The following is a 288,358-nucleotide window of genomic DNA, read 5'->3' on the forward strand; positions in this document are numbered from 1 at the left end:
CCAAAACATGAAAGTAACCTAAATGCCCATCAACAGACGAATGGATTAAGATGTGGTACATATACACAATGGAATACTACTCAGCCATGAACAAGATGAAATAATTTCATTTACAACAGCATGGGTGCAACTAGAAGTTCTCATACTAAGTGAGGTCAGTCAGAAAGAGAAAGACAAATACCAACTGATATCACTTATATATGGAATCTAAAATATGGCACAAATGAAACAGAAACAGACTCACAGACATACAGAACAGACTTATGGTTGCCAAGGTAGAGGCAGGAGAGAATGGGATGGACTGGAAGTTTGGGGTGAGTAGATACAAACTATTACATTTAGAATGGATAAGCAATGAGGTCCTACTATATAGCACAGGGAACTATCTCCTGCCTCTTGTGATAGACCATAATGGAAGATAATGTAGACCATGATGGAAGATAATATATATGTATACATTCTCTTTCCTATGTTATCTTATAATTTTATAATACCATAGATACACATATATATGACAGGGTCACTTTGCTATACAACAGAAATTGACACATTGTAAATCAACTATACTTAAATAAAAAAATTTAATTTTTTTTTCAAAAATCATTCTAGTTTCTGAGGACATGATGCCCATTCCACAGATTGGTATATTGAGTCATTTATGGAATTAAAGCAGCTGGTGAAATACCTTACAGAGAATTCAAGCAGCTAAAATTTTAATGGTTACAAAAATAGGTTTAATGATAGTTATTCTTGCTGTTAATTATCTACTTATCTTTATATATAGACATGATAGATGAAACCTTAGAAGTTGGTAGATAGTTTTAGAAAAAGAGCGTATGTAAAATAGACATATGAATTGGACTACATTTGTGTAACTTCCTCCTCTTTTTTCCCAGTTACCAGATCTACTTATTTCCAGGTCCTTTGCCACTTGCTAAAGAGAGAGTTTTTCATCACCATCATTGCCTCATTTCCTAATATCACCTGCAGTTTTAGTCTCCCCCAATGTGAGGTCAGACCTGTGGTGCAGCATCGCCTCAACCATCATGGGAGGAATTAGAACAGGTCCACTGCACAGGCTCAACTTTACTAGAAGTTTCTTCCATCACTTATGGACTCATGTGACTCACAGCAGCAGTGAAGTGCGGGATCTGGCTTACCCAGCATTTTCTAGAGTGAGGACAACAGCTTGTGTCAGAAAATGTGGATAATTTAATATTCCCATGGGAAAAAAATACCTATAAGAGATGGGAAATAGAATAGCATTCCTATATGTCTTTTCCTCTTCTCTGATCAGCTTCAAAGATGCAGAGGTCCTACAAAGTCTTCAAGAGAAATCTAATATGGCTGAGTAACCAGCTAGGTTAACACATGAAACTGTGGTCAGCTTAGTAAAACACACCCTGGTTTTACTCTCCCTCAATCTATGTCTCACTTAATTTTTTCCTCTTACATTTTGCTCTAGAATTATACCCACCAACACCATCGATGAGAGCTTTGTTTCATATACAGTATCCAGGGAAACCAGAAAATGTTAACATCAAAGGTCATAGAGTATAAGTCAAAACACGTTAGAGGAGGAGGTAAAGAGTGGATGGTGGTTATCTACTAACAAGACATTTAATATGTTAAGAAGTCTTTGGTGACTTTTTAGAGGTCTGTTTCAGTGTGTATGATATCAAAAGAAAGTGTTCAATATTAAAGAATCTAGGGTTGCTTATATTTTTAAAAATATTACATTTTTCAGTAAATTCATCTATATTTCTTTTTCTTAATAGTAGAAAATTTTATTTTCATGAAAATGAGATTTACCAAAATTGAAAATCACTTATAGTCTTTGTATCTATGTTTTATCCCCAAGGTTACTTTTATTTTGTTTAAACACACTCAAATACAACATTCATTGATTATCTGCAACAAACACATTTATTTTATTTTAGATACACAAATGTACATGTATATATGTGAGTAACTAGCTCCTCTACAATTAATGTTCATGTTCTCATCAAAAAAATAAAAATAGGGTTAAAGCACAAATTTATTTAAACAAGTAACACCTTTCTTGATTCCCTTCAAAATACTAACAGTTTAACCACTACTCAAGTATCATCCAAAATGTTCAATAATAAATGAAATCATTTCTTTATAATAATTATTTTTATTTTTTCCATTATAGCTGGTTTACAGTGTTCTGTCAATTTTCTACTATCCAGCATGGTGACCCAGTTACACATATATGTATACATTCTTTTTTCTCACATTATCATGCTCTATCATAAGTTACTAGACATAGTTCCCAGTGCTACACAGCAGGATCTCATTTTTTTAAAAATTGAAAATAATGCCATTAGTGCATAATGAGAAGCATGGGTATGTTCCTGTGATGCATGTTAACGGTAGAATTATGATGGTCATAGCCCATGCACGTGGACTTGAAGGATTGACATGTTGGCGTATGGTCTTTTCCACATGATGCACATGGGTTTGCAGCTGCAGCTGTTATTTGCAGAGCCCGGCACTATTTATGCCTCTGCCTCATGTTCTCTTCAGAGCCCTTGTTCTCAAACAGTCACCCATCACTGATTGCCAAATGCCAGAGTGAGCTGTCTGCTGCTGATGTTTTTCCTGGCCACTCACATCCCTGCTCTGTCTTTGAAGTTGTACTTCAATGTGCCTTTGAACAAATTCTCTCTCTAACCTCTTTTCTGTCACAACACTTCAACTCATCATGCAGCAGTTACCAGTTAATCTCATTATCATCTATTCTGCACTTGTCCTGCCCATACCCATGAGCTAACTGCTTTTCATTTAATTAAAGGTGGAATAACTGTACTTTTCCTGCATATAGAACTTAACACTGCACAAAGTAGTTTCAAATACATTATAATTATTTTTAGTTTGAGCCTCGCAAATTTGTAATGTTAACAGGAAATGGTAAGTCTTTAAACACATTGAATATGCAGCTAAACATGGTAGTAGGTAATTTCTCTGTTGTATGATATCACATTGAGTTTAATTTTTCCCATATCTTGTCCACTCCTCCATCACCTGGTAAGGAGCCAAGAGAATAATAAGACTTACCTAGGTTCACAATCAAAAGCTAGAACCCGGATACTCAGTCACCAATTTCAAGGTTTCTCCACTGCTCCAGACCACCTTCTATGTCCTATAGGTGATTTGCTTAAACAAGCCAGTTATAAAACTTAAATCACTGAGTTGCATAACAATTTACATGCTTCTTCTATGGTACTCATCACAATTCATAATTGTTACTTTTGAGTAAGCCAACGTCCCTCTTTAAATTTAGCTGTATAGCCTAGTTATAATTTATCTGTAGCACTTAGAAAGTGCACAGTAAATATTTGATGAGTAAATGAAAGGATGACCATGACACACAGAACAGTAGATTGTTACTAACAATTTTTACAACATTTCTTCTAGTTAGGAAGGGGATTATATTGATATTCAATTTAAAATACATATAAATATATGTCTCCATATTAGTATGAGTCAAATCGGGACAGAGATACCACTCAATAATTTGCAAAAGGAAAGTTTAATCTGAAGAATTATTGACTAGAGCAGGCAATCAGGGTATGAGATATTAGCTAGTAGGAAATGGGAAAATCTAAAGAATACAGGAAGAGCCAAAGATAAGGAATAGATATTATCCCTTGGAAGAGACCCCTCCGCATCCTGGTGCAGGGCTGAGATCAAGACCTTGCTGTAGGGGACTCAGTCATGACTCACAGGTGACAGAGAAGTCAGTGTGGTGCCATTCTGTCAGGAGTCGCTGGAAATCTGCCCACTGGAACATGCAGAAATCAGCTCTCTTTGGTACTGAAAAAGTTTCCTTCAGGGGCCATCCTACCAGAGACACTCAACAGCAAAAGTCTGTAAATGAAGTAACTAAGACTTCTGGAATCTGGGGATTACTGGCTGCTGTGAACTGCAGGAGCTGGATTCTGGGGAAACTGCAGGAGCCTGAGGGCATCAAACCCCTTGACACTGTAAGAGCCTGATTCTGGAGAAGTCCCAATACTGTAGGGCCTTCCTCCTGAGCACACCAGAACCAGAGAAAAATCATTTCCTTCTTCAAAGTCTCTCCATCGCTTTCTACTGACAAACATGAACACTGTGCAGCTGGCAATGGAAAAATAGTAAAAAGCCCAAATCTATTTTCACAGAGCAGGCAAAAAGGGTGAATTTGGAGCTTAGGGGCAATAAATTGATAATTAGTACAGTCTTCCTGACATCATTTCAAATTACCATCACATTTTGTGGCCTTAATAGCGGAATTAAGCATTGGCTTTTTGTTTTATTTTTATTTTTTAAAAAGAACAGTGAGAAAGATTTCCAATTTTTATAGTATTATTCAATAAAATGATAAAAAGAAATGCTTACATAATTTTTATTTGAGGAAAGTTAGGTTCTTTTTTGACTACTGTCTACAGCATCTTTGACTTTAGCTCAGTTAATTTCACTGAACCATAAATCATTTTTGGAATGGATAACAATTTCTTCATATTTCCTCCCATTGCTTGTGGAAAGATTTAAATTAAGTAATCTTTATAAAGTCTGTACTTAATCCCTGGTACTTATATTCCCTTTCCAAATAGCTCATAATGATAGTGTGTTTACAAGTATAAGATGAGAGATCTAGCATTCTGGTTAGTTTCTCAAGGACTTTTTAAATCTACTTATGCTATTTGTTATTCAAGAAACTCACATTATATTTATTACCAAATTTCTATCATATGGCCCAAAATAAATTAACTTAGATTGGGTTAATTTAGACTTCCTCCTTCCCTTGTTAATGAAAAAGAGTCAGAAATGTTTTTGAATCATGGCCTCATCGGGTCAGTCTATTCTATTAGGTAACTGGCAGGGTTTAGCATATCAATAGGCCCACATGCTACACCTCTGAGGTTATGTTTTTCCTTACACCTTTGTTGTAATTGATATAAAACATGTCTGTGATATCACTTTGTTCCCTAAAGTCATATCACAACTGCATCAACATTTGGTGACTTATGCTACTTGGGAACTCTTCCAGAAAGGAGCAAATTAAAATGTTTGTAACTAATCAAAAAGGATGTGCCCCTGTTTGCGTATGGGTTGAGTCAGATAAACCTGCTTTGGAGAAATGGATTGGAAACTGAATATGTGACTTCAGAGAATGTGCTTACACATTCTGAATTTTCTCACCTGTAAAACAAGGAAAATAATACTACTTCATAGTGTTGATATAACGTATATGAAATAACTTCCCTGAGACATTCATAGATTGACTGTCAGATGGTGACAGCTCAATAAATGGAATTTTTACATGTGTTTTCTCATCCTAGTTTTTAAATGCTTAAAATTGTACAGTGTGTGTATGTCTGTCTGTCTTTTTGTCTTTCTCTGTGTTTTATCTGTATATTTCTATATCTACCTCTACATGTATATATGTATGTAATCTATAGCTAAATTATATATGATATGTATATATATAGTATATACATATATAATTTCATATAAATGGATTCCTGTCTTTTTTCTTAACCTCATCTATTCAATACTTCCAATCATTCAATTTTTCCAGCTACCACACTGACCTCCTGTTTATTCACATACCAAGTTCATTCTCCCTTCCAGGCATTTGCTTTTATTGATCCATCTTCCTGAACTGCTCACACACCAGATAAGCCTATGGCTGTACCTCTTCTCATTATTCAGATCTAAATTCAGAGATGGACTCTTCAAAACCATTTCCCCTTACCTAACTCTCCCGTATTTGCTAGTCACTCTATATTAAATTATTTTTATTTGTTTTGTAGAAGTTACTACTATCTGAAATTATCTCATTTGCATGCTTGGCCACTTAAATATAATGTCTTATTCATTGTTATATTCACAGTGTCTAGAAGAATGTGTGGCATAACAGATGATTGTTAACAATGTCTCATTTAAGCAGAGGATTGAGACATGCTCAAAGTCTTGTAATACTTCCTCACAATCCTTCCTAAAGAAAAAAATCCATGTGGATAGCTATTAGAGAATTTATGGAGGCTTATGAATTTTGGAGAAAAATGATACACATTTACCTACTGAAATTTTTTGTTAATTATAGCAGAGATACAAAATATCATCAAAATTGAAGTAGCCACCTCTATTAGTTGTCTGCAAGCCTTTCTCAAATTTAGTGATTTTAAACAGCAAAATAGGTACTATTTCTCACAAGTTTGTTGATTGGCTGGGCTCTAATGCATGAACTCAGGATCCACATTGCATTCGAACACAGAAAAAAAGCTTTTATCTTCAAGGAGTCTAGCCATATTTCTTCATATGGCAGCTGGCAGTGATTCAATAGAGAAAACCTCAGCATGTAAGCCTCAGCTTACATTACATCTGCTGATGTCCCCCTGGCCAAGCAACTCACATGACTGACCAAACGCAGTGTCCTCAAGGATATGGATATCAGGAAATATGACTATGTGGCAGGAGAAAATGCAGCCTATCTCATTGTAGCTTCTTGGAGTATAACTGCCATTGCAAAATAGGGCCTCAGCATCTGGGAACTAAACCCTTGCTTAGCCACTGCTTTTTTATTCTCAGAGTTAGGTCACCATTCCAGAAAAATTTATACTATATAATCTATGTAGTCCTATTTGAGGGAATCATTAAATATGTTAGGCTCTCCAAGTTCATGAAAGAAACATACCACTAGTGAAACTGTATTTCAAACAGCTGAAAAACCTGTTATCCACATTTATTTTCCACACAATTATGGTAGGCACATGGACTATACCATGAAGATATAGGTAGGTTTCCAATAATTAAAATGAATAGCTATCTGCAAAAATGACAAATGTAGTACTGAATTTCAGAAAGTTTTTTTAAATTAAAATCTAGTTGATTTACAATGTTTTGTCAATTTCTGATATAGAGCCAAGTGCCCCAATCTTATAAGATCTTATAAGATTATAAGATAATATAAGAAAGAGTATGTATATGTATATATACTCTTTCTTATATTATCTTCCATCATGGACTATCCCAAGAGGCTGGAGATTGTTCTGTGTGCTATATAGTAGGACTTCATTGCTTTTCCATTCCAAATGTAATAGTTTATATCTACTCACTCCAAACTCTCAGGCTATCACAATCCCTCCTTCCTCCCCCTCGGCAACCCAAAAGTCCATTCTGTATATCTGTGAGTCTGTTTCTGTTTTGCAAATAGGTTCATTTGTGCCATATTTTAGATTCCACATATAACCGATATCAGATGGTATTTGTCTTTCTCCTTCTGACTTACTTCACTTAGTATGAGAATCTCTAGTTGCACCCATGTTGCTGCAAATGGCATTATTGCATTCTTTTTTATGGCTGGTAGTATTCCATTGTGTGTATGTACTACATTCTCTTAGTCCATTCATCTATTGATGGATGTTTGGATTGCTTCCATGTCTTGGCTATTGTACTCACTAATCAGTGCAACTATGAACATAGGGGTGTATGTCTCTTTTAAATTATTGTTTTGTCCAGGTACTCCAGCAGTGTGATCGATGACTCATATGATAACTCTATTTTTAGTTTTCTGAGGAACCTTCATACTGGTAATGAAAGTATTTTTTCAAGGTAAGATTTCCTTTTGGTCCATTCACTAGACTGGTTGAGCATCTAGTAGATGCTGCTGGCATTCCAAATAAAAACTGCCTCAGGCCTCAAGACCTTATATTCTAGCTCCTGGCTATAAGTGAGAGAGTGAGATGAGAGGTTGGGACAAAATAAGAAAGGAGGGCACATACCTCTTGCCATGAACTGAACTAGAAAGAAAGATTGTGGAGAGAGATAACCTTCAAATAATGTCACACATCAGCATTCTTGCTCTTTGGTAGCAGATTTCATAGGTTCCTGTTTACTGACATTTTTCCCTGGAAGCTTTATATTTCCTCCATTTTTTCCACACACAAATATCATTAAATCCTCTTTTTTCTTGTTGCATTTACTCTTCCCTTTCACACATTGACATAAGATTCTTAATTTTGCCTTCTAGCTTTAAAATAATATTTTATTCCCTTGTTTATTCGAACATGTGTACTTCTGTTTTTGAATTTATTCCTGAACAGCATTCTTTGATTTCTATAATAAAAAAAAATTTTTTTTTGGTTTTTTGTTTTTTTAGGGCCACGCTCATGGCAAATGGAAGTTCCCAGGCCATGGGTGAAATAGGAGCTATAGCTGCCAGCCTATACCATATCCCCAGCAATGCAGGATCCGAGCCACATGTGTGACCTACAACACAGTTCACTGCAATGCCATATCCCCTACCCATTGAGTGAGGCCAGGGATCGAACCCATGTCCTCACAGCTACTTGTCGGATTCATTTCCACTGTGCCACAGGGGAACTTCCTCTAACAATATTTTTGACTTTTGCTATTTATGGCATCTCCCAAACAAATGCACCCAACTTCAATCCTAATTCTTTTCTTCTCTACAATTACTCTTATTTCCTTGATATATTCAGTCTTATTTTTGATAATTACTGATATCCTACAATATATAATCACAATTACTATATTCTCACTGGAAGAAAGTATTATAACACCTTGATTTGTGAACACACAGGCAACTTCTTAGATACCTGGTTCTTTGTTAGAAACACACTTAGGAGATATTTAAAAGGTTTAAAATCACTTCCCAAGTAATCAAATGTTCCTATAATCATAAGCTTTCTTAATGCCTCGTTTTCCTATCTGCTCAGCTAGCTTCTACTGAGCTGCAAATACCTAACACATAGTAATCATTCAGTAACTGTTGAATAAATGAATGAGCTCTGTTTCTCTCCATGTTGCTGTTCCACTCAAGAACTGCTCTGCAAGTTCCTGGTACATACATTCATGATAACTCCATGACTTTAAAATCACTCTAGGATGTAGTCTCAATATACTTACTTTTCTTAAAAATCTCAGTACAGTCCCTCTACTAGTTTTTCTGGTCTCTCTGCATTTTATAGTTCATGTTCTCATCCTCTCCTGTCAATTTTGCATATACAGTTTGTGCCCCCTCCACTAGCCTCTTTTTTTCATGTTACTCCTTATAAGGATAAACATAATGTCTACTTTCTGAGTTTTTAACCTTTGCCATGGCTCTGCTAAGAGTCTTAATTTTTGTCACCTTTAATCCTTGAAACAACTCGATAAGGTTGATATTTTATTTTGTCTACTTTGTTGACCAGGAAATTGAGACAAAAGAGGTTTGATGACTAGTCTGAGGTTACTCAGTATGCGTGGGGCAGAGCCAGTGTGAACTTAGGTAAAAGTATCTGGAAATCTTTTAGTCTTCCTCAGTATGCTACCAGCCTTCAAAGGTCAACTCCAAACCCACCTTTCCTCTGAACTTTAGTCCACACAAATGTGGCCTCTTTTTCATCTTCTTTCCCAGTGTCAAGGGGCTCTGTATATCTCAGAGCCTAGAAATAATCATCTCCTTCAGGGAATGTCAATACAGTTCTACCAGTGTTGAGTCTTGCTTGATTCCCATAATATTTATTGTGAGTCAAAATATAACTCTTTAAGAATCACTTCAGATTTTTATGAAGGTTAACAAGAAAATAGAGAGAAAGAAACCCTGTTTTCTTTGAACATAATGTGCCTATTGACTGTCAGTACTATTGGTTAGGATTAGTAATGCCAAAAAGGTAACATCAGGGTAAGAAGAGTCTTCTGTCACGAGGCCCCCATCTAGATGATTTTGTCATAGAGTGTCCATTGTTGGGATGTACCATTAAAACACTCAGTATTGTGCTTCCCTGTCAATGCTCTGCAGTGAACTATAACGTGAAAATGTTGTGTAAATTCTACCTTTCCTTTTCCTCCCCCTTTCAATCACCTGGTTGACTGGCATTGAAATTTATGAAATCTGTTTTCATGTACTCTTCCCATACAGTCTTCCAGGGGCTGGATTCTTATTTGCTTTTCAGTGCTGTTCTGGGAGTCTTCCCCAGCCTCCCCCTCTTTCTGCATGTGCCCTTCATTGCCAGATGCTTGCTTTGAGCCCAGTTCTGACTTTCCTTCCAACAGTGCTCAGGAACTTTGCTGAAAGAGCAAGATTAGCGCATATGAGAATCCTGTCTCCCACAGATTTTCAAATGAATTTAGGCAGGATAAATTAGTTAACTCTGTAATCATTGTTATTACTTCAGGCATCTGCCTCCTAATCTATACTAGAGTCTCCTGAAGAATAGGGGGAAAAAATGCTTTGCTGACTTACCTGGACTCTCCATACCTACTACATAATAGATATTTAATAGATTGCGATGGTATTGAAAAAAATGTAGACTAAAAATTATCTGGGTTTGTCAGTGTAAGAACAATTATTTCATTAGCTCAACAGAATATTTGAAGATTAAAAATGTTACCTTTTTAATCCTGCATGGGCTTGAATTTTTTGATCAGATAATCTTTGACTTTCCTTGTGTTGGAAGTTTTAGTGGCTGAGGAAGCTTCTTTTCTACATTAAATAAATAACTATTTTATGGTTAGCCTAGAAGTATTACCAAAAGTTTTAATTAAAGAATATTATAATATACAGTATTAACATAATTTATAAAATATTCTTTTTAACCAGTATAAGTGAACAAAAACAGCTTTTGTGTCAAGAATAATTCTCATGTCCCTACACTTGTGCCAAGGTAAGAGGTAAAGACTGTTATTAAAAAGCAGGGTATTTAGACTTAGATTTTGGCTTAAATCCTGCCTCCTTCCCTTACTACTCTAATTTTAGCTGATTTATAGGACCTTCTTGTGTCTCTATTTCTGCATCAGAAACATTCCTCTGACAGGATGTTGTAAAGGTCAAATCAGATAATATATGTAAAAGACATTTAGCACAATCTCTGGCAAATAATAAGGGCCAATTAATTGATAGTTATTAGAATTGCATTTTCTTAAAAAATTCAAAATAATCTAGGTTTTTGTAAGACACTGTACGTCAAGACACTGGAGCTTGACTTCTAGGCCCAACATTGTTTATTCTGGTTCTTTTTCATTCCAGTCCAGTTGTATAAGGAGAGTTTGAGGTCTACTAGTTGACTTCTATTAATAGTCAGGATCTGTCCTGCATGCTTTTCTAGGAAGGAAACGTTATTTAGCTTTCATTTGTCTCTAAGTACAAAATGGTAGCTTGAATGCTTCCTTCAGTCCAAAGTGATTTTTTGATTTTTTAACGTAAGTATGCATGCATGTGTGCATGTGTGTTTTGTTGTTCTTGTTATTGCTAATTTCAGCTGGATAGAGAGTCTTTAAAAACTGTTCTATTATAGTGGTAGATCTGATTTGCCTCAGTTAACTTTGGACCATAATATGATTTTTTTCTTCGTACATTTTCCTTTTCCTCTCCATGAGCATCATCAAAATAAAAACACTTCGTTTGAAGCAGAAACTTTATTCAGCCACACAGTGGTCTGCTCCCCCATTGGCTAAGTTATCTGTCATTTTTCAGGTGTTCAACACATGTCTGCAACCTTAGTAATTTGGAAATTCTTTTCAAAGCAATTGAAGAGATTTAAATATTCTTGCTTTCAGGGTTATGATCTACTTGAAGTGACATTATGAATAACCAACTCATTACACATCTGTAATAATTCTACTCGCAGAGTAATTATATTCACTAATATCTGCCATCATTCTGGGAGACGTGTCTCTGCACCCCACAAGGGGAGCTGTGGGTAGAAATATTTCTCAGAGAAGTCTCATGTCTGTTACATTTATGTAAATGCATTCACGTGTTTATTCAGCAAGTATTTATTGTCTCTCTAGGGCTTGTCCTGGGAGGACATATTTGCCATATCCCATGTTATATTTATTTTATAACAACTTTTTCTATAACAATAGATTTTCCAACTTCTCACGCCTTCTCAAGAAAATGAAGCCTCCAATAGAATCTAACTAACGTTTTATTATTCAACTTGACATTACCTTCTCTAAAACAGTGTTCCTAATGGCCATGTGCACCATTCCCAATGTCTGGGTTGGGTTTTCCGCCTGTGAGTTATAGAACTTGCCTCCAACACTCCAGCGTAAATTCTGCTTATGTATCCCTTTCCTTCACCAGACATTCAAGTTATTAAGGGGAGTTTCTATGTCTTTTGAAAATTTCCAATGCCTAGCCCAGGCCCAGGATGTGGTTAGTTTCCCCAAATGCCTGATAAATTATATTAGGTGATACCTTTGCCTCTCTGAAAGTAGATTTTGGACCAGGCATTACTAGAATATAACAGTTAAGGCCAGCATTCATCTCAACTGCATCTAAAATGACCAAAAATTTCAAAATGATGGAATCTGACTGCATAGACTATATGTATGTATTTGCATCCTAAATTTACTTTATCCTCTAAAGTTAATTCTTGATTAGAGCTTCTTTTTTCTCTTACTTTATATTCCTGAATATGTATGTCCCTGGATGCTTCAATATTTTGAAGTAAGAGTGATACAAAACTCTTGGCTCTATGTGCATTAAAGAAATGGAACCTTTCTGTCTTTTGTAATCAGAGTTGAGCTTTTCAAAGCTTTTATTAGAAATCTCCCTTTTTGTGTATTTATATTTTTGGTCTTGCCAATGACTCAAGATAGAAGAGCATACATATTTTTTGTGAGATTGTGTCTGAGAAACATGGATATAGCCCTCATGCTAACAACTGAACCAACATTTTATCTTCAGTGTATACCCTCATGTTAATTTTGATGAGCTTCTCATACATCTTAAGTGACAAAGAGTGAAAATATTGGGGATTTTGGAATAATCTTGGCTGCTTTAAAGTTTGCAAATGCTGACTCCTTAAGGCAGGGGGAAAAAATGTTAACTCAGACATTTTGCCACTGTCGTTAAGAACCCCAGCCCTCTTATTTTTTAATCCCAAAGATGCCAAAGAGACAAGATATTTAGGACAAAAAGAAAAACTGACTTGTTTTCTCTGGTTTTTGGCTGTGACTTTAGCCATGGCTTTGTTTTATTGTAATCGGATACATTGGCATGAAAGTTGAAGTAGATTCCAAGGAGTATATGCTGGGCTTTTTATTGGCATATCAAACAGGGAGTCATTCAGGCCATACGTTAGCAAGCAGCCAAGTAATTAATAATAACACACGTGGAAGAAAATGAATGTTTTGGTTGAGAAAGAGAATGAGAAGTCAGACAAAGGCCTGGGCTTCGTGTCCTTGCCCTCAGCAGCAGCAAAAATAATGTTATGAATAGCATTTAACTTGAATTTGCAGCAAACTGCTGCTTTTATCATAAACAATTGCCAGATGGTATACATTATCTTTCTTTTTTCTCCTTTCACAAAAGCGGCATTAATTGCAGAGCAGCCCAGGGCTCCACTCAGCTCATCAGTGTGATAACACTTCATGACCCTGATTAGCCGTCAGTCTACTCAATTAAAAAGATCATTTAGACATTCACCCAATCATTTGCCTATCGAGCCACCTGGGCCTCAACCAGGGGCTCCATTTTTAACATTCTCCTGCCCTCTCTCATCTTGCCTGGCTTTTTTACATATCTCCAAAAGACGTAATTGAATTAAATAAAGCGTCTCAGGGGCAGCTGCAACATCTGCTGTTTGTGGTATGTCAAGCCTTCAGCATTAAAAACAGTTACATATGCTCCAAATTAGCAGGTCGCAGAGATGAAACAGTCGATGATAGTGTTTTTGTGCCAGCGTGAGAAGCAGCTCACAGCTGTGTGCAATTTACAATTAAAGGCTTTATCAGAGCTCAATTGTACTAGTGAATCAAGTGGTGAGAGGTCAGTTAGTGAATTAGACCAATTAGAGCTTGTACAGTTAAATTATCTGTCTTATTACCTACTGATAAACAGCCTTGTCATATCTTTACTGGAAGGATGGAGCTGAATGAGTTTTATAAAGTGATAATACATGTTCACTCTACTGGAACTTAGTGCTTTGTGAATTTAAAATCTATAGCAACCAAACAGCTTCATATAACCTTTAAAACAGCAATTGAGCTGGAAACTTGGAGTTGGTTAAAACACTTCAAATGAAGTTGGTTGTATCTACTTGTGAATTCATCTCCAAAGACAAGGTTTTTAAAAGCATCTTACAGCAGAATGATTTATGGATCCCCAAACTATACTCTTCAATATCTTTTTTGTTCAATTTTAAGAATTAACTTCAGTGAGACTAAAGGCAATACTGTATATGAAAAATTTAATGGCCAAGCATTTCAAAACAATCCATAAACAGCAAATAGTTTCACTATGTAATAAATTCTTTCTTTTGGAAATACAAACTCATCCTCATCCTCATAATCAGAAAAAAAGTGTACATCATTCAGAAGTTGCAAAGCTTACATGTGGGACAAGTCACACCCATTTACATTTCTGTAGAAAGGATGAGAATTCATGAATAAAAGACTGTTTAAACTTCATATAGCAAAGTCCTTGGTGAATTGTTTGTATTATGGTTGTTCATTTAGAAAGTCTCATATAACAAATAGTGGGAAGTTTTTGTTGATAGAAGTATCATTGACAAGTGAGATCACATATCAATCAAACAAAAAGCTAGACCTAGAATCATTCTTGAATCAATGGTCAGAAAGTAGTCTGGAGAATGAATCTTAAAGAACACAGATTTATGTCTCTAAGTATACTTTTTCCTAGAATAAGATTTAAATTTTTAATATTGGAAAAAAAATTCATGAGACGTTTTGAACCGTGTTTGTGAATTGATTCACTTTTCCTCAACAGTAACTTTCTTATAATTTTATAATTTATTTTATTAATGTAACTTTAGTTTTACTAAAGGTACAGAAAAGATTTCTATTCCTCAGAAAATAATACAACCTTTTGCTTTATAACAGGTTTCTGTGTGGGAACATAATTTACTAAATCCAATATTAAGCATTGTAATGCACATGTTGGTATACATGAGCCAAAAATGTATCCTTTTTTGAAAAAAAGTATTTCAAAGTTTATTTAATAATTAAGAACTAATACCCTATTTATAAAATATCTTTAGAGTGAAGCATGATCAGGTATTATAAAAATATAAATTTATCTCAACTATATCTATGAAAGTGTTGTAATTAATGCTAGTTAAAAATCAACAAAATGTTTTATTGAAATGTAGTAGAATAATTTTAAGATTAATTTAAGATATGCAAAGGGCATAAAATAAATTTAGCAAAATATAATTAGGAAAGGATATATCTTGACAACTATCAGAATGAAAATAATATATACCTAGCATAGATACAGATACAGCAAAATAATAAATTTTAAAAGTACAAAATCAGATGCAATTTTGATTTTATTATAAAAAATGTGTTTTCAAATTCATGGGAAAATATGACTTTTCATATGGTATAGGACCATGATTGACAATTTTAAAATCATATTTTACCAAAATATGATGTATACCAAAACTATATTTATACCAAAATATGATTTATTGTACTTATATGATAAATATATCAGAAACTTTAAGGAAGAAAAAGACTTAAATATTAAAAAAAAAAATGGAAAATTCACTAGAAGAAAATACAGAAAACTTTAAATACCTTGGATTGGATTAGAGAGTGCCTTTCCAAACTGACTATAAAGGGCAACATGCTGTAAGAAAGCAGAATCAGATTTGGTGACAAAAAATATATTTGTGTGTCCACAGTAAAAAAATGTTTGAGTATCTGTAAAAGCAGAGAGAAGTGGAAACTACACTTACAGAGCAACAAACTTTTAAATATCATTAACATACAGATAAACATTATAAATCATGTAAATTTATTATTGAAAAAATTAGCTAAAGAAAAAATAATTTTAAAATGAATACCTAAAAATACATGTTTAAAATATTCTCAAAAATAACCATCTCAAAAATACATGTTTAAAATATTCTCAAAAATAATTATTCTTTAAAAATCAATACTAAAATATAAATTAGGTGTCATATTTTAGTTAACATAATGCTCACTGCCTGATTCTATCATAATTCATCTCCTAAAGCATCAGAGAAAACCTCCCACCATGGAACAAACAAAAGGAAATTTTTCTGTAAAACTGAAAAAGAATAGCTATTTTTTTTATTGAAAATGGTGCAAAGTACATAGATTTTATTTAAAAAATGAGATACTAATAATTACTTTCCACATTTTACACATGAGAAAACCAAAATTCTGAATGGTTAAACGACAGCTTGCCTAAATTTACATAAATAGCACAGATATATGTGGATTAGAGTTTTATTTTCCATATATATGTAAGGGTACATGGGTATTTTTCTTGTTTGGAAAATGAAGATTGTTCTTAGTTCACTATGCAAAGCCCTATGTGCCTGATTCAAGGACCCTCCCACTGTGGTGATTTGGGTCATGGCACACATGCTACTTATGGCTAGATAATAGAGACAAGTGTTTGCAAGATACCATAGGGCATTGACCATTAGGTTTTTTTGTTGTTTTTTTTTTGTCAACATGTCATTTTAAAATAGCGAACAATTACCTAGTTGAAAATATCTGAGCTTTCTTAGTACTTCTGTAAAGAACTTTGAGAACTAGATCTTGGAAAGATACAATATTCTAAAAGTGCAATCTAGTGAGCCACTCAAGAAGGAAACGTGTTCATAGAATGGTTCTTTTGTTCTAATTGTCCCATATATCAAAATTTTTAAAAGCCATTATTCTGAACCATTTCGATAATTTAACTTCAACCAATAAATTATTTGAAATTATACTTTTTTTTAATCATTAGTTTTGCTCCAAACTCTTCTCTGGCTTGGATAAATTCATTTGCTTCTTGGGAGGTTCAAGATCAAAGATTCATATTGCACATAAAAAATTAATTCTTGGTCCATTATTATTTTCAGCCTGTGTTAATAATGTATTAGATGGGCTTATTGCATAGATATGGATGTATAGATGGGCACGCTTTGGGTTAGTCTGGTCAGATGTGCTTCTGAGATCACTCTTATTCCAAACCAAATCTAATGCTTATTGGTTTAATGTATTAAGAAATATGACTCAGTTCATAAAAGAGGTTTATTCAAAGTGTACTTATCAAAACATTCCTCTTGTCGAGACTATATTTTAATATTGATCAAGCCATCTTCCTCTGGTGCACAAATGATTAATTCACTATTAAATCTTATGAGATGAGTAAGCCACAGGACAACTTTTTTAAAACTACCCAAATACAAATATAATTGCATAAAAAATACATAAAAGCCTCAGAGCCATCATTCCTATTATTATGTCTATTTTTATAGTATATAAAATAAATTTCTTTAAGATCAAAAATGTTACACTTCAAGGATACATTTAGTATATCCAGCATATGCCAAATTACTTCCAATTTTTTTCAAGGAAATATTTTTTTTTATTCCAAGAAAAAAAGCCATAGATTAAAAGTAAATAAATGAGATAAAAGTACAAGGAAATCTCTAAGTTCTTTAATAATGAACTTCTTATCCTTAAAAATTATTTAAATAAATCACATGTAAAAAATTATTTTACTTTTTCTACCAAGTTATAATTTGATCCAATTTACATGATATTAAAATTATGTTTTCAAATTTAAATGCTTCTGATAATCACTTTTTAGAATTTTAAAATATAAACATTATGTGGGATGGACAGGGAATTTGGGGTTGGTGGAATGGATGGGCAATGGGCAGTGGGCTTATACTCTACAGCACAGGGAACTGTATGTGATTGGGCCACTCTGCTGTAACAGAAATTGAAGCAACTATGTAACTTGACTATAATTTTTTTAAAAGTTTAAACTATTTGTAATAACGTTGTCCTTCATATCTAGGGTTCTGAGCTCTGGGAAGAAAGTCCTCCATCTATGATAATTAGTCCACCTCCATACACATTACCTCCAGAAACCCTCCACACTAACAAAGCAGCACCAAGCCCTCTATTCCCTACTGCACCTCTCTTCTTCCTTCCATAGGGGCTTTCAAACACACTGCCCTCTCCTAAAATACTCAGGACCACTAGAACTATACTGATCTCACAATTCCCTTAATATTTTTTGTTTCTCACCGCCAGAAATTTACTTATGGTTTGTTTCACACCATGCAGCACACTATCTCTTGTATATCCTTCAACTTCCAACTAACTTAATTTAGAAAGTCTTTAATTCAGTCTTTCATTCAGCAACTAATTCCTGAGCACCTAATATGCTAGGTATTGTAGTTTGGGATTATACTATTAGTGATTAAAGTATCCACTGCCTCTACCCTCAATGAGTTTGATCATCTGGTAATGAATACAGCATTGTCCCTTTTTGCCAATATTGAGTTTTCTGGAAATACTCTTTCATACAGCCTGAACTGACTGTGGATTTCTTTGGTGGAGAACTCAACTTGTTAGGAACCAAATGTGAACTGCCTATGACTGTAAGCAGTTTTGCCTTTGAATCTTGGTCCCTCCCTGCTGTCTCTTCTTTTACCAACCATGAGTATGGGTTTTTTCTACACCCTTTGATCCAAATTAAAAACCTCTTCTTCTGTGCAACTATGTCTTTGACAACAGGATATAGTATTGTACGTGGATTAGGACCAGATTTCCAAAGTGGAGGCTTTTTAATAACTCTGATTTTCTCACTAATCACAACTAATGTGTAAAGACGTTTTTGACTTGACCTGAGATTACCAATCAAGGTTTTATCTTCCACTAAACTCTGCTTAGAACTATACACACCAGTGGCTTGGAGGCTTTTAAATCCCTGGCATCACACAATTGACATGGTAAAGCATCTATTCAGATTATCCTCATTCCTGTAACATCCTTTTTCTTCTTTGTTGATTTGTGTGTCAAGACTAATGCTGTGTTCAGGGATATTAAGTTCAACTTAAGTCTCATACATTTCTTCATGGTCACTCTTTCAGGATGTTTTTCCTGAGCCCTCCATTACAGAGCTATTGTTCCCTCGAGGGAACAATATTGCTTTTAATACTTACTGTACTTAAATGACCCCTTTTGAAAGACATAGAACTATTTTATGGTAAAGGGTAAAGTCATAGAACTATTTACCCCTGTATCCTCAAGACCAAGAACAGTGGACACTTAACAAATATATAGTAAACTGAAATGTTCATACATAACTAAAGCCAGTTTCATGGAATTTTGGCCACATAATAATGGGGTTAATTTCTCCAGTATATGTATTTTATATTTCTGCATCACATGGAGAGTTTATACTTAACAAAGGATGTTTGGTGTGCCAGAATTTGATTGTACTTGCTTGATCAGATAATACGTTAACTTTCTATAATCAAAGAAGTAACCCATTTCCCTAGCATGACTCTAGCTTTTCCAAATGGAACTGAAACATTTATTCTTTATCTAGACTATTGAATTTCTTGTCTGTCTCTTCTCTCGAAGCCAATAGATGATGGTCATTCAGAAACAAAAATATGTCATCTTCAGCAACTTTGCAGCAATTTTATTGTGGTCACACCTGTTCTTTCCAGGAAGAGTTTTATCTTGCTGAATCAGTCAGCTTTCACTGTATTCTCAGCACTAAGTAGCTTAATTGTCAAAGTGTTCTAGGGCAACTTAATAGCAGGGTTGCCAAATTTTTTCTTTTATTCAAGGACACGGATTTAAGGGAAACAGTGGGCCTCTTGTTTGTCTCAATTCCATTGTTTTCAATAATGGAATATGAGGTTTAATTTGAAGTATTTGGCAAATCTAAATGATGTTTTATAAATGTACAGTTATTTTTACCAATGAGTCTCTCTGTTTTCTTAAGCAACGAATAAATTTAGAACTTCAACATTTTATAGCCAACTGAAAGGTTAACTGTTACTTCCTCTGTCACTATTAACCAAAACTACTTAGCTGTAATTTTTTGTAGGAGATGAAATACAAACTCTCTAAAAATTAATTTATGTTACTTTATGTAGTCATAGACCAATATCTTGTTAAGATTTCCATATATATGTTAAAATTCTCACTTGATTGAACATAGCTTCAGAAATCACTACTTACTGTTCGTCATTCCTTTAAAAAAATCTATTTTTTTTGGAGTTCCCATCGTGGCTCAGTGGTTAACATATCCGACTAGGAACCATGAGGTTGCGGGTTCCATCCCTGCCCTTGTTCAGTGGGTTAACGATCCGGAATTGCCATAAGCTGTGGTGTAGACTACAGACATGACTCAGATCCCGCATTGCTGTGGCTGTGGCCTAGGCCGGCAGCTATAGCTCTGATTCGACCCCTAGCTTGGGAACCTCCATATGCCTCGGGAGCAGCCTAGAAAAGGCAAAAAGACAAAATAAAAAAAAAATATATATATATATGTGTGTGTATATATATATACACACACATATATATATATATGGTGACTATTTAATTCTAATCCAGGATATGTTCTGGACATATCAGTGAATAAGTTCCTGCCTTCACATAACTTGCATTCTAATATAAAAGAGAGATTATGTGCAAATATATACATTTTTTAAAAAAAATCGTGCTTGAGATAATGGCAAGTGTTGTGAAGAGAACACTCTAAGTGAAGAGAGAGTAACTATGATGGAGGGGAGGTCAGAGCAGGCCCCTTTAACCAGATGACAGATGACACTTGACCAGAAACATGAATAGCAGCCAATGATTAGAATATCTGAGAAAAGCAAATCCAGGCAGGGAAAAATAGCAAATGGAAAGGCCAAAAGGAAGGAATGGGTTTGATCTGTGAAAGGAACAGCAAGGAGATCAGTGTAGCTGCAGAGTGGGTATGAGGGGGAGGATTAGAAATGAGATCAGAGGGAGGGACAAAGGTCATGGAACAACTTGTAGGTAATGGAAAAATAAATTGGAATTTCTTATTATTTTCTTCATTTTTTAAATGATTTTTATTTTTTCCATTATAGTTGGTTTACAGTGTTCTGTCAGTTTTCTACTGTACAGCCAAATGACCCAGTCACACATACATATATACATTCTTTTTCTCACATTTTTAAAAGTAAAATAAAAAACAGATGGAGAATTTTAAGTGAGGTCGTGCTGTGGATGTGTCTTGTGTTTTAACAGAAAACTTCAACTGATCTACAAGGAAAGGGCTCTAGCAGGACAAGAACTGAAGGAGGGGTCCCAGGGAAGAGGCTAGTCCGGTAGCTAGGCAGTGATGAGAAGCCGTGGAATAGGGCAACAGTAATTTAGGTGGTAAGAAGAAATGATTCCAATGATGTAGGATCACATGACTTTCCGATAATGTAAGGAGTGTTGAAAATAAGGAGTAACAGTGTACATTTAAGTTTCTGACCTGAGAAATTCGATTAAAAATAATGATGGGAGAGGCTAAAGGAGTAGAAGATTTGGGAATGGGGGAAGGCAGGTTGGAGAGCTCTGCTTTAGCCATGTGAAATGTTCATAGCCATGGACTTGCTCCCAAAGGTTCATAAGATGTCATCAGAAAGAAACTTTAATTTCTCACAACCACTTCCAACAAACATCTACCTGATCAAACACACTCCAAGGTTTCCTTTTACTCCTTATTTTGATAAAAAGTAGTGACAAGTTTTTAAGACCTTGCTAGTCATTCTCAGGTTTAAAATTCAACCTTCTGATTACTTCATACTTCACACACTCACACATGATAATAATCAAAACATTAAGCTTCCTTCAAACTTAGAACTTCTTGTTCCTCCAAATCAACCCAGCAATGGCAACATGAACATGGGCTTGCCTTCTCTCTTTCCATCATTCGCTCCACTCTGCCTGGACTAGTTGTGGTTTCTGACATATTTAAAATTACTGAGAGGCTGTGTAGCACCTGACTGTCTTAAATATAATCTTCTCAAGGGCCAAACAACAGCCAGCAAACCTATTTTTTTTAAAAAAAGTTTTATCTAAGTATAGTTGATTTACAATGTTCTGATAATTTCTGCTGTACAACGAAGTGATTCTCTTTTAAATGCTTTATGAGTGCATATCATTAGGGAACATAAAACTGGGGGGATACTTGTTTTATCATTACCTGGTTATTTAGCACCTCACTTTGCCATGAAGGAGAGATTGGTAAGTATTTTCTTGGGAATTCAACAAAACCAAAACTGAGGGTGCTATTTTAGCATCCTACTACACCCAGTAGGTCCTCCAATTTGATATATGAGCAAAGAGAAACAAAAAGGAAAGAAGAACTTTCTTTCCTTGCGGCTATTTCGTACTTTTCCCAGTGCTTGTCTTCATCAAGCCCCATAACACAAACAGCTGGGAAACAAGAGATTAAGTGTCAGGAGGTATGTGTGCTATTCTGGTTTCACCACTTCCTAGTACTGTGACTTTAGACAGATTGTTTGACTTTTCTGATCCAGTTTCCTTGTTGGTACTCTGAGCCAGTAAGCCCTGCCTTCCTCAAAAACTTGTTCAGGTCAAACAAGATTAAGTGTGTGAAAGCACTTTATAACTATGAATTATTAATCGAATATAAGCATGCTAAATTCTTTGGTTTCTTTCACTCAAAGAGAAACTCCATATAAAAAGTAGCTTTACTTGTCTCTTTGTCCATAAGTATGGTGATGTTTCATACTCTTCATCTAGATTCATGGCTGGCAATTAGTTCTCCATGGCGTTCTCATTCATGACTCTCAATATCACTTTCATATATCGTCGTAACTCCATCCATGATCATTAAAACATTTTAAACAAGATCTTCCAACAAAGGAATTAACTGTATTTAATAAATTACCATATCTAATTATTTGATCTACCACAAACGAGAAAGGTACTTTGTTCCCTTAGAGGGGAAGAGTGAATGCTACTATCTGAAAATATTCAAATTCCGTGATTGGATTACCTGATGTTCAGGTTGGTATATATCTTAGAAAATGAGTAACTGCAAAATGAAACATACAATTGCACCTATCTTAAGAGGTCTAGTTGTGTAGAGTCTCCTACTATAAATTGTGGTGGTCATGTTTACTTTAGGTTAATATGCTCAGAGTTATTCAAGGACCCACTTGAGAGATCTGCGAATCATAGTTTAAACCCACTGGCCAAGAGTTTTCAATTGAGTCTATTCTTCCATTTTTAAAATCTGGCTTGTGTATATTTGGCCTTATTTCTTTACTTTCTTCTTTCTAGATTTCCTAAGATCATTGACATTTCACTTGTCTTGTCAGAGCAGAATTTCTATGACAGAAGTTTACACAGCAGTTATAAAAAGTCTGTGGGGAGAGGGATAAATTAGGATACTGGGAGTAAAATATAAATGCTTCTATATAAAAAATTGGTTACCAACAAGGACCTACTGTATAGCACAGGGAACTATACTCAATACCTTGTAATTACATATAATGGAAGAGAATGTTAAAAAAAGAATATATATGTATAATTAAATCATTTTACTGTACACCTGAAGCTAACTCAAACACTGTAAATCAACTACATTTCAATAAATTTTTTAAAAAGAAAAAACAAAAAGTCTACTTAAATGTAGTTATAAACAGTGTTCAAGATGCCAAGAACCAAACACTGAATTAATACATTCAGATTTGTGTAGAAAGTAAATGAGCTACATTTTACAAAAATAATATTCATCTTCTTCTAGCTACATACACATATTCTTGGTTTCAAAGGAGATAACATGTTAAACCACAACTGAGATTATTATGCAAGATATTATTCATGAGTATTTTTTTCTTTAACTTGATGTTCCATTCTTTCATTATCTTAAAGGACTTATTTTTTTGGGCAACTGATCACTAAAGAGTCTGAACATATTGATCAAAAGAGGTTTAATTTTCTGTTGTTAATTTTGATTCTACATCAACTTAGCATTTAGAAAATCTGTGTTTCTACTTTTTAAAGGTATTTTCAGGTTTGTAGAATAATGAGAAACAAATACAGGATTAATTCATACTTTCTTTACAAGCAATGATTTAAATGAATGCCAAAATTATGTATCTTTTTTGTTGTTTCATTTTTATTGCACAGATACCAATGAATGCATTATTTTTCCTGAAAATGTAAAATATATATAAAAATAAAATGATTTTCCCTTTGAATATCACTTGCTCACTCACAACGCAACCATATTCAGTATTTGTAGAGTGCATCTTTTTTTTTTTTTTTTTTGTCTTTTGTTGTTGTTGCTATTTCTTGAGCCTTGGGCCGCTCCCTCGGCATTGTTGTTGTTGTTGTTGTTGTTGCTATTTCTTGGGCCGCTCCCGCGGCATATGGAGGTTCCCAGGCTAGGGGTCCAATCGGAGCCTATGCCAGAGCCTATGCCAGAGCCACAGCAACGCGGATTCCGAGCCGCGTCTGCAACCTACACCACAGCTCACGGCAACGCCGGATCGTTAACCCACTGAGCAAGGGCAGGGACCGAACCTGCAACCTCATGGTTCCTAGTCGGATTCTTTAACCACTGCGCCACGACGGGAACTCCTGCATCCTTTTATAAACCATATTTTTTTCAAAAATCAAATGTTCTGTGATCTTTTTCTTTTTACACTATGCATAAAACATAATTCATCATATTATATAGAGAGATCACTTTATACATTTAACTGATACATAGATTTCTGTGACATGCATATAATAATGCATTTTACTATTCTCATATCGATAGCTATTTAAATTGCTTTCAAGTTTTCTCATTAAAAATAATTTTGCACCAACCAAAACATTTGTTTGGGTTTTTTTTTTTTTGCATATTATTTCAAGAGACATCTTTAAACTTGGTTAAAGGAATTAACACTTAAATATTAGAAAATGCAACAAAAATCTTTTCTAAAATATCTCACCACTTTTTGTTTCCTGCTCTATGAAGGACTCTCATTTCCCGGAATTCTTTTTTTTTTTTTTTTTGTCTTTTTGCTATTTCTTGGCCCGCTCCCGCGGCAGATGGAAGTTCCCAGGCTAGGGGTCGAATTGGAGCTGTAGCCGCTGGCCTACGCCAGAGCCACAGCAACGCGGGATCCGAGCCGCGTCTGCAGCCTACACCACAGCTCAAGGCACCACAGCTCAAGGCAATGCCGGATCGTTAACCCACTGAGCAAGGGCAGGGACCGAACCTGCAACCTCATGATTCCTAGTCGGATTCGTTAACCACTGCGCCACGACGGGAACTCCTGAAATTCTTGCTTATACTGAGGGTATAATTTTCTTAATCTTTTAGACAATCTCCTGTGTGAAAAATAACTACTTGCTTTTAATTTGCATTATTTTCATTGCTACTGAGGTTAAGCATAATCTTTCATTTCTCAGAATTTTTTCTTAATCTTCCTTTATATGCTTTGCCTACTTTTCCTATATAGCTGTCATTTTAAAATTGTTTTTAATAGCTCTTTGGTTTTTTGGGGGGGTTTTTTGTTGTTGTTTTTTTGTATTTTGTCTTTTTGAGGGTCACGCCCGCAGCATATGGAGTTCCCAGGCTAGGGGTCTAATCAGAGCTACAGCCACTGTCCTACACCAGAGCCACAGCAACGCAGGATCCAAGCCGCTTCTGTGACCTACACCACAGCTCACAGCACTGCCGGATCCTCAACCCACTGAGCAAGGCCAGGGATCAAACCCTCAACCTCATGATTCCTAGTCAAATTCATTTCCACTGTGCCATGATGGGAGCTCCTCTTTGTTTTGTTTTTGTTTGTTTTTTGCTTTTTCTCTTTTTAATTCTTTGTTCTTTTATCTCAATATTTCAATTGATTTTTGATTTTTTTTTTTTTTTAAGGGCCGCTCCTGTGACATATGGAAGTTCCTAGGCTAGGGGGTCCATTTGGAGCTGCAGCTACTGACAGCCACAGCAATTGGGGATCCAAGCTACACCTCTGTGGCACCACAGCAGGTGGCAATGCCAGATCCTTATCCCACTGAGCAAGTCCAGGGATCAAACCAGCATCCTTATGGATACTAGTCATGTTTGTTTCTGCTGAGCCATAATAGGAACTCATGATTTTTATATTTTTAGTAATAGGATTATTTTTGAAGATTTTTTGGTTTTTGTCTCATTTTATAGAAAAATAAAATATAGGGGCTTGTTTGTTCTGTCTTTATAAGGACACTCTTGTCTTCTAAATTGAAATTTTCTTGTAAATTGAAATATCTTCCTCACTACAAAAGAAAGAAAATTCTCACATTTCTTTGAATATTTTTTGATGGTGATAGTTTTATTGATGTATAGTTAATTTTTAAAGGTGATTTTAAAAAATTAAATGCATTTAAGTTATGTGCAGTAAATCTTTGTGCATGAAATGAGGTTGTCTATTCATATAGCTGTCAAATTGCTTAAGGCCATTCATTGAATAATCCATTAATTCACTCTCAATTACAAAGCCAAATTTATCGAATACTAAATTACACTATACAAGTAGAAATTAGCTTCCATATACCTTATTGATCTTTGACCTAACATTTTAAACCTATATCTAAAATACACATGGGAGTTCACACTGTGGGTTAAGAATCCAACTGCAGGGGCTCGGGTTGCTGCAGAGGTGCAGGTTTAGTCCCTGGCCCAGTGCATTAGGTTAAAGGATGCAGCATTGATGCAGCTGCAGCTTGGATTCACTCCTTGGCCTGGTAAATTCCATATGCCTCAGTGCAGCCATTAAATAAATAAATAAATAAATAAAGTAGGCATTTTAATTTCTGTTTTCTATATAATATGTTTGATGTATGGCAGAATAAATTGTTATTCTCTTACAATCTATGATTTTATATTACTGTAAATGTTCTCCCTCTATCAAATTTAGATTTAGCTTTTAAATTTCTTTTTTATCACTCAATGAATTTTATTACATTTATAGTTGTACAACCATCATCACAACCAAATTTTATAGCATTTCCATCCCAAACCCTAAGTGCAGCCCCCAACCCCCAACCTGTCTCATTTGGAAACCATGTGTTTCAAAGTCTGTAAGTTAGCATCTATTCTGCAAAGAAGTTCATTGTTAGATTCCACATGTAAGTGATAGACAGCATTTGATGTTGGTGTCTAACTGTCTGACTGACTTCATTTAGTGTGACAATTTCTAGGTCCATCCATGTTGCTAAAAATGCCATTATTTCATTCCTTTTAATGGCTGAGTAATATTCTATTGTGTATATGTACCACATCTTCTTTATCCACTCCTCTGTCCATGGACATTTAGGTTGATTCCATGTCTTGACTATTGTACATAGTGCTACAATGAACATGTATATTTTCGAGTCATGGTTTTCTCTAGATACATGCCCAGGAGTGGGATTTCTGGATCAAATAGTAGTTCTATTTTTAGTTTTTTGGGGACTCTCCATACTGTTTTCCACAGTGGTTGCACCAATTTACATTCCCACCAACAGTGTAATAGGGTTCCCTTTTCTCCATACCCTTTCCCAACGCTTATTGTTTGTAGACTTTTTGATCATGGTCATTCTGACTGGTGTAAGGTGGTATCTCATAGTGGTTTTGATTTGCATTTCTCTAATAATTAGAGATATTGAATATCTTTTCAATGTTTTGGGGCCATTCTTCTTTGGAGAATTGTCTGTCTAGATCTTCTGCCTATTTTTTGATGGGCCTGTTTGTTTTTTTGGTTTTGACCAGTAGGAAGTGTTTATAAATTCTGGACATTAATCCCTTGTCAATTGCTTTATTTGCAAATATTTTTTCCTATTCTGTGGGTTGTCTTTTTATTTTGTTTAGGATTTCCTTTGCTGTGCAGAAACTTTTAAGTTTAATTAAGTCCCATTTGTTTATTTTTGTTTTAATTGTCATTACTCTAGGAAGCATATCTGAGATGTTGCTGTGGTTTATGTTGGAGGGTGCTTGGCCTATGTTTCCCTCCAAGAGTTTTATAGTATCTAGTCTTATATCTGGGTCTTTAATCCATTTTGAGCTTTTTCTGTAGTGTTAAGAAGTGTTCTAATTTCATTCCTTTACATGTGGCTGTCCAGTTTTCCCAGAACACTTATTGAAGGGGCTGTCTTTTCCCAGTTGTATTTTCTTGCCTCCTTTGTCATAGATTAGTTGGCTGTAGGTGCGTGGGTTTAATTCTGGGCTTTCTATCCTGTTCCAATGATACATATTTCTGTCTTTGTGCCAGTACCATTCAGTTTTGATCACTTTAGCTTTGTAGTATAGTCTGAAGACAGGGAACCTGATTCCTCCAGCTCCATTTTTCTTTTTCAGGATGTCTTTGGCTATTCTGGGTCTTTTGTTCTTCCAAACAAACTTTAAAATGTTTTGTTCTAGTTCTGTGGAAAATGTCTTTGGTAATTTGATAGGGATTGCATTGAATCTGTAGATTGCCTTGGGTAGTATAGTCATTTTGATAATATTGACTCTTCCAATCCAAGAGCATGGTATGTCTTTCCATCTGTTTGTTTCATCTTTGATTTCTTTTATCAGCATCTTAGAGTTTTCAGAGTACTGATCTTTTTTTTAAAATTCTTAGAAAACCCTCCATACTCATTTTAATGTAGATCTTATATGTTTCTCATTAGGTTTATATTTAGACATTGTATGGTTTTTATTGCCTTAAAAACAACATAGTTTTTTTCATTTTATTTTCTGATTATCACTGGTATATTAAAAAGCTATTGGTTAAAAATTTTTATTTTGTATATAATCAATTATTGAATCATTTTGATAGTTTAAAATTTTTATAGTTGACTGCCTCAGGAGACAATTGGATTGTCTGTAAAGTGAACATTTGTCTGTAATGTGATACAAATGTGCACTTGCCAATATTTTTTGTGTTTTATTAGTCTCAGAAAGAACCTCCTGAATCATATGAAATAGTACCGGCAGTTTTATTTTTTATTTTTTTTGTCTTTTTTGCCATTTCTTGAGCTGCTCCCACGGCATATGGAGGTTCCCAGGCTAGGGGTCGAATTGGAGCTGTAGCCACTGGCCTACGCCAGAGCCACAGCAACGCAGGATCCAAGCCGCATCTGCAAACTACACCACAGCTCATGGCAATGCCAGATCCTTAACCCACTGAGCAAGGTCAGGGATCGAACCCGCGACCTCATGGTTCCTAGTTGGATTCATTAACCACTGCACCACGACAGGAACTCCCAGTACTGGCAGTTTCAATTGTACTTTATATTGAATAAGATCGATTTTAATATTTTATCATTTAGTGTGGTATATAATCTATGTACTAATAGATATTCTTTATCCAGGAAAGAATTTTCTAAAATATTCTGGCTTCCCTAGGCCTTACATTTCATTTTATCAGTAATGCTGAATAAACAGTTATTTCTTTATTAAAATCATATTTTTTCCTCTTTATTATTATTTTTTAAAATTATATGTCCGCTCCCAAGGCATATGAAAGTTCCTGGGAGAGAGACGGAATCCAAGCCACAGTTGTGACCAACAATGCAGCCGCAACATCAGATCCTTTAAACCACTGTGCCAGGCAGGGATCAAACCAGTACCTCTGCAGTGATCTGAGCCACTGAAGTTGGATTCTTAATGCACTATGCCACAGCAGAAACTCCTAAATATTTTTAATTTAACCACTTATACCATTATGTATCCCGATTTGTGCCATAATTAAATTAAATGAATGATACTGGTGCTATTCTAATAATGCAAGCCATACTTCTATTTCTGCAAACCACTGATTTTCATCTGGTAATATTTTATTTAACATTTTGCCTTTGCATTCAAATGTAAGATTAGAAAGAGATTAATATATATGGTATATGCCGTTTTTTAAAGTGTATTATGCTAAAAGGATAAACACAGAAATATGTCATGTAGTTCTATGTTCTAGATATTTATACATAAAAACTTTAAATTTCTTAAAATATTAAATAATCTAACTTTAGTTTTTTAAAAATTATTCCACAAATCTGTTAACATTTATTATATTTCGGCTGTTTTTTTTTCTCTTCCTATAACAATTTTGATAATTAGTACCTTGCAACATCAACCGTATCATTTAGATTCTTAAAATATGCACGTAAAATTATATGTATAATTTTCTGATAATAATTTAAACATCTTAATTTTTAATCTCTGCTCTGTTTCTTATTCAAATTGTAAGAGATATATTAATTTAGTCATCTTATGAATGTATGTTTTAATTTATTTTTATTTTTTAACTTTTCCTGAGTTTATTTTATTATTTTTGAATCAGCTATTACATGGTTAGGTTTTTCTTCTGCACCTTATTCCTAGTACAAAATATACTCTGAATGTAAATTTTACTCTAAGGACAGATCTGTTTGTATCTCATCCCAACACTATCCTAATCCTAACACTAATCACTCATATTTTTCTAAACTCCTTATGACTTTGATTTTAATATTATCCTAAATCTGATTTTTATAAATATTTTTTCAACCTTATTTTGTTTTTTCTTAATCTTTAAAAATGATTTTTATTAAACTGAATCTGGTCAAATAATGTCATTTTTTCAGAATTTTTAAATCTGTTGAAATTCTCTTTGTTTCACAATGTGCAGTAAGCCTTAATGATTATTCCATTTACCTTTGATGAAATGCATTGTTGGTATGTTAGACACAAAACTCACTTTTTCATTATCTCTCTTTCTCCCTCTGCTCTTTCTCCCCCCTTCTGTTTCTCTTTCTGTAAACATACACACCTATACACACTAGCCCCCAATGTATAAACCACCACACAAGCTAAAGTATGTATATCAAACTTATCAATTGTGATATTCGAATTATCAGTATCTTTTTTTGACCTTTTCAATTTGTCCATTGCTGACAAAAGTTTGGCAAAAGGATGTCATTGAGGAGTTTCCATTGTGGCTCAGTGGCTAATGAATGTGACTAGTATCCATGAGGACACAGGCTTGATCCCTGACCTCGTCCAGTAGGTTAAGGATCCAGCATTGCCATGAGTTGTGGTATAGGTTGCAGATGTGGCTCTGACCCCATGTTACTGTGGCTGTGGTATAGGCCAGCAGCTGCAGCTCCAGTTTGACCCCTAGCTAGGAACCTCTATAAGCCATGGGTGTGGCCCTACATAGACAAAAGACCAAAACAAAAAACAAAAAAAGAATGTCTTTGAGTTTTTCTCTTTTTTATTTATTTTTTTTAATTTTTAATTTTAATTTTTTTTTTTTTTTTTTTGCTTTTTAGGGCTGCATCCGCGGCATATGGAGGTGCCCAGGCTAGGGGTCTAATCGGAACTACAGCTGCCAGCCTACGCTACAGCAGTGCAGGATCCGAGCCATGTCTGCAACCTACACCACAGCTCACAGCAATGCCAGATTCTTAATCCAGTGAGCGAGGCCAGAGATCAAACCTGAAGCCTCGTGGTTCCTAGTCAGATTTGTTTCAGCTGCACCACAATGGGAACTCCAAGTTTTTGTCTTTTTAGAAATTAATTTATATGAGATTTTTATTTGTAGAGTTCAAAATATTATTAGGTACATTAAAGACTCTTGTCCTTAAATATTCTTATTGAACTACTTTTATCAAAATAAATAAAGTATACATGTAATATTTTTTTCTGAAGTTTTTATATAGTATGTTTAAGTGAGAAGTTATTCTTAGAAGTATAAAATGTGATGTTTTAGTCAGGATAATTGTTTCTTTTCTTAATTCTTGAAAATTCTCAACCAGTATTCCAATACAAAATCGTATCTCTATTCTGTTTTCTTCTGACACTCCTAGTAAAATGCATCAGAACTTTTTTATTTTATCTCTCATGCCTAAAACTGTTTTTCATATATTTCATGTCATTTATAGATCTGTTCTCTATTTAATATATTTTGTCAGTTTTTATTCCAGTTGACATATTTTTTCAACTCTATAGAATACTCTTTATCTAATCAGCATTTACAATAATAGTGATTATACCTTTAATTTCTAGCACTCTGCTTTTCCCTTTTTCAAATTTACTTATTTTTTCATACTGCTTATTATTTATCATGATTTGGCCTCCTTAATATATCTTTAATACTTTTAAGAAAAAATTTGATAATCTCTTCTTCAACTCCTCAGGATGTTTACTAACTTTTGGATTTTGAGAATTTCTCTCATGGTGATAGACTTTATGACACAGTGATCTTGTGTTGTGAACCCTTCCTTATCAGAGATTATCAATATCTCTATATAAAGAAATTTTGTCTTGGTACTGAAGGAAACATTTAGATTTCAATGGTCTTAAACTAGTGTTTAGTTTGATATCTCAGCTTGGAATCCCCTCCTCCTGTTGGCAAAGTACATTTTTACTCCACACCAATACATCTTGTGTATCTAGCTTGAAAGCAACATTTCTCCTCGTGGGATGCTGAAGACAGGTGCTGTTTTTCTCTGTCAGTGAAAAGAATGGTTCTAGTCTAGTCTACATCATGGAAAGGGCAGCTCCTGAATATATTCAGTTCCCAAGCCCTAGCTAGCAAAACTATTACATTTAGAATGGATAAGCAATAGGGTTCTACTGCACAGCACAGGGAACTATATCCAATCTCTTTGGATAGAAAATGAAGAAAGACAATATGAAAAAAATAATGTATATATGTGTATGACTGGGCCACTGTGCTGTAAAGCAGAAATTGCCACAACCCTGTAAATCAATTATACTTTAATAAAAATTTAGAAAATTAATTTTTTTTAAAAGACTCTAGGCCTAAAATTACCAGAAGCTTCCAAAGTATCAGTTCAAGCTTGCCATTTTGGCTTTCATTATTGTCTTCAGTTCTTTCATGTGAAAGTTGCTTGTTTTTGTAAACTTGCATAGCTATTTCTAAATTACTATGTATTCTATAATTTTCCTGTGGAGAGGTGCATTCAAGAGATGCTCATAAGAGTTAGCACGGTCCTCTGTAATGCCAAATACTTAAGATTTATTTTTTTAAAGATCATCCAGTAACATCCTCAGAGATATACAATAATAAACTTGGACTACTATAAGATAAACTCACATATTTAAGGATTATTAACTAGTTTATGAAAAATCTAATTTTATTCATGAGAGTCATTACTTTGTATTTTATTGTGTATTTTATTTTTATGTATTAATTATAAAGTAACACATTGAATAACAAATCACGGCAAACCTCCCTTCCATTTGATCTGGGAAACATAGAAACATATGTTTTCTATTTCTATGAAACATTTGGCTTTACATTTATTCACTTTTTAAAAAGTAAAGATAGATATTGCAAATAGAAAAAAGTTATATTCTATTTCCACAAGATTTTAAACATATATAAAAACAATATGAGCTATAACAACCTTGGCTATAGCTCTCTTCTTTAAAAACAGAAAATGTCTATAGCTCAATTTCAGAGTTTTGAAACTTAATGTGTCTGTCAGCTGTGGAATATTGAAAGCTTATCATTCACAACTAGGCTATTAAATTTTAGGATATATCTCTGGGTGTAGCACCTTATCATTAGCTGAGTCTGAGGGAAAGAGCAGAATATTAGTAGGAGAAACAACTCCTCTGCTTGAGATTTCACTATATAAAGCATTTACTTTCATTAGAATGATTTATGAGTGAAACTGGGAAAAGTTAGGTGCTTTTTAAAGGGCAGAATATGCATTTTCAAATTAGATAACTTGTGGTTCTCGTCACTAAAAATAATCCCAGAATATTAATCTCTTCTTTTTACTATGTGCATATGTAAAATTGAAGGTAGTTATGCTTAATATCCAAAATTTGAATAGAAACCCCTTTCTCAGTAATATTTTCTGATGCTCTACATCAAATTATTTTCTGCTTTTTATGTACTCATTGGGTAACTTATTTTTTTCTGTTATTACATTCTCTACAGATTTATGTCTTTCTTCCCCTCTAGACACCCTTGAAAATAATGAATACACTTTGTTCACCTTTTCCTCTTTTGTAGCATCTTCCAATTGTATGAACACAGTGAAAGCTCTTAATTGAATTAAAATACAATCTAATGTGGTTTCATAATGTAACCTCATATTCTTTGAGGGATTGCAAAAATACATCGAGCCATTTTCTAAGTTATTGTGCAATACCTGGAGTTGAAATAGAAGGCAGTGAATAATATTTGGTTTGTACCTCCTCTGAAATATATGTACTTCAAAGTAAGAGAAAACATAAAGCTCTTGACAGAAATGATACATTGAAAATAATCAATATACATTGACAATCCACATATTCTCCCAGGTATCTATGTTGCTATAGAGAGAATACATCCCATCTTTATCAGTATCATCATGCAAGAAATTTACATTTTAATAAACCAAAGAACACATGCTAAAGAGGCCTTTTCTTCATAGACAAAAAGCTATTCATTAAATGCACATATATAAACTCATATACACACAAATGCAAACACGATACACATAGCTTCTTTATGCAAATTTAGGCCTCTTGTCAGTCATTGAAGATTTAAAAGTTTGAGTGACTCTCAGAATCAGGATGAATAAAAGGCAAGTCCACTAGTAATGTATGTCCTGTGAGAAAATATATTGGGTACATGAGGATATTTTATTTCATTGGAAAAGAAAACATTAAAGCCTGTGAAAGAGTTAGAAATAATTAGAACTCTCACTCTCAGTATTCCAGTAGCCTGTTTGATCCTTATTAGATGAGTGAGTTCAATATTATCTAAAATTGACCCTAAACCATTTATTTAGAAGTCATATAAAACCTAGCATATCTAGTGATTTTATGAGTTCCTTAGGCTTAGCAAAGTCTTGAGTCTTGATTTCTCCTTTGGATCCTCACAATGATGTTGAACATCCAGATATGTTCTGCAAACTCTTCCTAGTTGGCATTTTCTACCTCAGATAAAATTCAGTATAATTTGGAGATTCAAACTAAGCTTCAAATGCTCACTTAAGATAACAATTTAATATATATTTCTATAAACAAGAGAAGAAGTGACAAAAATTTTTGAATAAATTTTTAAAATGTAGCAACAGAAAAATTAATTTTAGTCTAAAAATGTTCTTCTAAAGTTCTAATAGAGTATATGAAACCATTTCATACACCAAACCTCATTTTAAAGCTTACCTCTTTGGGGATTAGCAGAAATTTCACTTTTAATATGACATAATTATTTCTTCTAAGATAAATGTGTATTCCAGCCTCACATTTATAATCACAGTATAGCTAAACAAAATAATATATCCAAAATTATTCTCAAATGTAGCCATCCTCTAATAGAAATTTAAAATTGGACAGAGTAGGAGTCATCATGACTTAGCAGTAACAAACCTGACTAGTATCCACAAGGACATGGGTTCAATCCCTAGCCTCTCTCAGTGGGTTAAGGATCCAGCGTTTTCCTGAGCTGCAGTGTAGGTCACAGGTGCGGCTCAGCTCTGATGTTGCTGTGGCTGTGGTGTAGGCTGGCAGCTACAGTTCTGATTGGACCCCTAGCCTGGGAACTTCCATATGCCATGGATGCAGCCCCCCCAAAAAAAGACCATAAATAAATAAATAAATAAATCTGTACAGAATAGTGAGAAAGTCTAATAAATCAAGCCTAGAATTTTGTTGCTTATCTCCCACATGAATTTATCAATTTTTGCTATGGTTCTGTGAATAATTGTAAGAGATGTGTTGAAATATTCTTCCTTGACAGTGAATTTGTCTATTATACTTTGTAATTCTTTCAATTTTGCTATACATGTTTTCAGACTATTTTTATTCAGTATTTCAAAGTTTAGAATTGTTATCATCTTAGTATATCAAACACTTTATAAGTAGTGACTCTTTCTACATACGGTGATATTTTTAAATTAAAGTCTGTTTTATCTCACATTAATATTTGTTAACACAGTTTTTTTTATATTGGTATTTACCTGGGATATCTTTTAAATCCTTTTTTGTAGATTTTCATAAGGCTTTTTCATAGAATTATGTATCTAATATGAATATTTAGTCTATTTTAAATCATTCATTTTTTTAATCACTGAATTCCTTAATTTAGATTTCTGAAAAGCATTTTCTTACACAACAACAAAACATTATCACACCTGTGACAGATTAATTTTCCATCAATTTGAATAGGTCATGGTTTCCAGTTGTTTGGCCAATACTAATCTACCTATTGTAAAGGCATTTTTAAGATGTGACTCATTTTTATATGTGAATTTAAGTAAAGCAGAATAGCCTTCATGCAGTGAATGGGCCTTACCCAATTAAGGTAAGCCCTAAAGAGCATAGAGTGAGGCTTCCTTAATAAGGAGGAATTCTGCCTCAAGACTGTAACATAGAAATCTTAATTCACTTCCAGTCCATTGACCCCTCCTGCAAATTGAAACAGTAATATCTTGAAACAGTAATATCAACTCTTACCAATATGTGCAGCATGCCAACATTCTCTGTTATAGAAAAACATCTTAATTAGATTTAAGACAGAAACTTATCATAGCTAATGTTTAATACTTTTAATCACATCATGTCAGGATGCATATAATATATGCATCCAAATATTAGGTACCCAAATGGTTAGAGTGGTGATCAAATATTCTCTTTATGTCAAATTACATTTTTCCTCCTATAATCCAAAAATAATCCATATGGTGCTATGGTGTTATAAATGTCCTATTCCCTTTCATACTCCTAACATTTTTAACATATTAGCTTGACATTCTTCTATAAATTAAAACATTATCTATGATTAATTATCCTGAAATATAATTTTTAGGAAAATTACATTAATTATAATTCATAGGATAATGAAAATCATCCCTGTCATTACATTTTTATGTTTGTTTCACTGATATCTATGACTTTTTATTGCCTCTTCTAAGTTAATTGTTTTTTTCATTTTAACTACCCATATACTTATACTCTTTCTGGACTTGTACCCTATTTTTATTATTTTAATAATTAGTTAGTCTTGAATTTTATCAGCTGTAATTAATTCAAGACAGATATTGTCATAAGGCCCTTTCCAAACAATTCTGATGCTTTAGAACACTTTAATAGCATCACCTTGAATCCCAATTATCATGCTGTCTTTGTCTAATATTTTTGGTCTGTCTTCTATTATTGCTTTTGGAAACTATTATTTTATGCACTTATTGTATGTTTAGATTTATAGACTTATTTATGCCTTCATGTGCCATTTCATCTTGAGTTTCAGAACTCTTCCCTAAAATCATTTTATGTATACCTAAAGAATATCCTTTAAAAATTCCTTAAATCTGTTGTTCGTAAGCTCTTAGTGTTGTGTTTCTCTAAAGATGTATTTACTTTATCCTCTTTTTTGAAAATTAGTATTGTTAGATATGTACTCTAAGCTGTCAGTGATTTTCTCATAATGAAACTCATTACATTATTCTGCTGGCTACTAGCTACTCTTTCAGAGTGTGCTATTTATCTAAACATAACTCCTTTGAAGTTGATCCGTATTTTATTTCTAAACTGGCTTAAATTTCTTCTTTACATTGACATTTTATAGCTTTACTGAATTTCGTCTGGGGTGTTTTGTATTTTTTGTATTTTTTGTATTCTTGTCTTCAGTATCTATGGATTCTTATCTTTCACAAATTGTAGGAAATCATCTGGTATTTTTTCTTCACTTTTCCTCTTCTTTATTTTCTCTATTGTCTACTTTTGGTGCCCTGATTAAATATACATGGAACTTCATATCTCTTTAAAGTCTTCTTTTGCTTATTTACATGTTTCTCTGTACTGCTTTTTGGGTAATTTTTGCTCTGTATTCCTGATAACTTATTCTCTCTTCAGCTATATCTAATCTGTTCTTCAATACATTCATTGATGCCTCCTCCCCCAAATGTATTTCTTTTCCATTATTTCCATCTGATTAAATTTTTCAAATTTATCTTATTTTTTTATCATTTACTTTGATTTATGATTTTGTTATCTTTCAGCATTTCATATGTAATTATCTTATATTCTTATCTGATATTTCAGATCTATATTTGGGGACAGTGAGAGTTTAATATTGTTTGGTTCTGCTTAGTCTCACTAATACTGATTTTTCTTTGATTGTTTAGTGAATTTTTTTTATCAGTAGGAATCTTGAGAGTCTACCTTAGAGATAATTTCTCATGGAGCACATTTACATTTATTCTTCCAGGAACCATGAAGTATCTTTGGTCCTCTCAGTTTCACAACTTAATCTTGAAATTTCTAGTTTAACCCTGTTCCTCTTCCTATAATCAGGTTGCAGGTTTGTACTGAACAGGGCTTCAAGAGAAACTGACATCACATAAGCTCCTGTTCTTAATTATTTTATTTTCAACACATAACTTTCTCTGTGTCTTATTCTATGTGGGGAGAGGAGGCTCTTAAAATAATCTTGCCATCTATAAGCAACCCAGCAACACAATGGAACATATGCGTATATGTAGGGACGTTATTTTAGTAAGGAACAATTTGTATAATATCCATCTACCATGTTACTATTAGCCAAAACTAAACATTTTGATTAAAAATTGTTTGAATACTGCAATCTCAATATAATAAACTTTTGTATAAACTATTGATTTCCTCTAATATCTAAAATTGCTATAAATTATATTATACTATTAAATTGTGTATGTTTCCTGATATTTTAATAACTTTAACACTTCTCTGATGGAATTATTAATGAAAGAGTTATTTGTGTACAATTTAAAGTTATTAAAATTTGAAAAACCATACATAGTAAAGGCAAGTGATCATTAAATAGCTAAAGCTACATTGGCTCCTAAAAATTCACTCCTAATTTTTTTCACTAGCATCTGAATCTATGCTCATAAGCACAGCTTTTTAAGGGAAAAAAAAAAATTGCCATTGACTATGGAAACAAAAGCAATGAGCTCTTTTTATGGAAGCTCCCAAGGATGTAAACCTTCTGTATCACTCATTGTTTCACCCTTGAAATTGAGATGCAGTAAAGATATCTTTTCACTTATAGAAAACAATTGAGATATTTTTGGGATCTTTAGTTATTTTCAGTTCTGCCAAGTGAGTAAAAAAATGTTCTTTGTTTATGATAGAATTAGAGACCTGTGAAAGGAAGTGAGTGTGTCTCCACAATTCATTATAAGGGATAAAAAGAGAAGCAGTGTCAGTTTGGGTTCTATAATATTAATAGTCTGGCAATAAGATTAAGCAGTACTGATTTTTCTTAGTTAATTTTTGCACGGTGGATTTCTGACAGCGAAATCTTCTGGTCTTTGCTTTTATTTAGTTGCCATTTAACTGAAGTATCTGAAATCTTAAGTGTTATTATCAAGGAAAATCTTAAATCATGCACATTTGAACAGATTTATTTAAAGGAAGGTATTTGTACCTCTTGCTAGAGGTATTCCCAACTTGATAAATGGTGTTCAACAGATGACTAATGAAGGTTTTACAATAGAAATTAGCCTCTACACTATCTTTTGGATTCGGTTGCTCCAGTGAGACTCTTTCAATCTGCCTTATCCATTCAACTGGCTCCCTGGAGAAAGGTGGAAACAGGTGCTAGGGATCTTGTCATTAATTCATATCAGCAGTGTCAGTTAATTAAGTGAAAGTTCTTTAAAATAGCCTCTAAAGGCAAAGATGGCTAAGGGTCCAGAATGTTAAAATAATATACAGGCTTCTTCCCACCTCTCAAGTCAAATTTCTTTTTACTAATTATATTCCTTACAATTTTTTTTAAGTCTAAGGACTGAAATAAAAAATGTGGTCAATGTAATGGGGGGAAATTTGATACCTTTTAATCTACTTATGTATAGAATATTATGAAAACAATGCTTTCCAAAACAAATTCTACACATCATCCTTTCCACAGGTTGTGCCTAGATGAATTTTGGAAGAAAAAGAAGTTGTAAGCCAAAATCATATCAGACATACCAATTTATTAAATATTTCTTTGTTGTAGAACTTTACAAAGCCTAAAATATATTCCATATAATGTATATAATTTTGAATCACTGAAGTGGCTTCTTTATATTGTGCGTCATAGATATGATGTAAATATACATATGCATGCATATAACCATAGTATTATTTATTAAAATGCAATCTTTTTTTTTTTACTTTTTGGGACTTTTCAGCAATAGAATTTTATGGGACTTAAAACCCTGGATTGTTCTATTTTTGTCCAATACATATATTTTAACTCTTTGTTTTTGTTGATGCCTCCTGATTATTCTTCTGTGAATACCACACTAAAGGAATTGCAACATCTACTTTTCCCTAGGAGCATGACATGGGTACTTTTATTTTCTGATATGCATACTTGTCAAGACTAAACTGTCCAGTTTATTTTCGAATCTATTTTTCAAATCTTTATCTATTTGACATCAAAGCAAAAATAATAAACGGAAAAATTTCCTCTAGCATTTAATTGAATACTATGAAATTCCTTTGAAGGGTAACCCAGGGGCCTCTGTGCAAAACAGAAAGAGGCATTCCTTCCTCAAGACAGTACTTCCATCTGCTTAAATCTGGCATATACTGGAATGTGAAACTTCCTGCTGTCTTCTGAAAAAATCATCCTATGAAGTAAATCATACTATGTGAATGAGGCCCCAAGGGTTGTGCAGAGCACAATCTGCACATCTCTACACAGTGGCTCTGGAGTACAAATAAAAGCATTTTAAAGGTGCGTAATATTCTCCCCCAAACCATGTGTAAACCTATAGTCTCTTTAGATGGAGGACACTGAAGCACAAAGAAAAAACTACCTGATATTTCAAATTTGTCATTTTTAGTTTTTATAGTTATCATTAACAACCAGTCTCTTCCATCTATGAGCCTGATATTAGCATTACATTAAGAACACAAGTTTTTTTGTTTATTTGTTTACTTTTTAGGGCTGCACTCGTGAAATATGCAAGTTCCCAGGCTAGGGGTCGAATCATCAGAGCTACAACTGCCAGCCTAGCCATAGCCACAGCAACCCGGGATCAGAACCATGTCTATGACCTACACCGCAACTCAGGTCAACACCCGATCCTCGAGACACTAAGCGAGATGAGGTATCAAACCGAATCCTCTGTCATTTTCTTCACAAATGCTCATTCTCTAGAGTCTAGTAAAAGTAGGCTAAAATGTTATTAATCGCTTTCCTTATGACCTCCTTTTGTTTGGGGCCTGAGACTCATACAAATTTATATTCCTCTGGTCAATTTACATATGCAAAATTATACTTTATAAAAGTTTTTTTAAAGATGAATTTTTGCGATTTTTGATCATATACAACAAAAATTATTTTGAAATTGCTTTGTATTTCATTCAATACAGCACTCAATATGATCAGCTGGAATTTTCTGATTGAATTAACACATTGAGAAATGTTCACTAGCAATACTTTTAGACCATTTGCTACTGGTCTGGTTTAAATTAAGGATATAAAATACTGTTTTATTCCAGAACCATGTGGTATAGCTATTTTCTTTTTTTTTTTTTTTTTTTTTTGAGGGGTGGAGGAAGAAATTTCCACAGTAATTTCTGTTGTAAGTTTACCTTGAGTCATGCAGGCCGAAAGTATTACCATTTGTTCCTCTGAGTTGCCTGGTATCTGTGCTCCCTCTTCCATTCTGTTATTTGCAAGATTCTTATCTAATTTTTGGTTACATTTCTTTCTTTCCTCATGGAACTCTGAACTTCTAAAATGGGGAACTCTTTAATTTTTCATAGTACCTCCTTAGAGAGGGCATAAATGCATGCTGAATGGATCACTGAAGGGACAGCAGTTCAAGATCAAATCTCATCTTTAAAAGCAGAGTTCTGGGGAGTTCCCATCACAGTGTAGAAGAAATGAATCTAACTAGTATCCATGAGGATGTGGGTTCGATCCCTGGACTTACTCAGTGGGTCAGGGATCCAGTGTTGCCATGAGCTGTGGTGTAGATCACAGGTACAGCTCAGATCCTGCGTTTCTGTGGCTGTGACATAGGTCAGCAGCTGTAGCTACAATTCGACCCCTAGCCTGGTAACCTCCATATGCCAAGGGTGCAGCCCTAAAAAGCAAATAAATAAATAATAAAAGCAGAGTTCTGGATGTTTTTTAAGAATCCAGAGAAAGCATCCCTAACCTCAACTGACCTATCCCATTCTGTACCCTTAAGTCCTCTTAAGATGTTTTATGTTTCTCTTCTATAAAATATTCTACACATTACCTTTGTGAGGTCTCTGAAGTGAAATTAAGAAAAAATTATTAATACAAATTCTGTCTTTGACAAACAGGAACACTACAAAGAAATGCATTTTATTTTGTTTGGTTGGCTTTACAAAAGCCGCTGATGGAATTTTTTGAGATACTCATGTGAAAAATCTGTTGAGTAATTTGAAATAAATCTGGAGAAATACTTCATAATTGTGTTAAGCAAAAGGATTTTGTTCTGTTTAAAATTATTCAGTAGTTGAGAAATTCAATAGCATTTACCCAGGCCATCATCTGATCTCTTCTCAAATTTTTGAAAATGAGGTTTTCATGTTGCAACACTAATAACTGCTTATTTAAAACAGACGATTAAAAATAACTAAGTCCTTCACCTTCTCCTTTCTTATCGTTGGTATGGAATCTCTTTGATGATTTACATTTCAGACAGCTATTGATTCTTGTCCTCTGACTTCACCCTATAAAGGCTACTCTATTTTCACTCAAGTGTCATAGGCATTGGGTCAGCACAAGGATGAGACAAATAAACCAAAATGACTTTTGTTTAAGAAAACAAAACAAGAGCATATTCAAAGCATCCCCAGTTTCCTATAACATATTTTTTGTGGTACAAATAATGAAACTGCAAAATCCAGATTCATGTCCTGCTACTTCCTTTTATACTTCTAGGACACCTATATAATTAAATATTTTATGCTCTCTTTAGGTCTTGAAGTTGTTGTTTATTCTTAAGTGTTGTTTGTGGAGGGTGTATTCTGAGGACCAATAAAAACAGTCATAAATTCCTAGCATTTCAGAGAAAATAATACAGGTTTTATGGAGTAAGATAAATCAGTTTCTAAAATTTCTTTTTAAAAAAAGTTTTAATGTGATTATTATACATTTATACATGTTAAGATTTGACCTGTCGATTAAGTGGGATCCAAAGCCAGGGGCTCAGTACCCAGGTGTCATGGTCAAGCAATTTAACTCATGCCAGAAAACTAGCAGCTCTTTTGCTGAAAAGTATGCAGTCTCTTTGAAGGAAGGAAATGTACTTAAATAATTAAATGTGCTTTTGTGGAGTGCCTACAAGAAGGTCATAACACTGCTTAGGAAGAAGGAAAACATTAGCTAAGTAACACCAAGTGGATTGACTAAGAGAGAAATCTGTAAGAAAAGTAAAAGACTTCTGTCTTCCACAGAAAACCCATGTACCTATCAGATTAAAATGCAGCCTTATTATTTTACTTTATTAAATACTAATTGAATCATTGTGGCAGTGGTAGTCAGAAGAATTGTCCCCAAAAGATATCCACATTCTAAATCCTAGAACCTGTGACTATGGTACCTTACAGGGCAAAGGAGAATTAAGGTTACAGGTGAATTGAGGTTGTTAATCCGCTGATCTTGAGATGGAGAGAGCGTATCCCAAGTTACTCAGGTGGGATCATTGTAATCACAAGGGTCTCCGTAAACACAGGAAGAAGGCAGGAGAGTGAGAACCACAGAAATGGCTGCAAGAAAGACTCATTCTGTGCTTTCTAGCTTTGGCAATGGAGAAATAGTGTCATGAGCCAAGGAGTGCAGGCAGCCTCTACAAAGTGGGAAAAGCTAGAAAAAAGATTTCCCCCCAAGAACCTCCAGAAAGGAACAGAGCCCTGGCAACACCTGGATTTTAGCCTGGCGAAACTTGTTTTAGACTTCTGATCTTCAGAACGGTAAGATGATAAATTTTTGTTGTTCTAAAACCCGAAGTTAATGGCAGCTTGTTATAGCAGCAATAGGAAGCAAATATAATGTCTAATAGCAAAATATCAGAAGAGACATAGAGTAAGCCAGTCAAGGATAAATGAAATTAAATTATTCTCAATGAAATGTGCCATTATTCAGTGAATCTTTTTCTTTTCCTTGGTTTGATTAGAGAGATCACTGAAGAGAGTGAGGAGCAAAGTTGCTCCAACAACTTGGCTATGTGATGCCAGTATCTGGATCACACAAATAACTGAGAAGCTAACTCAAGTGTCCTTTATCTTCGGGATTTAAAAAAGGTTTCTAGAGTCAATACTTTTTTTCAGATATGCCAGTACATTTTAAATTTCATTACTTGATGTATAACAGGTGGGCAAGAAAGGCTTTAAAATGTTATGAACATGGACGAGTATGATGCTACTTTTGAAGAGAAAATAATTGTTTTATAGATAAATTCTTCGTGCATAGTATTTGCAAGTGTTTTGAAAATGATGTAAAAGCTTTCATTGTTGAGTCACAACCATGTCGTATACCTTCAGAACTGAGTAACTAAGACATATGTCTAGTGTGAAATTCGAAAATTACAGGAACTGAGGTTGTTAATCCGCTGATCCACTGTGGTGTAGTGGATTAAGAATCTGACTGCAGTAGCTCAGGATGCTGTGGAGTTGCAGCTTAGATCTCTGGGGCAGTGAGTTAAAGAATCTAGTGTTGCAGCAGCTGCTGAGTAGGTCACAGCTGAGGCTCAGATTCAATCCCTGGTCCAGGAACTTCCACATAGTGTTGGTGCAGCCTTTAAAAAATAAAAAAGAGAAAATATGGTTTTCTCTGAATCTTTATAAAGTTTCATAAATAAAAAAGGAAAACATCCTTTAATTTCAGTGGCTTGAAGACTTATCTGTTGACTCAATTGGAACAGGTAAAAACAGCAGAAATAGCCAAAGCAAGAGACACACCTCCTCTTGAAGGCCTTTGCATTTTTTATTGTGTTTTTTCCAGATTAAAATCCACCCCAGCCCCAAGTAGTTTAGACTGCAATTGTTTTCATGTCTTTAGTAAGAAGTGAAGCTTTTGCTATTGATGCTTTCTAAAAGTTCAGGGTCCTACTGTGACTTTCCATATCCCCTTTCCCAGCTTTAATTCTTTTTAGCACTTAGTACTAACATATATTCATTTTTTGTTTATTGTTTTTTTGTGCCCACCCTACATTCTGACTGTTTGCTCTGCTCACCAAGGACAGTAATGTGACATTCAAAGTGATGCAATACAGCTGACTTTACCTAGTATCATGCTTATTTGGTCTTTAGGGAAAGAAAAAAAAAAAGTATAGGATAGGCAAATCACCAGGTACACCAACTTTCAAGAAAAGATCTCTTGACTCCTAGGCTATTTTCAAATGCCTTGTCATTCTCCACTTAGCATGTAAAGTGCCGCTAGAGATGATACTGAATGGATGTGAACTACCTAAACTTAGGGAAGCCACGGGCTCAGTGCCCTTTTCAGCTTTTATACTTTGTTAACCCTGTCCTCTCGAGGGGCATGTTAATTCCCATTCTCTAGGGAAGCAGTAGAGAGCAACTAGAGATTATTAAATAAACCTGATCTTTATGGTGAGGTTCAAATTGGGTGTTAATATGTAGCATTTACCTTAGACGGTGTTTACTTCTAAAGATTCCCTGACTTAATGTTGCAAGACAGGTTACACCAAAGGTCATGTTCTGAGAATAGAAGACCATAGCTTCCAACACGTACTCTGTCTTATTGACTGGAGAAGCTAAGAACCTCAAACTCTATGGGCATTGCATATTGGCAGTTCATCATTAGCAGAAATACATATTTACATGAAAGACTGTATAGAAAGACCTATAATTGACCCATTGGACCTTTCACAGAAATCCATCCCAATTTACTTAACAAAGGAGAATAAGTTTGAAGTATATTTATGTTAAAAGTTTTGGGTTTTCTTTCTTTTCTTTTTTTTTTTTTTTTTTTTTTTTGTCCTTATTTAGGGCCACACCCACAGCACATGGAGATTCCCAGGCTAGGGGTCAAATTGGAGTTATAGCTGCTGGCCTACAGCACAGCTCACAGCAACACCAGATGGTTAACCCACTGAGCAAGGCCAGGGATTGAACCTGCATCCTCATGGATGCTAGTCAGATTCATTTCCACTGAGCCACGACGGGCTCTAAGTGTTAAGTAATTTTTTTTAAAAATTGTTTTTGTTTTGTTTTTACCTTCAGTAAAGAATTTAGTAAAATGTTTATCATAGAAATTAAATTATCTTCAGGATTACAAAACTTGCCAAACTTTCATGTATTTATTTCATGTATTTTACAAGTTTTCCAACTATTAGTTATAATGGATTTTTCCCTGCTTTTATAAACGCTATTCTCAACCTAAGTCTCACTTTGAAAAGAAAATTCTAAATGTTCTTTACTCTCTTCCCTTGTTCTGGATACACAGGAAGCTTTCATTTCTCATGTCCTTTAACAATAATTTGGTTGGTGTGTAACTGTGTTTGGCAAATGTGAGGGGACATCTGTCACATTAAGTCCAACACAATTAAGAGTGTGTATTCTTTCTGCATGCTCTTTCCTGTGCATGTTATTGAAAGTGAGGGATCTTGCAATGGCAGGGTTGCAAACTGAGCATCCTGGGTTTCTGGACTCTTATTGGAGGAAAGGTGGAAAGCTGTGTATTCATCTCATTGGTCATTGAAAGACACTGATGTTGTCATTTGTATGTTTTGGCAATTGTGTTAATTACTCTGATGAACAGAATAGCACAGGGACCAGTAGAGTTTTCAGAGAGAAAAGAGATGTCATTGAATATCCAAAGAGGCATTTGAAGGATTTCAACATTATTAATCACACTTAATATAACTATGGAATCATTATGGGCATGGAAATAAGTTTTTAAAATAATTTTTAATGAAAATAAATGTAAATTTCTTACATACAGTATAACTATATTAACTAATTGTCACTAAGTGTACACTTACTATATAATATGCATTATGTAACTAACAAGAATCTACATCAGTAAATATGAAATCATTGCTTCATAAAATCTCTAGAACCACAGCATTTCATAGAGAATATTAAATTAAATCATGATGAATAACTTAGCCAAGGAATTCCTGTCATGGCTCAGCAGATTAAGAACTCGATTAGTATCCATGAGGATACAGGCTCAATCCCTGGCCTCACTCAGTGGGTGAAGGCTCCAGCGTTGCCACAAGCTGTGGTGTAGGTTTTTAGATGAGGCTTGGATCTTGCGTTGCGGTGGTTGTGGCATCAGCAGCTGCAGCTCTGATTCGACCCCTAGCACCTAGCCTGGAAACTTCTATATGCCGCAGATGCAGCCCTAAAAAGAAGAAAAAAATTAGCCAAGATCACAAAAATTGGAGTGCTAGATCTATGGTACTAATTTAAGTATAGTTACAAAATCCTCACTTTCTTAAATAAGCTGTACTGTTTTTAACCACAAATATGCATACATACACAATTGAAGGGGATACTACTCGATTACAAATTCAGTGTAGCAGGGATCACCTTTTCTCATCAGGTGCGTTATGTTTATATATTGAAATAAATTTTTTTTGTCTTTTTTTTTTAGGGCCATATCCATGGCATATGGAGGTTCCCAGGCTAGGGGTCAAATCAGAACTGTAGCTGCTAGCCTATACCACAGCCACAACAATGCCAGACCCTTCACCCACTAAGTGACGCCAGGGATCGAACCTGTATCCTCATAGATACTAGTCAGATTTGTTTCCACTGAGCCAAGATGGGAACTCCTATTGAAATAAATTTTTAAGTGGCGATATTAGTAATGTGAGAATATATGAATTCTAGAGGATTTTCATGTTGACTTTTGCTATTACTTTATCATTATGCACTCACATAATTATGGAAAAAATTGATACAACTTTTATATGGAGCAAGAAACCTACTTTCTGACTGGGTTGAGGCAGATTGCATCATGTTGCTAAAATGACTTCTCACCAATTGTCGTGAATTGTCTCATAATGGAGTGTAATGGTAAAGTGGAATAGGTAAATGGACACCCATCACAGTGCCTTCAAAATCTATGTTGTTTGGATTTTTATTTTGTAGGTAAGGCTTTACAAACTATGATATGTGGGTTGGCCTCCTGTTTCATAATTAAAATTTTACTGGAACACAGACACCCTGGCATGTAGGTGTCATCCAAGTCGCTATTGGGCAACAGCAGGAAAGTTGAGCACAAATGACGAAGACCTTGTGGCTCACAAGTCTGAGACCTTTTATTATCTGGACCTTTACGAAAGTTTGTCAACCTTGCTGTAAAGAGAATTTCTGTAAAGTTACTGGCAGAGTGATGGTAAAATAAGAACTGAGCCTCAAAGAGCGAACTTGGAGTTCCTGTAGTGGCTCAGTAGTTAACAAACCAGATTTGTATCCATGAGGATGAGGGATGATCCCTGGCCTTGCTCAGTGGGTTAAGGATCTGGCATTGCCATGAACTTGTGTTGTGGTTGCAGATGTGACTCGGATTCCACATTACTGTGGCTGTGGTGTAGGCCAGCAGCTGTAGCTCTGATTTGACTCCTAGCCTGGGAACTTCCATATGCCATGGGTACGGCCATAAAAAGACAAAAAAAAAAAAAGTTTTAATTAAAATAAAATTAAAAAGCAAACTTGAGGGGAGTCCTGTTGTGCCTCAGTAGTAATGAACCTGACTAGGATTCATGAGGATGTGAGTTTGATCCCTGGCCTAGCTCAGTGGGTCGGGGATCCAGCATTACTGTGAGCTGTGGTGTAGGCCAGCATTGCTGTGAGCTGTGGTATAGGTCAGAGACACAGCTTGGATCCTGAATTGCTGTGGCTGTAGTGTAGGACGGCAGCAACAGCTCTAATTAGACCCCTAGCCTGGGAACTTCTATATGCCATGAATTTGGCCTAAAAAAGACCAAAAAAAAAAAAAAAAAAGCAAACTTGGGGAATCCTGTGAGCAGTGGAAGAAAATAGGGAATAATTGAAGTCTAGTGAGATAAAAGTCCAGGGGAGAGGTGATGGAAGGCCTGATCTCTGCATGGAAAAGAAACTAGTAAAAAGAAAACAACTTGATAGAGTTATTGGGGCTGGGGTGTAGCTGGTCACTCAGCTTCTCCTCTGAAGGGCAGATGGACTTATGAGTCACAGCACACCAAGTCCAGGTCCAACACCTCACCAGCCAGTCCTTACACGATCACCCTTCAGATGCCACTTCTTGCTTGCTTCATGCTCTGGGTGTGCAGGGTCACAAGCTTCTTGCCGTGCAGCAGGGCTATGACTGAAGTGCCCTAGTATGCTTTGCTTTCTTCAGTTAGCTCTTCCCCAGTAAGACAGCCTTGTTCCTCGAAATGTTCCCAGCACCTCAGCATTTAAATGTGTGTGTCTGTCTGTCTCTGTCTTTCTCGATGTTTCTGTCTGCCTATCTCTCCTTTGCAGTCTCTCACACTATCTCTCTCTCCTCATGTCTCCCTATGCTGAGGGCTTTCACATTTATATGTCTAGTCAGATAATTCTGCTAATACCCATACTCCTTAATCCAAGTACTTACTTGACAGCATTACCTACATGCAGTTTTGTGCTGTGGCAATTCAGCTAAACTAGTAGTATGCCTCTCAGAATTCCCTTACCAGTGTGATTCTGAGTTAGGATTGACTCCAAGAGAAACTGTGAGATGTGAAGGTGGAGATGAATCAGTAGCCTTCTCACAGAAGTCAGTGTATGTTGTCATTGCTGTTGCATTTTGTGCATATAGCCCTGGTTCCTCTTGTTTGCCTGCAGCCAACACCAGGGCCACAGAAGTGGCCCTCCTACCTGCACCAGTCATTACCACCTTTAGTCACCAAGTCCTGGGCAGGCAGCTGGGCACTGCCATGTGGAAAACTGCAGCTCCTTTTGCAGGTGACCTGGGTTGGAAGTATTGAGAGACAAACTTGGCTTCCAGTATGTTCTCAAGTGTACCCCTTCTAAGGGATTTCACTTTGTCCTTGCTCTCCCTTAGCTCTAGAATTTCTTCCCAGCTGCTAGCACCAAAGACCAATGGAGATTTTAGACCCACCACCAGATGCAAAGGCAGTGTCCTTGGAGAGATTCCTTATTAGCATCCACAGTTTTATAAGGTCAAGTGTTACAAGTTCTTATAATAAGCCCCTTGATCATACATCACTCATAGCAGTTCTTTCTGGCTTGAACCCTAAAGTATATTCTCAGCTTTGTATTTCTTAAAAAAGCTATCACCACTTGATGTAGTAAATACTAAATAGTCTGTTTTCTGACTACCTCCAGTAGAAGCTAAGCTCCATGGGGGGTACAGAGTTGTTATATTCATGGTAGCATCTATAGCATGAATAATTGTGCCTGACCTATAGTAAGCATTAGATACATACTTTTTTTAAAGAATAAATGAAAGGATATATAATAACTGTATATTCTGCAAGTGATTGTTTGTTAATCAGAATATCAATATTTTAAGAGTAGCAAACCAGGACTAAGTCAAATGCTTGAAATATGGTTTCGAAATACTAAATGAATATAAGCCAATCCAGGCATAAAAGAAGAAAGGGATTTTTTTCTCTGCTAACAAGTTAAATAATGAAGAGTCCAAATCTGTACATTACCAGATGCTTGTCATGACAACTGGGAAGGTTATTTTCTGAATGTGCAACCTGCATAGTTTTGTCAACTGCTAAAGACTAATCAACACTGGTTCACAGTCAGTAACTGAAATCGCTAGATAGGAAAAGAGGCTGACAATTATGCAGTTATGTTTCCCTTCAGGAATATTCTATAGGTACAAACAGACATTTGGCAAAAAGAGTTGAACTAGAAATGGGACAAACATTACAGGCATATAATTTTTTCTTTTATGTAGAACTATGGGTTCTGCCTGACGTGTTTGTTTTGTGAGATAAATCCTCTTCTCAAAGAAGCAATTGTGTTATTAATTAAACAAAGGAAGAGGCAACTGAGGTGGGATCATGCTAAGCCAAAGTTAAGTGAGTCTGAGCTCTCATACAGCAAACTTTCCCAGTGGTTACCTAAGCTCCAACTACTTTAGTGCATCTGAGGAAATGTGCTCCAAGATTTGTGTTCATGTTGGCAAAGAAATGAACTAATTTTAATTCTCAATGCCTAGATCTAGCATCAATCCAGAAACTGCAGCTAAACTTATCCAAGTGTACTGCCCAGCCAACAATTCCATTAAAAACATTACATGAAAAGATAGCAGCTGACAGGTGTAAATAGTAAAAGTAAAATTTAGAAAAAAATTATTCTTACTTTTGAAAATGTTCAAGTCTGTTAAAAGTTCTGATTCTAGAAGATCATAAAAGGACTCAGAAGATATGTTTTCTCTGGTTGCCTAGCTGGCTACAAAAAGTAGATTACATCCTGCCACTTCTGCCAAAGTAAATACTATTAAAATACTATGTTCTCCAGCTGCCAGTCAGAACCAAAGGTACATAAAAATAAGGTGTTTTTTTGTATATGTACATTCCCACCATAGAACTCACATTAAATGTTGCAATGCTGGAGATAGTTTTAGCAAAGTTTTTATTTTAAGCTAGTTTTCTCACATCCTCCTTCTCACTCATAATATGTAAAATATCATTGACCTAAAATGAAAGTCCTCAGCAGTCTATTAGAAATGATTTTTTCAGCCTAAGACTAAATATTCAAGTTTTTTAAATCACTGTTATATTAAAGGTAAATTAATTGCTGATTTTGGAAATGATGAGAGACTTAAAAATCTCAATTTTCATAGAGAAGATGCCTCAAAGAAGAGAATGCATGCTGGGAACAGGAAAAGATCCAACTGATGTTCTGCTGGAAAGAGGGGTATGAGTCAAGCAGATTTTGAGTGAGGGAGAAAAGATTCATGCACTGCAATTTGGTGCTGGAAAGAAGCCCCAATTCACACATCACTAGCTGAAGTGATTTTTTTTTCCCGCTAGATAGCTAGATTTTAAAGGTATATTTTAAATTCTAACTAAAAAGAATTTTTAAAACTTTTAGTGTGGTTGCCTTGTGACCCAAGGTGTTAGTATTGTTTAAAAAAAAAAAACAACAAACAAACAACAAAAAAACCCCACAAAATCTATGTCTTTTATTGCTATCTTTTCTATGTGTCTTTATTGCTATCTTTTGTATTATGCCAGAACTTGAATTTGCCAATAGAGGGCAATAGTCAAACTAAGATAGACTGCATCTATCATTTTTGCAACTTCTAATGAGGTAAAAGGACACATAGAATCCTCATCTGCTTTTATGGATATTGCTGTGTAATTGCAGTGTAATTATGGCACACACAGCTTTAGAAAATTATCCTTCAAGAAAACAGCTGGTTCTCTTTAACAAACCAGGATGAAATCTTGTCAATTAAAAAAAAAAATCCAAAGAAAATTTTCCAAAAATATATGCTGATAATAAACAAGCAACAAAAAATGAGATAAGATAAAAATTTTAAATGGATAAATCAGAGCTGCTGATATGAAAAATAAGACAAACATACAAACATAAGAAAATTATGAAGGTAGGAGGTACTTCTGATGTATTGTTTTATGTCATAGTGTAAACAGACTTCTTGGAAAGATTTCAAATATGTTTTTTTCATTTTTCTCTTTTAATTTATTTGTGTAATTATGTAAATGCATGGGTATATCCACTCTATATTTGAGACGTGCGCACACAAACACAGATCTAGAGAGCTGTAAGAGTTTTTATAACCAGTACTCCAGAAAAATTACAAAACAATTAACATTGGGAATTTGACACTGTAAATTTGCAGGTTTATTAAACCTTTAGATATGCCAACAATCCAATATGTGAGTACTGCCTATAAAAACTTCAAATGCAAAAACTAGAAGGTACTAAATAGGTCATTAAGAGAATGATTACCCAAAATTCACTTTGACATATGGTTTATTTCAATGTTACCTTAAAAATCATTTAGAGCAACATAGAGATAATTGGATTTATAAAAAAGATAAAATTTACAAAGCCAGAAACGTAATTGTTGTTGAAGCATAAATACTATTAAAATGTTCTCATTCTCTACATAATGAGATATTTTCAAGAGATCATATAAATCTCTCTAATATAAGCATGAAAAATAAAAATTAGTGCCGTCTTTACTCAGAATGGCATATCATGACAGTATCATAGCTTTGTAGGCAAGTATCCCTTCTGAACCTTACATTTAGAAAGGATTTTAATTAACACATAGAGATGAGGGTACATTTTTTACAGAGTTGGACACTGTGTGTTTCCAAACTTGAAAACTAAATATAATATAGATGATATTAAAAAACAAATGTATTATATACATGTGTGTACTTTATATATCTATATGCATATGTTTGAAACAGAGCAAATAAGATTTTTTTGTTTTTATTAATTATGCAAAGTATGTTAAATATCTAGCAATAATACTATTAGTTCTCAAAGTGTGGTCCCTGGACCATTATAAACAGTATTTCCTAAGCACTTGCTAGTTTCTAGTCTGGTTCCATCTTAAACCTATTGAGTCACTTATTCTGGGATTTGGCTTTAGCAGTGTGTGTTTAAACAAAGTTCTAGGTGATTCTGATGTTCATTAAAGGTTAAGAACCACGTCTCTTGGTAAATGTAAGTTATTTTCATGACTATAATAATTTGGACAGTATAAAACACAGAAGATCTCCTACCTCTAAACTTATTTTTAAACAAATTCTGCACTAAAATATATTTAACCTAGGTATAATTAGGATACTTTTGTCAGATAGATTGAACCTTTTAAAAACGAAACATGTAATTGAATCTTACAGAAACCTTCTTAAATGACTTGTGGAATTTCAGTCTTAGGAGTTCCTAAATAACATCTAATCCAAACAGAATATTGAAAAACTAGGAACCAAAAAGATTAAAAATATTTGCCAAATATCAAAAGGCAATTTGACAATGAACTTGATGTGAAAAACAAATCTTTTAATTTCTGTATTAAATTTTAATCACACTAGATTGTAGGTTAGGGTTTTCAACTAATTTTCCATATCAGTGATAGGATAGTAGCCAAACAACTCATGAAAGATATTTGATCAACTCAACACCTTTAGCAATGGTGCAACGTCATAAGTTATTTCTCAGCAGTAGAAAACAAAATATGCTTAACCATCAGCTATGGTCCTCTTTTGGTTATGTGGTTGGTGATCTCTTCTAAGAATTATTCTCGGGCCCTTCCAGGAGATGTTTCTGTCATTGTAGCCAACCAGGATAGTATGAAATTTAAGTATACTTACAGATTTTCTCAATGATGAACACATCCTTCTGAATCATTTGTAATTATATTATTTATCTCTGGTTGCTGATCTGTATCCCTGCTGTAAAGCTGTTGAATTCAAGGATTAGTCTGTGTATTGTGGTTTTTTGTTTGTTTGTTGTTTTTGGAGGGGGTGTTGTGTTTCCTGTCCTCAGAGCCAAGTATAGGAACTGGCACGTGATAGGTGCCCAACACTGGTGTCAAATGAATAAAATGATTGAATAGAAACTGAGTAATAGATATTCACTTTTACAGCATTAATTCTGACAAAAAGATAATGCTTTTCATATAAATTTGCACATACTTGTACTAAGGTAATAAAAGGATAAAATTTGTACCTATTATTATAACTTTTTAACAAAATTTTCTCAATGCTTCTGACTGTATCCACTGTTCAAAAAAGTTCATTGCAATTATCAATGAAATCAATGTTGCTCTGGGCCACATAAGCTTTATGGGAAATCAGGACCACAATGCTAAGAGTTAAAATAGTTAGCTCCTAACTTCCAATTTCTAGCCACTGATTTCTAGGTGTCTTTTGTGTGTGTTCATGAAATAGTCCTCCAGAATACCATATAATGCCCAATAGTCATATCTTCTGCCCTGATTTCTAACATACAGGATCCTATATATTCACAACATGGCTACAAAGGCCGCAGAATCAGATAACTGAAACCACAAAGGAATTTTGCCCACATTCTCCTCAGATCCATCTGAAAGCAGCCCATGTCAAACTCTTCATTGTCCTATTGAATATGTATCAGACCCCAATAAACAGTATGCCCTTTGCTCCCATGGGCAGCAGGGTTGGCTGTTTGATGTTCTTAATTCTGACCATCACTTCCCCAATTTTTCCATTAACAAGTTCCTGCAAGCAGAGGAAAGTAACATGTCTATGATTTGAGACTTTTGTTCTATCTTTTGTATATGTTTTGCTCTATTCTGTAATGGAACAATGTTTTGATATGAAAACAATATTTTAAATTACTTGACAACAGGTAGAAACATTTTTACTCCAATAAAGTGTATTACAGGCCTTCGTGAATTTTTTCAATACTACCACACATAATCTTGTGGGTACTCATGGCTGAAATTTTGGCTTGCTTGAATTTTGTGGAAGAACTCATTAATTTTTGTTCTCACTTCTTACTGGAGACCACTGTATTGGAAGTCAGTTATGCACCAAAGGAAGTTTAAGTGCATAGCAATCTAAATAGTAAACACTTCATAATATTCCAAATTATTCCTTCCCACCAGTGATTAATGTTTATCCTTGCAGATAGCGATTGTCCTTTAATTAAGAGGCTAATTCTCTTGGGAGAGACCTAGAGCCAGGCTTAATCAAGACTCTCAATATATACTCAGATATGTTTGAATTTCAAAGTTGACATACCCTCTTAACTAGGTATTACCAAAATACCAAAGTCATATTTTGAAGCTACAACTTCCAATTAAAGATGGAGTTACCATTGTGGTGCAGTTGAAATGAATACAACTATATCCATGGGGATTCGGGTTCAATCCCTGGCCTCGCTCATTGAGTTGGGGATCCGTAGTTGCCATGAGCTGTGGTGTAGTTTGCAAGTGCAGCTCGGATCCCAAGTTGCTATGGCTGTGGCGTAAGCCAGCAGCTACAGCTCCAATTCGACCCCTAACCTGGGAACTTCTATATGCCACAGGCGCAGCCCTAAAAAGCAAAAAAAAAAAAAAAAAAAACCAAAAAAAAAAAAAAATTAAAGATGCATCTAGACCTTGATTCTGAATGTATACCCCATGTATTTAGTAAGTCCTTACACTTATTAAATTTAAGTCTGCTATCTAATCATAAGGTAGTAAACATCACAACATTATGGTTTGGTTAATCTTAAAATTTTAATAAAACACATGATCATTACCATTCCTTAAGATGGACAAAAATACCTTTTCAGTGATCGCATGACTAATTCTGTCTTAAAAGGTAATGTACATTTAATGACATAATCTTTTCCTACTTAAATTACTTGAGCTACAGAGGATACATTCAAATAATCATAGTATAATAAACCATAACAAAACATATTAAAATAGTTAAATCTAATATACTGAGTTATTACTATCATAGTAGATGATAATATTCAGAAATATTGTGAGGAATTGTTTAAACAACAGGACTTTATCAATATTAGATGGGAACAAGAATATGTTATACGTTATGACTTGTTGTATAATACTGGAAAGAGTTTATGAGAGATTTCTGAGAAACAGGTAGGCATTGCTATAACCTTACATATCCTTTCTGAGAATACAAGTTAACAGAAATATTAAGTGGATAAATATTTAATTCTTGCCTAGGGGATAAGATAAATTAACTAGAATGATAGCTATATGAAAATGCACTTGGAATGATGCATAACAGTAGTTAATATCACATGAGGGAATATAGGCAAATGGTTTAATTGAACCAAAAAAAAAATAGAATTGCATCAAAGTTCACAGTTCTAGAATGTCTAAACCAAAGTCAACTTTTATTGATATTTAAAGCAGTGAAACCACTTTCATCGATCTATTTTGTGCGGTAGGTGATGCACTGAGAGACATCTATAATGTGCTGTACAAAGAGTTAGAAGTATTGTCGGCAATATATTAAAAGTAAGTTGATGTTCCAAACAAGTTTTGACAGATAGTTAAATTTTGAAGTGGGTAGATTTAAGTAGTTTCTGAACTTATTTCACTTACATAAAGCAGAACTTGCATTCCTAAAAACTGACTCTGTTATTCAATTATTGGATAAAACGTTCCTTTTGACATAGAGTATTGAAAGTAATATTTTCCGGTACTGTGTGGACCAATGTTTAAGCTCCATCTGTGTGTAAAAAATTCTGAGTTGTTTATTTTGAAGTATTTAATACTAAATGTAGTCTTCTTGGTTTAAATTTAAAAGTAAAGTTACAAGGTACATGCACAAAAAATACATATATAACATTAGACATAAATGCATGCATTGTACCTAAGCATATACATGTTTGAATAAACATTAAAAATGTTGCTAATGGTTTTTCATCACTTTTTTAAGATTAGAAAATTGTCTAAGCTATAATACTAATTTCACAGTGGGGAACTTTAATTTAGAAAACAAATTTTTCCTTTCATCTTGAATTACAACTTTAAAAGTCTTACACTGATATTACAAAATATGAGAATCCCAAAAAGGGAACAAAAACTCTAGAAAATTTATTTTACATTATTAGCATTATTATTATTATTTCATTGAGGATAATTATACTTAAAATGGCAAAATGCAGAGGTTTAGATTTTGGAAGCCTGAGGTTCAGCATTTGCCACAGCAAATTTCAACACAATTCTAGCATCCTCTGTTGTTTTATCATCTGTAGAGATTTGTTTTTCTCCTAAGATTCTGTTTCCAATTTCCCAAGTTTCAAGTGCTTTTGTGAAAGAATAAACTGTTTGCTTTCTCCACTATTCCTTCTTGAATGTAGTTTTCTGAAGAAAGAATCCAGTTTTAATCCAGTATTTACTTAATATTCTCATCCCCTGTCTCTTCTTACTGCCATCCTATAGCTTGTGCTAATTTGGTCCAGAAGTTGCAGTAAGCATCTCAGGTCAAACTGCTGCCTCTGACATTATCACAAGTCTCCTCAAGGCACCCTTGAAAAAGAATCACACATCGAGTCCCAATGATCTCAATGAAAAATATAAGCACTTATCGAAGACTCAGGAGGTCAGCAAATTATTTTGTATTAACATAAAGCAAACTTTATTTTAAAAAAAACTTACAAATATCTGTGTTAATTTTCACTTTTTTAAAATGTATTTCCATATCCCTGTGAGTTAAGTTTGGCCCTACATAAACATTTTCTTATTTGTTCAGTTGTCAGAAATTCTTCCAGGGCTCTTCCACCTAGGCTTCCTTCTTTTCTTTACTAATCTTTCCTCTTGGTTCTTTCTTTTCTTCCCACTTCTATTTTATACAATTCACATGTAAGCTAAGGACCCATTGCCATTTGCGAAAGTCTTTGGGGGCAGACAAGATGTGTAGTTGAAGGAAAGCAGAAAGTGGCAATGAAAATATGGTGTGTGTCAACACATAGGGCCACTGCATCTTCTAAAGGCCCTCAGTTCACAGGATGCCTCTATGCTTCTATGATTGATTTCCTTTTCTTTCTTTTTTTTTTTTTAGGGTCACGCCCATGGCATATGGAGGTTCCCAGGCTAGAGGTCCAATCGGAGCTACAGCTGCCAGCCTATGCCAAAGCCACAGCAATGTCAGATCCGAGCTGCATCTGCGACCTATACCACAGCTCACGGCAACACCGGATCCTTAACACACTGAGCAAGGCCAGGGATCAAACCCACAACCACATGGTTCCTAGTCAGATTCGTTTCCACTGAGCCACTACGGGTACTCCCTCTATGATTTTCTTATAGAAAACCTCTTCATAAGTTTCTCATTCCATCATTTTCTCAGGCTTCAATTCTACAGATTCCTAACTGGTGAAATGTGCACTCATGTATAATGTTAGCTATGTTGCTTCTCCCAGGTAGCACACATGAATTTTGACTTTTTTTTCCCTCAAGACAATAAATAACTCTAATATTGGTATTTCAGTAGTTCAAGTGGACTTACTGGGCTTGAGGACAGAGTTTTGATTTTTTGTATCACTTCAAATTAGATTTTTCCATGATTCCCTCTCATTCCAACCAGAAGCATTCATATTCACTGAGACACTCATGCCTACCGTATTGCAAGCACTTCCTCATGTTTACATAATTATCACATTTAAACTTAAATTTGTAAAATTGCAGATATCACCAAACTTACTGTTATAGCTTGCACTTTCAGATTTTCATTTGCCAAGAGATCACTTTGGCCCCCCATTTCTACCTACATTTGTCCTTCTCACCTTTTTTTCCCCCTGCAAATATCTCTGATTTGATAAGTGCTTTAAAAGTCAGTGATTTGTCTTCTCATTCAAAATGGCATAGCCATGTGATCCACTAAAAGCACTTCTGTGGTAATCGATTTATCACTCTTATCATTTAATTCAATGCACACAGCTGAAATTTTGGTTTAATAGCTAAGTGCACTCAAGAGGATTTCCCAAATTAATGTAGGGCTGTGGCAATTCCTTAAAGTTCTGAACTTATAAAATTGACAAAATATAAGTGTAGTCATTACATAGTGTGAGTTTTCTGATGGAAATGTATTAATGAAAGATGATATATTAGGCCAGCTTTTTATTCTTTGCAAATATCTGCACATGAAATAAAAACAGAAATGAACCAAGAGGAATTACCTAGTTCTTAAGGTAGTAAAGGAATTGTTTAATCTTGGAATATGTGAAGAAGATCCAGTGTCAAAAAATGCCAAGAAGATCCAACAGGCATTTGAGCATAAAATGCAACATTTACATCCAAGTTTTCTGAAAACCGAAAATTCCTTTCATCTGTCTGTCCCTTAAACTGCACATGGTCAAAATACTGGATAAATAAAATCTCAGTAGAATTCAATCTTTAATACAGATTATTTCTTAACTTTTTATGGATTATTTTTCTTTTGGGGGTTTGCTATTATAGACTATGAACATCACCACCTAAGTTTAAAAAAAAAATTGAACATCTCTCTTCCATTGTACAAAGGGTTAGAAAAATTGTATGTCCTGGTTTGATAGTTCTACCTTTCCATGGAAAATAAATATATTTTACAACATATTCTAAAATAGACCAAGTATTTTTAAAGTAGCTATAAATTTGTAAAGTGTTAGATGTGTGGCAGCTGAAGATTTAGAGGAACTTGGGAAAATAATAATATCATAGAAAGGGTAACTCTCTTAACAGCCCAAAAGCAAGATGAAAAAATGCAGAAATTCATACTCTCCTACTCTCCTGGTTCTGTTTTAGTATTTGTCAGTTATGTAACTGTTCCCTTCATTATTAGCATAAGGGTCACAGAAGGAAATCTGTGTATTGAGTGACTTAATAGATAAAGATAAAAAAAAAAGCTTTGAAGCTTCACTCATATGTCACATATGATTGTTAAAGATCAAACTAGTTAGCTTTTCATCACAGAAATCATTTCTCAAAAAGGAATGTTAAGCAAAAATAATTTTTTCAAAAAGTGTTTAGGCAATTTCTTAAAAGTTGAACTTTACTGATCACAAGGTGAACAGTTTTTAAATTTAAAAAATCAAAGAATTCCTTCAGAGGTTTCAGTTACCTAACAAACATCTTGTAAAAAAATTCTTAAATATCTGGGTATTTTAAAAGAATGCAAAATGATTTTAATAGGCTTATGTTTAAATATAAAGAGTCAATTCATAATTCTGTTTTTGTGTCATTAAAACATGGGTTGAAATTTTAAGCCACATAAAAGAGAATTTTACACATTTCTTCCCTTTTTAAAGCAGCATTGATTATCAGATGTGACAATTTAGTAACAGCTATTTAGAGAAAAAAATGAAATAAATGGATATAGCGATACATTTTCTTCCACAGGAAGAATAAAATCAATGGTATGTTAGTGTGTATGTGTTTGTGTGCGTGACAACCAGCTCTAAGAAAAGGAGCCCTGGTTTGTAGCACTTTTCCAATTTCTGTGTTATAAATATTAACCACAGATCATTTGTGCTACCAATCTTGCACGAATGGGAAGAGTGGATTGTATGTATATGTCAATATGTGTGTGTGTACATGTGTGTATTAAATCTAGAATCAATTACTTTTTATTCTAGATTTGTGCCACATTAAGGAAGGAGGAGAAACTGCTCATTGTGAGAGTTCTGTAGGTATGGTCTACAGTTACAGAAGTAAAGCATACAGGCATCCTCTAGGAATAGAGCTGTTAGGCATGCTTGCTATTTGAAAGAGCACTGATTAACATAATAATTAACATGTTTTTATATATAAAAATAATATAATGTATTAATCAAAAACTAGTTCTCTGCTTGGCAGCCTTGTTTCTATCTCAGTGTGAACTCTGAATGTTCTTGTAATTTATGCATGGTCTCAATAGTAAGTTCCAAGGTTGTCTGCTTCTGCAAGAACTCGTGAGTTCTTTTTTTTTTTTTTAATGGTCTTCTAATGTTTGAGTTTGTTCTATAGCGATCAGTCCATCAGTGTCTCCACTGGCCTAGCTATGTTTTTTTGTTTTTGTTTTTGTTTTTTTTTTGTCTTTTCCAAATATGCAAAGTCATATAGGTTATCCCTTCCTGAGCCTGAAACATTCAGCAATCGCTTGGCTTAGTGGAAGGAACTATATGAAATCAGTGGGCTAGTTGTCAGGTGGCTTCCCAACATTTAGATTGAGAGTAATATTCATTCCTAAGTAAGTGAGACTGACTTACCCAGATCTTTTAATTCAGGAGCAGAATTTCTCCTGCTTGCATGGCTGCTATCATATCTTTTGTGACTCATCAACTCAAAAATTCCCTTCTGATTCATAGACTATTTATACTTTATATCATTCTTTTTTTTTGAAAGTCTCAAGGTTTTGCCTTCTGAATATGCAGTCCTAACAGAAGTTTTGAGGGTTTAGCGTTTTCACAATTTTTTGTACAAGTTGAACCTAAATAAACTAATAAAGACAACCCCTACTTGGAAAAAGCAATAAATAATATAATGTGGGAAACACTTACTTAACAGTGATTATGGGTTCCTCAAAAAATTAGAAAAGAGATGCCAATGAAACACAATGTTCAGAGGATGCTATTCCAGTGTTTTCTCTGAGATAATAGTAATTCAGCTTCTAAAACTTCAAATCTGCTTAAAAATATTTATAAGCTGAACAAGAGACAAAGCAAATAATTAGAAATCTAACTACAAAAAATAATTTATAATATGCCCCAATCTATTGAGGCTAATGGCTTCTATTACTTAAGAGCCAAGCAGTACAAACAGATTAAGAAAATTAAAAATTCTTTAAAAGAATAACTTGGCCATCTATTTAAATGTTCTTAACAGAATGGTTTAAGCATCTGGTATAATTTCTTCAGATGTTATACTAGTCTTAATTCAAGCCAGAAATATTAAATTGCACCCGATAAACTGTTTAAAGAAAAATCATTGTCATTTAGATGATGGGAAATTCTTAATCATATCAGGTGAGGCAGTTAGATATCTTAGGTTGGGGGCTTAGCTTTATTACCTATGTAATCCACTTGTGGATCTGCTAAGATATTATTTCAAATAATGTCCTTCAACAGCAAAGTTCTTGAGGTTAATTTTACTTTGTGGAAACCTATTTCCTTCCCCTTGTTTTAAATTATTGCCTTTCAATATTGGTGGATATACTTTCTTCTGTAAGAAGAGAAATATAATCAGTGGTGTTGCATAGGGTATGTGTTTGTGAGTGAGAGAGAGGGAGAACCTACTCTGTAAGGAAGGAAAGCACTGGAGTTCCTTTCATGGCTCAGCAGTAACAAACCTAACTAGTATCCATGAGGATGCAGAATTGATCCCTGGCTTCACTCACAAGGTTAAGGATCCGGCATTGCCATGAGCTGTGGTGTAGGTCACAGACGCAGATCGGATCGTGCATTGCTGTGCCTGTGGTGTAGGCCAGCCGATTTGACCCCTAGCCTGGGAATTTCCATATGCCGCAAGTGTGGCCCTAAAAAGCGAAAATAAAAGAAAAGAAAGCACTGATTTTGAGCATTCTTATAGGTTCCATGGTTTAAATACTTGGACCACAGTTAATTTCAAATAACTGCTACTATTGTGCATAATTGAGAGGAGATATACATAGTTTGCTCTTGGGAGCTAGTGTTTGCTAGTCTCCAGCACCCCATTGGATCTAAGTGATTGTTCTTTCCATAATAGGAAAATGCCAACACAACAACTTGAACTTGAGAGTCTAAGAACTTTCATAATTTATTTTTAAAAATCTTGGAAATACAGAGCTGGATAAATAAATAACTTGTTATCTTTAATCCCTTTTATGTACCTACCCCTCTGTAAAGAATAGCTTCATATTGAATTTTAAAAACTTTTATAAGCCACATATACCAATTTGTAAACATATTTTGATACCTACTGAAATAATGTTTAACAGTATTTAAACGACAGAAATCAAGCTAGATTACATAACCTTGAAACACAGGCATATAGAAGGGGAAAAAAATCAAAAATTATTTTTATTGCCATGTTAATGTAAAATTACTTGGGACTTAATTTAAAATTCCTTCACATTTCAATTATCATTCCCAGTTATGATAGTTATTCCTTATCTGTAATTCCTTTGACATATTGATTCAGCATTTACCATGTGTTAGTAACTATTGACTCTGTTGGTTCCACAGCGAAAAACACAGCAAAGGAATCTTAGAATAAATATATTTTAATAGGAGAGAATGTAAAGAAAATCTAACAACAGTTATATGGGTCCTGGGGAAAATGAATGGGATATAGAGACAGTCTCATGTTTTTGAGATCAGATGGTCAAAGATGTTTTTTAAGGAGTAACATTCCACTAGAGGAGAGAATATGGAGAAGAGAAAAGGCAAGAGGGGCTGCTGGTATGAATTCAGATTGTTCAAGAATGGGATAACCCAGCGTGGCTGGAGTAATGTGAATAAGTTGGAAGGATGAGGGAATTGAGGCCAAAGAGTAGACCCAGTGGTTTCATTTAGGTTCCCGTGCACCATGTGAAGAAGCTGCAATTTTATTACAAATATGCTAAGGAAATTTCAGATACTTATAATGAGAGGAGTGTAAGATCTAACCTAGACTCAATGAGATAAAGATGACATTTACATCCTTGAAGCTAGATGAGATCACCAGTGAGTGAAAGTAACTTGAAGAGAAGAATACTAAGAACTGCACACAGGACCACTCCACCCTTCAATGACCCAAGTTACCTAGAGATCTAGCAAGAGATGGAGAAGTTGAAGCCAAGGAGGCCAAGAAAAGCAAGAGCATTATCTTCTGAAAAGCAAGCATAAAATATATTTCAAAGCGTAAATAATCAGCTGCATCAGTTAAATTGTTTAAGAGAAGAAACACAAATTGACTTCTATAGCTATACTGTGTAGTAAATTCATTAGGATAGTTGAGGAGAAAACCTAATTAGGATTGAACTCAAGAGAAAGTGAAGGATGGTAAGTGGATAGGGACATCATGTAAAACTCTTCTAAGGAGTTCTGCTATAAAGGTAGAGTAGATAAATGGGAAGGAGTTGGAGAGGTTCAGATACATGGGTTCAGGAAAGTTCTTTGTTGTTGTGTTGTTATTAGTAATGAGATATATCCAAACATATATATGGAAATGATCTTAGTAGGGCAGGAAAAAAATAGAGAAAATGCATAAGGGAAATTTTTAAGTCAGCAAGGGAAATTTAATATACAGTGTACAGATAGAGAAGCAAAAAAGCTTCATTCATTGTAACAAGAGTAATAGAAACTTGAACTTTTGGTAGAAAGAATTGGTTGCTATTATTTTATCAATGAAATAAAAGGTGAAGCTACCATTTGACAGTGGGATGAACTGATGCAGAAGGTTAGAATAAGAAAATGGAAAATACCAACTCAAGGGTTTAAGAGTGGTGATAACGGAATTGCTATGCACGTTTAGGGTCAGCTTAAGATTTGCTGTCGTGAGTGAAAGGAGACCAGACAGCACTGGTGTGTGTGTGTGTGTGTGTGTGTGTGTGTGTGTGTGAGTATTTTGCAATTTTAAGTGCTCAGATAAAATTGAGAATATATACTGTGTTACAAGTTTCCATTGTGGCTCAGCGGTTAACGAATCTGACTAGTATCCATGAGGATGCAGGTATGATCCCTGGCCTTGCTCAGTGGGTTAAGGATCCAGCATTGCCATGAGCTGTGGTGTAGGTTGCAGATGCAGCTCCGATCCTGTGTTGCTATGGCTACAGAGTAGGCCAGCGGCCACAGCTCCAATTCAGCCCCTATCCCAGGAACCTCCATATGCCATGAGTGTGGCACTAAAAAGAAAAGAAAGAATAGGCTGTGTTAAATGATTCGTTAAATATCTTGACTAATACTTCTGGACACAAGCAAGATATAGGTAAAGCGCTGATTAAACCTAGGTTTTGACTTTTTTAGGCAGGTGGGGCTGAGGTAGAAATTCATAAGGGTTTTAGAGATGGATAAAAGGACATGATTTTAATAATGCACTATAAAATTTAAGTAAAAGAAAGTGAGATGAAGAAATAAAATAGTAAAAAAAAATTGTGGGTGAATAGGTGAAATTGCCTGTGGTGTTAATCAGTTCATAGAATGGGATCAGGGTAGGCTGTTTGTTCATATGATTTCAGAATTATTTTCAGCCATGCATGTATATTTCTGTGCAGTGTGACTTTCTACTACACCCATGAGAAGTGGACTCTATTTTCTTACCTCTTGGGTTACACTTGTGGCTAGTTTTGACCAATAGAACACAGTAGAAATTATATAGTGTGACTTCTGAGTTAAGGTTCAAGATATTTCACAACTTCCAAATTTGCCCCCTTGAAACACTGCTGCTCCAAGTGGAAAAGTCAAGGCTGGCCACCTAGAGGATGTGAAACCACATATGGAAAAAAAAAACAGCTGACAGCCAGTATTACCCAGTAAACAACTGTCAGTACACAATTATGAGCTAATAAATTGTTACTTGAAACAGTTATATTTTGATGCTTTTTGTCACATAGCAATAAGCAACTCACAGGGGCATTAGCGTATTTAAACTAGAAAAAATAAAGTTAATAATTTGTGCTAATTACTGCTCAAATGTAGCAATAGCTCTATCTGAATATTCTGTTACATAAAGACTAAATACTAACTTTGAATTTAATTTATATAAAATAAACATACAAGAAAGAATATAGATAGTTAATATTTAGAATATTAACACAGATTATTAAAGACTGAGGCTTGATATTTTATTGTTGTACATGCTCAGAAAACTCAGAAGAAATCATTGCATATGATGGTTCTTATATTCCTCAGTACCACAAAACCTTCAAGCAAAGGAACCATTCGTTCCTCCCTAAGCTCCTGCAGCAATTGGCACTTCAGCAAAGCCATCACTATTGTTTGTATAGTTGTGCCATGGGTTACTATGGCCCATTTCCCCCTGAGGAGGAGCTCAGCACACTTTTTTTTCTTTTTTATTTTTAGGGCTGCAGTTGTGGCATATGGAAGTTACCAGATGAGGTTTAATGGGAGCTGCAGCTGCCAGCCTATGCCACACCAATGCCAGGTCCCAGCTTTGTCTGCAACCCACACAGCTCACAGCAACATTGGATCCTTAACTCACTGAGTGAGGCCATGGATCGAATTCACATCTTCATTGATACTAGTGGGATTTGTTACTGCTGAGCCATGAATGGAACTCCTCAACGCACTTTCAAGTCCAAGCAGATGATCAAACCTATCCCCAAATTTCATCATTGAGTGGCTACTTTGGAGATCCATCCTGCATACCAATTTCTGTACCATACCTGTCCAGTCAGAAGACAGAAGCCAAACCAGTTATTTAAATAGTGAAAATTTAAGTAATTATTTGAGGGAAAAGTGCAAAAACTCTCTAAAGTATAAATATAGCAACTACAGGAAGCAGCTAACATCCCCAGAGTTAGAACACAAGAAAGATACTGAATTCATTTCAACATAGAGGAAAGGAGGAAAACAAGCTGATACTCAGGCCTCTGAGGAACAGGTCCTGCTCAGCTGGTGTTGGTATTTCCAAGCTTGGGGGGTCTCATAAGCCTGGAATCTGACCTCTAAAGATAGGGCACCAAGCTTAATCAGTGCTTCTCTCTCTGGGAGTGAGACAATGAAGCTGGTTATTCAACCTCTAGAGAAACTGAAAACCAGATTCATCTGCTGGTATAGGAAGAAATTTTTCCTGTTTGGGTAAATAAACATTGCTTAGTGACACAGGGATCACAGGCAGATAGGAAGCCCACAGGATGTGACAAGAACAAACAGAAACAAGCAAGTCTTTCTTTGTCCTGGAGGTTTATAGTCTTTCTCCAGAGCAATTTTTTGGAAGAGCCAATCATTGAGTGAGCTGGCAGAGAAGAAATGTGTTTCATAGATTTCCAGTTTAAGTATCACAAAACAGTACTGACCATAACTCGAACAAAGCCCAGAGAAAAATAAGACATTGAGGTGGTAAAGACAAAACTAAGAGTCCAGGTCCAGTGTTAGTAGGGGTTTCTTCATGGTGTAACCTCTTCACTTTAGGTGATGCCACATAGTGCTACAGCCTAAGATGCAGAAATAGAAACAAAAAAAGATTGATTATTGTGGAAACTGCAGCTCAGCTTAGAAGCATCTCAATATATAGAACTGAACTTAGTTGATTCAAAATTGCTATAGCCCCAAGGCACCAGTAAGAACCACATAGATGGGAGTTCCCGTCGTGGCGCAGTTGTTAACGAATCCGACTAGGAATCATGAGGTTGCGGGTTCGGTCCCTGCCCTTGCTCAGTGGGTTAAGGATCCAGCGTTGCCGTGAGCTGTGGTGTAGGTTGCAGATGCGGCTCAGATCCCGCTTTGCTGTGGCTCTTGCGAAGGCGGGTGGCTACAGCTCCAATTCGACCCCTAGCCTGAGAACCTCCATATGCCGCGGGAGCGGCCCAAGAAATAGCAAAAAGACAAAAAAAACCAAACAAACAAACAAAAAAAGCACATAGAAAATGTGTCTGTGATAAGATAGGCATTGTTATTTCTACACACCTTTTTTTTTTTTTTTTGCTTTTTTTTAAGGGCACACCTACAGCACATGGAAGTTCCCAGGCTAGGGGTTGAAACAGGGCTGCAGCTGCCAGCCTACTCCACAGCCACAGCAAGATCCAAGCAGCATCTGCAGCCTAAACCATAGCTCATGGCAACACGGATCCTTAACCCAATGAGCAAGGCCAGGGATTGAAGCCACATCCTCATGTATACTACTTGGGTTCATTAACTGCTTAGCCACAATAGGAACTCCATCTACATACAACTTTTTGTATGTTTTTCACAGAATAAATATTAATCAGGATATGACTAAGGCTATAAAAAAATTATAACTCAATAATGAAAAGGCAAACCACACAATTTTAAAAAGGCATACATATTGCCAATAAGGAGATGTAAGAGTGTCCAACCTAAACGACAGTTGGATAGCACAATGTATCCACAAGAATAACTAAAAATAATGACTGAAGACAGCAAATGTTGGTGATGACATGAAGCAACTGGAATCCCTATACATTTGGTAAGAATGTAAAATGGTGCAGCCTCTTCAGAAGATTCCTGGAAGTTTCCTATAAAATCAAAGCATACATTTCAAAGTCTAGATATTACCCAATAAAAAATGAAAATATAAAGCTACAGAAATTTGCCAACAAATGAGCACAACAGTGTTATTCATAACTTCATCAAATGCTGAAATATCCCATGATCTGTCAAAAGGAGAATGGAAAAAGCAAAATATATTAATATAATTGAATACTATTAAGTAACATAGAAGTAAACTACTGATACATGTAAAGACATGAATGAAACTCAAAAATATTGTCTGAATGAATGAAGCCTTCTGACACAAAAAGTTACATACTGTATGATTCTATTAAAATGAAGTTCCCTAAAAGCCACAACAAATATTTGGTGGAATAAACTAAAACCATTATCTCAGAAACGGGAACAGAGATTGACTAGGAAAGACAATAATAGAACTTTCTGAGGTAAGATTTATGTTGAATATTTTGATAGGAGGTTGAGTTATGCAAACAATGCTTCCCCCCCCCAAAAAAAATCTTAAAATGCATAAATCATTTTCATTTCATGTCACTTTATACTCAGTATAAACATATACATGTTAAATTCAAGTTAATCATATGTATATTGAAAGCACTACACAGGAGAATTCTGATATCTTTAATATACTTTAAAAATAAATCTTAAAATGGATAGGTATAAGTAGAATGTATAGGATATATTTGTGATAGTAGATCAAGAAAATATTAATAGTATAATATAGGTGGTATGTGTACAAATACTCAGGATAACAATCTTTTATTTTTAATTTTACTGGAGTATAGTTGACTTAAAATGTGTTAGTTTCAGATGTACAGTAAAATGAATCACTTATACATACACATATATCCATTCCTTTTTGGATTCTTTTCCCATATAGATTATTACAGAGTATTGAATAGATTTCCCTGTGCTTTATCATAGGTCCCTGTTACTGGTCTACTTTATATATAGTAGTGTGTATATGTTAATCCCAACTTCCTAATTTGTCCCTCCACCAGTTTTTCCCCTTTGATGACCACAAGTTTAATTTTGAAATCTCTGAGTTTGTTCTGAATCATTGTTATTAGATTCTGCATATAAGTGGTATCATATCATATGTGTCTTTCTCTGTCTGACTTCATATAGTATGATAATCTCTAGGTTCATCCCTGTTACTGCAAATGACATTATTTTGTTTTTTATGACTAAGTAATAATCCCTTGTATGTATGTACCATATCTTCTTTATTCATTCCTCTTGTCCGTGGACATTTCGTTTGCTTCTATGTCTTGACAATTGTAATTACTACTGCCATGAACATTAAAGTGCATGTATCTTTTTGAATTATGTTTTCATCCACATACATGCCTAGGAGTGGGATTGCTATGTCATACGGTGGTTCTATTTTTAATTTTTTAAGGAAATGCTATACTGTTCTTCATAGTGGTCACACTAGTTTACATTCCCACCAACAGTGTAGGAGGGTTCCCTTTTCTTCACACCCTCTCCAGCATTTATTTTTTGTATACTTTTTGATGATGGCCATTCTGACTGATATGAAGTGATACCCCATTGTAGTTTTGATTTGCATTTCTCTACTAATTGATGATGTTGATCATCTTATCATGTGCCCATTGGCCATCTGTTTGTCTTCTTTGGAGAATTGTCTATTTAGGTCTTCTGCCCATTTTTTGATTGGTTTGTTTATTTTGATATAAAGTTGCATTATATGTTTGTAATGATCTTTGGAGATTAATAACATAATAAATGATCTTTTAACATTGCTCTGTGTTGAAAATTTACACAAAAAAAAATGTTTTTTAGAAAATATGTACTGGAGTTCCCGTCGTGGCGCAGTGGTTAACGAATCTGACTAGGAACCATGAGGTTGCGGGTTTGGTCCCTGCCCTTGCTCAGTGGGTTAACGATCCGGTGTTGCCGTGAGCTGTGGTGTAGGTTGCAGATGCGGCTCGGATCCCGCATTGCTGTGGCTCTGGCATAGGCCGGCGGCTACATCTCCGATTCAACCCCTAGCCTGGGAACCTCCATGTGCCACAAGAGCGGCCCAAAGAAATAGCAAAAAGACAAAATAATAATAATAATAATTAAAATAAAATAAAATAAAAAATATGTACTGAGGAGGCTAATAAACATGAACATTAACTACCAGAACAAACAAGCAATAAACACAGGCCTATAGGTTTCAAGACAGTGAAATATCTTAAAGAACTACGCTTAAAATACACAAGGAGGAGTTTCTACTCTGGCACAGTTGGATCAGAGGCATCTTGGGAGCATTGGGATGTAGGTTTGATCCTTAACCCCAGTGTGTTGGATCCCAGTGTTGCTACAGCTGCAGCTTAGGTCACAACTGCAACTCAGATCTGATCCCCAGCCTGGGAAATCCATTTGCTGCAGGGAGGCCAGAAAAAGAAAATGCAGGAAATAAAAATCAAAACTAGTAATTTTATCAGATAACTGGAGTTTTTAACTAGCATATTTGAAAGAAAACCATTATAGGCTGAATAAAAACTCAGAGGATGGATTCCATGGAGAATAATGGCAGATTTGACTCAGCCAAAGGGATATTAGTGAATGTCAAGATATATCAGAAGAAAATTCCCTTTGAATTAAAGATAAATATATAGAAAATACATAAAACATTTCACAGAAAGAGAAAATCTAACCTATGTATAATAGGTTTTGCAAGCTAAGAGGAGGAATTTAAGCAACAAAAAATGTTTCTTTAGAAATAAAAAGAATAAATGGCTGACAGTTTTCAAATCTGATGAAAGACATTAAGCTGTATCTTCAAGGAAATTTTCTTCAAAGCCCGAGGAGGATATATGCAAAGAGAACCACACTTAGGCACATCTTAATAACTACTAAAAATGAAATACCAAAAGGACATATTAAAATTAACCAAAACAGAGGTTTGACTTCCTTGAAAGACGTGAAAACAAACAATATCTTTGAAAAGGTTAAAGAAAATACATGCCAGTGAGTGAATTAAAATATCCAAATAAAAGACAGCATTATCACACTGAAAAAAAATATTTTTTAAATGGTAATACAAAAAAGATTCCGATTTATACTTCTAAGTAACCTAAATCTAAAAATGTACTCAATATTATCAGTCATTAAGAAAATGCAAAATTATATTTCTGAAAAGATACCACTATCCATATTAAAATTTATAAAATAAATATTGACAATATTAAATTTGATGAGGATGTGGTTTGTAGCAAATAAAATTATTATGCATAACGGTGTGGGTATAAAGGAGTACTATTGTGATCAACAGGTCAGTTGTTTGGTATATCCACTGATGCAGAACGTATGTATAATTTTCACTCAGCAATTCTATTACTGAGTGCATACAACTACGCAAGTGCTCCAAAAGGCTTATACAAGAATGAACATTTCCGCACTGCTCACAATGGCCAAAGAATTTAAACAACCCAAAATTATATATTTATAAAACCACATAATATACATAAACAATAGAACTGAGCAAAATATAGCAATGTACACAATATAGATGAATCTTACAAATTTAAGGTTGAGCAAAACATGCCAGACATAAAAGAAAACATATGATTCCATTTGTCAAAATCCCAAACACAGTAAAAACCTGACTGAAGTGATTGAAGTCAAGATAAGGATTACCATGTGGTTGAGGTGGGGGAATTTATGGCACAGGTATGGTATGTGATCAGCATACAGGAAAGAGAAATTTTGAAGTACCAGATATGTTCTATTTTCAAATCTAGAGATTGATACATGGCCTTATTCACTGTATGAAACTTCATCCTTGTGACAGTTCTTTATGCACCCAGATTTATTTCTTTTTTCCTTTTAAAAAAGTAAAGTCAGAGCAAAAGGAGTGGCATGTATATAGATCTACCATGAATATATGCAGCTCTTGATATAAAATGTAGTTTTTCTAAGTTACCATGTAGGAAAGTCGTCCCTCTTCAAATAACCCTTTAGATGTAGTACTTAGGCCATCTAAAAGTTACCAGACAACATTGACATATTATCGTGCTTAAATGATCAGTATTCCAGGAAAGCCAGGAGGTCAGGACAAAGAGATGGCATAGTTGGGGATATTTTGACTTTGAGGCTATTGATGGGAAGCATAAGTTTCAGAAACAGATGGTCTCCATTCTCCAACATAGCAAATAGTATCTTTCCTATCAGCAGTGACCAGGTGGAACTTAGACAGTAGGATAGGTCTGTGATTCCCCATCATATGGTCATTACTTCAATAGCACTTCAGTTGTCCACCATGATAATTTTTCAATACATTTTGTTCACTGGGGTTGTGTATTTAAAAGAAAAATCAGTTCTTACTATAATTTTCAGGTCCTTTATTGTTGTCTTAGACAACCAGATGAAGTAAAGAAAGTTTATATATACCACACCCTTTTAATCCATTCATCTGTCAATGGACATTTAGGTTGTTTCCATGTCTTGCTATTGTGATTAGCACTGCAGTGAATATACGGGTGCATGTATCTTCTTCAAGGCAAGTTTTGTCCAGATATATACCCAAGAGTGGGATTTCTGGGTCATATGGTAGTAGTATATTTAGTTTTCTGAGGTACCTCCATATTGTTTTCCATAGTGGTTGTACCAATTTACATTCCCACCAACAGTGGAGGAGTATACCCTTTTCTATACACCCTCTCCAGCATTTGCTCGTTGTTCACTTGTTAATAATGGCATTCTGACAGGTGTGAAGTGGTACCTCATAGTAATTTTCATTTGCATTTCCCTAATAATTAATGATGTTGAGCATTTTTTATTGTGCCTGTTGGCCATATATATATATATATATATATATCTTCTTATAGAAATGGAATATTACTCAGCCATAAGAACAAAATAATGTCATTTGCAGCAACATGGATGGAACTAGAGACTCTCATACTAAGTAAGTCAGAAAGAGAAAGACAAAAACCATGTGATATCACATATCTGGAATCTAATATTTGGCACAAATGAACCTTTCCACAGAAAAGGAATTCATGGAATGGAGAACAGACTCGTGGTTGCCAAGGGTGAGAGGGAGGCAATGGGATGGACTGGGAGTCTGGAGTTAATTGCATTTGCACTGGATAATAAGATCCCACTGTATAGCACAGGGAACTATATCTAGCCACTTGTGATGGAATATGATGGAGGATAATGTCAGAAAAAGAATGTGTGTGTGTGTGTGTGTATATATATATCTGTATATATATGTGTGTGTCTGTGTCACTTTATTGTACAGTAGAAAACTGACAGAACACTGTAAACTGACTATAATGGAAAAAATAAAAATCATTAATAAAAAAAGAAATTTTAGATGATCAGTTTTTGCTTCTAGGTGGCAAATAGTCTAACAAAGTATTTAATTGATATGATATGTACTTTTTGTACTGTAAATATATACACCTATGAAGACATAAGCATTATTTTGCCTGTAAAAAAAAAAACAAGAATATTATTTTCTCTACTCTTAATTTTCTTTTTTTTTTTTTTTTTTTTTTTTTTTGTCTTTTTGCTATTTCTTGGGCTGCTCCCACAGCATATGGAGGTTCCCAGGCTAGGGGTTCAATCGGAGCTGTAGCCACAGCAACGCGGGATCCCAGCCGCGTCTGCAATCTACACCACAGCTCACAGCAACGTCGGATCATTAACCCACTGAGCAAGGGCAGGGACCAAACCCGCAACCTCATGGTTCCTAGTCGGATTCGTTAACCACTGCGCCATGACGGGAACTCCTTAATTTTCATTTAAAGTCATGTACTAAGTCTTTTGAAATTAGTAGCTTTATCCTGATGATCTCCTGGCTGATATTCAGAGTTTCCTGCCATTCTGGTCTTATCAGCTTCAAACCCACGATTCCCATGATAATTGCAATTGTCTATGCTCAGTTACCCAGCAATTCTGTTTTCCTGTGCAATATCTGCTGCTTTGAAATCCTTCCCACTTGCTTTCCAGAATCTTAGCTACCTATCTCTACAGGGTGCTTCTAGAATCTGTCTCCATCCTTGCAGTCCTTGGTCAGTCAAATTGTGCCTACCCCAAGAAGCTCCCACATTCCTCAATCTTCCCTTCCACATCACATAATAAAGTCATAATTAATATCTTACTTCCAGAATTTTCTCTAGGAACATAAATGGTACACTACCATTAAATATTTTTCATAGTTTCTCTTTTATTAAAGTTACTTATATAAGTGGTTGTCTGCATTTCTAACTCATGAACTCCTCAAATTTCATGTTAACTTTCTATTCTTTCTTGCCTCCCAAACTCCACCCCACCCTCACCTTCCCCTCTGGCACCAGAGTGCTTCTAAAGTGCGCTTTAGCATAAAATTTGGCTCAACTTCTTTGGCTTAACTTGGTTGAACTTCTTACTGTCCCACACTTTTATATATTTTTGATTACTCAGGAAGCTATAGCGCCTTAGGTCTACATCTGCCATTAAACATCTCTATTTGATTTCTTTTCCCATTTCTGTACTTGACAATGTTCACAATTGGCCAGGAGCCCAAATACTAAGAGATCTTCCTTACCAACATATGGCTGTATCTGAATGATTGTGCTGGACTTGAGTGCACTCATTTAAGTCTAATGAGGTCCACAGAGGTGACCGTATGACTCATGACATGAAGTCATTTTTCCAATTAGCATTCTGACAAATGCATTAGAAGGAAAACCTTTCAATAGATTTCCACAGCTGCTGAAGGGATCAGGTGTCAGAAGATTTTCAGCTTTGTTCTGCTGTTCTGGTCAAATAACTTATTTTTACCCAGACTGCCTCTTGATGCAGCTGGCAGCGATTGTATGTCATCTGAGTCTGAGCCCAGTTTAAAAATGGTCCTTATTACAATACTATGAGTAAAGAAATTTTAAGAAGGATCAGCCATAACTTTTGATTAAGTCATTCATCTTTTTTTTTAAGTGAGATTATTTCCATATAGTATAGGATAAAATTTTTTTTAAGAACTAACCCATTCATGAGATTTAACATTTGGTGTAAAATACATATTTGGAAGCATAATAAAAGGGAGTCAAGACACTTCCATTATCCTATAATAGCACCTAATTCCACTTTGGCCTTTCAACACCTTTGTATTTAAAGTGAGAACATATGTTCTCACTCAAATAAAAGAAAAAAATTTTTTAAATCAATAGCACTTCTCCAAACCAATTCAATAGCACAGATTTATAGGAATTCACCTGTAAGTAAGGGCATGGGTAATGCAATGTTGTGAAGGAGAATACCACTGAGGGAATGGTCTCAATTCTTCAATGTTTATAGTCAAAAACGTATATTAGTACCTTAAAGAAAATTGGATTATATACTTAAAAAGAGATAATTTCTTTTTTTTATTCTTCACTGTATATATTTTAGGTATACAGCATTATAATTTGGTATCTGTACACTCTGCAGTGTGATTCCCACTGTGTCTCATTACCATTCGTCACAGTACAGCTGAACCCTTCAGCCATTCTTCCCACCCCCAACCCCCTTACCCTCTGGTAACCACTAATCTGTTCTCTCCATCTATGAATTTGTTGTAGTTTTATTTATTTATTTTTTTGCTCATTTGTTTAGGGTTTATTTTTTAGATTCCACAAATGAGTGAAATCATACAATATTTCTCTTTCTCTCTCTACCTTATTTCACTTAGCATAATGCCATCAAGGTCCATCTATATTATCACAAATGACAGTATTTCATTCTTTTTTATGGCTGGGTAGAATTCCACTGTGTGTATCACACATGGACATACAATATCTATCTATTTATCTATCTATCTATATCCCATCCACATCTATTCATCCATTGACAAATAGTTAGGTTATTTCTTTATCTTGGGTACTGTAAATAATGCTGCAGTGTACATAGAAGCTCATACATCTTTTTGAATTAGTGCTTTTTGGGTTTTTTGGATAAATGTTCAGAAGTGGAATAGCTCAGTCATATTGTAGTCATTTTCTTAAATTCTTGAGGAATCTCAATAATATTTCCCATAGGGGCTGCACCAATTTAAAGTCCCACAATAGTGTATGAGGGTTCCTTTTTCTCTACATCCTCGCCAACATTTATTATTTTTTTGTCTTTTTAATAACCATTCTAACAGGTGTAAAGTGATAGCCATTGTGGTTTTAGTTTGCATTTTTCAAATAATTATGATAATTATCTTTTTATGTGCTGATTGGCCATCTGCACATATTTTTTGGAAAAACGTCCATTCAAATTCTCTGTCTGCTTTTTAAATTAGATTGTTTGGGTTTTGTTGTTGAGGCTGTATAAGTTTTTTATATATTTTGGACACTAACACTTTATTGGATGTATAAAGTGCAAATATATTCTTCCACAAAGAATTTATTAATGTAAATTTTTTCAAACAATTAGGAAAATCTAGATTATCTGAAGCACACTGACTATAATCTCTCAAGAAATTACCAAAAAAAGAAAAATAATTTTGTGTGTTAATTGGTATGAGACAGGAATAAATTCAAAAGATGGGTAATTAACCAACTTTTAAGGAGATGTGTCCTCAAAAACAAGCAGAATTTTATTTCCTCGTCTATAACTCAAAAAGAAAATGGTTTCCAGTGCACTTCTAAAGAAAAATGCCCACATTAAATATTTCATTTCATTTCCTATAGGCATTTTTTTCCGACATTTCAGGTTTTTATGTTTATTTTGTCACTAAAATCACATTTCAGGATATTTGTTAATGATTTAGTGATGGGAAAGAGTTGACTGCTATGTTCCCTTTTCTTAGGATTTGCAGCAATGCTATAATTGTTTATTTTTTTTGGGGGGGTGCATAACTGCAGCATATGGAAGATCCCAGGCAAGGGGTTGAATCAGAGCTGCAGCTGAGACTTACACCACAGCCACATCAATGCCAGATCTGAGCAGCATATGTGACCTATGCCACAGCTCATGGCAACACCAGGTCCTTAACTCACTGAGCAAGGCCAGGGATCGAACCCACAACCGCATAGATATTAGTCGGATTCTTAACCCACTACACCACAATAGGAAATCCATGTTATTCTAATTATTCAAATACTACAGTACCCATGTGTAAAAAAAAAAAAGGAAATCAAATTAATCAATATATTATTTATATACTAATATGTGTTCTCCAGAATTAAATATGGGATTTAAATTTAGAAATAGTCTTCCCATGAAGATATTAAAACGCAGTTGAACCTGGAACAACACAGATTTGAGTTGCATTGGCCTACTTATAGGCAGATTTTTTTCAATAAGTACATATTGCTGCACTGGAATATCTATGGCTAGTTAAATCTGTAGAGGCAGAGGACCAACTGTAAAGGTATATATGAATTTTCCATTATGTAATTTGTCAGCCCCTCTAACCCTTGTGTTGTTCAACAGTGAGCAGGTATACCTGTCTCCTAGGATCTTGCTTCTCTAGAATAAAATAATTTATTCAGTTATTTTTTAAAATATGTTTAACAAACTGGTACAACATTGTAAATAAACTATACATGAAAATGTAAATAAAAATATGTTTAAGAATAATTTAAGGATTATTGTTCATCTGGCCCTATTATAAAGAAAAATTAGTAATTCCACTGAGGGAAGATAAAAGGAAATATAATAAATATGAAGCTAAAAGAGTTTTCATTAAGGAAAGAATAGAGCATAATGCGAGCTCTCTTTTTCAAAAGAATATTCAGCTTAAGCTTCATTTTATTCTAGAAAACAAAAATATGGTTGTCACATTGCAGTTCTCACCTAAGATGCAGGGTTATTTCTTATCATATGGAATGATTAATGAGCCAAGGATTTTTCTTGCCATTTATGGAAAACAAACTATATTCAGCTCAATGAAATACTATGCCAATGATGTTATACTGTCAAGTACTGAAACTTTTTTTCTGATAATAAAGTCTTACTTTATTTAAAAAAATTACTTAAGGACAGTGGACATAGTATCAAAAGGCACCATTCTACTTGTGTAGATACACATAAATAGTTAACTCATTCATACCATTTAAGACAAGTTGGAAAATATATCACAAGGAAAATAAAAAATGATAAGACTTGCTCACCGTGGTTCTTAGAAGAAAAATTTGTAAATATCTTTCAATACTGAAGATGATATTGGAATATAAATTTGGAAATCTTTGAAATACTGTGTAGCTTCCTTCAGGCTATTCAATTTCACACATGTATACATGTATTTCATTCATTTTATGTGATTTTTATTCTTCTATAATGCTAGGTATAAAACAGAATTTTGTACCCATGAAAAATATGGTGGTCTGAAAAAAAATCATATCAGTAAGTTGAACATTTTCAAAGAAGGAATGTGTTAAATGGTAGGGTAAACACTTGGATAAACACCAAAGACATATAGAACACAAAATAGAACTTCAGGCTTCCAAGGCTGAATAGATCATCTGGTATCCTCTTTAGATAAAAGCCACTGGTGACTCTAGACACTGCTTGAAACAGGGCAAGAAAAGTCTCTGGGAAATTATTTCACTGGAGCCTAACTTTTATGAGAAAGGGGAAAAATGTAAGCTCCTTCTTCCTCATAGAGTTCTATAAGTTGGTGGAAATATAATTGGATTACTGAAGTAATAAAAAGGAGAGGTCAATGTAGCCTATTTTTTAAAAATACATCATTAATTCTACCTGGAAATGAAGTCTCATTACTCGGGGAAGAATGAGGCTAATTTAGCCTATGCCTTCTCGTTGGACCCCAATGCTGTGCAGAGCCATGGTCCTTAAGCAATGCTCAAACCCTCTTTCGTCCACCATCCACCTTGAACTTCTCAGAAAGCACCAAACCTATAAAAAGTATCTTACCTACATACCCAAAACATATTTCATAAGCCTGTTTCCACTCTTCAGGATAAATGCTTGCTCACCCTTCTCACCCCAAAACTTCACCCAAGAGCCTTCCTATATCTATAGCCAAATATACTTCCCTCCTCCACTGAAGAAGTAGGATAAGCTTTTTTCCCTCTCAAAGGCAGAAGAAGTAGGGAAGAGAAGGACATTTAACTCTCCTCTGCACCCATTTTTTACTGATCATTCTGTTTTATATCTATGTTTCTAATAGATGTAGGCTGATTGATGTTCACATTGGCTCACATAGCAAAATAGAATTCTATAAAAAGACTGAATTAAAATTATTTTACCTATAACAAAACAGAATAAGAAACTGCCCAGTTTAATGTTGCAAGAGTTATTTCCCGACCTGTAGACTTCCTCACAATGAATTGACAAATTTTGAGGAATAAAAGTTTACAAGTGCTTGCTAGCTCTTCAATCCATCCTTAGTTGAATCATCATTAGGTATGACTTTATTTTAAATCAATATACTACCTGAGCCTCTTAAGATAGTATTTGATAGGAATGAAAGTAAAATAAAAACTATCTTAATGAGCAATAACTGCCCCCAGAAAAGCCATTTCAGAGCTTCCTAAATATAAGAAGCTTTAAATCAGATATAAGTAGTTTAATTCTAACAACCATAAAATTAGGGGGGCTTTAGAAAAATCATAGAGACCTAGGTAAATGATAAGGCTTAAAAAACCATACTATGATTTCACAATGTTATTAGTTACATTGGAGTAACTAGAAAAATGAAGCTGGTGTTGTTTATATCATCCTGCACATCTATAATATCTTGTGTACACTTTTGTTAATATATTTAGAAACTGAGATCAACAAAGTAGAACAAGTATGGAGAATAACAGTGTGGCATATAGAGGGAAAAGTGAAGAAAATGTTTATGTCATTTTATATGAGGAACATTTGAAAGATCTAGTAATACTTTGCCTGATGAAGAAAATATTTGAGAAGGCCAAAAAAAAAAAAAAATGTTTATAAACACCTAAAAGTGTGCCATCTGAAAAAGAGATTAAACTTGTTCTTAGGAATCAAAGTGAAGGAACAAGAGCCATTGCATGAAAGCTTCAAGTGTCTAGGTTATTGTTCAGTATCAGGACATTTAGTTATGATCAGGGATGTTCAAAGTGGGAACCAGATGCTTCAGAACCTGGTATGATGAATACCCTCTCCCTGAAGCTGTCCCAGCAAAGCTAAGAAATGGCTTTTAAGTTCAGTTTACTGGAGATGGAAAACTGTGCAGGGCCAAACTAGATCAATTTTAAGATAGTCTAGACTTGCCAGTTTACCTTACAAATGATTCCTCAATAAGAACAGAAAAGCCTATTCAAAATGAGTAAGACAAGATATTAAAAAGTAAATTTAAAGACTTACAGTCCTAATGTATAGACACAAGACAAAACAAGGATAGAAATGACTATGGAGTATATTTTTTGTATGAGCCAGTTCATTTCAAAAATGAGAATTGAACATTGCAATATTATAAATTAATTGGATAGTAAGGATTTGTTTATTTTCACAAACATATGCACATCAAGAAGAATAAATCTCCCTCTATGGAACACTGTAACTTTTAGATCTTTTTCTGATAAGCACTTTGACAGTAAAAGAAGAGCAGCTGTGGCTCCAGAAACCTAGAACAATAAATGTGATTTAGTTAGCCACAAAGCATTTACTCTCATAGGTGATGCAGAAGAAAATGGTATCTCCATTAAATATAACAGCAAAAATTAAGAAAGTTATAAAATGGTTGATTAGAGCAGCAAACATCTACTGTGTTCTGGAAGGTTCTAAATTAATGCACGTGAAGGCTGGGTGCTTTCCTCTAGCTCAGCATGTGGTGTAGACACTTCCTTTTTATCACCTCAGTCCTGTCCACAACATTACATTAGACCAGGCAGTAAGACTAGAATTATTGAGTGGTTTTGTGTTTGAGATTCTGGTTGTTTCACTAAATGCTTTTAAATGAATACCTTAATGCACTCCTTAATCTATAATTTCTCTATTTCTTGTTTTCCCCCACCTAGAGATTAATATTTAAGTAAGAAACAGTGCAATTCTTTTAACTGCCAGGTTTTATTTTTAATACTCTTATATAACTATTTATTTTAAAAATAATTATCATTGGATTACCATTAAAGCAAGATCCTTATAGTCAATATTCCTATGAAGAGGATGACATTGGCGGAAGTGCTGAAATTTACTAGTACATTACAGAAGGTATGAATTTTGAAATGGGAATGGGTTTTACTTATGTCAGGAATACAATGCAAATGCAAATACTCCCCTGTGTAAAATAATAGCAAATGAAAGGAAATGAACATAAACTACTGATTCAACTGATTGCAATCAATGCAAATAAGGATGTTGAAATAGATGGTTTAGAAATTTTCAAGAAAGTTAAATGATACTAATCCCCACTGCCTTGAGTTATTCAATAGTCTTCAATAGATTCACATGCTGATGGACCTTTATTTATATCCAATAATTATGCCCTGTGTAAAATACAGTTTATTACTTCTCTAATGTTGAAAATAATTAGTAGAAAAATTGCAAGGTAATTCAATCTTCTCATTTGTGTTGAATTTTTGTATCTTTTGCTTTATTTCTGCAGTCCTCCTCTCACTTGCCAAAGTTAGAAGTTGCTTCTGAAAATTAGTAGAATAACACACTTTGAAAAAACTTATTTAAAAGGCTATTGTGTTCTTTTAAAAAATTCTTAGCTACCCAAATTTTTTACAATTACAGTATAACAAGAAAAGATAATACGTTTTGGTTTGTATAATTACTATTGATTTGCTTTCACTTTTCAAATGTACTTTCAAAGTAGGGCAGTGCTATGCTGCTACTACTTTATCAGGTTTACAGTCATTTTTGCAAAGTGATTTTGATCTTAGGACTATTCAAATAAAATGGATTGATAATCAATAAAAGAAAATCCTTTATAAATTATTTTGATCTATATATTGGTTTAAGTATTTGTCCTAATAGTGCACTCTCAAAGAGCATATCTGAAGCCCATGTTTCATTTTTTAAAACTGTACATTAGGAAAGTAAGATAGAGTTTCTGATATATTTATGAGGTGCATAACTTTATACTGAGTTGTAAATATTTCTTGCATCTGGCTTCAGAATTCCTTGCTTAATCATATCAGATGAATTCTTTTTTTCTTTCTTTCTTTTTTTTTTTTTTCTTTTTAGGGCCAGACCCATGGCATGTGGAGTTTTCCTGGCTAGGGGTCAAATCAGAGCTATAGCTGCCAGCCTACACCACAGCTACAGCAAAATGGGATCCGAGCCGCATCTGCGACCTACACTACAGCTCATGGCAACGCTGGATTCTTAATCCACTGAGCAAGGCCAGGGATCAAATCCGCATCCTCATGGATGCTAGCCATGTTTGTTAACTGCTGAGCCACGACAGGAACTCCTAGATGAATTCTTAATGATGTACATATCTCAGATATTAATATTACATACACAAAAAATAACAAAAAGAGGGGATATTTTTTGGCTTGGAGGGGAGTTTTATCTAATGAGCATTGGCCGATGGGTTTTGGCAAGTGTGACCAAATCAGGTCAGAAGAATTTTCAAACAATGGGAGATGACAAAAGAAGATAGGAAAATAATATTATTTCTGCCATTTAAATTTAACTGCACTTATTGAATGGATTTAAGCAATTGATAGTGTAGGATTTGTATTAATTCTCCTCTTTCTGGGACCATTTATTAAAATGAATTATAACTATTTTTTCATGTGACATTGTTTATTATTCTTAAACATGTTCTAAATCACATTACGCTACTTCCTGGATTACAGTAATAAGTTTACCTTGCTTTGACCAAATATAGATTGTGGGATAAATTTCTGAAATATTTCTGGCAGTGCTTTCCCCCCGTACTTTGTTCCTAACAATGCAGTTTTTGTTACTAGACAGGGCATACTATACTACAAAAGTGCATCCTACACATGGATCTGGGTGAATCCAAATAGTGCAGGCCATGCATGTTTCTCATGGGGCTGCCCTGACTTGGAGGAAGGGAAACTTTTTCTCTACTAATAGGTACTGTCCCATTGCCAAGCATAGTATCCAGAGGATAAATCCACCCAGACAGTATGTAGTTTCTATTGCATCCACCCAGAGGGGTGCCTTTTTCCAAATTGCATCTGCATCTAAGCATGACGTAGAGATGGTGGTTATCACAGCCTACCCGAGTTGACTCGGCAGTGCGCGTTGCCAAAGAGAAAGATGAAAGGCACACAGAAATCCAGGGCAAAGTAAGAAATCAAATGATTTGATTTTGGATTCAAAAATACTCTTTGAAATTCAAGAAAGATACTATAGCTTTGAGAGAAAAAGCTTTGACAAGAGTCTAGTCTTTTTTTTAAGAGTCCAGTCTTTTTGAGTTTCAAAAGGCTAAGACCTGAAAGATACAAAAAGAGATTGAAAATACATTAAATGGAAAGCTGAACTAACTAAGAAAAGAGGTAAATCTTCCCATGTTGAAATAGAAAGGACTATTTGAAGATAAGAATAAAACTTAGACACTAGTAGGGCCCTGATAAGTTACCTCTAACTTGCCCTCCCCTCTAGGCTCTAGTCTTCAGACAGGAAGGAAAATGGAATCCTCAGATATGTGGGAGTGCTAAAAAGAATCAAAACTTGGACCTGGACTTCCAGAGCAATTGTAGACATATGACAAGACTTGCAGAGTTCTGAGGACACCCAGATGCAGTACAAGACTATAAAACTGACATGGTGACAATAAATCTCTTCACACGTGGATTGAAATAACTCTCCTGCTTCTGCCAAACAACTTTACAGAATATCCAAAATATGTTTTGTTGCTCTGTGGGATACATCAAAGGAGAAAAGAGAGAGAGCTAGTGGACATGAGGAGGTGTGAAAGAGGTTATGACCTTCAAGGACTTAATGACTGGACACCAAATAGATAATGCAAAGAGCTTGAGCAAATCTAGCAGGGTTAAATCTCAAGTATAAAGACAACTCAGCAGATTCTTCCCTGCACTGGTGCCTGGACTCTATTTTAGCCAAGAAGAATTTAGATGGATATAGAGAAACATATTCTTTTAAATTCTAAATCATTTACAAATTGTTTCTCTACTTGGGCTTGGGATAGTCTTAAATTTTGTTATGAATGTAAATTAAGATATTTACATCTTGTATACATCCAAGTTTGTGGACTATGAAAATCTATGCTCTACATAAGGATATAAAAAACATGGCAGAATGAGAACTATAGACTGCTATTCTTAAATGCACCACGTTGCTTTTAAATAGCCATTAGGGTATGATTGTATTTTTCAATGTTCCAATTATCTATAATATCCAGGGGGGGATCAGATATTGTCAAATCTTATTTATTCATGATTGCAACTTAAGGGGGCTTTATCAATTAGCCAGACATATCTTCACATCTGAGGTGAGAAAAATGAATTGAGATAGGTGAAGTGATTTGCTTAATTTGTTGGTTATCAGGGCTAGAACTTAAGCCTCTAGATTAAGACCTAGTAATGCCCTTTCCAGTTTTCTCTCACTTTCCCATGTTATGTGTCAAAACTCATCTTAAAATTCTAGCAAATCACCCTACCTCAATATATCTAGTAAGTAAAAACATTGACAAAAAATAAATCATTTGTCTGAAATCAGACCCATCACTTTGCTTTATTAACATCAAAGAAATATAATAGATCAATAATACACACTAATTTATATAGGGATTTAATTATATGAATATCTATATATCATATATATGTGGATAGCAAATGCATTTTTGCAAACTCACAAATAAATCTTTTCGTTAATGTTAGTAATATTTGTCAAGGTTAAGTATTGGTTAAAAAGGCAAATGATCCTTATTTTCAATAAATCACTCTATCATAGCAAACAGATCAGATAAAGGAACTAAATTCTTTTACAGCACTGTCCCAAAGTGTTAAATGAAACATGGCCTTAAGAGCCATCGCTGCATATTTTAGAAAATATAATCTTTTTTTCTTGAATGTATTTGGGTAGTAAAATCATTTAATTATAATGTGTGAATATGTATATAAAGACTTCAGTGAGAACACAGAAACTCTCAGAAATTTCACCTAGAGTGAGGTTGGAGATAAAATACAGGGCATTTTTATGCTGGGTGTGAAAAAGCTGACTAAAATATTTACGTATTAATATCCCATTGCAAAGATCACTGTTAGCTCATTGGCCTTAAATTATTCACTAGGTTCAATGGTTATTATTTTTGGCTCCTGCAGTCAGACCTTATAAATACATTTCTAAGGTCACACACTCTACTTTTCATCTAAATCTTTCCTCCTTTTCTCTTTTAAAATGGAACATTAAATGAAATTACCTGACATTCAACCTTAGTGAGTCAAACACTTTTTTAAACCACAGATGAACCTACAAGGGAACATTTTTTATATAATTTCAAGAGTGATCCAGAAGTCAGGAAATTGGGGATTTTTATATCAACTTTAATAAATATTTTAATAGCAATCACAACAGTATCTCTTTTGTTTAAGAATAAAAATTATCATATCAAAACACAGTTTTCAAATAGATTTTTTTAGATTACTCAGAGTTCATAACCTTCAATAGATCATTTATCTTTCTGGTGAACACCTTTACACAACAGATATTTTAAAGAATTCCACCCATGTTTCTAGTTGCCCATTGACTGAGCCACAGTATACAGCTGTCTAGAATGTGGGACTCCCACAGCACTGTGCAGCTGGAAGGACCTCTTTATTTTGTCCCATTCAAATTTTACTTTGCTTTGAATTCAAACACAGTAAAGGATACAGTTTCTCCTCATGGGGGGGCAAGGACCTGCTGAGCCAAGCCTGATTTAGATCAAAGAGTCAACATAGAATTTAGAAAAAAGTGTCACTTTGGCCTAAGAACAAGTTTGAGAGCCCAAGAGATGAAACTCAATTCCTGACCTATGGTTGATCTCAGAAAATCACTTCCCATTTATGTTTCTGTCAGGTTACCTATAATGTCAAGTAACCTCATGTTACTGACCACAAGGGAATGTGATCAGTGAACTGTATTTCATCCTAGATATTGTGCATTACAATGTTCGACTCTTAGTAATTTGGGCATTCCTTCTGAGTTAAATGCTGTGTCATTTTTCTGTACTATTCCATGCCTCTAAATGTTTATGCCTGATAATTATGCACTGTTTTCTATGTTCACCCCCCTCCCTCATTCTTATTTAATCATTAATTTACTAGGCAAAGATTTATGACTACAAACTAGATAGTAGGCATTACATTAATAATGCTTCTAAAGCCCTTTCCAGGCTCAAAACAAGGCCTTCAAACTTGTAAAAATGTTTGCTTCTCTGGTTCAATATCATTTCTGTTTGGAATGTGAAGTTCCTCCTCAGACCCCACATTGACCCCCACATTGATCTCCATTCAAACCCCACATTGACCTCACCTCATCTCCTCAATTCCCCATAGCCACCCTCTCAAATTTCTTTCTTGGCTCATGAATATCATTTCCATTTTCTCTTTGGTTCTCTAAGAAGCCATAACATTTTGGCTACCAAATGGATAGGGTGCCTATTAAGCCTTAAATTTAAAAGAATGAATAGTTAGGAGTTCCTGTGTGGCTCACTGGGTTATGTATCCCATGTTGTCACTTCAGCAGCTTGGGTTGCTACCGTATCATGTGTTTGATCCCTGCCCTGGGAACCTCCACATGCCAATGTGGCCAAAAAAAAAAAAAAAAGCGAATACTTAGTGGACAAGAAGAACCATATACTCAAAGAGAGAAAGTATTACTATGTTCTTTGGAAAGCTGAGAATGGGCAACAATATATATGCAAGTGACAGTGGTAGGGTTCTAGAAAACACAGTAGTATTTGAGTTGATATATATATAAAAGGATACAACTGACCATCAAGGTTTGCTTTCCACTGGGAGAAAATATGTGTTAATTAAAATGCAGTATGAGGAGAGGCAGAACTAAGTGTCATCAAGAAATTTAAAAGTAGGAATAAAAGAATTCCCTGGTAGCCTAGAGGTTAAGGATTTGGCATTGTTACTACTGTGGCTTGGTTTGAACTCTAGCCAGGCAACTTCTGCATGCTGTGGGTGCAGCCAATTAAGTAATTAATCTAAAAAATATGAAAATAAAAACACAAAGAAAAAAGAGAACGTGGGATAAATTCAATAAATAGTTATGGAGCACCTACCTTATGCTAGGCCCTAAGCTATTTGTGGAGATATAGAATGAACTGTCGGGGACTTAATTTTGTGTGTCAACCAACCACATAATTCATAATTATCACCCAAGGTGTCACAGACTGGAAAGTATACACCTTAGACCACAACACAAATATTCTATTTACTAGAATTATACATGTGTATAGTTATTAAGTTAACATGCTGATTTAGAAATCAGAATTTTTTGTTAGGTAAGAGCCAGAAATCTGTGCTGCAGAGAAAATATTCTGTGCATACCCTGAGGAAAACTATTTAGGCAGCCAGCAGAGCTCACTTTCACTCTCTGTACTCTTTAATTTCACTATGGAGTATTCTGGTGCCATCGAGACTGAGCACTCCTTTGACAGGTAACATCTCTTGCAGATAAAGAAATCAGATTCTGGTACCTGACCACCTGAGTTCTCCTTCTTGATTTATCATCTAAATGCTGTATATCCCTAGGAAAGTCATTTGACCTTTCATTGCTCTGTTACCTCATCTGGAAAGGCGAGGGGTATAAACATTCTTGTGCTGTTGAGAGAATTAAATGCTATAATATATGAGTTACATTTACGTATTTTTGCTTATTCAATTATTGTTGGATTTATTTACTGCAAATGTTTGTTTTCAAGTCTGTTTCTCCAGCTTTCATATAACCCATTCTTATTCATCCTTCAATGCTTCAGTTTATTTTATAAATTATACCATATAAAAAAGAATGAATAATACACATTTATAAGTGTTAGCCTCCTGAACATTGGCCTTGGCAGTGATTTTTGCCACAAAAAGGAAAGGTAACTAAAGCAAAAATGAACACGTGGGACTACCTCAAACCAAAAACCTCTGCTCACCAGAGGAAATTATCAGCAAAACGAAAAGGCAGCCTATAGAATGAAAGAAAATATTTGCAAGTTATATATATGATAAGTGGCTGCTAGCCAGAATACAAAAGAAACTCATACAACTCAAGAGCAAACAAAAACAACTCAAAAAATAGGCAAAGGGCCTGAATAGACATTTGTCTAAAGAAGGCATTCAAATGGCCAGTAAGTACATGAAAAGATATTCAGCATCATAATCGATAGTGAAATGTGAATCAAAACCACAATGAGACATCACCTCCCATCTGTTGGAATGACCATCATTTAAAAAAGAGAGAGAGGTAATAAATACTGGTAAGAATGTGGAGAAAAGGTAATCCTTGTACACTCTTGGTGGAAATTAAAATTGATATAGGCTCTGTGGAAAACAGTATAGAGGTTTCTCAAAAAGTTTAAAAGAGAAGTATTGTATGATCTAGCCATCCCCCTTCTGGGTATATATCTTAAAGAAATGAAACCATCATCTCAAGAGATACCTGTACCACCATGTCTATTGTGCTGTTGTTCACAACAGCCGATGTATGAAAGCAGCCTAAGTGAAACAATTTCCATATGTTTCTAATCTACATTTTAACCCATCATTTCAGTTACTATAAAAATTATATTTTATTTCCTACAAATTTGAATTCATTCATCTACCTGGTCATTTTATATAGTGCCATTTTACTAATTCATTTTTGTGACTCCACATTTTGATATTTTCTTTAGACATTATTTACCACATCTTTAAAATTTCAACACATGAAATCTTTAGGGATATAAATATTACTTCTTTCATTGTGGATGTGGTCATTGTTTTTAGGTCAGTTTTATGTTTACAGGAAAAATGAGAGGAAAGGATAGATTGCCCATATACCCTTTGCTCTGATGCATGCATAGCCTCTGCCATTATCCATCCCCCTCCAGAGTGGTACATTTGCTTTAACTGATGAACCTGTGTTGACACACATCACTCAAAGTCCATAGTTAACATTAGGGTTCATTCTTTGTACATTCTATGGCTTTGAATAAATGAATGATGGCATGTATTCACATTATGGCATCATACAGAGTAGTTTCACTGCTCTAAAAATCCTCTGTAAGCCTGTCATCCATCCCTCTATACTTCTAACTCTTGGCAGCCATTCATCTTTTTGTGTGTTTGGTGATATTTTAATGTGACCTCTTTTTTATTTATTTTAATCTTTGGGAATTCTCAAGACCTAAATTGGGAATTCTTTCTTGCAGGGAGAATTCGCTTTTAACTCTGTCAGGAACCAAAGGATTCTGTCAACCTGGGGACATTCTGTTTCTCCTCAAGGGCATTGGATTGTGGGCATCTCACATTACCTCATCCTTCTTGCAGTTGCATCAAGCTGACTCTCCATATTGCTGGGCTAAATGGCCTCTTTTCATCAGCTTCTCTGCTTTTTACGTTTCCTCAAAGCCCTGTTCTAGTTGTAATTCAGAATTTTGTTTAGTTGAGGTATCCTTGGAAATTTCCCCTACTTCCTTCAAGCCCAGCAATTAATTAAAAGTGTGTTTTTCCAAGTTTTTGAGATTTTTTGGTTTAAAGTTTTTTTCAGAGAATTTATTCAAAGTCCACTAAATTTTCAGCAGTGTCTAATCTGTTTAACACATCTATTACATTTCTAAGTCAATTATTAGCTTTTTCATTTGGCAGTGTTATAAATGGATCTCTTTGAAAGTCTGTTTTACCTTTTATGTTGTCTTTTTAACATTTTCAGTGCCTCCTTTACTTCTCTATACATATATAAAAGATATTTATATTACATTCTGTATTTGGTGTAACTGTCTGTATATGTTGTGGGTTTGTACGTGTAGTTGGAAGAGTTTGCTAATTCTCACTTACCTGACTTGAAGCCTTATGAATTTCTTCTAATTATGAACTTATGTTTTTAAATTATGAATTTATATTTCTTGAAGTTTTAACTGTGGGTAACTTTTGCTTCTTGAGTTTGAAGTGCATTCCTCCAGAGAGAATTTAGGTTTAGTTTTTCTGGAACTAAACCTAAATTTTTTTTTAATTATGAATTTATGTTTCTCGAAGTTTTAACTGTGGGTACACTTTGCTGCTTGAGTTTTAAGTGCATTCCTCTACAGAGAATTTAGATTTAGTTCTTCTGGAAAATAAGGCCATTCTCAACTGCAGACTACTTCAAATTAAGACTTTTGTTAGATTCTTATTAGGGCTCACAGGTAGGAAAAATTCTAGCTCTGAATACACTGAGTAGAAACTTGTGGTTAGAATTCTCTAGGGAATGCTGTTTAGTTTTGTTTTATGCTGTTCTAACATCTGCCAAAGCCAATATACTGACTATCTCTTTCTGTGAAAAAGGTTTTCTTAGATACTCACCAAAGAGTTTGCTTATTTCTTTAGAATATTGTGTTATTGTATATGGCTTCAAAGGTTATATTTCACTTCTTTAATATTTTAATATTAAAATTATTTAATATTTTTCTCAGTATTATATTCATGTTTTTAGTTTGTCATAAGTAAAACTCTTCTTTGCAACTTCTTTAGGATAAACTTCTCTAAGCTCAAAACTAGGTAAGATTTAGCTATTTACTCCACATTTTTTTTAGTGGCATGTAGCACATTTAGACAAGCATAATTGTCTTCCCTTAAAGAGTAAACTCATGGAGTGAGTTTAGGATTAATTCTCATTGTGGTTTTACTTAATCTGATTTGTAAAATCCTATTCATTTTCCAGTACTAGCTTCACATGTCACTATTTCCATGAATTGTGTTTTGAACCTCTCCAAACTCCTCTGTGACTAATGAATTTCAATAATTTTCCCCATGTGGTCTCAATTCTTCGAGAAACTGCCTCAGAAAAGTCCTCAAAGGGAATCTATCCTTTTATCATGTGACCTATCATATGACCTATTCTTTCATCACATATGAATGTATCATAATATAGTAGACACCTAACCCAAACCTAAATAATAAAATTCAATTTCTGATAAAGAAATTTTGGATGCAAAGGTAGTCTTGAAATTGTAAGGAAGAGAGTTGTAAAGGGTTAATAACAAGCTGTAAGGTTTTTAAATTAACTTCTCTTTCTTCTCCATTTACCTGTCTAATTTTATTATTTTGAAAATAATATTTTGAAAAGAAGAAAACAGTTGAATGAAAGTCTGGTGATTAAAAGTGTTTACCACCAACAAGAACTTTAATCTCATCTCAATTATACCTTACACTCATTTAGACTTTTGTTTACACTCTTGCCTTTGTTTACTTATTTGAATAACAGGGATAATAAATAGTATTTGATCCATAGGGTTGTGAAAATTAAATAAACTAGTACATTAAACACTTGGAACAGTAGCTCACATATAAGTATTTAATAAATGTAGGGTATTTTTTATTATGTTACATGACAAGTGTCTAGCAGAGAACACGGTCCATAATTCATGGCTTATAAATGCAAATTATTTTATCATTTTTTTGAGCTATTACCATGTTTGGTCAATGTTTGTGAATCTATATTTCTGTGCTTTTCTAAGTAACAATCTGTGATTTCCTATACATACATTTACTTTTTCTTTTTCATTCAAAACCCCCTCTATCAAAAGCAAGGTATAGTGAAAGACTTAACTAGACTGAGGAAAACATCTGCTCATTCACCCATTTCATATGAGTTCTGTAATAGTTAACATCCTGCCCTTGTAATTTCTAATATTTGTCTGTAACAATAGTATAAACAACAACAGTGATAATGTTAAAAGTATTAAGATTCTGTGTAACAGATTTGTATATGATAAGTACATTATGCTTTATTTTAGATTATTAACGTGAAAATATTTCTCTGAGATTTACATATGCTTTTGTTCACATTTGCAAAGTAATTGGAACTTTTCTCCCTGATCAGAGAACCATGGAACAGCAACAGATAAAATAGAAATAATACATTTGGCAGTAATATAAGCTAATTAAGCATGTATTTTTTTTTCTAACTGGAGTAGAGTTTCCTATAGTTAGATTATGTTATAGTTTATGTAAACAACATCTAGGACCCAAACTTTTATAGGTCAGCGAAAATGTACTGTAAGATGGAAATACATCAGACATAGGGTAAGATTTCTGGGGATAGATTTTACTATATCTCCTAGCGGTACTTTGAAATTTTACTTTGCTGCTTTAATGTGTTTTTCCTACATAGTTTTTTTTCAACACCAATAAATTAGTTTAGCATCTTTTCAGCCAAACTCCAGCTGAATTTCAGCAAGGCAACAAAATACTGGATGAGTACTGTACCCTTCAATGAGAAGGATTCAAGTGTACGGTAAACTAACATACACGCTTCAAGAACATCACTAGCTTCAAGTAATCTCTTCTAAGGCAGCATGGCTAATATCTTCCATGAATCATGCCTAATTTGGATTCTTAGGAATACATAAAATTTCAGAGAGATCACTATGAAAAGAAAATTAATATCACCACAGAAATAATGTCATAAAAAACTAGCGAGCTCCTAGAAAGTTTTAGTTGCCCAATATAAACTAAACAAAACAAAGTTATTTGGTTTTGCTTTTATTTTGAGAAATTAAAAATAAAAATACCTAGCCTAAGTTCAATTTCTACTGTACTACTTTGGTAAATCTTTATTCACTTGTGAAGAATAAGCTATCAAATTCTTTGAATCCATCTATTGAATTAACAGTTAATACTAGAAACTAGAACTTGAAACTCATGTTTATATCATTCAAATATTTTGAGTAAGATTTTTTTTCTAGACTAAAGGTAGGCTTTCTACTAGGAAAAAACATTTTCTAGTCAGATTTGAAAGGTATGATTTTAGAATATAAATTGAAAAGCATAATTTGGAGAATCTTATGACTCAACTCAGACACTGTGGCACGGGAGCCATGGAGTGTCATTTTAAATGTGTAAGTGTCATGATAAACCTCCCACTTTTCTAAGAATAGTGCTATCACTGGACCCTGTTATCTTACAACCCCAAGGTACAATATGATAACGATACCACTTAACATCAGTGCAAAAGTAAGAAAAAAAAAGGGAAAAGCTGCAAGCATTTTAACTAGAAAGAAAATCAAATTAAAATATTAATTTACTGATTAATATAACATTAGCTGACCTATTTTCTCCAGCTTGTTAAACAACAAAGACTTGTGAAGCTAAATAACTGCCTAAAAGATAAATGTTTTAAGAATTCCCAGGGAGATGTTTAGCTCCTTTATAAACATCATTAAAGATATGCCTCGCATATATCAGGCAGTTCTATGCTTTCTGTGCTGAAATATCCTGTTTACATTTATTAATACAATCTAAAGAATTGGGATTTGCTCAGGAGTCCTCCCTTGTTTCAAAACTAAGACCAGTAGATGTCGGTTTTCTTGTCCCTAGTGATTCGGTATTGAATTGATCAGAATGCAAATTCTTCCAAGAAAGTGAATCAAGTCACACTTGGAAATTTATTTTCTTAAACTCTTCATAAATTGCGATAATATTGATTTTAAAAATAGAAACCAGCAAGGCGCTGTCCACATGCTCACAGCCCCAGGACTTCAGAAATTCAAGCTGATTTTCAAAGAAATGTATTGAAGGAAAGAGAGTTGCCTTTTCTGCTGAGAGATCTTAGTTCCTAGTACAACTCTGTTCCTGGTACCATGCACTACTAAACCACATTTTTCTTTGAGGAGTTCAAGGTTTTTGAACAAAATTTCTAAGTCTTTCTTGAATTCCAACAATAGTAGCAATTTGATTGCTGAGAATTAAAATAAAACTCACTTTGATTCAATGCATTCTGATGCATCGTCTGAGGAAGCCTGATTAGTTTTCTAACAGTAATCCAATGAGGAGCCATTGGAGAAACGTAAATGGTGAGGGTGGGTTGTAGTCAATAAGTATAGATGCTAAAAGTTTGGTAAAGAGATGAAATAGGGATACCCAAGTGATATTTCGTTGAGACTAATATAAAGAAAAGGTCTAAATGATCTTCTTAGTTCTTAAGAATATTTTGTTGATTAACTACTCATTAACATAATTAGGGGGATAATGCTGACATTTTCACTCAACATTTTTATTTTATCTGTATCCTTTATCAGAAAATAATAGGATTTTTAAAATCCACTCTCTACTGTTAGGGACTCTTCCAAATGTCCCCTCACAGTTAATGAAGGCTAAGGCTAAGTGTCCCTTCCTAAGTTTTTTTGTTTCTTTTTGTTTGTTTTTTTCTTTTCTCTCTCTCTCTCTCTTTTTTTTTTTTTTTTTTTTTTTTTTTTTGGCTGCTCCACAGCATATAGTCTCCTGGGCCAAGGATCAGATCCGAGTCATAGTTGCAACCTAAGCCACAATTGTGGCAGTACCAGATCCTTAACCTACTGTGTCAGGCCAGGGATCAAACCTGCATCCCAGGGTTCCTAAGACACCATTGATCCTGTGGGGCCACAGTGGGAACTCCCTCCCTAATTTTAATGACTGAATTAAACCTGAAATCTACCATATTGTAAATTCCTTCCCTTTTGCCATTTGATCTTTCTAAGTGTCATTGTATGTTTTGAAGACAACATTTTCCTTTCTGTCAGTTTCCATAACAGTTTATTTCATTTCAGGTAATCATTCCACCTAGTTTCAGAACCTTTGTTCTTTTGATTTGAATATAGAATATCCCTGAAGTCCCTCTGAGGTGAGAGGTTTTATGTCAACTCTTAAGCTACTTTTCAACTGGAAGTTCCCTTTCTTTTTTCACATTCTCTCTCTCACTCCACCCTGCTCCTCCCCCAACACACATCTTTTGAAAATTAATTAGAATAGGTACTTGTTACATATGTGTATACTCAAATTACTACCCCAAAAATTTCAACAATAGAGTCAAGGGTATAGTGATATGCTAGTAAATGTTTCAACAATTTTCTCTAGATAGAAAAATAAAACCCTGATATTTAATGTTTGCTGGTTTCCCTGGTATAAATACTCTTACCGTGGCTGATTTCCAACTACTGAGATGACCTCATTGAATGTGAGTTTGGGACAAGATGTGCATAATTGGCTTTTGTGAACTGGTAGAAGTTGGATGACTGTTCTTTGACTTGGGTTTCTTCTCAAGGTCATCCATATAGCTGCTACCCTTAAGAAATATGTTAATATTTCCCTCCCCTTGCTATCACCCAACCAGGAGCAGTCTTACTGAATAATAAAAAGGCATAGATTCCCTAAGCTCAGTGTCCCTGAACTGTGACAGATATCCACTGTGCATATAGCATTTATCTGGGCCAAATCATGTTATTCATGGAGATTTGAGGCAAAGAGAGATAAATGCAAGAATGCTAATGTTCATGCTAACATCTGTGCCCTTAGTAATAAAATCTTTGTCTTTTAGCTAAAAGTCTTATGTCTATGCCAGCATACATGAAACAATTATAGGCTAGCTTACTGTCTCATAAATAGGATAAAGTCAGACTTCATACCTGATGGATATCATGTATGTTGAAACTGATGGAAACACATGTATGTGAAACAGTCTTTATGACTTGGCAGTAATTAAGAGTTTGTTTCCATTGATCAATACTATTAGTATGAAGTAGTTTTACAAGTAAAAAAAAAATTGTTGAGAAACTTTAAATTCTCCTATATAGGTAAATTTTTCACTTTGAACCATTCATTCGCTATATGATTACTGAATTCCATTCAGCTTTTTTTTTTTAACCTGCTTTTACCTGTCTTACATTGCCATGATGTGCTTTTATAAAATTTAATATCTTCCAGTAATTAGGCAGAGAATTTTCAATTGGATATCAGTTTTCAGTCAAAATGAAAAGCTTTGGCAATCAAAAAATTTAAGTACTTACTCTGTCAATATATGTGAATATATTTGATTAGGTTGAACACTCTTACCCATAATCTCCGAAGGCATATTTGCAACACTAATGATTAACTGGTCAGATTCAGTTATTGTAGATATTTTCTAGTTATAATAAATTCTTCTTCAAACTTCCTAGACTAGATACATATTCAAATGCACTAGAAGTGAGGATTAGTGACCTTGCTCCCACTCCACTCTCAGGCTTTTTCTGACTGCAGATTGATGGGTGCACCACAGCACACCATTTTTTTCTTTTCCTCCTTGCCTCTTCCTTTCCTTCAGATTTCCTTTCTCAGCAAATTATTACAGGTTAGATTTAAGGTTTGAGCTTCGGTTTTTGGTTATTATTTTTTTTAATCACTACCTACTCTAGAGTAAGTAAATCTTTGCTGAATTTTCAATAGGATTACAATTCTGAGGTGTTACTAAAGACATTAAACTAGCATTTCTTTAATAGAGTATTAAATGTCAAGATCTTGATTTAAAAAGTGCAAAATGGATACTTAATAAGCAATAAAAATCTTGCATATATTAAGTCCTAAATGCTACTCAGTTCAGATTAACAAAAATTGTTGTCAAGTAATGTTAATGATACTTAGAAAAACCTTCATTTATCTCATATTTCCAACTGTAAATATAAGTAATTATAAAAATAATTTAAAATGTATTAGTTAAAGAATATGAAAATTTTATCTACTTTGCTTAGTATTGTCTACTTTGATCAAAAGTAGTAATGTCATTTTAAGTGACATTACACCAAATAAAAAATATAAAATGAATAAAAATAATTGAGAATTAAAGATAAACCTTGATATATTTTTAATTCCTTGATGAGTTCATGGAAAGTAAGTTCTTCATTTTGTTTCTTGAGTGACAACGTCCTTCTCACCCACACTCAAAACCTACTTGAGTTTCATCCCAGTGCTATGAAAACATCTTGCGGTATTCTAATAGGGCCATGCCCTGTACCCATTAGAGATAGTGTATAGAGAAATGATGCCAAAAATGTGCCAAATAAAACTCTAATATTTATTTCAGTTCATAATGCATATGAAAAATGCCAGCTCTTAGTGTCCTTTTTATCAGGGTCTTTGTCCTAATATTCACTCTAAGGCTAATTCACTCTTTTTTTTTTTTTTTTAAACTTTGTCTAGCCCTCTTTGAATCACACTCCCACATGTCTTACTGGCAGTTAGCCTGATGATATCAAGTGCCATCAGAATCCACACACAGCTAGGACTGACCATGGAGGAAATTTTGGTAGCAGGATTTTAGAAATAAACTATAGCCTATGCCAGAATTAATTTTAAAGAAATGACTCAAAAAGAGAAATGCTTCAGAAACTTTGTCTTTCCATCATTTGAATATCTATTTAGCCCTTTTCACACGACCTCTTTTTCTCTGCAGAACAATCCTGCAAGTTTGATACTGTTCATCACATTTTAGACAGGAAGGCCTTTGGGCTCAAATTCATGCAGTTCAAAAGTGAAAGAATGAGATGTCCCTAATGCTCTATACTCTTCCCATATCTTTTAAATTATATTTTAACAAGATTAAAAAATGGCTTAAATTTCCCATCTGAGCCTTATTGTTTCTTCTTATAGACAGATAAACAGAGAATCATACTTAATTTTGCAAAACCTGATTGGATACTGAGCATTATTGGGTGGAATAGTACAATGTTGAGTAGTCTCACAACATTACTTTCCAAAAGCTCATCATAATTTAGTAAGAGATCTGAGATAAAAAATTATGTATAAAACAGGTTTTAGTAGACCAGTAATATATTTTAAACATGGCCATTTTAAACTGGTGACATCACCATTTTTTACTTGCCTTTTTATCTTGCGATAATAACAGCATTTATTCACTTTTTGCTTCACCTTAGAGCTGTTAAATTATGTGTGTATTCTTGACAAAGATTCTAGGAGTATGCTCTAACTTTAACATATATTTTGTAATAGAACAAGGAGAAATCCTATTTCTATTTAAAGATCCAATCTGCAGATGCAGTTGCAGTATGCTGCCTTTCAGGAAGAATATATGAGAGATGTTAAGTCCAAGCTCATTTCAGCAGATAAACAGCTCTGTTCTCTTTCAGTTCCTTATTTTTAAAATACTCTTCAGCTTCAAAAGTAGAAAGACTTGCAACGTGTACTTCTAACAAACAGTTTGTGCATGTTTTAATAAATACTTTGTGATTATACGCTTTATAGCAAATTTATCTTACCTGTTCTAAACTGATAACACTAAGTCAAATACTAAGAAACTGGAGAATTGAGTCTGCTAGCTGCATATGGTTTTGTGAATTTCATGGTTTCTCACCAAACTTTTGATCTAAAACTGAAATAGAATCCATAAGGCTCAGTAGATTTTTCACATTTATAATAAAGACTGAAACTGGAGAGGAGGACAATAGATATGACAAATTTTCATGGTAACTTCCTTACAAAACCAAAGCAGAAGGATACATTTTGCAGACATCGAAACATATCAAGTAATAACACATAGAAAAGACCTTAAGAGAACCAGGAAATAGCCAGAAACATTTTCCTGTCTATCAATCCAGTCATTTTTCATCAAGTTCCCTATGGAAATCACTTAGAATTAATGCACTTGCTTATCCACAGAGAAGAGACAGTTTGTGAAAAGAATAGTGAGCAAAAAAATAAAAAATTTCAAAACTGCCTTCTGTTATGCAAGCTAGGCTGCAACCTTCAACCTGCAGCTTTTTGTTGTGAGTATTCCTCCCCCTTCCCTTTTCCCTCCTCCTCCTTCACCACCTCCTCTTTCTTTTCTTCTATGTCTTTAATGCCTATGGCTTTTGTAAATATAATTTAGTTTTACAATAATAAATTACTGTTTTAAGTGCTGCTCATCACTTACCTATTTTGCCTCTACCAACCTAATAATTTCATGATATCATTTTCTTATTTGACATGTTACAAGATAGCCTAAGATGCTAAAAATATTTGTGAAACATTTTAAAACCATCTTAGGAAATAATTTTATGGCATGTGACAAGAAACAGTTTTATATCTATTTCAAATTTTATGTTCTGGATATTGTAACATGGGAACACCCCCCCCATCATAACCAACCTGGTTAAAAAGACAAATTGTTAAAAGGACAAACTCCTGGAGTGATGTATTATAATCTTCATTTTGCTATTAATCATTATCTTTATATTAATAATTTACATTATTCATTGTATAATATTTTCTGTTACTACCCCCATATCCCCTCCCCTTCTTTTTTCTTCTCTCCTACGCCTCCTCTCACCTTCAGAAGTTCTAAACATTTATTAGGTACTTATTATTTGTCAATTATTTTATTAGATAATTTATATATGTTACAATATAGATTTCTTAAAATTTATCTTATGAAGTTGATTTTATAATCCTCACTTTTAAGCTCAAGAAGTGTGTGAGGCTCTAAGAGGTTGAGCCATTAATGTGAAGCTGGATGTCTCTTTACTCCACTATGTTGACGAAATTAAAAATGGAGATGTGCAAAGGAAATGAAAGCCTTCAAAATGACATCAATATTACAGGTTCTCAGAGACTTACAAAGAACACATGTCTCTTGCACTCACCCCCAAGTTAGCATGTTTATTCCTGTTGAATGTAGCATGACTGAGGTGAGAGGTGGAGAAAGGTATTTAGCATAGTATGCCAACATCCCAGTGAGGTATCTGAAATATGAATTAAAAAGACAGTCACTTTGCTGTACAGCAAAAATTAGCACAAAATCGTAAATCAACTTACTTCAATAAAAAATAAATGTTTAAAAGCAATAAAAAGGACAGGGATAAAGGTGAGAAGTATTATCTCCCCAGCCTTGGAGTGAACATCCATTCCTTAGCCAATGCAGCAACAGTACATCACCAAAGGAATTCCAAAACAATGTGTTCTGTTTAGCATTAATAAATGTCAGAATTTTCAAATAGACCTTTTTTGAGATTTTAGACTTTCTAAAGGAGTAGGCCTGGACCTTAAAAAGGTAAGGAAGGCGGGGAAAGAAGGTACATGGTTGTTTACATAAATATACTACATGTTAATAATAAAACTACTACTTAGATTGCATGGAGATCATGCAAAAGCCTAGGTCTACAGTCTACTTTACGATAGGTTTTCGCTATATAAGAGCTTTACCCTGTAAATCAAATAAGTGATTCCCAGGTATACGGCAACTAGCTCACATGTGTGACTAACGGGATCAAAGCAGTTGATGTGTGTTTCTGTCAAACTGCAATGTTTATCACAAACAGAATACTCAGACTCTACGTAACATCTAGAAATTATCTGAATTATTACATAGCACCTTAACTGATTATTAATTGTCATGTTTTAAACTGAATTAAAATTTGATTTTGGAGTTCCCATCATAGCTTAGCAGAAACAAATCTGACTAGCATCCATGAGGATGCAGGTTTGACCCCTGGCCTTGCTGAGTGGGTTAAGGATCTAGCATTGCTGTGAGCTGTAGTGTAGGCCAGCAGCTACAGCTGTGATTTGACCCCTAGCCTGGGAACCTGCATATGCCATGGGTGCGGCCCTTAAAAAATTTTTTCATTTTAAAAATATAAAGACCCTGGCTTAATTAGAGCCTTATGTAACTCTTGTTAATGGACTGATTTTATGTGATTTTTTAAAATGTTGTGTTTATGTTTTTAGTGAACTGACACATGTCATTAAGCATTGGGCTAAATGAATAATAAAGTGAGCACATCCATGTAATCACTACTCAGTAAAAATATAAAGCATGGGAGTTCCCATCGTGGCACAGTGGTTAACGAATCCGACTAGGAACCATGAGATTGTTGGTTCGATCCCTGGCCTTGCTCAGTGGGTTAATGATCCGGCATTGCCGTGAGCTGTGGTGTAGGTCGCAGATGCGGCTCGGATCCTGCGTTGCTGTGGCTCTGGCATAGGCTGGCAGCTACAGCTCCGATTCGACCCCTAGCCTGGGAACCTCCATATGCCATGGGAGCGGCCCAAGAAATGGCAAAAAAAAAAAAAAAAAAAAAAAAATAGAGCATGGATGAACCCACCAGAAGTCTACCTTTGGCCCCCTCTTCCCAATCATTCTTCCTTTTTCCAACCCCAAAGTAAATACTATTTAAATTTTTTTCATATAATGATTTTTTCTTCATTATAGCTGGTTTACAGTGTTCTGTCAATTTTCTACTGTACAGCAAGGTGACCCAGTTACACATACATGTATAGATTCTTTTTTCTCACATTATCATGCTCTGTCATAAATGACTAGATATAGTTCCCAGTGCTACACAGCAGGATCTCATTGCTTATCCATTCCAAAGGTAATAGTCTCCATCTATTAACCCCAAGTTCCCAATCAATCCCCCACTCCTTCCCTCCCCCTTGGCAACCACAAGTCTATACTCTAAGTCCATGATTTTCTTTTCTGTGGAAAGTTTCATTTGTGCCATATATTAGATTCCAGATATAAGTGATATCAATTTTTAACATTATTAATTTTGCTAGTTTTTGCACTATATATAAAATGGAATCATGTTATGTAACATTTGTTTGTATATAGCTCATTTCCTTCAAAATTATGTTTGTGGAATTCATCCATTTTGTTGTATAGCCATATAGTACTTCATTATCACATAGTATTCCATTGAATAAATATATCACCATTAATTTATTTATGCTACAAATTGGACACTGGTTTTTTATAGTTTGAATTACTATAGTAGTGTTTCTGTGAATACTTATACATTTCTTTCTGTGCCATGCCTACACTTTCCTGTAGAGTGAAATTGCATTGACCAAAAAAAAAAAAAAAAAAATTCAAGGACCTACTGTATAGCACAGGGAACTCTAGTCAATACTCTGTAATAACTTATATGGGAAAAAAGAATGGATATATATATACATATGTATTATATATATATAATATATACATAACCGATTCACTTTGTAGTACACCTGAAACTAATACAACATTGTAAGTCAACTCTGCTCCCATAAAGTTTTTTTAAAAAAAGAAAAGAAATTGCATTGACATTGTGTCAACCTTGTCAGCAAAGCAGAATTTCCTATCAAGTGTTTTAAGTATATATTTGCTGGTCAATTGGTGGGTCCTGAATTTCACAAGTGATTCTTACACATAACAAGTCAAAGGTGGCATAAAGTATTGTCCTGAACCTTGACTCACATAGCAGTTTAAATGACGTTTATAGAGAAAATTAAAATTGTCCCTCTCCAAGACTCAAGGAGGATTGTTGGAAATTGGGGAAAAGGGGGGGCGACACAGACAAGTGCTAAAGACTACTTCCTCTCAGCCAGGTAGGACTAACACTGATTCTGGAAAATGTGTCTGATAGACTATGAAATTCTGTCATGTTTTAAAACAGCTTTATTAAGATATAATCAGCATGTAATAAATTGCACATATTTAGTAAACAATTTGACATGTGCATACCCATGAAACTACAACTGCACTCAAGATAATGAATATATCCATCACCCCTAAAAGGGTCCTTGTGCCCAGGTGTAATCCATTTTTCCTAGCTCTTCCCAAAACTTCCACTTCCTCCCTCCCCTGCCTTTTCTCTGGGGATCCACTAATTTGCATTTTTTCACTAAAGAGTAGTTTGAATTTTCCAGGAATTTGTACAGCTAAAATCACACAGTATGCATTCCCTTTTGGCAGGCTTCTTTCACATACTTATTTTAACATAAATACCTATAAATCAAGAGTTCATTCTTCGTTATTTCTGAGTAGTATTGCATTTTACCGATTTTAACACAATTTTTATCTGTTCATCTGTTGATGAGCATTTGCATTTATTGAGATTAATTTTTGCTTATTGATGTGAGTCACTAAAAATTTAATAGATTTCATTGGAGTATAGGTGACTTACGATATTGTTTTTCAGGTGTACTGCAAAGTGAATCAATTATACATGTAAATATATATCCATTCTTTTTCAGATCCTTTCCCTACATAGGTTATCATAGAGTTTTGAATAGATTTACCTGAGCTATATAGTAGGTCCTTGTTGAATGTTAAGCCATATTTGTATTCCTGACATAAAACTCACTCAGCTATAATGTATTATCCATTTTATATTATGTCAGATTGGACTTTCTTAAAATTTTAGATAAAATTATTTCATCTAAGTTTACAAGGTTAGTTGCCTGTGATTTTCTTTTCTTGTAGTGCTTTTGGTACCAGGGTAAGCTAGCTTCAAGGGATGAATGAGGAAATATTTCCTTTTCTCCAGTGTTCTAGAAGATTTTGCATAGATTTATTATTATTCTTTAAATGTTTGGTGAAATTTGTCAGTTAAACCATTTTGGTATAGAATTTCTCTTTGTGGGAAAGATTTTAACCATAAATTTAAAGCTCTCATAGTTTTAAACCATTTCGAGTTATCCATTTGATTTTAAATAAGCTGCAGTCACTTGAACCTTTGAAGGAATTTGTTCATTTCATCCAAATTGTTGAATTTATTGTCATAAAGTTATTCATAATGATTTCTTATCCTTTTCTGAACTATAGAATTTGTAGTGATATTATAATTATGGTGATACATTTTTTGTATTGGTTAAGCTGTATCATCTGTTCCATTTTTTCTTTTCTTAGCAGTTGAGTAGAGATGTATGAATTGATCTCCCCAAAGAACCTCGCTTTGGTTTGATTATTTTCCTCTATTGCTTAAATTAGTTCATCATTGTTTTTAAAGATAGTATTGCTGGATAACAAATTGTACATTCACAGTGTTTTATTTGTTTTTAGGGCTTTTACAAATATTCTTGTGTTGTTTTCAGTGAGAAATTTGTTTCTTTCTATGTAGTGTTTGTTTCTCTGCTTTTATGATTTTTCTCTTTAATGTTTGCTTTGTGAAATTTGCTTATAATTTGTTTTAGAGTACTTTTCATGTTTCTTGTGGTTGGAGTTCACTGAGTTTTTGGAACTATATATATATTTACAGATTTTATCAAATTTGGAAAATTTTTGGCTATTATCACTTCAAATATGTTTTGTTATCTATCTTTATCTGTCTTCTAGAGACTACAATTATATGTATATTAAAGCCACTCAAAACTGTCCAACAGCTCACTGATGAGTTTATTGTGCTTCTATTATGTGTCATTTTAGTTTCTATTATAATTTCTCCTCATTATAGGTAATATTTTTTCTTTGAAAGACATGGATTTTTTAATTGTATATCAAATATAGTGAATTTTACTGTGCTGATTTCTGGATAGTTTTAAGTTCCTATAATTATTCATAAATTAGTTACTTGGATATGGTTACATTATTTAAAAACAACTTGATCCTTTAATGCTTTGGATTAAGACTTTTTTTAAGGTAGCACAAAAGGATTAATTGATGACTATTTATTACCTAATATTAAAGGATTCCAAAGATTGCTTGTATGGATGTCTTATGAATTATGATGTTTTTCACTTTGACTGGTGGGAACAGGCACTGTTTTAAGCTCTTAAATTATCTTCTAGTACTGTTCTCTCTAATTCTTTGGGTAGTTGTTTCACCAGACTTAGCTATTTTTCTCACATGCATGCTCTGATCAATAATCAGCTGAATAATCAAGGAGGCTTTCTAGAAATCTCAGTGATTCTCTCCATGTGCAGCTTTCTCCTCCCTGGTTCCCTGTGAACTCAAACCACCTTTGCGGGACTATCAGCAACATTACCTCAACTCAAGAAGTCCATCAAACTTGGATCCTCCCTCCTTAGCAGAAAACTCTCTCATCATTAAGTGGGGCAATTGTAGGTCTCAGTTCATTTATTTCCTTTCTCTCAGGACTCAATTTTCCCTAGTTGCCTGATGCCCAATGTCTTGAAAATGATTCATTTAAGTATATTTTGGCTTGTATGATAGCTGTTTGAGATAAAAGGCTTAATCTTGTCCCTGTTACTCTGTCTCAGCTGTAATCGTATATCCCCAGATCATTACAGTTTAAAGATTCCATGGGGGGCTTATTGTATAGCTATGGTTACAGCCATCATTTTAGATGTCCACAGCTGGATTTGCATTGGGGCAGAATTATTCATATAGTTGATAAAATGAGACTGGGTCTCTTTTTGAGATTAAATAAAACAGAACATATAAAGTTGTTCCCAACATATACTTAAGACTCAATACCTATTATTTAACTTTCATCTTTTTCAGTGCACCCTTGAATTTAAAAAGACACTGTATTTGCAATAGAAAGGGCCATTCACAAGACTTGAATATCCTGGTTTCTGGTTTTTGGTTTCCCACCTACTAGTATGGCAAATTATTTAAACTCCTGAAGTCTTATTCTTCTATATATTCAATGAAGGCAGAAACATTTCTTTTATGCCTTATAGGAGAGTTGGTAAGATTAAGATATTAAAGTTGAAGGTTCTTTTATGAACTGAAAATGTCTTACATGAATAAGATATTATTATTCTCAATCTTTGTCTGGTAGATGCCTTTGTTTTGCTGTGTTTTTAGTTCACTTTACTATGTGTTCCACTTTTCCCAAATGAACCATTTGTGTATACAAACTCTTTGAAGCAAAGCCCTTAAAAATAAATATTTGGATAGACTTAAAACCTTACCTAGCTCAAAAAAATTTCTAAAATATTTTTTTAATTAATAGAGAAGGTGACTTAAAAAAAACACCATCAGACAGAGTGAAAAAAAAGTGGAGAAAAAATAATAAAGTCACTATGGTACATTATTTTTAAAAATAAGTTGATGATATCACTTATTATCACTATCTAAATTAGAGAAATATATTCCATATTTATGTATACAATACATCCTGTGTGTTGGGATATTCAGGTTCATTATGCCAGTGATACCCAATAATGTTTATACATGGCAGAGGGACTCTGTGTTTTGTGGTGATCAAGACAGTTATGCTCCAGGAGATTTAATTCTGGTTCAAGAATATAACTGCACAACCACAGAAGCACATGCTTATTTGAGGGATCATCCCACTTGTGTTAGGAATATTTCACAATTAAGTATAGCCAGACTAAATTGCTGTGTAAATACCAGAAGCAAAGCTGCAGGTACAGCACTCCTTTAGACTGTCATCAGAAACGTTAAATGTCAGAGTGCATAAATGATCAATGCTAATAGCCCTCAGTACAGATCTGAGGGAATTAACCTATACAGCCAAACTATTTATCACATCACAATATATAAAAATGTACTTTTAATTAATAAATGGGCAGTCTGTTGCCTTCATGGATGCAGCTGATCAATTCTATTTTATCATCTGTCTACAGTTTGGGTCCTTTTAATGGGTTTTAATGGGTTTTGCTATATACTTGTATAGCCAAGTTTATGCACTTACTTCCTGGAACAGTTTCTATACTTTGTGGCATAATCTCACAGCCTCTTTGGTATTTTTCCACAGCAATATCAGCATGAAAATAATCATGCTTCTTGGTATTTTAAAATGGCATTCATTACTCTTGAGCTGACCTCTCTGGCACTAACCTATCTGAAAGTCATAAAATTAGTATAATGCAGTTCCCATCAATAAACTAAGTCTATAAAGGCCTGAGTTAATAGTTTACATGTGCAGAGATTTTTTAAAGTACAGTGGCACACTAACTCATGAAAAACTCCAGCAAGCAAATAGAATAGGAAAACAATTTAATACAAATATTACCAAAGCAACCATAATATTACTTAACTTATTAAGGCAACTACTGAATTCAATTGTCTATTTACATTTGGCATCAAATCAGATTTAGAAAATTTGATGATACTGATTGATTGTCTCTTCCAGATTTACAAATAAGATATGTATTTTCTAGGAGCTTGATTTTAAAATACAAAGAGTTCCATTATAAAATAAATAATTTTGAAGTCACTGATAGTCTTGACACTTTACAACTTGAACAATCATAAGCATTCCTATTTGCAAATTTAAAAAGAGTTAACATAAATAAGATAATACTTATTATGATGATTTTTTTTTATTCCTAACTTTGTCTGAGACATGCTGTTTTGGCTCAGGATTTATATACTTTCGGGAAAATTATTTTAAGCATTTCCTTTTATGTATAATGTAAATTTTAGTAAAAGACTGAATAATGAAATAGCTAGGCTCTTTCATCCATAAATAGTTATATTATTACAGTCATTTCATAAGGAGATTGTTCCTTCTCATGATGCCTTATCATGTCCTTATGCCTTAATACTGCAATTTTTAAATCCAAATACCAAGGAAGACAGGACATCTTACAATGAGCTCCATTTTCCAGATTAATGCACCTGAGCAACATTTTTTCCTTATTTAATATCCCTTACTCATTTCCTCTCCTGTTATAGGGATAGCACAGCTGTTTATCTGGCAATTATCTTTGAATCTATTAGTGAAAATGTCTAAATTAATCATAAAAGACAACTGCATCACAGAGTGCCTGTGCTATGAATACAGGAGCGCCTTGTATTCTTTCTATCATTTTCACTGGTTTCATGCAGCAGCGTTGGCTCCTTAATAGTGTAAATATGCTTCAAGTAGAGAAACCCATATATACTTATTATGATGTACTATTTACTTCTAGTCAGCATATCATTTACACCAACAATTCAAGTATCCTAAATTTTATCTACATGATATTTCTAGGGGTATTTTTTGTTTGTTTTTTGTTTGTTTGTTTTGTTTGTTGTTGTTGTTTGGCTGCCCAGTGACGTATGGGAGTCAGATCCAAGTCACAGTTGTGACCTACACTGCAGCTGTGGCAATGTCGGATCCCTAACCCACTGTACTGGGCTAGGGGTCATATTTGAGTGCCAGGGCTATAGAGATACCACTGATCCAATTGTTCCACAGCAAGAACTCTTTAATAATATTTCTAAATAATCAACAAGAAGTTGCTTATCTAGGAACTGTGGGTAATATGCATAGTCAATTTATGTGAAATAGAAGTTTGACAGATTCAAAATGAGGGTCAGTGATAAAATAGGTTTCATTCAATTTAATCAACACTTGCTTATTGCCTCTTTAATACATGGGTAATCTGAAGATGAGGGAGGAAGATCAAGCATGTAAACTGACAGAGAATGAAATAAAAGTAGAATGAGGAGTATCCTAGATTGGAGGTGTACATAAGGTTGTGTCACTAATCCATTGATTCAATTAAGAAACATTAGAATTTACAAGATGAAACTTATACTTCATGATTTGTGCAAATATAGGGAAACATAGTTTTTTAAAAAATATTAGTTCCAGGGAGTTCAGAGCCTACTAGAGGCAACAGAAAGATAAAGGTAGAAATTGTATATACAAGTATATGTGATATAATTGTTTCAATATCAAAATGCTGTAATAACACAGATTGAGGGACCCTTACAGATGCCAGGTGGAGCTTCATGAGCAGGGGACATTAAATTGTACAGTACGACTGATAAGGACATATTGGGGTTAATATAAAAGAAAAAAAAAACATAATTCAAGAATTAATACACAAGAAGAAAAACGCTAGTGTTCTCCCCAGCAACCAGAGAAAGAGAAGGAAAACAAGCTATTCAGGTGTGTTTAATCAAATTTCACTAACAAAAATAAAGGTTGAGTGGCCTTCAGGGTTAAAAATTCTTCTCTAGCTTCTTGCCTGATGTGAGCTGAGAATTGGTCATCATTTGTTGTGTGTATTCAGAATCTTTAATGTACAGAGAAAGTGGAAGAAATCCAGCTATTCACAATTTTGTATACAGTATCACAATTCATTAGCTTAGCTTCTCATATTCAGTTTATAATTGTTTCTATATGCGTCTGATTTAAAAATGTAATTGTGCCTATATTGTTAGTGATTAAGGGCACTTTAGAATAGCAGATGAATGACAAAATGGTTTTACTCACACACCAAGGGGAGACCTATGATGAGAAGGATTCTGAGGATCTGTGTTGTAACCCACTAGGAAAGATTGAAAGAAGAGAATTACTGACTCTAGATGTGGAACTAGAAGGAAAGGCTCGAGAGTGAGACAGACTTGGATTCCAATATGGATTCTGTAACTTACTAGTTGTATCTCTTTAAACAAGTTGCTTAACCTCACTAAACTAGCTTCCTTTACTGTAAAGTGGTACTAATAGTACTTACTTCATAAATGCCTATAGAAATAATTATATGACCTAAAGTAGGTAAAGCATTTACCACAGTGCCTACCACATATAACCCCGTTATGTCAATATTAAATTGCTGTGTGATTACATGAGACACTGTAAAGTGTTAGCAATTATTGAGCAAAAATGATTAATAGCCTTAGCATTAATTTAGTATTCACCAGAAATCCTAAGAAACAAAACATTCTTTTTCCAAAGAAATATTTTGACATACAAGTGGACTAGTATAATAGTAATTCACTCACTCACTCCTTCACTCATTCATACTGCAAATGCCTGAGCACTTACTATATTTTTAGCCTAATCTTTATGGGTAAAATCATGTAAACAAACTTTTGCCCTTGAGGTGCTTTTATTCTTTTAGACACAGTAATCTCACAATTTCAACCACCCAGCATACAATTCAGTGCCATTCCAATGCAGAAAAGAGTAAATAGTTGTTGTTTATCTTACCCTTAGATCGTCTCTGATACTGTAGGCCTATCAATTCTGCTTCATCAGAGATATTTTCATACAGAAAAAAAGTGTCTTCACCCTTGTGAAATTCACCCCCACAGTAATCTACTAGTTGGTTCTTTGCTCAGAATAAGAGTGAAACTTTTAATCTTTCCAATCCTCCAGGGGAAACTGGGAAACCACAGTAAACTCTTTCTGTAGTTTATGCAGCCCTTTGGTGCAGGAGATGTCGAGGAAATTTGCAACTAGAAGCTAAACTAGTCCCTCCACATGTATGTGCCCATCCTTTTGGTACATAATTCCAAAGGCTGCTAGAATTAGGATTTTCTGATGGTTCAATGCATATTAATCTATGTGAAGAGGGAAATTGAGGCTTTATTTTTGCTTACCTATAAGTGCAACTGATTTCAATAACCATTAGATGTATGGTTTTCTGAAAAGGGCTAATGAATTAGAACTTTATTTTAAACTTAGCTTTACATTGAATTCCTAAGAGCAGCTGTATATGCTGGTCTTGAATACATAGAGGACTAGATGCTTCTCAGCCTTCACTAGAAATACACATTTTTTAAAAATTATGCTCTTTTAATGGAAAATGCATTAGCCTTAAACTTTACAATTTTAGTCCTAGAAAAATAGCTGTTTTGATTTTGCCTAATTTGAAAAGGATCATTTTAGAAATAATCTCTACAGATGCTGCTTCCCCTCAACTGATTATAACCAAGTATTGATAACGACGTTGTAAACTCTATTTATTAAGGAGTACTATTTGAATTCTATCAAGAGAAAAATAATAGATTTCAAAGTTTATCATGCACTGTTTGTAAAAGCATAAATTCAATTATTGCAGGGGAAAATCAGGTACAAAGCAGAAAAGATTCATTTGAGTATGTTTCTAATAAAATTACAAATGCTTATATTATTAACTTCAAAGTGTGGATTAAGGCAACTAGATGAACCCTGACTTGTAAATCAATATCAATTAAAAATAATCATTATCAGACAACTAAACCAAAGTCTGTATTGCTGAAAAAAGGGTTTGCCCTAGTGACAGATCATTGCTACAACCTCTCACGCCATTGGGTGATGTTTACCATATGTCCCATGATTGATAGTTGGATTTAATGAGTTCTTACAAGCAATTAAATAATCAAGAGTTCCTGCTGTTACATGGCATAGCTTGATAGAACAGTGACAAATGAGAGAATATCTACAACCTAATCAAAGGGACATATTTCCTTGGGAACAAAATAATATTATCCACCAGTGCAATCAAAGGACAAAAGAACATAGAAAGGACACAAACAGAAGAAGATAAATTATGTCTCTTTTCATTATTCTGACTGCACAGTTTTCCATTTATTGAACCCTATTAAATTAGAAGGAAAATTAGGCTTGTTAAATAATGTTTCACTTGTGTATTATTGGATGGTGTGTATGTATATGTATACCCACACACACACCCACACACATGTCCCTGATCTTTCAAAAGAGGCTATTGTTAAAAATTACTAGCAGTAGAATATATTATTCGTCAGCTCTCCTAAGAAAAATATATCAAGAATAAAGACCAATAGGCTTGCCAAAAAGTGAAAGCCCACATTAGGTGGTTTTCTTCAGGTCTTCAATGTTAAATGTTATTCTGCTGGCCCCCTTTGGTGTTCAACCCAGGTAAATGTAATACAGCTATGTTTTTGTCAGTTCATCAATAGGTATAATGTTACACTAAAAGGACTCGTTGCCTTGGAGGTATTTCCTTCTTAGTATTATTTCTCCACAGTAATTTCCTATATGTTTCAAATAAGATGTCTATGATGTGTATGGTATTTTATGATATGACTTATTTTATTTCTCATATTTTTTATAAAGTAAAAGGTTCCTATTCTATTAAATTCTGATGAACAAAGAATTTTTAAGTCCATTCACAATGTACAAAGTGATCTATAGTTTATATTCCTCATACTTGCATTTTTAAAATTTAAGTAAATAAGTAAAACAAGAATAATAACAAAAGTTGATTATAAAATCTATGCTAGTAAGGAATATTTGCTTATTTATCTAAAGAACCCACCACATGTACTCCCTTCAATTTTTGGCAGATTGAGACACAGCTTTTAAAAGGAGTTAAGTAAAGCCTTAGTCTGGCAAGAGGCAAAGTTAGAATTTGAATCCTTGCACCTTCACTGTAGCTCTGGGATAAAGACAAATGTTCTGAAATCACATATGCTTGAAGTTGAATCTGGCTTTGTCAATTACTGGCTGTTGGACTTTAAAACATTTATTTATACTCTCTGGAAACAGTTTTGTTCAGTCAAAAAAAAGGAATAATATGATATGACTCATATAACATATGTAGCAAATTACTTCATCAGTAAACATTATTATTTATTAACTTACTCAAGCATGTATTGGCCATCTACTATGGGTTAAGATCCACTCAAGACAGTTCTGGCCCCCAGGACAGTCACAATTTAAATAAGGGAATGAATGCATAAGTAAAAAGCAGATTAGAATACAGACTGCCTATCAATAGTCTTTGATTAGAGTAGGCATAGTACAGTCTGAGCAGAGAAAATAAAACTAAAAAAATAAAAAGCATGACAAGTCTGGGTGGGAGATAAGACAAATAAGATGGAACCTCTTAGAAAAGATGAATATTGACTCTATAAACATGAGTCGGATAGAGAAAACTTAATGTTAGTTGATGCAAAAGGAATCAAAAAGACCTGAAGATAAGTCAGAGTGTGGTAGATTAAGAAGTTACCATGACTTAGTTTGACCTAGCATGTAACTCAGGGTAACTCTACAGGAGTAGTGAATGCTTAAACTGAAGTGTGTGAAAAGCAAATCATGTAAAGACCTCCAACGGTGTTTGTTCTTCATCCTGAGGGTTCTGGGCAACAACTGAAAAATGTTAAACAGTAGAATAAGAAGCAAACCTAAAAGGGAGTTATTCAATTAGAAGTATGTGAGAGAAATTCCAGCTAAAGGTGACAGTGACATATATACACATAGTAGTAATGCAGATGGAGGTGGCGAGACAGATTTGATAAATTAAAAAGAAACGAAAAAACAAAAGTGTATCCTCACTACATAAAGATTAAAAGGGGACAGGGAAGGGTTATGGTCTGAAAGTATAGGAGAAACAGTAGAGACTCTGAGATGGGAGATGATTTGTTCAAACTTGAAGGTGAAATTCCTACAAAAATGTGTCGGGTAGGAATGGAGAGTATACCATTACATATATGGGTCTACAGCTCTGTGACAGTAGCTTGGCGTGAGGTATATTTTGGAACATGAAGCATATAGAGAGTTGAAGGTATGAGTAGATGAAATCATCCAGAGCAAGTAGAAGTGAGAAGAGAAGATGGCCAAGAATAGAAGTCCAAACAATATTTAAGACATATGTGAAGGAGAAGTCACCCACGTAAAAAGTATCCTCGTTAAAGATTGATTAGGAGTCATCAAGAAATAAGAGCAGAGTCAGCAGAGTCAGTCGAGAGAGATTGGTTTCCTGGAAGTCAGGGCAACAATAAATTTCAAAACAGAAAATGTTCGACACCGTCGTAAAATGGCAGAAGAAACATGGAGGATAACGTCCTACAATGAGTACATCAACTGTTATGAACCACCTTAGCTTCTTTGGGCCTCAGCTATTTCTTGGGCATTTAGACATTTTTATCTGACCCAGCCTAGGAGTCATCTGATTCTCCATGACTTTTTTGTTGGTCTCCATGAGCACCTTTTTGTGGGTACAAACCTTGGAGCTTCCCTACTGACAGTGAGGCATCGGAGAACCAAATCCTGAGGTGTTCATGTGTACACCATTAGAAAGTACAGATTATAATGCCTGGAAGGCTACCTTTGACCAGTAAGAGAAGGGAGCCAGTGAATATATTCTTTCTTCTTCCTCTTGTTGATGGACTGCCCTAAAAGGCAATCATTTGTAAGACCCCTCATGAGACAGTCTCAGGAGACTGAGCAATCTGTCCATGATACTGAAGAGCTGGTCAGGTTGAAAACACATCCTCGTACTGGCTCACCTTCCTTCTCTGCCACACTCCAACCTCCCTCCCTCCTCAATCCTTAGCTCTGCTTCTGGGACTGTATTCCATAAAAAATAAGTATCACTTAATCCTTTGTTTTAGGCTTTGCTTTCTGGAAAAACCAGGCTAAGACAAATATATAACTCTCTTATTTTCAAAAATACCTATTTTAAGGGTAGATGGTTCATGTGATTTAATACCACAAAGTAGAAATAATTTATTTTTATCTTCTTCACTTAGTATCTGGGATCCTGTAGTTAAAACAGAAATTGATGAATAGGTTGCCATGAAACAAACAATACAAACTGCAATTAGAAAAAATAGTAAGTGAAAAAATATTAAAATCAAAAAGCATGAAAAACATTTAGGCAAAAGATGATTAATGTCACCTTTCAAGTAAATTCAAAGTAATGAGTATGATAAAAAAGAAATATGGAAATGAATTACAGGATCATTTGGGAATTTTAAGCCTCAGGTTTCCTTGAGAATTAAAGGTAGATAGCTTAGACCACTTGACTTACTGTCTGGTTCTATGCTGATAGTTCTCAAGTATGTTAGCTAGGTGAGCATCAACAGCATCACCTGGGAACCTGATAGAGAAGGGAATTCCCAGAGCCCATGCCAAACCTACTGAATAACAACTTCTGAGGGTAGAGCTGATAAATCTGTGTTTTAACAAGGCCTCTATGGATTCTGATTCATGCTAAAGACTGAGAACCTATCAACAAGAAGGATCTATTTCATTTGGGGTAAAGAGTAAATTAAACAGTGATAAGCCACTTCCTCCAAGAAGCATTCCTGATTTTCCCAAATGGATAAACTTTCTCTCCTCTGAATTCCCAGAGCCTTTACAAATACATCTTTTCTTTGTATTATTAAAACAAGAGCAACTTTGGGGGAACAATTTGATCAAATGTTCATGATATGTTTGAGTAATTATTGTGAATCCTAGCCTATCACATGCCTAAAGAAACTTGGGCAAATAATGGTCACCTAGCAAAGAACACAATAACAGGTAAGATCTCAGAAGGCTGTTTTAGAAAAAGAGGTAATCTAATTTTGGTAAGGACAAAGATGCCCAAGTATTATTAGAAAATTATACAATTGAACACATAAAGAGTAAAGAGTAACCTACTCTGACTTTTAAAATCCCTTAGACAATAAGTGATAGAGGGGATGTTTGGTTGGTTATAGGTGGGAAATAAACATTAAAACCATCAACGCTCCATTAGGTACCTGTGAGTTTTCTTGTTTGTCGGTCTTCTCTGTCAAAGTATCAATTCTGGACTATTTATTCTAGTTTTAATTGATGGATCCCCAAGGAATTAAAATAGGTGCATTTACTTAACCAAAGGTTTTAAATCTTTTAAGCAGGGGGACAACTTTTCTTCTACCTTTATTTTTTTTTTAATGAAAACTCATTCAGAATTGTTCCACATGAAAACTAAATAAAAGCTGAATTGTTTTGATCTCTGCCTTTAATTACCAGCAGGATCTCTTCTCATTCGGGAATTTTAGGGTTAGCATGAGAAAACACGCCATGCAACCACTAACTTTAATGTTCTGCTCAGCCTTTGAGTAGAATTTTAGCAGCCTTTCTTTGAATAATTTTATGAGTATATCAACACTTGAATAATATCATTTGGCAAATATCATAGATATGATCCTTGCATAATTCAAATAATACATTATTAAAAAAAAGCAAATACTCATAAAATTATCTGGGTTATGTTGGATAAGTAGCCATTAATAGTGTGTTGTGTTTAATCAACAGTGCTATAAAACTGTTTTTCATGTTACTTATTGAAATTTTTTCATATAACTTATTGAATATTTCACCGTATCAGACATCTTATACTACCAGAAGTAACAGAGTTGGTCCTCTGTATCCATGGGTTCCACATTCATGGATTCAGCCAACCAGCAATGAAATGTTGGTTAAGTCTGCAGTGCATTTCCACTCCCAAACCCCACACGCACACATACCTAATATACTAACCCATTTTGTATAAAGTGTGTCTAATATACTAACCCATTTTTATATAGTGTGCCTAATATACTAACCCATTTTATATAAAGTGTGCCTAAAATAGTAACCCATTTTATATAAAGAACTTCAGTATCCATGTACTTTGATATCTGCTTGGGCTCCCTCATGAACAAAGAGGGATAATGGTCAACTAGTTCATTCTTATTAATTGCATGCCATTTTAAGTGACTAGGAAGCTGTCTTAACTTTCCAGAGTGTAAAAATACCATTGAGAGACAAGATATGTGGTTCCAATATAAATAAGACAAGGGATCTATATACAAATCTAGGAGTTCTAGATAATGCATCTCAAAAGATAAAATCAACTGAACTATGACATAGCTAAATATAGAATATGGAAGAATTTTAAAAGGGAGAAGAACAAACTAAGTTGTATATTATTCTAGATAAATTTTCCATGTATGCTTAGCGAAGAGGAGTTAATATACTCAGTATAAAGAGATAAACAGTTGGCACTAAAATATTATTGTCTTTATACAAGATAAATGAAAGGTAAAAATACTAAAGTTCAGCAGCATTAAAATTTTTGAATCAGAATCAATAAGTTCACAAAAATTACACACCTCATTAAATTCTACACAGATTGCAAAGCTAGCTATAATGTAAAAACAGGCAGACAGTCTGTCTCAATATTATTACAGGAAGGGTTGGTTAAATTAATAGCTCCTCATTGATTAAAAAATCTTGCATTTTACATGTTCTTAAGTTGGTTCCCACCATTACCTTTCAATAACAGAATGAGTCTTGGGAGAAATGTGGTTATATTGAACTAGCGAAATACAAAGGTAGGCAAAAGAAGATGTTTACAATATCCTATCATTGTTTCCTGTTATAAAATGCTATCTACATGAAAAGAGGTTTGCTTCCATATACTCTTAGTGATTTTTTTAATGCTCAAAATTTCCTGCTAAAAATGTAGTCAGTAATGATACCTAAGTACAAAATATCATTAGTCCAATTATTTCTAGGTAAGACATCATTTTGTCCAGGTAATAGAGTATCTGACATTGCATGTGATCATACCACTAGGACCTGGTCCATTTGTAATCATTGTACATTAGGAAATAATTTTTTACCAGATGGCAGGTCAACTGTATTTTTTTGTATATTAATTCAGCTCATTTCCACTTTTGCTCACTTAAAACGTAGCACTTATATGACTTACATGGAAAGATTTTATTACAAATATGAATTCTTTAGCTTACATGTTGCTTCTACCAGTAAAAGTCCAAATTCTTTTTTAATGTACATAATCTTTTATTCTTAAAGCAATCTGTTTCTTCCCTTCAGGGTTTCAATAGGTTTTGTCAAATGTATAGAAACACATATATTATGTACAGCTAAGTTTATTTGTCTTCAATTAGAATTTGGTTAATGAATGACATTGTTATTAGTATCTTAGGTCTCGTTATTTAGTACATTTCACTATCTCTTCGGTTACATATGTAACCATCTCAAAATCTATTTGTTGGCTCTGAAGCAACATCAAATTGTATTTTCATTTGATAGCCTTATATAATTTTAAGTACCTTTTAATATATATCATAAATTAGAATACATAATTAGTATAACATTCATATGTAGTTATATATTTTATTAGTGTGTATACATCTATTTAAACTCTTGATAAGAGTAATTGAAAACACAAACTCCTAAGTTGAGACACATTTCAAATAAAACACAATCTATTAGTAAATAATGAAATTTATCAGTGAAAGATATTTGTGTGTGTGTCTATACATGCATGCATAATGCTATGCAATGCCATACTACATTATATCCCACAATAATTTGATGCATTCAAATACAGCCAAGTCAGTAAAAAGAAAATATTTAGATGTTTGAAGTTAGTTGCTTATTCTTACATGTAATTATGCTATATATTTAAAAATGTGTTTTAGAAACTATAAATTTAAGCATTTTAAAATTTTAGAAATTACAACTGGATTTTCAAAATATTTACCTGCATAATGTCTATGTTTATCCATAGGCAATTATGAAGATACTAGGTTTTTACATTTCTTGATTTTAGAAAATAATCAAAATCACCCCTTTTTTCCTTAGCTAAAGAGAAAAAGATAATTTGTATGATGGTATGACCTACAACTTATGACACTAGGGTTATTAGTCAGTTGAACACTGAGATCGTTCATCTAATGCATTGCTCTTTTGTTTCACGTTTTGAATAACATTTACTTAAATTTATATAAGATTTGAGGATTTAATAAGAATATTCTTATTGCAATCCAACAACACTTGGATTTGATGACACTTACCAGCTTTCAGCCAAGTGCTCAAGAAGTCTCTCTTGAGCTTAGCCTCTGTGCAACTCTTTGCTCTCTAGTATTCTGTCCTGCAAGCTCTAATGAGATCCAATCCATCAGTCTCTGAGCTCTGTGGCCACAGCCCAGGGAAACTGTTGGACTTCTCCTTTGTTCTCCCTGCTTTTTCTGTGTCCTGAAATTTTTCTCAAGCAATAGTGTGGCTTGCTGCACAAATCACCATATTTGTTCACAACTGGCAAGAACCACTGTCCTTCACTGCCTGAAGTCTAATAATTTGGAAACCATTATTACATAATTTAGTTCAGTTTTTAGGTTTTTTTGAGTTTGGCTTTGTTTTGAGATTTTAGCATGAAAGAGGTGATTGGGTCCTACCTAAATATTGGAGTAGAAAGCCTGATGAGAAATTGTAGCCTAAGCTGGAAGCAAGGAACACTAAAGCAGAGATTGACTGGAAGGAAGGTTTGTGGAGACTGTCTCACATATACAATATTAATATTGGGGTGTGAAGGGGAGGAAAAAAAGTGAAAATGTGTTGAAGTACATACTTTTAGTGAAGCAAAGGGAAAAATAGGGATGAGGGGATTAGCAAACTTTTACTATAAATATCCAAATAGTAAATATTACAGACTCTGTAGGCCATGCAATCTATGTTGTATCACAGGTACTCAACTTTGCTATTGTATCATGAAAGGAGCCATAATACACAATGAGTGAGCAGGGCTGTGTTCCAATACATATGTAATTACAGATGTTGACATTTGAATTTCATATAAGTCTCTACATAATAAGGCATTCTATTTTTGATTTTTTAAAAATATTTTAAAATGTAAAAACCTATGTTAACTTATGCACTGCACAAATACAGACAGTGGGAACTTCAAGTTCCAGACAAGATGTGGTAAACACAGTTCTCCCTATTTATCCTTTAGTTAAGGAAAGCTAAAATCCCTGGACATAATAGGTAAAACAAATATAAGAAGACTCTGAAAGTTGGAGAAAAGGCAGAAGACTGGCTAGGGAACTTGTGACCCAAGGAATGACATGGTGATTCTCTAGATTTTCTTTTTGACTATATATAATCAGAACTGGCTTTAAAGAGGCTGGCAAATCAGAAACACCAACAGAGAAAAACAAAAAAAGGAGCCCCAACAAAGCCTGGTCTTTCTAGCCAAAAATCCACAAAAGAGGCAGGATATGGCAATACTGCCATATTACAGGCAACACCATGGAAAAAATTAGCCTCCTACTCCCACATCTGCCAGCAGAGGAGAAGTGGAAACCCTAGGTTTCCAACCATCCTCAGATGGAATGACAGACCCCTTCTGCCCAAAAAATTGCTATCAGAGAAGGCCAAGTGAAAGACGTTTTTTCTCTCTCTGGCAATAATGAGAACTGCCTTGCCAGTGGAGTCATGTGAGAAGTAGCACTGTAGTGCATCACTCCCCACATGGTATTAACAAAAGACAAGAGGGAAACCTAAATTTCCTCTCCCATCTAGCAGCAATGAAGTAGTGCCTCCTTTCTTTCACTGCTGTAGTGACAGAAGCATCCTAAACAGGAGTTCCTGTTGTGGCTTAGCAGGTTAAGAACCTGAAACAGTGTCCATAAGGATGCGGATTCAATTCCTGGCCTCCCTCAGTGGGTTAAGGATCCAGCATTGCCATGAGCCATAGTGAAGGTCACAAATATGGCTCAGATCCAGCATTGCTTTGGCTGTGGTGTAGGGCAGCAGCGACGGCAGATTCAGTTCGACCCCTAGCCTGGGTACTTCCATGTGCAACAGTTGCAGCCATTAAAAAAAAAAAAAAAAAAAAAGTCATTACATCAAGAATCAGTGAAATAATTTGAATAAAAAAAAGTAATAGTTTCCTGGTGGCTCAGAGGGTTAAGGATCCAACATTGTCACTACAGCAGCTTGGTTCACTGCTGTGGCACAGGTTTGATCCCTGGCCCATCAACTTTTACATGTTTCAGGCTCACTAAGCAAAGAAAAAAAAAAGAGTTATCACTTGAGTCTTGCAGTACGTTAAGCACAGAACTGCAGCAGCTCAGGTTGCTGTGGATGTGCAGGTTTAATCCTTTGCCTGATGCAATAGATTAAAGGATCCAGCATTGCTGCAGCTGTGGCTTGGATTCAATCCTTGGCCCAGGTACTTCCATTGGCCCTTCCTACAGCCATAAAAAAGAAAAGTATAGAAAAGAAAAGGTAATAGCATATACTAATGCCATGATGAGATAGATTTTTGGAATTATCTGACAAAGTTTTTAAGACAGCTGTCATAAATATGCTTTAGTGAGCAATCAAATATCCATGAAACAATTGAAGGATCGAAAATTTCAGCAAATAAATCACAGATATAAATAAGAACTAAACAGAAGTTTTATAATTGAAACACAGACACACACAAAAATAAAAAACTCTAAGGATGACCTAAATAGCAGAATAAAGAGAACAGAGGAAAGGATTAGTTAACTTCCAGAAAAACAGTAGAAATTACCCAATCTGAGAAATTAAGACAAAATAGTATGGGGTGTCAGTCATTTTTCTATCCCCTTTCCTGTGAATAGTTCTTTCATTGATATTATTCTTTGCAAATAAATATGAAGATTAGCTCTCCATAGGCAAATTTTCCTACAGCTCTTGATAAAATAATTTGCTCCCAATTGTGTAAACCAACATATATAGACACAAACAAAACACACTGTGCCCCATCCCACCTTAACAACCTCAATCAAAGAAACTAGAGATATGGCTACTTCCATGAAAGGAGTGGGGAAATGATTAAGGAAAAATAAATCAAGGCCAAGACAAAAAGCCTAGCAATAAATTACCCTATTATGTCATGAAAAGGGATATGTGTTTGGGTGGCAAGGTGTAGGCAACATAGAGGCAGCAAGAGTACTGAGAAATAAAAAATAAGAAAAGAGGGAAAGATCACAAATACAGGGTTTAGACAAATTGTGAAATTGCTTCTCTTTATTATTAGTATTCTAAGTTAGGTCAGATTTTGGCATCCTTCACTGGTCCCTGGCTTCCCTCCAACATGGAAATAATTAATGAAAGTGATAAGCCCTTTCCTAACACCCAAGATATATATATTGATAAGCCTTTAGCAGAAGAATATCATGCCATAAATAATATCAAACTGGATTCATGACAGCTATTTTGTGGTCGAACACAGACACTAGTTATATCACTTGACCAAGTCCCTTCTCCCGCTAAAGTTGAAATCTCTTAGGAAAGATTTGGACATTTTCTACAATGTGAAACTTTTATTAATCTATACAAATACTAGTGTGGTCTTTCAGACATCAATTTTCTGATTGGAGGACAATAATTTTGGTATGAGATTCCATGGTGTTCTTGAAATCACTTCCAGAGTGTGACTAGTCCATTTCCCAGCAAGGTTTAGGACAAATTTTCTTGTTATCAATAAACAGAACCAGTAATATCATAGTGTGAAGAAGAAAATACAGAGGGTAAAAATTTAGCTCTGATTTTTCTCATTGATGGCAATTAGTGAAAGCATTTGCAGTGTTAATTGAAGGCTTGGAATTCATTTTTCAAAAGAAAGTAGGATAAATTGTTACCATGAACATATGAATAAGAAAGAATGAGAATAACTGATTTATTAAGCATTTATTGTGAAGTATTGTGCTAACTGCTTTACATGAATTAATTAAAATTTTGAAATAATTATCTCAAACTTTTGGTGAATTTCAAATAATCTATGCACTTTGGTATGAGAAAAGTGCCATGTAGAAAAGTTAAGAATCTTGGCAAAGAATATGCATCTGGTGAAAAGTCAAGTCATAGCACAACTCAGACCAACTGATTCTAGAATCTGTGCTCTTAACTACATTAATTTATTTCTTTTTAAGAACGTGTTCTCACAAAAATTTTGGCATTGTCACATTGAATCAGAAGAGAGCCATGGAGGAGGTCCCATCGTGGCTCAGTGGAAATGAATCTGACTAGCATCCATGAGGACACAGGTTCAATCCCTGGCCTTGCTCATTGGGTTAAGGATCCAGCATTGCTGTGAGCTGTGGAGTAAGTCACAGACATGGCTCGGATTTGGCATTGCTGTGGCTGTGGCGTAGGCTAGCAACTGCAGCTCCAATTCAACCCCTAGCCTGGATACTTCCATATACCACAGGTATGGCCCTAAAAAGGAAACAAAAGAGAGAGAGAGAGAGAACCATGGTATAGAAAAAAGGATATCTTTCCAACTTTTTAGGCAAGTAGAACACCAAACTACTTGGAATTAAGCCAAAACACTGCTCAAGGGATAATGTGTTTATCAGGGTATTCAGAAGCCACACATTTGCTATACCTTTTCTACCACTGATTCCATTTAAATTACAACTCCTATGACATGAAACAAAACCTTGTGACTAGAAACATTGTTTTAAATGCAAGAGACCCCAATATGTATAACACATTGAATTACATATCCCTTTTATTATGAATGGCAGGAGCGCTACTTTCCAGAGAGCAGATTATGACTAATAATGAAGAACAAAAAATGAACAAAGAGAGAGAAGGCTGTACTTCACAGTAGGAGAACTAGAATGAGAATAGGGAAGGCCAGGTGTGCCCAAGATAAACTCGATATGGTTTGTAATTGAGCTCAGGGGCAATCCAATAAAGTACAATTCCATTATAAGAATCAAATTCAAAGGTAAAGTCAGTAAGAACTACATGTGTGTTTTTTGGAATCATGATTATAAAGACCTTAGGAATAGATGTGCTGGACGGTTATTTAGACATGAGCAACAAAAGAATACTATGTGAGCTTTAGATAGGCAGCCACTTGTGATTTATTTCAGAAGAGCTTGCCAGAGAAAACTGTGATATTCTCTGGCTAGTTTTTGTAGTTATGCCAGTCAGCAAGCCAAGGATAAAGACCACTTAAGTATTATTTGGAAATGAAGTGACTACCTAAAAGGATATAGTCGTATGTTAAAGAGACACTAAGCCATTTGGAGTCAACTAAGTTAGCACTAGGGGCAAGAATAAATGAATATAAATGTGAAACAGTATTCTGGTAGCTATAATACTTTCCCAGAGCCTTGTGTCTGAGGATATGTAAAGGCCACTGGGGAGATAGTGAGCTGTCAAACCCCTGTGATAAATGTATATCTAAGTAGTACTTCTGTTGCTTGATACTTGAATACATCAAGCGAGATAGCATCTTATGGTCAAAGAAAAGCATGTGGAGTCTAAGTGTTCAACAAAAAGGAGAATGAATAGAGAAAGAAAACAATCAAAATGGCAGGCTTAATCAAAATAGAGTCTTCATCTTTGCAGAGAGATGATGACAGAGTTCAGGAAAATGAATGGGTTTGCCCATTCAAGTTAGAAAAATAGAAAAGCAGGAAGAAGTGAAAAAGGGAGGAGAAAAGAATACAGAAGTCTACAGTTTTCGTACATGAGAAGTGCCATATACAATGGAAAAAAGAAGGAAATAAAACAAATCTGATTATTAAAAATTTCCTTGCAAGGGAGTTCCTGCTGTGGCTCAGTGGGTTAAGAACCCCAACACGGTATCCGTGAGGATGCAGGTTCAATTCCTGGCTTCCCTCAGTGAGTTAAGACACCCCAGCAGCAAGAAGCACATCTAGTGCCCAGATCTTCCATTTCTACCACTATTCTCCAATTTTAAAAAACAGAGCTTATTAGAGAGATAGCCAATTCTAGGATTAGGGTATGAAATATACAAAATAAGTCAGAAAAATAAAAAGTACTAAAAAATAAAAAATCAAGAAACACAAATATGAAGATATATCAAAGGGATACAGAGGCCAGCTGAAAGATTGGTCAAAAGTGGAACAATTTATTAGCAATATTTTTTCTTCTAAAAAGCCCAATGTGGAGAGGAAGGAGAAAAATTAACTTTACAGAGGAAGCCCCCCCCCAAAAAAATCATCTAAAATTCAACTGGAGTAAGTTATGTTGATACTATGTACTCATGATATAATGTAACAAGAACGGCACTTTATCTCTGAGATCTTTCTCCCAATAACACAGTACCTCTCTCTAATTATGATAAAAATATTAGAAACAACCCATCTAAACACATTGCGACAAGTGTATAATAATAATATGTTAATAACATGAGAACTAGATTTGAGTTATATGGGAGCTCGGTTCTATCATCACTGAGTTTTTGTGTTTTTGTTGCAGTTATATAGTGTTTTTGTAAATCTGACACTGTTCTAAAATTAAAAACTTATCAAGAAACTATGACAATGTATTATGGGGTTTATAAATAGGAAGCAATAAAATGTATAATTGCAATGGTAATAAATAGAAGAAGAAGGAAAGGAAGTATGCTCTGGTGATGTCCCTACATTAAAAGAGAAGTTGTATATCACTTAAAAAATACTAATCCATATGGTATTTGTCTTTGTCTTTCTGGCTCATTAAAGACAAATACCATATGATATCACTTATATAACTGGAATCTAATATCCAGCACAAATGAACATCTCCTCAGAAAAGAAAATCATGGACTTGGAAAAGAGACTTGTGGCTGCCTGATGGGAGGGGGAGGGAGTGGGAGGGATCGGGAGTTTGGGCTTATCAGATACAACTTAGAATAGATTTACAAGGATGGGGGAAAAACTGTAATTGTAATGTATACATGTAAGGATAACCTGACCCCCTTGCTGTACAGTGGGAAAATAAAAAAAAAAAAAAAGATTTACAAGGCGATCCTGCTGAATAGCATTGAGAACTTTGTCTAGATACTCATGTTGCAACAGAAGAAAGGGTGGGGGAAAAACTGTAATTATAATGTATACATGTAAGGATAACCTGACCCCCTTGCTGTACAGGGAAAATTAAAAAAATTATAAAAAAAATACTAATCCAACAGACGGAGATACAAATAGTAAAAAGAACCATATGGTCTTTTTTACATAAAAAGAAGATATATCATATGGTTCCAAAAGGGAACAATGGCAAGATAGTATAGCATCCAGGTAATATGTCTTGCTATATGCCTTCATCCAGGCATATCAATTATTAGATTAAGTTGAAAGGATCTAAATGATCTACTAAATGATAGATTTTTCTCCTTTTAATTTTTTTTCCATTTTGTTGAGATATATGACATAACATTGTATAAGTTCAGGTATACAATGTAGTGATTTGATATATGTACATATAGTGAATTGATTATTACGATAAGTTTAGTTAACAACTATCACCTCACACAGTTAAAACGAATTTTCCTAAGATGATAACTTTTCAGATCTACTCTCATAGCAACTTTCAAATATTACAAAACTGCTTTGTTAGCTACAGTCCTCATGTTGTACATTATAACTTTAGAATTTATCTTACAAAATGAACTTTGTACATTTTGACCACTTTCATTCAGTTCCTCACCATACCATTCTCACTGCCTCTGATACCACAAATCTGATATCTGTTTATGAGTTTTGTTTGTTTAGATGTCACATACACATGAGATCTTGCCTTATTTGCCTTTTTCTGCCTAACTTAGCATAACATAATGCCCTCAACATTCATCTTTTTCCTCACGAATGGCAGGATTTCCTTATATTTTATGACTAAATAATGTGTGTGTGACATTTTATTTATTCATTCATCCAATTATGGACACAAGTTATTTCCATATCTTGGTTATTATAAATAATGCCAGAATGAAAATGAAAGTGCAGAAACCTCTTTGGGATATTGATTTTTTTTTTCCCCTTCAGATATATACCCACAAGTGAAAATGTTGGATGATATGGCAGTTCAATTTTTTTTTTTTGAGAAAACTTCATACATACTATATCCATAAAGGCTGTACCAAATTACACCCCCACTAACAGTGCACTAAATCCAAAACCTCACCAGCATTTCTTGTTTCTTATCTTTTTAGTGATAGACATTTTTAAAGTTGTTAGGCTATATCTCACTGTAGTTTTGATATGCTTTTCCCTGGTGATTAGTGATGTTGAATATTTATTTTATTTTATTTTCTGTTTTTGGCCACCCCACAGCATATGGAGTTCCTGGAGCAGGGATCAGATCTGAGCTGCAGTCACAACCTAAGCCATAGCTGTGGCAATGCTGGATCCTTAACCTACTGATCTGGGCTCGAGATCAAATTTGGATCCCAGGGCACCCAAGACACTGCCAGTCCCATTGTGCCACAGCAGGAACTCCTGAATATCTTTACCTATACCTGTGGACCATTTGAATGTCTTCTCTGGAAAAAATGTCTATTCAGTTCCTTTAAACATTTTTTAAGTTAGACTGTAGTCTTTTTGATATTGAGTTATATGAGTTTATTTTATATTTTGGATATTAACCCTTTATCGGATGTGTGGTTTACAAATAATTTCTTCCACTCTATGACTTGTCTTTTCATTTGGTTGATAATTTTTCTGTTCATAAACTTTTTAATTAGTCCACATTTTTAAAAAATTTGTTTGTTTTTCTTTTTGTCATATCTAAGAATTATCGGCAAGACCCACATCAAGGAACAGTTTCCCCAGTATTTTCTTCTAGGAGTTTTATGGTTCCAGAGCTTGTACATAAGTCTTTGTTCCATTTTGAGTTACTTTTTGTGAGTGGTATAAGACAGGGCTGTCCAGTTTTCCCAACATCATTTATTAAAGATTGTCCTTTCTCTATCATATTCTTTGCTCCTTTGTCATAAATTAATTATTTATATATGTGTGGGTTTATTTCTAAGCTCTCAATTATGTTCTAGGGATCTATGTGTCTGTTTTTTTGGCAATAGTATGCTGTTTTGATTACTATACCTTGTGGTTGAATTTGAAATCAGGGAGTGTTCTTTTATCTTGGGATTGCTTTGGCTATTCAGCATCCTTTGTGGTTCAATATACATTTTAGGATTTTTTATTTCTGTGAGAAATGTCATCAGTATTTTGAGAGGGATTGCACTGCATCTGTAGATAGTTTTGGGGTAATATGTACATTTTAACGATGTTAATTTTTATAATAAATAAGCATGGAACATGTTAATGTTTCTTTGTATTTTCTTCAATTTCTTTTACGCCTTACACTTTCAATATATAGGCTATTCACTTCCTTCATTAAATTTATACCTGGGTAGTTTATTCATTGTGCAATAATTGAAAAAGTGATGGTTTTCTTAATTTCTCTTTCTGCTTTTGTTGTTAGTATATAGAAATGCAATAGATTTTGTATATTGATTATTTTACCCTAAGAGTTTACTGTATTCTCTTTTTTTATTTATTTGGATTCTTTTTTTATTATCATTATAATTGATTTACAATGTTCTGTCAGTATCTGCTATATTCATTTATTATTTCTAAAAGGTTTTGAGTAGAGTCTTTAGGATTTTCTATATGTAATATTATGTCATCCACAAATTGTGACAGTTTTACTTCTTCCTCATTTGGATTCCTTTTGTTTTCTTGCTTAATTTCTCTCTGGCTAAGACTTCCAACACTATGTTGAATAATAGTGGTGAGAGTTGGCATCCTTGTCTTGCTGCTGACCTTAGAGAGATATATTTCTGTTTTTCACTATTTAATATGATGATAGCTGAGCATTTGTCATATATGGCCATTATTATATTCTTTCTTTATACATTTTATTGAGAGTTATTATCATAATTGTGTATTGAATCTTATCAAATGCTTGTTCCACATCTTTTTGAGATGATTATATGATTTTATATTTTATTTTGTAAGATGGTATATAACATTGATTTGCAAATGATGGACAATTTTTGAATTGCTGGATTTATCCCACTTGATCATGTTTTATGATCCTTTTAATGTATTGTTATATTTGGTTTATTAATATTTTGCTGAGGATTTTGCATCTGTATTCATTAGAGATACTAGCCTATAATTTCCTTTTTTGTGTTTTCCTTGTCTGGTTTTAGTATCAGAGTAATCATGGCTTTGTAAAATGAGTTAGGAAGGATTCCCTCCTCTTCAATTTTTAGAAGAGTCTGAGAAGGATATTTACTAAATAAATCTTCTTGGAATGTTTGATAGAATTTACTTGTGAAGTTTTCTGGTCCTAAACTTTAGTTTTTGGAATGTTTTTGATTACTACTTTAATCTCCTTACTACTGATCAATCTGTTCAGATATTCTATTTCTTCAAGATTTAGTTTTAAAAGATTGTATTATTTTAAGAATTTTCCATTTCTTCTAGATTGTCAAATTGCTTGGTGTATAAATGTTCATGTTCTCATAATTTCTTGTATTTCTGAAGTATTTATGATCATTTATCTTCTTTCCTTTCTGATTTTATTTACCTGAGCCTTCTCTCTTTTTTTTTTTTTTTCCTGAGTCTAGCTAAAGTTCTGTCAATTTTGTTTATTTTTTCAAAGGACCTGTTCTTAATTTCATTCTTTTCTTTTTTCTCTATTTCATTTAGTCCCACTCTGATTTCTGTTATTTCTTTCCCTCTACTGACTTTGGACTTCATCTGTTCTTCTTTTTTCAGTTCTTTTAGTTATAAAATTAGATTGAGCTATCTCTCATTTTTTGAGGTAGGCCTGTATGGCTATAAACTTCCCTCTCAGTACTGCTTTTGCTACATCCCATAGATTTTTGGTATATCATTTCATTTTCATTTTCCTTCAGCAATATTTGATTTCTTTGACTCAAGAGTTGTTGAGTGAAGCATCTTTTAGTCTTCAAATATTTCTAATTTTTACAGCTTTTTCCTTGAAGTTAAATTGTATTTTCACACTATTATGATCAGAAAAGATGCTTGATATGATTGCAATTTCCTTAAATTTATTGAGACTTATTTTGTGACCCAGTATATGGTCTATCCCTGAAAATGTTCCATGTGCACTTAAGAAGAATATGTATTCTGTGTTTTGATGGAATATTCTATTTAAAAAATCTAGTTCTCTTGTTCTCTCACTGCTACAAGGAAAATACAGGTCTCTGCATTCTTTTCTTCATCATCATAAGCTACAGAACTCAGAGTCCTTTTTGATTCTGATTTGCTTTTTAATACTCATAGCCAAACTGTTATTAGATACTGAGTTTTCTACAAAATGTCCTATTTTTATTAACTCATCTTTATTCAGGTCTTTATAATCTCTTTCCTGTATGAAGATATTCCTTCATTCATCCACCCTATTATTTACTGATCACCTATTTCTTGCTTGGACTCATGGGAGTCATGAGAGAAGCATCATGATAAAAAAAAATAGGCATGGCCTCTTCCTCATGATATTTATGTGTCATGGTTAATAGTGTCAAATGATGAGTACAGTGGTGAGGAAAAATTGTCTTAATGGCAGTCCCTAGAAGAGTCATTACTCTAAATTTAGGATATCGGGATTCTTGGAAGAATTGATTCTAAACTAAAATCAGAAAGGTACAGTAAAAGTAAATTAGAGGGAATGGAAATACCTGAATGTAAAAATTTGTGGGAGTTCCCAGTGTGGCTCAGTGTGTACCAAACAGACTGGTATCTATGAAGGTATGGGTTTGTTCCCTGGCCTTGCTCAGTGGGTTAAAGATCCAGCATTGCCAGGAGCTATGGAGTAAGCTACAGATGTGGCTCAGATCCTGAGTTTGTGGCTGTGGCATAGGCTGGTAGCTGCAGCTCAGATTGGACCCCTAAGCCTGGGAACTTCTGTATGCTACAGGCATGGCCCTAAAAGGCAGAAAAAAAAATTGTGAAAAAGTGAAGCACATTGAAAATTATTTTATAGTACATGTCAGAATAAAACACCTAAAACTAAAATATAAGAAAAATGTAAATGGTAATTTTTTTTTTCTTAGGGGCATGTGTTTTGCATAATATATATCATATATATTTGTGTGTATATATATCTCCACACTCATATACATGATCATATGTATGTATATATATGACTGTATATATGCAATTATAGTCATCTACTTCTGTAGAAATATATATCTGAATTTTATATAGCTGAGACATTCCCTTATATCTAGAAAGAATTTGGGAGGAAAATGAATGCAAATTATCCTCTTGCTGGGACAATTCAGAACCATATGGAAAATCACTGAAGTAACTATGGCAAAGTTCTTCCTGTGTTTGCTGACGAGTAAGAGGCCAGCACCATATGCTTCCATGTACGTTACCCCAGGAGGGCAGTGCCATATGTTCACACGTATGTCACCCTTTTGGGCCTTCTGTATAAGGCACTGTCCTGGGGGGGTTGCTGAAAGGGAAAAGAGAAAGCAGCCACAGTGTATGAGGATGTGGGGTGTTTTCTCTGTTGACAGATTTTGTTAGACCATCACTTCAATTGGCAAGCACTCAGAACAGCTGCTTTACCCTGGAGCAAAGGTCTTTGTGATGCACAATTTCCCCAGTGAGTGAGATAGTGGAGTGAAAGTGACGTGCCCTTTGGGAGTGGACCTTTCCTCCCTACTGTGTCATGAAGAAAAGGCAAAAATCACCATCTAAGACCTAACATAGAATTTTGTTCCCTATCTCTCTCTCCTTTGCCACTAAGTTTTTATAAAATGGACTAACATCTATTCATATGTAAGTGAAACCCTTCATATTTAAGAGATGGATTAAGAGAATAAGAAATTTAAAGAACTCTGCTGCTGATAATTTGTTTTACTGTAATTGATTATATATCTATGCTCTTTAGCTATCAAAATTGATTTCTACCTTCTTAAATATATATATATATTTAATTATTTTTGCCTTCATATAGATATACACACACACACATATATATACATATATATATGTATGTATAAACTGTACAAAATTAGAGTTTGGGCTAGATTTCTGTCCTATCATCCTAGAAAGTGGCAAAAATTAGGGAAAGTCACAAAGTCATAGAAAGTGACTCATAATGATTCATAGGCTCTGTAGAGCCTGCTGAAAGGTTTCGTGATTGTATTCATCTTGAATGCAGGCATCAGGAATAGATGGAGAGCTTATTGCAGAGCCAATCTCAAAATGCCTTGGTCTCTTAGCTATATTTTCTTCATAGAATTTATAAACATATTAATTTATCTAAATTTAACACTATATTTGGCTCATTCTAAAATTGTCATTTAAATATAATTAATAAAATATTTAAGTTTATATTTATCAGTCAATATACATGGAGAAAATGTTAAAAGTTTCTAGTCCAGCATCTGCTATTGCAATTAATGAAATATAATTAGTGTCACTTTTAAGTGCTTTCCTCTACTTTGCTGCTTCCATCAAAAGATAAAAGGTTAAACCAGTAATAAAGTTAAGAGCTGTGTTCAATTATTGAATTTTAAGTTTTGTGTTACAAGAGAAAAGTTTGTATCTCAAAGTAAAAGACTTTCCTCTTTGGTGTTTTTAGAGAAACATAATTTGAGATCTACATTTGGAAGAGTCTTTTATTGTTAGAAAACTCTAAAGTAGGTATCTATGTGTTAGCAGAAAAAAAATAGGTAGTGTTATGCCTTATTTTACACATGTAAGATAACACTCTCAGAAAGTTTATACCTCTTGCACAAAGCTAGTAAGCAAGCAATACCAAGCTCTAAACCCAGATCCATTTGACTTCCAAAACTGAGATTTCTTTTCCCACCACACCATCTTTTGTGTTAGGTAAATGGATCAATGCTTCTTCCTTTGTTTTCTCATGCAGACAGAGGGACAGTCATGAAATATTGCTAAAAGACTCCTTGGAAGTTCCTGAGATATTGAGCCACAGTCATCTATCCACCTTAATAATAGATTCTTGTGTTTTTCCCTCCTTCCTGTTTTACTGCCACCTTTCTTCACTCCTGTTACCTGTGATTACTTCTCAAAGTACCTTCAAGGAAGATTTAGTTTGAGGCTCTTCTGTCTTAGATAACTCATCTTTCCTTTCTCAATGAAGGCACTTTTCTGATGCCTCCCAAATCACTTCCTTCCAAATAAACTACTTGCATGTGAATCACTCTCTCAGAGTCTTTCTGAAGAAAGCTTAAATAAAGTAAGTACTTTTTATCTTTTTTTTTTTTTTTTTTTTTTAGGGTCACATCCACGGCATATTGAGGTTTCCAGGCTATGGGTCGAATTGGAGCTACAGCCTCTGGCCCATGCCACAGCCACAGCAATGTAGGATACCAGCCATATCTGTGACCTACACCACTGCTCATGGCAATGACGGATCCTTAACCCACTGATCAAGGCCAGGGATTTAACTCTCATCCTCATGGATGCTAGTTGGGTTTGTTAACCACTGAGCCACAACAGAACTGTACTTTTTTACAACTCCCTTTCTTTCACTTTTCTCCTTCTCTTCCAATCTTCTTCCCCACATTCCATCTCCCTTTTTTTTAAGTCATTTTTTTAAGTATGGTTGATATACAATGTTGTTTTAATTTTTACTCTACAGCCAAGTGATATATATATATATATATAAACATATATATTCTTTTTAATATTCTTTTCCATTATGTTTATCATAGGACATCAGATATGGTCTCCGGTGCCATATAGTAGAGCCCTATTGTTTATACATCCTATATATAGCAGTTTGCCTTTGCTAATCCCAAACTCCCTATCCTTCCCCCATCCCCATCCATTCCCCCCTTGGCCACCACAAGCTTGTACTCCTTGTCCATGATTCTGTTTCTGTTTCTTAGATAGGTTCATTTGTGTCATATTTTAGATTCCACATAGAAGTTACATCATACTGAATGTCTTTTTCTGACTTACTTCACTTAGCATGATAGTGTCTAGTTGCATTCATGTTTCTTAAAATAGAATTATTTCATTCTTTTTTGTGTCTCTGTAGTATATGTGTATCATATCTCTATCCATTCATCTGTCAATGTCCATTTAGGTTGTCCATCTTCCATTTCATATTGGCAGTCTTTCCCTTCTTAATAGGCACACAGGTTCTTCGTGGTCTCTCCATATTCCCTTTCTCTCAAAACCTGCCCTCACAAAAGGATGTATTAATCTGCTTTACTCTGGAGAGTAAATTACTATAAGACTTAGGGTCTTATACCTTTCTGTGGCAATTGCACTTTGGCATAGAGGCCAGCTGTATTGTTTTAAAACATTGAATATAGAATTTATTATCTTTAATACTAGGGCTAGAAGCTTTTTAAAGGATGATGATGAGAGTAGGAGCTTGTCTAAATTCATAGATAATAAATAGTCATCTGGTCTTCCTTCTTATAAAACTCTATGAAGTAACAATATATATTCATATAGCTTTCAACAATAAATATTTACCTAGTTTATTTTTTGCATTCAAGAAAAAAATTATGAACTCAAAACATTATAAATATATTTTTCCTTAAGTCCCCAAAGACATCTTTTCTCAGCCAACATGGTAATTTTGTTCTGAATGGTAATAGTTTTTGCTAGGTAAAGTTAGTTCTTTGATGATCCATGACCAACTGTCTACCATAACATTACTTTAGAAAAGAACAATAAAAAGTACTGTAAAAAGAAAAGCAACTCACTCAGGTGGACAAAAAATTGACTCACTGGCATACTCAATATGATTAAATAGCAATAAAAATATCATTGCAATTCCCATGAAGAAACTCAGATGGCCAATCTGATGCCACAATTTGTATGCTGTGTCACAACTCAAACACTGAGTGGTAAACATGGCATCAGTTTTGCTATTGGCAAGAATATGAGAACATGCAAGGAGCTGTTAGATCACACAGCCTGTGATGTTTCCCCACTGCAGTCTGACTTGCTCAGATATGACTGTGCCAGAGTAAACAGGAATTCACTCCAGACAAATATCATTGGAGCATCCCATTCCTAAAATGTCCAGCAGAGTTTAATAAATGATAAAAAAAATACACTTTGACAGGTTCCATCCTTTGAAAGTAAAAAAGCTTTGATAATCCCTCATTAATCTCTATCTAGTCTCCCAACAAACAAATGGAAATCAATGTTCTAAGTTAGAATTTGCTCTCAGAGTTCAAGGAGATACAACAGATGCTTAGACACCAATATCCGAAGATGAAAAGAGGATTTAAAATACCTCGAAGATCGACAGGTTCAAATTCTCCAAGTAATTTGCTGTGGCAAATGTTAAGTTTTTATAAAATTAAACCTACGCATGGCAAATTTCTGAACATCTTCTTCAACCTTGTTCTGACTCTGACAAAGGAAAGAGATTTAAGAGAGCCAATGATATTTGCTGAATAGTACTTAAAGTTTTTATTCTTAAAATCAAGTGTAGATATCGCTGTGAAAGAGTTGATTTCACAAACTTTGAGAATTCTTTATTTTAAGAGAAAACTCCACCCTCAAAATTGAAAACTTACGTCCACACAAAAATCTGCACAGTGATATTTATAACAACTTTGCTCATAGATGCCAAAACCTAGAAGCAACTAATATATCTTTCACTAAGTAAAAGGATGGATAAAAACTGGGATATATCCAGACAATGGAATGCTATTCAAGACTAAAAACAAATGAGCTATCAAGCCATGAAAAAACATGGAGGAAACAAATACATAATACTAAGCAAAAAAAGTTATTCTAAAAAGGCTAAACTCTGATTCCAACAATGCGATCTGGAAAAGACAAAAATATGGAGACATAAAAGGTCAGTAGTTGCCAGAGTGGGAGAAAGAGGTACAAAGAATAGCCATGGAGTTTTAGGGCACGAAAAATACTTTGTATGATGTTATAATGATGGATATAGGCATTATACATTTTCTTAACCCATAGAATATATAGCACAAAGAGTGAAGGCTAAACTATTGAATATGCTTGATGAAGATGTGTCAGTGTAGGTTCAACCTTAATGAAAATTACCATTCTGCTGACTGATTTGGTAATGGAGATGCTATGTGTATGTGGGGCAGGAAGTACAATAGAAATCTCTATACCTCCCTCTCAGTTTTATTGTGAAACTCAACCTGCTCTAATAAAATCCTTTTAAAATATTGGAAACTACTTGAATATTCAAAATTTGGGTTTTATAAATTAGTTATACCATCATCCACAGAATGCACTGTAAATCTGGGCATTAAAATGATGATGAAGATGTACATTTGCTGGCCTAAAAATATGTTATTTTTATATTATAGAGGAAAAAAATCAGCTTATACAAAAAAAATGTACATAATCCCATTTTTGTTTAAAATATGTGTGTATGAGGAAAACACATAGTTATTTCTATATGCTATTGTTATAGGTTGTTTTCATTTTTTCAAAATTATAGGCTTTTTGGGTTAACTGGATTTTTTTCTTTTTAATTCAAGTTTTATTTTATGTTGGAATAGAGTTGATTTACACTGCTGTATTTGTTCTAGGTGTACAGCAAAATGATTCAGTTATATGTATATATATATATATATATATATACATATATATATATATATATATGTATCCATATTTATTCACGTTATTTCCCATAGAGTTCCCTGTGCTACACAGTAGGTGCGTATTGATTATCTATCTTACATGAATGTAATAGTGTGTATACATTAATCCAAAGTGTGTATTCTGTTTTCCCCAGTCCTGTGTAGCCCCTGCACACAAGCACCAATGGCCTTCAAAGGCAAATGCTCTGGGGGGTCCTCTCCTCAATGCCAGATCCCCAGTCTGGGGAGCCTGGCACAGGGCTCAGAACTCTCATCTCTATGGGAGAACCTCTGCAATATAATTATTTTCCTGTTTGTGGGTCACCCAAGTGTGGGATTTGATTATATTGTGGAAACGTCCCTCCTACCATCTGGTTGTGTCTTCTTTGTCTTTGGATGTGTAATATCTTTCTTGGTGGATGCCAGTCTTTTTTGGTCAGTGATTATTCAGCGTTTGTGATTTTGGTGTTTTCATGAGAGCCAATGGGCTCAAGTTCTTCTACTCCACTCAAGTCCTTCCTCTCCCAGGATAGCTGAGTATTTTTTAATGACCTATTTGTATTAGAAAATATTTTTCTAGTATGGCTATAATTGGAAAACAAACCTACTTTTATTTTTAATTTAATTTTTTAAATAAGGAACTCATGATAGGGAAGAGAAAGAAAATTCTAGTTTTTAAACATTTGGCATATTTCTTTTTATTTATAAATCATCTTTTTTTTTTCTGATTCTTAAGATAAAAATCAACTAACCAATACAGAGAGTCACTGGGCTTCTCTGAGTGACAGTTGTGAGGGCCTGGGTTCACTTGGAACCATTTCTGCTCTCTGGAGAGAGCCTGATCCTTTGTCTATCTCAACTAATATCCTAGAGAAGGATGATGATGAGCTTACTTTGGGTTCTATATCCTCCTTTGACACATTAGTTGTAGACAGCGGGGATAACACAATGGAAGAAACAAGAATGCTGGAGTTGAACACTTTCAGGAGAGGCATATTGTTTTCAGAGAATAGGTGATAGTCAGTTCCATTGTTGCCCTGGACAGTTATTGACTGCTTTGTTCTTGGCCCTGTACTTGTTACAATGGGGGATAAAGAATAGGACATAGTTCTCTATTTTACAGAAGTCTGTAATCCAAAATGGCTTTAATATAATTAGAATTTTTATCTAAATAATCAGATTTTTATAAAGAGTTCTAAAATCAAGCTGTTATGTAATAATTATCTGGTATTTTATCATGTATAACAACCTCATTAGAATATTGAAATAGCAGAATTACCATTTCCCTTATCAATAGTATTCAAGGAAATGTGGAAGATTTTCTCAGTATAACTTTCTGATTTTAATAGGAATTGCATAAAGAAGTAATTAGCTGTCTAATGAAATGAAATGGTTCTGATATTTGGAGCTATAAAGTTGTAGATATGTAAGGAGGGATTTAGTGTATAGCCTTAATATAAAATATGCTAAAGACTGAAGTATAATGACCACTTGTTAATCAATTTCTTGGACAGTGAAATAAAAATTTTAAATTATACATCCTTTAATGTTTTCTTTGGTTTTGTGTTAGTAAACATTAGCCTTGACTACATATGTTAAAAGAAAAACTGTGTAATATAACTTTGCAAATAATTTCAACTCTTATCCAGTTTGTGATCTCTGGCCTGTAAAAATATGAAAGGTGGCTGAAAATGACTTTCTGTCTTAAAACTGAGTCATCATCTAATAGGATGGAAATGTCTGATGTAGCTTAGGACTAAAATCATCTGGGTTTTCCATATAGAGAACTGATTGTCTCTTACGAGAATGAATTTATACTGCAGTACCAATACACAAAGAAAGGCATCACCTTTTTCTCACAGTAAACTTGGAATAACTTGACAGTTGGGTCTTTTTTCCCCTGTAAACCCCTGTGTTTGACTCAATAGCTGCTCAATATGGCTTCAAGAAATGATTGTTGAATTTTTAATAAGTTGGTGAGTACACACTCAATGAATGTCAATAATTTCTTATTGATGATTTTGTGAAATACCACCATTAGTTACACATTGATTCCATATTTGCTTATTTCCTTCTTTAGGAACAAAACATCAAGGAGGTGAAAGCCCATACTAGCCAAAAAAAATAAATACTATCATATTTGCTTACTACCTTTTCTTAGTAAAACTATAGCTCTATGGATCAGAAATTAATATTGGGGAAAAAAATTAGAAAAAAGACTAAGAAGGCATTGCCTACTAATATTCAAAGATGTTTAGATGGCTGTTTAATTGGATTAAAAATATATATTTTACTTTATAATAATCTCAAAAGTTTTAATATATTTATCTACCAAATAAATAATAGTAATTTCTGTTGTATTCAAAATTGATGTGGTACTTTAGGAATGAGTAGTCTCTTTCATTGGTCATGAATGGTACCTTAATAATTCTTTTATATTCTAAGATTTTCTTATATAAAGTTGAAACTGTCTTTTTAAAAACCAAAATTTTCCAGGCATAGTAAATAAGAACCATGAATCTATCTTCAGCTCACTAATGCTGAACTGATAAATTTCAAATTTAATTACATTCAGTTTTATTCCAGCTTTTTCCCCGCTATCAGTGTATGGATAAAGGATCAATCAATGAATTGATTACTTGTGCTAAATAATTGTGAAGATTTGATTGTGATCTTAATTATAATAAATCAATAGGTTTTTTGAAGCATTGTAGGGATACATATTCTACTGCCATTTAAAGGACACTATGTTGTCATTTTACTAAGGCATCAAGAAATGAACTAATTCTTTGGATCATACAAATTTTCTGTTTCCCAAAGAGGTAGCAATCATTTAAGATTAGCAGAGTTGAGAAAATAGGCAAATGAATTTTTTTTTTTTTTTTTTTTTTTTGTCTTTTTGCCATTTCTTGGGCCGCTCTCACGGCATATGGAGGTTCCCAGGCTAGGGGTCTAATTGGAGCTGTAGCCGCCGGCCTACACCAGAGCCGCAGCAACATGGGATCCGAGCTGCGTCTGCGACCTACACCACAGCTCACGGCAACGCCAGATCCTTAACCCACTGAGCAAGGGCAGGGATCGAACCCGCAACCTCATGGTTCCTAGTCAGATTCGTTAACCACTGCGCCACGATGGGAACTCCGGCAAATGAATTTTTAAGGGCCTGAGTTTCTAACGATGATCTAGTGATAATCTAATGAGATTCTAGTTATGAAATAGTTTGAGAATGATAGAATTGGGACTTTCTGAGTACAATTCCCAGCTGGAAACAAGGAATAGCAAAGGAAATAGTCTTTTCTTGAAACTGCATCTGTTGCTAAATCCTCTTTTTCCCTCTTGTAAATGCCCCTGAATTATATCCCCCAAATCCTTTGTTCATATTTTAATCCCAGTGATAATAATCTTTTATTTTAAATATTTAAATAGACTATTGACAAAATGAATCTTTGCTGTCAACACATCAAAGCCGGTTTTTTGTGTCATTGTCAAAAGCCTCAAATAATGTATGATAAGAGTATTTCTTGAGAATATCACACTGGATACCTTCCTCTTTTTTTAAGGTAAAGTTTAGGTCTATGGAATTGAGTGAGAGTAGTGATACCAATGGACCTCATTTTCACCTGCACTTTTTACTGCCCCTGGTAGGACTGGTGATAAAATCCAATACAATTAGTACAGGCTAGGGGATAAGAACCAGACTCTGGCATTAGGCCCTCTATCTTAGAAGCATGGCTCCTTCACTTATTAGCTGTGTGAACTGGGCATATTTCCTAGCCACTCAATTTCTTTATAGAGATTATATTATGTACTTTATAGGATTTCATTAGGTTTAATATATTAATCTACCTAAAGCACTTACAAGATTACCAGTCATATAGTGTTACATAACTGAACATTCAATAAAATAATTAAGATGTTATTTCTTCCCTAAATTGTTAATATTTCTTCTTACTATAATTTCTATAAATTAACTGTAAAGTTCACCAGTCATATGACCCTTAAATAAGTTGATTTTTAGTCTTATAACTTGAAGTTTACATAATGAACACTTCATCTGTATTTCTAGACATTTCTGAATTTTGGCAAAATGCTTTTGAAGTTATAACTGTGGCTCTAACCCCTACAGTAGTATAATTTATTGGACTTTTACTAAATTTAGTCATCACAGATTTGAATATCAGTATTCCTCAAAATTTATTTGGTTAATTCTTTACTATTTCAGTTATGTATTACTGAGAAACATCAAAGCGTTATGGCTTAAAACATTTTAGTATTTCTCATGTTTAGATCTGGGCAATTCTTCCACTAGTCTTTTCCGGAATTATTCATGAAGTTGTAGTCATCTGACCCCTCAGCTATGGTGGATGATTTCCAAACAACCTCACTCATATATCTAGTGCTCCAAGTGGGGTTTCTAAAATGGCTGGAGGCTGGCAGGTTTTCTCTCTCGATCTCTCTCTCACTTGCTCTAGTTCTTTTCCACATGGCCTCTCATTCAAAATAAACTGACATCCCAGGCAATCCCGTTCGCTCCTGCAACATTTTCTTAAAATAAGTCACAAAGCCAGCCCTAATTCAAGAGCGGAGGAAATAGGTTCTAACTCTTGATAAGAATGGTAAAGTCATTTTGCAAAGGAGTGTGGTAGCAATCATTTCAGCTTTTAAAAAAATTTTTATTGAAGTATAGTTTGTTTAAAATGTGGTGTTAATTTCTACTATACAGCAAAGTGACTCAGTTATACATAACTTTCTCGAGATATGTATATATTATTTTTCATATTATTTTCCATTATGGTTTATCATAGGATATTGAAAATATTTCCCTGTGCCATATAGTAGGACGTTGTGTTTATCCATACTGTATATAATAGTTTGCTTTTGCTAATCCCAAACTCCCAATCCTTCCCTTCCCCACCCCCTTTTCCTTAGCAACCACAAATTTGTTCTTTATATCTGTGAGTCTACTTTTATGTTTCACAGATATGTTGATTTGTGTTGTATTTTACACTCCACGTATAAGGGATATCACATGGTATTTGTCTTTCTCTTTCTCATTTCACTTAGTTTTAAAATCTCTAGGTTCATCCATGTTGCTACAAATGGCATTATTTCATTATTTTTAATGGCTGAGTAAATAGTCTATCGTGTGTGTGTGTGTGTGTGTGTGTGTGTGTGTGTGTAAGATCTCACATCTTCTTATCCATTCATCTGTTGATGGTCATTTAGGTTGTCTCCATGTCTTGGCTATTGTCACTGTGAACATAAGGGTGCATGAATCTTTTCAAATTATCATTTTGTTTGTGTATACGCCCAGGAGTGGGATTGCAGGATCATATGGTAGTTCTGTATTTAGTTTTATGAGGCACCTCCATAGTGTCTGCACCAATTAACATTCTCACTAATAGTATAAGAAGTTTCCCTTTTCTCCACACCTTCTCCAGCATTTATTATTTATAGATTTTTAATGATGGGCATCCTGACCTGCATGATGTGGTACTTCATGGTAGTTTTGATTTGCTTTTTTCTAATAATTAATGAAGTTGAGCATCTCTTCATATATCCATTGGTCATAATTATAGCTCTTTTTAAAAATCTCCCAATCTGCCTTTTGGGCACAGCAACTTGCATCTTTGGCACTTACAAAATACACCCTGTCCTTCCAACACACTATCTCCAATCACTTTGTATCCAATGATGACATTAGGCTAAATATTTAATCTCATGTTCTAAAGTGGGTCTGAATATGGATGAGAATCCTCAGCTACAGTTGCTCACAATGGTTCCTCTTGATCTAGAGAAGTTAGAAGACAAGTGATCTGTCATACACCACATGCAATGAAAGACAAAGAAAATATAACTTCATTAACACCCCATCCAAAAGAGGGAGGAATAGGTGTACTCATTGTGCTCAGCGAGTTAAGAACCCAACCTAGTGTCCATGAGGATATGGGTTCAATCCCTGGCCTCACTCACTGGGTTAAATATACAGTGTTGCCGTGAGCTGTGGTGTAGGTTGCAGATGTGGCTCAGATCTGACATTGCTGTGGTGTAGGCTGGCAGCTGCAGCTCCAATTCAAACCCTAGCCTGGGAGCTTCCATGTGCTGTAGGTGTAGCTCTAAAAAGAAAAAAAAGAGAGAGAGAAAGAGAGGGAAGAAGAACACATAGTAACCAAAAGTCCATAGCAATTTTGACATCCTGATAGGCACATGCTTTCAGGTTTATATATATAAGGACAGATTTTCTTTTGTTTGACCGGGAAAGCTTTTTCCAGCCACTAGGACATTCCTCTTGTAGGTCTTTGTGCCTGTCGATCTTCATGTGAACAGCTACTTTTGTTCCAATCTTGGGTTAAAAGTCACCTTTGCTCAGAGGTTGATGCTGACAACCCTATTGACAGTTCATCTCTCCCTCTCATATTTCCTTCATGAATTATAACATTCTATAATTATCTTCCATATTGATGTATTTGCTTAAATACTATATACTTCCAACCATAATTAAAAACTCATAATTATACAAACCCTATTTCCTTCCTATTTATAGAATTATTCCCAGAGGTTAACACAGAGCCTAGTAGTTAAGGGATGATGAGTAAGTATCTAGTAAATGAAGGAGTGAATGAGGTCTTATAACTACCTTAGAGATAGCATTTTCTCTGTTTTCATGATGAAGAAACTGAGTGAGTTTTATACAAGTTAAACAACTTGCTAAAGGTCACATATATCTGGTCAAGAGCAGAACTGAGCTTCATCCCAGCAGCATGTTATTCTTACAATTTCCCTTCTTTAAACATGGAAAAGAAGTGCCTGTCCTTCTGAAAGTTGACATTGTTTCAGAATCTTCCCTTCTTGCATCACTTCACCATTTCATGTAACATCAGGTCATATTACATCAGACAGCTCAAGAATGCCAGTTACTTTCACCTTGTTCTCCCTTTCTGTTTGTAACCTTTTTACAGATACTGTATATTATTTAATAAGTGAGCAAATGGGAATTGGCAGATGAACCCACCCTACAGTAAAGAAAAAGGCAGTGAGCACATGTTCACTTCCTAGTTTCCACTGGATTGGAGTTAGTCTGTGTCCCCCTCTTGGGAAGAGTGTATCTTTCTTTATTCTTTTTCCTTATCCTTAGATAATGTTCACACAGGAGTTCCCGTCATGGCACAGTGGTTAACGAATCTGACTAGGAACCATGAGGTTGCAGGTTCAATCTCTGGCTTTGCTCAGTGGGTTAAGGATCTGGCATTGCCGTGAGCTGAGGTGTAGGTCGCAGACACGGCTCGGATCCCGCGTTGCTGTGGCTCTGGTGTAGGCCGGTGGCTATAGCACCAATTAGACCCCTAGCCTGGGAACCTCCATATGCCACGAGAGTGGCCCAAGAAATGGCAAAAAGACAAAAAAAAAAAAAAAAAAAAAAAAAAAAAAAAGATAATGTTCACACATCTCAATTTTGATTTCCAACTCTATAATGTGTGAGAAATTTCAAATGTGAAAACATATTTTTGGAGTTCCTGTCGTGGCGCAGTGGTTAACGAATCTGACTAGGAACCATGAGGTTGCAGGTTCGGTCCCTGCCCTTGCTCAGTGGGTTAAGGATCCGGCGTTGCCGTGAGCTGTGGTGTAGGTTGCAGACTCGGCTCAGATCCTCCGTTGCTGTGGCTCTGGCGTAGGCCGGTGGCTGCAGCTCCGATTCGACCCCTAGCCTGGGAACCTCCATATGCCGCGGGAGTGGCCCAAGAAATAGCAAAAAGACAAAAAAAAAAAAAAAAAAAAAAGAAAACATATTTTTATATTAGTCTTTCCTTAGAGATGCCACATTCTTTAAAAGAAAAAAAAGAAAAACACCAAAACACCATCTTTCAAGGATTGTCTAAGCTTTAAAGGCAAGTAATGTCCCTTGAACACACACAAACGTGCATTCCTATGGATGCAAAAAGAGGAGGCAGATATATTCATATATTTTGTAATTATTTGTAAGTATCAATGAGTACTACCATGATACAAGCACTGTTCTTGGTAATTCTTACTGTTTACCTAGCTTTGAAACAAATATGTCAGTTATTTACAGTCCTGTTTTAGAGGTGAGCATCTTGCATCTCAAGGACTAATAAATATTAGTAATTCTAGTATTTTTCTTTCATCACAACATTCTAGGAAGTCTTTCTTTTCACCTTATGATATGAAAATGAATGCGATAATAAAATTTAAGGTAGCAAAGGAAAAATCAGAGTGCTGATGTGCACCACCTCCAATCAATGAAGATCAGAGCTTTGTTCTTTCTTCTTTTACTGAAGACAGGTGTGACAAAATCCACTCTCCAAAGAAGCATTTTTAGGGTAATTACACATTAGATAATAAATTACTTCATTAATGCTTGCTATAAATACCACGATATCATTTTTATTAGATCCACCAAACATGTAATTTAACAAAAGTAACAGAATTTTTCCCCATTCAATCCAACTAGGCATTTTCACCATTAATATAAACTGTGTAGTACCAGTTAGGATACTTTTGGCAGCAATTCACAGAATCATGAACACAAATTGCTTTTTAAATGAAGGGAAATTCCATATCACATACCAGAATGTACAGAAGTTAGTCTGATGATAGAAACATAGATACTGTATAATCAGATACTTTAAGATGTTACAAAAAACAAGCAATTTATTTTGCTTTGACCTTAACTGAAATGATATAATTTAGTTTAAATAACATCTGTGCACTTTGATGAGATATTTAGGAAGGATATACATTCTTAGCTGTATTGCTCAGTATTTGTATCATGCTGTATAATGTGCATAAACTTTTGGCCTATTAATTTCCTCATCTGTAAATTCTAATGGTCTACATACCATGTAGATCATTGTACATTAGTAATGAGACAATTCTTGAAGAGTGTTTATTACAGATTCTGGAAAATGGTAAGGAGAATATAAATGTGAAATATTATAATTGCTTCAAATTTGACTTTTTAAAGCAACTCTGTTGAGGTATATTTTACAAAAATAAAATGATTTTAGTTACTTTACTGAGTGGGCATAAACATCATCATAATCCATTCATTTTTAATACTCTTTTCTGAAAATTTTGATTCATATTAAAAATACATAAGATGAAAAAATAGGATGGTTGCCAATATCAAATGAGATTTAATGTAGAGATATATGTGTGTGCATAGACAGCTCAATAGAAAAAAATATATAAATACTACCTAGAACTTAAAAGAATTAGGGAAGTTTAGTCTTTATTGTATCAAAATTGAATTTGTGAAATAATTATAGCTTCTTCATTGATTTAAGATTTCCTCTATTCCATGAAATTATAGTTTTCCTAAGATATATTCAGAATTGTGTGTATGTGTGTGTGTGTGTCTTTCCAAAATGAATTAACATATTTCATACAGGAAAAGGCTAAGTTGAAGTTGTCTCCATTGCAGTAGACCCTGAATATATACATTTTTTTACTCTATCCTTTTCCCCCTTTTTCATTTATTAATATTCAAAAATAATTCTGAGAAGTGGGCATGGAGAAAAATAGAGGAAATTTATGTATTAAGTTTAACTTACACACTTAGGATGTACATAGTCATTTATTATATATAATATATATTTACATTAATATCTATACAGTGTTTTATAGGTAATATATACAATATTTTTCAGAAAATGAAGCAAATTAGGCTTGAAAAATATCTATTCAGGACTCAAAATTTACAAAAATCTTTTTAAAATATAGCTGTTTACTTAGTTTTTCAAGGTTAATAATTCTTACTATTTTATGAGATGTGGTTGTTTTTTATAAAAATACTACTGCCTTATTGGTACAAGAATATTGAAAAAAGAACACTAAGTGCCTTGTTTCCAATAAATAACACAAAATATAAGTCCTGAAAAATACAAAATATAATAGTAAAACAGTTGAAGAATCAAACACACACACCATCCCCTCTCCACCAGACCCCGTTAGAGTTAGATTTTATTGCTTGTTTAAAACTTTGAGTTTTTTCTTGCTCTGCTTTAAATTTCTGCTGTTGTTGTGGTCAAAGTCACTAGTTATATTTAAGATTATCTTGCTCCAGCAATGATTCTAATTATAACTTTGAATATTTTAAGTCAATACCAATTACATATTAAGAGCCAGATTCTCTCCTTGAATTTAAACAAAGAATTTACACTTTCTTCAGTTAAACCTGGGTTTTTAACACATTTATTACCAAACATCTTTAATGTTGAGGTTCATACACAAATAATGATATAGGTGTCTAGAGAAATGAAACATTTTGTTAAGTGTGATTTAAAATGGTCATTAGGTGTCACCAAAAAAATATTTCATGAACATCTTTCTATTTTACATTGAGGCTCTCAATACTAAAATTCAAAGGATAATAGGATTTACTTATAGTGATCTAAATATCCTAAGTGTCAAAACTTTTGTTTTTGGAATATTTTTCTCTTTCCTTTGTGTCTTGAGATTCCTTTCCAATGGGTGACAGATTAATCCCATAATAGAAAGGATAGAAAGATTTCACCTAGAGGGCTTTGTCATTGGGAAGCCTAGCAAACTATTTGGGGGTTAGGAGAGAGCAACAGTAACAGCAATTATCTTGAAACTCTAGCAAATAAAGTTTAAACACTTACCTACTGATTACAATCTTCTAGTAGGATATTACTATAAGATGACATTGTTTTACTTTTCATAACACAAAAGTTTCATAACACAAAAGTTTCAAATAAAATAAAAGATACTTTTTTCTCCTCACAAAACTTAGACCTTAAGAAGATAATGAGGCCGAAGAGAAGTGAAAACACATCTTCACATCAAATAAACCCTGTACACTAATGCTCATAGCCACGCTTCACGATCACCAAAAGCTATGGGAAAAAATGTCAATTGATGAGTGGATAGATAAGATGTGGCACACCCATAAAATAGAATACCATTCAGTCATAAAAAGAAATAAAATACTGATACATGCTACAACATGAATGAACCCTGAAAACATGTCATGTACAAGAAACCAGTCAAAAATACTGTATCTCATAAAATTCCATTTATATGAAAGTTCAGAATAGGGAAATCTATAGAAATATAAAAGTAGATTAGTAGTTCCTTAGGACTGGTGGATGGGATAGAAGATAATGGGTGATAGCTAAAGGATATGGGGTTTCTTTTTAAGCTATTGAAAATATTCTGAGATTGGCTGTGGTGACAATTGCATGTATCTGTGTATGGACTAAAAATCATTCAATCGTACACTTTAAAGTGGTGAATTGCACACGATATGAAACATATCCCAACAAAAATGTTAGAAAATAAAAGTAGATTTAGAAAAAGGAAAGTTACCAAGTAACATTCTAAGTCTGACATATAGGACTATCGCAGGACAATAAATGTAGCACTAGAGAGTGTGTATATATGTGTGTGTTGTTGTTGTTATGTTTTCCAGCAGTCTAATATTTTGCATTATTTTATATGAAGTTTCCATGTCATAGTCTTCTATTTCTAGACTAGAATCCATTGAAAAGGGACTTTAGATGCTGAATTGCTTCAGACTGGCCTAAAATGCTTTTCATACATAAATATTATTTGTCAACATGTACTTCATTCTATGTAGTAAATTATCAGAATTTAATGCTCTGATCAGTTACACCACACCAGGCTATTTAAAGCTCGAAGCCCAGCAGGGATTTTTTTTTTAATTTAGTATAATTTTAAACGTTATAAAAATAGCTCTCTTCCAGCTCCCCTGCTGTGTCTTAGATTGTTGCCAAGGCTTTTTGTAATATGCTATCACTAGAGTAACATCCTTCTATAAATATTGCATCCTTGATTCTAATGTCACCTAAAATAGAAGTGGTATAGAAGGATACAGAGAGAAAAAATTGAATTAATTTTATTTTTTTATTTTCTAATCATTACAACTTTCATATCATCATGCCTTCCCACTTTTCTGCATACCTTCTAAATGAAGAAGTCTCCCATGGGTTTTAGGATTTTTTTTTCAAAGCCAAAAGACTTTTTCTTAGAAAATTAAGCTCGGTTGGATATCTGATGTGTCATTTGAAACAAATGCCATTGAACTTTCTTGAGTACTCTGTAAAAACCCTACTAACCAAGTCTTAAATTTCTCATTTCAATGACCCACTCCACTGGGCAATTTCTTCACTGTACAAGTTTTAAAGACATAAACCAAGAATGTTTGGGATATAGTCTCAATCTTAACATCAATTCCAAAGAGAATTGTAATTGACACAGTTTGCCTTCCTTTTTTTAAACTCTGATGTTTTAATCCTTTATGTATTATGACGAAAATGTAGTCCATGTGTGACTAATTGTCAATCATGCTCTACTCATCAAACTATATTTTAAAAGACCTACTTGAGGCTCTAATTCAAATAACTTTTGAAATCGACTTTGGAAACTGTTTTATCTTTTTTTTTTTTTTTTTTTGTCTTTTGCTATTTCTTTGGGCCGCTCCTGCGGCATATGGAGGTTCCCAGGCTAGGGGTCAAATCGGAGCTGTAGCCACCAGCCTACGCCAGAGCCACAGCAACGCGGGATCCGAGCCGCGTCTGCAACCTACACCACAGCTCACGGCAACGCCGGATCGTTAACCCACTGAGCAAGGGCAGGGACCGAACCCGCAACCTCATGGTTCCTAGTCGGATTCGTTAACCACTGCGCCACGACGGGAACTCCGGAAACTGTTTTAATAACCTATTAAAATATTGCTCTTGAAAAAGAGAAAGTCATTATTCTGAGGCCAGAGTAAAAATAGAGCCAAGTTCAACCTGAAATATTAAATCTAAAATATTCAACAATTCCTACATTTAATAAAACCAATTTGTGTTCCCATTCTAGCAGTCTGCCTCTTTGGAACATCCTTAAATACCATGGCCATGTTAACAGCCAACTTTTATATGACAAGAAAGTGTTTCATGGTGACTTCAGACTGATTGTTAATCCTTTAGTAATAACCTACTGACTATGGAAGCTTGATTATGCAGCTATGTAAGCCAAACACACTTTTATCAAGATCTCATGGACCCCTAACAACTTCTTACAGTAGCCCCTAAAAATTCATTAGGAAAGGTAACCCAAAAACTGCAGCCAGAGAATTCTTAGAGGATGCTATAATTCATTCATAAATCAGATTTAATCCTAGGATCAGCTGTATACTCATTTGAATGCCCATCAACACTATCCTCCTACACTTTATGAAGAATGATAATTTTTAAAGTGCAGGAAATGAAGGCACAGTAGGCAGGGGGAAATTAGGGGAGGGAAAGGAGAGTATTGAAAATAATTTTGAGACATAAAAAAATCTTCAACTACAGACATAAAAATAATCCAGAACTGCAAGCTATAGATATACTACACACTGGAGAATTTTTGAGAATTGATAACAACTTACTTATAAATAGGAACGAAGGATGTTTCTTGGTTATAGACATAGCTGTCATCTCTGAAGAATCTAATATAGCTCATAAAAGCAGTAAACCCAGCTTCCTATATTTGCTTATCTCACACTCCCACTTCTCTTGCTCAGTGACAATTCCACATACATCTTTAAGGATCTTAAATCCCATGACAATGAAGATTTATGGCTTAATTTTTTCCTCTTACTTTTGGGTCCATATTGTTTTTACAACTCATCTTCTGCCATTTACTAACCCAAGCTACCTGGAACTCCAAGGGATGCCCACTGTAAAAGCACCTTGGTAACCCTGCTGCATGTTTAAGAATGGACTTGGTTTGTAAAATGCCGTGATTTCTCTATATGAGGATCAGTATCTCCAGGCTAAACCTCATTTCCAGTACCTGCCTTCAACTTCTGACTTTGGAATATTGAAGGGGATGTCCAAAGTATGGGGAAAAGAAAAATGCTACTGAAAATTAGGTTTGTATTTCTTTACATTATTTTTAAAGAGCGACACTTAAGAAGAATATTTTGTACTTACGGAAACCACACCTCTCAGAGTTTTTGTTTACAGACATGATAAATTCTTAAGAAAAATATAAATGATATATAAGATAAACTTTCCCTAATTCACATTTAGTCCACTTATTGTATTTACCTTTTCCTAATAGAAAACTTTAAAACATTTTTTAAACAAAGCAAGATTAAACAAAGTGCATGGACAATGCTTAATTTCTTGATAGGACTCCCTATTTTTTCTAAGGTTTTGCCCCTTCTGAACATCTGTAAGTGTGCACGGTTAGAATTTCACCTTATGGTACTCTATTTTAAGTACTATATAACCAGGAACCGATTGCATCTAAATATAGAGAACACCTCTATTATATTACCTATAGTTTGCTTTAAAACAATGAAGTTAGAATTATGTATCAATTTATTTACTTGAAAGTAATATCATATGTCAGCTAATGAATTCCTCTGATATGATTATCACATTATAATCAGTCAAGTAAGAACTATTCTTGTATGATCTCTCACAGTGAATACTTAAATATAAGCCTATGTTTAAACTTATTGCCCTAATGTTAAAGAGTGGTTCTCTGTCTGTTTCAGTCAGCACCTCAGTCCTGGAATGTGCCCACAGATTTTATCCCAAATTATTCATTTTATATGTAAATAAGTTGTATTCACCTCTAACAGAACTATAGCTAGAAGCCAATTCTCATAGTCTAATAATATTTCTGATAAACCATATTTCCTTCTATTAGCACATTCTACCACTTTATAAACAAGTGTAAAGCCTGCCCGTAGAGTATATTCAAATATCTTTAAATTTGGTTAACAGTTGAAAAACAAAAGTACCTGCTTGACTGATATATAATCAAATATAACAGAGTTTGTCTATGCTTTCCCAGACCAGGTATTTTACATAGATCAAGCTTCCAAGTATTTAATAGAAGAATTTGACTTACTCTAAAATCTCAGTCAGTTATTTCTAGGAGTCCTCAGTGTTACATAAAGGTCACTGAGTGTGTATCCACATGGCATATCATGGTGTGAAGACCATTGTGCTATCTCACCATGCCTTCCGCATACACCCAAATATGTACCACATACTTCCCCACCTTGTGTTACTCTCAGTAAATTCAGAACTTTTACTTTAATAAATATTGGAAATTCCTTTCATTATGTCTTCATAAATATTATTCACATATGAAGCATGTAGCATATTATGGTAATACCTTTTTAGGATGAATTTACTTGAGAATGAAATATTTAAAATATTTTCTATTGAGGAATAATAGACCTTCAGAAAAAGTACATACATTTGTAAATATTTAGCTCAAGGAATTTTCACCAAGCAAACTCATCTGCAAACACGGAAACTATATAAAGAAATAAAACATTACCAGAACCCAAGAAAACTCCTCATGTCTCCTCCCAGTCATTACTGCCCCCAGAGTTGGTTATCAGTATCTTGACTTTTAATACTATTATTTCCTATCTTTTGACACTACACAAGTAGATTTATATAATAGGCACTCTTTTGTCTCTAGCTTTTTTCACTAAACATTGCTCTATGAACCTTATTTACTGTACATATATTACATATTCCACCAAATATGACTTATGGTCAATTAATCCATGACAAAGAGGCAAGGATATTACAATAGAGAAAATCAGTCTCTTCAATAAGGGGTGCTGGGAAAATTGGATAGCTATGTGTAAAAGAATGGAATTAAAACTTTCTAATGGACTTCTGAGCTTTGCTTTATTCCATTGATATATGTGTTTGGTTTTGTTCCAATAAAATACAGTTTTGATGATTATAGCTTTGTAATATAGTCTGAAGTTAAGGAGAATGATTCCTCCAGTTCTTCAAGATTGTTTTGACAATTGGGGTCTTCTGTATTTCAATACAAATTTTTAAAATATTTATTCTAGTTCTGTGGAAAATCCAATTGATATTTCAATAGGGATTGCATTGAATCTGTAGATTGCCTGAGTAGTATGGCTATTTTAACTATTAATTCTTCCAACCCAAGAGCATGGTATATTTTTCCATCTGTTTGTGTCATCATCAGTTTCTTGCTCTAGCAGTTTTCTGGTGGCATCTTTAGGATGTCCTATATATAGTATCATTCTTCCGCAGACACTGACAGTTATTGGTAATGAAATTGAATCAGTAGTTTTAAAATTCCCAACAAACAAAATTCCAGTAACAGATAGCTTCCCAGGTGAAGTGTTCTACCAAACACTTAAAGAAGGTTTAATATTCTTATTCTTCTCAAGCTTTTCCCAAAAAGTGCAAAGGAAGGAAGACTTCAGAACTCACTATATAAGGCCTATATCACGCTGATATGAAACCCAGAAAAAGATGCCACAAAAAAAAGAAAAGAAAATTACAGGCCAATATCACTGATGAACATAGATGCAAAAATCCTCAGCAAAATACTAGCAAACCAAATTCAACAATATATTAAAAGAATCATACACCATGATTGAGATTTATCCTAAGGATGCACTGAGAGTTCAATATACACAACTTAATCAATATGATACACCACATTAAGAAATTAAAGAATAAAAACCATATGATCATCTCAATAGATGCAGAAAAAGTTTTTGACAAATTCAAATCTATTTATGAGAAAAAGTCACCAGAAGGTGGATATAGATGGAATATACCTCAACTATTATGGGCTATATATGACAAACCCACAGCTAACATCATACTCAAAAGTGAAAAGCTGAAAGCTTTTTGTCTAAGCTCAGGAATAATACAAATATGACCACTCTTGCCACTTTTATTCAACATAATTTTGGAAGTCCTAGACACATCAGTCATACCAGAAAAATAAATTTAAGAAATCCAAATTGGAATGGCAGAAGTAATTTTGGCAGTTTTGTTTTTTTTTCAGGGAGCATTGCATTTTACTTATTCAAAACAATGTAATATAGTATATCAAAGCAAACATTTGCATGTGCTACAAAAATCAAGAATGTGAAACTACAGGTTATTTTTTTAATTTATTATAATTGATTTATAATGTTCTGTCAATTTTTTATGTACCCAAAATAACCCAGGTACACATATGTATACATTCTTTTTTTTCACATTATCCTCCATCACAGGATTATCCTCCAACACAAGATTATGCTGTATAGCCCATCACAACTATATCTGATCACTTGTGTTCCATCACAAGTGATCAGATATAGTTCCTTGGGCTATACAGCATAATCTCATTGTTTATCCATTCCAAAGGCAATAGTTTACATCTACTAACCCCAAAATCCCAGTCCCTCCCACTCCCTCTCTCTATCTCTTAGCAACCACAAGTCTGTTCTCCATGTCCATAAGTTTGTTTCTTTTCTGTAGATAGGTTCCTTTCTGCCATATATTAGATTCCAGAAATGTGATATCATATGGCATTTGTCTTTCTCCTTCTGACTTACTTCACTTAGTATAAGAGTCTTTTGTTCCAACCATGTAGCTGCAAATGACATTATTTTCTTTCTTTTTATGGCTGAGTAATATTTCATTGTGTGCATATACCACATCTTCTTAATCCATTCATCTGTCATTGGACATTTAGGTTGTTTCCATGCCTTGGTTATTGTGAATAGTGCTGCAGTGAAGAGAGGGGGGTGCATGTATATTTTTCAGTGAATGCTTTGTCTGGATATATGCCTAGGAGAGGGATTGCTGGGTCATGTGGTAGTTCTATATTTAGTTTTCTGAGGTACCTCCTTACTATTTTCCATTGTGGTTTTACCAATTAATATTCCCACCAACAGTCTGGGAGGGTTGCCTTTTTTCCACACCCTCACCAGCATTTTTTATTTGTTGACTTATTAATGACAGCCATTCTGACCAGTGTGAGGTGGTACTTCATTGTAGTTTTGATTTGCATTTCTCTAATAATTAGTGATGTTGAGCATTTTTTCATGTACATGTTCACATCTGTATGTCCTCTTTGGAGAAATGTCTCCCAAAGAAATAGAAATAAAAACAAAACTAAACCAATGCGAACTAATCAAACATACAAGCTTTTGTACAGCAAAGGAGACCATTAAAAAAAAACAAAAAGACAACTTACAGAATGGGAGAAAATAGTTGCAAATGATGCATCCAACAAGGGCTTAATCTTCAAAGTATACAAACAACTCATACAACTCAACAGCAAAAAAACAAACAACCCAATTGAAAAATTGGCAGAAAACCTCAATAGACATTTCTACAGGTTACTTTTTAATACTGAAAAAATATATAGGGTTCTATATAGGGTGCCAATATAAGCTATTCAAATACAGAAAACAGGCAATATACCAAGATTATCACTTACATTTATCATACATACACCCAAATTAGACATTTTTTACACCTTCCAATGTAGTTAATGCTATGAATTTAGAAAAATGTTATATATAAGCCAACCTTGAAGATTTATAAAATTTCCATTGCAGTTAATTCTAGAAGCAGAAGTTTTGCTTATTGGATCATTAGCAATAGAGAAATTTTTAAACAATGAAAAACTTATTTTTATTTTTCAGATAAGTGTACTCCAGCTGTCATTTTAATATGCATCACCATGACAACAAATGAAGTTGAACACCTTTTCATGTTTATTGGTCATTTAGAGGTCATCTTTTATGAAATACCATTTCAAGTATTATGAATTGAACAGGTAAGATCTAAAGAATTTTCCATCTTTCTTCGAGTTCTTTATATTTTCTTTGTATGAGTTGTCAATGATCTGTATAACAAATAGTCCCTGCCAACTATGTAATACGTTGTTTCACTCTTTTAGTATTATTTTTGATATGCAAAACTTGTATATAAATATAGTCTGATTTGTCAGTTTTTTCTTTGATTCTTGATGTTTCTGATTTCAAAAGATGTTTCCATATTCAAAGTTCAGATAGCTTAGGTTTTTTCCTAAAAACTTCACTGATGTACCTTTCAACTTTACATTTCCATCTAAAATTATTTTGGGTTATATTGTAGGGAAAGAATTACAAATTCTTTATTCTCTCTTTCTATTCAGTTAATACAGCTGCGTTTATTAAACAAGTGAGCTTTTCTCTCATTTTGTTCAAAAGATGATTTAACCATAGTTCTATTTCTGTCTCATTGATTTATTCATCTAACCTTGTGTTGCACTACATGTTCATCATCATAGCTTCAGAATAAGCTTTAATAGATGACAGTATATATCCTCCATCTTTCTTTTTCTTCTTTGTGATTTTAGTTGGGCTTTTCATTTCTATATAAAATTTGTCACCTTGTTAGCTTCCAAAAGAAAACTTGCTAAAATTTTTATCAGGATTATGTTGAAGCTAAGGATCAGTTTACAAAGTACTGACATCTTTTCAATATTGAGCTGGCAATCCATGGAAATGGTATATTCTGAAATTTATTTGTATAATCTTTAATTCCTCTCAACACATTTTATACAGTTCTTGTGACTATCTACTAAATTTTTGAGCGTATTTAATATTTTTACTATCATAAATGGTATTTATTTTTTATTTTCTACCTGCTTGTACCTGGGTTGTAAAAACAAAAAAATGATTTATATTGATTTGCTAAATTAGCTTTTAGTTTTAATAGTTTGTATGTAGGTTCTTTTGGTCCTTCTCCTTATACAACCACATTCATCTGTGAAAAATGATGACTTCATTTGTTTCTTTCCATCCCTTTTACTGTTTCATTGGTTTTCTTTACTAGTACCACCAATGACACCAATACAATATAATGCTGAATAGAAATGGCAAGAGAGGACATCCTTGTATTGTTCCCAGCCTCAGGGGAAATTTTTTTCCCTAAATTTTGCTATTAAGTATAGTGTTTTCTATAGGATCTTTATGGATACAATTTCAGATTAAAAGTATTCCCTTTTTCTAGTTTGCTAAGAATTTTTAACTTAAATGGCAGCTGACATTTATCACATTATTTTCAGTTCATATTTACCGTATGATTTTTCTCCTTTATTCTATAACCATACTGAGTTACACTGATTTATTTTGAGATGTTGTGCCAACCTTAAACTCCTGAGATAGACTCAATTTATTGATACATTACTCTTTTTATGTAGTACTACATTCAAAGGGTTATTTAAGAGGAGGGCATCATGAGAGAAACTGGCAGCCTCTATATTTTTCGCAGCAAGCTAATTTAACAGAAAAAGTATATTTTTAAACTTTTCTTTAGTCTGTAAGACACCCTTTCATTCAACTGGTTTGCGTCTGTGACAAAAATTGTCTTAAAAGAATAAAAAGGAAAATCTTAAATTTTATGCATATATCTCTACCAAGTAAATTCACTTACAGAAACTGATCATAGGGAAAAAAATCTCATTAAAACTTATAAAAGATGGTATAAAACCATTAATAGTAACATAGCAGATATATATGGATTAAAGTAAAAAAATACCAATGCTATTGTGTTAATAATAAAATACTATTTTAGTTTTCTATTGCTGTGTGACAAATAGCACAAATTTAACAGTTTAAAACAATATCCACTTATTAGCTCCCAGTTATGTAGATCAGAAGTCTGTCATGGCATGCCTAGATTCTCTGCTTAAGATTATCAAAAGTCACATATCAAAGTGTTTGCTGGAAGCTCTGGGGAAATAACTTCTAAGGCTCATTTGTTAATAGTAGAATTCAGTTCCTTGTGACAGTAGTACTGAGTCCCTTTTTCCTTATTGTCTGTCAGCTGAGGAATGGTGGACACTTTGAGCTCCCAGGAAATACCTCCTCCAACTTAGACAGGAGTGTTGTGTCAAATCATGTTTTGAATCTCTGATCCCCCCCCATCTCTGACCTCTAGATTCAGATTTAAAGGACTCAAAGAATTATGATAAACTCCTTCTCTTAAATGCAACTGATTTGTGACCTGAATTATATCTGCAAAATCCCTTCACACAGGTAGACAGACTGGTGTTTTGACTGTGCAGCTGAGAAGTACGTGTGCCACTGGCAGAAATCTTGAGGGTTATCCTAGTATTCTGCCTGCCGCAGATCCAAAATGCAATGTATTATGAACATTATGTATATGTAAATGAAAGAATAAATATAAATTTCCACATATAAACATAGTTTCTATAAAGACGGATTCAGTTCTGTTAATGGTATTATATATATATGTGTTTGTGTATGTAATTTATATATATAATACATATGTGATACTTTAGATGTGATTTTAATGGTCACCTTCTAACCATACATGTGGGAATTTTAATATAAAGGGCAATATAATAATTGTTTGAGAAGTAAACATATTTCTGGACCCTATGTAGAAATTTCTATTTCTTAAAAAAAAGAAATTTCTTGTTAATATATTTACCTATCAAATGGTGTTACCAGTGTTACGTTTCCCAAATCAGAGACCATATTGACAGTACCCAGAGCAAGTTTATATAGAGGCACAAAAATACACTTATAAAATTTGCAGTTACTTTGAGCAGTTAAAATCCCATTTTGATGCATGCTCAATTGAGAATTAAAAGTTCAAATATTGATTTGCATAGGAAATTAGCAATTAAGTACCCACATAATTAACTTGCACCTGCCAATTGATGCACCAATTAAGTTTGCTGATACCTTAAAAGAAACTTGAAAATAAAGTTTCTGACATTTTTTGGCACTATTCTGTTGTAGATATTTGAAAGTATTCTACAGAAAATTACATGTGGTATCCATGAGAATGTAACCAATTCCCAGAAGTATATGTGACCAAATGTGCAGCTGCAATGGTCTGAAATTTATCAGCAGGTTGGCACAGAGGTCAGACTTCCCATGGGAGGCTCACTGCAAATGACTAAATGCAATAGGGGTCCTGAGGCAGATCAGTGCTCAGGAGACCCAGCTTCAGTAGCTGGCTTTGGCTCAAGGACTACCCAAAGGCTTTGGCCTATACTTGGTAGAATTATGCCCCCCCCCAAAAAAAGTATGTTGAAAAGTATGGAATTTGTATCTTGTAATTTCCTTCACCTATTTCTTTCCTCCCCATAACTGCTTCCTCTCTGGCAAGCACTTATTTATTCCCTGTATCTACAATTCTGTTAATATTTTGTTATGTTTGTTCATGGGTTTTGTTTTCTTAGATTTCATATACAAGTGAAATCATACAGTAATTATCTTCTTCATTCTGACTTATTTCATTTAGCATAATACTATCTAGGTCCACCCATATTGTAGCGAATGGCAAGATTTCATTTTTTATGGCTAATAGTCTATTGTGTATGTATATATATTCTTTATCCATTTATTCATCAATGGGAAGTTAGGTTGTTTCTATATCTTGGTTATTGAAAATAATTCTGAAATGAACATAGGGGTACATGTATCTTTTCTAATTAGTGTTTTTGTTTTCTTCAGAAAAATACCTCTCGAATGGTATTGCGGGATCAATCATGTAGTAGCCCTACTTCCATTTTTTAGGAATCTCAATACTATTTTCCATAGTGGCTGTACTACTTTACCTTCCCACCAACAATGCACAAGTTTCCCTTCTCTTCATAACCTTACCAACACCTGCTATTTGTGGCTTTTTTGATACTAGACATTCTGACCAATATGATGCCACATTGTGAGGTTTATTCCTTCCTTCATTCATTCATTCATTGATTTTTGGCTTGTTTAGGGCTGCACTTGTGGATATGGAAGTTCTCAGGCTAGGAGTCAGTCATTGTGGCTTTGATTTGCATTTCCCTGATGCTAAGTGATGATGAGCATCTTTTCATGTGTCTGTTGGCCATCTGTATGTCTTCTTTGGGAAAATATATGTTCAGATTCTCTGTCCATCTTTCATTCAAGTTGCCTGTTTTTTCTTTTTTGATGTTGAGTTGTATAATTTCTTTTTATATTTTGTATATTAACATCTTATCATGTATAAACTTTGCAAGTATCTCCTCCCATTTAATAGATGGCCTTTTCATTTTGTTAATAGTTTCCTTCATTATGCAAAAGCATTTTATTTGTATTTAGTCCCATTTGTTTATTTTTGCTTTTTCCGCGCTTACTCAAAGAGATATATCCAAAAAATACTACAAAGACTGGTATCAAAGAACATACTGCCTATGTATTCTTCTACAAGGTTTATGGTTTCAGGTCTTATATTTAAGTCTTCAATCCATTTTGAATTTTTGTGCCTGATATGAAAGAGTAGTCCAGTTTTCCCAGCAAAATTTTGTTGAAAAGGCTTTCTCCCCCTTTTATATTCTTGCCTCTTTTGTTACAGATTAGTTGCCTATAAAAGTGTAGACTCACTTCTGGGCTCTGTATTTTGTTCCCTTGATTTGTGTCCATTTCTGTGCCACTATCACACCATTTTGATGACTGTAGCTTTGTAGCATAGTGTGCATTATACATCCAGTTTGTTCTTCCCTTTTTTTTTCTTTTTATGGCCACACCTGCAGCATATGTCCCCAGGTTAGGGGTTTAATTTGAGCTACAGCTGGGGCCTATGCCACAGCTATAGCATTGCCAGATCTGAGCCACATCTGTGACCTACACTGCAGCTTGAGGCAACAGCAAAACCTTAACCCACTGAGCCAGGACATGGATTGAACTTGCATCCTCATGGAAACTGTGTTGGGTTCCTAACCCACTGAGCCAAAACAGAAACTCCTGTTCTTCCTTCTCAAGACAGTTTTGGCTCTTGGAGGTCTTTTGTGTTTACATAGAAATTTTAGAATAATTTGTTCTAATTTTGTGAAGAATGCCATTGATAGTTTGCTATGGATTGCACTGAAATCTGTGTATTGCTTTGGATAGTATAGTCGTTTTAACAATATAAATTCTGTCAATCCACAAACACAGTATTTCTTTCCTTATGTTTGTGTCATCTTCAATTCTTTCATGAATGTCTTATAGCTTTCCAAGTACAGGTGTGTTAACTCCTTAGTTAGATTTATACCTAACATTTTATTCTTTTTGTTGCCATTGTAATTATAATTGTTTTATTAGTTTCTCTTTCCTTTTTATTTAGGTATAGTTTATTTTCTATATTGTGTTAGTTTTAGGTATACAGCAAAGGGATTGTTATATATACATATGTGTATATATATATTTTATTCTAGTCTATCATAGTTTATTAGAAGATACTGACTCTAGTTCCCTCTGCTATACAGTAAACTCTTGTTCATTTAAATATGGTAGTGTGCATCTTTTAATCCCCTATTTTCAATGTATCCTTCTCCCCTTCCCCTTTAATAACCATAAGTTTGTTTTCTATGTTTATGAGTATGTTTCTGTTTTTACTATTTTTCAGATTCCACATATAAATGAATATGATATTTCTCTTTATTTGTTTGACTTACTTCACTTAGTATAAATAATTTCCAGGTCCATCCATGTTGCTGCAAATGGCATTATTTCATCCTTCTTGATGGCTGGATAATATCCCATTGCACATTTATGCCACATCTTTATCCTTTCATTTGTTGATGTACAATTACATTGCTTCCATGTCTTAGCTACTATAAATAATGCTGCTATGAACATTGGGGTGCTTGTATCTTTTTGAATTAGTTTTCCTCTTTTTCCAGATGTATGTCCAGAAGTGAGACTGCTGGATCACATGGTAAATCTATTTTTAGTTTTTAAGGAAGCTGTGCAGCTACTATGGAAAACAGTTTACATTCCCACGAATGTTTCTCTACACCCTCTTCAGCATTTATTGTTTGTAGACTTTTTGATGATGGCCATTCATGCTGGTGTGAGTTGAAACCCCATTGCAGTTTCAATTTGCATTTCTCTAATAATTAGTGATGTTGAGCATCTTTTCATAGGCCTGTTTAGCATCTGCATGTCTTCTTTGGAGAGATGTCCATTTTAGGTCTTTTACCCCTATTTTGATTTAGTTTGTGGCTTTTTTTATTTCTGGGTTTTTATATATGTATATTGAGTTGTATAAGGTGTTTGTTTATTTTGGAAATTGAGCCCTTATTGGTCACATTTTTTTGCAAATATTTCCTCTAAGTCTATAAATTGTCTTTTTATTTTGTTTATGCTTTACTTTGCTGTCCAAAATTCTAAGTTTGATTAGATCCCATTGGTTTATTTTTGCTTTTATTTCTGTAGCCTTGGGAGAACATTGGTATGATATATATCAGAGAATGTTTTGCCCGTGTTCTCTTCTAGGATTTTTATGGTGTCGTATTTCACATTTGAATGTTTAAGCCATTTTGAGTTTAATTTTGTATAAGTGTGAGGGAGTGCTCTAACTTTGTTGATATATATACATGGCTGTCCAGTTTTCCCATTAACACTTATTAAAGAGATTGTCTTTTCTCCATTGTATATCTTTGCCTCCTTTGTCATAGATTAATTAGCCATAGGCTTGTGGGTTTATTTCTACCCTCTCTATCCTCTCCCATTGATCTATATGTATGTTTTTGTGCTAATACCACATTGTTTTGATTATTATAGCTTATAGTGATATCTGAAATCCAGAAGGGTTATGCCTCAGCTTTGTTCCTTTTTTTCAGGATTGCTTTGGCAATTATGGGTCTTTTGCGGTTGAATGTAAATTTTAGAACTACTTGTTCTAGTTCCGTGAAAAATGTCATGGGTAATTTGATAAGGATCACATTAAATCTATAGATTACTTTGGGTAGTATGGCCATTTTAACCATATTAAGTCTTGTTATCCAAGAGCATGGAGTATCTTTCTATATTAATTTCTCTTTCTGATAGCTCCTTTTTAGTGTATGGAAATACAACAGTTTTCTCTTACTAATTTTGTATCCTGCAACTTTACTGAGTTCATTGATAAGGTCTAGTAGGTCTCTGGTGGTGCCTTTAGGATTTTCTGTGTATTGTATCACACCATCTGCAAGCAATGGCAATTTTATTTCTTCCTTTCCAATTTGGATTCCATTTATTTATTTTTATTCTCTGATTTCTATGACTAGGCTTCCAATAATAAGTTGAATAAAAGTAGTAAGATTGGGCACCCTGATACCAAAATCATACAAAAATATCACAAAAAAAGGAAATTGCAGACCAATATCAATGATGAGTATAAACACAAAAATCCTCCACAAAATATTAGCATACTTATTTCAAGAATATATTAAAAGGATCTACACTGTGATCAAGTGAGATTTATTCCAAGGATGTAAGGATAGATTGCTATCCACAAATCATTGCATATACCATATTAACAAATTGAAGAATGAAAATCATGATCATTTGCATAGATGCAGAAAAAGATTTTGACAAATTCAATATCCATTTATGATAAAAACTCTCAAATAAATGGGTGTAGAGGGAGCATACCTCAACATAATGAGGGCTATATATGTTAAGCCCATAGCTATTATCAAAAACAGCACTGAAAACTGAAAGTGTTTCCTCTAGGATCAGGAACAAGAACCATGCTATTTAATTGCTGTAGCTTTAATACACCTTGAAATCAGGAAGTGTGATTCCTCCAGTTTTGTTGTTCTTTCTCAAGATTGATTTGATTACTCAGATTATAACTACTATAAATTTTGTATTGTTTTTGCATGCTTCTGTAAAAAATGTCATTGGAATCTCAATGAGGATTTCACTGAGTCTACAGATGGCTTTAGATAGTATGGATATTTTAATAATCTTAATTATTCCAACCCATGAATATGGGATACATTGCCATCTCTGATTGTCTTTTACATAAACAATTTCTACTTCTCCCAACAATTTTCAGAGGTCATGTTTTACTTAAGAATGCCCTAGGAGTTCCCACTATTGCTCATTGGGTTAAGAAACCTAATATCCATGAGGATGTGGGTTCAATCCCTGGCCTCACCCAGTGGGTTAAGGATCTAGCATTCCTGCAAGTTACAGCAAAGTTGCAGATGTGGCTCAGATCTGGCTTTTGCTGTGGCTGTGGTACAGGCTGGAGCTCCAGCTCCAGTTTGACCCCTATCCTAAGAACTTCCACATATCTCAGGCATGGCAGCCCTTAAAAAAATAGTAATAATAATAGTGTTGTCCTGAATCAAAAAATGTTAAATATTCTTCTCTGTTTACATGCAGTTACATAGATTTTTGCCCCCTTGGATTTTAGTAACCACGCATGTATTAGTAACCATATCTGACATACACACAAAGCTTAAACTTATTTTTTAGGAAGGACTGCTATGGCAGAAACAGCGGGATCATTAAGTATTTCCTGTGCCCTTCTATACTTCCCATTCTCCATAAATTTAGTTTTGGCCAGTGGACTATGATCAGAAGTGACATGTATCAATTATGGTCCCAGTTACTTAGGACTTGATAAATTCCTCTGTGCACTTTTTTTTTTCCCTATAGATGGACTTGTAAGTCACATACTGAGATAGTATCATCACAGGCTGGTGGAAGCCTGAATCCCAGAAGCAACAAGTGGAATTTAACCTCTGTCAAATCATATGGTACTTCATATAATTAAGAAATAATCTTTTGCTTTATTAGATCATCTTAGGTCAGGTTCTTGAAAATCAGAGCCTATTAAAAGGATTCTTTTACAAGTGAAAAGCTATGGGAGTGAAGGAAGAAAAGTACTGGAGAAGGTAAAACGGAGCAAAGAGTAGTTAGTTGACATCTAAATTCAGCCTAATCTATTAATGGTACCAAAGGGTTTTACTACCCAAGGTGTTCTCTGTCTTTAATTGAAAGCTGTTAGAAGCCAATAACAATGGCAGCTGAGGATGTGTGCACCATTAGTAAAGATCTAGGCTGGGTCTTAACAGAGTGTATTATAATTTCTAAGATATTCGGTTAATTTTCTACCATACTGGAGCCTATACTATCCTGTTCTGGCCAATAAAATTGGTAGTCATCCTCAAGGCAGGAATTAAATAGCCTATTCTATCTAATCTGACTTGAAATGGCACCATCAATATGTATGAAATGTCATCTATAAGAGACTTTTGCTTATTGATATTTTGTTTTATTTTTATGTACCAAAACATCCTGTTTTAATTAAGTATGTTTAGAATAAGTTTTTATATCTAGTGAGGTCTTATAAAATCATTACTCTTTCCTAAAAATTCATTGATGATTACTATGCTTTTTAACATTTACATAAATTTACTCAGACTGTGAGGTTGTATCAAAAATACCTATTGATTGAATCCACATCCTCATGGATACTAGCTGGATTCTATTCTGTGGCACCACAACAGGAACTCCAAAAAACAATTTTTTGATTACACCACAACTTGACAGATGAATAGTGTTTAATGATGTTAAATTTACAGAAAAGAAGCCATAATTTTATGTTAGCTTTACCTATAGATGAGTTTTATCCACATGCCATTGTTAGAAAATATTTTAAATAAAAGAGGAAGGAGAGGCTTAGTGATATGGATGCTATACATTTCTTCCACTAGATAGCTCCAGCTATAATGGAAAAAAATAAAAATCATTATATTAAAAAAATACTATTGATATTGTATTGAATTTACAAATTAATCTGTACAAAGTCACACACTGACTATCCCTATCCAGGAAAGTATTCTATTTAGGTCTTTCTTATAACTTAAATTTTCAGGTGTTTGTTTTTGTTGCTTTACTGGTTCCATCTGGACCTACCTCCATTAATATTCCCTTATTTTCTAGTGGTTATTACTATTTTATATGAGACCATTTGCCCAAATATATTTGCAGTTGTTTTTTTTCTAGGTGAAGGTAGATTATAATCATGTGAAGTCCATAGCTTAAGTTAGGGTTCATTCTTGGTGTTATACATTCTATGGTTTTGTACAAATGTATAATGACATGTTTTCACTATTTTAGTATCATACAGAGGATTTTCACTGTCCTAAAAGTCTTCCATGTTCCATCTTTACAGTCCCTGACATCCACTGATCTTTTTACTATCTCTGTAGTTAAACTTTTTCCAGAATGTAACATACTTGGAATCATACAGCAAGTAGCCTTTTAAGATTGGTTTCTTTCACTTAGTAATATGCATTTATGTTTCCTTCATGTCACTTTGTGATTTGATTGCTTATTTCTATTTAGCATTGAATAATATTTCATTGTCTGGATGTACCACAGTTTACATATCCATTCATCTACTGAAAGGTACCTTGGTTGCTTCCAAGTTTTGGCAATTATGAATAAAACCACTGGAAACATCCATGTGATTTGTGTAGACATAAGGTTTTTTTTTTTTTAATTTCTTTATAGTTGAGTCTTGAAGTTGGGCAGTTTGAGTCTTCTACCTTTGCACCTTTCCTTCAATTTTGTGTTGCCTATGTTGGGTCATTTATCTTGCCATATAAATTTGAGAATCAGTTTTCAGTAACTAGAAAATAACTTGCTGGGATTTTGATTGGGATTGCCTTAAATCTATAGTTCAAGTTGGAAAGAACAGACATCTTGACGATATTGTGTCTTCTTATTCATGAACATGGAATACCTCTCCATTTATGTATTTTGCCTTAATTTCTCTCATCAGTTTTATGTTTTTCCTCATATAGACTTTATACAGATTTTAGTACATTTATAACTAAGTATTTTCATTTTGGGGGGAGATAATGAAAATAGTATTGTGGTTTTAATTTCAAATTCCACTTGTTCATTGCTGGTATACAGAGAGTAATTGACTTTTGCATATTCATATTCTTCCTTGCAGTTTTGCTATAATTGCCTTATTAGGTCAAGGATTTTTGTCATTGTTGTTGATTCTTTCATGTTTTCTATATAAATAATCATGCCGTCTGTTACAAAGACAGTTTTGCTTGTTTCTTACCAATCTGTATGCCTTATGTTTCCTTTTCTTGTCTTACTGCATTAGCTAAGACTTCCAGTATGATAAAAATGTGTGATGGGGACATCCTTCTCTCTTTCCTGATCCCAGTGGGAAAGCTTTGAGCTTCTTCTCATTAAGTATCATGTCAGCTGTAATTAAGGTTTTTGTACATGTTTATCATCAAGTTGGGGAAATTTCCCTCTATTCCTAACTTACTGAGAGGTTCTTTTGTTTAGTTTTGTTATCATAAATTGGTCATGGTATATAATTTTTTTGTACACTGTTGGATTTCATTAGTTAATATTTTGTTGAGGATTTGTGCATTTGTTCTCATGAGAGATATTAGTCTGTAATTTTCTTGTATTGTCTTTGCCTGGTTTTGGCATTAGTGTAATGCTGGGCTAATGGGATGAGTTTTCAAGTATTCCTCTGCTTCTATTATCTAAAAGCAAATTGATATAATTCCTTACTTAAATATTTAGTAGAATTCCCCAGTGAATCTGAGCCTGGTGCTGTTTTGGAAGGTTGTTAATTATTGAGTCAATATTTTAATACATATGGGCCCATTTGGATTGTCTATTTCATCCCGTATGAATTTTGGAAGACTGTTTTTTAAGGAATTGGTCCATTTCTGTCAACTTTGTGGGAATCGAGTTGTTCATAGTATTCCTGTGTTATCGATGTAATATCTTTGGGATCTGTAGTAATGTCTTCTCTTTCACTTCTGTATGAGTACTTTGTGTCCTCTCTCTTTTTTTTCATACTTAGCCTTGGTACAGGCTTATAAACTTTATTGTCTTTTTCAAAGAACCAGCTTTTGGTTTTGCTGACTTTATTGATTTCCTAGTTTCAATTTTATTGATTTCTGATTTAAATTTTATTATTTCTTCTCTTATTTTGGATTTAACTTGCTCTTTTCTAGTTCCAAAGTTGGACACTTCAGATAACTTATTTTTAGATCTTTCTTCTTTTGTAATACATGTACTTAATGCTATAAATTCCCCTCTAATCACTACTTTCACATAACTCCACAAATTTCAAAAAGTTGTGTTTTCATTTAGTTCAAAGTATTTTTGAATTTTTCTTGAGGTTTTGTCTTTGAACTTTGTTGTATAGAAGTGTGTTACTTAATCTGCACATGTTGTGGAATTTTCCAGTTATCTCTGTTACTGATTTTTAGTTTAATTCCATTGTGGTCTGAAAGCAGACATCATAAAATTTCTATTATTTTAAATTTGGTAAAGTGTGTTTTATGGCCCAAAATATGCTCTGTCTTGGTGAAGAGTGTATGTTCTGCTGCTGTCAGATAAAGTAGTCTACTGATGTAGATTATATCTTGGTGATTGTTATTGTTACTGAGTTCAACTGTGTCCATAGTGATTTTCTGCCTGCCAGATCTGTCCATTTCTGATAGAGATGTATTGAAGCCTCCAATTAGGTAGTAAAAGCATCTATTTCTCCTTGCAGTACTATCATTTTTGCCTCAGGTATTTTTATGCTCTGTTGTTAAATGCTTACATGTTAAGGATTATTATGTCCTCCTGGAATATTGACCCCTTTATCATTATGTAATGCCCTCGTTCATCCATAATGTTGCCTTTAAGTCTGCACTTAATATAGCTAGTTTTGCTTCCTTTTGATAAGTATCCACATGGCATATTTTTTATAAATTTACTTTTTTTCCAAGTCAGCGTGATTTTAGGTGGCATAAGAGATACAATGATGAGTATGATTGACGTGAATGTTGTTTTCATGAGGTTAAAACATTTGGGGAAAAGAAAGGCGAACTCAGAATGGGAAATGAAAGGACATAGCAGGAAAAAGTAATGATTTCAGGATTCATATTGACTTTTAAGGAAGTCCAGCACTCAGGATAGACAAATTTAGGATGACTCTAGACTAACAGAGACCTAGGCCCAGTGATATTTTGTGAATGGTATACACAAAATATCAGAGGTTTGAAACTGTCATGATATTTTAACTTCACATGGAAAATGGACTAGATCCAAGGAGGATAATATAAGCTTTTGTGTAAAGGAAATTCATATGGATTAGTGATATTAGTAAGACTCACATCTATGGAAGATACTATCGCTCAGAGAAAGAATTTACACATTATGTAAGTTTTTGCATCTCAATGTTTTCTATCCAAATACACAAAAGTGCTTATGCAAATCTTTGTGACTTGTTTATTTTCATTTCAACTCATCTGCCTTGTCCCTTAGGTATATGGTCCTTTGCATTTTCCAGGTGAATGGTGTCAAGTGTCTTATGATAGAATTTAGGACAAGAAATTATTTAGAGTGGAGCACATTTCAATAGCAAAAAGAGGAGCAAATTTTCTCTTCTTTTAAATTCAAAAATTTTAGATTTTAGTTCATTTGCAAATTATTGCAATCAAAGATTTATTCTGCTTACATACGATGATGGGCCAAGGAAGGACTCTCCTCCTATAAGAAGAGAAATAGGACATTGAAAATTATTTCCAGCAGTAGTAAAACATCATCATGTGATAAGGGTGTACTTTAGTTTTCCCATTTTCTATTGCAATTATACTTTCAGAATCACTGAAAACAAAGGCCTTTTATTCCAGTTTTTCTTTTGTCTTAATTGAGGTATAATTAACCTAAAAATGTCATAATTTTAGGTGTATAACAATGATTTGACATATTGTATATATTACACAATGACCACAATAAGTCCAGTTAATATCCATCACCATACATATTTAAAATTATTTCCCTTAGGATAAGAACTTTCATAATCAACTCTCCTAGATACTTTCAACTATGCAATGCAGTATTATTAACTACAGTTATTATGTTATACATTAAGTCCCCATAGCTTATATTTTAACTAGAAATTGGTATCTTGACCTCCTTCACCCCTTTCTCCCACCCTGCTGCCCCACCTCAGGGATATACCAATCTGTTCGTTATATCTGAAAGCTTGAGGTTTTGTTTGTTCTTTTGCTACATTTCATATATAAGTGAGATAAAAAGTATTTCTTTTTCTGCCAGACTTATTTCACTTAGCTTCATGCCCTGGAGGTCCATCTATGTTGTTGCAAAATGGCAAGCTTTCATTCTTCTTTTATCATTGAATAATACTATACCGTATATATTACGGAGCTTCTTCATCCATTCACCCATCAATGGACATTTATGTTGTTCCCCTGTCTTGACTTGTAAATAACACTGCAATGAAAATGGGTGTATATACATTTTCAAATTAGTGTTTTTTGTTTTCATGGGATAAATACTCAGAAGTGGAATTGCTGGATTATATGGTAATTCTATTTTTAATTTCTCAAAAAGCATCTATATTGTTTTCCATAATGGCTATACCAATTCTTGTTTTTAATAACAGTCACTCTAAAAGGTATAAGGTGATACCTCATTGTGGTTTGATTTTCATTCACATGATACTGAATTAAAGGAACTACTATAAATAGGCTTTTAGTAATGTCATGGTAAGGTTTAAGGGCAGGGGAGGCTTTCTATAGTCCTATGATTAGTGATTAGTCTGCTAGTGAGCCTAAACCTCTAGACTGTGAGCTTCACAAAAGTTTCTCAGGGTTTTTTTCTCCCATTTAGATAGGATAGGGTGACAGGAAGGCTGGAGTTGGGTACCTCCCTTCTCTCAGGCAGAATGTGAGAGCTGACTAGGGTGGAGTGTTCCCTTTCTCCCAGGTCAGAGTCTGAAAACATCCAAGAAAGTCAGGCTCTGGTTAACTAGTTTCTCTGGAGGTCAGGATTTGTTGAGAAGTGAGTGTACTGGTGTATTCTAAATGGTTCTTTTGTCCTTCTACCTGCTAGAAGCATGAGGATTTTATCTCCACTATTTATCGCAAGAATCAGGTTAAACTCTTGGAGGTAAATGTCACAATATTATAGGAACCCCCTATGATTGGGTCCCCCTGGAGGTTTTAACTCTCATATTTGCCTATGCTGAGCCTCCAGCAATTTGTTGATTACGGTTCAGGTTTTCCTACACTTGCTATCTCTAAAAATCCAGTTGCATTATTTTGTCTTCAGAGCAGCTCTCTCTATTCCCTAGAAAAGTCTATTCCATAGCCCTTAGTAAATGTTCACACCAAGAGATACTTTGAAATGCATTATCATACTTTATAACAATGGTTCCACTAAGCTATGATCATCTTAGGGTGAGTCATAATGTTTTCACATCTTTTATATTATCATTCAAACATGCTTAATGAATACATGAATAGATGATGCTTACTTTTTTATGATCTGGACTTTAAAATGTAAGGAAGGGAGTTCCCGTCGTGGCGCAGTGGTTAACAAATCCAACTAGGAACAATGAGGTTGTGGGTTCGATTCCTGGCCTTGCTCAGTGGGTTAACGATCCGGCATTGCCGTGAGCTGTGGTGTAGGTTGCAGACGCAGCTCAGATCCCGCATTGCTGTGCCTCTGGCACAGGCCAGTGGCTACAGCTCCAATTCGACCCCTAGCCTGGGAACCTCCATATGCTGTGGGAGCGGCCCAAAGAAATAGCAAAAAGACAAAATAAAATAAAAAAAATGTAAGGAAGTTTGACTTGCCTTCTCATTCCATTACTATACCATGAAGTCAAAGAGGCTACCTGAAACTGCCTAGAAGAAGCCTTATAAAACTTACATCTTCCTGACTTGGGAAGTAATGACAGAAGGAAAGATAATTTTTGGCATCAGACCATGACTCCATAAATGGTTCAGGCAACTTTTTGTTGGGAGGAAAGCAAATGTTCTTTGGAAAAAGAAATTCCTAGTAAATTTTTGGACCTAGACACAATTATCAATTTGAATAAGAAACTATTTAGAAAAAATATTGGTTCTCAAGTATTCTTACAATCCCCCTATTCTTGGAGAAGGAGATACTGTATAACAGGCCATTTGTTTTTACTCATTTGCCTTCCAAATTGCGACACAAATCCAAGTGAAAGATTTCTCTGCCTATCCTGGACTGAGTGAAGTGATCCCATGTCACAATGTAATCTGATATTCCATTCACATTGCTATAACTGTATTGACTTTGTAAAATATTTTGTATTTTGTCTATTGATTACACATTGAAGGTATCTCAAAAGACGTCAAGTCTTAGTCATCATTTATTCCACTTTCTAACACAGCTCCAGGCAAATTATCAGCATTCATTAATACACATTAAACTGTCGATCAATAACCAATATTAACCCATGTTATAAAGTTTAAGGCCTCCTTAAATCTTGATGAAGAATTTGCTATATCTTTTCTTTTATCTAGGATCAAATATAAGCAACAAAAAATTAGAACTCCTCAGGAGTTCCCTTCTTGGCTCAGGAGTTAATGAGCCCAATTAGGATCCTTGAGTATTCAGGTTCAATCCCTGACCTTGCTCAGCTGGTTAAGGATCCAGCATTGCCATGAGCTGTGGCGTAGGTCACAGACACAGCTCAGATTCAGTGTTGCTGTGGCTGTGGAATAGGCAGACAGCTGCAGCTCCAGTTCAACTCCTAGCCTGGGAACTCCATATGCTATATGTGTGGCCCTAAAAAGCAAAAAAACAAAAAACAAAGAGAACTCATAAATTTAAAAGTAAATTTTCCACCTTCAGCCCTACACAAGCCTGTTGTTAATCATTCCCGTGCATTGGCTAGAGAACTTAAACTGGGTTAAGATATTAAAAAGAAAAACCTTTGGAAGAAAACAACAAACACTGAAAACACACTCTTTCTTCCAAAGCCGATACAAAGTCACCAACCCAGAAGTATGTTTATAGCTTGCTATATCTTTGAGTATTTGGTGCACAATTTAGTTTCTATTTTCATTTCTCAATTTTTGTTTTTTTATACTGTGGCCAGTCAGCCGAGTTAGGAGGAAACACAGATGAAGCCCAGCAGTGGTATGAAGAAGCCTTATCCATCAGCCCTACCCACATGAAGAACATATACTGACTGGTGAGTCTGAGGCTGGTGGGGCCTCCGTTCCTAGACTGGGGATCCCCTTGAAAGCAGCAGAAAGCTCATGATCCTCAAATCCTGTTTCAGTTCAAAAGGGCAGTTGATCTATCTGGCTGTCATAATGCACAAAGCCAGTAGGTACTGTTCCTGATGGAGTTCATTCCAATAGAGGCATCAGGCAGCCTCAGTGGCCCTACCTGGCAGTCCTGCTCAGTGTGAGAAGAGAGTTTGAGTCAGTGGTCTCCTGGACAATGGTCCAAACTACCGTGTGGCTCTAGGTTTCATATGGCCCTGGAAAAAAAAAGTCTAAGATTATTTTGGAAGAAAAAGTATCTTAGAGTAAATAAGCAGCCTCTATGAATGAAACTAAAAATATATATTTTTAAATCTTGAGTATCCTTGAAAGAAGGCAACAATCATGGATTTGATACCATTGCTTTCAGGCAAACCCAATAAAATTATAAAGGAAGTTTATTCTGTTATGATCCTGCTGAAGATCTTTAAAAAGTAAAGATCTAAAATCCAAAGATGTTAATGAAGTATCATGGAAATACTCTAAGAGCTATGAAAACAAGATTTCCTTATTCTAAATGTCTTGGTAGTTTATGACTGAATATACAGAATTAGGAGTTATTTTCTTTCAAACTTTAAAGTCTAGGTGAAACATGACCTCTTCCAGAATACTTTTGAGCCAGCTGAGGTCTCTATTAGTGAACTTATACCAATTCTCTCTAGTTCTTTTCCCCCTTGGGCTTTTACCTACCAAAAAAAAAAAAAAAAAAAAAAAAAAGCTAGTTTTCTCTTTGAGGGATAGTGCAGTGTGATATATTTTGTCATCCTTCCTGCAGATATAGTTAATCTCATGTTTTGCATACAGTGAATGCTCAACTTTGCTATTTTTATAAAGAAAAGAGTACAATAGGTTTAGATTTCAAATAGATTTAGATCACCAGCTCTAAAACTATTGAGCCACTGCTTTCAGGAGGTTGGAATAAAAGCAAATATATTGTTAACAAATTTAAAATTATCAAAATATTTATTTTATAGACTTTCAATCATGGTTAAATGGCTAATACATGTAAAAAGTCATGCACATAACTAATGGTAGATTCTTATTATTGAGGACATTCTGGAGAAAACCTGTGTTAGTCACTTGCAACTTACAAGCAGAAATACAGTTCCCCAGGACAGTTCTCCAGAAATGGAGAAGAGAAGGGCAGGCCAACGTTCTTCCCTTGCATACCTGACAGGGACTTGCTTCGCATTTCTGTAGGGCCCAGTGGTAGTCACTTGTGACTCTGGTTTATTCTGACATAAATTTGGAAGCTGCCACTCAGCTTTAAAGTGGGTGTGAAGTACAGAGATGAATGGTTCTTTTAGGACTGAACGACTTTAAAGATATCTTTACACAGGATAAACTTATCAGGAGTAGCAAGTGATAAATGAGGGTTATAAAAATTTAGGAATCTTTTACTTAACCTAATTGATGGCTCTCACAAGAGGATTCATAACTTTTTTGTTAGTTGCCTCTTTACTTTTCTTCACTGTCTGGAGTCTTAAAATGGCAGAGAGTTTGGAGGGGTTTCTGTAAAGTTAATTAATGTTAATTGTGCTCTGAATTACTTTAAGGAGTCTGTTGAGTGATGGACCCAGTGAAGGGGGTCGATACCATTTAATGTTCAATAGGGATAATGCTGGTCTTTGGCACCATTTTATGATCATTAAGGCCGTGCAAGAGCTTGTCAGGAACAGCTCTAAAGATCAGTTGCTCATGGCAATTAAAACAATTGAAAATGACCTGGTATTACATTATACATGATGCAACACTGCTCCCAGTATGAACAAACTTTCATTCCATTAGTGATTTTCAATTTCATACCAAGCACTGCAATTTGTTTTTCTTAGTTACCTTATTCTGGCTGTCTGGGTACTTCTAACAGGATATTATTAATATTTATCCTATTATCTCATACAACATTTCATGCTTAAAGCACTTTGCAATCTTAACTAATTAATCTTTATGTCCTGCCTAAAAGGATGGTAAATACCCTTTTAGAGTTAGGGAAACTGGCCATCAACAAAATGTTCTAAAAATCCCAGAGTCAGGTTTTAGGGCTTTTTTTCCCCTGGGAAGTAAAATTAATGAAACTTTGGTCCTGAAGATCATACTCTGAAATCTAGATGATCCTCCCTCTACCCGCATGAAAAAAGGTAAAGGGACTGTTTTTTTAAAATGGAATTTACTCTTTAGATTAGGGCCCAAGAAGAACTTTTTAAAAATACATCATAAATGAGTAAAGAGAAGAGAAAGAAGCTTAGTGATTTTTTTTTTTAATGTTAAACCTATTACCTATTTAGAGAAACTGGTGAACTAAATTTTACTCAAAGCACATAAAATATGTGCAAATTTTTCAAAAAATTATGTTTTAGAGCATACAATAATATAAAAATTACCTAATAGATACCCAGACAAATGTCAGATACTTTGCAGACATGATCAACCTATAGCAATAATTTGGCAAATGTGGTATTTACACAAATTTACTGATAAGGTAACTGAAACTGAGAGAGTTTAAGTGACTTGCTAATGACTACTAAGTTACTAAAAGAAAATGCTAGAATTCAGACTCAAATCTATCTCCAAAGTCCTTGGTTTTTACACTGCAAAAAAATGCTAGTGTTCAAGTAAATAGAAAGTAATCTCCAGTTAACAAATCTCAGTTTGACACAAATGATCTGCTCTTCCTAATCCACTGGAACTCAGACATAGGACTGAAGACCATGCTATATGCCTTAAATGTGCCTTCTTTAAATTCCCCATTTCTACCTGCAGCAGAGATCCTGCCCCAGCAACCCGATAAGAATGCACACCTCCCACCACCTTGAATTCCCTCCCCAGAATCCTGAAAACACTCACATCAGAGTCCTTGTTCCCACAAATTTGATTTCATCACTGCCAAGCAAGACCCACCCTAACCTCAATAGGTTTGTTACCTGCTGTCCCATACGCTTATTATTTTCATGGGGAGAGGTGTCCAAACCAACCTTATAATGAAGTGAAGAATACAAATCCAATTATGACATCATTGAAATCCTTCCTCATCTCTTCTTCATCTCATCATTCCAGACTTTAAATGTAAGACAGCATAGTAGGAAATACCATTTTACACATTCAGAGGCATTAAAGTCAGTTTTATCTGGGTGACTGACATTTATTCTAAAATGATCACCCTGGGTATCCCTGTTGGAAGTTGTAAATAATGGCAGGCCCCACTGGGGAAAGGCCTACTGCTAGTGTGAGGATTTGTCCTGTGGAGACCATGTGTCAACAACAGATATGCCATACAGGGCAGACAGTGACCCAGATGAACATGCAGGACAAAATCCAGGGTTAAGCTTCTTGGTAAACTCCATGCTTTTCTTAATCCACTTGGACTGTCATAACAAATATCATGTACAGGAACTTATGTCTCACAGTTATGGGCGCAGGGAAGCCCAAGGTCATGGTGCTGGCCAGTTATGTTCCAGATGAGGGCCCTCTTCCTGGCTGGCAGGCAGCCATCTTTTCACTTACTTGTCCTCACAGGGTAGAAAGAAAGAGAGAGGAATCAAGTTTTTTCATGTCTCCTCCAGTAAGAGCACAGATCCTGTCTTGCCACACCAGCCCTACCCTCATGACCTCCTCTAAACCTAATTACCTACCAAAGCCCTCTAGGAAAGGAAAAATAACATCCCTCTACTGTTAGGAGTTATTAGATTGAGGCCCTTCTAAGAAAAGACAGAGTAACAAGAGAAAAACAGAAGTATGTACACATGGGAGCCACTCAGGGAAAAAAAATGAGTAAATCCCCAAGGTGGCTTAGAATTCAAGATTAAATATCACCAATCATTAGCAGAAGGAGTAGAGGATGTAGCCCTCTTAGGGGAATGTAAGTGGTTTTTAGGAAAGATGAATGGGCCCTTGGAAGAATGGATGGGAGGTGTGATAGGCGGTGACACTGTTTGTAGGGGTCTGGTGTGGACTTCCAGTCTCCTCTTCTGTGATAAAACTCAATCTTCCCTGGTTGATGAAAGGGCCAGGGAGAAGACTGATGACAATTTAATTCCAATTGGAGGATCTGTCTCTAAGCAGATAAGGAGAGCTCAGAGAAAGCTTCTCCTTGCATTTGCTATTTTTCACCTGCTTGTGGCTGGAGATAATCAATGTGCCAAAGTAGCATATTTGGGGGTATAATGTCCTGCTGCTCTTGAGCCTCATTTCTAAATATCATCACATTGGGAGGTATAACTTAAAACATGAATGTTGGAAGGACACAAACACTCCATCCATAACAATTCTTATCTACTTGAGACAATAATACATTGTCGTTTCAAACAACAGTGATTCTGGTAATAAAGAGCTTCAAAAGACTCATGACATCAGGAAATACTATAGAATCCTGAAGAGGCTGCATCACCTTTACCTCTTTACATTTTTAAGGTGGATTCAAGAAAAATGAAAAGATTTAAATATAGTTTTAGTTTGGGGTCACTGGGGTAGTAATCCAAATTTTTGAGTCATAGTTCATATACTTTGTGAGAAAATATATAAACATGATCATATCTGTAGTCATTTAAGTTTTAAGAAAAATATTCTGATGTGAATGGCCATGTGCAGCCATGCTTTGGATGTGCATTTACTCTTTCCAGCTTTGGGGGCAGGGTAGGAGGAATTGCCACAGCATTCTAAAAGCTGTGAGAAATACCCCAGCATATTATACAGGGAAGTCCAGTAAAGAATCAATGCATTATTGCTATTTTAGTATTAGAGTAACCATGTCAAAGTGATTTTTCCTACTTTATGGATATCTGATAAGAAAGAGATGATTTTGAAGAGAATGATCAGAACCATTTTCAGTCTAGATCATTTTTTAGGCCATAGTAAATGACATGTAGAAATACCATGGCATAAAACATTTATTATTGAACCTGAATTACTGAATGTAACATACCATATTATACTTGATATTAGCGACAATGGGGGTTGGACATTACTTTCCTGGAACACTGTCAACCATTATGAGAAGAAAAGTACATGTGCCGTAGGCTTTTATTTTTTTTCTTTATAGGGCCACACCTGTGGCATATGGAAGTTCCCTGACTATGCCCCAGTCACTGCAAAGCCAGATCCAAGCCACACCTTTGATCTACACTTCAGTGAAGCCAAGGATCAAACCCCCCTCCTTATGGACACTATATCAGGTTCTTAACCCAATGAACCCTAATGGGAACTCCCATGTGCCACAGTTATTCATCTAGCAAGTCATAGAAAACAAATGGTTTGGGGCTTTTGACACCATCAAAAATCATGCCGGCTAAAGAACATAAAGCCCAAGAGATATACTTATTTTCCCCTAAATCTTCCAGCTTGTATCTTACATCAAATTATTCCCATATTTTTTCCTATTGATATTCCTTCATTCACATTTCTTTTATAACTCATATTAAACTATTAACCTAATGGTCTCTAGAGACCGATTTATATTTGATTCCCTATGACGCACTAAAACAGCAGTTTTCGATTATTAGACATGTCTATTTTAAAGACTTGCTTGGAGAGAGACCCAAGTCACTTTTAAAGTTCTATCACAGAACAACCTGTAAATTACTGTGAACAAACTGTAGAATTCATTTTCTGAGTGAATTTGGAGCTGCCTATTTGTTCTTTCAGCAATACCTAGTAATGCACAAACAGCTCTGTATTAGATTATTTGTCAATGTTATTTTATGAAGAAATTTAATAAAATTTACTACTCTGCAATCCATTGAGCACTTCCTAACCTAATTGTCATATTCTGCATTTCCTGAGATTTACAATTAAAATTGTGATGAGCCAGACATACAAACTACCCCTTGTGTGACAAGACAGGTTATTTGTATTTTACCAAAATTATGTGACATACTCGTTTATAAAATAAAAGTTCCACTAAAAATTGGCTTTACCCATCTATAAGTATCTACATGTGGTATATTTTGAGTCTGAATAGTTTTCCAGCCTAATTTTCTTTTAATGTCCTACCAAAAAAAAAAAAAAAAGACAGTTCAATTTACTATTTATGCCCATGCCAGATCCAGTTAATAAAAAATAATGGCTCTGACATTTTATATTTTCCAAGGATGATCAAATAAGAAATGGTCTCCAGACCAGAATAAACATTTATTTTGATTAAGAAATGTTTAATCTTCCTTATATTGTCACTAGTCACCAATATTACTTCCTAAATTTTTAAAACTACATCAGGCAATATATTAACTTACAATATTTTAGGCCTTTGTTTTTTAAACCTAACTTTAGTTGGGAGAAAGACCAATAATAATATTGAGGGGCCATATTTCCAGTATTATTGCTATTTTGTGTGCTAAGTATGTGATTTGTACATAGAAAACAGTATGTAACTAAAAATAAAGGGTTTATTTTTACTATTCAACTTTGAAGATAAATTTATCTTTAAATCCTCACGACAACTTCACATTGGCTTTAACAATAAGATATATCTTACAGAATATGGATCCAAATATCCATGTTTCTCTGCTCATTCTCTTGTTTGTTCTTTCTAATATCCTAGGTGACTAGAGTGGGAATAAAGAATTTGGAATGATTAACAATATTATAACTGATTTCATAGAGGCATTAAATTGATAACTAACTTTTAAGAACCATTTGTTTAGTCATTTCACTGCACTTTCAATAAGTACTTATTGAGTTCTAGATATTAGACTTAATGACAGGCTGATTAAGAAAATGATAGTGCTGATAACTAAGAAATTTCAGAGGTGGAGAACATTTGCATCTAATGTCAGTAACACTTAAAGTTCCATTTTAGATGTGTTTTAGACTTGTTTGCAGAAGTTTTAGACATGTTTAAATATCTTTATGCCTGACAATTGAATGATCTTTGCTTATGTGACTTATTTTATGACTTGGAAAATTAACCACTTTAAGAGTCAGCATCTTAAAGTGGAACTAATACCATGTCTTAGAGTATTAATATAAGGTAAAACAAGTACATACATAATATACATGAAGGTGAGTGACATAAACGAAATACTTTGTGGTTAAGAAATTTAATTGGAAATATCCAGAGCACATGCATGGTAATGGAACCTGAGGACACAGGACTATAGATTTATAAATTTCAGTTGTAAAACAGAAGAAATTTGATAGAAATCTTAGGAACAATTGACCTCTCCTAGCCAACAAGAGAAAAGGGTCAGAGAGGCCAAAGATAGAATCTTAGAATATATTATTACAAGGTTGTAGAAAGGAAAATCAAATGACAAGTGAGGAGTAGCCAAGATATAAAAGAGAAATAAGATGGTTGCAGTAGTAGAAGCCAGAGATATCAAGTCTTACTGAGGTGTCAGGTTCATTGACATATCTGTAGGTGTTTCCTTATAGTCAAGAGGTGGTTTTCAGCACAAGACTCATGAGGAAAGATAAAGATGGAATAAGAGGTATTACTTTTAACAAGTCTCTCTCTTTTTATCTCTAAAACCAATCAGCTTATTTCTATCTGAACAATTACCTCTTCAATCTCCTCCCTCTTTTCCTCTCAATTGCCATCAGTACTAGAGAGGAGTGATATTCAAATGGATGCTTCCTGGTTTCTCTAACCTCAGATTTAGAGAACCATATCCCTAGAGAATGAGAAAGAGGCCATATAGAACTTGAAGACAAAAAGACTGACTCTAGGCCTGTCCTGGTCTGTTCTGGCTGGTGTGATAAAATTTCACAGGCTGGGTATCTTTGACAACAGAAATATATTTTCTCACAGTTCTCAAGGATAGAGGCAAAGATCAAGGTGCTATCAGCATTGGTTTTTGGCGAGACTTATCTTCCTACCTTGTTTTCTCAGAAAAAGATCTTTGGTGTCTCTTTCTCTTCTTGTAAAGACACCAGTTCCACTGGATTAGGGCCCCATTCTTAACAACCTTCTTTAACTCTAATTACCCTCCTTTAGGAAAGGTCAGGGGCTAGCACTTCTACAGACAAATTTTGAGGGGGACACAATTCAGTCAAAACCTGAGTTTACCAAGGGTATATATGGTGACAACTGATTAATGAAAGTTGCTCTCATCTAACACCTAGAACATAGGTTATAAAATATTAAAACTATTTATCTATGAAGGAAGCAATTCAAAACAAGGTAAATATTTTTCCCCGACTGAAATGTCAAACTAGCATTCTTCCATGTTTTCTGTCTTTGACATTCTAACATATCCTCTACATAGGTATGAGTTACCTTCCTAAACTTTAAGTCAGATCTTTAAACTCCACTCTTCGAAAATCTTCAATGGCTAACCACTGCTTAATGAATAAAAATTATTATTTTAATTATTCATTCAGTTCTCAGTCACAGGATCCAGCATGTGTTTTGTCTCATCAATCACTCTACTCTTGGCCACAGAGGACTGCTCATTGCTCCTCAGACTTTTCATGGTTTTGGATGACATTATGCCTACGCTAACACAGTTTCTTCAGCCTGGAATGTCTTGTCCCCCAAGGCCTATTTCTAAATTCCAGAGTTTCAGTGAAGGCTTCCTTGATATCAGGGAGAAGAAATCCCTTCCCAAACTCTTTGAGCATGAGTGAATTGCTTACATGCCTGTCTTTCCCAAAATATGATAAGCTTCCTAGAACAGAGAATGTTTTATTTATATTTTAACCAACAGAGCTTAAAAACAAAAGCAAACAAAAAAACCTAGCATATAGAAAGGGCTGAATAATTGCTAAATGAATGAGGAAATTGGAAAGGCTATATAGAATTGTTATTAGAAGTGTCTGATATGTAAACAAAGGTAAACCAAAAAAAGTAGAAAATATCCTTTAGAAAGTTTGAGTTTTTCTCCAACAGAAGAAACTATGTTTTATAAAAAGAAGCTTTGAACATGTTTCCAGTGATCATCTACATGGAATGGCCTCAAAAATGAGAGACAATAAGACTCTAAATCACTTGGCAGTACAAAATGCAGCTTGACTGCAAAAGATGCGTATATCCATTTTCCTTTTGTAGCAGCAAGAACAACAAAAGAGGTAGAAGAAAGAGGAAAATACTTCAGAGATGCCCTAATTTCCTTGACCATGTAAAGTAAAATTCTCTTTACCTCTTTTTATAACCCAGGGAAGAGTTGGAAAGTGTTCTAGAGAATAATAAGTCTATTGGAGTAAAAAAAAAAAAAAAAAAAAAAACCTTGTTCTGAGTTCACACTGAGTATCTTCTCATACGAAATTATATAGCAGCACAATTAAAATGAAATACTAATTGCAACAAGAAAAGATGGTAGCTGCAGAATATAACTCAGCCTTAATAGATTTTCTAATGCCTCTCTTTATACCAAAGGGGACTAGCCCTTTAGCCAATAAAGTAAATTTTCTGATCTCCAAATGGGTACTTTATCCTCATTCAGGCTAATATTGCAGCGACATCATGAATTTCTCAGACAGCTTTGTGAATCAGCAGAGTATTTCAGAGGAGAGCACTGACTGCTAAAAGCAAAGTCGTTATTTTTTTAAACATCCTTTAAACTTGTAGATGAAACATTTCATTTTGGGTCAAGGATGCATTTGCTCCAGCAACCTGGAGGAGCAGAGAGGGCTGAACCAGTTGGAAAGGAATAGAATAATGTTACTGTATCAACCAAACCTCAAATTATAGAGTTTTTCAGGTCAAAAATTTTTGACTTTTTCTTTTTATTATTCATGTCTTTAATTCTTATTCCCAAAGAGCTTAAACTTTAATACTCCATGAAAGATCATCCTATATTTCTAAAGCATCTTTTGAAAAGACATTAACTAATTTGCTCAAAATAAACTTTGAGGTCTAGAAAAAAATGGGTTTTCTTTCTCTTTAAATAATCTCAAAAAAGGAAAGTAAGACAAGAAAAAAAATGTATGCTTCCTAATACATCCATTCAGCAAGTCTTCTGATTGCTACCATATGCCACGCATTGTGTTAGGGGCTAGGAATACTAAAGCAATAAGACACAGTCTCTTTCCTCAGTCATGTGACAATAAAGTGTTTACAGGCCAAATTAACTGGTGGCTTTATGACTGTTTTTGAAGATTCCATGGGGTAAAATTGGGATTTAAGTACAATGCACAGTCTTAAATAACTTAATATACTCTTTGTTTAATCAAATCTTTGGATATGTTTTACTTCCCACTTTTTGTTAATGTAAATATATCTGACTTTGGGAATTTAAAGATATTGCTTTAAGCAATATCTTTAAAATATTATATTGCATAAAGACTAGGATTGAGAGTGTAGTATAGAATATTTATAAAAATATCTAACTCAGAAATTATGTGTTGAAGAAAACCATTTTTTTTTCTTTTTTCTATTACTAGCAAGGACATTGATTGCTATGGTTAGGTATATCCCTCAGAATTATGTGCATGCATTCTTGTTGCCTGTTGAGTTCAACATGTGTATGTGTGTACGTCTAGTATGGACAATTTAACCTCCAGATTTCCTGTAGCTACTTAAAAGTCTCAGTCTTCAAATCACTCTGTGGTTTTTTTGTTGCCTACTGCCAATCTTTTAAACTAATATGAAATTGAATTTATACTGCAGAAAGTTTTTTTCAGTTTAATTTTATTCATAATTTTCTTGATTGTGTATCATCTGTACCATTATTTATATATGTTTCAACTCATATGTTATTCTAAATAATTAGCCTTATTTCAATCATAAATTGAAATCAGTTTACTACTATATGTGTGTGTGCATGCACATATGCAACACATATATTCCATTAACCACTAAAATTAATATGCTACCATAAATACGTGGCAGTTATGTCAAGGATCAAGAAACTTTTTCTGTAAACAGGCAGGAAACAATTTAGTCTTTGCAGCCATAGACAACAAGGTACCAGGGGGCATGGTTGTGTTCCAATAAAACCGTACCTAAAAGTCAGACAGGAGGCCAGATGTCACCCATGGCCTGATATTTTCAAAACTCCTAATCTAGATGTACCTTACATCACCAATGACAGGCATATCATTCAATCACTCTAAGTGAAATAATGCTTTAATGTAATTCTTCAGAGTTATGAGGCTAATGTATATCTGACTCTTGTATTCCTTGAGTGGTCATTACTAGCCCCCTAAGTATGGTTTTGTCAAGTTTTGCACAACAGTAAGAAGGCTGACAGAAGTAATGCTGATATTTCTGTTTGGAAAGGGATAAAGCAAGGTTTGCTGATTGGCATTTTGAAACTCTCCTAAGTATACCTATTGATAGATTAAGAAAAAATGGTGTGTTGATACAGAAAATAAACTTATGGTTAAGAAAGGGGAAATAGGGAGGTAAGGAATAAATTAGGAGTTTGAGATTAACAGATTCACACTACTATATATATAAAAAATAAATAAACAATAAGGACTTACTGTATAGCACAGGGAGCTGTATTTAATATCTTATAATAACCTATATTAGAAAAGAATATGAAAAAGAATATATACATATATGTTATATATGTATAGAATATATAAATCTGTATAACACTCTATTGTATACCTGAAACTAACACAATACTGTAAATCAACTATGCTTCAATTTTTAAATATGGGAAAAAAGAGAAAAAGAGAAAGTGGTATGAGTGAGATTACAAATCTTCAGGTATAATTTTTCTTATAATACTCATGACACATTACATTCATTAATAAAATGTGTTCTTTGGGCTAGCTATCATATCTTCATTATTAAAAGGGATATTCACTGAGGGAAAGGACCTTGGATATTCATTCTTATTTCCCATGTATTCCTGCATATAGTAATTTCCTGACAAATTTTTTTGAACCAAAGAATGAAAGATAAATAATAAATGATAGAAAATAGGAAATTACAAATTCAGAGAAAAAACCATTATGTAAATGGTATTCCAATTTATTTACAGAAGTAAAATTTCTTGTTGAGAAAATAAAGATCAGTAATGGCATAAGAGAAGGACTGTAAGTATATGAAAAACAATAGGTCAGTGTTCTGAATTGGAAAACAAACTATATTTATCAATTAATGTTTCCTCCCAAATTATTAAATAACATCTAATGAAGCCTTTACTGTGAATAAGCTGATGCAATTTGAACAAACCTTAAGTTTCAGCAGAATGGGAATATCTGAAAAATTGAGGATACTGAAGTCTTATTGTTATTTAATTCACATTTTAACATGGCATGTAATTTTCTTATTACATTAACTAGCATCTTATTTTTTTCCATGTTAGGAAGAACTAAATTTGAGCGACAACTTGAATAAACATATTTGTCAACTAAATTATCACTGAGGGAGATTTTTAAAGTACTTTTATAGTTTTGAATGGTATTTAATATTATAGGTGACTCATCTAAATTTTAAGTAAATTAATTCAAGTTTTGAAACAGGACTTAAATTTTAAAAAAGACTCTGTTGAATGTTACATTAAAATTCTATTTTTTCATCAATGCAATCCCTATCAAATTACCCATGACATTTTTCACGTAACTAGAACAATCCAAAAATTTACATGGAGCCACAAAAGACCCAAAATCACCAAAGCAATCCTGAGAAACAAAAACCAAGCAGGAAGCATAACTCTTCCAGACTTCAAGCAATATTACAAAGCCACAGTCATCAAGACAGTGCAGTACTGGTACCAAGACAGACAGACAGACCAATGGAACAGAATAGGGAACCCAGAAATAAACCCTGACACCTATGGTCAATTAATCTTTGACAAAGCAGGCAAGAACATAAAATGGGAAAAAGAAAGTCTTTCAGCAAGAATTGCTGGGAAACCTAGACAGCTGCACGCAAATCAATGAAACTAGAACACACCCTCACACCATGCACAAAAAAAAAAACTCCAAATGGCTGAAAGATTTAAGTATAAGACAAGACACCGTCAAACTCCTGGGAAAGAACATAGGCAAAACATTCTCTGGCATCAACCTTAAGAATATTTTCTCAGGTCAGTCTCCCAAAGCAACAGAAATAAGAGCAAAAATAAACCAATGGGACCTAATCAAACCAACAAACTTTTGCACAGCAAAGGAAACCAAAAAGAAAACACAAAGACAACTTACAGAGTGGGAGAAAATAGTTTCAAATGAGGCAATGGACAAGGGCTTAATCTCTAGGCTTTACAAGCAACTTATACAACTCAACAGCCAAAAAGCCAACAACCCAATGGAAAAATGGGCAAAAGACCGGAATAGACATTTTTCCGAGGCAGGTGTGCAGATGGCCAACAAGCACACGAAAAAATGCTCAACATCCCTGATTATTCGAGAAATGCAAATCAAAACTGCCACGAGATACCACCTCACACCAGTCAGAATGGCCATCATTAAGTCCACAAATAAGAAGTGCTGGAGAGGGTCTGGAGAAAAGGAACCCTCTTGCACTGTTTGTGGGAATGTAAGCTGGTTCAACCACTATGGAGATCAGTATGGAGATACCTTAGAAATCTATACATAGAACTCCCATATGACCCAACAATCCCACTCTTGGGCATATATCCAGACAAAACTTTGCTTAAAAAAGACACACGCACCTGCATGTTCATTGAAGGTCTATTCACAATAGCCAAGACGTGGAAACAACCTAAATGTCCATCAACAGATGACTGGATTAGGAGGATGTGGTATATATACACAATGGAATACTACTTACTCAGCCATAAAAAAGAGCAAAATAATGCCATTTGCAGCATGGACGGAACTAAAGACTCTTATACCGAATGAAGTAAGTCAGAAAGAGAAAGACAAATACCATATATCACTCATATCTGGTATCTAATATACAGCACAAAGGAACCTTTCCACAGAAAAGAAAATCATGGACTTGGAGAATAGACTTGTGGTTGCCTGGGGGGAGGGGGTGGGAGGGATTGGGAGCTTGGGGTTAACGATGCAAAGTATTGCTCTTGGAATGGATTTACTATGAAATCCTGCTGTGTAGCACTGAGAACTATGTCTACTTACTTTGCAACACAACAATGGGAGAAAAAACTATGTATATATGTATGTGTAATTGGGTTCCCATGCTGTACAGTGGGAAAAAAAATTAAAAATTTTTTTAAATTATATTTTTCATAATATATGCATGCTTTATACTCTAAATGTGCTTTTACAGTTGGTTAGGCAATTAACATACTGGATAAAATACATTAAAATCTCCATTTACACAATACACACTTGGTCCAGTCTCTAGCATGGGAACTTCCACATTTTTAATGTGAAAACAGATTGAAATATTTAGGCGAAAATGGAAAATTTTTAAACAATAGCAATAGTAGACACTTTTAAAAGAAGAAATTATTAAATACATATAATACTATAATTATTAAGTAGTTTTTTACATTTCATCTATTATACATATGTATTTGTATGTATAATATATTAAGTATATACATAAATATATATGATTATATATTTAATTTTTTAAATAGTGATATGATTAAATATATCAAGTCTATTGAACAAAAGTATCTTTTAAGTGAGCAATAGGTTTATATTCATTTGTTGGACCATACATTTAAAGAGAATTTTCTTTTCCTTACCTATCTTTTCCATATTCCTACACAGGAAATATATTAATTTATTAAAAAATGTGTTATATTTAAATACAAATAACACTTTTTAAAAATATTCAGTAGCCACTTGTTAAAAAACATTATTTAATATACCAAAGTTATGACTAGTTGAAATAACTAAAATGTGAGTAAAGTTTAAGATTTATATATCCTATTTTCTGTCCATAATGCTTTGAAGTGTCCCCAAATTTATAATGCATATTTAGTGGAATAAAATATCCAAAAAGTATATACTTATTAAATGGTGTTTTCATTAAAAATCAATTCATTGAAGTTACATAACAAGACAAAAAATTACAAATGAAAAAGGAGAAGTTACAAATCATGCCGCAGAAATACAAAGGCTCTTAAGAGACTATTACAAGGAATTATATGCTTAACTCTCCCAGATTTCAGATAATGTTACAAAGCTACAGTAATCAAGACAGTGTGGTACTAGTAAAAAAACATACATAGCACACATCAGTGTGACAGAATAGGCAGCCCAGAAATAAACCCAAACACCTATGGTCAATTAATCTTCAACAAAGGAGGCAAGAATATAAAATGGGGAAAAGGCAGTGTCTTCAGCAAGTGGTGCTGGGAAAACTAAACAGCTGCATGTAAATCAATGAAACTAGAACACACCTTCACACCATCCACAAAAATAAACTCAAAATGGGATTTCCCATCGTGGTGCAGTGGAAAAGAATCCAACTGAGAACCATGAGGTTGTGGGTTAGATCCACGGCCTCAATCAGTGGGTTGGGGATCCGGCGCTGACGTGAGCTGTGGTACAGGTCACAGATGCGCCTCAGATGTGGTGTTGCTGTAGTTCTGGTGTAGGCCGGTATCCACAGCTTGATTGGACCCCTAGCCTGGGAACCTCCATATGCCTCAGGAGTGGCCCTAGAAAAGGTAAAAACCAAAAAAATAAAAATAAAGACTTGTACTCTGAAAACTATCAAATACTGATGAAAGAAATCAAAAATGAATACATGAAAAGATAAAACCATGTTCCTAGATTGGAAGAATCAATATTGATAAAATGACCATAACACCCAAGATAACTTACAGATTCAAAAAAATCCCAGTCAAACTACCAATGCGTTTTTCACAGAACTAGAACAAAAATTTTTTTAATTTTGGAGTTCCCATCATGGTGCAGCAGAAACAAATCTGACTAGGAACCAGGAGGTTGTAGGTTTGATCCCTGGCCTTGCTCAGTGGGTTAAGGATCCAGCATTGCCATGAGCTGTGGTGTGGGTTGCAGATACAGCTTGGATCCTGTGTTGCTGTAGCTGTGGTGTAGGCCTGTGGCTACAGCTCTGATTAGACCCCTAGCCTAGGAACCTCCATATGCTGCGTGTGTAGCCCTAAAAAGACAAAAATAAATAAATAAATAAATGTGACTGCTGTGGCATAAAATTAAAGGACAATAAATGAATAAATATTTGAGAATATTAAAAAAATAGTTTATATATAAATACAAAAGCTTCCAAATAGCAAAAGTAATCCTGAGAAAGAAAAATGGAGCTGAAGGAATCAGGTTCCTGCACTTAAAACTATACTACAAAGCTACAGTCATCAAAACAGTATGGTACTATCACCAAAAAAACAGAAATTCAATCAGTGGAACAGGATCGAAAGCCCAGAAATAAACACATGCACTTATGGTCAGTTAACCTATGACAAAGGAGGCAAGAACGTTCAATGGAGAAAAAACAGTCTCTCCAATAGGTGGTGCTGGGGAAAATGAACAAGTACATGTAAAAGAATGAAATTAGAACATTCTCTAATACTATACACAAAAGTAAATTCTAAATATATTAAAGACCTAAATGTAAGGCCAGGTATTATAAAATTCTTAGAGGAAATCATAGGCAAAACACTCTTTGATATAAACTGCAGCAATATATTTTTGGATCCACCTCCTAGAGTAATAAAAAACTTTAAAAAAATAAACGGGGACCAATTAAACTGAAAGTCTTTTCGCAGCAAAGGAAACCATAAACAAAATGAAAAGATAACACACATGGAAGAAAATCTTTTCAAATGACAAGGGATTAATCTCCAAAATATACAAAACAGCTTATGTAGCTCAATATCAAAAAAAAAACAAAAACTCAATTAAAAAATAGCCTGAAAATAGACATTTCTCCAAGGAAGACAGATAGATGGCCAACAAACGAAAAAAAAAAAAAAAAAAAAAAGCTCAACATCACTAATCATTAGAGAAATGCACATCAAAACTACAATGATTTATCACTTCACAATGATTTATCACTTCACATCAGTCAGAATGGCCATCATCCAAAAGTCTACAAACAATAAATGTTGGAAAGGGCATGTAGAAAAGGGAGCCCTCCTACACTCTTGGTAGTAATGTAAACCAGTATAGCGACTGTGGAGAACAGTATGAAGGTGCCTTCAATAAGTCAATATAGAGCTATCATATGATCATCAATCTTAGGGAAAAAAACCCATAAATCATAAAGAAGAATGCATTGCAATATTCACTGCAACACTATTTATGATAGCCAAGACATGGAAGCAACCTTAATATCCATGGATATGGGAATAGATAAAGATGTGGTACACATATATGATAGAATATTACTTAACCATCAAGAAGAACAAAATAATATAAATTTAGTAACATCAATGGACCTAGAGAGTCTCATCCTAAGTGAAGTCAGAGAAAGACAAATATCATATGACATCACTAATATGTGGAATATAATTTTAGAAATGACACAAAAGAACTTATCAAGAGGACAGAAACAGACTCACAGATTTCGAAACAAACTATGGTTACCAAAGAAGAAACAGGGGTGGGGGGGATAAATTAAGAGTTTAGGATTAACATATACACAATACTATACATAAAATAGATAATCAATAAGGACCCACTGTATAGCCCAGAGAACTCTACTCAATATTCTATAATAACCTATATGGGGAAAGAATCTGAGTGACTTTGCTGTACACCTAAAACTAATACAACAGTGTAAGTCAACTACAATAAGTTTTTTAAAAAAATAAAAATAAAGACAAATGATCTTTTAAAAAAAGTTTTAATACTGTGGATATATATTTTTATATATACTTGTCTACACATTTGCACTTCCATCAATGGTTCTATATTTAAAATTTAGAATGATGCCTACTCTTTGCCTGAAAACTTGTGACCATTGTTAATTAAGATCAGTAATATCTGAAACACAGGGCCAGCATTATGTGGCATAAGATAGTCCTCCTTCCCCCGCCCAGTCCAAAAAGAATTAGCTATCCCTCCTCAAACAAAACTCTGGGTGGGAGTTGTGAGATATATTGCCATATGCAAAGGGACCCAGAAAAAGTCTTGTCCTCTTGTGCATCTGTTAATAGGCAGATGGGCCTTGGTATATGCTGTAGGACAAGTAGAACAACATACCTGCCCAAACTCCTCTCATCAGTCAGCCAAAAATCCTGAGAGTGCTGACAGTGTACAGAAAACTAGACAGAAGAGGAAACAGAAGTCCAGCTTCCCAAAGAGGAATTCTAGCATACCATCAGAGGAAAAGAGAAAACCCCACAAATATGGATATAGTGCACATCATATGAATTTTACCAAAAGGCCTCCCCTCCCCATCAAGGACCTGACTAAAGCAACACTGCATGGAGCTGTCTATGTGGGAATGACAACCTCGTCCACAGAGGAAAAAAAATAGCAGTGAATGAGTGTCCCACTCCTGCAATAGGGCCAGACACAGCAGATGACACCCATTTCTCTTTAGAAGCATTGAAGTAGTAAAGTGGGATATCCACAATTGGGAGGGAGGAGGAAAGCTGAAAAGAGGCAGACAGAATACCATAGGTCATTAAAGAGACACATAAAGCAGGAAGTGCACCCGTGGGCCTCTGGCAGTACCAGACTCAGGGATCTCCCTACTAAGACTAGAAACATTCCAGTGATCCAAGTGCTAAACCCACACTTCTCCCCACTCTTTGACCAGCTCCTTGCATACACTTCCAAGTACCTTTGTGAAAATAAGCTCTGAAAAACAGGGGATTAGCTCAGGAAACAGGCCAAGGTCTGTGGGCAAAAGAGAAACTATGAATTTAAACTATATTGCCACCTTCTGGGAAACAAAAGAGAGATTTCCAGTAGCCATACTGGTGAGTTTTAAGAACTAGAAACATTAAAAATTCTTCCACAAAATGTATGGAGCAAGTGTACCCAAAATATAAGTAGGACAAGTTCAAGATATAAGTAGAACAAAAAACTATCTGCCACCAGAAGACAAGTAAAGATCTGAGGGGTCTATTACTTCAAATGTGAACACAAAAATACACAGCACCGGGGAACATGAAAAATCAAGGACATATGTCATCACTAAAAGATAATAATCCTCCAGTAACCAAATTCCAAAACATGCAATTGGCAACTTAGCTGATAAAGAATTCAAAATAACTGTTTTGAAAAAACAAACTTCAGGAAAACATAGAAAGTTAACAAAATAAGAAAAAATAATCATGAACAAAATGAGAAATTTAAGAGAGATAGAAATCATAAAAGAACCAAACAGATTCTGGAGCTAAAGAATTCATTAAACAAAGTGAAAACTGCAATAGAGAACATCTACAATAGAAGAGAACAAACAGAAGATATAATCAATGATCAGAGGATAGGAAGTCTAAAATGACCCAGCCACACGAGAATAAAGAAAAAAGATTGAAAAGGAGCTAAGACATCCTATGTGATCTATAGGACACTATCAAATATAACATATTAGAATAACTGAAGTTCCAGAAAGAGACGAAAGGGAAAAAGCATCAGAAAGTCTATTTAAATACATAATAGCCTAGAAGATTTCAAACATGGGAAGAGTTGGGCATTCAAGTTTACAAAGCTTGTAGATCACTTAATGCAAAAAAAAAAAAAAAAAAAAAAGAACTCCTCTAAGATACAATATGATACTGTCATCATCAAAGATAAAAAGTTAAGATAGAACCTTCAATAAATCTAATTATCAAAGTTAAAGAATTCTAAAGGTAGCCAGGGAAAAGAACATCATAACCCACAAAGTAACCTCCATTAGGCTATCATCAGATATCTCAACCCTATAAGACCAGGACAGTGGAATGATATACTCAAAGTGTTAAAAAAAAAAAAAATGCCAGCCAAAAATACTCTATTAGGTAAACATACATCTCAGATATGAAGGAAAATTAAAGACTTCCAGACAAATAAAAGTTGGAGTTTATCACTTCTAGATCTACCTTGGAAGAAGGTTCAAAGGAGTTCCTTCAAACTGTAATGAAAACATACTAATCAGAGACATGAAAGCATGGAAAAAATATCCATTACTCTGGTAAAGTAAATTTATAGTAGTAAGACTTAGGAAACTAATTCTCTAATATGATGATACGCTAATCACTTAACTGTAGTATAAAAGTCAATGAAAAGATTATTAAATACAATCATGAAGAGTATTATTTTTAACAAATACAATATTAAAAGAGGTAAATAATTATATCAAAAATATAAAAGGTAGAGAGTAAAATGCTGAACCTCTTGTAGATGATCAAAGTTAAGTTGGTATTAACTTAAAATGAACTGTTTTACCTATGAGATAGCTCATATAACTGCAAAGCAAAAATGTAGGGTAGATGCACTAAAAATAAAGGGGAAAAAAGCATGCCAGCAGGAGAAAATGCCGTTTTACAAATGTAGGCAGAAATTTAAAAAAAATCAAAATACAAAATAAACATAAAACAGTAATTATTAAGTCCTAACATAGCAATCATAACTCCAAATGTAAAAGGATAAATTCACCAGTCCAAAGGCATAGAGTGGAGGGATGAATTAAAAAAACAAGACCCAATTATCTGCTGTCCACAAGAGGATCTCTTCAGCTTTAAAGACACACATATACTTAGAAAGAAGTGATGGAAAAAGTGATATTTAATGCAAGTAAAACCCCAGAGAACTGATGGATAGCTATATTTATCAGACACAATAGACTTTAACCCACAAACAGGTCATATAAAGTGACAAAGGAGTCAATTCATCAAGAAGATATAAAAATCATAAAAATATATGTAACAACATTATAGTACATAAATTTAGTAAGTAAATGCAAACATTTTAAAGGATAGAACCAATTTCCAACTTTCAGCAACAGATACGTAATCCAGACAGAAAATCAGTGTGGAAATATTGGACACGTACCATGCATTAAACTAAATGTACCTAACATATATCTATAGAACATTCCATCCAAAAGGAGAATACACAGTATTCTGAGGTATATACAGAGAACATTATCCAGGATAGACCACATGACAGGGCAAACAAACAAACAAACAGATCTTAGCAAATTTAAGAACACTGAAATCATACCTCGGATATTTTCTAACCACAAAGGCATGAAACTAGATGTGAACAAGAGGAATCCTGCAAAACCTACAAATAAGTAGAAGTTAAACAACACACTGCTCAACAACCAATGGGTCAAAGAAGTAATCAAAAGAGATAGGAAAAAGAAATCTCAAAGCAAATGAAAATGATAGCATCCCATACCAAAACTTATGCAGTGCTGCAAAAGCTGTTCTTAGAGGGAAGTTTATAGTGATAAATGCAAATATTAAGAAAATAGAACTCAAAGAAGAAATCTAAAATTACACCTCAAGGACCTAGAACAAGAAGATCAAATTAACTCAGAGTGAGCTGAGGAAAGGAAATAACAAAGATTAGAGTGTAAAAATAAAATAAAATAGAGTTGAGAAAAATGATAGGAAAAAAACCTTACAGCTATTTTTTCAAATAGATAAACAAAACTGACAATACTTTAGTAAAACTAACCAAGGAAAAAAGAAAGATTCAAAATCACAAATGAAAGAGGAGGCATTACAACTGATAGTGTGGAAATACAAATGATCATTAAAAAACTACTATCAACCAGTACATATGAGTAAATTAAATAACCTAGAAGAAAAAGACAAATTCCTATACAATCTACCAGAAATACACAACCGACCACCTCTGAATCAGGAAGAAAGAGAAAATATAAACAGACAAGTAACAACTAAGGAGACTAAATTTAGTAATCAAAATCTCCCAACGCATAAAACCAAAGGACCATATTGTTTCACTGGCAAATTCTACAAAAACATTTAAAGATTTAATACCAATTCTTCTCAAATATTTCCAAAAAATTTAAGAGGGAACCCTCCCAAATTCATTTTACAAGGCCATAATTACCCTTCTATCAAAGATCAGGACACTGTAATAAATTTATAGGCTAATATCCCTGATGAATACTCATATTAAAAAAATCTGAACAAAGTATCAGCAAACCAAAGTCATCAAATCATTTAAAGAATTATACTCCATAACCAAGTAGGATTTATTCCTGGGATGCAAGGATGGTTCAACATATACAAATCAATAAATGTGATACACTACATTAATAGAATAAATGATAAAAATCATACGATCTGATTTCTGATCACCATAATGGTGACATAGATCATTCCTCATTTTATTCCCCCTCACAAGAAGAACAACTACAAAATATTCATGAACAAGACACTAACTGAGGGAATTCAGGAGTGAGCCTGAGCAGTACCATCCCGAGGCTGGTACAGCACCTCATAGAGAGGTCTCTTCTGAGTCTACTTTTCCTCCAATGAGAAAATAAACCCCAAGAGTAACATCCAGCTCCTCCAGAATTATGGATTGCCTCTCAGGAGCTGGCATTCTGGTCATGCCCCATGATGATTGCACAGACATCTGCAGGGCTCAACCACTGGGGATCTGATTGTGATGAAGAAGAGGGAGGAGTGTGCAACTGCCAGCACTCATTCCTTGGCAGAGTTCATACCTGCAGAACCCAAGTAGTAATCCCAACCAGCACCTTTGCTCATCTGCAGAACTAAGTCAGTGGCACATTGTGGCCAGGAAACTGTAAGCCAACACACTACTATGTGTAGCCCCCATGCTCACTAGGAGGGCTGTAAGAACACCTAGAAGCTATGTAGCCCAAAAATACTTGGGCAGAGTCCTGCAGACAGAGGTGATTGCCTCCAGAGAAAAATCAGTTCTGGGTATGAAGGGTCCCCTGCTATGTCCAGGGGAGGTTATTCATAGCTCTACTCACAGCCTAAAATAGTGCCTCCTCTACCCATCTCCAAACAGAAAGCCCAACTAAAATTTGGGAAGTGCTTGAACCCATCCTACCCACACAGGGAAACTGAGTCATAGCCCCACCCACTGCTAAGTAAAGCTCCCAGCCCTACCATAATATTAAGGTTGGCCAGAAGACCTAGAAAACCTTATAGTCTACCAACACTTGAACAGAATCTAGCAAGCAGAGCAGTTAGTCTGCAAGGCAAGGTAGTGTCCCTGTTCAGGCAAGGAACTTGGGGCATGGGTCAGCTTGAGTCAAGGCCACAAAAATACTGGTCTTATTTCACCCACTGTGCCTCAGCAGGGAAACTAAATCAGAACCCCTCCACCCCCTACCCCCCACATTGCTGAATACAGTTTTTAACCTATCCAACCAGGGAACCTAACCAGAACACACAGGAATCTGCATAGTCCATTCAACAGCCTTGCTTACATCAGTACTTGAACAGAAAATGGTCTGTGGTTTTCTACATCTGCAGAGCAGAACTGGTGACATCACCTGACCAGGGAAGTCAGTGATTTATGATTTAATCCCCCAGCAGGCCCCAGGCTCCTTCTGTCTGTCTTGCCAGGCAGGGAAGCTAATTCATAGCCCCATTTACTGCTGAAGTATAGTATTCAGTCCTAACTGTCCAAATAGCCTGACAAGAAAAACCAGGCAATCTTGGAGCTTATCCTATAGCCTTGCTTGGGCAGGGAACTGGACAAGTAGTCCTATCTAAAGTTATTAGCCAGCAAGAGCATCCTCATTTTCAGAGTTTAGGCAACAGCCTTGCCCCTAAGTAGACCCTGATAGCAAGCTCCACCTTCTTAATGACATTACCAGCAGATATGTCTAGTTACTTAAACTGAGCTGACTGGTCAATAACTGTCTCTGCCAAAGCAAGCCCATAAAGCCTGGAAGGGGAGAACGCTTACTGAAATGTACAGAAACAAACATAAGGAAAAAAGGATCATAAAAAATAAGGTATACCACCAAATTTTATACCACCAAAGAAATGTAATAAAGCTACAATAACAGACTCTAAAGAAATGGAGATTTGTAAACTGTCAAAGAATTCAAATAACCCTCTTAAAGTTTAGTGAACTATAAGAACACAGACAAACAAAATTTTAAAAACAGTGAATGAAAAAAATGAGAAATTCATCACAAAAATAAAAACAATCAAAAAAAAACCCCACACATACAAACCACATACAAACACAAACAGAAATCTTAGAGCTAAAAATATATAAGGACTACAGAATTCAATACAGAGGTTTAAAAAAAACCAAAAGAAAAAAAAGAAAGAAAGAAAAACAATGACCTAAAAGACAGGACATTTGAAATTATCCAGGCAGAGTGACAAAAAGAAAGAAGAATGGAAAGGAGTGCAGAAAGCCCATGGAACTGATGGGACACAGTTTTTAGAATTCAGAAAGAAATAATATCCACAATAAGGGAATTTCTGAAAGAGTGGAGAAGGAAAGGTATGGAAAATATATTTAAATAGTACTAGATGAAAACTTCCTAAAGTTTCTTGGGAAAGAAATGAACATCCAAAGAATTGATTCTGAAGAGGACCGCACCAAGATACATTGTAATTAATGCGTCAAAATCAAACACACACACAAAGAAAGAACTCTGAGGAGTTCCCATTGTGGCTCAGCGAGTAACAAATATGACTAGCATCCATGAGGATACAGGTTCAATCCCTGGCCTAGCTCAGTGAGTTAAGGATCCTGCATTGCCATGAGCTGTGGTGTATGTCGCAGATGCGGCTGGGATCCTGTGTTGCTATGGCTGTGGTGTAGGCTGACAACTACAGCTCAGATTCAACCCCTATCCTGGGAATCTCCATATGCCATGGGTGAAGCCCTAAAAAGAAAAAAGAAAGGAAAAAAAAAATTCTGAAAGTAGAAACGACAGAGCTCCTATATGTCAGGGTGAATTTCTCAATAGAATCTTTTCAGGCTAGGAGAGAATGGGATGATATATTTAAAATATCGAAATAAAAAACTGTCAACCAAGCATTCTAAAGCTGCCCTTCAGAAATAAAGAACAAAGACTTTCCCAAACAAAAGCTGAGGGAATTCATCACCACTAGACCTATCTTACAAGAAATGCTAAATGGAGTTCTTTGGGTAGAAATAAAATTACATTAATTAATATTAAGAATATAAAAAGTAGCATAAAACTTACTAGTAATGGTAAATACAAAGCCAAAATTAGATTTTGTAATATAATGGTAATGCATAGTTCACTTACAACTCCAGTTTAAAAGCTAAACAAATGTTGTAAAACTAACTATACTGCAATAATCTCTTATTAGTTCACAATATAAACAATATGTACATTGTAACATCAATAACCTAAAATGTGAAGGGAAAGAGAAAAGTGTTAACTTCAGTAATTCTATCAAAGTTATCAGCTTAAAATATATTGTTATAATTTTACAGTATTTTACGTAAGAAACATCATATTCACAAGGGAAGAACCTATAGTGATTACACAAAAGAACATGATAAATAATGCTCAGGGAGAAGGCTAAAAATGGGGGAATGGCCAGTTTGTGGAGCTATTAGACACATAACAACACTTATTAAGTTCTATGTCTTCTATCAGTGTGGTTCATGGCACCCCAAAACAACTACAACAGTAACATCAAAGATCATTGATCACAGATCACTATAACAAATGTAAAAGTAATGAAAAAATTTAAAACATTTCAAGAATTACCAGAATATGACAGAGAGACAAAGTGAGCAAATGTTGTTCTGCTCCAATATACTTGCTTGACAGAGAGTTGCCACTAACCTTCTATTTGTAAAAAAAATACAATACCTGCAAAGTGCAATAAAGCAAAGCACAATAAAACAGGGTATAAAGCACATATATACAATGGAATATTTTTAGCACAAAAAAAAAAATGAAGGATACAGGGCCACTTGTGACAACATGAACAGTACTTGCGGGCATTATGCTAAGTGAAATAAATTAGGCAGAGAATGACAAACACTGTTATGATTTCACTTATATGTGGAATCTAAAAAAAAAAAAAAAAAAAAAAAGAAGAGAGAGAAAAAGAAATCAGATTTGTAGTTGCCAGAGGTTAGAGTTGGTATTAAGGGAAATAAGATAAATGTGGTTAAAAGGCACAAACTTTCAGTGATAAGTAAGCATTCATGATATTTATTATCTACAACATGATGACTATAGTTATATATGATATATGAAATATATAAAGGCAGGAGAGTATAAATTCTAAGTGTTCTCATCACAAGGAATTATCTATATCTCTATTTTGATCTATACAGTCTCTATATAAGATCATCAACTTTAACCAAGCTTCTAGTAATCATTTCGTATATACATAAATCAAATAATTGTGTTGTATGTCAATTTTATCTCATTAAAACAAAAAAAATTATATGATCCTCCTAATAGACACAGGAAAAACATTTGGCAAAATACAGCATCCTTTCATGGTAAAAACTGCCAACAAAGTGGTTATGGAAGGAACATACCTCAACATAAGAAAGACTATAAATGGCAAACCAACAACAGTGAAAATTTTAAAGCTTTTCTTCCAAAATTAGGAACAAGACAGGACACCCACTTTCATCATTATTATTTACAATAGAACTGGAAGCCCTAGCTAGAGCAATCAGGAAAACAATGAAATAAAAGGCATCCAAATTGAAAAAGAAGAGGCAAAGTAGTTATTTACAGGTGATATGATCTTATGCATAGAAAACATTAAAAACTCAACCAAAAAAAAAAAAAACCACTGTTAGAAACAATCAATGAATTTAGTAATATAAATAAATTCTCATCTAGAAACATTGAGATAAGGAATTGTTTACATTCATAAGGGGAGAAATTTAGAATTTTCAAGGAAAAATAAAGGAAATATTTTTAAGCTTTATAGAGAATGTGTCTCTCCATGATTTGGATAGTGGCTTTTTGTGTGTGTGTTGTTTCATTTTCTTTTGTTCCAGTCATCACTGAATGAAGAGGTTGTAGCAAATTCCTGTTTTCCTTACGGGACATTTGGTCCTGTCCAAAACCATTCATATAATATTTGGTTCATGCCAAAAAGTCCTTGATTATTTGGTCCTGCCTAAAATATACATGAGCATATTTGACCCATGCCAAATGGTTTTGGCCAGGACCAAATATCAAGGACCTTTTGGCATTGAGCAAATGTCGTATGGATCTATTAGACAGGACCAAATGTCTGCTAACCCTTGTTAATTTGACTCACGTTGAATTTGTTAGAAGGAGTCTAAGAATAACAAAGGTGTAATACTTGACTTTCAATGGTGGAGTATAAATCTACTGTTACTAACTGTTATGATGTTGATAAATGTATTACCATCATCTCTCTAGGGAGACAGGAAACCCTTATTTGTAGTATATGCTTTTTTCCCATGGTGTAAATACTCTCATTATGGCCTACATTTTGTACAAATTGTTGGGAAGAGATGCCCATAAGTGGATCCAACAGGAGCCACATCTTGCACATCATTGCTACTTTCCAAACTACCAGCCAGTCTCAAAAGTAAACTTTAAAAACCTATGAAAACAAAGCTTGAAATCAACTGTTGCATGTGGAAATTATTAGACATTAGCTCAATTACTTAACACTTCTTACAGAATTCAATTTTTAATATAAATGAAAATAGTCTACATTAGAAGGCAATTTATATTCTCTAAAATCAAATGACACAAAAGCTCTCAATTTATTTATTTCCCCTTTCCTTTCTCATAGGCTCATCTTATTTATAACTTCTAAAGTTCCTTATATTTAATATATTTTAATTTCCATTTAGCCTGCTTACTTTTACTTTGATATTACTAAAATGATTAAAAGCATTTTTAATCTAATGCTATGAAATGTGATTAGTAATGTCATATTTCTTAAGGTTATTTTGTCAACAATTTGCACATAGAATTTTGATCAAGTTATACATAATATTATCTTGTTTACAAATGTGGGTCTATGGTAATTGTCATAAAAATATAGCTCTAGTTTTAATAATTGATCTAGCAATTGGGGAAATAGCTGATCATTTTTATTTAATTACATCCGTTAAAAAGAGCAGATGTGAAGAAATTTTTAGAATCCTGCTTCATACTTCAGGCAATTATAAAATACTTTAAACTTCACCTGTTTATTTGTTCCCTTAACACTGGTAGACTGGGAGAAGGTACCTTTAGTATGAATCCTCTAAATAAAATGCTTAACTGTATTCTTTGAGAAATCTACCTGTATAAATAGACTACTGCAATCCTATTACTCTGCTTGTTTTTTTTCCAGGCAAGAAAACTGTTGTCACTAGGTCACTGTAGATTAAGATTAGTTGCCTGTGTCAAATCCTTTCCATGTTTTCCCCCCCAAATAGTAAATAATTGGACAGTAATTATTATTAAAATTGTTTTCTAAATTGGTCTATTCTACAAGACGTTCCAAGGCACTGCCAATAATAATTCAGTCTTAGAATCAAGATCCCAAGTGTGTGGCTATAATAACATTTGTTAAGAACTGAAAAAATTTTAAGTGCCTCACTGAAACTTTCCTCTAAACAACAAGGCTTCCAATTCTCAGTCCAAGGTAGAGAGGGGCCTTCTAAAAAGAAATTTCCATCTCTTCTGTCTAATAGAATGGACTCTATTTTTATACTCAGGAAGTCCACAAAGTTTCTAAGGGATTATACCAACTTGTACTAAAAGGAACAGTGATCATTCAAAATTAAAACAGGCCTTTGAGACCCCAACTTCCTGCAAGCAGGACATAGCCTGAGAAAGCTAATCAGTTATACATGGAATAGCTCTTAAGGAAAAGGATGACCCACTTGGGAGAGATGGGATCCCAACGGGTATAGTTAAGAGGCATGGAGAATCAATCCGAGAAAGCAAGAAGGAGCTCTAATCAAGGAACTGACATGTGTTCAGCTGAATTTCAAGTTTTCTATGAATCAGTAACCACTATTTTCCTTCTGGCTTTTTTAATGGAATGTTCATTCTACTGTCCTTGTCTGGGCATTGTATATTGAGTTTGTGGGAGTCAGGTAATTTGTCTCCCAGTTTATAGCTCTTCACATCAAGAGGCGCCTCATCTGTACCTGAACATGATTTAGATAATCGGATGCTACAATCTGAGCCTGATACAATAAGGGATGAGACTTTGGGGTACATGGGGAGGGGTGAGGGTATTTTGCTTGAGTTTGCATAATTTGTAGCTGGATTAAAGATGACCAAACCCTTTTACTATTCTTTCCATCAATATGTGGAGTTTATTCCTTTCCTTCTTGAATCTGGGTTGTCCCTATGACAGCTTAACCAATGGAATGTAGTGGAAGTGACAGCGTAATAAACATAGACATCCTTTTTTTTTTTTTTTTTTTTTTTTTTTTGGTCTTTTTAGGTCCACATCCATGACATATGGAGGTTCCCAGGCTAAGGGTCAAATCAGAGCTGTAGCCACCGGCCTACACCACAGCCACAGCAATGCCAGATCCAAGCCTCATCTGCAACCCACACCACAGCTCACAGCAATGCTGGATCTTTAACACATTGAGCAAGGCCAGGGATCAAACCTGTGTCCTCATGGATACCAGTCAGATTCGTTTCTGCTGAGCCACGATAGGAACTCCTAGACATCCTTTTAAAAGAGAACTTAGAGCATCTATCTCCTCCCTCTAGGATCTCTCACTCTTGGAACACTTCTTCTTGGAACTCAGCCACCATGCTGAGAAAAGCCCAAGCCACATGCATGGGAAACCTGTGGCTGTTCCAGCTGACAGTCTCAGATGAACTCACAGCCACTAGCCAGCATCAAATGCCAGCCATGTGAACCAGCCATCTTGGCCCTCTAGCACATTTGAGCCTACACTTGATGCAGTCAAAACTGATACTATGAAGTAAGAAAGCCATGCGGCCTTAGCCCAGTCAACACCAACATTAGTGAGAAATAATAAAATAGTTGTAATTTTAAGCCACTAAATTTTTGAGTGGTTTGTTATGCAACAATAAGTAACTGAAATAGAAGTCTTCCCTGCATAGGTGGTAGTGAAGCCACTAGAATGGATGAGACTTAATAGGCAAGTATGTGACATGAAAGAAAAGAGGCTTAGAATAGAATCTTAGAAACTTCAAAACTGCTAGTGAGGAATGAACACAGCAGCAAAGTCTGGGAAATATGTTCATAAAGGTAAAAGGGGATGGAGGAGATTGTCAGTGACCTGTAAGCCAGTGGAAAAGAGAGAAGCCACAGAGGTTAGTGCTAATGAGAGATCAAATGATATACAGCTGATAATTGCTTGTTACATTTAATGACATGGAAGTCAAAGGTGGCCTTAGCAAAAATAGATTTGCAAACTGATAGGGAAGAAGCTAGATTATTAGAGGTAGAGGGAGTTGAAGAGTAAATGAGTAGAGAGAAGATACATGGAAAGATTTAAATTGCTTTTAAATGCTGATGGGAAGGACAAGAGTATAAAAAAATCAGAGTAAGAGAAAAATACAGGTGAGTAATATTTTACTCTTTCCAGAAAAGCTCTTCAAACCACAGAACATCCATTTAGGCACTATCTATGTCCATTGTCCAAACACACAGTAACCTCAAAATAACATTTGTTACAAAGCAGACTTTGTAATAATGTAGGTGCATCATGGACCCAAAAGAAATTATTTACTGACCTATGAAAATGACCTTGTTAAAAATCATGTCCTGAAATCAAGAGTGGAAATTTAACCTTAATATTTCATAGCTCAAAAGACTATCATTTTTAATTTTAGGCAAATTCTTTCTTCTAAGATGGACAGTGAAATTTATCTTTTGAGTAGACCATCCCTTTTGGGGGTAAGAATTATTGGAGTACAATTAAAACTGTCAAAAATACTTACTGGTATGAAAGAGTGTACCAATTTTTTTGCTTGACAGGCTTCTAAGGAATATTGTGGATACATAAGATTGTGGGTAAAGTTAGATGATGCTCTTCTTAAATATATGTCTGTTTGTCCATGAATTTACACACGCAGAAGAGCCTCCTGAGAGCAGAATGGCTTTTACTCTGGGTCTTTGTTTGGATGTTTCAAAGATGTGAAATCTTGCCTAATAGAATGTGTTGCTGTAATCAAGTAAGATTAAGGAGTAGCAACATAAAATAGCACTGAAAGAAAAGGAAGATTCTTAGCTAGTGACTTGGGCTCAACATCAGAAGAGTGTGGCAAGAGAATTTCCTGATAACAGCATATGTCGTGATTCAAGAAGCCGTCTTGACCCAGATACCCAGGTACAAGGGGATGGAGCTTGTCAAAAAACCAGCAAGTTGTTCTTCAGGATGAGGGCAGTTTTCCTAGAAAAATCCTCACTGACAAAGATTCACCCTCCACTGCTCCTTCAGATTCTCTGCAGTCTGAGGAAATCAGTATGCTTAAACTTGGGAAGTTGGGTGAGTCAGGCATATGGCCCACTTTTTTTTTTCTACATCCCTTGACTATTTTAACTGCTTAAATTGCACTTCATCTCTTGGTCAGAATTTTCTTTGCTGACCTGTTTTCTTCTTAAATCAGTCTTTCAGGAAGTTAGCCAAACAGGGAATTTTCATCCTGTTCTCTTCCCACTTTCAGAACTTGGGACTTTCCTTTTTCAGGAAACCATAAAGAAAAGGATAAGTAAACTTCTAAGACCCAGTTAACAAGACCACATATGATAACTTGTTTCTAAGATATTCTTATGAGGCAAAAGCACAAATCAGAACAGAATTTTTTATAATGCATAAGCAACACCTGTTCAATTGCAACTTGTTGCAGCTGGAAGAAAGTAAGCAAAGGGAAAATGGACAAAGTAACTCTTTCAAAAATTAAGATATCCTTTCATTGATTTCTACCCTAGCAGAACAAATCAGGAAGCTACCATAAGCTCAGTCAGTCTCCAAAATACACCTCTGTGCTGGCTTAGCTCCTGCAAAGTACTACCCTCTCTAAACAACATCAATATTTTGACAATAATTGTCTTTTCAAAGGTATAATACTGCATGCATCAAAACTTATGTGCTAGATAGCAATACTTGACCACTTAACTAAGCACTAAAAGACTTTAGTTTTGTGTTCTAATTGTTAACATTCATCAAACACAACAAATACAAAAAAAAAAAAGAGAAAAAAAGAAAAAAAAAAAAAAAAGACAGCAATACCAAAAATGCCGTCTGGATTTTTTAGCACCAAATCATCAATAATAAAATTTCAAAATATTAACCAAATGCTTTCAAATTAAAATTAAGCCAACCAACTTCCAAATTGCAGAAGGTATATAATTAGAGTAGATCTTAACTAACGGGGATTTTGCCTCTCATGGGACATTTGGCAATATCATTTGTTTGTCACAACTCGAGAAAGGGATGCTACTGGCATCAAGTGAGTAGAGACCCAGGGATGCTGTTAAATATCTTCCAAAACACATACCAGCCTCCTACAACAAAGAATGAACTAAAACATATATGGGCCATATTTGAGAAATGCTGAATTACAGTTGTCATAAGTTCAATTTCATTTTCTTTATTTATGAAGCCCCCTCAGGTTTGTGAGAATATAATCATAGCATAGGCAGGTAGGAAGAAATATATGTTCCAATCCATTATGGTTTTCAGGGAATGTAGAGGGAAATTACTATGGCTACATCTGACAACAATACTAGGTTATTAAGTGAAGAGAGTATCAAACAGATTAGAATTTTTGCACAACTCTATCTTTTAGATAAACAAAGTTCAGCAATGCTTTGAAATATGAATAAACTCTCCTGTATTCTGAATTTACAGTAAATTTTCTAGAAGGTTCTAAGCATTGACTTTTCTCATGCAAATGCCATGCAAGGTACCTACAAGCAGAGGGACTACAGATTTCTATAAATGAGTTTAATATTGTAATGGCTGTTTAAAGTTATGAAGAAATTTAATGATATTAAAGTAAAAGTACTACTTAAATTAATTTAGTTAAACTTTATTAACTGGTACCCACTTCCATTAATTTTGTTTTTCCACCATTCAGACTTATATACTAGTTTTCAGAGCCAGCAAAATGAAGAAAAGAATATAGGAACTCTTCACTTTGATTCTGTGGCAATGATCTCAAAAGGCCCAGGGGGAACAAGCAAATTTAAGGAGGTAAGGGGAGCAAATTGACTCTCTGGGAACTTTATTAGGTAAGATGCATGCAGATGGGCTTGAAAAATGGTCCTGTGCTGAAGAGAAGCAAAATCTTCCCTGGCAACATTTTCCTTTCCTTTCCAAACATCTCAAAGAAATGCCGTGATAGGAATTTTGGGAACAAAGTCTATGATCTATGTTTCTTATCATATGCAGAAACCTACTTTAGAAATCCAAATGATAGGCTTGGTGTTAATCTAAATTGAGCCTCAGCAAGGGTGTAACCAGATTACAAAATTTTAATTTTATTTATTATTTTGAATTTTGACAACTCTACAGTGGATGGGGTCATTGTTTTGAAATATATTAAAATCTCCATTAAGAGAGATAGATTTCTTCTGGTTAAAACCCTTTTTTTCCAATGTTATTTTAAAGTGAAAATACTGCGGAAAGTTTAATACATTGTTCTCCTAATAACCATTGAAATTGAAGTTGAATTTATTTAGTCTTTGCTAGTAACAGATTCCTAATTTAGAGATAAAGGGGTAATGATTTTTAAACTAGGATGATGAATTAACCCAGAAGTTCCTTTCCTAGGAGAGATCCTTAGAACACTAAGTTGCCACATGGGGGAAAAAAGATGTCTCTTAAGAGGTTTGGAACATACTGTTTATGTTAATCCTCCTTTGAGATTAAAGAAGCCTTTGAGAAGTACATATTAGAACAGTAAAGCTTTGAGAAACATAGTTATCTGTTTCTAGCAAGTTACAAGTTTTTTATTCAGTTACTTGGTGTAGTCTATAACACTAATTAACATAGTTTGGCATTAATGTCCTGAGTAAATTTTAGGAAATAGGTGACTAGGACATGAATAGTTGTGAAGGATATATTAGCTATCCACTGCTACGTAACAAACTTTATATCCTAGTTTCCATGGGTCAGGGATCAAGAAACAGCTTAGCTGGGTTTACTGTTCAGGGTCTCATAAGGCTGAAAACAAGAGTGGACTAGAACTTGGGTCATATCTGCAGCTCAAGAGCCTCTTTGAATCTTAAGTGTTTGTTGACATAATTCATTTCCTTGTAGCTATAAGACACCAGTGTCTTGCTTTTTCAGGGTGAGCAAGAGAAGAATCTCTGCTGCTTTGTGACCTCAAGTCCCTCCTTTAAAGCATTCACCTGATTAGACTAGGCCCATCCAGAATCAACTCCCTTTTGAAGAACTTAAAAGAGCTGGTTAGGAACCTTAAAAGTACCTGTAAAATCTTTTCACTTTTGCCATAATATGTAATCTAATCATGTGATGATGTCCATTATAGTAACGGGTCCCACCTACGCTCATGGGCAGGGGATTACACAAACACTTGGTACGAGGAGACAGGAATCATGGGCCCATCTGGGGATCCAGTCTAGTACATTGGGGAACTTGAAGAAAAGCAATACCCAGTATAGAGAGCTCAAAAGAGAGGGAAAAGAATCATAAAAGGATCTGAGACACACTATTAGCCTATTTCCCAAAGGCCTACCTATAGTCAATGTTCCAATAGAAATAATTAGCATATCACAGACCTCATTCTTCAGACTTCTTCACTTAAAAGACGAAGTAGTTAGTTTTACTAAAATCACTGGCAAAATAGAACCATATTTCTATTCAGGTACCTATTGCTGAAAGTTTATAGCCAGGGCTAAAATAAACATACAAAATATTTTCTGGCATCTTTCCAGATATCCTAAGATATTATCATTCTGGTATTTTCTTCTAATAAACATTTAGGCCCATTAAGCCATAATGCAAAGGAAAAAAACATATTGTTTCAAATCTGGCCAGTAATGAAAAAAAAAAATGATCATGCTTTTCTTAAGAAATAGAAAAATACATCAATTGATACATAATACAAGCCAAATAGAATTTGTCAGAATTAATTTCTAGTGACTAGAATCTAGATTTCAGAAGTCATATTTTGTCCAAGTTTATCTTCACTAAAAGACTAAATTATTTTCTGATTATAATGGCTTTTAAAATATTTTAACTATATCTTGACAATAAATAATCTTTTTTTAAAATCTGCCTAACTTTTACATTATGCTTAAGAGGAAGAAATAAAATAATAGAAAAAGGGAAGACGAAATAAAATATTTTTATAATTAACTTTCTTAAATAACATTTTTTAATTTCAAATACAAATCACAGAAAATAACCTAGACTGATATCTGTCTTTGTTTTATTAAGTCATACATAATATGCTTTTTTAAGTGAAAGTAGAGTCTCATTCCTGTATTTACAATCATGGTTTTCAGCCTATTGATTTAAAAAGTATTTTGCTTCTCTTTTCAACAGGAAGTATGAGATCACTGATAAAGCTTAAGCCCATATGTCTTGATAGAGCACTGTTCTCTGTAGAAGTTATTCTCTGTACTTATTGCATATTTTAAATTATTTATATTTCAGAGGAAAGGGTTAGCTAGGTGATTTACGTACTAGTGGTAAAACCCCAGTCCACAAAACTAGCTGTACAGAAGACAAGTGAAGTTTACTTCAAAACTGTTAACGGATATTTTTGAGAATTATATTATTGTCTTAACTCTGCAAGTAAGAGTGAAAAACAAAAGTTCCTTTTGGAGAAATAGAACAACAGATCCAAGTTTTAAATCCCACTGGACTAGGACATAAATCAGATAGAAAGATACAATTTCATACAGAGCTGATTCTCTATTAGAAAGGGGATGTGGGCTCTGAGAGGCATGCACTTAATTCTGACTTATGCACACCACATTTTTTCCATGGAATTGTACAAATTACCCTGTGAAAAAGGTTAATCAAATGTGTACTGTGACTTAGGAGAAAATGCCTGGGATGGCTGACCAATTCGATTCATATCTGCTGGTGGAGATCCATAATGTCTCAATTCTTAATTATCTAGTCTTTTGTGCATTAAAAAAATGGCCAATAAAATGTCAGCCAAGAAACACACTGTTCATTCCTTTCAGGTTTATTTTAAACCTATTGCACTTAGGCTAGAACTAAATCAATTTTTCATGAATATCTACCCCGGTAGATTACACCTCAAGCCAGTTCAGCTCCCCAGAGAATTTTAAAAAAGAGATTTATCAAGTAACAAGTAACACCTCAGGAAAAAGAAACAGGGTTTTTAATTGCTTTGTGCGCTCCATAATTGAAGGCAGGCACCTTCTTGAGGCACTCACTGCCAGGAGGAGTGAGACTCCAGTTGGCCCTGCCTAATTAATCCTGTGATACAAACCTTCTGGCTTCAATTTTCACATTTCTGTCTCTTTTTAGAGGTGATAATAAAACTAAAAATTTATGTTGGTTACTGTATGACTATAACTGTGCCAGCGGAACACAAATAAAACCATATGGGCTAAGGAGACCTTGTCTCCACATTTCTGGTTTCCTCTGTGGTGTGAGGCACAGGGGCAAGCTTTGTGCTAACAAGAAAAGGTAGGGAAAATTCAGGAGCGGGGCAGACGTGCAGGTCAACTCCTTCTTGTGAGTTTGCTCTGTTAGGATGACTCATTGAAGTATATGCCTCTTTTATTGACAAAAAAATTTTTTTTCCTCAAAATAGAATTGTATGCTCTGAAGCTCAACGGCTCAGTGACTACATATCACAAAACTGCACAAAAGCTTTTAATGAAAGACAAATTGGACAGCTTAGCCTTTAAAAAAGCTGTCAGAGTGACAAGTGCAAGGTCTTTAATCTTAATAGCTTACATATTAAAACTAGTATAAAACATTGTCTGTGGGAGCAACAATGTCTGCAGTAGAGCTATGATGCCTAATGTAACACATCACAAAGTGGCTCCATTTTTGACACAGGTCAAAATTATTTTGCTTTTATGGAGAATATGATTTGTAATGTGACATTATTATTAAATTCCTATAGAATGAAATCTATATAAAGAACAGGTGTCATTAAAAATGCCTCATCAATAATACATAGTCACAGGACAAAATTTAGAAGCACAAAAGCATATGGATTTGTCTTTATATTTATTGTGAGGCACACAATTTGTGTTATTTAAAATGTAATATGAAATTACTAAAGCCATTGTATCATTGACATTTTGAGCATTTTTTTCTGTGTAATATTTATTTTTCCATCGGGTTATACCAACGGCATGGTTATTTTCAGTGGAGTACATATTTGAAAAGAACATTGTGTCATGCTGTCCATATACATGTCATACATTTTTTCAAAGGAAGAGAAATTTTCAAAAATTATGAAACCTCGATTTTTTTGGGTACTTAAGATTTTCACAGGTATATGACTTTCTTTAGCTTTATTTTTTTAAAATTGATGTTTATGTATTTTGAACTGAATTTATACTCTTTCTGCTGAATTTTTAAAAATATGGGAGCCATCTGGTGGTCAACAATTATATTTTTTTCTTAAAAATAAAAAAAAAATTGTGTCTTTCAAAATAAAGTGTTATTCTATTTTGTAAGATTGGTTGGTTGGTTGGTTTTTTAGTAGAAGCATTTTAACAAAGGTACTTATTCTCTACTCTCACACACCTAGGTAAGTGGATTCTGAATGTGAAACCAACTTTCCAAATACTCCTTTTTCACTGGACATACTATTTTAATAAACATCATATGGATTATTATTTCCATATATTTCATTCATTTACATATAAGTGCTTTAAATTATGCAGAGTTGAGAAATAATATGTGAGTTTTCATGCTTTTTAAAACAAAACAAGTTATTTTTTAGAACATTCTTCATAAGGGTCTAGTTTATAATATGTGAGTTTTCACGCTTTTTAAAACAAGTTATTTTTTAGAACATTCTTCATACGGGTCTAGTTTAGGGAACTAGATTCACAATTTCTTAACTCTATACAGATATGGAATAAAATTTTTGAAGGAAAGATTAAAATATTAAAACCATAAAGGCTCAAGTTCTAGCCAGTGATGAGGAAAACATCAAAACGGATTTGGGGTTAATAGCATCTCTTGAAATTCTACATGCCTTCATTCAGATTTCATCTTTGAAACCAGTATATTGAATATATATACATACATATACACATATTGTATAAATATATATGTACACACATATAAAACTAGGCCTTTTGTGAATGTGTTAATATATCATTTCACTCTAATCTCTAACTTATAACTAACAATAGAGTTGTTTTTGTTGCTATCATTAGACTTGGTTAGTTGTTTTTACTATTAACATACACTATTTACTACATGGCAAGTTCTTGACTAAAAGCTTTTATAAATGATCTCACTGAATCCATGTAAAATACTACCTAGTATCTCCCATTTAACAAATGAGGCATATGAGGCACAGAGAAGTAATTTCAATATGACTGGATGGCTTTGACTTAACCTCAATTCTAATTCAAAATACTTTATTTTTATCATTCAAAACCAAAATGACCACAAGACACTCCAATTACTTACAGTTTTACTGTGTTTTCAATAACATAACTATGCCTTCAATCAACTTTGAACTAGTAGGTAAGGTACTTACCTTATCATCTAAATCTGTTACTTCTCTACCAAGTAATGAGGAAGGTAAATTAATACAAAGAAATCAAAGAATGCCTATGAAATTGTCACCTACCACTTTAGTCTACAGGCACTCTTTCTTCTTCCTCACCAGGAACAACTCTTCTCCCCTTCCATTCATGTTCAATTCTCTATCTGCTCCACCTCTGGAGTTTGTGGAGGTACCAATCTTAAAACTGAGGAGATTGGGCGTGTAAACCAGGCTTGGCCACAGTGACGCATTAATTCAAGAGACAACAGGGAAATTGCTGTCTGTGACATTCCTTGGGATATTTGTGGTCTGGGAATAAGGATGGTGAGAACTCTTTCCTCTTTCGGATCCCTAAGTTGAAATGGTATAAGTATGAAGCTGTGCTCACCCCTGGGCCCCCTGCCAACCTCCTCAACACACAGACACTTCAGTACTTGAAGGGATAGAAGAGAATGAGGTAAACAACCATGGAAATATGAGGCAAAGCAGAAAGCCTAGAAAAGATAATAGGCTGCTTGTCTACCCCTAAGATCCCCAAAGCAGTGTCCTTACAGGAGTTTCTTCAGTGTCTGAGCTACCTCAGAATCCTTCTAGGAAACCTGTAGTGGTGGTTCATTGAGTTTTGTTTTTCTTGTTGCTATTTTGGCTTAAGCTAGTGTGAGTTGGTTTTTGTCACTTGAACACAAGAAGCCATTAAAATCAAATAACAATTGCAAAATATTAAGTTCCTTATGGCAGAAATCAGGGATAACCGCTGTTTAGCCAATAGTATCTTCTAAGTGTGTTTTACAATAAACAATTTCCCTAGGAAAAAAGCCAATGTGCCTGCATATGGCAGGGAAGTGTGACACAAAGCTCCAGACTGGTTGCAGCAAACACAGGAATGAGCCAATTTCCAAAAGCTCAACAGTTTTATCCCCACCAGCATGTAATTTTTGTTTTTATCTCACCCTTATACGTGTAAAACTGGACTCAAAATTTGCCCACTTCAGGAAACACACAAACACACACTCACCTTCCTAATTTGAATGTGACCGTTCAGGCCAAGAAATAATTCTTTTTGAACCCCATCTTCTATGAGACATCAATATGTCGTCCATAAGTGGCAGACATATTGGAAGAAATAGTGTTAATGTGAAGGAATTCAGAACAAATTTAGCTAGTGTGACTAAAGACAGAGAATGAAATAAACCAAATAACATATGCTTTCAAGGTGGAGCCCTCTAGCTTACTGTCCTAGCTTTGCACATATCAGTTATGTAAATGATTTAGTCTCCCTTAATGTCCATTTCCTTTTCAATACAAGATATGAATACCATAGTCAATGTCAAGAGTGGAGATAAGCTATGAAAAGAACCTAAAATACTCAATAAATGGTAGGCATTGCTGTGGATATAGATTTTTCCTAATATTAGTATTATTAAGTGTGCATATACTTCTGTTAACTAAAGCACAAAAAAATCACAAGACAAGGAGAAAAAGTTCAATTCTTTTTTTTTTTTAACTGATTTTGCTTTTTCTGAATATTCACAATGAGCTTATTCTAAAGATCTAGCAATCAAAATTAATAGCTGAAAAATGTGCTGAAGTATAACAGCTTTGTCATTATTGCAAACATTATTCTTTTGTGATTTTTTTCAGTGAATCTTATCATTTATGTGTTTCCAAATATCCCATTGATTTATCTTTTGTTTTCTAAAATATGGTGAGAGAAATTTCAGTTTCACAACTCAGCCCCGTGACATTTATTCATGAGGTGCACAGTGTATTATATAATCTCTACTCAATCATTATTAGATGTATATTTGGACAAAACTATTGTATGAGAATATTCCATCTGAGAAGGATTTATTTAAAACAGAGTGAAGCCAAGTTTGAAAGTGATGCCCATTACATATGATAAAATATCTCAGTGGTTCCCAAATCTTTTTGCTCACTGCAATCAGTGGGAAACTAAGTACTGAATTTCACTCCCCATTCACCTGCTAGATTTATCATTTAATTATCTGGGGTGTGGCCTCAGCTTTGAAATTTTGAAAAGACCATGTGGTTATTCTAATGTGCAGCAAGTTTAGGAAACACTAAACCAGCTTCCCTGCTACATCTCTCATCATTACTGAAGTAGTTTCTAGTTGTTTCAAGTATATTTCTCTAAGTTCAAGAGTTCATTAGAGAAGGGGGGCAGACACCAGAAGTAAGAGAGGCTACAACCCTTTTATCTGTAAAAAGGTCATCACACCAAAAACCTATAACAATGAAAAGACAGAGAACTATAACTCAGATGAGGGAGAAAGGAAAAACCCCAGAAAATCAGCTAAGCAGCAATGAGCAGATTCTTAGCCTCCAGGAAAAACACTTTAGATTGTTGATGCTGAAGATGATGCAAGACGTTGGAAATAAACTGGAGGCAAAGATGGATAACTTACAGGAAACACTGACCAAAGAGATACAAGATATAAAACTTAAACAAGAAGAGATGCAAAATACAATAACTGAAATAAAAAATTCACTAGAAGCAACCAACAGCAGAATATAGGAGGCAGAAGAACGAATAAGCGAGGTGGAGAACAGATTAGTGGAAATTATGGATGCGGAACAGAAAAGAGAAAAAAGATTGAAAATAAATGAAGAGATTCTCAGAGAACTCTGGGACAATGTTAAACGCACCAACATCCGTATTATAGGGGTGCCAGAAGGAGAAGAGAGAGAGAAGGGGACAGAAAAAATATTCCAAGAGATAATAGCCGAAAACTTCCCTCACATGGGAAAGGAACCACTCACTCAAATCCAGGAAGCACGAGTACCATATAAAATAAACCCAAGGAGGAATACACCAAGACATATTAATCAAACTAACCATAATCAAAGACAAAGAGAAAAATCTTGAAAGCAGCTAGGGAAAACAAACAAATAACATACAAGGGAACCCCAATAAGGTGATTGGCAGATTTTTCAGCAGAAACTCTGCAGGCCAGAAGCGAGTGGCATGATGTACTTAACGTGAGGAAAGGAAAAAACCTCCAACCAAGATTACTCTACCCAACAAGGCTCTCATTCAGATTTGAAGGAGAAATCAAAACCTTCACATATAAGCAAAAGTTGAAAGAATTCAACGACACTAAACCAGCCTTACAACAAATACTAAAGGAACTTCTCTAGGCAGAAAAGAAAAGACAGCAACAGGAAACAAAAATTCCACAAATGACAAGGCTCACCAGTAAAGGTATATATACAGTAAAGATACAAAATCATCCATGCACTATTATACCACCAAAATCAGAAATCATGAGAAGAGGTGGGTACAAATGCAGGACACTGGAGATGAACTTGAAATTAAGAGAACAACAATTTAAAACAATCTCATATACATATAGACTCTTATATCAAAACTTCAGAATAACTGCAAACCAAAAATCTACAATTGATACATAAACAAGGAATCTCTGAAGAAAAAATATATCTCATAGTAAATAAGTGCATAATCCACCATGAAGGGGGTCATTTGATATCATTCTTGGAATGCTGAAGTCTTCTTACATCTGATTCGGATTTCCTCTCCATCAAAGAATTTATGATAATTATAATTAAATAATAAAACTGTACAATTAAATAATATAGGTCTACAATTGTATTATTAATAACCATTTCTCTCCATGGTACAATGTAAGGTCTATAATGTCTTGTTTATCACATTACCTAGAATGGTATAATGCCTTTATTGAAGAATCAATGAGATGTAACAAATTGTGAGGACATATTTATATAGTTACGCATTTTTTAATCAACTTATGAATTTTATATTTTATTTATTTTCAGAGGGCATATTATTTTTGTTATTCTTACCAGTTAAGTTATTCTTAAAAAAAAAAAAAGAAAGAATTCATTAGAAAAACTTTCACTGAAAAAAAAAACTTTTTTCCATCATTACATCAAATTAATGCATTTCATTTTCTAATATTCCACATATTCAGGTATGGACTAAAGAGCAATGAAAAAAGGTACAAGACACAAATTCAGTCATAAAATGCTTATGGTAGAGGTCACATGATAGAACGAATACACATAAAAATATTAAAATTCTAAATTCCTCTTTAGGAATAATATTCCTAAAAGGAATTAATCACTTAAAGACAGTGAAAATATTTTTTCAAACATAAGCAAACCATGTAACTATAGCCACCCTAGAGGACTTTCCCAATAATTTTCCTTACACATACCAAGATTTTCTTTGGTAAATGTTATAGAAGTTTTATTAAAATTGAGACTGATGTCTAGAAACTGCTTGGATTGATGTTAATCTACCCTGGAGGTGACCAGACAGCTACAAACATGCAGCCTTTGATTCATAATAATACTCTCTCAATTCCTTGAGTCTGCTATCCAGTCCATTCTGTATGGATACATCAAATGCTTATGCTGAGGCTTTGGTGAGTGAAAGGCATTAAGGTGTCTATAGTATCCACAGCCTTCATTATTATAACAAAAAACAGAGAGGAAAGTCTACATGTACACAGATACCTTACTGCTTTCTAAAAATCCCAACTGGAGTTCCTGTCATGGCTCAGTGGGTTAAGGACCTAACACTCTCTCCCCAAGTATATGGGTTTGATCCCTGGCCTCACTCAGTGGGTTAAGGATCCAGCATTATCACAAGCTATGGCATAGAGTCACAGATGCGGCTTGGATCCATTGTTGCTGTGGCTGTAGTGTAAGCCTGCAGCTGCACCTCCAATTCAACCCCTACCCCGGAACTTCCATATGTCACTGGTGTGGCCATAAAAAATAAAATTTTTAAAAATTTAAATTTTTTCTTAAATAAAAAAATAAATTCTTTTAAATCTCAACTAGCACCACAGCTTGGCATTACTAGATTTCCAAGTTTTTTGTCCAAGAGTGCAATCTCTCCATCAGGCCTATGGTGAAGAAAAAGTGTGATAATGTAAGACAGCACTTAGCACTGTGCCTGAGACATAAATGTTTGTTTAAAAAAAAAAAAAGGATCATGTCCAATTCCACTGCCTTAAATGATTGGATTAATTTCAATAGTCTTCCTAAAATATTCCTTGAAGTCATTTATAGGAGAAGCACTATCTCACTTTAATGAAATTAATGTCAGCTGCTCCCAAACATGTTAATTTCCTTTTAATTTGGGATGGGTTTCCCTTAATCAGAGTGTACTCTTTCAAAAAAGAGTACTTGTAGATTCCTAAATCTGAAGATATCCAAGCCTATTCTTGCCAAAACAAGTTATGAAAGGGATGCATAAATAATTGGAGGAAGAACAACAGTTTACTTCTCTGCCCTTCATTAAGTCTTTGCTCTTTTCCCAGCCAAGAAGGAGGAAACCAAAGTCATAGAACATCTGAACTCTGTCCAAATTTCAGTTGTACTTTAAAATTTCAGGTTAGGATGCATAATATATTAACACTATACAACTTTTATTGTGTTCACTTTAAAATTTATATTAAGTAGATTGCTACATTATGGTAATGTACTAAATTACCTAAAGCAAAGTAATACAATGATTAACTGACTATAAACATTGGTTTATGGTCAGATTATAAAGTATTACAATGATTAACATTATGCATTTTCATAACACTAGAAAATTGCAGGATGAAATATCTGTGGATTGACTCAGTGCCATTAGGAATAATAAAACAGTGGTGTAACTCAGTCTCAAGTTACATCTTGAGAGTAAACTTGGTTTTAAATCTCCTCTCTAAGTGGTCGAGAAATTCATTAATTTAAAATGCCTCAGGCTTGCCAAACACAAGGTAGAGAATGCAAGTATTCATGCAAATTTATGATATGAAGGAAAATAGGGCTTATCTAACAGTTTTTAAAATTCTTTTTCTCTCATATTCGGCTATAGGACAATCAGAACACATCAATTTTATTTATTATGTGTTCTTTGAATGATAAAATAAAATTAATATACTCAAGATTTATCTCATCTTCTTTCAAAAATTAATTTGAATTGGGTTACAAACTTGAAAATACACTCTCAGATTTAAAGAAGCCTAGTTCATCAGCTCTACAACATAGCATAACAGCCTGATGGTAGAGAGCAGATAGGCCGGAGAAATGAAGGCCTGCAGAAGTTATGATAGAACTCTTTTTTGAGATTTGTTAATTTTTTATTACTCAATGAGTTTTATTACTTTTATACTTGTATGACCATCATCACAACCAAATTTTATAGCATTTCCATCCCAAACGCCAAGTGGATACTCCCACCCCCCCCAACATGCCTCATTTGGAAACAGTAAGTTTTTCAAAGTCTGTAAGTTAGCATCTGTTCTGCAAAGAAGTTCATTGTGTCCTTTTTTTAGATTCCACATGTAATTTAACTTGATTCCACATGTAATTTAATTTCATATAACATTTGATGTTGGTGTCTCACTGTCTGACTGACTTCACTTAGCATGATGATTTCTAGGTCCACCCATGTTGCTGCAAATGCCCTTATTTCTTTCCCTTTAATGACTGAGTAATATTGCATTGTGTATATGTACCACATCTTCTTTATCCACCCCTCTGTCCATGGACATTTAGGCTGTTTCCGTGTCTTGGCTATCTATTGTACATAGTGCTGCAGTGAACACTGGAGTACATATATCTTTTTGAGTCATGGTTTTCTCTGGATAGATATCCAGAAGTGGGATTCCTGGATCAAATGTTAATTTTATTTTTAGTTTTCTGAGGAGTATCCATACTGTTTTCCACCATGGTTGCACCAATTTACATTCTCACCTACAATTTAATAGGGTTCCCTTTTCCCCACACCCCTTCCAGCATTTGTTGTTTGTAGACTTTTTGATGATGGCCATTCTGGCCAGTGTAAAGTGGCACTTCATAATGGTTTTTATTTGCATTTCTCTAATAATTAGTGATGTTGAACATCTTTTCATGTGTTTTATGGCCATCTGCATGTCTTCTTTGGAGAACTGTTTAGATCTTCTGCCCATTTTTTGATGGGGTTGTTTGGTTTTTTTTTAGTATTGAGCTGCAGAAGGTGATTGTTTTTGAAGGTTAAGGGTTGGAATAAGGTACATACCAATATAAGATATTTGGGCATCAGGTAGATGTCTATAGAAAAATCAAAGTGGTAGACTAATGCTGGAGACTGCAGCAGCAGAATTATCTGGCCTTGAATTCTTATGTTGTGTATATAACTGCTATAAAATCTTAGAAAAATTACCTGAATTTCACTATCTATAAAATGGACAGCCTCTTAGTTGCTGAATGAATGAAATAAATTTGTAAAGTGACTGGATCATAATTGATAATAAATCACTGTTATTTTTATTAATGTTATTATTAAAACTATTACTAGTTGATTACAATTAGTTAGTTATTATTAGATTCTAATGTTCGGGAATAGAGTAAAGCCAAATTGGAAAGGCCAGTTTAGGAATACTGGCTTGAGGAAAATGATATGGGCTTGGGAAATTGTACTAAACCCTAAAATACACATGCTGATCATTTTATATTACAGAGCCTCACACCTCCCACAATGATAGCTGCCCAGTCCTAGGAGAGGAAGTAGAAGAGTCTGAGGCTTTCTTGAAACTGGGCTTCTATTACAGATATCACTTCCTCAGTAGTTAATCCATCACAATATAATTACTTATGTTTTTGTCTACTTTTTTCTACATTATGAGCAGTTTTCAAAAAGGGGGTCATATTTTCAATAATCCTGGCTCCCAACATAGTTACAGCCTTTTAACAGATGCTCAATAAAGATAGGTTGAACTAACATAATGAATGCTAAGAGAAAACAGAAATTTTTCAAATGAATGACTCTTATCACTGGTCTATAATGTTTTAACACTCATTGGTATTCATATATTCATTTAATGAATTTTATAAACTTCCACTGGCATCCATATATCTATTTAGCTGCTTGTATGAAAATTTCTTTCCTTCTTTTTCTATCATCTAACATACTAAAAGTAAGAATTAATTGAACAAGTCAATCATCATTTTCCTGTGGTGTTTTTCTCATATTGCACAACATAGCTATAAACTGAGTAATATTAGATTTTTCAACATGGCCACTATAACATAATGTTCTAGAAACCAGTGTAAGTCAAACTCATTGGTTCTTATTGCCCCCAAGAATGTTAGTGTAATGCTCCTGTGTTGGGTGGGTTGTGTGACAGGCAAAATGACACTAAATCTATTTCATATCCATAGAAAGGAGAATTTAATATTCCGCAATAATAGTGTACCTATATAGGCAGAGTTTAGTGGGTTTTTTTCTTTCTTTTTTACTTATTTTAGTTCCATGCCTTTCTGTAAAGTACCCAAATCCCTGCTGAACTTAATTTTGTTCCATTTTTCTTACCCTCAAAGAATTTGGAGAATAAATTTTAGATATCATTATCAGCATATAAACTAATTCCTAAAGCAAAAACTCTCTCAAAATGTGGTGTGTAGCCTATCTTTTTTAATTGGTATGTATATACAGAAATTTTCATCATCCACACATGCACCTTCAATGAGCAATGTATATTGGTTTTGTGACTCTTTCTCTCTGTTCTGATTATGTTTATGGAAATTCAATTTTATATCTGTTGAATATAATAAAAAGTTGAGGCTTACATTGTGTATGTGTTGTTTTAAGTTTATTTTCTAAGTAATTCATCTTCGTTGTGTTTCATCAAAATGTCATTCTATGACAGATTGGGGGAAAAAAGGAAAAAGAAGCTAGTTCTCCATCACACATAGTTTGAGAAGCACTGTCTAAGAATATTATGGCCTTTTCCCCTTATACAATTTCATCAAAAAAATGCTAAGAATTTTTAACTTAAATCTAAACAAGTTTAAAAAATTAAATCTTTTCCAGGTACTGCATTCCATTTGTTATTTCTGTGGGTGCAAAGTAAACATTACTTTAACAAACCACACAGTTATCAAAACTGAGTTTAACAACAACAGATCTAATCATGTTACTTCCCTGCTTAAAATGTTTCAATGGCTTCTCCTTAACAAATAACTTTTATGCTTTAGAAGGCTTGAAAGATGCTCCAAGATCTGCCTCTGATTATTTTTTACCTTCATCTTCTCTCCATTCACTTGGAGACCACAGACGTCACCAGGGCTCTGAATATAGAGGTTCACTATCTCCATGTAACCCTCTTCTCTCTTTCTCTGAAAATCTTCACCAACACATACACACAAATATATGTGCACACGTGCATACACCTATGTACACTTTCTAATATTGTTAATAATTACTCTTCCTTTAGAGGTCATACTACAGGGAACTTTCTCCTGAGTCCCTGGCCTCGTACTGATACTGTTAGTTCTTTCAGTTTTCCTTCTATAAAATTTACTACATATGTAAAATATTGTTAATAGTTATGTTTTTCACTGGACCATGGCCCTGTAAGGTCAAGGAACTGATTTCTCTCTAGGCATATGTATCTGACACATTGTGGGTTCTCAATATTTATTAAATGAATTAATGCATAAAAGTCACATGAACTGGTGAATTATAATTACAAATTCTCATAAATTCTTCATTTGATTCATATATTTCTGCAATACCCTCATAACATGGTGAAGCCATTATAATTATGTTAACTTATAGAAAGAATGTTATCATCTCTCATCTATTTAAAAATCTTACTATTATGTACATATTTCCTCTATAGTATTTGCTGTACAAACGCATTTGTTGTCAAAAAATTCAGCTTGTCATCTGGCAGTTTATTTTTCCAACTTGTCAAGGGTGTTTAAATTTCTAATTCTTTCCTCAGTTTGATACAAAAATTGACTAAGACAAACATGATCCTGGAAAGAGGAGTGTGATAAAATCTCTTGAATTCATTGTAGTTGATGTTAAGTTGAAATTTCTGATTAATTTATACTAACTTCATCTGTAGCTCCATCTTCAATTTATGCTTTTCCACCCACTTTTGTCTTTTAAAATAACACCTATTTTCTTCAATTTAGGAATTAATTATTAATTTTAAAAGACTTGTTTCTGAAGTTCTCATTATGGCCCAGTGGTAACAAAATTGACTAGTATCCATGAGAACGCAAGTTCAATCCCTGGCCTCACTCAGTGGGTTAACAATCCCACAATGCCATGAGCTGTGGTGTAGGTTGCAAATATGGCTTATATCTGGCATTGCTGTGGCTATGGCATAGGCTGACACCTGCAGCTCCAATTTGACCCCTAGCCTAAGAACTTTCATATGCCACAGGTATGGCACTAAAAAGAAAAAAAAAAAAAAATTTGTTTCTGGTCCACCTTCTAGGAGACAAACACTGTGATAAGGACTTTTACAAAGACGTCATACTCATTGTACACCTCTGGGAGCCTGAATCCTAGAAAAGTAAAGTGATCTGTATTAAATGAAGTAGCTAAACCCTAGGAAAGCCAAAATCCAAGCCCAAGCTGACTGACTTCACACCTAGTACTATTTCAAGTACTCTTCTTATCATCATCTCTGATATTTTCTAAAAATGTATTTGGTTTCTCCAAAAGCTCTTTTAAGATAATAAAAGTATAAAATCATTGCCCTTGAAAATTGCAAATAAAAACACTTTCAGTTCACTCTTTATACCAAATAGAAACTATATAACAGTGAAACATAACCATAACCATGTGCTTAAGCATGTCCGTTTATCATGGTTAAGCACATAGGGTGATTTTTTTGTGGTCAATAAAAATAATGACTGAGTGAGTCCTATGTCATCATGGATGGACTGATGGGAAAGGAGCAGTAATTCAATGTGTTCCTAAGTCAAGTAAGTTGCCTTGACAGCAATGGCAATGAGCAAAAGTATGTCTGTACCCTTAAAATTCAAACTTACTTTAAAAATTTTTGAGAGGAAAATCTAGCAATCTGTATGTTTCTACCAAGTCTAAGAGCATATAAGGTGTGAGACAGAGATGGATTAATTTGGTTTATGTTCCTTTCCTAAATGACAATGCAATCAGAGTGGCTGTCATCCCCCCCCCCCCCGTTAGAGTCTCCAACTCTAGATGGGGGGAATGAGGCAGAATAATAACTCAAGTAGTTAGTGTAGGACCATGGACTTTGATGCATTCTTTGATATGGCTATTGATCAACATTTGTGGCTTAAGGGCTCCAGGGAGTAACATCTCCACAGACCTTGTTTACCATATGGACTGTATCTACACCCAGAAGGACATTAATCTCTACCCACTCCTCAACAGATAGAAAAGGAATGAGAGGAATGGTGACTCAGTCTAAGGGAAGATAAGAGCAAAGAAACCATAAAACTTATGGTGCATTCTCACCCCTAAAACCCCTATTGGACAAGGACTGATATAGGTAACTGGGCAAGGCCAATGGGAGAAAACCACATCTTTCTGGACCCCACGTTGGTAACCCCCATCTTTATAGGGGTTTAAAAACACCTATAGAACAATAGAGAGGGGGACTCTTCTTCCCCTTCCCAGCCTGTCTGGGGAGCTGTTTCTCTCCTGTAATAGACTTTGCCTGCTTGCAGCCTATGTGTTCTTAAAGATCATTCTTCAGCTCCAAGAACTGGATTAGAGTAACATCTTTCCGGCATCAACAGTATTTGCTTTATACCATATTCATTAGCTCTATCCACTCATCTACTCAAGTACAGATACAGAGAAAGAAGGGAATGTGCTTCCTGTGAAATGGAGGCCACATCCAAAGAAACATTCAATCTTGTCTATAGATCATCACGTTACTCAAATTCTATGCTCTAAGGATATTGGTTCTGTTGCTTAGAACTTATTGCAAATGTCACCAAGCTAATTATCTAATTAGTCACAGAATGAGTTTTCTGGCACAGCACATAATATGACCAGCTATGTCACCAAAGTTTGCTACTGATCACAAGTGGGGTCAGATATGACAGTCTAATTGCCACGAACATAAGTTAAAATAAATGAAGTTAATTCATTTGCCATTTCATATGAAAGGAAACCTGAAAACGCATCTGTGGAAACCCTAGTAATTTAAGTCATTGGTTATGAGTTAGCCTCTTAAACATGTACCTGTTAATTGTGTTATATATGCTTATATAAAATCAATCACCATTAGCCTTCTTAGCAAATAAAACCAAAAACTTTAAAACAAAATACCCTTCAAACCAGAAGTAGATGCCTAGTTTTAAGTATGAGGTTTTATTTGTTTTTTGTTTTTTGGTTTTTTTCTTCTCACAATATAACTTTGCCCCATAAGAATATAGAATCCTCTTACAGGAAAACTCCATGATATATAAACAGGCAACAAGAAATTTAAACCCAGCCACGTTGTAATAAGGAAGATCAGCTGTTGGAAAATGTGCAAATGTTCTTCAGAATAGCATTCACATGAAATGGGTTTTGATTGTTGCTTTGATCATGGGATTAGAAGTCATGAAGGAGGAAATTTTATCCACTGCATGAACTGAGAGTAGAAACCTGTATTAAGCAATCTGAGAAGCCTAAGTACAGAACATTAAGTCTCTATAAATACCTTATGCATTCAACTGAAATGGCAGAAAACAGAAATCTTTGGCCTTGCATAAATATATTTCCACTTTTCAATTTATAAGAGCAATTACTGTAGGGAAGGATATTTCATAGGGATTAATGACCACCTGAAGGTAATGATTCCTGCCCTCATATTAGGCCATCAACTACCTTCAGAGATAAAACCTAATCAATCTGTCATTATTGAGCTGATGTTATATAAGCACTTTAAAAAAAAAAAAAACTATCTCATTTGATGGCAATAAACTCCTGTAAATAAAGGAACATGGCCCTCTTTAGCAGGACGATCCTGATTGACTTTCTCCCAAAAATCTGAGAGAAATATAAGAGTCTGATTATAAAGCTAAAACACTTGCCTAAAGCCACATTCCTGTTAACTAAAAAAATACAACCTGAAAGTTGAATGTTAAGTTTTATTCAGGGTGAAATTAGGACTTAGACCTGGGAGACAGCATCTCAGCTAGCCATAAGAAACCACTCTGAGCAGGCAAGGTAGGGGTGCCAGGATATTTGAGTTTTGCAACAAAGGGAAGATGGTCATAGAAACAAAAGATTTACAGATAACCATATTTACAGAAAACTGTATTCTATGGGAAGCTATAAATGTCTGGGCTTACTGGAGTCACTCCTTTGATATGCATGTCAGCTGTGGGCCAGTCTTCACTGTTTCTTTCCTGAGTTCCCCCAGGGATCATTGGCCCACCCTTGGGAGTGGTTGTTGTCACAGAGGACCATGACCTCCTTTGTTTTGTCCACTAACTACAGCCCAGGAATACTATCTGAAATACTGCCCTAAAGAGGAAAGGGGAAATATTAAGATATAAGTCATAAAGGTGAAGTGGGAGGTGCATGCAGCCCTGAACATATTTTACAGAAGTTTCCTACTGGTCTCGTGAAGGTGACTCCTAGTCACAGACATCAGTCATCACTGAAGAATTTTAGTGTTTTTTCTAGATATGAGGAGATGCAAGAATTGTGCTCATAAAATCTTTTCCTAGAAATACCTAACTATCTGAGGGCCTGTTCTTCCAGTTTTCCCAGAACACAAAGTACCTCACTCCTGGTCTCCGTGTTGCATGTTGGCAGCTATGGTGGCTCAAGTTTTACTCCATGTAGAGGCTGATGGCAAGTGCCAAACTTCGGTTCACATTTCCCATTAAGTCACTGATTGGATGAACTTAGGAAGCCACAACTTTTCTGTGGCTCTGAGGGTATTTGTAATATGGGTAACAATAGTTTTCACCCACTTAGTAATTATTATTTTGGGAGACAATTATAGCACCAGGCAATGTCTTAGGGCTATAAATACAAATGTGACTAAGGTATAGTCCCTATCCACAAGGGATAAATCTACTGGGAAAGAAAGACAAGGAATTTCAAAATAGAATGCAAAACTTGACTATAGCTGGGGTGAGGGAAACATACAACCCAGTTCTTAAAGCAGCCATGGAGGTGAGTGGCAAAGTTAATCCACAGGAAATTAACTTGAAACCAAAAATTATCAGGATAAAAAGTGTGTCTCCCAGGTAGAGGTGATAAAACTTGCAAATGACTGAAGATGATTAAAGGAAAAATAGCACATTCAAGCCACTCTAAGTTGCCATATTTGGCTCAATAATTCAGGGCCTGGGTGATGAGGCTAGAGAACTAAGGGGAGACTAGAGCATAATGGTCCCTCATAAACAACCTTAATAGGTCTTTTCCTGAATGAAATGGCAAAGTCATTTGAATTTAGAATGAAAAACTGCCCTGATCAGATTTTAGAAAGTTAGCTTTGGCCAGAGGGAAGGGTGGATCAGTGTAGAGCTTGACCTCAGCTCTGTAGGCTAGAAAATCAATCTTGCTATACAGTCAAGAGAAGACAGAGGCAGGGAGAAAGAGAGACATTGATATTATCAAAAATAAAGAGGAAGTAAAACATAAAATTTACTAGATATGTGACTCAAATCTGGCATTGCTGTGCTCTGGCATAGGCTGGCAGCAAAGGCTCCAGCTCCAATTGGACCCCTAGCCTGGGAAGCTCCATATATCTCAGGTGCAGCCCTAAAAAAAAAAAATTAAAATAAAAAATAAATTATTAGATATGAAAAAATGGGAGAGGAGCTAACATTACCTACAAGGAGGTAGAAAGGGAAAACTCAAAGAGGATATATAAGACTTCCTGTGCAACCAGTGAAATTTTAGGGGATATCCAAGTAGAAACGTCTGTTTGATATTTAAATACTAAAGCTTCAGCCTGCGGAAAGGCTGGGATAGAGATAGACTTGGTAAGTATCTGAAAATATATATGCTGATTAAAGCATTCAAATGGGGATCAACTTGCCTAAGGGGTATAGTGGGAAGAGAGAGTCCAGGCTAGGAGTTGAATCAGAGCTACAGCTGCCAGCCACAGCCACAGCAATGCAGGATCAAAGCAACATCTGCAACCTACACCACAGTTCATGGCAACACCAGATCCTTAACCCACTGAGTTAGGCCAGGGATAGCAGTTACTAGTCTGATTCATTTCCACTGTGCTACAATGGGAACTCCTCAGCTAAGTATTTGGACAATTTGAGTGATGGTAAGTGATGGAAAGTACATGAAGAAATGCACAAAGAAAAGTACATGAAGAAAGGCACAAAGAAAAGTACATGAAGAAGGGCACAAAGAAGTACATAGATGGAATAGAAAAATATTAGCAGAGGAGTTCCCGTCGTGGCGAGAAGAATCAATAGTGTCAAAATGGCTATTCTACCAAGGCAATCTACAGATTCAATGCAATCCCTATCAAAATGCTAATGGCATTTTTTCAGAACTAGGTTTTTTTTTTAATTTGTTGGAAACACACACACACAAAAAAATCTTAAATAGCCAAAGCAATCCTGAAAAAGAAAAACAGAGCTGGAGCAATCAGGCTTCCTGACTTCAGGTTATACTACAAAGCTACAGTCATCAAAACAGTATGGTAATTGCACAAAAATCAGAAATATAAATTAATGGAACAGGATAGAAAGTCCAGAAATAAATCCTTGCAGCTATGATTTAATCTACGACAAGGCAAGAACAAACAATAGAGAAAAAACAGTCTCTTCAATAAGTGGTGCTGGGAAAAATGAACAGTTACATGTAAAAGAATGAAATTAGAACACTCTTCAACACCCTTACAAAAATAAACTCTAAATGGATTAAAGGCCAAAATATAAGGCCAGATACTGTAAAACTCTTAGAGGAAAACATAGGAAGAACACTCTTTGACATACAATGCAGCAATGTCTTTTCAGGTCCACCTCCTAGAGTAATGGAAAACTTTAAACAATAAACAAATGGGACTTAATTAAACTTAAAAGCTTTTGCACAGCAAAGGAAACCATTTAAAAAAAAAAAAACTAAAATGAAAGACAACCCACAGAATGGGAGAAAATCTTTGCAAACAAAGTGACAAACAAGAGATTAATGTCCAAAATATACAAACTGTATAGCTCAATAAAAAAAAAAAAAAAAACACCCAATCAAAAAATGGGCTGGAGAACTAGAGACATTTCCCCAAAGAAAGATGGCCATCAGACATACGAAAACATGCTCAACATCACTAATGAGATGTCTCCTCACACCAATCAAGTATACCAACAAAAAACTCCTCCACTGTTTTGGGCATGTAAATTGGTACAACTGCTATGAAGAACAATAGGGAGTTTCCTTAAAAAACTAAAAATAGAACTCCTTTATGAGCCAGGATTTTTACTCCTAGACATCTACCCAGAGAACGCCCTAATTCAAAAATATACATCTTCATTGCAGCACTGTTTACAATACCCAAGACATGGAAGCAACCCAAATGTCCATGCACAGAGGATGAATAAAGAAGATATGGTAAAAATATACTACAGAATATTACAGAGCCATCAAAAATAACAAAATAATATGTCACTTGCAGGAACATGGATGAACCTGGAGATTATCATACTAAGTGAAGTAAGTCAGACAGAGAAAAATAAACATCATATGATATCATTTATATGCAAAACATTATATGTGGAAAATGATGCAGATGATACCTACCTACCAAACAGACTTACAGACTTAGAAAATAAACTTATGTTTACCAAAGGGGAAAGATGGGGAAGGGATAAATTAGGAATTTGGAATTAACATATATACACTACAATACATAAAATAGATAATCAACAAAGAGCTACTGTATAGCATAAGAAATTCTATTCAATATTCTATAATAACCTACATGGGAGAAGAATCTGAAAAAGAAAGGACATATGTATATGTATAGCTGAATTACTTTCTGTACACCTGAAAATAACACATTGTAAATCAAGTATACACCAATATAAATAAAAATTAAAGTAAAAAAAAAGGATACAAATTGTTAAGATTCCAACATAAAGCAGGAATTATATATAAGAAAAACTGTGTCAAGAGGAGAAATAAAGCAAAAGGAAATGTGTTAAAGGGCCGATTTATGCTATTTTGAATAGTAAGATTGTAAATGAATTTTCTTCTCCCTATGAGAGTTAACACGTCATCTCTACAGATTACTTTAATCGGAAGGAATTTTAGAGGTTATTTTCTTTTTCCTCCCTGTTTACCATGCTTAAGTTCTTCCTACCAAAGACTAGGGGATCCAGAAATGAGACAATAAGCATCAATAATTCTCTCTTTCTCTTTGAAGAGGCAACAAATCTGTTTGAAGTTATGAGGATTTCAAAAAAGAGGTTGTCATCATAGATATAAAACTAATACACTGAATAGTTCCATTATCAGATAGGCATGTGGAATTTGGAAATATCCAAAGATTATGTATGATTCCAGACTGTGTATTTTAAAACATTATTTTAAACTACTAAGCGTATAAATTTGTTGAAGTTTGAGTGGTGATAATAACCCATGAATCTTGAAAAACTATCATGGGACAGGAATTTGTAGCTCTGGATTTAACTAGGAATCTAACATCAACCAACTTGAGCAAGTAATTTTGTCCAATTTTGTAAACTAAGGACTTTATTTTTCTTGTTGTCAAAATGGGGGAAAAAAAACTTTACAAAGCTTAAAATGAGCTCACTGTTTCGGGCACTCAATATCAAATATAAATCATATTTTAAATATAAATCATATTCTATAAAAATAATTTTAATATTCATAAAAAATTACATTGAAACAAAACCTCAGTATCTTTTCTGAAGAAGCTGAACTGTTCAGCAGTAGCATCTTAATTTACATACAACTCTTCATGTAGTTGTCTGGAATTTAATAATGAAATAACATTTGAGCAATAAATAATGTATCAAATGCTTTCTCTTCTGTTAGCCCACACTTTAATATAGATTCAGTGTGTGCTACCTCTGAAAGTCCAAGTGAGATTTAAGATGACTCCCAGATATTTTAATTCCATGATATAAATTAATGGCTTCAGCAAATATTCTAATGTTACATTTCTCCTTAGAAGAGTTCTTTCACCACTTGATGAGTCCTAACCAGAGCTGATATTAAAATCATGCTCTGGAGAAACATAATTTTAAGCTGTCAAGTGGTTCAGATACTTTCCAAGGTAGAACAAGGATTAATTTTATTTAAGGCAATAAAATTTACTGCATAAACCAAAACTTTGTAGCAGTTTTATGATATTTGCTTACTCTTGAGACAGAGATGCCTTTAGCATAAAGGGTCTGTTTTGCCTTCCTTTTGCATCTACTCCAGTCCCTACCCAAAACACAAGGATGGACTTTCTGCTAACCAGGTGTAGTTGTTTTCTCCTTAATGTGTAACATGTGTACTTGCGTCAACAAAGCATGTGAGCGTTTTGTTTTGCTTTTTTATGAAGAGATGACTAATAACTATGTATAAAAGAGATGACTGACAACTATCAACTATTATTCAGCATGTACATTGTGATTTCAAAATTCCCCAGTAAAGAACTCACAATATATCCTATAATGCTATGGATTAGTTCATTCCCAAAAGAGGCGCCCCCATGGCTTTAGACAATGGTGGTTGAAATACTGTCTGTGCAGTATTCGGGGAGGGGGGCTCAGATGGAGAGCAATGAGGGATCCTGGGAAGATGGCTGAGATTTTTTAATTTTAGGACCACCTACCTCTTTAAAGCATCTGGGTATTTCAGTCACATCAGGATTCAAATCATGGTGCAGGTAGGGGAAGCAGAAAAGGAGGAGGGTGCAAGGGATACATTTTACCTTCTCATAGCTATCCCATAGATCTCTCCAAAATTTGACTCCTGTTTGAACTTAAAGAGCAATTAAAATGCTGTCATGCCCAACTCTCAGCCCTAGCCAAATGCTTTACACTTTTCTATTGAAGGAATTTTTGTCTCTTAAGCCAGGATTTCAGCCTCTGTTTGTCCCTAGGCTGGAAAGGCCCTTCATTTACACAGCTGTTTAGGTAAGCAGAGATAATAAACTGGAGGCCTGACCCCTCACTCACTCTACACAGGAGCCCCTGAAGCATCTCTATGAAACTTCTGGGCTACAAGAAGCATGGAGTGAACGCCCCAAGACTAGAATGGTCTTTCAGAGTCCTTCCAGATCTCAAATCCTTGGATTCTGTTTAATGCAAAAAAATAAGTTTCTTTGGATAACATATGTCCTTGCTTATTTAGGATTTAAGATGGTTCCTCATATTCACATATATGAGTAGTTACATTAGGAACTAAGTTTCCAAAACATTCACCATGACTTGGCTACTCAATTGTGGAGCAGATAGTGACACCTGGATCTCTAATGAAAAGATTTTTGTTCTCTCTCAAGGGATGGAGTCAAGTATTATGATAATAAATGAATCTAGGAATATAGCAAAAAAAGAAGTCTGAAGGCATTTTGTTTGTTGGATACACTATAAAATGTACACCTTCATTCAGATTAAGATCAAGACAACCCCCATGATTATATAACAGTGGCGTGATACCAAAGTCTAGGGCTGGATGAATATGTAACCTTAATCCTGTAACTAGACCCAGTGTATTTGTCTGGAGTATATAGTGCCCCCCAACCCAATTGCCAATCTGAATTGCATCCTTACAAAAAAGGGTCTAAGTTCTTCATGAAGTAACACCTTCATTTTAGGAATTGAAATTTTTGGGTAATATTCTCTGAGACTCCCTCAACTGCATCATGAAGTCAATATTCTCTTCATGCTCTCTTAGCAGTATAACAGTTCCAAAGGGCTTCATCTCAGTTCTCTGTTTCAAGCATTTGATGTCCCCAATGAGAAGGAATTTTTTTTAATCACGTTTCATAAAAATAAACAAACTTCATAGAAAATCACAATAAGACAAATTCTCTAACTAACCAGCATCTCTGGCTTTCACATGTTTTTGCATAATGAAAGGGCTAATATAACATAACAAATCCTAAACTGTTTTCACAAGGAGTGGAAAAAAGATGTGTAAAAGTATGCTCTGTCTTGCTTCCTTCTGTTCACAATGTATCTAAATAAAACAAATGGTGTTCTTGCTCTTTCTGTCTGTTTCCCAATCTGTTTGGATAGTAGCCACCATTCTGCAGCCAACCATAATATCTGACACTTCCTGACATCATGAAAGCCACCATCTGTCTATCACCAAAACCCTGTACTTTTTAAAGACTACTTGGCTTGATCCTTAATGAAGCTTCACGTTGAATGCACAGATCAGTTTAGAAGGGATACAGGGAATAATTGACACAAGGAATCTGTATAAAATCACGTTTTCATTAGATTGTGTCTGAAAACACAAAATGAAATATGAAGGCCCCTTTGCAGGCAGAAAAGGCTTGGTTTAGTTTCAATCGTGTTTCATTTCCGATTTGCCTGTGAAAGTTTAGACAGGGTTGGACACCAAGAATAAACCTAGACTAAAACCTAAGCTTTAAATCCAATATTTTCAGTCTTGTAAAATTAAACAGTTAGACATGACTTTGCAGTGTGTATATTTGAGCTATGGAAAAAGAAGAAAATCCATCAATTACTTTTCCAAGGCTTGAGAAAAGCATGCCATTTAAAACTGAATCAACTTCTTCTTTAACACCTGAGTGATTATCCAGGAAACAAAAGAAGGCTCTGTATGTCTTCACTTGTAAATGTCACAGGTGAACACAAACAACCTAGTGCTGGCAGCAGCAAGTGGGTCTTTGTTTTATTAAACTATTGTACCTCTGTGTGTGCAACAAGGGACTATATTAACAAGGGACACTGAGGAATAATATTTTCCCAATTGCTATTTTCTTGAAGAAGTAAAGCTTTCCAGGAAGAAGACATAATAACAAGTTTCACATACAAATTTCATTACTGTACTCCATTGACGAGTTGATTTTCCAATTCCTTCTCCGCCCCTTCAGCCAAATATTATCCCCATGGTTCCTTTAACAATAATCTCATAAATTTGATTTTGTGAAGTCATAGACTCTCCTCTAGCAATCAAAAGAAGTATGTAATATATAAATGTGTGTGTACATATATAATAAACAGATTATATTTATATATAAGCATGTGTGTGTGTGTGTGTGTGTATATATATATATATACACACATATATGTACAGAGAAAAAGACAGACAAAAAGAGAAAGAGAAAGATATTATGTATTTTTATAGCCTCTATCAGCCTAAATTTGAATCTTAATCTTAGGGAAAACTACATAGGAAGTTGTATATTAAGATTCCTTATGAGAGTTGAAGTTGCATTTCTTCACAACATATGTTGATAAAATAAGATTTATTAAGCACTTATTCTATGAGAGGTATAAGAGCAAGCCATTTATAGCCATTATTTGGTTTGACTCAGTGTTGGGCACTTTTATCACCCCATTTTGCTGAAGAGAAATTTGATGCTTAGAGCCCAAAGCTAGTAAGTGCTGGATCCTAGATTCAAATGAAGATCTTATTATTCAAAGTCTGTACACTCTCTCACCACCACCCTACATTACCTCTTGGTTAGACTGTATACTCTGATACAGTCTAGCTATGACATTGTAAGACTAGAAGCAGTGGGGGTGGGGCAGGTAGAAAAAAATGGACTTCAGAATATTTTCATTCACATGAGTGAAATCAGCATCACCAAAGTTGAAACACTTATTCCTCCAAGGATGCCAATACTCTGGGAAAGGCAAACAACTCCACACTGGTTTATCAGCCTTTAAAGCCAGTATCTTAGGGCATTTTGCACCACATTTTATGTGTAGAAAGAGTCCTAAATTCATGAAAAAACAGTTGCTTTTCCATTCTTTGCCTGTCCAATGCTACATCAATGTTCTCAAATGGAAAGTGAAGAATGAATTATCCACTTGAAATAATAGTGAGGGAGGCAGAATGATTCACTTGAGTAGATAGTCTGTCATAACACTAGACTCTTACTCCACTTGAACAGAGACTGAAAACCAACAGATGCTCAGAGATCTGTATTCAACATGTTATCCCAGTTCTCCCTAAATTATCATGGAAATAGCTAAAAATCTTTCTTTTTTTTTCTGCAGAAACTCAACATAAAGCACCTATCTTCATATCACTGACTTTTACTTTTTGCTCACTTACTATTGGAAAAAAATAAGGTAAAACTGTAAAGCCTTGAGCTGAAACATGAGCAAAACCAGCAGTTAGCCCTTTGACCGTGTGTGTGGGTGTGTGTGTGTGTGTGTGTGTGTGTGTGTGTGTGTGTGTATCTTGAATAGTGCAGTCATGTTAGGACTCTCTATAGACATTAAATTTTTCCCTTTAGTTAATAACATGTAATTCTTTCTCATTTATAATATAAAACACATATTTATTTCAAGTCACACTTCCCTGTACCAGGGAAATCAGGTTCCTGTTTCTCAACCTGGAGATGGGGCATTGTAGTCTTTAGAATAGAAACAATACATGAGAAAAAAAAAAATGAAAGCAGATTGTTTAAATAAAAAAGTGAATAAATTATTCAGACCAGCTGTTTGGATTTGGAAAGAACATTTCCGTGTTGATTAAAACCTCTTAATTTGTTGTGTGCTACTGTGAAAGAGCAGAGTGTAAAGAGACCCATGCCTACCACTATTGTGCTTGCTTTTATTCTTAATTCTTAATATAAATATAATTGTGATAAAATGACCTTTTCTTTCCAGTGATTCTCTAAGCTTAACTATCTTTTCCATGGAGCTATATTAAAAATTCCTTGTTACTTTACACCCAATCACTCAATAAAGTTTTAGCACTATAAAATAAATACATCATTTAATGTAATTATCATGGTGGTAATTTTTACAGAATATGATACAATGATTATAGAATATTATTATGAACTTCTATTATACCTTAGTTCTTAGGAGTTTAATATAGGAACAAGCATACAAAGTTAAAAACGTTAAAGTATTTAACTCCAATGTGTCAAAGATTGAAACTTACAAATATGTACATGCACATATATAAAATATATAAAATGATTTTTTTTGGAAAACTTCAAGTAGATTATCAATGATTTTCAATACATAATATATGCAACAGGTGCTTGGGTTTTTAAATATATAGCCATTATTCTTAAAAAGATAAAAGATTTATTTTAGTGGTATAACTCTAAATGCTAAATCCTGCAAAATGTAATATGAATATTTCTTGACTTAATCTACTTAAGCAGTGAAATACAAGAAGGAACTTCCTCTCCAAATTTTACATCTCCCAGGTTTTTTTTTCCTCTTCTAATACTGTTTCATTTTACAAAACAAAACAACTGCAATGTGGACATCTGCATGGAGACACCCTTATTTGCAAGAAACTACATTTACAAAAACAAAACACCAGGAAATGTGAGAGGGAAAAGAGCTGCCACCCAGAATCCTGTAGCTAAGCAACAACAGGATGTCTTCTCTTTGGTAACCAAATTATCCAATCGCCCCCTGTGGACTCCAGGGCTCTATAGGATTTTCATCATCTGACTTTAACTTAAGCCATTTCTGGACTTTTTCACTTCAGACAATCAACAGTATTCTGTCAAATTTATGGGGCATGGATTTCCATCTTAAAATTGGTCACAAAAGACCTCCTGGATGTTCTATTTTCTAACATAACACCTAAGGGACACTTGGTAGAAACTGATAAAAATAACAAAATCACAAATATAGGTATCCATGAAAGAGAGGAGGTACAATGAATGAGGACTGTTTATATAGCCGATGAGTTAGTATTTGCTGTCTCAATAACATTTTTTCTACATGTAAATTTCTCAATATCAAACATAAGTATATTTAAAACTAAAGTTATATAATTATATATGAGTGACAGAATTGCCTATAATGGTTCACCAATGAAAAATTATTCTCTAGGAGAAAACACCCTAAGTTTAACACTTGATTTTATTTTTTTTAATTCTGGAAAATACCTTTAGAAATGTATACATATGCCAGACACCTAGGACTTCTGGAACCTGGCAAGCCACATTTTCTTTTTTTTTTTAGGATCAATGCCATCTTAACAGATGGGTGTTAGTGTAGGCATGCCAGGGAATCAAAATGTACATCACGTTCCACTACAAGGGGGCAGAATCTTATCCAGAAATGCCCGTCTGTGCCACTAGCTAAAGGAATATTCCGCTTCAACTCCACCTCAGAGCCAAATCACTTAAAAAAATAATTTCTAAAGCCACAAAACAGATTTTTTTGGTTTGGTTTGGGGGTGGTTTTTTTTGGGGGGGTGTGTTTGTTTTTAGCTTTTGAATATAAGAATTCACATTGCACTGGGCAGAAAAGAACAGGAGCCACTGCAATGAAATTTTAAGCAGCAAAAATGCTATTAATTGCTGTATAACAGAAATTGAAGAAATGCTGTAAATCAACTATACTTTAATAATAAAATAAAATGTTATCATGACCTACTTCATTCTTTCAACTGAATGGCTCACCTAACCTGGAAAACAATTTTGTGGAAGCCAGCATACATTTTTTGTTAAATAGAACCCCAAAGATCTTTCTGACTTAATTATTTTAAAGTACTTGTTTTCCCTCCTGGGAACCTACAGAAACTCATCTTAAATTGGGGATAAAGAGCTTCACTAGAATGGCCCTGCTGAGCAATGCTGTATCTACAGCTGCACTGTAGATACAGCTACACTGTATGAACATGCTGCACAGAAGTCACCTACAAGTTCAAGGATATTCACCAACTATAGTAATGAGGAGGATCTTCACAAATTCTCTGGCTTTGGCTAGACTCTAAGATACCCTGAAAGAATCAACATTTTGAGCCTTTGTATTTCAGGTTATCTCCCTTGAGCTTATGACTTTATAACCCCCTACCAAAAAATTTGTTCACTGATATCAGTAAATTATTCATGTGTAATGGGTTTTAATTCTGATCATGCTGCTGAAACTAAGTGTTTTGGTTTCCGGTGATAATGGAAGATTGAAGCCAACATCCATGGCAGAAGTTTTTTAATGAAGCCTTAAAATAATTTTAGTTTCAAATATCTATATTTGTTTGCCCTATTAACCAAGTTATGCCAGTTACTAATAAATTAAATTTGACTAAGTATGAAAAGCAACTCTTTTCAATAAATTATTCTTGAGGTCATTAATATATTACCTGATCATTAAGATAAATACGAATTTTTATTTTTATTCAAATAGTTAAATAAAACTTAAGTTAAGCTGTTTATTTGAATGGTTAAGTAAAACTTAAAGCTTTTTAGATACTTTTTTTTCAAAAAATAACATATTAAGTGGCATGAACCATATAAATGCAGGATTCTACTTTTAAATTCAATCATTCCAGCTCCATATTTTCACAACATAAACCATAAAAATCACCTGGTGTTTAACAGCTATAAAACAGGACATATTTCTTGCATCATTTCCCAAATTGTTAAATTACTGTGGAGAAAAAAAGAAAAAAAAAAAAGTGTAGCTATCTCAAACCCAAAGTTATCTCCCATTGGCCATGAGAATTATCTAAGTGTTACTTGCTTTCATTTGCTCTTCTCATTTGCAAATGTGCCAAGATGACTAGCCTTTCTATTAAAATAAAGACTACCTTAGCCAAAGAAGAAATTGGACAGATTCTCAGCTTTGTCTGCAAACATGAAGAGGAAAAATACACTAATGGAAGCAGCATGATTCTTCATTATGGACCCCTCCAGGTCTTGAAAATCATCCAAGGAGCTATCTCATCAAAAGTTGAACATCTTCCAAGGATTCCTTTCCACACACACACACACCCTTTTTAAGTGGTGAGTTCCTATCAAAGATTTTCTCCAGCAAAAGAGTTGAGAGGGGTTTCTGGAATGGTCACCATTTTCCAAATCTTGTCCAAATTCTATCCATGCAGGAATAAAGGATTCAATACACCTTATTCCATGTTTAAGGATGGAATACCTCCAAGGGAGAAAGAAACTATGGCCATGATTTCCAAAGACATGGCTTGCCTATCATTTGGTGATGGAAATTATCCAGTCGATTCTGTCTTTACTTCTAAATATAGATCTTCCATCAGGCCCAAGAAGTGAAAGTGTTCCAAAGACTCTTTCTGTCAAGAATATTCTCATACTCACACATATATTACAGACATACCCTCTTTGAAATATTTTCAACTAGGAGTCCTAAAATTGTGAAAGTTTTGACTGAGTGGTAATTCCCAATCATATTGTTTTCATTTTGAAGTAGCATTTATGTTTTAAGTAATCTAAAGCATTTTTAAATATATGATTAAAAATTACACAGCATAGTTGAACATTATGAATAATCCATTATAACCCATATATTTTATGTTTGTTTCCAACAATCTTTACTTATTTCTTCCTATTCTGAATTAAATTAATCAAATAATATACAGGTTTCTACAAATAGTCAAAAGCAAAGCTTTCTTACAAAACCTATCCTGAGCCAAAAAAGTGTAAAGCGAAGCAACAATTATCTTAGGACACATATTGCTAATGGATGCACAGAATAAATTGAGATCAAGCACAGATGTTCACAGACACAGTTCAAAGCTATGGTGGCTTATAGACTGACAGACTGAAAACAAACTCATGGTTACCAAAGAGGAAGGGTGGCTAGGGGGGAGCAAAGGACTGGGAGCTTAGGATGGCCTCTGCATACTATGACGTAAGGAGAGGACAGTCAACAGGAACCTGCCATACAGCACAAGAAACTCTACTCAATAGTCTGTCATAATCTATATGGAAATGGATATGTGTTTATGTATATGAATCACTTTGCTGTACAGCAAAAATTAACACATGGTAAATCAATTATACTTCAATTAATTAAAAAAAAAAAAAAAAAAAAAAAAAACGGCTATGGTGGCTTGATGCTGAGTGTAGTTCCCAGGTAAGAAGCTTGGCGGTGCCACTTGCCTGCTCAGGGAGCACACTGGTTCTGTGAGGGCTTGCTTCACAACAAATGCTGACCGCTATTTTCACTTTTTGCCTTTTTTCGTACAAGTAACAATCCCCTTCGGATTTCTTTCAGTTAGTGAAAACAGGTACTAAGGTAGGTGTTTTGTGAAAGCAAAGTGGCATAAAGATAACTTCAAAAAGTGAGGGGTACCTCACCCCAAAAGTAAGAAGCTGAACTTGGGATGGAATCTCTGGATGTAAGAAGTAGATATTTACAGGTATCCCTAGGGAGTGAGATAGAAGTGAGACTCCATAAGGACCCCAAAATGCAACTGCTAATAATGCCAAAATATAGAGGTTCAAAAAAGTAAAGCCATGGCTGTTTCCTTGAGGGCACTTCTAGAACCACAGTGTGCTCTTTTTGATTCAATTGTCCTTTGTTGGCAGCAATGTGCACTTTGGATTCTTAAACTACAGTGATATTTTGAATTTGCACAAGTTACTTGTGACTCCACCTCTTTCTATGTGAATGTACCCAGGTAACAAGTTTTGAAGAGGGCTTTCAGAGTATCCAGCTGTGATTAGGTAACATTAGTTAACTAACGTTAGTTAACTTTGTATGAGATGACATTTGAAAGCTGAGAGTATTTGCAACTGAAACAAATCTAGTGTCCAAGAATATAGAATAAGTTACAACCCAGAAACACTTGCTCAAATTATTTTTTAACTGAGATATAAATGAATATGCATTATACCAGTTTCAGGTGCACGGCAATGATTTGACATATGCATACGTATATATATACTTCAAAATGGTCACTACCATAAGTCTAGTTAGCATTCATCACCACCAGTAGTTTTGTTGTTTTTTTTTTTTTTCCTCTTGAAAGAACTTTTAGGGAATACTCTTTTCACAGGTTTCAAATATTTAAATTTCAAACATTTCAAATTCAAATATACAATACAGTATTGCTAACTGTAGTCACCATGCTATATATTACATCCTCAAGACTTATATTGTAATTGGAAGTTTGTACCTTCTGATGACTTTCATCCATTTTTGACCATCCCCCAAAATCAAAATTTTTCAAAATTGCTTGACAAAAGGTTTTTTTTCTCTCTAAAATTGAAGTCATGGTCAAATATACTATCTCCTTTAACATGGCTTAATTCACATTCCTGGTGGGTAAACTTAGTTATTTAGAGCATCTTTTTCACCTATAATGATTTTTCAGAGTAAAAGTGAGAGAAATTTAGAAACCGACAAAAAGAAAAAGAATGAGTCAGAATCTCATTGTCCTAGGATGACAGTGTTAATGGGTCTGCTTTTATTAATATATTTCTATGCTTGTAATCACACTGCACACATACTGCTCTTCACATTTTTTATCCTTAATATCCAAAGTATTTTATATTTAGTTCATGTTTTACAATGAAACTTTTAATGACTGCATTTTATGCCACTAAGTGAACTTACCATGGGAAATTTAATAATCTTTTTCTCATATTTTTAAACATTTATTTTATTCCTAGTTATTCATTTTAATTTTTTAATTGTAAAAGACTGATTTTTTTGAATAAACTTTTTTTTACTTGGGAATAAATTTAGATTTATAGAAAAGTTACCATGATAGTTCAGAGAGCTCCCACATATTCCTCATCCTAGCCTTGCATTTCTTTTAATGTTGTCACACAACATTGTCATGATTTATTCATCAACGTTAAGAACACAATATTGGGATATTACTATTAACTAAACTCTAGATTTTATAAAGATTTCATCAATTTCGCCAAATAATTTTTTTCAAGTTTTTAATGAAAGTTTCATACAAGATTATTTTATTCCTGCATCTTCCCAATTGTTTCTTCCTTCCATTTGTTCTTTTCCTTTCCTACTTGGCAAGATTTGCCTTTACATTCAAGGATCTTTTTGCAGTCTTTGTCCAGTTTTAGTCTAGTGATAACCACCTTGCTGGGGTGAATGCCCACAGGGACAATCATCCTTCTCCCACAGCACTCATTAATATAGATGACATCTCTCTTCCTGTGAACCTGGACTGCTTTGCCAGTCTGCTGCCTTTTGTAGTGCTCTTGTACAACCTGAACTTCATCATCCTTTCGGATGGGCATGGCTCAAACATTGTACGTCTGTCTCAGTTCTTTAGAAAGAGGGGAAGACATAATCTTCCCTGTGAATATGGGAAGGTACACTGAAATGCCGTTTACAGTTCTTGTTCTGGTCAGAAGTCACAAAAGGATTGAACTTCATTTTGGCTGCTGACACTTCAGCGATGGCCACAAAAGGGAAGAGACCCACGTGATCCAAATAATGTTTTAAGGACTGCACGTTGAAATGGAAGAAGTATAATTAAAAAGTTGAATAGGAGAGATTTTATATTTTGTAACGATACCCCATGTTCAAATTGGGACCAATTTTTATTCTCCTGGCTCTACAATGTTCACAAAAGTAGAACATATCATTCTTCATGTTATAGAGTCATCATCATCATTACTAAAGTTCATAATTATTGAGCAGGTAATATATATTTGACAGATACTAATATACTCCTCACAACAACCCTTTTTAGGTAAACATTATTATTCCATTCTACAGATTGGCCATAAACTTGAATGGGTACATAATTTTCTCAGTGTTTACTTAAGTATTTGATTCTATAATTACAATCTCCTCTGTTAATATTTCACCTTTAGTGTTCTTTATAGGGGCAAACAGAAGCATCAAATGCCCATATATGCTAGTGTGAAACATCCCTGGGATTTATTGACAGTTCGTTATGTTTAGGTAATTGCAGTCCTATATGTGGTGTTTTTGTTGTTGATATATACTATAAGGCTGAAATAAAATCTGTTCACTATTTGCAAAATGCTTAAATGAATGAATGAATATGATTTGTTGTATTTTCTAACAGAATCATCTAAGCCATTACAAATAAAAAAGCAAAGTCAAAAATTGTTTCTAGTGTTTGTAATCAGGTGATACAGTAAATCACTAGCACTGAAATAGCATACAAAAATAAAATATTTTGGGGAGTTCCCATCGTGGCACACTGGTTAACAAATCCAGCTAGGGACCATGAGGTTGCAGGTTCGATCCCTGGCCTTGCTCAGTGGGTTACGGATCCGGCGTTGCCGTGAGCTGTGGTGTAGGTTGCAGACACGGCTTGGATCCTGCGTTGCTGTGGCTCTGGCGTAGGCCAGAGGCTACAGCTCCGATTAGACTCCTAGCCTGGGAACCTCCATGTGCAGCAGAAGTGGCCCAAGAAAAGGCAAAAAGACAAAAATAATAATAATAATAATATATTTTTATCTGTAATATCTGTGTTGGTTATTCCATGACCAAACCAAAATTTGTGAAGGGTTCTGGTCTACATAAGAGGTGTTCGCTCTTGGATTTTTCTTTTGTATTGCTGTGTTTTCTTTCTAAATTTCCTTGTTATCTAGAGACAGGCAATGCTAAAAGATTTAATAGTGAAATAGAGTTGCCAGAGTTGAACTACCTAGAACACAGGAGTTGGGTTGATTCTCAAGCCAGAAACCCCTTTGCTAGCTAAATATTAGGACATGGCTTTGATAAACCTTCGAAATTATTATTTATTTATTTTGTCTTTTTGCCATTTCTTGGGCCGCTCCCGCGGCACATGGAGGTTCCCAGGCTAGGGGTCCAATCGGAGCTGTAGCCGCTGGCCTATGCCAGAGCCACAGCAATGCAGGATCCGAGCCGCGCTTGCAACCCACACCACAGCTCACGGCAACGCCGGATCGTTAACCCACTGAGCAAGGGCAGGGACTGAACCCGCAACCGCATGGTTCCTACTCAGACTCTTCAACCACTGCACCACGACGGGAACTCCTGAAATTATTATTATTATTTTTTTTTTACTTTTAAAATGCACAGTTCTAAGAAATTGGGAGAATTATCTAAGTCGTTAAATCCTCAGGCTTTTTTTTTTTTTTTAAATTTTAGATTTCTCACATATAAAGTGGTAGTAAAACTGAAGGGTAGCTATAAGAATTAAATAAGACCATACATGTTAAACACCTACTGCATATCTTAGAAATTAGGGAGTGGGTTGTTACAGTGAAAACATCAAGCCTCAGCTTTCACTGTTTGAGGCCACATTCTTGCTTCATTCTTTACCAGCTCCATGACTTGAGGACTACCCAGCACTTACTGTGCTCAAGTGACATTCAACATCATGTCATAGGCGAGATTTTATATTTTGTAATGATACCTGATGTTCAAATTGGGCCTACATTCTACTTAAAAGCAACAATTTTTTTCCACTTTTACTATTCTCTTTTCCATGCTGTCTCTTCAACTCTTCCCTTGCTCTGCCTTTCCAGAAAAGTAACAGAAATATACAGGCTAATCCATGGGATATTGCCTTATTCCCCTTGAAACAGACCAACTCTGGCAGTTGTGCCTCATCAACAGCAGTTGTGCAATTTTAATCTCTTCCAATTAATTTTCCTCTAAATAGCCAGATGTTTTATTTGGCATTACCCCCAGACAGACCAACTGAAAACAATATATTTGCTCCAAATTCATGGCCTAGAGAATATCATGTGACTTTCAATTAGGAAACTAAAGCTAACTTATAAAGAAATGGGTAACTACTGAATACTATGACAATCATTTTTTTTAAAATCTATCAATTTTAGCTTATATTTTATTGTTAGACACTTGTTTTTTATTGTTAGAAAATTGTTTTAGTGTTTTCTGTAGATATTCTTACAGTTAGCCTTGAAAAAGAAAAACAAGCTACAGTATCTATTTACTCAGAGAAGTGAAATGGTGCGTGTAATAACTCTGTTACACAGTACACAACAGTGACTGACGTTAGTCCTTAAATTACACCTTCACTTTGACTGTAAAGTGACCTATACTAATTCATTTTAGTTTATATCAGATAACACCCTCAGTTTTCATCTAACACTGAAAAATAAACACATTCTGGTTAAATAAGGAACATCCAAATTTTCCACATTAGCCAAACACCAAAGTAAGAGTTCGTACAAATGTCCAACATTACATAAATTTACAGAGAACAAGACAGCAAATGGTAACCTCTAGATTTTTTCCATTAGTTGCACACCCTTTCCTCATACTTAGTGGAAAAAGTACAAGTTTTGATTAAGTTTGTATATGCATAAATCCCATGTCTATTACTGATTACTTGCTTAGTCTTTGGTAAATACTAAATCTCTCTGTACCTCAGATTCTTCTATAAAGTGGAAATGACAATTACAGTAACCTCCAAGTAATTTAAGAGAGGATTAAGGTAATACATGTAACACTCTTTTAAGAATGACTGAGATACAGTAAGTGCTCAAGAGATTTTTGTTATTAATACCTCAATAATAATAATAGGACTTTAAAAACTTCAAGATCTGTACTCACCACAGGAACATTCCTAGCTGCTGAGAATAATTTGTTAAACCACTGGTGTATATCAACACCTTAGGGATTTTTTTTGTTTGTTTGTTTGTTTTGGCCACACCCATGGGATGCAGAAGTTCCCAGGCCAGGGATCAAACCTGTGCCCACAGCAGTGACCTGAGCCATAGTAGTGACAACATTGTATCTTTAGCCCGCTGAGCCACCAGGGAACTCCAACAACTTATTTATTATCATTATCTAATCAAGAACCATATTTTACGTCTATATCCTAAAGTGGCAACAAAGTCAGTAATCAAATGTGTGACTCAGAAAGATCCCTCTGGAAAGATTTGAACAACAAGCTAATATAAATACAGATATAGCATTATGGCAAGAGTCATAAGGAGAGATGTTGCAGACCTTAACACAGGCAGTGGCAGCTATTATACAAAGAATGGGAGAGATGTAAGAATATGAAAAGATGGAAAGTATACAAATATAATCACTGATGTAATATGGATGGTACTAAATAAATTCCATTAAATTGGTTTTTTTTAACTTTCTATAGTAGGGAGCCATCTTCATTTTCTATGGTATATACCTCATATAAGTACCATTATCCCAAATTTATCTCAACTCTTATTTTTTAAATAATTATAATATGTCTCATTGCAGAAGATAGAAAGAATACTTACAACTGGTTAAATATCATTAGCTTCATTAATACATCAGGCTAAACTATCCATATGTTAATCAATATATTTATGTTAATCGCTAATTTTCATGTCTCGCAACAAAGGTGCAAATTGTGGCATCATCTGACCTTCAAAGAACACATGATACCAGGGATGCTTTTTTTTCTTACTAAGTTGTGCAACTGCTAAAATTAATTGCACCCCAGGGCTATTATATTATGCATGAATTGTCACCAAAATGAATGACAATGTTTGAGAGGGAGTGAAAGAATAGGGATGTAGATGTGTTCTCAGTGAAAGCTGCCAGCTACATGACAACTGACATGATACCCAATTACAAGATCACTAATTAAGGCTATCAAACAAGTCTGTGCATTTCTGCCCATCACTAGGCTTTTCAGTCTCATCCTTTGAATTTTCTTTCAGTAAATAGAGAAAAAAAAAACTTTCCAGAGTAGTTTTTCCTGGCTTTCTGAAATTAGGATTTCTCATCTGATGTGTAATAAAATATGGTCATTTTACCAGGCCCAATACTAATAACAGAACAAAAGAGCAACAATATGTGATGTTATTTGTTCTAACTCAGCACTCAAAAACAACTAATAAAGTCAGGTCTAGGTTTCGCCTCTTAAGAATGAGCAAAGACAGTGAAATCTTAAAAGTTTCATTTCATGGGGAATGTAGGATGTATCATGAAGAAGAAAGCCTTAAATATATGTTATTCATTATTTTCTTTATTGGAAATAAATTTAACCACTTAAAAGTATACCTCATATCACTTATTTATTTAGAAATAAGATGAACCTGAAGGCTCAAGTTTTTCCATATATGAAGTGGAGCCAACTTTCACTCCAAAAGAAAACCAATCAATGTTTTGAGCCTTTAAATGAAATTCTTAGAAAAATATATATATGTAGACATATATAATTGATATAATTGTACTAATTTTATCGTATATTAAGTTACTATGTATTATTTAATACATATGCTAAAAGTATATGCAGATATATGCATATTTTAGTATATATTTAGTGTTATAAATGTGTGTGTATTTATCTGTCTGTTCAAGTTTTATCCACAGGTACAGAGAAATTTATTTAATATTACCTTGTAGAATAAAAATTAACATCACTTACACTTAATACACAATAGTCACACATAGCACTTATTTAATATACTTAGGCACTGATGTTAGCATCATGGTGGAATAAGACATCCCTCCTTTTTGTCTCCACTGTTTAAAACTAATTAGGCACCCATTCATGAACAAGAGAACCTCTCTTTGAGTTATAGGATCCAGCATCATACACCAAGGGAATTAAGAGAAGTCCCACTCACAAATACATTGAGAAATAGGCAGACAGACATTGGTAATGCTATTGCAGGAGCTTGAAAACTGATCAGATCCCCTTTCAACCTTTATTAGGAAAAACCAGGAAAGTGCTGACTTGGGCAGATACCCACAGATAAGAGAAACTATTTAGAAATCCAGCCTTCCTAAGGAAAGACTCTAGCATTCCCTTTGAGAACAAAAAAAGAATACAAGTTTGGATGCATTAAAACGTGTAAGAGGAACTTTGGCAGCACCACACTTCCCCTCAGGCAGCACAGCCCTGGACTGAACAAGGTGGCAGGGACCACTCCTGCAGAAAAAAGAGACCCATGAATGAGCACCTGGTTACCCAAGTTGTCAAGGAAACTGCAGAAGAAGCCCATTTCTACCTTCACACTCAGAGTACTGAAACAGGACCACCAGGACTGGGGGATGGGAAATCACAAAGGAGGTAAATATGAACATCAGAGGGCATTAGAAGCATACAGTTCCTGGGAGTTCCCTTTGTGGCTCAGTGCAAACAAATCCCACTATTAACCATGAGGATGCAGTTTCAATACCTGGCTCCTCAGTGTGTAGGGATCTGGCATTGCAGTGAGCTGTGGTGTAGCCCTCAGACACAGCTTGGATCTGGCGTTGCTGTGGCTGTGGCATAGGCCAGGTACTATGGCTCCAATTCGACCCCTAGCCCCTAGCCTGAGAACTTCCATATGCCACACCTGTGGCCAAAAATAAATAAATAATAAAGCACACAGTTCCTGCTAACAGCTTTCAGGACTCCAGCATGAGTCATGAGTCACTCACCTCGCCCACAAGTACCCCCAAGGCTCCAAGTGCTAAACATTCCCTTCCCACTCTACAGATGATTTCCCACTCTACAGCTGATTTCTGGTGTTCAATTCAGAGTGAAGCTGAGAGAGCAAGGTTCATAAAACAGAGTGTCCTAAGGAAAAACCAACAAACAAAAACAAACGAACAAACAAAAAATGTCTGGGAATCATGGGCAAGAGAGAAACTACAATCTTTAGCTGTAGCACCACATTTTGGGGCTAGAGAAGGGGACAGGTTTACAGTAGAGAGCCTGCTAAGTTGTAAGAACAAGAAAAGATATAAAACATTATGTATTCTGACACAAAGAGGAGTAAAAAGTCTAGAGCATATTTCCCACCAGAAAACAAGTAAAGATTTGAGATATCTACTACTTCATATATGAAAACAGCAGTGCAAATCTTCAAGGAACATGAGAATCAAGGGACCACATCATCACCAAAAGATAACCATAATTCCCCATAACTGAATTCAAAAGCATGCATTTTTGCAGTATAGCTAATAAAGAATTCAAAATAGTTCTTTTAAAGAAATTCAATGGGCTCTAAGAAAACACAGAGTTCAAGGAAATCAGAAACATTTATGAACAAAATGAGAAATTTAACAACAACAAAAAAACCTTGAAGGAGCAATGTAAATTCTGAATTTGAAGAAGTCAGTAAACAAAATGAAAAATACAATAGAGTACATCTACAGCAGAATAGATCAAACAGATGATACAATAAATGATCAAACAGGTACTGCAAAATAACCTAGTCAGAGGTGGACAAAGAAAAAAGAATGAGGGAGTTCCCGTCGTGGCGCTGTGGTTAACGAATCCGACTAGGAACCATGAGGTTGCGGGTTCGGTCCCTGCGCTTGCTCAGTGGGTTAAAGATCCGGCGTGGCCATGAGCTGTGGTGTAGGTTGCAGACACGGCTCGGATCCTGCGTTGCTGTGGCTCTGGTGTAGGCCAGTGGCTACAGCTCCGATTAGACCCCTAGCCTGGGAACCTCCATATGCCGCGGAAGCGGCCCAAAGAAATAGTAAAAAGACAGAAAAAAATAAATAAATAAATAAATAATAAATAAATAAAAACAATATACAAAGAAAAAAGAATGAAAAGGAATAAAACCTGTGTGATCTAGGGTACACCATCAAATGTACAAATATTAGATTAACTGGGCTTTTAAAAGGAGAAAATTGGGAGAGGGACAGAAAGCTTAAAGCAGTAATAGCTGAGAATGTAGCCAACCTGGAGAGAGACTAGGATATCCAAGTTCACAGAGCTAAATGATCATCATATTGACTCAACCAAAAAGGTAGTCTCTAGGACACATTAAAATCAAATTATCAAAAATCAGAGACAGAGAATCCTAAAAGCAGTTTATGAGTAAATTTCTCAGTAGAAACCCCACAGGACAGGAAAGAGTAGAATGAAATAATCATTCTTATTGAAAAATAAAAATGCCAGCTAAGAATACTCTATCTGGCCAAGTTATAAAGGAGTTATAAAGGAGAAATAAAAACTTTCCTAGATAAACAATGGCTGAGTGAGTTCATCACCTGGCAAAAAAAAGGCTGAAAAGAGTTCCTCAAGCAGAAATGAAAAAATACTAATTAGTATCATGAAAACATACAAAAACCACACAAACTGGTAAAAATAAATATACGGTCAGATATAGAAAACTCTACTGTAATATAAGGATGAATTAACCATTTAACTACTGTATAAAGGTTGGTGGAAAAAAGTATTAAAAATAACTACAGTCATTATAATTTGTTGATGAATACACAATATAAAGAGGTAAAGTGTGACAACGAATACATTAAAGGGAGAAAAAAAGGGCAGGGCTGGCATATATATCATCATGGAAAATCATCCACTTTCAAAGGAAGGAAGAAAGAGAAGAAAAAAGAGCCAATGAAAATACAAAACAGCCAGAAAGCAATTCTACAACTGTATTGGAAATTCCTTATATATTAATAATTACTCTAAATGTAAATGGATATGATTCACCAATCAAAGAAAATAGAGTATTTGTATGGAGAGAAAAAAACAAAACCCAACTATATGCTGCCTACAAGAGACTCATTTTAGCTTTAAGGATACACATAGGCTCGAAGTGAAGGGATGGAAAAAATATTCCATCCAAGTCCAAACCAAAAAAGCAAGGATAGCAATACATAGGCAAAATAAACTTTAATCCCTAGATAGCAAATAGACAAAGGTTATTATATAATGACAAAGGAGTCATTTTATCAAAAAGATATAGCAATCAAAGATACATGCATGCAATATCAGAACACTTGAATATATTTAGCAAATACTAACCAATATGAAGGAAGAAAAAGACTACAATACATTCAGTAACAGAGGACTCCAAAATCTCACTTTTTATAATGGATAGATGATACAGACTAAAACTCAATAAGGAAAAATTGTACATTAAACATTAAAATGTATAATTAAAAATTACACATTAGCCTAAATGTACTTAACAGACATTTACAGAAAATTCCATCCAATAGCAGCAGAATACACATTCTTTTCAAGTATACATGAAACATTCTCCAGGAAGCATCATGTGATTGGCCTGAAAATAAGTCTTGGCAAATTTGACAAGATTGAAACCACAGCAAGTATCATTTCTGACCAAAACAGCATGAAACTAGAAATCAACAATAGAAAGGTGGAAATTTTAAAGTATGTAGAAACTAAACAACACACTCCTAAGCAACCAATGATTTGAGTAAGAAATCCAAAGGAACTTTAAAAATCTCAAAACAAATAAAAATGAAAAGAAACATACAAAAATCTGTGGGATGCTAAAAAGCCGTTCTGAGAGAGAAGTTCATAGCAACAAATACATACATTAAGAAATGAGAAAGATGTCAAATAAAGAACCTAACTTTACAGAGAAATAGGAAAAGAATGAAAAACAAAGCCCAAAGTAGGCAGAAGGAAGGAAATAACAAATATCAGAATGGAAATAAATAAGAAACCATAAAAATAGTAAAAGAAAAAAATGAAGAGCTGTTTTTTAAAGATAAACAAAATTCAAACATCTTAAGCTAGACTACTAAAACAAGAAACAGAATCAAATTTCAGAAATGAAAGAAATATAGCTAATACCACAGAAATACAAAAGGTCATATGCCAACAAACTTAACAACCTAGAAGAAACAGATAAATGCCTAGAAACATATAAACTACCAAGACTGAATCTTGAAGAAATAGAAAATCAGAACAAGCCAATGAGTAAAGAGATTTAATCAGCAATACAAACCTACCAATACAGCAAATCCCAATTCCAAATGGGCTTTTTACAAGTGAAATCCATCAAACTTTTAAAGATTAATGACAGTCCTTTTCAAACTCTTTCAAAAAATTGAAGGGACAGAATATTCCCCAACTCATTTTCAAGGCCACCTGAATTACACCAATACCAAAGCAAAATAATGATACTACAAGAAAATGACATACCAATATCCCTGATGAATGCAGTTGCAAAAACTTAACAAAATGCTAACAAACCAAATTTAACAGCACATTAAAATGATTATATACCACAAGCAAATGGAATTTATCCCTAGGATACAAGGGTGATTAACATATGAAATCAAAAATGTGGAGTTCCTGTCATGGCTCAGTGGTTAACGAATCTGACTAGGAACCATGAGGAACCTTAGTGGGTTAAGGATCTGGCATTGCCGTGAGCTGTGGTGTAGGTTGCAGATGCGCCTCGGATCTCGCATTGCTGTGGCTCTGGCATAGGCCAGCAGCTACAGCTCCGATTAGACCCCTAGCCTGGGAACCTCCATATGTTGCAAGAGCGGCCCTAAAAAAGACAAACAACAAAAAAAAAAAAAAAAAAGAAAAGAAAAAGAAATAAAAAATGTGATATACCACATTAACAGAATGAAAGATAAAAATCATATGATCATCTCATTAGATGTAGAAAAATCATTTGACAAAATTTAACATGCTTTCTCAATAAAAACTCTCAATAAACTAGGTATAGAGGAATATAATTTATTGTAATAAAGGCCATATACAACAAACCCAGAGCTAACATCATACTCAGTATCAATGGTGAAATGTTAAAAACTCTTCCTCTAAGATCAGTGGGAAGACAAGGGTGCCCATTCTCACCACTCTTATTCAACATAGTACTGGAAGTTCTAGCTAAAGCAAGCAAACAAGCAAAGGAAATAAAATGCATCCAAAGTGTAAAATAAGTAAAATTGTCATTACTTGTAAACGACATGATCTTACAGAGAGAACTGTAAAGACTCAACCAAAGAATTGTTGGAACTAATCAATAAATTCAGTTACATTGCAGAATTTAAATTCAACATAGAAAAGTCAGTTATGTTTCTATATACTAACAATGAAATATCTGAAAAAGAAAAAAGACTCCCCCATTCATAATAATATTAAAATCAGTAAGATACTTAAGAATAAATTAGACCAAGGAAGTAAGAGACATCTTAAAATCCAAACTTTAGGAGTTCCCGTCGTGGCGCAGTGGTTAATGAATCCGGCTAGGAACCATGAGGTTGCAGGTTCGGTCCCTGCCCTTGCTCAGTGGGTTAACGATCCGGCGTTGCCGTGAGCTGTGGTGTAGGTTGCAGATGCGGCTCGGATCCCGCGTTGCTGTGGCTCTGGCGTAGGCCAGTGGCTACAGCTCCGATTCAACCCCTAGCCTGGGAACCTCCATATGCCTCTTGAGAGGCCCAAGACATAGCAACAACAACAACAAAAAAAAAAAAGACAAAAAAAAAAACCAAACTTTAGCTCTCTGATTAAATAAATTACAGAAGACACAAATGGAAAGAGGTCTCATGTTCACAGATTAGAAGGATTAATATTATTAAAACGGCTATAACGTATTATAATAAAGGCCATATACAACAAAGCCATCTATAGATTCAAGGTAAAGCCATCTATAGATTCAAGGTAATCCCTGTCAAGATTCCAATGGCATCTTTCACGGAAATAGAAAACAAAATTCTAATACTTGTACATAACTGCAGAAGTCCCTAAAGAGTCAAAAAATTCCTGAGAAAGAATAAAGACAGAGGCATCACATGGCCCAAACTGAAATTCAACTACAAAGCTACAATAATTAAATCAGTTTAGTATTGGCATAAAAACAGACACATAGACCAATGAAACAACAGTCCAGAAATAAATGCCTGCATATACTGTCAACTAGTTTTTGACAAGGGAGCCAAAACTGTACAATAAGGAAAGAATCTCTTCAATAAATGGTGTTGGGAAGACAAGATAACCGCAAGCAGAAAAAAATGAAATTGGACAGCTATCTTACAACACTCACAAGAAAACCTCAAAATAATTAAAGATTTAAACATAGACTTGCTACTATAAAACTCATGGAAGATAACATAGGAAAAAAGCTCTTTGATATAGGTCTTCACACTGATTTTTTTTTAGATATGATTCCAAAAGCACAAGCAACAAAAACAAACTCAACAAGTGGGACTACATCAAACCAAAAGTTTCTGTACAGAAAAAGAATTTAAAAAAAAAAGTGAAAAGGCAATCTATGAAATGGAAGAAAATACTTATCAACCCTGTATCAAATAAGTAGTTAATATCCAAAATATAAAAAGAACTTATTCAACTCATTCAAAAAGCCCTAACAATCTAATTTAAAAGTGGGCAAAGGATCTAAACTGACATGTTTTCTATGCCCAACAGGTACATAAAAAGATGTTCAAGATCACAAATTATCAGGAAAGTGCAAATCAAAGACACAATGAGTTATCAGTTCACACTTACTGTTGGCTAGCATCAACAAGATGAGAGATAACAAGTGCTGGTAAGAGTGGAGAAAAAGGACACTTTGTACAGTCTGGATAGAAATCTGTCTCAATTCAGCCATTATGAAAGCAATATGAAGTTTTCTTAAGAAATTCAAAATAGAACCACTGTATGATCCAGCAGTCTTACTCCTCATTTCCTATACCCAAAGGAAATGAAGATAGGATATTGAAAAGGTATGTGCATATGCTTGTTTATTGCAGCATTGTTCACAACAGTCAAGATATGGAAACAACCTAAGTTTCCAGCAAGTGATGAATGGATAAAGAAGATGAGAGATAGCTAGGTAGGTAGGTAGATAATTATTCAGCCATTTGCAAGAACATGGATGGACCTTGAGGGCATTATGCAAAGTGAATGAAGTTAGAAAAAGACAAATACTATAGTGCTATCATTTACATGTGGAATTTTTAAATGTCAAACTCATAGAAATCAAGTAGAATGGTGATTAGTACAAGCTGAAGGATGGGAGAATTGGGGAGGTGTTATTTAAGGTTACAAACTTGCAACTAATAGATAAATAAGTTCTGGAGGTCTAATGCACAGTGTATACAGTCAACAGTACTATGTTATAAACTTTAAAGTTGCTAAGAAGACTAGACCTTAACTCTATCTTACCTATTCTCATCATAAGAAATAATAATTAAGTGACATGAAAGGGGTGTTAGCTAGCATCACAGTGGTAATCATATTGCAATATATAAATGTACCAAATAAACACACTGTACACAAAGTACTCCTTCAACATACACAATGTTCTGTATCAATTATGCCTCAAAAATAATTATATTGTTGTATATACCATCTTTCTGAATTTTATTAGAAAATGATAATCATATTTACTTCCAGGATTAGATCTCATGGTTAGGGAGATCAAATCAGATTTGTACCTTGTTTCTCTAATTTAAAAACTGTTTCAGTTTTTCTTGCATTAATTTCATATATCTTAAAATAGAGCCCAGTGATTATTCACTACAATGTAACTGATCTTGTAGTGGAGTACTATGTCATTTCTTGCCAGATCTTAAAATATGATAAAAGGACAAGGAAGACAGGTACAGAGAACAGAAGTCGAAAAGGTCTAGAAAGGAGATGAATCGCTAGGGAAGCCTGGAACACCTGCATTACGTCAGAGGATGAATTCATAGTTGTTTACCAATGACTTGAAAGCAATGCTGCTGTTAATGGTTGGACTCTTGCCTTGTCCTTGGTGATCATATTTTTGCCCTTCATGACAGAAATTAGTCATGTTGTCCCAACCAGACTAACTGCCTGGGTGACCCACAGAATCACGAGAAATAAAAAATGCCTATTATAAATCACTGAGTTTGGGGGTGGCTGGTGAGAACTGAATTACTGTACTAATCCACTGAGTTTATGACTTTCATTCAACAATTAGATTTTCTTTTCTGACAAATATGACCAAGTAATACAAGTGACCCAGCAGAGTGTCATACCTATGGCTGAGTATTCCTGGCCTAGGTGACAGGTGATCCAATCCTACAACTGAGGATACTATTGGCAAATTTTCATTTCAGTGGTTTAAAAACTGGTTTTTAGGAAAAGCTTCTAAGGCCAGCATTTTGCTCTGCTTCTAGTGGACCACGTGTGTTAAATGTAGGACTTTCATTTCAGAAAAGTTTTCATTTCATAAAAAGGCCCACCTGGAAATAAACTTTTATGAAAATGTGGAAGTTATTAATCTTGTCCACCTGCCTTAGAATTATTAAGCCAAGACCCAGAAAGGTAAGGTGGTTCAATCAAGTTCATGTAAGTGAGAGTGACAGAGAAGTAATCCAAACTCCTTTCTCCATCCACCTGTCTTAGGTTTCCGTCTCCTACACCATCCTGAAACTTTCAAATTATAGGATAAGACCTCTGCAACTCCAGAGGGCTAGCAGCATATAGGCCAAGAAATGTCTTAGAATCTATGATTTAATTTTTTTTAAATGGAGTCAATCAAGTATTTACTAAACAACAGCCAGTGTCACCTACATGTAGGTCCTACTTAGGCATGTTTCTCTTTAAGGAGGAAGCCAACCTAGAGTTAAAAAATAGCAGGACCAGGGTAGCACTTCTACAAAGTTCTAAGTCTCATCAGCTACTGTGTGTTAAGATAAGCAAAACTCAATCCTCCCTCCCCTGTTTAAAAAAAAAAAAAAAAAAGTCAATTCTTGACCTCTCATAGCCTATATATACACAGTTTTTAATGTTGAGTGTTTGATTTTCTGTAATACAATGGAAAGCTTAGGAGTGTTAGCCCCAGTGTAAGCCATAATTGTATTGGATTGCCTACACACTAACATACAGTTTGTGTATTGTAAATGAGTTCTATTTATTTTGCAAACCAAGAACAAGTCAATAGTGCTTGCTTACAAGGTCAAGACTAATGAGCACACTCTATTTTTCTCTTTTTTTTTTAACTCTGCAGCAAGTAGTGAGTTCTCAGATGGAATATGTTCAAGGAAATAACTCCTTAGTTTATAGAAAAATCACAAATATAAATATAAAAATCGCATTCTTGGGGGAGTTCCCGTTGTGGCGCAGTGGTTAACGAATCTGACTGGGAACCATGAGGTTGCGGGTTCGGTCCCTGCCCTTGCTCAGTGGGTTAATGATCTGGCGTTGCTGTGAGCTGTGGTGTAGGTTGCAGACGCGGCTTGGATCTCGCGTTGCTGTGGCTCTGGTGTAGGCGGGTGGCTACAGCTCTGATTTGACCCCTAGCCCGGGAACCTCCATATGCCGCAGGAGCGGCCCAAGAAATAGCAAAAAAAGACAAAAAAAAAAATAAAATAAAATAAAAATCACATTCTTGGATGAAGACATTTGTGTCTCCTGGTAGATCCCACATCTAGCTTACCCAAGGTAGTTCTTGATCAAACTGTTTTTACACAATGTTACCATGCCCATTTCCCTAAGCAGGATAAATGAATATGCCTATGAATAAGAAGAGTTTACCAAAAAGTTATCACATTTATCAGTTCAAAAAAACATAATAAGGAGTTCCCATTGTGGCACAGCAGAAACAAATCCAACTAGGAACCATGAGGTTGCGAGTTCGATCCCTGGCCTCGCTCAGTGGGGTAAGGATCCTGTGTTGCCATGAGCTATGGTGTAGATCGCAGATGTAGCTCAGATCTGATGTGGCTGTGGCTGTGGCCAGCAGCTGTAGCTCCAATTAGACCCCTAGCCTGGGAACCTCCATATGTCACGTGAGGCCCTGAAAAAGCAAAAAAAAAAAAAAAAAAAAGGCATAATAAAAAGCTTGCCAGAAATGATCATAGATAGAACTGGACAAACTTTTAAGAGTCACACAGTAAGTCCCTTGACTACATCAGAATTGTTAATGAAGAGCTTGCTCTATTTTAGATCCACTGTGGTCAATAACCTCCTTTCTGGTACTGATGGCATCCTCACACATTTCATACTTAATAAAACTAATATAAAAATTAGTTAAGTTTATCTAATGACAAATAAGAAAAAACACAGTCCTGCCTTTAGGAAGAAATTGTAAATTATTCTTTTCATTCATGTTCAACTACCATTGTGGTCATTTAGGTTCAACCACCACTACACTTGGTCATTTAATCTTCAGGGTAGTCTGACAAGGCAAACATTATTACCACTTCTTCTTCATGGAAAAGGAAATTGAGAGTCAAAAATACATATGAAAAAATAGTAATTTTATAGTAGAGAGATACTCGTAGATACTATACTATGGTTAGTGGACAAATGACCCCTGCCCATCAGCAACCTCCCAAAAGATACCTAATCATTAGATATCTTAATTATTAGAAGCTTTGAGTATATAGTATTACTTGGCAAAGGGGAATTAAGGTTGCCAATTAACTGACTTTAAAACAGGCAGATTATCCTAGATTAACTCATGGGCCTGATGTCATCACAAGGGTCCTTAAAAGAGGAAGGGAAGGTAGAAGATGATTTAAGTCAGAGGGAGAGTTGAAGATGCTGAGGTGATGGCTTTGAAAACAGAAGACAAACCAAGGCATGCAGCAGCATCTGGAAACTAGACAAAGAGCAAGAAAGCACACTTTCTTCTAAAATCTCCAGAAAGAAAGACAGCACTGCCAACAGCTTGATTTTAGCTCAATAATACCCATGATGTATTTCTAACTTAAAGAACCACCTGAAAGTAAGTTCATGTTGTTTTAAGATACTAAGTTTGTGCTAACTGGTTATAGTAGAAATAAGGGACTAATACACCACCATAACCAAGTGACAAGTTTCACATCACCAGTGATGTCATGATGATGTCACATGTCCCCAATACAACGTGATGAGGACATCTCATCACTGTGATATCCTTCCCCTAAACTCATCGCCCCAGTCTAATCATGAAAAGACATCAAGAAAACCCAAATGGAGAGACATTCTAGAAAATTCTGAAAGAGTATTCTTCAAAACGTTCAAGGTCATGAAAAACCAGGAGTCACTGAGAAGTGGCTACAGCTGCCACAGATGTGAGGAGATTAAAACAAGATGACTGAATGCAATGTTGCATCCTTGAGTGGATCTTGGGACAGAGAAAGGACATTTGTGTAAAAGCCAGTGAAATATGAATAAAGTCTCTAGTTCAATGAACAGTATTGCGGCAAGTTAATTTCTTAGTTTAAACAAATGTACCACAGTTGTGTTACCATTAGGAAAAGCAAGGTGAAGGGAGATGAGAACTCTCTACTTTGTAACATTTTGTAAACCAAAAATTATTCCAAACTAAAATTAATTTTAAAAAAATAGTTATATATTACATACTTATGTGTTATAGATATGTATATATCATCTATATAAATATGTATATTTATATATAAATCATATATTATAATATATATAATATATACATACCAAAGACACATGCCCTACAGAATCAACTTCAGAATATACATCATCTAAATTGTTTCCTCATTTCCTCCCCAATACACTGTTCTATTTTCAGTCTCATAATCCACTCAGAGTGAACTTGCCTGACCTATCCATACCATTAATTCAATCAAAATCAAAATTATCTGGAATAAAGAACAAGGTTCAATTATTTGCTTAAAATTAGGAAGTTAATGGTTAAAAAAAATTAGAAGTTTCTAGATTAAGAATGTCTCTATAACTCTTTTTCTCAAATTCTTATTTATTTCCTGCTTAGTTTTTGTGGGATTTTACTATGAGTCAAGAATAATTTATCTACAGTATTTTCTGGTATTGCTCTTGGCTTCAAACTCAGGTGTCCTGAAGCTAATGCTCTGATAAAGACATCTTATCACATCACTAGGAATAAGTGGGGAATGCTGATCCCATGAGTTATAACCATAACAATAGTTTACCTTCATTTACCTATGATCCAGGCCCTGCAATCAGCCCTTTAAAGTATTTATCTCACTTAATCCCTAGGACTTTATGACTTGGGACTATCTTTACTCATTTCCAAATGAAAAAATTGAGACATAGGCTGATTAAGCAACTCCTTACATGGCCAGTAAGTGGTGGAGGCAGATTTCAAACCTCACCAGTCTGATTCCAGGATTTTGCATCTGACTTTAAGTGTAAAAACTGGGGGGCTAAGACTATGGTCCAGTACACCCTTACTTTAAATGATGTCTCATTTAAATCTCACAACCATATCTATGAGGTAGGTACTGTCACCATCACAGATCAGGTTCACTGGGAGACTCTGAGAGAGAAAACAGAATCAGGAAGCTTATGGGGAAGTGCGCCTCAGGACTGGGTACTCTGTGAGAGAGGGAAGGAAATAAAGTTGGGCAGCGGAAGGATTGGGGCTGTTCTGCCATTCCCCCAGGGAGCTCTGGAGCTGAAATGGCCCTGCAGAGTTGTACAAATCAGAGCAAAGGGGCCAGGGGTTTATACCCCCTGCATGACCAGCTTCGGGCTGTAGACTGGCCCTGGGAAGAGCTGAAGCCTTTGGTGAGGGCAGAGGGCAAGCTCCAGACGGTGCTCAGCTTTGGCTCATCCAGTTCCAATACCCCCAGCAGCTGGAAAATAAGCACTTGAATCCTGGAATATGGGAGTAATGCTAGGCAGTATGCCAGATATTTACAGATGAAAAAACTGAGGAAAAGAGAATGAATTACTTGCCTCAAGTCAAATAAACAGAAAGCAACATAAGTGAGGCATGACTCAAGCTCTGTTGGACTAGAGTGTGAGTCCTAACCAGTTGCTATACTGTCGTGATTTACACAAGAAAAACTAGGGACCAAAGAACAGGTTAGCTAGAGAGTAGTGGGAACGAATACTTCAATTCAATATAACAATAAGGGAAACTACCTAATTCAGTCTAGGACATCAAAGGCCAAGGTCAAATATTCCCTGAGAAGTGGCAGAATAAGGCAAGAATGAATTCAGTGTACATTTTTATGTCAGTTATAGTGACTTTTAGCTATGTTTTTAAAATCATGATACCACTTTCTTTAAAAAGAACAAAAAGTTAATTTTTTTTAAATTTACTTACAAAAAAAAAAAAAAAACCCACAAAAGTTTAAAAATGGAACTACAAAGGCAGTTAGTAATGTAAGAATGGAACTCCCATGTCAGCAATCTCCAACTTTCTGGTAAATTAGTCTTTCTTCAACTAGAACTCACATGTGTGTAATTAGCTCTGCTCACTGAGGGCAAGGGAAGAGAATTCTGTGTACAAACATCTATGAAAACTGATATGATGATACATTTTCATATATTCACTCTACCTCAAATAATTTAATGGTTAATTGAATAATCCATGAAAGCATTTCACTTTTGGAGGCTAATTTAACAGTAATTAAATGAGCTCTTGGATTAAACTTTTTCCAGAAGTACAGAACTTGTCTTTCAATGCCTTTGAAAGGCTCTAATTTCCAATGTATCAAAGAAGACTCTTACTCTTTCTATTCCATATTTAATACATGTGAGCAAATGGAGAAGATCTGAAGAGAAGGAACTCCAAACAGGACAACATGGGTGTGTCTCTACAACAAATTGAAGGAGCACAATGAGTGGGGATGGAGGAGGCGGTGAAGAAGAAAGAAGCAGAGATGGAGGAGCTTGCTTACAGTTTAACTGTAGAAACAGTAAATAACCATGAGGTCACTAGAAATGGCAAAGACTTTGGAAACTTTGTATTCAATTTATCTCCATAACACTGCCAATAAGCCCCATCCTTCTGATAATTCTACTTTCATCTTGCCTCTAAACATAAAGATGAGAAACTGTCAAATGCCTTTCCTTTCCAAAATCAGGCTATTATATGTCTATAAGAGCATTCCCTAGATTTTTTAGTCCAAAAACATTGCCTAAAAAGGAAATTATTCTGATCTGGCATGAGTTCCTAAAAAATGTATTCTATGATCACTGCATTCTTTTCTAAGGATTCATAAAATGACTATTTATTAACCCATTTAAGATTTTCACCGGAGGTGAAGTCATGCTCACACATCAAATATATACTCCAGAATTATCTTGCTCTTTGATATTTATTTGTAAGATTTCTATCTTTGGCACCAGGTTGTCAGTCATTCCCAGTGATAAACAGTCCCAATGATAATCAATCATAAAACTATTTTCAAATGCATTTTTTACTGTATTGTAGAAATGAAGATTGATTCTCTCTAACTGAAAAAGACTTTGACAAAATAGCAAAATTTCCACACACACACAAGTGTTCAAGTAAACACTGGACCATGTCATAGAATTAAGTACTACAGCTTTCTTTTTTTCACCTATGGATTCTATAGTCCTTCCAATGTAATGACGCGTCCAATGCACAAACACAATGTATTCACTCATTCAACCAGTGGTTACTGGGAAAAAAGACTTGATTGTTAAGTACTAAATATTGAGCTAAACACCGAGATAAATAAAAATAAGGCAAAATCTGAGCCATAGGGTGTACATTTTCTTGCTATCACCAACTCATTTTAATTAATTGGAAGCCTCATTAAATAAAATTGTTTTCTAAAAATTTGTGTTAAAATTAAATCAGTCATTTAGAACCAAAGGATTAATTTCAGTATCAACATTAATACCAAAGATGATATATTCTGCTACAGGACTTCTCAACCTCGAATATGCTAATAGGCACCCTGAGTCTGTAGGACCAGACTAAAATATATAGTGTTTACCAGATTTCTATGTCCAGGGATCCCCAGTTTCCCCTTGAAGCCTCTTAAAGGAGTAGGGTTTTGCAGAAAGAATCAATGTTCCCAACCTAGTTGGGAAATAATAGATCCAAAATTCTGACTTTAACATTGCACTGTCTGGTCCCATTCTGTCATCATCACAGAGCAATTCAAGCAATTTCAAGACAACCACTGAACAGGTACGTGAGTGAGCAATGCAGACTATATGCATGAGGGAACTGACATTACGTAAAGATCCTGTAGGAGAAATAGAAGTCTATTTTTCATTCTAAGCCAGTAGTTTCAGGATGTCTTCTCTATGTATATACGCTGAGTCCCAAATTTAAAATGTACCTATGTACAAACTGAATGGAGAATTTATGCCTAGCCATGGCCTAAATTTTTTTCCCCTCAGATGTTTATTTTTCTGTCAGAAAATCCTTTGCACTCTTCAAATAAAGCTTAATGCTATTGCTCTAAAACAATGATTCTCTAAGTTTAGTTTAGAGAACACCTCCATCAAGCCTCAGGACATTCGGTAAAAAATTGTTAATTTGTTAACCATACCAAAAAAAAAAAATATGGAATCTCTGGTAGTGCTATCCAAAATTGCATATTTTTAAAAATTCTAGTGATTCTTATGTATACCAAAACTGGAGCAGCACTGAACTAAAATCCAATCTCTTCTTACTCTTGCTCTCTATTTTAAGAAAAAATTCTTGATAGCACATCACTTTTTATCTCTAGGGCTATGGGATCAAGGGCCACTATAGGTAACAGGAATCCACAGGTGAATCAGAAGCACTATTGTGTCAAATGTGGCAACCGTATTAAAATCAAACCTTTTAATGGGGAAAAAATAAGAAAAAATAAACATAGCTAGCCTGGGATTAATCTATCTCATTATTGCAAATTGGAAAAGCTAAGAAGTCAAAGGAAGGCAGATAATGAGCTTGAAGACAATGAGATAATACATTTCTTAAGCATCTATAACACATATTTACTTCCTGAGTTGAAACAAGTATCTGGAACAGAAAGAAGATTCTGGGAAAGTAGCTGTCTGAGTTTGCATTCCTGCCTCCCTTTTCTTCCTCCCAGCTCCTTGTTAAAGAGGCTTAACATATAAATTAACTTTGAGATGATAAAAATGCTGGAGAAAAGCACAGTTAGGTATGTAATTGTTGGTAATGCCTGGGACATAACCCATGGACTAACAGCATAGGGTTAAGGCTATTGAGCCAGGGTTTGCTATCAGACACTGGGAGACTCTGAAGGAAGGGGGTTTCTGCTCTTTACCTTCTACTGAAGATGGACTGTTTAACTAATAAAAGAAACATAAAGGACAGTATACTCATAAACTGAATCATTTGTGGTCCAATGGTCAAGAGAAGCCATGTTTCTTCTGCTTTCAGCATTCTTTCTTCTTGGTCCTCAAGAGGACTAAGCAGAAGAGAGAATGCAGAAAGGCTCCTCTCCTGAGAGGGCCTTCTCCCTGCTCCCAGGTAAATAACTCACAGTTTTTCCTTCCTGATCCTCCTGCAGAGGTTCTCCAAGATTGCCGCAGGCTGAGAGCTCCCAAAATCCATCTGTGCTGTACTGAGGTTATTTATACCTATGGGCAGGCAAAGAAAAGTTACAAACCAGCAATGCAGACACTATAAATACATTGACTTGGAGAAAATATTTCTATTTCATGTGTAACAGAGGTTCCATAAACATTTACATAAATAAGTTCTACATATTTATTCCATAAATAACAAAAATCTAGTATCTAAGATATATAATAAGCATTACAAACCAAAAAGAAAAAAATTAGATAACCCAATAGAAAACATGGCCAAACAATATGAAAAAGCAATATAGCAACAGTGATCCTGGAAAAACTCTTGTATATATACACAAGGACACATGTACAGACATAGGATTTCAAAATTACAGAAAAATGGGAACAACCCATTTTTAAATTATTGTTTATTCATGTAGCTGAATGCTAAATAAAAATGAAATAAACAGAAACACATGAATCAATATGGAAAAATCTCAAAAACTTAGTACATGAGAAAAAACAACCACATGGATTCTAAATGCACTAAGATGCCATGTATATATACTTTATAAACCATAAAATATCTGTGTGTAATGTGTGAATATATATGGAGAGAAAGAGTATATACGTGTGTGTGTGTGTGTGTGTGTGTGTGTGTATAGAAAGAGAGGGAGAGAAAGAGACACATACACACAGTTTAAAATCTGTATGGGAATAAAAACCAATAAATTGAAGATTATGAAGCCTCCGAAAAAAGAAGAGGAAAAAATGACCAGATAGCAGAATGAATTCAGATATTTGCTACTGAATCTCTAATGTTTCATTTGTAAAATAACAGGAGGGAATGAAGGAAAGAAAATAAGGGAGAATTATGATTTCAGTCATATGTTCACAGATGTTTATTGTAGTTTCTATTGTTCTACATGCTTAAAATATGTTATTTAATGCAAGTAGGACATAAAAGACCTTAGCTTAACTGAGTAAAAATTCAAATTTTCAGTTTGGAAGAAAATCACCAAATCCCCATTATGATAAATAAAAGAGACACACCAAGACAAAACTGATGAAATAACTAAATCCCAAGAATAAAAAAAATATTTTGTAATTTTTTTTCTTAATTTTTATAGTATATAACACAAACCTATACAGTTTTTTCATGTCCATGAATAGTCTTATTTACAAATATTACAATATTGAATCATGCTGTATAAATTATTTTGTAGCCTTTCCCTACAATATAACATGAATATATTTGTTTTCCTAGATATTAATTTTCAATCTCATTTATAATGGGGTTTTATTACAGGGGCAGAGTATTTGTTTCTTATGGATTTTTTTAAATTAAAATACAGATTGTTTACAATGTAGTATTACTTTCAGATGTGCAAAGTGATTCAGTTATACCTACATGTATCTTTGCTTAAATTTTTTTAATAGTTATTTCCCCAATACAATTTTTTTTCTACTGCACAGCATGGTGACCCAGTTACACATACATGTACACATTCTATTTTCACACATTATCATGCTCCATCATAAGTGACTAGACATAGTTTTTAGTGCTATATGGCAGGATCTCATTGTTAATCCATTCCAAAGGCAATAGTTTGTATGTATTAACCCCAAGCTCCCCAACCACACCCCTCCCTTCCCCTCCCCCTTGGCAACCACAAGTCTATTTTGCAAGTCCATGATTTTCTTTTCTGTGGAAAGATTCATTTGTGCCTTATATTAGATTCCAGATATAAGTGATGTGATATATGGTATTTGTCTTTCTATTTCTGACATACTTTACTCAGGATGAGAGTCTCTAGTTCTATCCATGTTGATGCAAATGGCATTATTTCATTCTTTTTATGGTTGAGTAGTATTCCAATGTGTATATATACCACATCCTCCTAATCCAGTCATCTGTCGATGGACATTTAGATTGTTTCCATGTCTTGGCTATTGTGAATAGACCTTCAATGAACATGCAGGTGCGTGTGTCTTTTTTAAGCAAAGTTTTGTCTGGATATATGCCCAAGAGTGGGATTGTTGGGTCATATGGGAGTTCTATGTATAGATTTCTAAGGTATCTCCATACTGATCTCCATAGTGGTTGCACCAGCTTACATTCCCACAAACAGGGCAGGAGGGTTCCCTTTTCTCCACAGCCCCTCCAGCACTTGTTATTTGTGGACTTCTTAATGATGGCCATTCTGACTGGGTGTGAGGTGGTATCTCGTGGCAGTTTTGATTTGCATTTCTTGAATAATGAGGGATGTTGAGCACTTTTTCATGTGCTTGTTGGCCATCTGCACATCTGCCTCGGAAAAATGTCTATTCCGGTCTTTTGCCCATTTTTCCATTGGGTTGTTGGCTTTTTGGCTGTTGAGTTGTATAAGTTGCTTGTAAAGTCTAGAGATTAAGCCCTTGTCCATTGCCTCATTTGAAACTATTTTCTCCCACTCTGTAAGTTGTCTTTGTGTTTTCTTTTTGGTTTCCTTTGCTGTGCAAAAGTCTGTTGGTTTGATTAGGTCCCATTGGTTTATTTTTGCTCTTATTTCTGTTGCTTTGGGAGACTGACCTGAGAAAATATTCTTAAGATTGATGCCAGAGAATGTTTTGCCTAGGTTCTCTTCCAGGAGTTTGATGGTGTCTTGTCTTACATTTAAGTCTTTAAGGCATTTTGAGTTTATTTTCGTGTATGTTGTGAGGTTGTATCTGTTTCTTTTTCAGATTCTTCTCCGTTATAGGTTATTACAAAATGTTGACTATAGTTTCTTGTTGGTTATCCATTTTCTACATAGCAGTGTGTGTATGTTAATCCCAAAGTCCTAATTTATCTCTCTCCCACCCCCTTTTCCCTTTGGTAACCTTAAATTTGTTTTCTATGTCTGTGAGTCTATTTCTGTTTTGTATATAACTTGGTATAATTTTGCTGTTGTGAAGAAACAACTGTGACTTCAACATTTGATTCTTAGCAAAAATATAATTTTTACATGAAAGCAAAAGAACTTCAGTTTGCTATGCCACAAATAAGGAATTTGGAAGACAACATTCAGTCCCAACAAGTAAAGCGCTGAACAGATTTAAAAAACCAATAGCTCTTCTTGGACCCATAAAAGACAGGAAGTCACATGGCAAATTGCTGGCACCAAGACTGGACAAAAAGAGGGAGATACAGGGAATCCAAGTTTATGGGGCAGACTCAGGAGTAGAAACCCCCAGGAATCCGTGCCAGGAAGAAAATCCTAAACTTGGCAAATTATTGGAAGATTGGTGTGGACAACTCTGAGAGTTAAAAATTCCAGGGGGACCCAGTTATAAGGGGCCCCATGATAATGTGATATTTACCTCCAGGCACTGGACCAGGTTGCCCCAGCAAATAGCAGAGAAAACTCCCCTCATGCAACTGGTGAGGAGAGGGGAAAAGGAACCACTTTTAAATAAATCAGAACACGTTGTTCTTAACAAGGCCTGTACTCAGAGGAAACTAGTTAATCAGAGACTAACCTAGTGGGGTATAATCACAGCCTAACCAGGGAGAAGGGAATATCCAACACCTTGCTCCCTTTAGCCTCTCAGGAAGAAGGTAAATACTCAACTCTATCCACTGTAGCCATCCTGTCCCACCTATGGAGAGAGAAAAACCCTGAGTGCACTGGTGAAGTTCACAACTGAAGGACAGGGGGTCACTAAAAGTGTGACAACCATAGGATGAGAGAGCACTTCCTCCACACATATACCCCTCCACCATATTACTAACAGCCTATTTATAGCCCTTCTTGTTACCCAGTATATCAGGTGCTGTTAGCATGAAAGCAGAAGACATTTTCTGCCAAGCAGCAAATACTGTATATACCTTCTGCAATCAGCTATATTCTCTTTGAGGAAAATACTTGACATACTCCTAACACATGACAATTTAAATGACAACACCATCAACCAAATCAAGGAAAACAAAATTCAGTAAGTTATAAGCAATTTTATACATATATATACTTACATATATATACACACACATACACCCACTCAAACTTATGTGACTAGGTATTAGAGTATTAGGTAATGATTTTTAAAACTTAGATATTACTATAGTTCACAAATAAAAATTCCAAACCACTTAAATCCAGGATCTGGGGAACTAAATGCACTACAAATATCTTCCTCAGGAGAGATTTTGGACAGTCATGTTAAATGTTTTGTGTATGTTCAACAATTATTTCATTTACTCTGATGTAGATATGTCTTTACGTAGATGGTTACAACAGGAATATAAGCAGTAATAGAGTAAGAAATGTAATAGTACTGTATTTCCAATTTAAAACAGGGAGCAAAGGAGGAACAGAAAGACATTTAATCAAGTCAGCATAGTAAAATCCAAGTTGGAAATGGGGAAAAAGGATGTTCTAAATAATTAACATAAAATATGGTAAAACTATTTTAAAATAGCATTAATCACAATAAATATGAAGGATTGAATTTATTTATTCAAAGGCAAATACTATCAGATTGAATAAAATATGGAACTCCGGTGATGTGCCATTTACAAATGACAAATATATAAAACAAAATATCAAAGACAAATTGAAAATAAAGAAATGAGTAAATCACAGAACAGCAAACAAAAAGAAAGTAGTATGCCCATATTAACATCAGATAGAGGGCAGTTCAAGGTCAAATGTGGGAAAAAAGACTATTCCAACCTAATAGTTGCTACACACTTGCTATTAAAATTAAACCACAAAGAACTATCATTTTTAGGTCAAAAGTTGTCAAATATTGGCAATTGCAAAACTGTTGGTGTGTGACTATTAACAGTCTTTAAAAATTAAATCAAAAATATCAATTATAATTCTAGCAAAGCAAAAATTATTCAGCATTGAGAAATGTTCAACATAGTTGAAAGAAAGAGAAAGGAAGGAAGGAAGAAAAGAAAGGAAAGAAAGGAAGAAAAGGAAGAAAGAAGAAAAGACAGACAGATAGACTCAGGAGTTTCTGCTATGGCACAGTGGGTTAAGTAGGTTGCAGGTGCAGCTCAGATTCAATCCCGGGCAATATGCCTTGGGTGTGCCCATTAAAAAAAGAAAGAAAACTCATAAGATTACATTAATATATGCCAAAATACATTTGCTAAAGTTCGTCAACAATTTTTAACCAATTCTAACAAAGTTTTTACAAAAAACAGGACTGGGGGGAAAAAACAAGATACAAAATATACTTTAAAAATTACTATCAAATACTTACTAAACAATGAAATGATAAAATTCAATGAAAATTAGAAATACATGAGAGTGACCACTATCGCCATGTTTATTCAACTTGCTTTTTTTTTTTTTTTTAAATGGCCGCATCCAGGTCACATGGAACTTCCCAGGCCAGAGATGGAATCTGAGCTGTAGCTGCAACCTATGCCACAGCTGTGGCAATGCTGGATCCTTTAACCCACTACACCAGGCTGGGGATTAAAACCACACCTCCACAGAGACTAGAGATGTTTCAGTTGGATTCTTAATATATTGCACCACAGCAGGAATTCCCAACCTGCTTTTGTGTGTGTGTGCTTTTTAGGGTCAAATGTGTAGCTTATGGAAGTTCCTGGGCTAGAGTTTGAATCAGAGCTGCAGCTGCCAGCCACAGCCACAACCAGAACCACAGCCACACAGGATCTGAGCTATGTCTGGGAGCTATGCCACTGCTCACAGCAACGCTAGTTTAATCCACTGACCAAGTCCAGGGATCAAACCCACATACTCATGGTTAGTTGCATTTGTTACTGCTGAATTACACTGGGAACTCCCCAACTTCCTTTTAATAATATAAGGGGGAAATAGTATTTTTTTCAGTAGTATAGATATACGAAATTAGAAGAAACTAATATTTTTATTTTCTGATTATATGACTGGTTTTAGGAAAAAAACAAAGAAATATCTTGATATGTTTTACACTAAATAAAAGAGATTTACACGGTGGCTGATTAAATATGCAAACCCAATAATATTTCTTTATAATTTCACTGGGCAGTTAAAAATAGAAATGAAGAAAGTCGCAATAATAGCTGTTGACTGCCAACTCGCTGAAGGCACTATAAAAATAATCTTTTATCAAGCAAAGCCAAATTAATTGCTCTGCTTAAGGGAGAAAACCACCTCCATAGACTCTTAGTAGACTCGGCATGAGAAAGTCAAAGGAGGGATATTTTCAAAATTTGGGGGATTTGATTTCAGGCGGATCTTACCAAGCAAGGTAGATGTTCTGACTGGGATGAAGCAAAGTTCATGATACAATAGTTTAGGATTAATGAACACAAGGAAATGAGAATTTTGGAGGAAGTATTGAAGAGTAAAACTCAAATGATCAAACTAATTTTTCTGAGAAGAGAGCTGTTCATACTGATGAGAGTAAGTTGAAAATGTTTTCCTTGAATAAATGAAATTTCTGAAAATTCCTGAAACCAACAATGCAATTAGGTCCAATGTTATTATCCTGAACAAAACTTTCCATGGAATAATGTTCTGTTAATGCTGATAATCAAATAGTAAGTCACCTTGATGTAGCATCCTATAATTAAACATATTAACCTGTAACTATCAATGGTATTGGATCTCATGACTAAAATCATAAAATGCTTAAAACTAAGTTTAATAAGATAGACACAATCCATATAGAAGCTTATAAAGTAAAATATAAAAGAATCTTGGCTGGGAATACTTAAAATAATCAAATTGCTTTCTTTTCTCATTATTACATAAATTTAATGCACTCCCAATCAAATTTTTAGATTATTTGGTGAAAAGCAAGGCTTCTAAAACTTGATTTTAAGTTTCTTTTAGGGAAAACATGAGGAGTGGTTTTCTCTAGAATATGGTAAACTTTAGTATAACTCTTTATTCAAAACTGTATGAAACTAACCCAAGAAAAAACAGCTAAATTAGTAAACAAAGCAGAGAGACTAGAAATAGAGTTAAGTACATTGGGGGGGTTAGTATATTATAAATGTGGCATTTTCATTGAATAAGATCTTTAAATTGCTATACTGTTCTTGCACAGTAGTTATCTACTTCAAAATAAACCATATAGATCACTTCCTCAGGACATACATTAACAGTATAGATGAAATACAGTTACAAGTCCTCAAAAAAAGTTTATTTAAAAATAACAAAAATTTTGGAAAATATTCCTGTAACCTTCAGGTGATAAACTTTTCCAGGCTGGAAACTCAAAACCACAAAAGAAAAAATTATGTGTCTGACCACTTTTTTAAAAAATTACACTTAAAAAGACACAATAATTAAAGTCAAAAGACAGAGAGACAGGAAGAAAATTGTTCTGCAATGCATATGAAAACAAAAAAGATTTAATATTCGTGATTAAGATGAGGAAAAGACAAACTAACCAACAGAAAATAAACAGAGGATATAAGCAGGCGTTTCACAAAAGAAGAGTGGCAAGTGGCCAGTAAACATGAAAGGATGCTCACTGTTACTAGTCATCAGGAAAATGCAGTGAGATAATATTTTGCACACATTAAATTTTCAGAGACAGAAAGAAAACTCAATAGGCTACATGTGGAAATAGGCCCTCATATTATGTGCCTAGCATTATAAGTTTCTAACAACTTTTTTTTTTTTTTTTTTTTTTTTTCCATTTTTGGCTGCCCCTGCAGCATGTGGAAGTTCCCAGGCCAGGGATTAAATCTGAGTTAGAGCTGCAACCTCCACCACAGCTATGGCAATGCCAGATCCTTAACCCACTTGCCACAGGGGGACTTTCCACCGCTTTTTAAAAGTCCACTATGTTAAAAAGATATGCTTTGAACAAACAAATCTCCATTTGAGTATTTATCACACAGACACAATGTACCTACCAGTTTATAAGTGATTTTTAGTTGTATTTTAGTAACATATTTATAATGTATTATTTATTCCATTTCCTTACCAGTTTAAAATAAGAGACACACACAGAGGAGAGTTGTCATTGTGAACAGTTGACCACATTCTGGTACATTCATTCTGTAGACTATCAGAAAGCTGAGTGTCTGACAGGGCCTGAGGATTAAACTGGCTTAAAACAGATTAACAAGAAAAAAGCATACCAATTTTATTAAATTTTTACATGTACACAGGAGCTTTCACAAGAGAATAACAATCCAGAGCAGGAAGCTTTTTACATTCTAGACAAAGAGACAATAAACTTGTGAAGAACTGACAAGTCAAAGGGGTTTGGTAGCAAACACTGATGAAGTGGGAAGGAAGATAGAGTTAGTTTAACAAGGACTTTTATAGATTTCTCAGCCCCACAAACTCCATCTCTAGTGATAAGAGAGTCTTCCTTCCTCCTGGTACAAGAAGGGTCCCCTTCATATGAGTGGTTTATCTTCTGCTTCAGGAAGCAAAAGAAGGGTTGCAGCATCCTTTGTATACATGTGGTTTCCCAAGTGCCTTTAATTCAGCATTGATTAATATTTCAGAGTGGCTTGTTTGGGGGTGATATACTTTGATTTCCTTTGGTATTTAAAAGAATTACTCAGATTTACATGGATTGATAATAGTAACATTTAAGTTTGATTAAGTGGAAAAAAAGTTGCAATATAATTTTTGCCAAATGATGGCATTAAGAAAGAAAAGGAACAAATATAATTGAATATTTATTTGTGAAAGTTCACATGAGCTGCAATCAAAATGTAAAATGAGGGGTTCCTGTGGTTGTGGTGCAGCAGTAATGAACCTGACTAGTATCCATGAGGATGTAGGTTCAATCCCTGGTCTTCCTCAGTAGGTTAAGGATCTAGCATTTCTGTGAGCTGTGGTGTAGGTCACAGATGCGGCTCGGATCCTTCCTTGCTGTGGTTGTGGTTTTGGCTCGCAGCTGTAGCTCCGATTTGACCTCTGGCCTGGGAACTTCCATATGTGCAAGTTCAGCCCTAAAAAGAAAGAAAAAAAAAAAAAAGTAAAAAACTAACTCACAGAATAGTGTCATTGATTCCCTGGGATGAGGCAAGGGGTGGCAAATAGAATTGAAGCAAGGAAGTTTCTGGATCTTTCCTTCTAATAAATCCTTTGTTCATGGGAAGGAAAAGTTTTCCTCTTAGGTTCCCTGGCTGGGTCTGAAAAGTTAACTGACAAAGATGGATTAATAGGAGAAAGCACGAAAGTGTATGTAACATCTAATATAAGTTTTATGTGGCATAGGAGCTTTCATGAGGAAATGAGGACCTGAAGAAACAGACCTGAGCATATTTATACCAGCTTTGATGACAAGTAAGCATATATGTAGAAATATGCTATGTTAAGGAGTATTAGGTAAGTTCTCATAACTGGGAAAACAGTAAGGCCTCTTTAAATTCTTCTTGGCATCCCTTTGTCTTTGGAGATAGGGATGCTTCTTTCCTCTTGCACAGGGAGGGCATCTCTCACAGAAGGCTTTTATAATCCTTTTCAGGGAAGAAGGACATGGAGGATGCAACAGGGACATTTCTACTTCTGCTACTCAGTCTACCAAGCTTCTTTATTTTGAGGTAGTGTCTGATCCTGAACCCCATAATTTGACTTAACGGCAAAGAGCAGGTCTTGTTTTTATTATTGCAAAGAAATACCTAGAAATATAAGATTAAAAATAGATCAGGAGTTCCTGGCACACTGGTATAAGAATCCGACTGCAGCGGCTCAGGTCCCTGTGGAGGCATGAATTCGATCCCCAGCCCTGAATAGTGGCTTTAAGGATCTGGTGTTGTCACAGCTGCAGCTTGGATTCAAATCCTAGCCCAGGAATTTCCATATGTCTCCAGTGGGGCCGTTAAAAAATAAACATAAAAATAAAATAATAAAAAAAAGAGTCGTTAAAGTTTTGTGGTTGCTCTTTCCAAAGATGATTCAATAAGTGAATTTACATGTTATGCTTTGTTGCCTCCACTAATATTAAAAAAAAAAAAAAGAGCCATCTTCTCCATTATAGATTAAATTTGTACTAACTGGTTTTCTTTAAAGTGATTACCTGGTGTGAATTTTGCTATGATTTAAAAGATAAATTAGATAAATCTAGCTGTTTTTTAGAAACAGGACCATGTTGACTCCTATATCACAAGTATATCAGCAAAGAGAATGAGTGCCCCTGGAGCCTCCAGTGCCAAAGTAAACCCTCAGAGTACTGGAGGAGATAACCTGCCAGGTTAGTGATTAATAAGTGATAATAAGTCAACATATGTTCAGACTTTACCTCTTTCTAGGATAATTTAAAGTTACCAGTTTTTCATCATGGTAGAAATTAAAAATAAAGATCATATATATATTTACAAAGCTATTCTTATTTATCTGAGGATAATCTACAAGCATTTTTTTTTTCACCTTGTCTAATGTCATTCTTTCCTTAAATTACATGATTTCTGAACTATGGGAGTATGAGGATAAATTAGCAGAATTTAGACAAAAATTAGCACATGGATAGACCTTTTTCAATCCTAAAGTTCATATAGTCAAAGTCTAACATTATCTTCTCACTGTCTCTAATGCCAATGACTTCATTTCTATGAGTCTTCTTAACCAAAAACCTGAAAAATCGTCTTCTATTCTCCACTTTATTTACACACAAACTGTCTCTAAGCCCCATGACTTTTTCTTTTGAAAAATTTCTTGTACTTATCTCTTCCATTCCACTCTGATAATGAATATTTTTATCAAAGTATTTATCATCTTACACCTAAAATATTTACTTGGTTCACACACAATCTCATGATAGCTATTCTCTGATTTGGCACCTCCTGTCCTCAAGAGCTTTTTCAAACCACCTATCTACTCTTTTCTCCAAGTTCCTACCCTCATCTTTTAATATAAAAAAATAAACAACTCATTCTTCCTGGCTCTTGAGTTCCACAGTATACACTCCCTCTCCCTTATTAGGTTTGGTGGTCTCTTAGAATAAGAAGCTTTCATTTCCATCCAGAGTAACATCTAGAGCATAACATGGGCAAGGATATTGCGGTTGCCCCAATCATGCTAGCAATTTAGTAATCATTTAAAATAACAGATTTTGACTTTAATTTGGGCCAGAAGCCAAGTACAGTTTAACAGAAGGCAGGAAAAATACTCTATCTTCTATTGTCATAAGCAACTTTCCTATATCAAATTTACATTACCACCTGCCACAAACAAGCCCTGATCCTTGCCAAATCTCTACTCCCCAAAACTACGTTGAACAATCACCCATATTAACTCCAATCCTTATCAAAATATTCTTCTAAGAATATAGAACATTCATTCTCTTGGAAACAAATTCTAAGAAACACAATTTTCTCCAACATGTTATATTTCAATAAAGTTTTCCTTCCTCAATATTTTTTCAGTTTCATTTATAGATGGGTGCACAGATGACTGTCTACAGCTTCATCTACTTTCATGCACAATTTTCTCTGATTCCATACTTCTGCTCTTTCAAACATGGAATACTTCTCTCTTCCCTGTCCACCTATGGAAATGCAATTTACTCACAAGGGGGCTGACTCAAATTTTATTCTTGCTTAAAACCTTTTCTGATTAATCAAGATATATGTTTCCCCCTTCGGCAAGTTGTTGTTCTCTTACTGTCCTATCTGTGTTAGTTTTGTCTCCTGATGGGGAATGGAGGTCATCAGTGACCAAGAACCCTATGTTTTCTTTCTACTTTTGTGTTTCTCTAATCACATGGCGCATCCAAGGTGATTAAAAATTACCTGCTGAGCAAGCGAAAACTGTTAAGCCATAGCAGCTCATTTGACAGACCAATATAAAAATAAATTTGTGACCAAAAGTAAACTTAATTACTAAATGATCATTTTTTAATTTTCAATTATCTGTTACAGTATCATGAAAGCCCTCACCAACTAAGGTATAAATCGAGAGGCAATAGACTATTCATTATTTACTCAATACATCTGACCATAGCAAAGTAAAATGGAAAAGTAGTATTTTGAAATCATTTTTTTCTGCCTCAGAGATATTAATTCAAGCTGACTGAAATTCACAAGTTTTCCAGAATAAAACTCTTCCTTGTACCTGAAGACACCCAACAGAGTCACTGGGTTTCAATTAAAATAAAATAATATGCTATGAGGAAATGCAAGAGTCCGAGAAATGGTCTGGGAAGAGAGGAAACAAGGGAAAGTCATCATTAAGATAGCGTACTGGAAATGCTTCTTACATTTTACATATTCTGAAGAGTGAAGAGAGGAGTGAGCCATCAGTGACATTCAGGAACATGATGACCTGGGAAATTCATATCAGAACTCATTGACGTGCATGTTATATAACAGTTCTGAAAATCCTTCCAGATCTATTCACGTATTTCAGAACAGATGTTCCTTCTTCATGATTTTTTCTTTTCTTTTCAACATTGAAAAACTGAAGTTTGGGATCAATTTATAGACTTCCCATAATGTTAAGTCATTTTCTATAATGTTCTATTTAAAATAAAAACAATGTTTATTTTTATGGCAATGGAAAATCTCCTTTTGGAATATAAAATGGGGCAGTTAGTCTGATAGGAAGTTAGTTAAATAATATATTTTGTTTAGAGACAATCTGTTTTGCTTTGAAATCTTAGAGAAAAAAGAAAAAAGCTAATGAGTAAAAAAAAAAAAAATCTGTAAAAATAGCACTGATTTTATACTAAATTTAGGTCCTTATTCAAGAAATTGTTTTAAATACTTCCATCAATTTCCTACACTCTTCTAATGTAGCTATGCTTGAGTTTTTAGAATCATGTTTCATGAGTGCGCCTTGAAATTTCAGGTTTAATGGTTTAAAAATGGTGAAGGTTGAATCTAGTAGTTTACAAAAATAATGAAGTCAAAATACTTTATAATAGACACATACAAAAAGTAGGAAATTAATATAGAAAAGTAATGCAAATGAAATACTAGCAAAATTGGGGGGAAAAAAACCCACTTTAAATTTAAAAATATGGATAGGACTGGTCCATAGCTTTACTGGCTCCCAATGAAGAGTATTTTGAGGGGGTGGCTTTTTAGGGCCTCACCCACTGCATATGGAAGTTCCCAGGCTAGGGGTTGAATCGGAGCTACAAATGCTGGCCTAGACCACAGCAACACAGAATCCAAACTGCATCTGTGACCTACACCACAGCTCACCGCCACACCGGATCCTTAAGACACCAAGGAAAGTCAAGGATCAAACCCAAATTCACATGGATCCTAGATGGGTTCATTAACTGCTGAGCCACGAAGGGAATTCACAGAATTTTATTAAAGATTTTCCTGGGAGTTCCTGTAGTTGGTCAGTGGAAACAAATCTGACTAGTGTTTATGAGGACCCAGGTGAGGTCCCTGGCCTCACTCAGTGGGTTGAGGATCCAGTGTTGCCATGAGCTTCAGTGAAGGTTGCAGAGAAGGAAGGGAGGGAGGGAGAGAAAGAAAGAGAAAGAGAGAAAGAGAGAGAGAGAGAGGAAGGAAGGAAGGAAGGAAGGGAAGGAAGAAGGAAAGGAAGGAAGGCTTTTCCTGGAGTTCTCTTGTGGTACACCAGGTTAAGGATCTGGCATTATCTCTTCAGTGGTCTGGGTTCAATCCCTGGCCCGCCTCTGAACTTCCAAAAGACATGGGTGTGGAAAAAAAAAAAGTAAAGATTTTCCTAACAAATAGATGTAACGATGCAAGCAACACAATGTATATTAAATAAATTTTGTTTCTTTTCCACAACAGAGTTCCTCCCTCCTTAGCATGATGTTAATTAAACTTAAGTTTGAAATCTGTTGTGGTTTATTTTTAGGTATAAAATTCTATAACTATATATTTATTATATTTTCCTCCCAATCAGTGAAATCAGTTTTGTTGATTATTCTACATTTTGCATGAGATGAATACCTAGTATACCATAACCACTAAGGATATTTTTAAGATTTCGTTCATTTCATGATCACTCAATCACATTTTAGTTAAGAATTGTTCAAAGTTGAAGCTTGGTCAATGAATCTTTTAGATTTTTATAATAAATATCATTAATTTTCCTTAATGTCTTAATTGACTTTTTTTTTTAACAATGTATATTTAAATTTGCAAAAGTAGTTCTAAATGATACCAGGAAGGTGGAAATTTACCTGCGTCCTAACCACATTTTAGTAATTAAAATCTAGGAATTCATGAGACTTAACTGGTGAAATTAAGCAACAGCTTCCACCTTTGTCTGCTAAATGAACTTGACATGAGCAAGATCAGAGTAAAGATCATTAGCACACAGTGGTACCCATAACATAAGGATAACTGCAATTAGGAGCCTTTAAAACACACACACACACACACACACACACACACACGTTTAGACTGTGTTTCTCCTCTCTTTCCAATAACTGAGAATGAAATTTTCCTTCTCAAACGTGTATAATTAGTCTTAAAAAGTGACTGAAGCAAATGAGGCATTATTTAATACTCATCCTTCAGAATGCAATACTTGCTTCAATTTGTTGCTAAATTATCTGGTCTTGTGGAGAATTTTCTTCTCTTTTCAATGGTATATTCCAGCCCATAACTATTCTTGAAGACATATTTAAGAGAAGATACTTCACATACAGTTTTTATAAACATTTTATCAAATAAATTTCTCTCACTGTGTACTAGAGTGTGACCTCTGATAACTATTCCCTTAATCACTGTTCAATAATTCAAACAAGTCAATAATTATATTGTTAAAAGAAACGTTACCAGGGCAAGTATAAATTGACAAGAGAACTCTAAGTTACCCCCTCTCCAAATGCATGACACTCCTCTCACAGTTCTTTATTACTTCATAAAAAGTACTTCCTGAAAGGAATTTGTTTATATTAACCAAGGGCTAATTTCATGTTCTCACGTTTACATATAAACTCAGAAGATTAAATATAATTATATTCAAAAATATGATTTAAGGGAAAGACAAAATTTTATTTTCAAATGTTGAGTGTCAAATATGAGAAAATATTATAATCAATATCATAGAGTAACCTTTCCTAGCAATTATTTAGTAGTTTTATGAAAAGTTTAATAGAAGGATATGCTTAAACGCTTTTATAAATGAGTAACAACAGAAATGGAAAAATTGGAAACAAAGAAAAATTAGAAATAATCCAGGCCAGATAAACTTTTCATAGAAATAAACATGTTTCTGGTGATATAAATTGTAGGAATATAAAAAGTTCCATACACTTCCAGATCTAGACAACATGTTTGGATTTTGGATTGACAATGAGAATGAGCAAATGTCTTGAGTTTAGCAGAGGATTTGGACATATATATAGTTAGGCAAAAAGTAGTCAGCCAAAACAGGAGAAGATTGTATGATTCAGCATGTTCTTGCAGGTAGACAGTGTACAGAGGTCAAAAGATTGAAGATAAACACTTGACCTCTGATTCTATTTCCCTTCTTAGAACAGGCATGCTTATACCTAAAAGGAATTGGTCAGAAGCCTAGAGTTCTATCATGCCCCTCAGTGAGGCAGGATAATGATACTTAGATTGAGTTGACATTCATTCAATAATTATTTATTGAATGTGCATCAACTATGTGTCTAGGACTCTGTGGAGATGCTGTGTCTATAATGGAGGGAAAAACATATAATCCCTGTCCTAAAGAGTTTATGATCTAGGAGTTCCCGTCATGGCTCAGTGGTTAATGAATCTGACTAGGAACCATGAGGTTGCACGTTCGATCCCTGGCCTCGCTCAGTGGGTTAAGGATCCGACATTGCTGTGAGCTGTGGTGTAGGTCGAAGACATGGCTCGGATCCCACTTTGCTGTGGCTCTGGCGTAGGCCGGTGGCTACAGCTCCAATTAGACCCCTAGCCTGGGAACCCCCATATGCCACAGGTGCGGCTCTAGGAAATGCAAAAAGACAAAAAAAAAAAAAAAAAAAAGAGTTTACAATCTAGTGGCAAAGTCAAACAGTAATAATCAAAGACACACCTATACAAATAAAAGCTGGGATAGTTTAGTAAAGGAAAAATATAGAGAGTTCTGTTTTATGATAGTTTCCCAGAAATAGGGCCTGAGATCAGCGTTCTTGTTCAAGTGACTTATTGAAGAAGTGCCCTCAGGAGGTCTGGAGTAAGGGAAGCAGGATAAATAGGGAAGAGATTTAAGCAAGAATGTGGACTCAGCTGGAGACTAGCTTGAACTTGATCCCACAGGAATTTCTGGAGCATGAATTGTACCACTGAGTAAGTCTCACACTGAGACAAGGATGCAGACTTTGTGTAATCCTGGTCAGTCACTAGGTGAGAGCTCTCAGGTGGAGTAGGGATGGCAGGAGGGGCACACTTCTTTTGTAATGATATCCAAGTTGAGATCGGAAGTTTGTAGAGTGTTTACCTCAGAAAATAAAGGATGAAAAATATGCAAGGTGGTGAATGGGATCATCAATAACTGGGTATCACGAGAAGATGATGCCAGGATAGTGCAGAGAGGCAGACAGGAGATAGATTACAGATTACACAGAATCATATAGAACATATTTTAAAATAATGGTTTTGATTCTAAGAGCAATGGACAGTATCCAAGAGTTACGAGCAGAGGAGGCACTTAATCAGATATGCATTTTTTTAAAAGTTCATTGAAAACAGAACAACAAAAGACCCAGAATCACCAAAGCAATCCTGCGAAAAAAAAACCAAGCAGGAGGCATAACTCTCCCAAACTTCAAGAAATACTACAAAGCCACAGTCATCAAAACAGTGTGGTACTGGTATCAAAACAGACAGATGAATGGAACAGAATAGAGAACCTGGAAATAAACCCTGACACTTATGGTCAATTAATCTTTGACAAGGGAGGCAAGAACATAAAATGGGAAAAAGAGGAGTTCCCGTCGTGGCACAGTGGTTAGCGAATCCGACTAGGAACCATGAGGTTGCGGGTTCGGTCCCTGCCCTTGCTCAGTGGGTTAACGATCCAGCGTTGCCGTGAGCTGTGGTGTAGATTGCAGACACGGCTCAGATCCCGCGTTGCTGTGGCTCTGGCGTAGGCTGGTGGCTACAGCTCCGATTAGACCCCTAGCCTGGGAACCTCCATATGCCGCAGGAGCGGCCCAAAAAATAGCAAAAAAAAAAAAAAAAAAAAAAAAAAAAAGAAAGTCTATTCAGCAAGCATTGCTGGGAAACCTGGACAGCTGCATGCAAAGCAATGAAACTAGAACACACCCTCACACCATGCACAAAAATCAACTCCAAATGGCTGAAAGACTTAAATATACGACAGGACACCATCAAACTCCTAGAAGAAAACATAGGCAAAACACTCTCTGACATCAACATCATGAATATTTTCTCAGGGCAGTCTCCCAAAGCAATAGAAATTAGAGCAAAAATAAACCCATGGGACCTCATCAAACTGAAAAGCTTTTGCACAGCAAAGGAAACCAAAAAGAAAACAAAAAGACAACTTACAGAATGGGAGAAAATAGTTTCAAATGATGCAACTGACAAGGGCTTAATCTCTAGAATATATAAGCAACTTAAACAACTCAACAGCAAAAAAACCAATCAATCAATGGAAAAATGGGCAAAAGACCTGAATAGACATTTCTCCAAAGAAGATATACAGATGGCCAACAAACACATGAAAAAATGCTCCACATCGCTGATTATAAGAGAAATGCAAATCAAAACTACCATGAGATACCACCTCACACCAGTCAGAATGGCCAAGATTAATAAATCCACAAATAACAAGTGCTGGAGGGGCTGTGGAGAAAAGGGAACCCTCCTGCACTGCTGGTGGGAATGTAAACTGGTACAGCCACTATGGAGAACAGTTTGGAGATACCTTAGAAATCTATACATAGAACTTCCATATGACCCCACAATCCCACTCTTGGGCATCTATCCGGACAAAGCTCTACTCAAAAGAGACACATGCACCCGCATGTTCATTGCAGCACTATTCACAATAGCCAGGACATGGAAACAATCCCAATGTCCATCGACAGAGGATTGGATTCGGAAGATGTGGTATATATACACAATGGAATACTACTCAGCCATAAAAAAGGATGACATAATGCCATTTGCAGCAACATGGATGGAACTAGAGACTCTCATACTGAGTGAAATGAGCCAGAAAGACAAAGACAAATACTATATGATATCACTTATAACTGGAATCTAATATCCAGCACAAATGAACATCTCCTCAGAAAAGAAAATCATGGACTTGGAGAAAAGACTTGTGGCTGCCTGATGGGAGGGGGAGGGAGTGGGAGGGATCAGGAGCTTAGACTTATCAGACACAACTTAGAATAGATATACAAGGAGATCCTGCTGAATAGCATTGAGAACTTTGTCTAGATACTCATATTGCAACAGAACAAAGGGTGGGGGGAAAAAATGTAATTGTAATGTATACATGTAAGGATAACCTGACCCCCTTGCTGTACAGTGGGAAAATAAAAAAATTAAAAAAAAAAGTTCATTGAAGAAAAATAATCAGAGATGGTTAAGTGTAGATCTTGGAATATCAGTTGATAATTGTAGCAATCTAGAGGGAAATAATGATAGTTTGAACTACAACAGTGATAGTGCCCACAGGTATTTATAATTGGATTAAAGAGTTAATTACCATGTTAAACTGACAGAATATGTTTATGAATGAGTACCACAAAGAATGTGATGACAGAGTTCCCATGTGGCAAAGGGGAAATGAACCTGACTAGGAACCATGAGGTTGCAGGTTTCATCCCTGGCTTTGCTCAGTAGGTTAAGGATCCGGCATTGCCATGAGCTGTGGTATAGGTCACAGACATGGCTCAGATCCCATGTTTCTGTGGCTGTGCCCAGGCCTGCAGCTGTAGCTCTGATGGGACCCCTAGCCTGGAAACCTTCATATGCCATGGATGGGGTCCTAAAAAGACAAAAAGAAAAGAATGTGATGAGGTGAAACAATGCCATACCACTCCTCTAATATTATTTTCTTCAGCTCTGCTGTCCTCCCTAGGTACTAGCACAGATAAAGTCAAGTAAGTTCAAACAAAGTTGATTATTTGACTGGATGTAATGAAAAGGTAAAGGGCTAAGAGAGGTTAGGTCACAAGTGAGAAAGTTATTCAAATAGTGGATCATAGAATTCAAAGTGAACCAAGAGGTAATGAAGAAAGGATGGGGCTACAAGTATGGAGAGAGAGAGGCACCAACAAGCTGGAGCTATGAACTAGGTAGCACACAGCTTTGTCCTACCTACCATGTAGAGTTAGCTCAATTGTTCTTATGGTGAAATTATCCAAATTAAATTAATTAAATTTAATAGCAATAAGAATGCATAAAGGAAATTAAAGAAAATTTTACCCTGGGAGAAAAAAATTTTTATACACTACTGATGTAAAGAGGATTCAACAGTGTATTTCAATGGGATGCAAAGCAAATGCCTCACTGATTAGATGGACAGCAAAGCAGTGGGTACTAGTTAGGTACTAGGTAGACAATATGCCCATTGTGATACTTATAAAGATTGTATAGTGAATTCTTCATTGCAACAGAAAAGCGGATTAAGAGAAACTTGGGAAACCAGGGGAGCCATAAAAAATGGAGAATAGAAATAATTTTGAGACGGGCCAGGTTATGAATTCTGAGGTCACAGTAATCTTACTGTTTCATCTGCTTGGATAATTTCTTCAATTCTTTATTTTTGAATCTATACACACAACCTTTGTGGTTATGTGTAGATTTGGGGCCCTTGAATTCCATTACTGTCAAGTAAATGGAAACAGTGAAATCAGAAAAAGAAATCTGCAGTGTGTTCTCTGGAATGGTTTGGTACTCCTGACAGGCTGCCCCAATTGGCAATGTGGATCTTGGATCCATGAAAAACACAGCTGTGGAGACCAGGGTATAGATCAAAGGTTAGAATGCCTATTTTTATTTTAATGTTGTGAAAAATTCCCTACTTTAAGAACCACATAGATTTTTTGACATAAAGGCTGCATAGAGAGAAGTCAAAGGCTTTCAGTTCACAAGTCCCTCAGAAGGATCATATATTAGTGAAGAGGTGGAAATGAAAGTGCTCAGCTTAAAGAAAAAAATCACGTAAAATTGCAACATGAATTTTGGAAGTCTAAAAATATCCTTAATGCAAGCATAATGGATTTTAAAAGCGTCCATACTAAACTTTTGCTTCTGAAAATAAACAACACGCTGTTTATAGCAACAGTGAGTTGTTGTTCTGAGTTTCTTAAAGGTGATTATAAATGTGTCAGGATTACATTCGGGTTTCCAGAAGCAGAGCTGATTTCATTATCAGAAACTTTTTTTCCTGTACTGTTACTGCCTGTCAATTAATCCTAGCAAAAAATATATATATATTAAGACCCTGACCTGTGCTTAAAAAAAAGAAAAAAGAAAAATTAAGGTAGCAGGACTGAATTAAACACTCCATGTCCGTTTTCCCTAATATGGCACCACCTCAAATAACCCAACATTTGCCTCAAAATATATCTTCTTGAAGCCAAGAAAATCTGTACAATTCTTTCTGAGAACCAGATACCAATTTATTCTATACCAAAACAGAGTCCACCCTATCATTACCTCCTGCACTTGGAAAAGCTCCCATTGCCCAAAACGCTTGAAAAAGCTGTGGAGGTTTTTTTTTTTTTTTATTAAACTGTAACATCAGATATCCACTGTCAATACTGAAAGGAGGAACTCCAATAATTGAATACAACAGAACTTTCTACTCCACAGCGGTTCCCCAAGATTTTGAGGGAGAAGGTCAGCAGTTTATAGAATTTACCTGAGTAGCCTTCTATCTAATTTATTTTTATAGGTTCCTCCCTTTTAGCAGGATTTTTTGGTGTTTGGCAGTATTTTAGATTCCTAGTAAATGGCCAGTTCTCACAAATACCTGGTAAAAACTTAAAAAGGGCAGGAAAATCAAAGAACTCTTTTAAATGATTTCTAAAAATGTCCTGTTTTGTTGGGTTTTTTTTCTCCCTTTTGCAATCTATGTGATATTTAGGGAAGTCATTAAAGCATTTTGACAGCATATGTGACCTTAACAGGGGTGGACCTTTAATTCATTACAGACACATGTCTTAGCAACTTTGGTATATACCATGCTTTTAAACTGACGGGTGCATTATAAAAAAGCAATTTGCTTTTAATTTGAATACATTACTATCAGAGCAATGTATAGTTAAAAGAGTTTCATCTATAGTTAATTATTTAGCTCAGAGATTTAAAGCTACATGGTAAATGGGTTTCTCATTTTCTTAACAGAAGGTTAGATGAGGCTTTTAAAGGCTATTCCAGGTTGGCAGCCAGGAGATCTCTGGTTGGCCTTTATTCTTTCAATTTGTTACATGCTACCTGCTATCAGCTTCACTATCCAGATTTGCCAGCTGCACTCGTGTATTCTGGGTAGCATCATGCAACAAAGCTATTATGGACAATTACACAACCACGCCCAACCACTTAAATCTAACATTACCCTAGAACAACAGAGGCAAATAGGTCCAAACCGTTTCCATTCCATGAGTGTACTAATGTGTCAAAATGATTTTAATAAAGGTTTTATGTCAAATCTACTAGGGGATTGTAAGGAAAATAAAACTTCACACCGCCTGAAATCAGAATTGTCTGCCTCTCTCTCGCTGTGTGAATATGAATATTCTGCTGAAAACCAGGCTAGCTGTTGCTTTCTGTTGCTCTCTGTTACTCCTGTTTTCCAGGCCTGGGAACAGATGGTGCACCACCTGACTCAGAATAGTCTAATGTAAGATTCATTGTGCTTCACGGGAAATCAAAGATCAAGCAACATTACAGAAGGTGATGGGCACCTCAGCAACCAGTAGCCCAGTATGATGCAGTCAAGTGGTGAAGGGAGAGCAAGAAATTAGAAGCGAAAAATAGAAAAGACAGAGTGAGTGAAATCAGTTGACCTACGTGGAAAATAAAACCTTCCTAGTTTTATTTGAAAATACTAGTATTTAAAAATACTATCAATCTCCGTCCCCAATTTTTAGCCCAGACAGTAATAACTCTCTCTCCAAAGGACTTTAGTTATCTGACTGTTGTCAACACAAAAAATTATTCTGGTATGATGTCCTTCAAGATATGTCTTAAATTCAAATCACCATTAAGGTACAATAGTTACCAAAACTATGGAGAAGGGGCCTAGGACAGAATAACTTGGATCACATGAGCTAAAGGGTCCTAAAAGGATAGCAAGTGCAGCAGTGCAAACATCTGCAGAGCCCTCTCCAACTCACCCAGAAAAGGAGTTGGCAAACCACGGCCTCTGCATCAAATTTGTCCCAGTGCCTGTGTTTTATTAATTAATTTATTTATTTGTTTTTAATTTTTTTTGGCCATGCCTGCAGCATGCCAAAGTTTCTGGGCCAGGAAGTAGACTGGTGCCACAGCTGTTAACAGAGCCGCAGCAGTGGCAACACTGGAGCCTTAACCATCTGAGCCACAAGGGAATTCCTGCCTGTGTTTTTAAATAAAGTTTTACTGGAAGACAGCCACGTTAAGTCATTGACTGTCCGTGGCTTTTATACGATGTTAGCAGAAATTCATAGTTACAGCCGAGAATACATGGCCCACAAAGCCTGAAATATTTATTGTCTGTACAGACAAAGTTTGCTGAGCCTCCGTCTAGAACATATTTCCCTTTAATAATCTACATATGAACATGAACTTTTACCCAATCCATGAAAACTCCTATAATAAGAGTATCCAACATATTCGACTCACTTTATTTTAGAAGCAAACAAGTTCCCATGGGTATAAATCCTGTCACTGGAGGCACTATCATTTCTCTCAAATCAGCATTCAACCAGAAAAGATATTAAGGTGGCCTCTTCATGCCTGAATGTCAGCTCTGACTTCCTTATCAAAAGAATCTATACATATAATGCATTTAGGCAACTGTATGCTAATTTGTAGCCTTCCTACCCTTATGCTGCTAAACCCTGTTGAATCATTTGTTTCTGTCCAGCTGTCACAACATAAAAAAGTTTCAGGGCCTAGACAAATGCCACGTGAGGATGTATTCCTAACTTCGTTATCTCTGTAACTGGTTATAACACAGACTCACCCCCAGAGACAGAGTGGCATTAAAGTGCAGTCAAGACATTTACAAATAAATTACTGCCTGAAAAAATCATAAGAAGTGAAACAGCATTTCATCCACAAAGAGCACACTTGAAAATCCGTTATCAAAGTCAATTTGCTATTTCCACCCTACATTAGCCTAATACAATGCACACGAGGCACAGTCGGTGGTGTTCCAGCACAGGCTCTCCAAAAAATAAGCCTTTAAGGATTTCAAAATATCTGAGAAACTGCATTACTGGTCAAGATAATGGCATTTTTATAACAAATGAAAAATAGCAGCTGAAATGCAAAAGGGCATGAGATTGGGCATGGACAATCTGGTTCCAGTACAACCCCACCATCTGCCACTTCAGGCATCATTCTGAAGCAGGTCAGCACTTTACCTATTTTATGTTTTAAATCTCTATCCACCAGAGGGACAACCAGGAGGCACAGGGATACCTTTTCTTACTGTCCTTCTCCAGTATTACATGGATAAGGAGAACACTGCCTTCAGTGCAAACCAACAAATCTTCCCTACCCCTCACCCCCCACCCAAAGACACTTTCCTCCCAGAAAAGCAAGACCATGATAGACAGATGGATGAGTACTTGGAAATATTCTACTGAATAGAAAAAAAAAAGAAAAGAAAGGAAAAAAAAAAAAAACACTTTTACACAGTGGTAGGACAAAGAAAAAGTGAAAAAAACTAATTGAATCATTTATAATACACATACATGCCTCTGCCAGTTTAGCATTCACTCAAGTAATAAGAAGATCAAAGTTCATTGAAGAAATGGAGAACCTCCTTGTCAGAGCTTTTCAGCAGGTCCAAAAAAAAAAAAAAAAAGAAAGAAAGAAAAAGAAAAACTAAGTATCTCATTGTACTGCCTCCATAGAATTAGGACTTGTACTAAAGGGGTTTTGTTGCCAGTGAGAACCACCCTGTCACGGATGGCCACTTTAATAATATGCTCTATGACTTAACATGCACATATACATATATTCTTCTGTGTATCCAATATTTCATAATAAAAATGGGGGAAAGGCAAATTTTTAAAAAATATACTTTGAAAGGCAATAATTTAAGTCTTTTAACTCACTGACCTAATTAAAATGGCAGGAATAAATCTGGGAGAATTGTTTTCAGCATCACTGTTCTAGCTAAAGTGGGTATAGTAGTTAGAAAGAGTTTTGTTTTTCTTCTTAGAAGAGTAATAGTCTATAAATCTTTCAGTCTGTATGACCCAAGACCTTTGAGGGCATAATCCAAAGAGCAAACTTGTAAATAAGGTAAATCATAACTGAAATGCCCCATAAATGTTGTCTACTATAGTGAGAAACTAAACTGCTGAACCTATCAAAGTAATTGGGGATAAATTAAGAGTTATCAATGTCTTAACATCACTATATCAATTTACACATTTTAATTTTATCTAAAGATCGAGCTTACTAAAAATGCTATAATTTGTCTAGCAAAAACTAAGGAAAAACAATTTAAGTTGTAGCTTTCAGCAAGAATTTTATCTTTGATTCCCCAAATTTAAACATATATATGTAATTTGTAACTTTCTAGAATTTTATACAAAAATTTTCCTAAGTACTCAAATAAAGCATATGAAGCCAACTTTTGATGCTATAAAGAAGAATTATAGCAAGTATAGTATACTCTCTGTACAAAGTTTGAGGAAACAATTATTCCAAGAGGAGAAAAGAGCTTGGCCTCACTTTTATGGCCCCACATGGAATAAATCAGTGCAAGGACACTAACTGTACATTGACCTGAAAATTAGTATTAGTTGTTCTGATATTATGTTAACATGTTTTCAGATGATCCACCACTTAGATCAACAAAACAAAGTGGAGTAATTCATTCAACAAACATTTACTGAATACTTGCTCTACCCTGTGGGAAATAGAAGATAGTTTGCAAGGAAAGGCTTCTGAAAGAAAATGACACCTAAGTGAGTTGTTAGGAATTAGATAGGATGGAAAAAGAGAGTCTTCTCAATAGTGAGAGCAAAGACACAGAACAGAGGAACTAAATGGTGTCAGGCAAAACTGCAAGCAGTGTTGCTGAAGCAAAAATTATAAGGCATTGAATAGCCAGAGGTATGACTAGAAATTAGGCAGGGACTAGACTAAATAAGGGAGCTTTGGCCCAGAATTAAGAAGCTTGTGATATATCTTCTACATTATAAGAAGAAACTGAAAGGCTTTAAGCAGAGAGTGTTAAATGTTTAAATCTGCATTTCTGAAGGTTCATTCTAGCAGCTGTGTTGAAGACAGATTTGAGAAAGAAAACCAATTAAAATACTAATAAAAAGGGAGTTCCTCTTGTGGCACAGTGGGAACCACTGGTAACCATGAGGTTTCAGGTCCAATCCCTCGCCTCATTCAGTGGGTCAAGGATCTGGCATTGCTGTGAGCTATGGTGTAGGTCACAGGCACAGTTTGGATCCTGCGTGGCTGTGACCTGCAGGGGTAGCTCCAATTTGACCCCTAGCCTGGGAACCTCCATATGCTGTGGGTATTCCCCTAAAAAACAAAAAAACAAACAAAAACAAAAAATACTAATAAAAAGGAAGGAAGCAGTCAAATGAAAGAAAATGAAGACTTGAACCAAGGTGATGACCATGGGGATGGATTAGAAAGGAGAGACTGGGATTTAAAAATCAGTAGTGTTCTATAATTAATCATATGTGGATGGTAGAGAAGGGGGAGAATTACAAATTTCTATGTCAATTTCCTGGCCATGATTCCATTCATGGAGCTAGAAAGTAGGGCATAAGAAGAAAAGTTTGATAGGGGAAAACAAATTTCCTTTTGGACCTATTACAGATATGTTTCCTATGGAACAGTCATTTGATAGTGCCCATAAGGCTGTGGGACATGTAAGTCTAGGGAGAGACTTTATACATTTACATTTGGAAGTTGAAATGAGGCATAGATGAGTCCCTGCAATGAACATGAGAAACAGACGTGGAGGAGGAGATGAGTAAGGAGGCAAAGGAGCAGCAATATCAATGCAGAAGACCCAAAGCAGTGCCTGGTGAAAAAAGCCCAAGGAATAGGCAACAGAAGAATCAGCAACGGCAAATACAGTAGATATGATCAAAAAACAAACAGTAAGAAAGGCCTCAGTTAGCAAGTGGGAATAATTAGAGGCCCTATTCGAGTGGATCAAAGACTCAATAGGAAGGGAATGTGGAGTATTGTCATAGTCAGGCAAAATTTGAGGGAGAGTCTCTAATATTGGTGAAAAGAAAACCATTTCTAGTTATTTTATCAGAGATCAGGTGCTATGTCAATCACTTTTCTAAAACTCTGAATCTGTGTTTAACATATATTTGATTATAGCAAAATGAAATTTGACAAAAAAAAAAAGAGGTCTCAACTTTAGAAGTTAGATCACACTGCTTAACAGAAATGGCACCAAAGAATAATGTCAGTTTGAAAAGATGAACAGAGTAAAATTGGGGCTTGGAGGGTGACTAATTATTACATTATAATTCTTGAGTTCTTTGAAAGCACTTCTCCATAAGGACATTCTCACAAAGGGCTGGTGTCTACCTATCCACTGGAGCATGAAGTGCTTTATGTTTATATATTAAATGATGGCCAGCATACTGCTTGCTTTGAGGGCATGTAACATTCTGAATGAAAACTGTAACAGTTAAGTCACATTACATTCTAAGCAAATGTGCGCTCTAAAATGTGACCATAAATTATATCCATCACTATGTTTTCTCCCCAACTCGATTTTTTACTGAACAGTAATAGAAGACAATAATAATTCAAAATCTAATTCATAGGCCAAGCCTCTTTCCTTAGAAAAGAGTCAATTTTAAAAGCCACTGATGAAGTTCAGAGGAATCAATCACAAACTTCAAATTTTAAGTGAAACTCATACTTGTCCGCTGTTTTGGCCAGAATATATTACTGTTGCAAAGCAATTTGCACTTTGCAACTTTAAAGAGAACAGAAAGGACTAGACTTGCCAGAAGGCACTTGGGCAATTGTCACAAGCAGATAGATTATTCTACCTAGAGGTTTATTACTATTTTCATAGTATTCTGCAAAGATCAAGCAAAAGCGATAATAGACTCAGGGTTTGTTTTTTTTTTTTAAGGTAGAGTTTAAAGTATTATAAAGCAATAAACCATCAAGTCACTTGACAGGTTATTCATATAGGTTGTTTGTGTAACTATATTAGTAGAGAATACACTTAATTTTCATTAATTCCAAAACTGTGTGGTTTAGCCAAAAGAACACTCTATAGTGATTTTTAATTTTTTTTCTCAAATTTTTACCAGAGCTCTGCAAGTGATTCAGTGTTGGACTGTAGTAAACTCATAACATCTGAAATAGGAATAAATATTGGCACCAGAAATCATGATTCTGTTCATTTTCAACTTCAAATACAATTGATAAGAATAGTAAAACTCCACTAATGAAAGCAGCAGCCTCAGAACTTAGGACAAAGGCAGAAAAGAAAGGAACTTCCTTTGTAAAGACACAAAATGGGAAGAAATCAAGTTCATATCATGATTCCTACTGAAAAATTGCTCAAGCTGAAAACCTGAGAAGTATCTGTGTTCATTTCCTGGGACCTCTGGAAAAAAAAATACTACAAACTAGGGTGTTTAAGCCACCCAGAAATGTATTCTTTCACAGTCCTGGAGACTAGAAGTTCAAGATCAATGTGTTGGCAGGGTTGGCTCCCACTGAGGGCTGTGAGAAAGAATCTACTCCATGCAGCTTGGCTAGCTTCAGGGGGTTTGCTGCCAATCTTTGGTGACCCTTGGCTCGTAAACATATCACCACGATCCCCGCCTTCATGTTCACATGCCGTTCTCCCTGTGTACATGTGTCTAAATTTCTCCTTATAAGGACACCAATCATACTGGATCAGATGTCCATCCTATTCCAGCATGACCTCCTTCTAACTAATTACATCTAATGACCCTATTTCCAAATAAGATCACAGTCTGACATACTGCAGGTTGGGGTTTTGGCATATTAACTTGATGGTGGAAGAGGGACACAAGTCAGCTCATAACAACCTCCTAGATGTCTTTATCTTTCCATACACTGTTGTTTCCAAAGTCCAGTTTCATCTGCCTTCAATCTTCTCTTGCATCAACCCCTTTTTCTCCAGCTCCATTATTGCCCTTGCAAGTATTGGATTTCATCATCACTGAACTGTGATTCCACAAAGGAAGGGTCCTGTGACCACTTTTTGTCCTCCAAGTATGCCCAGTAGCTAGTCTTATGCTGGCTTCCTCTTAATGTAATATCTGTTTAATGAATTTCAAGTGAAAGACTCCTCACTGATTGTTAAAATTTACTTCTAATTACACTTCCTGTTTTTAAACTTTATCTCCACTTCAAAACATTCCCTTCA

At 34.7% G+C, this 288,358-nt stretch overlaps 1 long non-coding RNA gene and 1 pseudogene across 2 annotated transcripts; one reads left to right on the forward strand and one right to left on the reverse strand.

Annotated features, from left to right (window-relative positions):
- LOC110255478 lies at positions 43,035-200,818 on the forward strand. Of its 2 annotated transcripts, XR_002335839.1 has the most exons (4): positions 43,035-43,681; positions 153,866-153,999; positions 170,892-170,987; positions 200,450-200,818. It is a non-coding gene; the product is annotated as an uncharacterized LOC110255478 (long non-coding RNA). The 2 variants fall into 2 exon arrangements; XR_002335840.1 differs by lacking the exons at positions 170,892-170,987; positions 200,450-200,818 and adding an exon at positions 156,248-156,417 and having other exon boundaries at positions 43,040-43,681.
- Positions 237,932-238,447, reverse strand: LOC100513170 (annotated as a pseudogene).

This window comes from Sus scrofa, chromosome 9 (assembly GCF_000003025.6).
Source record: "Sus scrofa isolate TJ Tabasco breed Duroc chromosome 9, Sscrofa11.1, whole genome shotgun sequence".
In the NCBI taxonomy this organism is placed as follows: Eukaryota; Metazoa; Chordata; class Mammalia; order Artiodactyla; family Suidae; genus Sus; species Sus scrofa.